This window comes from Oncorhynchus keta, chromosome 1 (assembly GCF_023373465.1).
Source record: "Oncorhynchus keta strain PuntledgeMale-10-30-2019 chromosome 1, Oket_V2, whole genome shotgun sequence".
NCBI classification, from domain to species: Eukaryota; Metazoa; Chordata; class Actinopteri; order Salmoniformes; family Salmonidae; genus Oncorhynchus; species Oncorhynchus keta.
In genome coordinates this window covers 69,803,346-70,061,964 of record NC_068421.1, presented here as the reverse complement: position 1 = coordinate 70,061,964, position 258,619 = coordinate 69,803,346, and the positions used below count along the sequence as shown (strand labels likewise).

The 258,619-nt window shown below is 44.1% G+C and overlaps 11 protein-coding genes, 3 long non-coding RNA genes and 2 pseudogenes across 73 annotated transcripts; 8 read left to right on the top strand and 8 right to left on the bottom strand.

Moving 5' to 3' along the window:
* Positions 1 to 15,065: 15,065 nt before the first annotated feature.
* LOC127931102 (chymotrypsin-like elastase family member 3B) lies at positions 15,066 to 20,077 on the top strand (annotated as a pseudogene).
* A 14,800-nt stretch (positions 20,078 to 34,877) lies between these two features.
* On the top strand, positions 34,878 to 46,041 carry LOC118392201 (sodium-dependent phosphate transport protein 2B-like). The gene is made up of 13 exons (XM_035783933.2): positions 34,878 to 34,972; positions 36,255 to 36,304; positions 36,414 to 36,548; positions 38,321 to 38,449; positions 38,978 to 39,121; positions 39,492 to 39,603; positions 39,766 to 39,961; positions 41,899 to 41,994; positions 42,803 to 42,923; positions 43,584 to 43,751; positions 44,386 to 44,502; positions 44,674 to 44,798; positions 44,917 to 46,041. Exons 2-13 carry the CDS (start codon positions 36,259 to 36,261, stop codon positions 45,466 to 45,468), a joined length of 1,941 nt encoding a protein of 646 aa, XP_035639826.1. The 5' UTR covers positions 34,878 to 34,972; positions 36,255 to 36,258; the 3' UTR covers positions 45,469 to 46,041.
* A 696-nt stretch (positions 46,042 to 46,737) lies between these two features.
* Positions 46,738 to 63,252, bottom strand: LOC118392184 (protein sel-1 homolog 3). Of its 3 annotated transcripts, none has more exons than XM_035783920.2 (24): positions 63,147 to 63,252; positions 61,135 to 61,705; positions 60,791 to 60,917; positions 60,019 to 60,140; positions 59,737 to 59,852; positions 58,691 to 58,755; positions 58,364 to 58,487; positions 58,078 to 58,210; positions 57,766 to 57,906; positions 57,407 to 57,630; positions 57,117 to 57,296; positions 56,907 to 57,029; positions 56,631 to 56,771; positions 56,459 to 56,521; positions 56,202 to 56,378; positions 55,964 to 56,091; positions 53,902 to 53,985; positions 53,620 to 53,701; positions 53,339 to 53,414; positions 53,014 to 53,117; positions 51,154 to 51,275; positions 50,929 to 51,043; positions 50,456 to 50,519; positions 46,738 to 49,932 (listed from the first exon to the last, which is right to left on the bottom strand). In XM_035783920.2, the coding sequence occupies exons 1-24, from the start codon at positions 63,153 to 63,155 to the stop codon at positions 49,616 to 49,618; spliced, it is 3,408 nt and encodes a 1,135-aa protein (XP_035639813.1). In that variant the 5' UTR covers positions 63,156 to 63,252; the 3' UTR covers positions 46,738 to 49,615. The 3 variants fall into 3 exon arrangements, with proteins under 3 accessions (XP_035639813.1, XP_035639797.1, XP_035639804.1); XM_035783904.2 differs by lacking the exon at positions 63,147 to 63,252 and adding an exon at positions 62,303 to 62,561; XM_035783911.2 differs by lacking the exon at positions 63,147 to 63,252 and adding an exon at positions 62,303 to 62,560 and having other exon boundaries at positions 46,738 to 49,917.
* A 1,608-nt stretch (positions 63,253 to 64,860) lies between these two features.
* LOC118395854 (uncharacterized) lies at positions 64,861 to 65,714 on the bottom strand. The gene is made up of 3 exons (XR_004828077.2): positions 65,587 to 65,714; positions 65,181 to 65,241; positions 64,861 to 65,074 (listed from the first exon to the last, which is right to left on the bottom strand). It is a non-coding gene; the product is annotated as an uncharacterized LOC118395854 (long non-coding RNA).
* A 1,720-nt stretch (positions 65,715 to 67,434) lies between these two features.
* Positions 67,435 to 68,532, top strand: LOC118395844 (proteasome subunit beta type-11-like). The gene is made up of 2 exons (XM_035789824.1): positions 67,435 to 67,765; positions 67,970 to 68,532. The coding sequence occupies exons 1-2, from the start codon at positions 67,435 to 67,437 to the stop codon at positions 68,338 to 68,340; spliced, it is 702 nt and encodes a 233-aa protein (XP_035645717.1). The 3' UTR covers positions 68,341 to 68,532.
* Positions 68,533 to 73,739: 5,207 nt separating this feature from the next.
* Positions 73,740 to 79,697, top strand: LOC118392178 (proteasome subunit beta type-5-like). Its single transcript, XM_035783892.2, has 3 exons — positions 73,740 to 74,073; positions 74,648 to 74,954; positions 79,046 to 79,697. The coding sequence occupies exons 1-3, from the start codon at positions 73,855 to 73,857 to the stop codon at positions 79,333 to 79,335; spliced, it is 816 nt and encodes a 271-aa protein (XP_035639785.1). The 5' UTR covers positions 73,740 to 73,854; the 3' UTR covers positions 79,336 to 79,697.
* Positions 79,698 to 81,206: 1,509 nt separating this feature from the next.
* On the top strand, positions 81,207 to 196,633 carry LOC118392150 (desmocollin-2-like). Of its 3 annotated transcripts, XR_008062631.1 has the most exons (15): positions 81,207 to 84,173; positions 96,127 to 96,903; positions 105,317 to 105,611; positions 105,734 to 105,853; positions 106,167 to 106,334; positions 107,275 to 107,456; positions 109,102 to 109,358; positions 109,484 to 109,620; positions 109,782 to 109,903; positions 113,404 to 113,521; positions 113,800 to 114,108; positions 114,292 to 114,478; positions 114,588 to 115,023; positions 115,176 to 117,860; positions 193,099 to 196,633. XR_008062631.1 is itself a non-coding variant. In XM_035783826.2 (14 exons), exons 2-14 carry the CDS (start codon positions 96,298 to 96,300, stop codon positions 116,046 to 116,048), a joined length of 3,810 nt encoding a protein of 1,269 aa, XP_035639719.1. In that variant the 5' UTR covers positions 81,207 to 84,173; positions 96,127 to 96,297; the 3' UTR covers positions 116,049 to 117,908. The 3 variants fall into 3 exon arrangements, 1 of the variants encoding a protein (XP_035639719.1); XM_035783826.2 differs by lacking the exon at positions 193,099 to 196,633 and having other exon boundaries at positions 115,176 to 117,908; XR_008062641.1 differs by lacking the exon at positions 81,207 to 84,173 and having other exon boundaries at positions 94,958 to 96,903.
* On the bottom strand, positions 85,424 to 89,141 carry LOC127906751 (uncharacterized). The gene is made up of 2 exons (XR_008062760.1): positions 88,202 to 89,141; positions 85,424 to 85,650 (listed from the first exon to the last, which is right to left on the bottom strand). It is a non-coding gene; the product is annotated as an uncharacterized LOC127906751 (long non-coding RNA).
* On the bottom strand, positions 118,053 to 125,441 carry LOC118392159 (magnesium-dependent phosphatase 1-like). Of its 50 annotated transcripts, none has more exons than XR_008062720.1 (13): positions 124,957 to 125,438; positions 124,680 to 124,743; positions 124,422 to 124,529; positions 124,137 to 124,244; positions 123,797 to 123,882; positions 122,168 to 122,255; positions 122,012 to 122,054; positions 121,720 to 121,850; positions 121,291 to 121,333; positions 120,719 to 120,762; positions 120,589 to 120,675; positions 120,415 to 120,501; positions 118,053 to 120,288 (listed from the first exon to the last, which is right to left on the bottom strand). XR_008062720.1 is itself a non-coding variant. In XM_052459437.1 (13 exons), the coding sequence occupies exons 1-13, from the start codon at positions 124,988 to 124,990 to the stop codon at positions 120,256 to 120,258; spliced, it is 999 nt and encodes a 332-aa protein (XP_052315397.1). In that variant the 5' UTR covers positions 124,991 to 125,441; the 3' UTR covers positions 118,053 to 120,255. The 50 variants fall into 50 exon arrangements, 46 of the variants coding, with proteins under 46 accessions (XP_052315397.1, XP_052315392.1, XP_052315393.1 ...); XM_052459437.1 differs by lacking the exon at positions 120,719 to 120,762 and adding an exon at positions 121,029 to 121,072 and having other exon boundaries at positions 120,415 to 120,588; positions 120,633 to 120,675; positions 124,957 to 125,441; XM_052459432.1 differs by lacking the exon at positions 120,719 to 120,762 and adding an exon at positions 121,029 to 121,072 and having other exon boundaries at positions 118,053 to 120,375; positions 120,458 to 120,588; positions 120,633 to 120,675; positions 124,957 to 125,441.
* Positions 134,021 to 138,352, bottom strand: LOC118392136 (collectrin-like). 3 transcript variants are annotated; one of them, XM_035783795.1, is made up of 7 exons: positions 138,290 to 138,352; positions 136,662 to 136,740; positions 135,972 to 136,030; positions 135,673 to 135,758; positions 135,126 to 135,242; positions 134,686 to 134,880; positions 134,021 to 134,595 (listed from the first exon to the last, which is right to left on the bottom strand). In XM_035783795.1, exons 1-7 carry the CDS (start codon positions 138,335 to 138,337, stop codon positions 134,463 to 134,465), a joined length of 717 nt encoding a protein of 238 aa, XP_035639688.1. In that variant the 5' UTR covers positions 138,338 to 138,352; the 3' UTR covers positions 134,021 to 134,462. The 3 variants fall into 3 exon arrangements, with proteins under 3 accessions (XP_035639688.1, XP_035639706.1, XP_035639697.1); XM_035783813.2 differs by lacking the exon at positions 138,290 to 138,352 and adding an exon at positions 136,929 to 137,072; XM_035783804.2 differs by lacking the exon at positions 138,290 to 138,352 and adding an exon at positions 136,852 to 137,015.
* LOC118392121 (lymphocyte expansion molecule-like) lies at positions 142,023 to 146,991 on the top strand. Its single transcript, XM_052459428.1, has 10 exons — positions 142,023 to 142,714; positions 142,843 to 142,930; positions 143,278 to 143,451; positions 143,636 to 143,755; positions 143,968 to 144,108; positions 145,756 to 145,899; positions 145,986 to 146,159; positions 146,317 to 146,448; positions 146,540 to 146,670; positions 146,791 to 146,991. Exons 1-10 carry the CDS (start codon positions 142,665 to 142,667, stop codon positions 146,876 to 146,878), a joined length of 1,242 nt encoding a protein of 413 aa, XP_052315388.1. The 5' UTR covers positions 142,023 to 142,664; the 3' UTR covers positions 146,879 to 146,991.
* LOC118373474 (delta(24)-sterol reductase-like) lies at positions 150,412 to 160,438 on the bottom strand (annotated as a pseudogene).
* LOC118392112 (uncharacterized) lies at positions 191,411 to 197,579 on the top strand. The gene is made up of 4 exons (XM_035783759.2): positions 191,411 to 191,805; positions 191,910 to 192,053; positions 192,205 to 192,413; positions 196,640 to 197,579. The coding sequence occupies exons 2-4, from the start codon at positions 191,928 to 191,930 to the stop codon at positions 196,794 to 196,796; spliced, it is 492 nt and encodes a 163-aa protein (XP_035639652.1). The 5' UTR covers positions 191,411 to 191,805; positions 191,910 to 191,927; the 3' UTR covers positions 196,797 to 197,579.
* A 1,292-nt stretch (positions 197,580 to 198,871) lies between these two features.
* LOC118392104 (ubiquitin carboxyl-terminal hydrolase 24-like) lies at positions 198,872 to 236,368 on the bottom strand. Of its 4 annotated transcripts, none has more exons than XM_052459388.1 (57): positions 235,726 to 236,368; positions 228,828 to 228,996; positions 228,620 to 228,687; positions 227,379 to 227,522; positions 227,142 to 227,264; positions 227,027 to 227,062; positions 226,857 to 226,922; positions 226,504 to 226,569; positions 226,338 to 226,412; positions 225,963 to 226,121; positions 225,725 to 225,839; positions 224,969 to 225,180; positions 224,615 to 224,872; positions 224,396 to 224,494; positions 221,864 to 221,971; positions 217,291 to 217,443; positions 216,999 to 217,130; positions 216,805 to 216,916; positions 215,933 to 216,009; positions 215,621 to 215,761; positions 215,418 to 215,471; positions 215,117 to 215,299; positions 214,741 to 214,950; positions 214,462 to 214,635; positions 214,285 to 214,370; positions 214,071 to 214,179; positions 213,793 to 213,948; positions 213,498 to 213,691; positions 212,982 to 213,204; positions 210,335 to 210,497; positions 210,044 to 210,205; positions 209,889 to 209,959; positions 209,665 to 209,825; positions 209,345 to 209,406; positions 209,052 to 209,243; positions 208,674 to 208,933; positions 207,488 to 207,733; positions 207,287 to 207,385; positions 206,495 to 206,577; positions 206,274 to 206,415; positions 205,861 to 206,189; positions 205,615 to 205,736; positions 204,957 to 205,098; positions 204,732 to 204,882; positions 204,445 to 204,540; positions 204,113 to 204,330; positions 203,776 to 203,983; positions 203,603 to 203,692; positions 203,352 to 203,454; positions 203,143 to 203,261; positions 202,944 to 203,057; positions 202,781 to 202,846; positions 202,615 to 202,681; positions 202,325 to 202,403; positions 202,054 to 202,129; positions 201,528 to 201,725; positions 198,872 to 201,308 (listed from the first exon to the last, which is right to left on the bottom strand). In XM_052459388.1, exons 1-57 carry the CDS (start codon positions 235,996 to 235,998, stop codon positions 201,246 to 201,248), a joined length of 7,857 nt encoding a protein of 2,618 aa, XP_052315348.1. In that variant the 5' UTR covers positions 235,999 to 236,368; the 3' UTR covers positions 198,872 to 201,245. The 4 variants fall into 4 exon arrangements, with proteins under 4 accessions (XP_052315348.1, XP_052315352.1, XP_052315358.1 ...); XM_052459392.1 differs by having other exon boundaries at positions 217,291 to 217,440; XM_052459398.1 differs by lacking the exon at positions 224,396 to 224,494.
* Positions 207,748 to 208,605, bottom strand: LOC127906728 (uncharacterized). 2 transcript variants are annotated; one of them, XR_008062626.1, is made up of 3 exons: positions 208,325 to 208,605; positions 208,046 to 208,270; positions 207,748 to 207,992 (listed from the first exon to the last, which is right to left on the bottom strand). It is a non-coding gene; the product is annotated as an uncharacterized LOC127906728 (long non-coding RNA). The 2 variants fall into 2 exon arrangements; XR_008062628.1 differs by having other exon boundaries at positions 208,073 to 208,270.
* A 131-nt stretch (positions 236,369 to 236,499) lies between the features above and the next one.
* Positions 236,500 to 240,961, top strand: LOC118392095 (biogenesis of lysosome-related organelles complex-1 subunit 2-like). Its single transcript, XM_035783735.2, has 5 exons — positions 236,500 to 236,703; positions 237,253 to 237,369; positions 237,524 to 237,643; positions 237,760 to 237,864; positions 238,301 to 240,961. The coding sequence occupies exons 1-5, from the start codon at positions 236,538 to 236,540 to the stop codon at positions 238,330 to 238,332; spliced, it is 540 nt and encodes a 179-aa protein (XP_035639628.1). The 5' UTR covers positions 236,500 to 236,537; the 3' UTR covers positions 238,333 to 240,961.
* Positions 240,962 to 258,619: the final 17,658 nt, after the last annotated feature.

Here is a 258,619-nt window from a genome sequence, read left to right as displayed (position 1 = left end):
CTCTCTCCCCACCCCTGTCTCTCTCTCTTCTCTCTCCCCACCCCTGTCTCTCTTCTCTCTCCCCACCCATGTCTCTCTTCTGTATGTCTCTCTCTTCTCTCTCCCCACACCTGTCTCTCTCTTCTGTATGTCGCTCTCTTCTCTCTCTCCCACCCATGTCTCTCTCTTCTGTATGTCTCTCTTCTCTCTCTCCCCATCCCTTTCTCTCTCTTTTCTCTCCCCACCCATGTCTCTCTCTTCTCTATCTCCCCACCCCTGTCTCTCTCTTCTCTCTCCAAACCCTGTCTCTCTCTTCTCTCTTTCCCCACCCCTGTTTCTCTCTTCTCTCTCTCCCCACCCATGTCTCTCTCTTCTCTATCTCCCCACCCCTGTCTCTCTCTTCTCTCCGAAACCCTGTCTCTCTCTTCTGTCTCTCCCCAGCCCTGTCTCTCTTCTCTCTCCAACCCTGTCTCTCTCTTCTCTCTCCCCACCCCTGTCTCTCTATTCTGTCTCTCTCTCCACACCCCTGTCTCTCTCTTCTGTCTCTCCCCACCCCTGTCTCTCTCCCCACCCCTTTCTCTCTCTTCTCTCTCCACCCCTGTCTCTCTCTTCACTCTCCACATCCCTGTCTCTCTTCTCTCTCTCCCCACCCCTGTCTCTCTATTCTGTCTCTCTCCACACCCCTGTCTCTCTCTTCTGTCTCTCCCACCCCTGTCTCTCCCACCCCTGTCTCTCTCTTCTCCCTCTCCCCACCCCTGTCTCTCTCTTCTCTCTCTCCACCCCTGTGTCTCTCTCTTCTCTCTCCCCACCCAGGTCTCTATCTTCTCTCTCTCCCCACCCGTGTCTCTCTATTCTGTCACTGTCCCCACCCATGTCTCTCTCTTTTCTGTCTCCCCACCCCTGTCTCTCTCTTCTCTCCCCACCCCTGTCTCTCTCTTCTCTCTCTCCACACCCCTGTCTCTCTCTTCTGTCTCTCCCCACCCCTGTCTCTCTTCTCTCTCTCTCCGACCCATGTCTCTCTTTTTCTGTCTCCCACCCCTGTCTCTCTCTTCGCTATCTCCCCACCCATCTCTCTCTCTCTCCACCTCTGTCTCTCTCTTCTCTCTCTCCCCACCCATGTCTCTCTCTTCGCTATCCCCACCCATCTCTCTCTCTCTCTCCACCTCTGTCTCTCTCTTCTCTCTCCCACCCCTGTCTCTCTCTCTCTCTCGCCCCACCCCTGTCTCTCTCTTCTCTCTCTCCACCCCTGTCTCTCTCTTCTCTCTCCCCACCCCTGTCTCTCTCTTCTCTCTCCCCACCCCTGTCTCTCTCTTCTCTCTCCCCACCCATGTCTCTCTCTTCTGTATGTCTCTCTCTCTCTCCCCACACCTGTCTCTCTCTTCTGTATGTCGCTCTTCTCTCTCCCCACCCATGTCTCTCTCTTCTGTATGTCTCTCTTTCTCTCTCCCCATCCCTTTCTCTCTCTTTTCTCTCCCCACCCATGTCTCTCTCTTCTCTATCTCCCCACCCCTGTCTCTCTCTTCTCTCTCCGAAACCCTGTCTCTCTCTTCTCTCTTTCCCCACCCCTGTTTCTCTCTTCTCTCTCTCCCCACCCATGTCTCTCTCTTCTCTATCTCCCCACCCCTGTCTCTCTCTTCTCTCTCCGAAACCCTGTCTCTCTCTTCTGTCTCTCCCCAGCCCTGTCTCTCTCTTCTCTCTCCACCCCTGTCTCTCTCTTCTCTCCCCACCCCTGTCTCTCTATTCTGTCTCTCTCCCACCCCTGTCTCTCTCTTCTGTCTCCCCACCCCTGTCTCTCTCCCCACCCCTTTCTCTCTCTTCTCTCTCCACCCCTGTCTCTCTCTTCACTCTCCACATCCCTGTCTCTCTCTTCTCTCTCCCCACCCCTGTCTCTCTATTCTGTCTCTCTCCACACCCCTGTCTCTCTCTTCTGTCTCTCCCCCCCCTGTCTCTCTCCACCCCTGTCTCTCTCTTCTCCTCTCCCCACCCCTGTCTCTCTCTTCTCTCTCTCTCCACCCCTGTATCTCTCTCTTCTCTCTCCCCACCCAGGTCTCTATCTTCTCTCTCTCCCCACCCGTGTCTCTCTATTCTGTCACTGTCCCCACCCATGTCTCTCTCTTTTCTGTCTCCCCACCCCTGTCTCTCTTCTCTCTCCCCACCCCTGTCTCTCTCTTCTCTATCTCCTCACCCATGTCTCTCTCTTCTCTCTCCCCCACCCCGGTCTCTTTCTCTCTCTCTCTCCACACCTGTCTCTCTCTTCTCTCTCCCCACCCCTGTCTCTCTCTTCTCTATCTTCCCACCCATCTCTCTCTCTCTCTCTCTCTCCACACCTGTCTCTCCCTTCTCTCTCTCCCCCACCCATGTCTCTCTCTTCTCTCTCTCTCCACCCATCTCTCTCTCTTCTCTCTCTCCCCACCCCTGTCTCTCTCTTCTCTCTCTCCCCACCCATGTCTCTCTCTTCTCTCTCTCCACCCCTGTCTCTCTTCTCTCTCTCCCCACCCCTGTCTCTCTATTCTGTCTCTGTCCACACCCCTGTCTCTCTCTTCTGTCTCTCCCCAGCCCTGTCTCTCCCTTCTCTCTCCACCCCTGTCTCTCTCTTCTCTCTCCACCCCTGTCTCTCTCTCTCTCTCTCCCCACCCCTGTCTTTCTCTTCTGTATGTCTCTCTTCTCTCTCTCCCCACCCATGTCTCTCTCTTCTGTATGTCTCTCTTCTCTCTCTCCCCACCCCGTCTCTCTCTCTCTCTCTCCCCACCCATGTCTCTCTCATCTCTATCTCCCCACCCCTGTCTCTCTCTTCTCTCTCCGAAACCCTGTTTCTCTCTTTCTCTCTCCCCACCCAGGTCTCTCTCTTCTGTATGTCTCTCTTCTCTCTCTCCCCACCCCTGTCTCTCTCTTCTCTCTCCCCACCCATGTCTCTCTCTTCTCTATCTCCCACCCCTGTCTCTCTCTTCTCTCTCCGAAACCCTGTCTCTCTCTTCTCTCTTTCCCCACCCCTGTCTCTCTCTTCTCTCTCTCCCCTCCCATGTCTCTCTCTTCTCTATCTCCCCACCCCTGTCTCTCTCTTCTCTCTCCGAAACCATGTCTCTCTCTTCTGTCTCTCCCCAGCCCTGTCTCTCTCTTCTCTCTCCACCCCTGTCTCTCTCTTCTCTCTCCCCACCCCTGTCTCTCTCTTCTCTCTCTCTCCACCCATGTCTCTCTATTCTGTCTCTCTCCACACCCCTGTCTCTCTCTTCTGTCTCTCCCCACCCCTGTCTCTCTCCCCACCCCTTTCTCTCTCTTCTCTCTCCACCCCTGTCTCTCTCTTCACTCTCCACACCCCTGTCTCTCTCTTCTCTATCTCCACACCCATCTCTCTCTCTTCTCTCTCTCTCGACCCATGTCTCTTTTCTGTCTCCCCACCCCTGTCTCTCTCTTCTCCCTCTCCCCACCCCTGTCTCTCTCTTCTCTCTCTCCACCCCTGTATCTCTCTTTTCTCTCTCCCCACCCAGGTCTCTATCTTCTCTCTCTCCCCACCCCTGTCTCTCTATTCTGTCACTGTCCCCACCCATGTCTCTCTCTTTTCTGTCTCCCCACCCCTGTCTCTCTTCTCTCTCCCCACCCCTGTCTCTCTCTTCTCTATCTCCTCACCCATGTCTCTCTCTTCTCTCTCCCCACCCCGGTCTCTCTCTTCTCTCTCTCTCTCCACACCTGTCTCTCTCTTCTCTATCTCCCCACCCATCTCTCTCTTCTCTCTCTCTCCACACCTGTCTCTCTTCTCTCTCCCCCACCCATGTCTCTCTCTTCTCTCTCTCTCCACCCATCTCTCTCTCTTCTCTCTCTCCCCACCCCTGTCTCTCTCTTCTCTCTCTCCCCACCCATGTCTCTCTCTTCTCTCTCTCTCCACCCCTGTCTCTCTCTTCTCTCTCTCCCCAACCCTGTCTCTCTATTCTGTCTCTGTCCACACCCCTGTCTCTCTCTTCTGTCTCTCCCCAGCCCTGTCTCTCTCTCTCTCTCTCCACCCCTGTCTCTCTCTTCTCTCTCCACCCCTGTCTCTCTCTTCTCTCTCTCCCCACCCCTGTCTCCCTCTTCTCTCTCTCTCTCTCCACCCCTGTCTCTCTTTTCTGTCTCTCCCCACCCCTGTCTCTCTTCCCCCCACCCCTGTCTCTCTCTTCTCTCCTCTCCACTCATGTCTCTATGCTGTCTCTCCCACCCCTGTCTCCCCCCTTTCTCTCTCTCTCTCTCCACCCCTGTCTCTCTCTTCTCTCTCCCCACCCCTGTCTCTCTCTCTTCTCTATCTCCCCACCCATCTCTCTCTCTTCTCTCTCTCTCCACCCCTGTCTCTCTCTTCTCTCTCTCCCTCCCCCTGCCTCTCTCTTCTCTCTCCACCCCTGTCTCTCTCTCTCCTCTCCCCACCCCTGTCTCTCTATTCTCTCTCTCCCCCACCCCTGTATGTCTCTTCTCTCTCTCTCGACCCATCTCTCTCTCTTCTCTCTCTCTCCACCCCTGTCTCTCTCTTCTCTCTCCACCCATGTCTCTCTTTTCTCTCTCTCCCCACCCCTGTCTCTCTTTTCTCTATCTCCCTACCCCTGTATGTCTCTTCTCTCTCTCTCGACCCATCTCTCTCTCTTCTCTCTCTCTCCACCCCTGTCTCTCTCTTCTCTCCCACCCCTGTCTCTCTCTTCTCTCTCTCCCCACCCCTGTCTCTCTCTTCTCTCTCCCCACCCCTGTCTCTCTCTTCTCTCTCCCCACCCCTGTCTCTCTCTTCTCTCTCCCCACCCCTGTCTCTCTCTTCTCTCTCCACCCCTGTCTCTCTTTTCTCTCTCTCTCCACCCATGTCTCTCTCTTCTCTATCTCCCCACCCATGTCTCTCTCTTCTCTCTCCCCACCCCTGTCTCTCTCTTCTCTCTCTCCCCACCCATGTCTCTCTCTTCTCTCTCCCCACCCCTGTCTCTCTCTTCTCTATCTCCCCACCCCTGTCTGTCTCTTCTCTCTCCCCCACCCCTGTCTCTCTCTTCTCTATCTCCCCAACCCTGTCTCTCTCTTCTCTCTCCCCACCCATGTCTCTCTCTTCTCTATCTCCCCACCCCTGTCTCTCTCTTCTCTCTCCGAAACCCTGTCTCTCTCTTCTCTCTCTCCCCACCCGTCTCTCTCTTCTCTATCTCCCCACCCAGGTCTCTCTCTTCTCTCTCTCTCCACCCCTGTCTCTCTCTTCTCTCTCCCCACCCCTGTCTCTCTTCTCTCTCCCCACCCCTGTCTCTCTCTTCTCTATCTCCCCACCCAGGTCTGTCTCTTCTCTCTCTCCCCACCCCGGTCTCTCTCTTCTCTCTCTCTCCACCCCTGTCTCTCTCTTCTCTCTCCCCACCCCTGTCTCTCTCTTCTCCCTCTCCCCATCTCTCTCTCTTCTCTCTCTCTCCACCCCTGTCTCTCTCTTCTCTCTCTCCCCACCCCTGTCTCTCTTTTCTCTATCTCCCCACCCCTGTCTGTCTCTTCTCTCTCTCTAGACCCATGTCTCTCTTTTCTGTCTCCCCACCCCTGTCTCTCTCTTCTCCCTCTCCCCACCCCTGTCTCTCTCTTCTCTCTCTCCACCCCTGTATCTCTCTCTTCTCTCTCCCCACCCAGGTCTCTATCTTCTCTCTCTCCCCACCCCTGTCTCTCTATTCTGTATGTCTCTCTTCTCTCTCTCCCCCCCACCCCTGTCTTTCTCTTCTATATGTCTCTCTTCTCTCTCTCCCCACCCATGTCTCTCTCTTATGTATGTCTCTCTTCTCTCTCTCCCCCTCCTGTCTCTCTCTTCTCTCCCTCTCCATACTTGTCTCTCTCTCTCTTCTCTCTCTCTCCACCCCTGTCTCTCTCTTTCTCTCTCCCCACCCATGTCTCTCTCTTCTCTCCCCACCCCTGTCTCTCTCTTCTCTCTCTCCCCACCCCTGTCTCTCTCTTCTCTATCTCCCCACCCCTGTCTCTCTCTTCTCTCTCCCCACCCCTGTCTCTCTCTTCTCTATCTCCCCACCCCTGTCTCTCTCTTCTCTCTCCCCACCCCTGTCTCTCTCTTCTCTCTCCCCACCCATGTCTCTCTCTTCTCTCTCCCCACCCCTGTCTCTCTCTTCTCTCTCCCCACCCCTGTCTCTCTCTTCTCTCTCTCCCCACCCCTGTCTCTCTCTTCTCTCTCCCCACCCCTGTCTCTCTCTTCTCTCTCTCCCCACCCCTGTCTCTCTCTTCTCTCTCTCCCCACCCCTGTCTCTCTCTTCTCTCTCCCCACCCCTGTCTCTCTCTTCTCTCTCCCCACCCCTGTCTCTCTTTTCTCTATCTCCCCACCCAGGTCTGTCTCTTCTCTCTCCCCACCCCTGTCTCTCTTTTCTCTATCTCCCCACCCCTGTCTCTCTCTTCTCTCTCCCCACCCCTGTCTCTCTCTTGTCTCTCCCCACCCATGTCTCTCTCTTCTCTCCCCACCCCTGTCTCTCTCTTCTCTCTCCCACCCCTGTCTCTCTCTTCTCTCTCCCCACCCCTGTCTCTCTCTTCTCTCTCCCCACCCCTGTCTGTCTCTTCTCTCCTCTAGACCCATGTCTCTCTTTTCTGTCTCCCCACCCTGTCTCTCTCTTCTCCTCTCCCCACCCCTGTCTCTATCTTCTCTCTCCCCGCCCCTGTCTCTCTCTTCTCTATCTCCCCACCCATCTCTCTCTCTTCTCTCTCTCTCCACCCCTGTCTCCTCTCTCTCTCTCCCCACCCATGTCTCTCTTCTCTCCCCACCCATTTCTCTCTTCTCTCTCTCTCCACCCCTGTCTCTCTCTTCTCTCTCTCCCCACCCCTGTCTCTCTATTCTGTCTCTGTCCACACCCCTGTCTCTCTCTTCTGTCTCTCCTCAGCCCTGTCTCTCTCTTCTCTCCACCCCTGTCTCTCTCTTCTCTCTCCCCACCCCTGTCTCTCTCTTCTCTCTCCCCACCCCTGTCTCCCTCTTCTCTCTCCCCACCCCTGTCTCTCTCTTCTCTCTCCACCCCTGTCTCTCTTTTCTCTCTCTCTCCACCCATGTCTCTCTCTTCTCTATCTCCCCACCCATGTCTCTCTCTTCTCTCTCCCCACCCCTGTCTCTCTCTTCTCTCTCTCCCCACCCCTGTCTCTCTCTTCTCTATCTCCCCACCCCTGTCTGTCTCTTCTCTCTCCCCCACCCCTGTCTCTCTCTTCTCTATCTCCCCAACCCTGTCTCTCTCTCTCTCTCCCCACCCATGTCTCTCTCTTCTCTCTCTCCCCACCCCTGTCTCTCTCTTCTCTCTCTCCACCCCTGTATCTCTCTCTTCTCTCTCCCCACCCAGGTCTCTATCTTCTCTCTCTCCCCACCCCTGTCTCTCTATTCTGTCTCTGTCCACACCCCTGTCTCTCTCTTCTGTCTCTCCCCAGCCCTGTCTCTCTCTTCTCTCTCCCCACCCCTGTCTCTCTCTTCTCTCTCTCCCCACCCCTGTCTCTCTCTTCTCTCTCCCCACCCATCTCTCTCTCTTCTCTCTCTCTCCACCCCTGTCTCTCTCTTCTCTCTCTCCCCACCCCTGTCTCTCTATTCTGTCTCTGTCCACACCCCTGTCTCTCTCTTCTGTCTCTCCTCAGCCCTGTCTCTCTCTTCTCTCCACCCCTGTCTCTCTCTTCTCTCTCCCCACCCCTGTCTCTCTCTATCCTCTCCCCACCCCTGTCTCCCTCTTCTCTATCTCCCCACCCCTGTCTCTCTTTCTCTCTCTCCCCACCCCTGTCTCTCTCTTCTCTCTCCCCACCCCTGTCTCTCTCTTCTCTCTCCACCCCTGTCTCTCTTTTCTCTCTCTCTCCACCCCTGTCTCTCTCTTCTGTCTCTCCCCACCCCTGTCTCTCTCCCCACCCCTGTCTCTCTCTTCTCTCTCCACCCCTGTCTCTCTCTTCTCTCTCCCCACCCCTGTCTCTCTCTTCTCTCTCTCCCCCCCCATGTCTCTCTCTTCTCTCTCCCCACCCCTGTCTCTCTCTTCTCTATCTCCCCACCCCTGTCTCTCTCTTCTCTCTCTCCCCACCCCTGTCTCTCTCTTCTCTATCTCCCCACCCCTGTCTCTCTCTCCTCACTCCCCCCACCCCTGTCTCTCTCTTCTATCTCTCTCTTCTCTCTCCCCCACCCCTGTCTCTCTCCTGTATCTTTCTCTCTCTCCCCACCCCTGTCTCTCTCTCCTGTCTCTTTCTCTCTCTCTCTTCACCCCTGTCTCTCTCTCCTGTCTCTGTCTCTCTCTCCTGTCTCTTTCTCTCTCTCTTCACCCCTGTCTCTCTCTCCTGTCTCTGTCTCTATCTCCCCACCCCTGTCTCTCTCTCCTGTCTCTTTCTCTCTCCCCACCCCTGTCTCTCTCTCCTGTCTCTTTCTCTTTCCCCCACCCCTGTCTCTCTCTCTCCTGTCTCTTTCTCTCTCTCTCCACCCGTCTCTCTCTCTCTCTCTCTCTCTCCACCCCTGTCTCTCTCTCCTGTCTCTTTCTCTCTCTCTTCACCCCTGTCTCTCTCTCCTGTCTCTTTCTCTTCACCCCTGTCTCTCTTTCCTGTCTCTTTCTCTCTCTCTTCACCCCGTCTCTCTCTCCTGTCTCTTTCTCTCTCCCCCACCCACGTCTCTCTCTCCTGTCTCTTTCTCTCTCCCCACCCCTGTCTCTCTCTCCTGTCTCTTTCTCTTTCCCCCCACCCTGTCTCTCTCTCCTGTCTCTTTCTCTCTCTCTTCACCCCGTCTCTCTCTCCTGTCTCTTTCTCTCTCCCCCACCCCTGTCTCTCTCTCCTGTCTCTTTCTCTCTCTCCCCCCACCCCTGTCTCTCTCTCTTCTGTCTCTCTCTCTTCTGTTCTTCTCTTTTCTGTCTGTATATTATAGTATTTCCTTCAAAGAAATCTCAGCAGCGTTTCCCTCTCCATTAATCTCAGCTAGGTCAGTCTTAGGCATTGAGCTCCTTAATGTGACCTGACAGTTGATTGGACGATCATTAGCCATCAGAAAGTTACTACCGTTTAGACCTCATTTCATTGATTTCCCTTTGAAGGCTGAGACCCTGAATCACAAATCTGCTAGGACCAATTTAATGTCACGATAACCAGGTGGCTGGGCGCTTGCAGAATAGGTTAATGACAAAAACATAGGGCATTTCATCATGACCATGTAAGGTTTTCTCCTATTGCTAATTCAAGTCATAATAAATCTCCATTTAAGTCAGTGCTGAGTTTTTATAGCTTCAACACAAAGTAATCTGTGATTAATAGGTTCATTCATACTGTCTAGTTGTAGCATACAGTCACATGTGTTTGTTACTGGGCATATATGTTATTAAATGTGGCAACACATTGAAAATAACCTACGGATTCAGTCTTGTATATTTAGATACAGATGTTGGATCTTAATTTGATCACCCTGTTGCAGGATAACTTTCCTGAAATGCAGGAAATGTAAAACGTATAGTGTATGTAATGTTTAAAAAGGCTTCTGAAATGTGTCATTTCCACTTTGAAATTTCAGACTTGATTTTCCCTGACGAAAAATGTATTAACCCCTACATTTCCTGTTGCTGTGGGATTATTTTCCTGCTGTATCAAACTGGCTCAGATTAAGATCCTACATCTGTATCACCTGCTGCATTAATGAAACATACAAACCCCGCTGTTAACTACACTTCTCACTCAACTGTTAGCAGAATCAAAAATCCCTTATTGTCAATATCCCCACTAAGCCAAGTTTGTCTCGAACTTACGCCTGCTTGTTTAGATTGTGTCTGATTGGTTTGTGTATGAGGGACATTACTCCTTCCCTCTCTCTTTCTCTCTCTCCTCCAGTAGGTAGAGCTGACATGTCAGGGCCCGGGGCTGAACCCGGGTTTGATTTGCGAGTTAAAAGAGCAGAGATAATCACAGGGCCTCTGTCTTAAATGACCAAAGCACTTTGTGTTTATGGGCTCATGATGCAAGCCAGAGACACAGACCAAACCGTTTTTAATTTGTCCAACAAGGTTTTAGTTAAGACTCCACAAAGCAGGGACCTGAGGAGCTGGGGACCTGGGGAGGGGAAGGAGAGAGAGGGGAACAAAGGGAAGTTGGGGAGAGAGAAGGGGAGAGAGGGAGAGGGAAAGAGGGGGGAAAGGGGAATAGCAATGAATCAAGCTGAAAAAGTGTCGCCACTGAGCCTCAAGGTGCCCAAATGGAGCCAATTATAAGTGAAAACACCCATTGCAGACCAGCCCATTGGGGGACATTAACGGGCAGGGTGGAGGGGTGATGTTTGCAGACACAGGGGGATGGGAGGGAGGGAGGTGGGGGGGAATTGCTATCTTATAACGCAATTATCCTGTGCTTGTTTTTGCTCTGCCGATAGCTCTACAGGCGTTTCTGAAATTATGCATCCTTGGTCTAGTGTTCTCAGCAGGATAAGAAAATATATCACATAATTTTACTCACTGTGACAAACTAAGCAGATTTCCAAACAGACAGTATAACATTTCACCCAAAGCAGTTCCAACACGTGACATTTCTTGATCATTCCTTCCTTAACACACTTTAAATGGCTCATTTGTAGGGTCAGTCGAGCACACTTTAGTTGGGATTTCCTGAAGTATTTCAGATCCATGCATTGATAAACTCAAGCCAACAACTGTGCTAGTAATTAGAAATAATATGTCTAATGTTTGGCAACTGTAGTGTAGTGGGCTTTAAGGAAAGAGAAGCAGGGACTGGGGTGGGCCCAGGTTGCACAGAACCCGACCTGAGGGATCAGACTTTAGCCAGGAATAAGAGAGGGGAGAGAGGGGGAGAGAAAGAGAGCAGGAATAGGGGGGATAACATGTAAAAAAAATAAAAAGGGATTCTAAACTGTTGGCAAACCTGAGGGGTGTGATTCATAGAGCCTCAACTAGACATAACATACTCTGACTGAAGCCGTCAAGACGGTTCTGCCTTACCCAGCTTTTCCATCCACACAGATCCTCAGCCTGGTGGTGCTCATCAGAGCTACTGTAGACATGCACACAGACAGACAGACAGACAGACACACAGACAGACAGACAGACAGACAGACAGACAGGACAGACAGACAGACAGACAGACAGACAGACAGACAGACAGACAGACAGACAGACAGACAGACAGACGGTGAACAAGCTACAAATTCATCTTTTTTTATATACAAAAGACAGGGTGGAAACTATGCATGGGAAATGGGGTTGATTATGTTTAAATCTGAAATATCTGCAGTAAGCTTGGGCATTCCTGAAGATGGGCTGTGATGTATGGATGTAAGATGTTTGTGGAAAAGTGTAATTCTACCACTTAATGACCTGATGGGGCAGCAGGTAGCCTAGCGGTTAGAAAGGCGAGTCAGTAGCCAGAGAGTTGCCAGTTCAAATCCAGGGTCTGACGGGAAAAATCTGGCATGAAGTGAGCTGGTAACAAATCCTAGATGCCATTGCCTGCTATTGTGCCCTTGAGCAAGGCACTTAACCCCCCACAACAACAGCTCCCTGGGCACCCAGTGTAGCACCTCCCTGCACCGCACCAAAACCTGTGTATGTGTGTCTTTCAGCAGGATTGGGTTAAAAGCGGAAGCCACATTTCGTCTGAACTTTGTGCAATTGACCAATAAAGTGATCTTAATCTTAATTGAGTCATCCATCATTTTGAAATCAATTCTATGTACATTAGCCTACATTATACCTAAAACAGGACATGCTAATATCAAGGATTCAGTCAAAAACATGAATTCATGCCTAATAAAGTCTATAATTCATGATAAGAAGATATGGGCCCAAATCCTGTAAAAACATGAATTCACCTTATACACATAACCATGGTAGTATTAGTGCTTATTGCCAAATATAATTCACAGTCCTTCTTAAATAAAAATTTCATGTATCACCCCTTTCCTCTCTGCGGCGAACATCTGTTATTTTACAAACTAATTCATGAGTAGCTGGTTTATTCCCTATACCATTTCCTAGCCTCACATGAATGACTGATATCCTTCATGTAAATGACAGGAAACAGGACAACTGATATCCTTCATGTAAATGACAGGAAACAGGACAACTGATATCCTTCATGTAAATGACAGGAAACAGGACAACTGATATCCTTCATGTAAATGACAGGAAACAGGACAACTGATATCCTTCATGTAAATGACAGGAAACAGGACAACTGATATCCTTCATGTAAATGACAGGAAACAGGACAACTGATATCCTTCATGTAAATAACAGGAAACAGGACAACTGATATCCTTCATTTAAATGACAGGAAACAGGACAACTGATATCCTTCATTTAAATGACAGGAAACAGGACAACTGATATCCTTCATGTAAATGACAGGAAACAGGACAACTGATATCCTTCATATAAATGACAGGAAACAGGACAACTGATATCCTTCATGTAAATAACAGGAAACAGGACAACTGATATCCTTCATTTAAATGACAGGAAACAGGACAACTGATATCCTTCATTTAAATGACAGGAAACAGGACAACTGATATCCTTCATGTAAATGACAGGAAACAGGACAACTGATATCCTTCATGTAAATGACAGGAAACAGGACAACTGATATCCTTCATGTAAATGACAGGAAACAGGACAACTGATATCCTTCATGTAAATGACAGGAAACAGGACAACTGATATCCTTCATGTAAATGACAGGAAACAGGACAACTGATATCCTTCATGTAAATAACAGGAAACAGGACAACTGATATCCTTCATTTAAATGACAGGAAACAGGACAACTGATATCCTTAATTTACATGACAGGAAACAGGACAACTGATATCCTTAATTTACATGACAGGAAACAGGACAACTGATATCCTTCATGTAAATGACAGGAAACAGGACAACTGATATCCTTCATGTAAATGAAGGGAATAGGACTTCTGATATTCATGTAAATGACAGGAAACAGGACAACTGATATCCTTCATGTAAATAACAGGAAACAGGACAACTGATATCCTTCATTTAAATGACAGGAAACAGGACAACTGATATCCTTAATTTACATGACAGGAAACAGGACAACTGATATCCTTAATTTACATGACAGGAAACAGGACAACTGATATCCTTCATGTAAATAACAGGAAACAGGACTACTGATATCCTTCATTTACATGACAGGAAACAGAACAACTGATATCCTTAATTTACATGGCAGGAAACAGAACAACTGATATCCTTCATTTAGATGACAGGAAACAGGACTGCTGATATCCTTCATTTACATGACAGGAAACAGAACAACTGATATCCTTCATTTAGATGACAGGAAACAGGACAACTGATATCCTTCATTTACATGACAGGAAACAGGACAACTGATATCCTTCATTTACATGACAGGAAACAGAACAACTGATATCCTTCATTTAGATGACAGGAAACAGGACTGCTGATATCCTTCATTTACATGACAGGAAACAGGACAACTGATATCCTTCATTTAAATGACAGGAAACAGAACTACTGATATCCTTAATTTACATGGCAGGAAACAGAACAACTGATATCCTTCATTTAGATGACAGGAAACAGGACTGCTGATATCCTTAATTTACATGGCAGGAAACAGAACAACTGATATCCTTCATTTAGATGACAGGAAACAGGACAACTGATATCCTTAATTTACATGGCAGGAAACAGAACAACTGATATCCTTCATTTAGATGGCAGGAAACAGAACAACTGATATCCTTCATTTAAATAACAGGAAACAGGTCAATTGATATCCTTCATTTAAATGACAGGAAACAGGAATTCAACACTTTATCTGACCAGTTAAATATGATTTATGGATCAAATCTGCCCATTTGAATCTATTTCCCCTGCAGTCCCTGGGGTCCTACTGCAGATTCCTGTCATATCTGAAAACCTTAGCAGATATACCTAGCCAGTTGGCCTTACACTGTGAAGGTTGAAGGCACATAATTTATCTTTGTCTCAAACTACGAGTAGACAGAGAGCAGACAAGCTACTGTGGCTGACTGTTTTTCTCCTTGGAAGTCTTGATTTACGAAGTATTTCTGAAGGTCGCCCTAATAGAAAATAAAAAATGATTACTGAAGTTTATGGATAGGCTCAAGTTGTTTCAGCACCCATATTTACTGGACAGGCAGGAATTGCTAGTTTTCTAATGAAAGTCAGATGGAACCCTTGAGCATATAAAGATGGGCAGGCATGTCACACACTCCCAGAGTACAGTCACACACACACACACACACACACACACACACACACACACACACACACACACACACACACACACACACACACACACACACACACACACACACACACACACACACACACACACACACACACACACACACAGAGAGAGAGAGAGAGAGAGAAGCAGAAGACCAACGACATAAATTATAAGTCTGTTACATTGTACCCATCTGCTATACCTGAAACATACATGTATATTATAAAATAAAAATGTCTTATATCATTGCCTTGCTATGCAAACATTTTGCACAAATGCTCCATAAATCAGTACACAAAATGTGCCGTGGAGAATTATAACACAGAGAGAAAACATACAGAGCCTTTTAGCTGTCCAGGCAAATATGGATTCGCTGTGCTTCTTTAAAGGGGAAATTTATGGATGTGTGCTGTTTCCTCTAGAGGACGCTGCTAATTCCCCTAAAGAGGAAAAGATACTGTCTCGGAGAGGCGTAAAGAATTGGCTCCAGATTCACTGGGAGCACAGCCCCGGCTTAGACGTACTCCACTTTATTTATTAAAGAAAGAAAAGTTGTTACAGGACTGTTTCTCTTGAACGCAGCCCAAGCGTATCCAGTTCTGTGGTCACAGGAAGAAAATGTATTTCTCAGTCCACTGCATACTAACACAGCTGACAACACTAAGTCCCCCTCTCAATCACTCCCCCTCTGTCTCTTCACGTCTCTCTCTCTACTTTTCTCTCCTGTTCTCTGTCCCTCACACACACTCTGTCTCTCTTTTACAAGGGCTTTCAACTGCTCCCTCTCTCTCTTTTTCCATCAATGTTGGGAACAGTTTGTACTGTTCAGGCTACTGGTATGGATACGGTTGAGTACTGTAGAATACTCAAAAGCTACAGTATATGCCGGTCACAGTATGCAGGTTACCAACGTCTTTGGTAAATGATGGAAACTTCTTTATACGAGTTTGTCCCCCCACCCCCGTCCCACACACACACATCCCTTTTCCTTGTCAACATTTCCAGAGGGACATAATACCTCCAGTAAAGTACAGTACAGGTTAGTGCAAGGTGAGCATTAAGGGAACGGGAGGTCATTCCCAGCTAATATTGGACAGACAGGCAGGCAGGCAGGCAGGCAGGCAGGCAGGCAGGCAGGCAGGCAGGCAGGCAGGCAGGCAGGCAGGCAGGCAGGCAGGCAGGCAGGCAGGCAGACAGACAGGCAGACAGACAGACAGACAGACAGACAGACAGACAGACAGACAGACAGACAGACAGGCAGGCAGGCAGGCAGGCAGGCAGGCAGGCAGGCAGGACTATTAGAGCTGCCTCAGAGCACTACCGACAGCACAATGCTAATACAAACGTATCATCATGACTTCTGGCATGGCAATTTAAGACTGTTTGTGTCACCGGAGGACAAAAGAGCTCACACAATCACAAAAATACTTGTGTGCAAATGTATCATGATACTAAGTGTGCCCAGTATGTTTTCCAGCATATGGGTGTGGTACTCCCACCTTCGAACCCAACACCAACAGGATTGTGAATGGAGAGGATGCCCGCGCCAGATACTGGCCATGGCAGGTGATTACTTCCCTATATATGTCCATTGAACCATAAATTGATCATGTTGGTCATGAACTGTTTTTATTGTCTGTGCATCTGTATCCTCAGATTTCGATACAGATGAAGCATGGCAGCCGTTGGCATCACACCTGTGGGGGCACTGTGATTGGCTCTTACTGGGTCCTGACTTCTGGACACTGCATATGGTGAGAACCACTGCCAGGATGGAGTCCAGAGTGTGAGGTATTACTAGAGAATGTGAGTAGGAAGAGGTCATTGAGGTCATGAATGTGAAGCAGAATATTGGGAAAGTATAGTGTACTGTAAGTCTGAGTATGCAGATACAGCATCATTCAAGGTAACTTGATGTTTCCCTGTGATGTTTGATATATCCTCCCCATGCATGCCTGGAGATGTGTACCATGTGGTGATGGGAGAACATGACCAGAGTGTACAGGAGGGAACTGAACAGATCAGAGACACATCCTGGTTCACGCTGACTGGGACATTCACATGATCGCCGCTGGTGAGTATCCATCTGATAGACCTAAAAAATGACAAAGACAAACCGTGTATAAAATATGTTGAATTTGTACCTGTGAAACAACGTCAGATCTTCAACATTACATATCCACTATCAGAAAAAAAACAAGGCTGGGCAGCACTTCCTTCTGGAGAGTTGATTTATCTACAGCTATTCATTTGGTCTCCCATCCAGGGTTTTAACCCAGCCCAGCTTTAATATGTCACTGACTACTACCAATGTGCTATCTTGAGAATGATTATTAAGAGATCTCTTAAAGGGAAAGTTCACACAATTTTTCTACTTCATAATCATCATTTCCATCACCACTCGAACATGTGTGAAAATGGCACGTTTCTATGATTAATAGTAAAAACTATAGAGAAAGATAAGTGTTTCCACTGATATCATCAACCAATTAGTAGACAATTAGTAGGCGATGCCAACTCACAATTTGTCAAAATCACACGATGCACACCGATGATGTCATTGGAAACACTTACCTTCCTCTATCTTTTTTTCTACAAAACATGGAAACACACCATTTTCACATAAGTTGATGTTGGGGTGTTGCTGGAGATGATGAATATGAAGTTCAAAAATGTGGAAGTTTCCCCTTTAATAACTAAATCCATGCACTGTTGCTATTGAAGTCATTGCATTTTTGTTTGAGATGTGAATTTAACATATAAATGATTAATATGTAGAAACTGAATATTGAACAAACAAACCAAATATCAACGTTTGTATCTTCTGCTTGGATAGTTCCATCTATACCACTGACTTAGTGTTTGTCTACAAAGCTCTCTCAAACAAAAAGTTAAAGAATAGGACTAAATGAAATCAAACTTAAAATGCACTTTAAATAAAGATTTAGTTATATTCTTTAACTTTGATTCTTGATTGAGATGGACACATGAATCCAACATATCAATTATTCATTTGTAGAAAAACTGAAATTAAAGCCAGACTAAGTCAGTGGCACAAAATCTCCTTAAATTGTTGATATTTGGTTGCGTTGAAAACCAAATACAATTCAATATCACTTGAATAGCCTATTAACTTGTTGACAAGCTAACAAATGATATGTCGTATTCACATCTCCAACTAAACCATAAAAGTTCAAGGATAGGATTAAGCCAGTGACTCAGATTAAACCATACAAGCATTAGATATCCTTTCAATGTTGATATTCAGTTGCGTTGTCAACCAAACACAATTCAATAATATTTTTGTAATAAAGTAAATATCCTAAACTAATGTAACAGTATTTATTCAATCCTAAAATGAGTAACACATCCATGGCAACATTTTGAGGTCAGCCTACGGTAACTATAAATATCTTCTTATGTAATCATAGAAAGCTTGCCTGTTCTAGATAGCATGCAAAGGTCGCAGGTCTGTGTAGATCTTCATAATTGCTATAATGATTAGTGCAGAATCTTGAACAGCAATCATTACACTATGTATTTTAAATGTAATATCAACTGCAATCCAGGTCATTTGGTTGTGTTATTAGATAAAGCACAGTGATGACACATTAAGTTGTTGTAGAAATACAACATATCTGACATTGTATTCCTATTTTAACTTTGATGTGCTTTTAAATGGTTGAAAGTGATAACACATTTAGATGACAACTAAACCAAAAATCTGACATTGTTTTTCCATTGGAATTTGGCTGTGCTTTTTGAAGGCATAATGATACCACATTGGGAAATCAACAAACTTCTGGCTGTCTTTTTGAGTGGGTGAATAAACTTTGAAATATCATTGATCAAAGTCTCAACCAAATATTACCTAGTGTGACAACGCTTGCAATGCAAGGATTGTGGGTTAGATTCCCGCTGGGGCCATCCATATGAAAAATATGTATGTACTACTGTAATGAACAGATGAACCCGTCTGCTCAATGGCATATATTATATGTGTGGCTATGAGAAGACTGTGGGCTTGTGGCATTTGAAGTTTCATTTCAGGCTCACTATTTGCCCCTGTTGATGTTTAGCCACGCAACAGTTTTAAAGGGACAGTGCGAGATTTTAGCAATAAAGCCCTTTTTTTCTCTCTACCCAGAGTCATATTCATTAAGGATTGTATATCTCTGCTTGCAGTTTGAAGCATGCTAGCTGTACCTGCAGACTTCCAGTCATTGCGCTGACGCTGGCTGGCAATGGCTCATAAAACTACCTTCAACTTCCTTCAAACTGTACGCAGAGACATACAAATTGTATCCATTAATTAATTTGACTCTGGTTCAGGGCTTGATTGCCGAAATCTCACACTATCCCTTTTAAACTGTAATCCTTATTTGCTACATTTATTTGACTTATAAATGAATGATATATAGCCATTTATTCTTGAAGAATATAACTAATAAATGCCGCATGAGTTTAGTTTAACTGTCTTACCCCATGAGAACCCAAAATGTTGTTCTCCAATGTTTGTAGACAATATAAATGTAAACTAACACAGTATATCCTCAAAACATGGTTAAAACTACATAGATCTGTCTATGAATTTGAAAATGGTTACATTTCTCCAGGCCCATCCCTCAGCTTTATACCAAATGTGGAAAACAGAGGCGTGGTGTCCACTTTGTTGTTCTTCAACTAAGGATTCTAGCTTTAAGATGTATGGAATGTAGACATATACAATATAAACCTGTTATGTAGAATATGATATGTAGACATACTGTATAGTATCTAATCATGTTACGTAGTGTTTATGTCCTAGTGTATAGTGTGTAACTGTACCCTCCGTGTTCTGCTCCAACCCAAGCTCCCATGCCTGATCAGCTGCAGCAGGCCCTGCTGCTCTTAGTGGGGAATAATGTGTGTAGCCAGAGTGACTGGCGGGACATGGTGGTGAAGGACACCATGATCTGTGCTAGAGGGGGTGAATTGTCAGGATGAGTGAGTGAGACAACAAAATATCTTGAGATCATATTCTTAAGATAATACAGTATCACATTCACCATAACCTGTGTCATAACTAATGTTTGTAAAACAAGTTCTCTCTCTCTCCTTCTGTCTGTCTCTCTCTCTCCCCCCTCCCTCATTTTCTCCCTGTCTTTCAGGGGGACTCTGGAGGTCCTCTGAACTGTAAGCGTACTCATGGTAAGTGGTATGTCCAGGGTGTGACCAGCTTCGTGTCCTCTTCTATCTGTAACGAGGTGAAGATATCAACTGTCTTCACCCTCATCTCAGGAGAAATAGCAAACTTTAGTGTCTACATCTGTGGTGAGGAGCATTGTGGAAGGGGAAACGGTCATGTGAACCTGGTGGTCACATGATGGGGATATTGTTGCATTAGGCTATCAAATGCCAATTAGACCTAGTATAAATTGTTTAGTGTAGCGTATCAGGAAACCTTATGATATAAATCATTCATCAGTAGGTTTATTGGAGATCAGCACATATTCACATTCCATGAACATTTACAGTCACACACTTTTAATGTGAATGTATAAAGAAACCATACCTGTCAGCATTACCTTTGTCTGGGTGAGTTCTGTCCGCATTACCTTTGTCTGGGTGTGTTCTGTCAGCATTACCTTTGTCTGGGTGTGTTCTGTCAGCATTACCTTTGTCTGAGTGAGTTCTGTCCGCATTACCTTTGTCTGGGTGAGTTCTGTCAGCATTTTTCTGGAGAAAAAGAGCTCCGGGGTCACGGTTTCATTCCTCATCTCCTGTGTGATTTAAGATGAATGAGCAGCCGTCCATACGGAGCACCTTGGAGGGAGCGTTGCTGATCAATCACCGCCGAGGCCTGAGAAGTGTCAGCGTTGGCGAGCCTGCCTTGGAACGGGCGGGAAGAGAGCAGAGTCAGGAGTAGGGGAGGGGGGCAGTGGATAAATTGGTGGTGATGGCTAACCTTGACATTAAATTGCTACCACTTTCCACTGGTTGGATCAAACAAGGTAAGATATGGAAAATATAGACCCCCCCCAGGCCCCTCCCCTCCTGTTCATTTTTTTTCTCTGCCATTATATTAGATGTTTCTAAAGCGTTGCTGTGCAGGCCTATATTAAAAGTGTGAAACGATTACCGTCAAAATACCTTCTGTTTTCCAGTCAGCAGTTTTCTACTCAGGCAGAACTCTGTGATCAGGACTGTGCGTTCACCGCAGTGTGGTGATGTCACTTTAAATAAACCTTTTTCCCCTGTGTAAGCTGCAGTGCTCCCAGCACTATTATGCTACATAGCCTGATCCTATAGCGCCATGCAGGATTATATTTGGGATGACAATGGCCCTATTAAAGTAAGCTATAGGCCTAGTACCTATTCTTTTTTCTGTGGTAACCTGATTACCCTCTAGTTTTCCTTCCCTGAAGATACACATTATAAGTATCAGTACAGTACGCACTAAAGTAGGCTATGCCCACATCCACTTGGAAAACATTGTAAAATTTAATAGAACATTGAGACATACCCTGAGGTATCATGTGACAGCTGGTTGGGATAAAGTTCTACACACAACGAGACTGATCTGATCTGCTGGAGTTTCTCATGGCCCTCGCCTCGGCCATGCTTACGTAATGTGTGTGTATGCAGATGTCTGGATGAGTTAGGTCTCCAGGGGGCCACATACTGTACCTTGTGGGGATGCAGCCTGCTGCTGCTGGGACAGAAGAAGCTAGGCTACACAATGCAGTGGCTGTGGGGGTGTGGAGGGTGTTCCATATGTGTTCCCCAGTTAACACTCAACACAGCTGAAACTTCTGTTCTCAGAACACTATGAATTAACTGGAAAAACAAGCAGAAATGTTATTCCTCACATAAGGCTCTTGTTTTGGTAGAAAGTCAGGGCTTATCTATCAGATCTACCACAGCTAGGTGACATGAGTATACAGTATGTTCAAGTGTTTCAGTATAATTTGTGTTATTACCAGTCATTCATTACCCTCTGCTGGTGATCAGGGGAATCTCAGGAGCTGGGCCACCTTGAGGAGAGACTCCTTAAAGGAGAGGCTACAGGGTCATGAGGGTGGCAGAGTAACACCACTCAGTGGAGAGCAAATGAGCTCCCTAAATCAAGTCTACTGTCTAAGACTATTTTGATAGAAAAGTCCAAAGGACTGTCATCTATAGGAGACCGGCAGGCACAGGGATAGATAGGGGTGTTAATAGTTAACCTAGTAAAGTGGAGTGGCAGGTAGCCTAGTGGTTAGAGCATTGGGTCAGTAACTGAAAGGTCGCTAGATCAAATTCCTAAGCTGACAAGGTAAACATCTGTCATTCTGCCACTGAACAAGGCACTGTTCCTAGGCCATCATTGTAAGTAATATTTTTTTCTTAACTGACTTAGTTTAATAAAATAAAGGACACACCTCGTGGAGAGTTCCAACTCTTTATATTTTTTATTTATTTAACCTTTATTTAACTAGGCAAGCCAGTTAAGAACAAATTCTTATTTTACAATGACGGCCTACCCCGGCCATTATAGACCGCTCTGCCAGTCCACAGTTTGAGATGGTCACAGCACATCTGATTTAGAACATACCAGAACATGAAAGCTCAACTTGACATTCAGTATCTGAATAAGGTTTTATATTACAGTACTCAGGGCTTTCAGAAAACCTAATCCCGAACCTGAAAAGGTAAATGAGAAGCAAGGAACTCAAGTCCATAGTGACTGTGTGTGCTGATGCTGCTGAGTAGTTTTCCATCATCACAATACAGTGTGGTAGGCCCATGTGGTGACCTTGACTGCAGATACAGCCTCTCTCTCTAAAGCCTCCCAGGATTAACTAGATGAGACGAGTTCAAGCAGTTGAGAGTGTTTATGGCTTTATAGACTCCTTACAGAGTACTATAGTGCTGGGTGGACCCAAGCAGTAAGGAGACAAGAGAATAAACTCTGACCCTGCGTGGACTACAGAGCCAGCGCGGCAGATAGCTACGCAGCATCAACTCAAAGGCGCTCTGGGCAATCATTAACCACTATGCTATAATTGTGCATCACGGAATAAATCAAATAAGACGATATCAGATGCAATGCAATTTGAATATATAATTCGATAAGACCTCTTAAAAAATAGTTCATTCCATGCCAAAGATTTCGACCATGGTCATGTTTCAGCATGTTACATTGTATATGATCGTGCTGTAAACTCAGTTTTAATCCATCCAAATATATATTTGATTAGAGTGTGGGTGGAGGACCAATCCAAGCAGGGTAAAGGTTGTGCCACAGAATGTGGGATTCCTTAAGTCATATGGAAAAAACGAATTGTATCAGTATCCATGGTTAATAAATGACTGGATGAATTGTGAAACAAAGTCACATATAAAATGTTCTGTAGTACTTGAGGTTATTTTAATCATGAACCCTGTGTAAAGTAACGTGTATTATAGGGTAGCAGACACTCAACCTTCCCTCCCTTCACCTTTCACACACTTATCGCCATTGTGGGTGTATTTGAAATGTAAAATCATGTGTGCACTCGGGTCAAGAACATCTATCCTGGGACAGTATACAGACATTTGTATACATTGTCTGGAGGAATGAAAATGAAAGGGGACAGAAATATTCCAGACATTTGCATACATTAGAGTTTAAACACTAGCTTAAGCCAGGAGAGGCGTGGCTCTATGAAATGTAATTGCACAAAGCTTATTATTTGGCAGGGAATACTATTTGTAGATCAATGTTTCTACACCTCACTTTGCTCAAGGTGATCCTCTCCAACAGACACAATCCCTGATCATCGGAGGTTATAAAAATAGGCTCATAGGACAGTTAAAGGGGAGAAACTATGAATCCAGCCAGAATCAGATATCACTTGAAAAAAGAGTGTGTCAATACCCCGCTGGGACGTTATTTGCAGATGACAACAATATATTCTGTAAAATATATAATTTAGCATTAGATTATACATGGAAAAACAGACTACACAGCAAATGAGGCTGGTGAAGAGAGCTATAGGAGGATGGGCTCATTGAAATGGCTGGAATGGAATCAATGGAACGGTATCAAACATATGGTATCAATTACAATTAGAATTAGATTGTCCTCCTACAGCTCGTCCCACCAGCCTCCTCTGATAGAGAGGACACATTATGCTGTCTAGGAAGAATGCTTCTACCCAAGACAGTTTAGATAGCTGACAGGTCATGCCATGGAGGATATAGCGAAATAGTCTCATCTTTACATAACAAGACAACAATAATAAACAAAATATTTCACAACATATTCTTTGTCTGTTCTTAAAATATAGGTATGATTGGCAGAAAATGTAGAGGGGGAAATGTAGACTATTTTCAGACAGTGGTGATTTTAGCATGTAAATCTTGGTGGGGCAAACAAAAAAAATGTAGGATGCCTGCAAAGCAACAACACAACACTAAACAATACATTCATTGCACCATAACGGTGACAAACGGTGCCCACAAACTGTTTGGGCCTACATAAAGCTGTCCCAACAGCAGGGTGCCAACAGCAGTCCCAACACCTTACCACTGCTACAGTTTATTCAGCCTCATTTACTGCCTTAAAAAAACACTGCTGATATGGCTGACTTGCTTAAACAAATGTGGTTTCTACTGGTACAAACTATGGTATAAGGGGACGACAAGCGGATAAGAGGCAATCCGTAATTTAGATTAGGACATTAATGAGCGAGAGACGACGGACGTAGTCAATATAACTATTTGTTCAGCACTTTTGAAATGTATAGCGACGTAACTCAGAAAATTGGCCGTTCTTACATATAAGCAGACAATGAAAGTTCTTACAATATTCGATGATTATATTTCTCTAAAACAGATTCTAGGCAAACAAGCCTACACCGGCCACGAACGATGTGATTACAATACAACAGCTAATGAATAAGTTCAATATTTAGTTTGATAATGGCCTTAAGTTAGGCTGCTGATGAGAATAATTGTCGACAAACATTTAATTTGAAATCAATCCACATTGTTGCCAATTTATTTTGGACTAAATGGATAATTATATTAGATGATGATGGTATGCACACGTGACAATTAATTCACACTTGCTGTGAGGAGGTGCTATATAGGGCTCTTGAGGTCGGATGACCGAAATGCTCTGTTGGAAAAAATGACCAAAACACCCAGCCCTACCCATTGTTACATCTGCAACTGCCACACCCTCTACTGCTCATCCTGTGTCTCCCTAACCTGCCACCCCTCCCCCAGTGCTCTCTCCCTGTGTGTGTGTGTGTGTGTGTGTGTGTGTGTGTGTGTGTGTGTGTGTGTGTGTGTGTGTGTGTGTGTGTGTGTGTGTGTGTGTGTGTGTGTGTGTGTGTGTGTGTGTGTGTGTGTGTGTGTGTGTGTGTGTGTGTGTGTGTGTGTGTGTGTGTGTGTGTGTGTGTGTGTGTGTGTGTGTGAGTGCGTGCGTGCGTGCGTGCGTGCGTGCGTGCGTGTGTGTGTGTGTTGGGGCAGAGACAGGTGTGCTGGAGGCAGAGCAGATCCCCACCAGCTGCAACCTGTTCCATAATCAAGACCTCTACAAATACTTAGCCCTGCCACTTCCATACTGCCAGATCGTAAAATCTGCTAATTCTGCGTTTTTAGCTGTTTGTTCTTGCATAGATCCTATGTTCGTGTTGTGCCTGTTGTCCCTTGCCTGATGTTGTTTTCCTCTCAGCTACAGTTCTGTCCGCTCTAACTTTGGTCCCTGTCTCCAGTCCCACGTCTTGTCAGTCCTGCTATCCTGTCGCGGACCCCCCACTTTACTGCTTCCTTGGATTCCTCTCCGGACCTGCTTACCTAGCCCCAACTCCCCTCACTCCGGCCTTAGCTTCAGCATCTGGCTCCCTGCAACCCGCCCAAGCTTTTCCTGGCCTGCACACCATCTCCCCACTGTTTTTCAATAAATACCTTGGTTACCTTATCCCAGTCTCCTCGTCTGAGTCCTCTTGGGTTCAGCTGCTCTGCTCCGCGTAACACTCATGACACTAATCACCTTTAATAGAAGATGAACTATATAGCCTACCAGGGGCAATATTAGATCACACCCGTATCTGTTTTTATTATTGTATTGCAGTAGTAATAGTAATCTGTGAGTCAGTGATTACGCTCATGTGATAAGCTGATTAATGCCGTTCTCATCAGTGGGCAATGGGCATCTCTCTATGCCATCATGATGTGAACTTTAGTTATTGTCACAGCCACTGTATGATGTCATGGCACTGCAGAAGAGACAAATTTGATGCAATGTTTGTTGTACATGATCCCCGTCAAAAAATGTAAAGATTTTGAGGTAAATATTGCAATTGATATGGCCAAGCATTAAATATTGTATTAATTTTGAAGCCAGGGCACACATGGAGGCCTACATCAAATCAAAGTGAATTGTTCATGTACACAGATTGCAGATGTGATTGCAGGTGCAGCGAAATGCTTGTGTTTCTAGCTCCAACAGTCCCGTAATAATACCCCGCAATACAAAACAATAAGCACAATATTCAAAAAGAAAAAATTAAGAAATTAAGAAATATCAGAACGAGCAATGTCAGAGTCCGGATTACCTAGGATTGCTCGTTCTGATATTTCTTAATTTCTTATTTTTTTCTTTTTTTTCTTTTTGAATGCTTTATATATATATATATATAAAGTATTTATTCAGTATTTAGTAAGTTCTCCCACTTAAAAAGATGAGAGAGGCCTGTAATTTTCATCATAGGTACACTTCAACTATGACAGACGAAATTAGGGGGAAAAGTCCAGAAAATCACATTGTATGATTTTTTATGAATACATTTGCAAATTATGGTGGAAAATAAGTATTTGGTCACCTACAAACAAGCAAGATTTCTGGCTCTCACAGACCTGTAACTTCTTCTTTAAGAGGCTCCTCTGTCCTCCACTCGCTACCTGTATTAATGGCACCTGTTTGAAGTTGTTATCAGTATAAAAGACACCTGTTCACAACCTCAAACAGGCACACTCCAAACTCCACTATGGCCAAGACCAAAGAGCTGTCAAAGGACACCAGAAACAAAATAGACCTGCACCAGGCTGGGAAGACTGAATCTGCAATAGGTAAGCAGCTTGGTTTGAAGAAATCAACTTTGGGAGCAATTATTAGGAAATGGAAGACATACAAGACCACTGATAATCTCCCTCGATCTAGGGCTCCATGCAAGATCTTACCCCGGGGGGTCAAAATGATCACAAGAACGGTGAGCAAAATCCCAGAACCACACGGGGGGACCGAGTGAATGACCTGTAGAGAGCTGGGACCAAAGTAACAAAGCCTACCATCAGTAACACACTACGCCGCCAGGGACTCAAATCCTGCAGTGCCAGACGTGTCCCCCTGCTTAAGCCAGTACATGTCCAGGCCCATCTGAAGTTTGCTGGAGAGCATGTGGATGATCCAGAAGAAGATTGGGAGAATGTCATATGGTCAGATGAAACCAAAATATAACTTTTTGTTAAAACTCAACTGGTCGTGTTTGGAGGACAAAGAATGCTGAGTTGCATCCGAAGAACACCATACCTACTGTAAAGCATGGGGGTGGAAACATCATGCTTTGGGGCTGTCTTTCTGCAAAGGGACCAGGACGACTGATCCGTGTAAAGGAAAGAATGAATGGGGCCATGTATCGGGAGATTTTGAGTGAAAACCTCCTTCCATCAGCAAGGGCATTGAAGATGAAACGTGGCTGGGTCTTTCAGCATGACAATGATCCCAAAAACACTGCCCGGGCAATGAAGGAGTGGCTTCCTAAGAAGCATTTCAAGGTCCTGGAGTGGCCTAGCCAGTCACCAGATCTCAACCCCATAGAAAATCTTTGGAGGGAGTTGAAAGTCCCTGTTGTCCAGCAACAGCCCCAAAACATCACTGCTCTAGAGAAGATCTGCATGGAGGAGTGGGCCAAAATACCAGCAACAGTGTGTGAAAACCTTGTGAAGACTTACAGAAAAGTTTGATCTCTGTCATTGCCAACAAAGGGTATATAACAAAGTATTGAGATAAACTTTTGTTATTGACCAAATACTTATTTTCCACCATAATTTGCAAATAAATTCATTAAAAATCCTACAATGTTATTTCCTGGATTTCTTTCTTCTAATTTTGTCTGCCGTAGTTGAAGTGTACCTATGTTGAAAATTACAGGCCTCTCTCATCTTTTTAAGTGGGAGAACTTGCACAATTGGTGGCTGACTAAATACTTTTTTGCCCCACTGTATATACATATACAGTGTATACTGTAGTTAAACACAATACCCCATAATGACAAAGCGAAAACAGGTTTTTGGAATTGTTTGCAAATGTATAAAAAATGAAAAACAGAAATACCTTATTTACATAAGTATTCAGACCCTTTTCTATGAGAATCGAAATTGAGCTCCGATGCATCCTGTTTCCATTGATCATCCTTGAGATGTTTCTACAACTTGATAAGAGTCCACCTGTGGTAAATTCAATTGATTGGACATGATTTGGAAAGGCACACACCTGTCTATATAAGGTCCCACAGTTGACAGTGCATGTCAGAGCAAAAACCAAGCCCTGAGGTCGAAGGAATTGTCCGTAGAGCTCCAAGACAGGATTGTGTCGAGGCACAGATCTGGGGAAGGGTACCAAAACATTTCTGCAGCATTGAAGGTCCCCAAGAACACAGTAGCCTCCGTCATTCTTAAATGGAAGAAGTTTGGAACCACCAAGACTCTTTCTAGAGCTGGCCGCCTGGCCAAACTGAGCAATCGGGGGAGAAGGGCCTTGGTCAGGAGGTGACCAAGAACCCGATGGTCACTCTGACAGAGCTACAGAGTTCCTCTGTGGAGATGGGAGAAACTTCCAGAAGGACAACCATCTCTGCAGTACTCCACCAATCAGGCCTTTATGGTAGAGTGGCCAGACGGAAGCCACTCCTCCGTAAAAGGCACATGACAGACTGCTTGGAGTTTTCCAAAAGGCACATAAACTACTCTCAGACCATGAGAAGCAAGATTCTCTGGTCTGATGAAACCAATATTGAACTCTTTGGCCTGAATGCCATGCGTCAAGTCTGGAGGAAACCTGGCACCATCCTTACGGTGAAGCATAGTGGTGGCAGCATTATATAGTGGGGATGTTTTTAAGTGGCATGGACTGTGAGACTAGTCAGGATCCAGGGAAAAATGAAAGGAGCAAAGTACAGAGAGATCCTTGATGAAAACCTGCTCCAGAGCGCTCAGGACCCCAGACTGGGGTGAAGGTTCACCTTCCAACAGGACAATGACCCTAAGCACACAGCCAAGACAACAAAGGAGTCTCTGAATGCTCTTGAGTGGCCCAGCCAGAGCCCAGACTTGAACCCGATCGAACATCTCTGGAAAGACCTGAAAAAAGCTTGCGATGCTCCGCATCCAACCTGGCAGTTTGAGAGGTTCTGAGAAGAATGGGAGAAATTGCTCAAATTCAGGTGTTCCAGGCTTGTAGCGTCATACCCAAGAAGACTTAAGGCTTTAATCGCTGTTAAAGGTGTTTCAACAAAGTACTGAGTAAAGGGTCTGAATACTTATGTAAATGTGATATTTTGTATAAATTTGCTAACATTTCTAAAAATCTGTTTTTGCTTTGTAGTTATGTGGTTTTGTGTGTAGACTGATGAGGGAATAAGGCTATAAAGTGACTAAATGTGGGAAAAGTCTGAATGCTTTCCGAATGCGCTGTATATAATGGTGTGTATAGACTGTATGGGCAGTATATGAATATAAAAGGTGTTTACAGCAGCATTTATTTAGGATGAGCCTTGACTAGAATATGGTATATAGATATAAAACAGTATGTAAAGTAAACATGATTAAAGTGACCACTGTTCAATGACTTTATGTGCATAGGGGCTAAGCAGTCTCTAAGGTGCAGGGTAGCGTACAGGGTGGTAGCTGGCTAGTAACAGTGGCTAAGGTTCAGGGCAGGGTACTGGGCGGAGGCCGGCTAGTGGTTACTGTTTAACAGTCTGATGGGCTGGAGATAGGAGCTGTTCGTCAGTCTCTCGGTCCCAGCTTTGATGCACGTGTACTGTCTCCTCCTTAGATGGTAGTGGGGTGAACAGGCCGTGGCTCGGGTGGCTGAGGTCCTTGATGATCTTCTTGGCCTTCCTGTGACACCAGATGCTGTAGGTCCTGGAGGGCAGGCAGTGTGCCCCCGGTGATGTGTTGGGCTGAACGCACCACCCTCTGGAGAGCACTGCGGTTGCAAATGGTGGAATTGCCGTACTAGGCGGAGATACAGTCCGACAGGAAGAAGTTTAGAAGTTTGTGAAGGTCTTTAGGGGCCAAGCTGAATTTCTTCAGCCTCCTGAGGTTGATGAGGCGCTGTTGCGCCTTCTTCACCACACTGTCTGTGTAAAGGGACAATTTCAGGTTTTGACCCTCTCCGCTGCTCAGCTCCTTAATTTTGTTGAGGGAGAGGTCATTTTCCTCAGCAAGAGCCTCAGCAGATGAGTTGTGTTTTGCATATAACATTTTGTCTTTACTATTTATCACTATATCTTGAAAAATATATCATTAGTAGACAAACATGTAAGCACAAAACAGTGGGGGAATATCTTTGATCAAGCATTTTCCATTGATTTGAAGTTGGTTGGTTGCATGGTTATGAACTTCAAATGTCATTCATCACAAATCAGTCACCAATTATGTGTGTGGCATATAGGCTTGAACTGAAGTACACTTGGATTTATGATGGCACAAACAAGGTCCTAAACCTGATTTTAAATAAATGATACCTCTCTGCGACATACTGTAATACTCAACATTTATTTTATTTAAAGGTAGATTTCAAGCAAAAATCAGCTACTGAAAGTGACCATGTCACCCAATGGGTTCAGGGGTTGATTTATATGAATTCAACCAAAACTGAATGTTCTGATATACACTGAGGGTACATAACATTAGGAACACCTGGTCTTTCCATGACATACTGACCAGGTGAATCCAGGTGAAAGCTATGATCCTTTATTGATGTCACAAGTTAAATCCACTTCAATCCGTTTAGATGAAGGGGAGGAGAAATGTTAAAGAAGGATTTTCAAGCCTTGACACAATTAAGACATTTTTTATTTTATTTCACCTTTATTTAACCAGGTAGGCAAGTTGAGAACAAGTTCTCATTTACAATTGCGACCTGGCCAAGATAAAGCAAAGCAGTTCGACAAATACAACGACACAGAGTTACACATGGAGTAAAACAAACATACAGTCAATAATACAGTATAAACAAGTCTATATACAATGTGAGCAAATTAGGTGAGAAGGGAGGTAAAGGCAAAAAAGGCCATGGTGGCAAAGTAAATACAATATAGCAAGTAAAACACTGGAATGGTAGTTTTGCAATGGAAGAATGTGCAAAGTAGAAATAAAAATAATGGGGTTCAAAGGAGCAAAATAAATTAATTAATTAAATACAGTTGGGAAAGAGGTAGTTGTTTGGGCTAAATTATAGGTGGGCTATGTACAGGTGCAGTAATCTGTAAGATGCTCTGACAGTTGGTGCTTAAAGCTAGTGAGGGAGATAAGTGTTTCCAGTTTCAGAGATTTTTGTAGTTCGTTCCAGTCATTGGCAGCAGAGAACTGGAAGGAGAGGCGGCCAAAGAAAGAATTGGTTTTGGGGGTGACGAGAGATATATACCTGCTGGAGCGTGTGCTACAGGTGGGAGATGCTATGGTGACCAGCGAGCTGAGATAAGGGGGGACTTTACCTAGCAGGGTCTTGTAGATGACATGGAGCCAGTGGGTTTGGCGACGAGTATGAAGCGAGGGCCAGCCAACGAGAGCGTCCAGGTCGCAATGGTGGGTAGTATATGGGGCTTTGGTGGCAAAACGGATTGCACTGTGATAGACTGCATCCAATTTGTTAACATGGATTGTGTGTGTGCCATTCAGAGGGTGAATGGCCAAGACAAAAGTTTTAACTGCCAGGGTGGCGCTGCAGTCTAAAGCATCGCAGTGCTTGAGGCGTCACTACTGCCCGGGTTCAATCCCAGGCTGTCTCACAGCCGGCGGTGCCTGGGAGACCCATGAGGTAGCGCACAATTGGCACAGCATTGTCCGGGGGGTTTGGCTGGCCGGGATTTCCTTGTGTGTGTGTGTGTGTGTGTGTGTGTGTGTGTGTGTGTGTGTGTGTGTGTGTGTGTGTGTGTGTGTGTGTGTGTGTGTGTGTGTGTGTGTGTGTGTGTGTGTGTGTGTGTGTGTGTGTGTGTGTGTGTGTGTGTGTGTGTGCATAAGAGAGAGGGAGAGGGAGAGAGGTACTAAATGTAATTACATTTGCCAACTTGGATTCATAGTCATTCTTTGCCATACTGTATTACATTTTAACTTGAAGTTACTTACTGAAGGGCTATCATGTTTTAGACTTTTCTTTCCTCACAGTTGCTTAGACTGTTATAATAATGTGATAATCACAGTTGAGCTCTTCAACCCTGTATGATTCAGTATGAAACTGTTATTTTAAATTCCCACATACTGCCAGAGTCATAATAAGAGTGTCAACATGATAATATTGTCTATCTTATAGTCCTGATCAAGCCAAGCTATATCAAACATTAATCAGATAATAGTCTTATCTCTGATATACTGAAGTGTATTGCCTATGGACCTTTGGTTGTTTACATAATAAAGTAGGCCTATATACAGTGGGGCAAAAAAGTATTTAGTCAGCCACCAATTGTGCAAGTTCTCCCACTTAAAAAGATGAGAGAGGCCTGTAATTTTCATCATAATGAGAAAAAAAATCCAGAAAATCACATTATATGATTTTTAATTAATTTATTAGCATATTATGGGTGGAAAATAAGTATTTGGTCAATAACAAAAGTTTATCTCAATACTTTGTTATATACCCTTTGTTGGCAATGACAGAGGTCAAACATTTTCTGTAAGTCTTCACAAGGTTTTCACACACTGTTGCTGGTATTTTGGCTCATTCCTCCATGCAGATCTCCTCTAGAGCAGTGATGTTTTGGGGCTGTTGCTGGGCAACACGGACTTTCAACTCCCTCCAAAGATTTTCTATGGGGTTGAGATCTGGAGACTGGCTAGGCCACTCCAGGACCTTGAAATGCTTCTTACTTCCGGCGCCGACAGGGATGGCCGCCTCGCTTCGCGTGTTATTTCTTACATTGGTACCCCAGGTCATCTTAGGTTTCATTACATACAGTCGAGAAGAACTATATAAGAGCAGCGTCAACTCACCATCAGTACGACCAAGAATATGACTTTCGCGAAGCGGATCCTGCGTTCTGCCTTTCACCCAGGACAACGGAATGGATCCCAGCCGGCGACCCAAAACAACGACTTCGTAAAATAGGGAAACGAAGCGGTCTTCTGGTCAGACTCCGGAGACGGGCACATCGCGCACCACTCCCTAGCATACTTCTCGCCAATGTCCAGTCTCTTGACAACAAGGTTGATGAAATCCGAGCAAGGGTAGCATTCCAGAGAGACATCAGAGACTGTAACGTTCTTTGCTTCACGGAAACATGGCTCACTCGAGAGACGCTATCGGAATCGGTGCAGCCAGCTGGTTTCTCCACGCATCGCGCCGACAGAAACAAACATCTTTCTGGTAAGAAGAGGGGTGGGGGCGTATGCTTTATGGTTAATGAGACGTGGTGTGGTCACAACAATATACAGGAACTCAAGTCCTTCTGTTCACCTGATTTAGAATTCCTCACAATCAAATGTCAACGGCATTATCTACCAAGGGAATTCTCTTCGATTATAATCACAGCCGTATATATTCCCCCCCAAGCAGACACATCGATGACTCTGAACGAACTTTATTTGACTCTTTGCAAACTGGAATCCATATATCCTGAGGCTGCATTCATTGTAGCTGGGGATTTTAACAAGGCTAATCTGAAAACAAGACTCCCTAAATTGTATCAGCATATCGATTGCGCAACCAGGGCTGGTAAAACCTTGGATCATTGCTATTCTAACTTCCGCGACGCATATAAGGCCCTCCCTCGCCCTCCTTTCGGAAAAGCTGACCACGACTCCATTTTGTTGCTCCCTGCCTACAGACAGAAGCTAAAACAAGAAGCTCCCGCGCTGAGGTCTGTTCAACGCTGGTCCGACCAATCTGATTCCACACTCCAAGACTGCTTCCATCACGTGGACTGGGATATGTTTCGTATTGCGTCAAACAACAACATTGACGAATACGCTGATTCGGTGAGCGAGTTCATTAGAACATGCGTTGAAGATGACGTTTCCATAGCAACGAATAAAACATTCCCAAACCAGAAACCGTGGATTGATGGCAGCATTCACATGAAACTGAAAGCGCAAACCACTGCTTTTAATCAGGGCATGGTGACCGGAAACATGACCGAATACAAACAGTGTAGCTATTCTCTCCGCAAGGCAATCAAACAAGCTAAGCGTCAGTATAGAGACAAAGTAGAATCACAATTCAACGGCTCAGACACAAGAGATATGTGGCAGGGTCTACAGTCAATCACGGATTACAAAAAGAAAACCAGCCCAGTCACGGACCAGGATGTCTTGCTCCCAGGCAGACTAAATAACTTTTTTGCCCGCTTTGAGGACAATACAGTGCCACTGACACGGCTCGCAACCAAAACATGCGAACTCTCCTTCACTGCAGCCGAGGTGAGTAAAACATTTAAACGTGTTAACCCTCGCAAGGCTGCAGATCCAGACGGCATCCCCAGCTGCGCCCTCAGAGCATGCGCAGACCAGCTGGCTGGTGTGTTTACGGACATATTCAATCAATCCTTATCCCAGTCTGCTGTTCCCACATGCTTCAAGAGGGCCACCATTGTTCCTGTTCCCAAGAAAGCTAAGGTAACTGAGCAAAAAAAGAAAAAAAAGGGCACTGCGTTCATCCACCTCTGGCCTGCTCGCCTCCCTACCACTGAGGAAGTACAGTTCCCGCTCAGCCCAGTGAAAACTGTTCGCTGCTCTGGCCCCCCAATGGTGGAACAAACTCCCCCACGACGCCAGGACAGCGGAGTCAATCACCACCTTCCGGAGACACCTGAAACCCCACCTCTTTAAGGAATACCTAGGATAGGATAAAGTAATCCTTCTCACCCCCCCCCCCCCCTTAAAAGATTTAGATGCACTATTGTAAAGTGGCTGTTCCACTGGATGTCATAAGGTGAATGCACCAATTTGTAAGTCGCTCTGGATAAGAGCGTCTGCTAAATGACTTAAATGTAAATGTAAATGCAAAACGACTACCATCCCATAGCACTCACTTCCGTCATCATGAAGTGCTTTGAGAGACTAGTCAAGGACCATATCACCTCCACCCTACCTGACACCCTAGACCCACTCCAATTTGCCCTATTCTCAATCAAAGTGTGATAAATATTCACAGGACTGGCCTTCTAGATATTTGAAAAAGTGGCAATACAGTACATCCATGTTGAGATTATCAAGGTTATTTGGTTACGCCTAGTTCATTTGCTACTTTTCTTTTCGCCATAATCTGAGATTGACTGCTGCTATCATCCCACAAAAAAGTTTATGACAGGCATTAGCCTACTTTCTACCTAGTGCCAACAAAGTTGTAAAAACCCATGCCAGAGTAGTAATATTCCATCATACACTAATCATTTGATGTTGCCTGGTCTACATTCACTGCAGATGCTCTGGTAAGATCACTCACTGTCAAGAGCGCCCCTTTTGCCACGGACTTTGAACAGTCAGGGTCCAGCGTGTTTTGTGCTTTATAAGCAGCTTGCGGTATCCAGGTAGCTCAGGTGAAGGACTCCTGAAAAAGCCTCCACTGCAGGTGTGTATTACCACTCTTCATACTGCAATACACCATACATTACAAACAAGACTCATTCAGGTAATATCACTCCACTGCAGGTGTGTATTACCACTCTTCATACTGCAATACACCATACATTACAAACAAGACTCATTCAGGTAATATCACAACAAAATAAACTACAACAAACAAACAAGGATATGTTAGGAATTGTTACCTATAGCTGTATTTGCTTATAACCTCTAAATGATTATTATTATTATTATTGTTGTTGGCATGCAGCTACACACAATATGGAGCCAATGACTGGTCGAGCTTGTTTTCAGGAGTGCTACCTTCTGCTGTTTAACCTCGCTTTATTTTTTTGTCAAATGTTGCAAAGATAACGATGATATAACTATTATTGTTATTATAGGAATAATAGGTATTCATTGTATTAGTTATAGCCTAGTAATAGGCATAGTATGCCTCTGTTGTACACAATTTGAGTTTGAGATAACTCATTTTGAACCTTGGAAAATCTGAGCTTAGAGAGCTTTTCTGATTCAACTTTTTGTATGGTTTCTTGAGGATTGTAGGCCCCTAGCATACAGTCATATTTGTATTTCTCTGTGGACTTTATCAATGTGGATGTGAAAAAGCAACATCACCATGAGTTATTCCCATGGAATAAGTTTCCATCATTTAAAGGAGAAATTCTCATATTTGGTAACATCTTGTGACAGGCACAAGATTGCTTGGCTATGCGTTGGAGGATACAAAAATATAAAATATTTAGGAACTATCAAATAGAGGTGTCTCAATATAAAATATATAGGAACTATCAAATAGAGGTGTCTCAATATAAAATATTTAGGAACTATCAAATAGAGGTGTCTCAATATAAAATATTTAGGAACTATCAAATAGAGGTGTCTCAATATAAAATATTTAGGAACTATCAAATAGAGGTGTCTCAATATAAAATATTTAGGAACTATCAAATAGAGGTGTCTCAATATAAAATATTTAGGAACTATCAAATAGAGGTGTCTCAATATAAAATATTTAGGAACTATCAAATAGAGGTGTCTCAATATAAAATATTTAGGAACTATCAAATAGAGGTGTCTCAATATAAAAGGACTGTGTATTTGTTTCCTCTGAGAGAGAAAAATATTTAAAAAGTGAACTGTTACTGGCTTTTCACATTTAAATGTTTTTCTTTCCAAGTTGATTTATTCAAGTCAAAACTGTATACCTTGAGGTTTGCTACATGATCTTCATGGTTTACCGCAAATTAAGTTATTTTTTCCTATAGGGCAATGCCTCTTCAACCAGAATTTAGAGATACTCCGTCTCCAACTCTTGGTATGTACAGTAGGCTACGCTTTACTATCTATGAAGTCCATACCTCACCACCAGGCAGCATCACCACACACAGAGGCAACCTCCACTCACAATTATCCTAATCTCACAGATGGTGCTGGTAAGGCACCTAAAGACTCAGTCGTCCCATCGGCATATTCTACTATGGACCTGGTGGACAAGGACCCGAATGAGGATGACCCCTGGAACCTCCCTGAACTGCAGAACACTGGACTCAAGTGGTCAGGTGAGATAGAGTGTGGTTGCATCTGAAATTGAGTCGGAAATTGTACCTCATTCCCAACAAAGTGCACAGCTGGGCGCTCAATACAGTGTGCAATACAGTGCCTTGCAAAAGTATTCATCCCCCTTGGCATTTTTCCTATTTTGTTTCATTACAACCTGTAATTTACATAGATTTTTATTTGGATTTCATGTAATGAACATACACAAAATAGTCCAAATTGGTGAAGAGAAATGAAAAGAAAATACTTTTTTTTTTTAAATCTAAAAAATACAAAACGGAAAAGTGGTATATGCATATGTATTCACCCCCTTTGTCATGAATCCCCTAAATACGATCTAAATAAGATCTAATACCTTCAGAAGTCACATAATTAGTTAAAGTCCACCTGTGTGCAATCTAAGTGTCACATGATCTCAGTATATATACACCTGTTCTGAAAGGCCCCAGAGTCTGCAACATCACTAATCAAGCGGCACCACCAAGCAAGTGACACCATGAAGCCCAAGGAGCTCTCCAAACAGATCAGCTTGTGGAGAAGTACAGATCAGGGTTGGGTTATAAAAAAATATCAGAAACTTTGAACTTCCCAAGGAGCACCATTAAATCCATTATAAAAAAATGAAAGAATATGGTACCACAACAAACCTGCCAAGAGAGGATCGCCCACCAAATCTCCTGGAACAGGCAAGGAGGGCATTAATCAGAGGCAACAAAGAGACCAAAGATAACCCTGAAGGAACTGCAAAGTTCCACAGCTGAGATTGGAGTATCTGTCCATAGGGCCACTTTAAGCTCTACACTCCACAGAGCTGGGCTTTACCGAAGAGTAGCCAGAAAAAAGCCATTGCTTAAAGAAAAAAATAAGCGAACACGTTTGGTGTTCGCCAAAAGGCATGGGGGAGACTCCCCAAACATATGGTAGGAGGTACCCTCGTCAGATGTCCATCATGGAAAACGCTATGTCTGGCACAAACCCAACACCTCTCATCACCCCGAGAACAACATCCCCACAGTGAAGCATGGTGGTGGCAGCATCATGCTGCGGGGATGTTTTTCATCGGCAGGAACTGGGAAACTGGTCAGAATTGAAAGAATGATGGATGGCGCTAAATACAGGGAAATTCTTGAGGGGAACCTGTTTCAGTCTTCTAGAGATGTGAGACTGGGACGGAGGTTCACCTTCCAGCAGGAGGGTGAACCACCATCCCAATAACACTAAGCATACTGCTAAAGCAACACTTGAGTGGCTTAAGGGGAAACATTCAAGTGTCTTAGAATGGCCTAGTCAAAGCCCAGACCTCCATCCAATTGAGAATCTGTGGCATGACCTAAAGATTTCTGTACACCAGCGGAACCCATCCAACCTGAAGGAGCTGGAGCAGTTATGCCTTGAAGAATGAGCAAAATTCCCAGTGGCTATATGTGCCAAGCCTAGAGAGACATACCCCAAGAAACCTACAGCTACAATTGCTGCAAAAGGTGGCCCTACAAAGTATTGACTTTTTTTTTGGGGGGGTAGTTATGCATGCTCTAGTTTTCTATTTTTTTGTCTTATTTCTTGTTTGTTTCACAATAAAACATACTTTGCATCTTCAAAGTGGTAGCCATGCTGTGTATATCAAATCATACAACCCCCCCCAAAAAATGAATTTTAATTCCAGGTTGTAAGGCAACAAAATAGGAAAAATGCCAATCACTGGGATGAAAATCAATGTTGAAGTGTTAACCTGTGTGACTACACCAACAAAAATGCAGCCTCTTTTTGGAAACAGAGTTGGATGCCAAAGGGAAGGTTATGTGGGTTCTGACTTCCATCGTCAGGTTTATTCTGCTGGTTGGATTTCTCTACATGTTCGTCTGCTCTCTGGACGTCCTGAGCTCTGCTTTCCAGCTAGTTGGAGGTAACATTAAACCTGCTCTCTCTCTCTGTCAGTGTAGACAAAATGAATTCAACGCAACCCAATCATATAATATACAGTCATAATCAAATTAAAGTAATTAAAAGTGAATCTTTGTTGTCAACCAGGTCCTGTTGTTCATACTTATGTTTTAGCTCTGCTCATTTAATGATACTCTCATACTTTCATGTTGATGACATTACACAATATTATTCACAATTACAACTGTCCTCGTATTCTGTTTCTAAATATCATAAAATTGGCTGTTTATGGATATTTTTTATTTATTTATTTATTTATTTATTTTTTAACCTTTATTTAACCAGGCAAGTCAGTTAAGAACATATTCTTATTTTCAATGACGGAGAATAGTGGGTTAACTGCCTGTTCAGGGGCAGAACGACAGATTTGTACCTTGTCAGCTCGGGGTTACTAGTCCAACGCTCTAACCACTAGCCTACGCTGCCGCCCCAAAGCATTTATGGGATGTTTTCATGATGAATTTGGTTGTGTGTCACTGTGTATCCATAGGTAAGGCAGCCGGGGACATTTTCCAGGACAATGCGGTGCTGTCCAACCCTGTGGCTGGCCTGGTGATTGGAGTGCTGGTCACAGTGTTAGTCCAGAGTTCTAGCACGTCCTCCTCTATTGTGGTCAGCATGGTGTCTTCTGGATGTGAGTATACACACACATACAAGTACACATGGGACACATACACACATGCACACATGGACATTCACGCATGTACAGGATGCACATACACACACAAACAGATAGCCTAGCGGTTAAGAGTGTTAGGCCAGTAACCCAAAGGTTGCTAGTTTGAATCCCCAAGCCAACTAGGTGAAAAATCTGTATGTGTCCTTGTGCAAGGCACTAAATACAAATTGCTCCTATAAGTTGCTCTGGATAAAAGCGTCTGCTAAAATGTAAACAAACACATTTGCACTCACTCATACATACACATCTGTATACATAACTACATGAGCAAAGCCAAGTGATTATTGTCTTATATAAACCTAAAGTGATTGTATCGTCATTGAAGTGCTGGAGGTCCAGTCTGCCGTGCCTGTCATTATGGGAGCCAACATTGGAACCTCAGTCACCAACACTATCGTGGCGATGATGCAGGCTGGAGACAGAAATGAGTTCCGCAGGTACATCTGACTGGATCACTTTCTAAGCAGCCTAAATTGATAGAAGTTTACTTCACCATTTTGGACTATAAAAAATCATTCTAATTTGTTGCTTGGTAACAAGCAGAATTGTATCATGCTGGATAAATAGTGAGATGTCGATCCTGGTGTTATTTCTTCCAGGGCGTTTGCTGGTGCCACGGTGCATGATTTCTTTAACTGGCTGTCTGTGCTGATCCTGCTGCCGCTGGAGGCAGCCACTGGTGTCCTGTATAAACTCACCAAGATTGTCATCGACTCCTTTAACATTCAGGGGGGTGACAATGCCCCTGACCTGCTAAACGTCATCACTGACCCCCTCACCAGTGCCATCATAGAGGTAGGAGCAGCATTTCACCATCATGAAGCATCTTGTTAATCACAATATAAAATGCTATTCTGGATGATGTCATCTGGTGTACATCATGGGATTTTAACTAACGATGAGCAAGCAAAGCCCAGACATTGCAGACATCAACCAATGGTTGCGTGCTATGTCATCGACTGTGTCATCGACTGACAGATTGCTACAACATAGGTGGTCCTGTGTGGCTCATTCGGTAGAGCATGGCGCTTACAACAGCAAATATTGTCGGTTTGATTCCCGCTGGGGCCACTCATATCTAAAATGTATGCATGCATCCTATGGATAAAAGTGTCTGCTAAATGGCATTTATTATTATCACATGAGTGTCCCTAATGCACCTGACAAAATGAAAACAGGTTTTTAGAAGTTTTCGCAAATGTATAAACAATTTAAAACAGAAATCTATTTTTTTTTATTTACATAAGTATTCAGACCCTTTGCTATGAGACTCGAAATTGAGCTCAGGTGCATCCTGTTTCCATTGATCATCCTTGAGATGTTTCTACAACTTCATTGGAGTCCACCTGTGGTAAATTCAATTGATTGTACATGATTTGGAAAGGTACACCTGTCTATATAAGGTCTCATAGTTGACAGTGCATGTCAGAGCATGTCCAAGCAATGAGGTCGAAGGAATTGTCCGTAAAGCTCCGAGACAGGAAAGTGTTGAGGCACAGATCTAGGATACCAAAACATTTCTGCAGTATTGAAGGTCCCCAAGAACACAGTGGCCTCCATCATTCTTAAATGGAAGAAGTTTGGAACCACCAGGACTCTTCCTAGAGCTGGCCGCCTGGCCAAACTTAGAAATCGGGGGAGAAGGGCCTTGGTCAGGGAGTTGACTATGAACCCGATGGTCACTCTGTTCCTCTGTGGAGATGGGAGAAACTTCCAGAAGGACAACCATCTCTGCAGCACTCCACCAATCAGGCCTTTATAGTAGAGTGGCCAGGCAGAAGCCACTCCTCAGTAAAAGGCACATGACAGTCCACTTGGAGTTTGCCAAAAGGCACCTAAAGACTGTCAGACCATGAGAATCAAAATTTTCTGGTCTGATGAAACCAATATTGAACTCTTTGGCCTGAATGCCAACCGTCACTTCTATAGGAAACCTGGCACCATCCCTACGGTGAGGCATGGTGGTGGCAGCATAATACTGTGGGGATGTTTTTCAGCGGCAGGTACTGGGAGACTAGTCAGGATTGAGGGAAATTTGACCGGAGCAAAGTACAGAGAGATCCTTGATGAAAACCTGCTCCAAAGCGCTGAGGACGTCAGACTGGGGTGAAGGTTCACCATCCAACAGGACAACGAGCACACAGCCAAGACATCGCAGGAGTGGCTTCGGGACAAGTCTCTGAATATCCTTGAGTGGCCCAGTCAGAGCCAGGACTTGAACCCAATCGAACATCTCTGGAGAGACCTGAAAATAGCTGTGCAGTAACGCTCCCCACCCAACCTGACAGAGCTTGAGAGGATCTGCAGAGACTAATGGGAGAAACTCCCCAAATATAGTTGTGCCAAGCTTGTAGCGTCATACCCAAGAAGACTCAAGGCTGTAATCTCTACCAAAGGTGCTTCAATAAAGTACTGAGTAAAGGGTCTGAATACTGTAGGTAGATTTAAAAAAAATAAAAATCCTGTTTTTGCTTCATTATTAGGGGGTATTGTGTGTGGATTGATGAGGAAATATATATTTTTAAACATTTTAGAATAAGACTGTAACGTAACAAAATGTGTAAAAAGTCAAGGGGTCTGAATACTTTCCAAAGGCTAGCAAGACACCTACCTATACAACCCTGAAACATATTTGAAACATCAGCTTAATGTTACATTTGAGTTGATAGAGAACTTTAGTAGACCATAATAAAATGATATACAACTGAACAGAAGCCTTTATTTTCCTCTAGCTGGATAAAACGGTCATCAGTGACATTGCCACGGGTGACCCAGCGGCCAGAAACAAGAGTCTGGTCAAAATCTGGTGCAAAACAGAGAAAATCACGGTAAATCACGGAATTATTAATCAGATAGTCAAACAATGGGTTATTATTGACCAAGTTTGTGATGATTGATGATGAAGACTTTTCCAACAGTAAGAAAACAAGATACATCTGTAGTATAGCTGAGAGTGTTATCTCTTAAGCACTCTGTCGCAGGGTTAATGTTTGACAGCTTTTAGCTTAGCCAGAGTGATTCTACTTATAAGGACCAGTGCTTTATTGCCACTATATCATGATGAAGGTGGAATTTTCTTAAAGGCCCAGTGCAGTCAAAAACGTGATTTCCTGTGTTTTTATACATATTTTCCACTATGAGTTTGGAATAATACTGTGAAATTGTGAAAATTATTATAATGCCCTTTTAGTGTGTGCGCTGTTAGAAAAGACCGCCTGAAATATCAGCCTATTTTGGTGTGCCTTGTGACATCACCAGGTGGTAAATCAGTTAATAGACCAATAAGAGAGTTCCAAACCTCTCTGCGAAAAACAGTACATTTTCAGTTTTCCCCTCCCAACTCAGACCACTCCCAGACAGTCCTATCAAAATTCCAGCTTGAATTAGCTCTTTGCTAAGAATCTATTTTTGTTTCTTTTTGACCATTTGATTGGTAAACAATTACAGTAAAGTACTTAACTGTTACCCAGAAAGATTTGATATTGAGGTAAAAACGGCTGTGTTGGACCTTTAATAAAATGCCCTTTCTTTACTAGTCAATGTGGATGTTATTGTTTCCATAGGTTTTGATCACAATGATTATGCACTGTGCATTTTATCTGTATTGGCGAAAAAACTTGTATTATTATTTTTTAGACTCTTTTAAATATAACAGTTCCCTCAGCTGCCAACTGCACGATCGCCGTCCCCTGTTGGGTGGAAGGCAACAAGACATGGACGCAGATAAATGTTACTGAGACGATCAATCTAGAGAGATGTAAGTACAGTACAATCACTGTGCCATGATCCCATAAAAGGCCTATACAGAGCAATTTGGATTACCTGATACGCTCAGCCAAACATCTGTGAAACCAGAGAACAACCCCCCCCCCCCACCACCACCTGTCACAAGGACAATGACTTCCATTCAGTCCATTTAGTGACTCATCACATACCCTCCCCTCACCTCTTCTACCTGCTCAAATACCCTCCCCTCACCCCCTCTACCCACTTAAAAGTCCCATTCATTCTGGACAGCTGAAGCACCGGAGTGGCCCAAGGCCGATCGACGGGCCAGCACTCCACACAGCCAAACAAAATGAATACCTGTATGCTTGGAAAATCAGCCAATCAAAATAAGGGAAAGGGTCATCACTCATTTTGGCTTGGATCAGATCCAGTTGTAAAGTAACCCATTATTTTGGGTCACCAGACATGTCAGGGCTAAGTGTAGAAGCTATGGGGAAAAAAACATGTTGACTGTTGAAGTAACATTCTTCCTTCCTATCCTTTCCATCAAATCGGTGGAAGTCCTGCCAGGACAGAAAAATGACCTTATCACTAATCTCAACAAACTTACCTTCTCTCTAATCTTTCAGTTTTATCCCACCCTTGTCTCAGGTATATATTTAATAACATTTGGCATCTTCCCATGCAGGTAACCATATCTTTGCCTATGCTAACCTGCCTGACCTGGCTGTGGGCCTCATCCTGCTGGCCCTGTCCCTGCTCATCCTCTGTACCTGCCTCATCCTCATCGTCAAGCTGCTCAACTCCATGCTCAAGGGACAGGTGGCCGTGGTCATCAAAAAGGTGCTCAACACAGGTGAGAAGACATTGGCTGTCTTCCCAATCTACTCAGAACGCTGGTAGAACATACACCCTGTTTGATAACACAGGATTAGCCACTCTGCAGATTGAAGGTCACATCAGGTGCTCTGGTCCTGTTACATGACTCATGTGATTCTTATGGTCACTTAGATGTTCATGTTGAAAGTTATCCTAAAATTCACTTTGATGTTTATGTTATCCTAAAATTCACTTTGATGTTTATGTTGAAAGTTATCCTAAAATTCACTTTGATGTTCATGTTGAAAGTTATCCTAAAATTCACTTTGATGTTCATGTTGAAAGTTATCCTAAAATTCACTTTGATGTTTATGTTGAAAGTTATCCTAAAATTCACTTAGATGTTGAAGGGGTCATAATACAGTCAACGTGATCTTTAGGTTATGGTCTCCAAGCTGTTTAACTTTTATTTAACTAGGCAAGTCAGTTAAGAACAAATTCTTATTTACAAGGACGGCCTACCCCGGCAAAACTCTAACCCGGATGACGCTGTGCCAATTGTGCGCCGCCCTATGTGACACCCAATCACGGCCGGTTGTGATGATGCAGTGCCTTAGACCGCTGCGCCACTCGGGAGCCCATGCCTAACCTGCTCTGTCTTGTCTGTTCAGACTTCCCCTTCCCCTTCGGCTGGGTCACTGGTTACATTGCCATCCTGGTCGGAGCAGGAATGACCTTCATCGTTCAGAGCAGCTCTGTCTTCACCTCTGCAATCACGCCCCTTGTCGGTGAGTAGTTAGGCATATTTGTTTAGCGTCTATCTATCCATTTACCTTTAGCTGGCTCCTATGGCATCCAAACCTACTGGTACACTCAAGTATTCTTTCAGTATCATGTAACCCTGCTTGTATTATTTTTCTCTGGCCCATGTCTTATTCCTTCTCTCTATCGTCCAACAGGTATTGGTGTTATTAGCCTTGAGAGAGCCTATCCCCTGACATTGGGCTCTAATATCGGCACAACTACCACTGCTATTCTTGCTGCTATGGCTGCTCCCGGGGAAACCCTGGCCAACTCACTGCAGGTTTGTTGTGGTAATCATTTATTTTTATGGCGGTGTCATATTGCTCTCTGTCCACTCTGTCTCTCCATGCATCAGTGTTATTGAAGTCTCACTCACCCTGTTTGCATCTCCTCTGCAGATTGCACTGTGCCATTTCTTCTTCAACATAGCGGGGATCCTGCTGTGGTATCCTATCCCTTTCACTCGGATCCCCATCCGCTTGGCCAGGGCCCTGGGGAACCGCACAGCCAACTACCGCTGGTTCGCAGCGATCTACCTCCTGCTCTGTTTCTTCCTCATGCCCCTAACCATCCTGGGGCTCTCCCTGGCCGGCTGGCAGGCCCTGGTGGGGGTGGCCGTGCCCATCGTTGTCCTGGCCATCTTCATCATCATCGTCAACCTGATGCAGACGCGTTGTCCTCGGTACCTGCCCAGCATGCTCCGGAACTGGGACTTCTTGCCCCGCCCCCTGCACTCCATGGCCCCCTGGGATGGAGTGGTTATGTCTGGCATGGCCTTCTGCGGAACCCGCTGCTGCTGCTGCTGTAAGTGCTGCCAGAAGACTGAGGATGAAGAGAAGGGTGGTAAGGAGAGGAAGAAGAGTCAAGAGATGTATGATAACCCAGCCCTAACCAGAGACGATGAGCCACTAGAAGCTCCCAAGGAAACTTTGAAAGCTACACAGCTCTGACACAGTTATGAATTCACTGTAACATATCTGTAAGACATATATAACATATATGTAATCCTCCACATTTGCTCAGGCTTTATGGAGTTAACCGCTCTCTGTTTAGGTGATACTGTATCATGAAGTGGTGAAAGCCTGAACACAGCAACTGTACTTCTTGTAGGAGAGCATCAGCATATATTGCTAAAACCCCTCCATGGAATCATACAGACTCATTCTGAACATCCGTCATATTATTTTGATCATGTTTATTGAATGTATCATTTCAACTTTCATGATAAAATAGAATGGGATAAACATGCACTTTAAACATGTTTTTTATTAATGCATCACTGACTATTTAAAAATGTTTTACCTTTTGATATTTGTAAATAATACAAATTGTTAGTTGTAAACAGAATGTTGTGATATATTTCCAAATAGTGTAATGTTCCTATTTGATAATTTACTGTATTGCATTGTGTATTGTATCATGACTGACTGTAATTTTACATTCTGTCAGACTGAATACATGTTGGTATTTGTTTTATATGGGTTTTACAGTATTGTCTCTCATCAATAAATATTAGAAACCAATGCATCAGTTTGTGTCATGCTTATAGGTAAACAACTGAAAGGTTATTTGCATGGCTGAGCTGGTATTATGATATATTTTTTATGTTGTAGATTTCAAAATGCCTGGTCATGTGGTTGATAATGCATAACTGTAAGCTAATGGGTACAGTAGACTGGTTACCCCGGGTGAGTTGTGCTCCAATGCTGTAGCTGGTTTTGGGGAGGTTGAATCAGTGTGTACTACTGATAGTAGTAAGTGAAATGTATCAGATGTGCCTTTGGACAGTAGCTATCTGGGCAGAACCTTTCCCTGGTCAGGAGTGAAGGCCAACATCCTGCTGGCCCATAGAGACCAGCAGGTACACTGTGCGCACGCTGCATCACCTCCTGCCACGCATTTGCCTGTCCTGCCCTATAGTTCACCTGGGAGACCACCCCTGCTCAAGCCAAGGTGCACTTCATGAGTAGAACTCTGAATACGGTGATAGTACTTTATACTTAACTACAGTGTCTAAATCAATTGGCACAAATGGCAGCAAATCAGAAAACCAAATACAAGGTTATTATTGCTATGATTTCTCAAATATTGATTCATACATTACCAATTCAACCTATTCTTTCAGACTGAGTAATGTTATAGTAATTAAAGAAAATATGCAGGTAAAGAAAGTTCTGGAACTGGTGATAACCTTGGATAGATAGTTGAATACTCAGCTGTTCAAATAATGTTGGTCTTTATTTTCTGAAAGGACAGTTTATAGACTATGGTATAATGCATGGCTGAGACCACGCATCAACTCAATCTCTGTATGTCCTGGATGTTGACAAAGTCAAAAAGTCTCCATGAAAAAAAAACCCATAAATGATTATAAAGGTTGCCCTTGGGAAACATTTCTATTAAATGAGTTTGACTAAACAGAACAGTATTACAAAGTACAACGTGACAGCAGTTAAACTGTCACATTTATTACATTTGGCCACAGTGTTTGTTGTTGCCAAGATTCAAGGTAATATCAATCGTCATATAATGATTACATAACTGCATATTAATGAGAGAGAAAGAGAGAGCCCTCCAACAGTTGCAGTTTATGCTGTAAATAACAGCTGATCAAGCAAATACTAGAAAGGATGCTGCAGTTTAGCTCCTCGAAGTTCCCCAACCTATTATGAAATCCATAACTCAGACACAGAGTAACAGTTCTACCATCCCCATAACACGAAATCCTTATCTGAAGTACTGTATCTACATGAAGACGAGGCTTAGTGTGTTTCACAGAATACAATCATATCTCACTCATTGACCCACATACTGAGAACAGACAGTTCATTGCATGAATAAAATTCAGACTTAAACCCTGGGCAAGGGTCTAGGAATGCTGCACACACTGCACATACTCTTGCAGGCCCACCATATTTACTCTGGGTAACCCATCATAGTTACAGTTGAAGCCGGAAGATTACATACACTTAGGTTGGAGTCATTAAAACTCGTTTTTCAACCACTCCACACATTTCTTGTTAACAAACTATAGTTTTGACAAGTAATTTTTCCAATAATTGTTTACAGACAGATTATTTAACTTATAGTTCACTGTATCACAATTCCAGTGGGTCAGAAGTTACATATACTAAGTTGACTGTGCCTTTAAACAGCTTGGAAAATTCCAGAAAATTATGTCATGGCTTTCTGGAAGGCTAATAATAATTTGAGTCAATTGGAGATGTACCTGTGGATGTATTTCAAGGCCTACCTTCAAACTCAGTGCCTCTTTGACATCATGGGAAAATCAAAAGAAATCAGCAAAGACCTCAGAAAAAAAAATTGTAGACCTCCACAAGTCTGGTTCATCCTTGGGAGCAAGGAAGGAGACGTGTTCGGTCTCCTAAAGATGAACATACTTTGGTGAGAAAAGTGCAAATCAATCCCAGAACAACAGAAAATGACCTTGTGAAGTTGCTGGAGGGAACAGGTACAAAAGTATCTATATCCACACTAAAACAAGTCCTATATCGACATAACCTGAAAGGCCACTCAGCAAGGAAGATGCCACCGTTCCAAAACCACCATAAAAAAGACAAGACTACGCTTTGCAACTGCACATGGGGACAAAGATGGTACTTTTTGGAGAAATGTCCTCTGGTCTGATGAAACAAAAATAGAACTGTTTGGCCATAATGACCACCGTTATGTTTGGAGGAAAAAGGTGGACGCTTGCAAGCCGAAGAACACCCTCCCAACTGTGAAGCCCGAGGGTGGCAGCATCATGTTGTGGGGGTGCTTTGCTGCAGGAGGGACTGGTGCACTTCACAAAATAGATAGCATCATGAGATAGGAAAATTATGTGGATATATTGAAGCAACATCTCAAGACATCAGTCAGGAAGTTAGAGCCTGGTCGCAAATGGGTCTTCTAAATGGACAATGACCCCAAGCATACTTGCAAAGTTGTGGCAAAATGGATTAAGGACGACAAAGTCAAGATATTGGAGTGGCCATCACAAAGCCCTGACCTCAATCCCATAAAAACAATTGTGGGCAGAACTGAAAAAGCGTGTGCGAGTAAGGAGTCCTACAAACCTGACACAGTTAAACCAGCTCTGTCAAGAGGAATGGGCCAAAATTATTGTGGAAGTTTGCCCGAAATATCTACCCGAAATGTTTCACCCAAGTTAAACAATTTAAAGGTAATGCTACCAAATACTAATTGAGTGTATGTAAACATCTGACCCACTGGGAATGTGATGAAAGTAATAAAAGCTGAAATAAATTATTATCTCTACTATTATTCTGACATTTCACATTCTTAAAATAAAGTGGTGATCCTAACTGACCTAAGACAGGACATTTTTACTAGGATTAAATGTCAGGAATTGTGAAAAACTGAGTTTAAATGTAGTTGGCTAAGGTGTATGTAAACTTCAGGCTTTAACTGTACGTATGATTCATAAACCTTACCAATAAATCAAGCAGATTCTGGACAACTGTTCAGACAAAAACTGTAATAAGTTAACCAGCAGAAACTAGTCCTTCTGATCGGCCTTGGACTAACCTAATGTACCGGCCCCAAACAGACAGACGTTTAGGAGCCCCAGAAAAAAACATGTGATTCAGCACCATGTGGCTGAAACAAAACAACCAGATAGCAGACTCATACACCTACAGATGTAAGATCTTAATTTGCCCTATATTGTCAGAGAAAAATAATCCTGCAGCAACAGGTTTTGAACATTTAGTCCTCAATGTTGCTCAACGGTTAGGCTATTAGCTGGCCAAAAGTAGACTACATGAAAAGTGCAATACTGTTAATGTAAATGTTTGTAAATGTGAGTTTTCAGTGAATTTATGCAAATCACAAAGTTCATCTGCATTTACTGCTGTACAGAAAACTTCTCAGCAACAAAAGAGTGATCAAATTAAGATCCTACATCTGTATCAGTCATATGAGTCTGTTCACTCCCACTTGTCAGTTAAAATTAGTCAGATATCTCAGAAAATGCAGTTTTATAATATTTACAGGCTTGCTTCCCAACATAAAGCATATACATTCCTTTATATATTATCTTCTGTCTCAGGCATTTCCTGTGCAAGACAACTATCAGAGCAGATGATGGAGGATCAATGTGCAGAGGACACAGAGACACACCCCAGACACAGTAACAGCCAGGTCAACGGTCTGCTGCACTCTCTGTCCATCCCTCAGTAGAATGGACCATAGACCCTGGGCCATTCTAACAGTTCTGGACATTCTGTCTTCTCTTCTGATGGGGTCATTCTGATCCTGCTGTCCATTCCCATTGACTTCTGCTTGATTGACAGGGGATGTCCCTGTCCTGTCATCTACTGCACGGTCAGTGGTATGCCTACGTTGTCTAGCTGGGATGTGCACTTGGAGACACTCTGGAGGCAAAGAAACTGTTTACCAGTCAAGCATTGATGTAATAAATCACAAGAGTTTGTCATGAAAAAACAATGGGTCGGTTTTACAATTTAACATGGTCTTTCTATATTTACAATGGAGGGGACAAAAATAAATGTGACACGTGCAGAACGGCACAGTATTCCAATGGTGGCTAAATCGGAGGACGTGCTCATTGTAATGGCTGGAATGGAATAAATAGGACAGTATCAAACACATGGTTTCCAAGTTTTTGATACCATTCCATTGATTCCAATCCAGCCATTATTATAAGCGGTCCTCCCTTCACCAACCTCCTCTGATGTATTTAACATTAGGCTGTAGCTGTAACACAACAAGTTTGTGACAGAACCAACTGAGGCAACAGTACCACCGTGTGGCATACATATGTAGATGCCTATACAGAGGTGGTGATAAGATATGGAAATGTGATCATGATAGGTGGACATTAAGACTATTCACTATTACACTGAAATGTAACAGTATTTTAGCAAGGAGGTATTCAGGAAACTGACTTACCCAGAGCACTTTGGATTAGCACAGTAATGAGAGCAATGATGAGAGTAACGACAGATATATAAACCTGGAAGACAGGATTTACAGGATCACATTTGCATTTGCATTAGACAACTTTGAAATGGTCTTGCATTTTATTTTGTTAAAAACCATGAGCTATCCCACTTGGCAAAAAACAGGTTGAATCAACATTGTTCCCATGTCATTTCAACCAAAATAATCGATGTGAAGAGGCTGACTCAATATGGAAAGTCTGATTGGATTTGCAAAAAGTCATCAACGTAAGGCCATTTAATCTTTTTTTCACCCAAATCTTAACCTAAATCCAATGACATGACGAAATATGAGCTGATGTCAGTGGCCAGTGGGATGTGATTAATAAAGACATTGTCATATGGGTCTGACTAGTCATGGTCAGATCACATGATGAGCAGGAGAAACCCTGGTCCTTGTCATACTTAAAGATAAAGGCCTACCAGTGACAGCTGTATAGGGTCTTGAGTCATTTTTCTCCAGGATTTTCCCATGCGGACTCTGAGTAGAGCTAAAGTACATGGTGTCAGATCCTCATCTTCATCCAACTCTACACATCTATGGGGGAAAAACAGAACAAAACAAAGCATTGGCATTGGCATACACAGTCTATTATTCATTAGTCATGATGAGTCTGATATGATTCTGCTATGTAGAAGGGGAAGTACCTTTGTAAGAGTCTCTCCACCACAATGTCTAGCCCATCATGAATTGATATGTTTAATCTGTCTCTGATGATCAATGGGACATCATGTCCCTCTTCTGCCAAAACCATCAACTTATATATTCCCTGAGGGTACATAAGGAAAAAAAACATTATAAGAACAGTAATCAAACTGAAATGTATGAACGCATTACAATTCTGATAACTGTTACTTTTACAGAAGGCTCAAAGATTCTGGAGGCTTAATTGTAGCATGTACAGTGCCTTGCGAAAGTATTCGGCCCCCTTGAACTTTGCGACCTTTTGCCACATTTCAGGCTTCAAACAAAGATATAAAAGCATATTTTTTTGTGAAGAATCAACAACAAGTGGGACACAATAATGAAGTGGAACGACATTTATTGGATATTTCAAACTTTTTTAACAAATCTACAACTGAAAAATTGGGCGTGCAAAATTATTCAGCCCCTTTACTTTCAGTGCAGCAAACTCTCTCCAGAAGTTCAGTGAGGATCTCTGAATGATCCAATGTTGACCTAAATGACTAATGATGATAAATACAATCCACCTGTGTGTAATCAAGTCTCCGTGTAAATGCACCTGCACTGTGATAGTCTCAGAGGTCCGTTAAAAGCGCAGAGAGCATCATGAAGAACAAGGAACACACCAGGCAGGTCCGAGATACTGTTGTGAAGAAGTTTAAAGCCGGATTTGGATACAAAAAGATTTCCCAAGCTTTAAACATCCCAAGGAGCACTGTGCAAGCGATAATATTGAAATGGAAGGAGTATCAGACCACTGCAAATCTACCAAGACCTGGCCGTCCCTCTAAACTTTCAGCTCATACAAGGAGAAGACTGATCAGAGATGCAGCCAAGAGGCCCATGATCACTCTGGATGAACTGCAGAGATCTACAGCTGAGGTGGGAGACTCTGTCCATAGGACAACAATCAGTCGTATATTGCACAAATCGGGCCTTTATGGAAGAGTGGCAAGAAGAAAGCCATTTCTTAAAGATATCCATAAAAAGTGTTGTTTAAAGTTTGCCACAAGCCACCTGGGAGACACACCAAACATGTGGAAGAAGGTGCTCTGGTCAGATGAAACCAAAATTGAACTTTTTGGCAACAATGCAAAACGTTGTTTGGCGTAAAAGCAACACAGCTCATCACCCTGAACACACCATCCCCACTGTCAAACATGGTGGTGGCAGCATCATGGTTTGGGCCTGCTTTTCTTCAGCAGGGACAGGGAAGATGGTTAAAATTGATGGGAAGATGTATGGAGCCAAATACAGGACCATTCTGGAAGAAAACCTGATGGAGTCTGCAAAAGACCTGAGACTGGGACGGAGATTTGTCTTCCAACAAGACAATGATTCAAAACATAAAGCAAAATCTACAATGGAATGGTTCAAAAATAGAGAATCTGTGGAAAGAACTGAAAACTGCTGTTCACAAATGCTCTCCATCTAACCTCACTGAGCTCGAGCTGTTTTGCAAGGAGGAATGGGAAAAAAATTCAGTCTCTCGATGTGCAAAACTGATAGAGACATACCCCAAGCGACTTAAAGCTGTAATCGCAGCAAAAGGTGGCGCTACAAAGTATTAACTTAAGGGGGCCGAATAATTTTGCACACCCAATTTTTCAGTTTTTGATTTGTTAAAAAAGTTTGAAATATCCAATAAATGTCGTTCCACTTCATGATTGTGTCCCACTTGTTGTTGATTCTTCACAAAAAAATAAAGTTTTATATCTTTATGTTTGAAGCCTGAAATGTGGCAAAAGGTTGCAAAGTTCAAGGCGGCCGAATACTTTCGCAAGGCACTGTAAATGACAGTTATATAATACATGGTAAGACACCTGAGAACTGCCTGCAAGGGCTGCTCTGCTGTACAGTGATATAGCTTGATCAACAGCTCCTAGCCTGCTGCTTGAGTAGTAGTAGTCGCCCATCTTCAGCAAACCTGGAACCAAAGCGATAGCCTGAGTGTCAGTCTGTGACATCATGCCTACTCATTGTCACTCTTTGTAATGCCAAATGTTTGGCTTGACAATGAAAGCAATGGAGTTGGCAAGAGCACAAACAGATCTGGGACCAGGCTAACAGAGAAACAGGTGCTTTATGTAAACTAGCTTTTCCATTACTGACTATAGTCTGTGAGGACACTGTAGGACAGGAACTCACCAGAATCATGTGGGGCATAGTTCATTGTGGAATGGTTATAATACCTCCATTGACAATCATAGCTCTGCTTCAACTCCTGCAATCAGAAAAGAGTGGTAACTCAAGTGTATGATATGGCTTATGGTAATGAATGTCTCTCTGTCAACGCCCTGGAATGTCTTTGTGTGTCTCTCAAATGAATGTGTCACTAAATCTGAACTAATTGGCTTATATGAATATGAATATGAGAGATACAGTATCTTTCTATGAGAAAATAAGAATTCAAATGCCAGACTCCTTACCTCACATAGGTAGGCAACATTATTCTGGGCCACTCCCAAACCTGTTTCAGCGGCAAGGGCATACCTGACCAGAGCCTCGCCCCTTTAGGAACAATACAATACATCAACCCATACCCATGTACACACACATGCACACATACACACACACGCACGCACACACACACACACACACACACACGCACGCACACACACACACACTGTAACATCAGTAACTTGATTTGACAAATCAAATGAATGAGGGAAATTGGATTGATGAACTAGAGTCTATTTTGCTTCTCTCACCAGAAGCCCTGGAGATAGGATTGGAGAGCCTCTCTTACGATGTATCCCAGGTAACCATTCTGCTCACAGATCTGTTTCAGCATGCTAGAGGGCAGGACAACATAATACATAAAACATGTACTGAATCAGAGAGGTTCATCACATAACGACATCAACAAAGTATTGTTATTACCATGACATCATTATTACCGTAAAACAACAGAAAGTACAGTCGTGGCCAAATGTTTTGAGAATGACACAAATATTAATTTCCACAAAGTTTGCTGCTTCAGTGTCTTTAGATATTTTGTCAGATGTTACTATGGAATACTGAAGTATAATTACAAGCATTTCATAAGTGTCAATGACAATTACATGAAGTTGATGAAAAGAGTCAATATTTGCAGTGTTGACTCTTCTTTTTCAAGACCTCTGCAATCTGCCCTGACATGCTGTCAATTAACTTCTGGGCCACATCCTGACTGATGGCAGCCCACTCTTGCATAATCAATGCTTGGAGTTTGTCAGAATTTGTGGGGTTTTGTTTGTCCACCCGCCTCTTGAGGATTGACCACAAGTTCTCAACGGGATTAAGGTCTGGGGAGTTTCCTGGCCATGGACCAAAATATCAATGTTTTGTCCCCCGAGCCACTTAGTTATCACTTTTGCCGTATGGCAAGGTGCTCCATCATGCTGGAAAAGGCATTGTTCGTCACCAAACTGTTCCTGGATGGTTGGGAGAAGTTGCTCTCGGAGGATGTGTTGGTACCATTCTTTATTCATGGCTGTGTTCTTAGGCAAAATTGTGAGTGAACCCACTCCCTTGGCTGAGAAGCAACAGCACACATGAATGGTCTCAGGATTCTTTACTGTTAGCATGACACAGGACTGATGGTAGCGCTCACCTTGTCTTCTCCGGACAAGCTTTTTTCCGGATGCCCCAAACAATCGGAAAGGGGATTCATCAGTGAAAATGACTTTACCCCAGTCCTCAGCAGTCCAATCCCTGTACCTTTTGCGGAAAATCAGTCTGTCCCTGATGTTATTCCTGGAGAGAAGTGGCTTCTTTGCGGCCCTTCTTCACACCAGGCCATCCTCCAAAAGTCTTTGACTCACTGTGCGTGCAGATGTACTCACACCTACCTGCTGCCATTGCTGAGCAAGCTCTGTAGTGGTGATGCCCCGATCCCGTAGCTGAATCAACTTTAGGAGATGGTCCTGGCGCTTGATGGACTTTCTTGGGCGCCCTGAAGCCTTCTTCACAACAATTGAACCGCTCTCCTTGAAGTTCTTGATGATCCGATAAATGGTTGATTTAGGTGCAATCTTACTGGCAGCAATATCCTTGCCTGTGAAGCCCTTTTTGTGAAAAGCAATGATGATGGCACGTGTTTCCTTGCAGGTAACCATGGCTGACAGAGGAAAAACAATGATTCCAAGCACCACCCTCCTTTTGAAGCTTCCAATCTGTTATTTGAAGCCTTGTCCTCTTCAATACTAACACCTGTGTTAACGAGAGAATCACTGAGATGATGTCAGCTGGTCTTTTTGTGGCAGGGCTGAAATGCAGTGGAAATGTTTTTGGGGGATTCAGTTCATTTGCATGGCAAAGAGGGACTTTGCAATTAATTTAAATTCATCTGATCACTCTTCATAACATTCTGGAGTATATGCAAATTGCCATCATACAAACTGAGGCAGCAGACTTTGTGAAAATTAATATGTGTCATTCTCAAAACTTTTGACCACGACTGTACACATTTGGTACAGAACACCAAGGACTACAATAAGTTCAGTGACTAAAGGTTTACTCTTACTCTGACGCGTCAGCCCTGATCTAAGATATTTTTGTGACACTAACAGCTTCATCTGGGGATTCATAAGACGAGTAACTGCACTACGCAGGGTCTCTCGCTCTAAGCCACGCTGTGACAGTGGCACTTATTTTTATATATGCAAATACACAGGTCCTTAAATTAGTCCAGCATTTAGTCAGATTACACTTTTCTGCAGCTACCCTCTGGTGCAGTGGACCATACAGGGGTTTTCTTCACTCCCTGAGCTGTGCGGAATAGAGACTTACATCACAGCCCTCTCTGTGTCCCGGGAGACCCCCTCCAGGTTTCCTGTGGACAGGTACCAGGCCGCCTCCACCGCCCCGTCCACATGACCATAGAGGGAGGAGTTTAGGAAGAGATGAAACGCAGCAGTCTGGGGAGTACAGAAAACACAATGAGTATTAGACCCTTCATAAACCTGAAAAAGGCTTCCAACTTAAAACTCAAGTTGATTTGAAAAAGGATGGGTGAAGTTGTTCCTACCTCATTCTTTTCTGGGTTGTGTGGGTTCTTCCCATTTAAGTGATACACACCCAGGTTAAACATGCCGTCATGACTGCCATTGTGGGCAGCCTGTTCAAAGTACTTGTAGGCAGTCTTGTAGTCTCTCAGTATGGTGCTGTAATACCATCCCAGCCCATTCAAGGCTTGGACTGAACCCTGGGGGTCAGAGATGCACATTAAAGGCAAGCACACATAGACACACATAAACACAAGGTAGAGTATTACAGCACACATACCTTGGCTGCAGCTTTCTCCAATATCTGGAGACCCAGAGTCATGTTCCTCTTCACCCCCTGTCCCTGGAGAGACCATTATCAATCAGTCCTCTAATCAGTCTACACATACACAACACATATCTGCCAATATTGAAGTCCTATATCCCCTACTTACACAAGACATGATGCTTACCTTAAATAATAAGATAGAGTACTCATACATAGCTGCAGGATCCTCCAGCTCCATGGCACTCTTAGCATACCACTTAACTGCACTCCCAACGTCCTTAGAGACACCATTTTGACCCCAGAATAGAAGCTTTGCTAGAAGTTTCTGCATAAATGAAGTTGTGTCATCTTCAGATTTATTCCCTAGAATCATTTCTAACTTGACGTAGAAGACACTTCTAAGTACTTTAGTCTAGACTAAAAGCGCAATGATTTCTAAGTATTTTGATATATACTGTACCTGTGATTCAACGTCTCCTCTGTCAGCTTGAAGTTTGATATACTGAAAGGTGTCACCTGTCTCATGAGTTAGGCTGTTCAGGTGGTCCTCGTTGCTTATAAGAATGTGCTCTGTGATATATTGCTTGGGGTGAGAGGAAATGTATGGTTAACAGTTATACTAACGTAACAGTACAACTAAAGTTCCTCAAGTCCTTTTTTATAAATTCACCTGATTCCCCAGTACCCGGCCTTGGTCAATACTGGTCTGTGCCCCAACATTGGAGTAGTAACTGTACGCCATGTCAAAGTCTTTGGGGAACCCGTCAATTCCTTGTGTGTGTTTGTAGCCCAAATGCATGAGGGCTAAACGGTTATCTCCCAGTGCACCAATCAGACTGTAGACATGACCCTGGAATACACAGAGGTCATAACAAGGTCACTCATCATGGGTCCGGGGTCACATACAGCTCATGACAAAGGTGGTATTACCCGTGACGAGGTCAGGTGACTGGTCGTTACCTGCTGTTGGTCCACAGGGGCCCCCAGGCCAGCCAGGTGTATGGTGGAGAGCAGCAAGGAGGAGTGGTGGTAGCCATAGCAGGAGGACATCTGCAGCAGGGCTATCAGGGAGGAGGTGGTGGTGGTGGAGTCCATCTGGTTGCTTCCTCTATTGGACAGTCTATTCACTACATGCTCAAACAATCTGCTTCCAAGGTAAAGGGGTGTTCTCCTGTTCTTAGTTCCTACAGGTATCAATGGAGTAGATACAGTAAATGTAACCAAGAATATGTGAGGTGCAGTCAAACACTACCTGCAGGTGATGTAGGTTTAAGTACATAAGGCACCTGTATGAGATGGGTAGCCTATAGGTAATATACCTGTGGTGAAGTCCTTTAGCTGGGTCTCTAAGAAGGTGAAAAGTACACGGTGCTTCTTCTGAGCTTCCCAGGTCCATGTCTGCCTACATGTATTCTGTCCAAACCTTCTCCATAAACTGATGTAGTGAGAGTGACACAAACCTGAAAAATCTAACTCAGTCAGATCTGGTTTCTCCAAAATAATGTGGCATAAAACTACCCCATCTCCATATTCACAGTGCTAGAGTTTTCCTTCAAGACACAGATCCATTTGGTGTTGGCACACCACTCACACAGATGACTAAACATGAATCTACACAGTATAGAACTCACCTGTCATAAAGACTTCCTGGTTGTGTGTCACAGCCTGAAGAAGGGCTGCAGTGACTTCTCTGATAACATCACACTCTCTGTGAGTCTTTTCCAGGCCCTCTAATGTCTTGGCAGGGGAAAGGAAGTTGATCACCTGTAATATATTTAACTGTCATAATACTGTAACAACATGAACATATACCTCTTAATACAGTAGTACAGTAAGGCCTATATAGTACATTTCTGTACATTTTCATTTCTCATAATGAACAATTGTTTTTTAAAAAGTTAAGGCATTTGGACACACCTTTTCTGTGCCCAAACGATAGTATTTGATTGGTCCAAAATAGCCATGGAAACCTGGCATGAACCTGCCCCCTCCAATCACAAAGTATCCACCAGTGTCATTGTAATGGATGTCACTCTGAAAGCTGCAAAATATTCAACACTCAACATTCGAAATAAATATTGACACTAAGTTATGCAAAGCCCTCCTCAAGGCTTTTGGTGCAGTTTGAAGTGTGCAAGTCTTAAAAACACCAAAGTTCACTCCAATCCCTTTTCTGTGTTTACATATCAAAATATTTATGTCTGAAAAAAGTTTGTAATTATCCAAAAAGTTTTGATGCCTTACTCAAATATGTGTGTGTTCCCCACCATTCCTCCCGATGTCATTTCAGGTTTAACTTGCAGTGTCACCTGAAAGACACACAAGACATCAATTCATAATCATAGCGCCAAAACTCCAATATATAAAGTATATATAAATACCATGATGTGAAAAGATGGGATGTAGATTCTGACATGGGACTTTAATGATATACCCCATTCCTAACTGTAGCACCCTAAGCTACCAATTGTGTCTCTGATGCATATGTTGTTGCTGTATGTACACTGAACAAAAATATAAACAAAACATGTAAAGTTTTGGTCCCATGTTTCATGATCTGAAATAAAAAAATCACAGACATGTTCTATACACACAAAAAGCTTATTTATCTCAAAGGTTGTGTACAAATGTACAAGTGTATCCATCCACCTGACAAGTGTGGCATATCAAGAAGCTGGTTAAACAGCATGACAATTACACAGGTGCACCTTGTGCTGGGGACAATAACAGGCCACTTTAAAATGTGTAGTTTTGTCACACAACACAATGCCACAGATGCCACAGGTTTTGAGGAAGCATGCAATTGGCATGCTGTCTGCAGGAATGTCCACCAGAGCTGTTGCCAGATAATTTAATGTTCATTTCTCTACTATAAGCTGCCTCCAATGTTGTTTTAGAGAATTTGACAGTACATCCAACTGGCCGCAGACCACATGTAAACACGCCAGCCAAGGACCTCCACTACCAGCTTCTTCACCTGTGGGAACGTCTGAGGGGTGGTGGGTGATGAGGATTATTTATGTCTGTAATAAAGGCCGTTTGTGGGGAAAAACTAACTCTGAATGGGCCTGGCTCCCCAGTACCACTGGCCAGTCATGTGAAATCCATAGATTAAGGCCTAATGAATTCATTTAAATTGCCTGATTTCATATGAATATGAAATGCAACTTAGTAAAATATTTTTAATTAATACATGTTTAATTTAGATTTCTGTTCAGTATATCTTGCTGGTGATAAATCCAATTTCCAATCATTGGAATAATAGTTTATTAAATTCAATTGTATGGTACCTTAGAGCCTTGTATGAAGCAGTCTAGTCTGATCCAGGTCCAGAGAGGCAGAGCTGTGTGGGCTCTGAATGCCTTATCTCCCCCAGACACCACACGAACCTGAATTATGATATCTCCTAAACAGTAGACAGTACTTTATTAAATCCTAAGACAGACATCTACCATAATGCATGCTGATATCCAATCATAACACTACCTACCGCTCAAAGACACAGCAGCTTGATCACATTCACAGCCCAACATTAAATCATAAGTATCAAGTGAAACCATGCTATGCCTCACCTGTGTTAGTGAGCTGCATCAGAGGAGTGTCATATTTGCTGTTCTGATCAACATGATGGATGATTCCACACAGTTTCTTGTCACACCACTGCACCAGAAAGACCCATATAGACACTGTGATACTGGGGAAAGGGAGATTAATGAGATCTTTCACATTACATTTTCTGTGTCACTGTTCCATAGCTGCCGCAGGGAGATTTAATGAATTTGTGTAGTTGTAATCTGTGATTATATCTTGATTAGATTTTAGATTATGCATCCATCCTTAAGCATCCATAAAGCATGCCCACTGGTATCATCTTCTACATAGGTTAGTTCGCTGATCTTTCAATGCATTGTTTAAAGCATGTAAACAATAAAGAACTGTAGCATATGGAAATGTATATGCTAAGTGAATTAAAAATGGAAGTGAAATGAGCTGTCAGCATTGAACAGACAGAGATCTTTCTGTAACTGACCTAAGGAGGTGCATGGAGTCAGAAATATCAGATGACTGAAACTATCATTTTCAAAATGCTAAATCATGGACCCTTTTAGTTGAACTTTAAAATAACGCACTTTGTAAGAGAGGTCATAATATATATTATATCATTAATTTGGCATTATACTGGTTATACTTATTCATGTTTATGTGAGTCATTCCAGGTGACATTGTCAGTGCACTTGCAGTTGTTGTCCACAAGACTACCCAAAGGATCAGCTCTCATGACAACGTAGAGAAATGTGTCATGAATGCAAATAAATACTATTTAGAGGGAAGTTAAATCCAAACCTGGGCTGCTCCACAGTGAGGACACGATCTCTCTCAAGATCTCTGTTGATGAAAGGGTGGATCTTGCGAATCACTCCAAAACTCTTTCCGGTGCTAACCATTGGAAATGTCAATATATCCACAGTGTCTACAAATCAATTCAAGAAAATATTAGTATACACTAAAACTATAACAAGGACTGAGAATACCTTCTTTAACAAAATAAATAATGTCAGTATTTTTCTTTCTATGTCTCAATTCACTGGCACCAAACGGTTTATCATAAAGTGTACTTGACAGCAATGTGAGTCTAATTGTAACACACACATATAGTACAAAACCTAATTGGTTGATTGAGACCAGACCTGACTCATGTGGGCACTGGCGGATTCTGTCTCTGGTCAGCTGCCACATAAGATCAGCCATCCAGGAGGGACACCCAGGATAAAGTCTAGCTGGACGCTCAGAGGGAAGTACTGCCTGAAGCACTTTGAACGTCCTCACCAGGGACCCATTGTATGTGCTGGTCCTATTCACATGGCCTGTGTCTCCTTTGCCTTGCTCAAGGTGGTCCAACCAGGCTCGAACCATCACATTATGGACGTCCAATGTGCGCCTTATGGAGAGGTCCTTTCTGTAGGCCATGCCTGGAGGGAACCAAAGCTTCACTGGATGAGTCCTGGGGACACGGAGGCGTCTGTGGTTGGTCCATCTCCTCCTGAAGACAGCCACTCCTGTCTTGGTCTGTGTGGAGACCACCACCTCCACTCCCACCTCACAGGCCCTGGAGCACTGGTAACTAACTTGGACCACTGAGCCATGCATCACTATGTCTGGGACCAAGCCAAACTGTATGGAATCACCATGCAGCACTGAGCTCTCTCCAGCTGGGGATGAGGAGGTAGGCATGATGTGGGATGAAGACTCACATGGTGCCTGGTCGAGATGAATTAAATATAGGTGGAAATTAGCTGGATTCAACAGTAACGTTAAGTCCATTGCATAGCATGCTTGCTTGGTGTTCAGAAGACCTCTCCTTGAATGGTTTACTGTAATAAATGGGTAATGTCTCTAGTGTATTATCCCTTTATAAAACCAAGAAAACTGAAATAATGAGTAAAGCCTGGGGGAATTTTCCTCACTCTAACTTGTTAGTAAGATTCATTCGGAGATGCCTCCAGGCAGCACTGGTGACTATCAGTGTGTTATGGCTGGAATATAATCACTTTGTTGAAATTTAAGACTGGTAAAATGCATATTCATACAGATTTAAATAGCTGAAAATGGCCAAAAGCATCGTGGGCCTAGTCTGGTATGTACATATTAAACATCACATTTGAAACGAGGTCAGCTAATGACCAGGCACTAAATGTGACATTTGTGGATATTAGTTGTGAGTTGTGATGTGTGGTGGTAGTCTGTAAACTACACACAAATATTTACACAAGTTTGCAATTTATTCAAATAGATTACCGTTTACATAGCCATATTCATTATCCTTGTATTAGATACTCAATTGTGTATATTTCTTACCAGCGACAAAACAATTACAACGGTGACAGCATGTCCACAAAGGTTAAAACTTTCAAAAACTTTCATTTTCAAGTGTGTATTTCATACAATCCTTCAATTCTGTCTTCCCGATTTTTTTTAGGACTATATCGAATGTTATTTAATGTTCAAATCGTGGTTATAGTTGTATTCATATGATAAATTCAATGTTATTAATCCAAATACGGCTTTCTGTTGCGTTGCCTCGTTATTCCTCACTTCCGTGATATAGGTGGAGCTATGTGGTAGCACCTGTTCTGCAGGTGGAGCCTATTACGCCGTGCAAAATTAGCCTGACGATACACTAAATCTTTCTGCTACTCTTGTCGTTCGACCCCGACAGAGCCAGTGATCCTTTGGCGAGGTTGTGCAGAGTGGCAAAAAAAATATGATTTATTAAACATCATCATTGGATACATTCCTAGGCATTATTTCAGAAGCACGTTTCTCCTCATACATCATAATCTCACAGCACCAATGTTCTATAAACACCAGGAAATCAGTTTATCGCACGATAAAGCCAAAGACAGTACAGTGTGAAGATAACCATAAATAAAGTGCTTCTCCAACAGAACCCCCCCCCCCATCACACTTGTAGGCGATGTCTTGGCTGTGCAGAATCACATCAACTGCGCATTGTGCAAATCTTACAATCCTAGGCACTCGTTCGATATAAAGTTTGTTTTTGACGCAAATTAAAATGTGTCAGTTTGTCACTTTCACGAGGTTGGAGTAATAACAGGTTCAACTATGTAAAACATTTGCTGGAATCTAGGTTGTGCCTTTAGATTTTGAAAACATTTACAACTAAGGAAGAATTGTTCACCTTTCTCATTGACTTCTCAAACCGCTGCCTGGTCTGTTTCGCAATCGTTCCCGGAAGTCTCGCGATGTTGCGCCTCTGGGTTTAGAAACGGTCTTTACCTTCAGCAGCCTGGCGTCAAAATTATCAACAGATATGAACTATGAGTCTACCATTCGAATTTAAGACCCAATTTAGCACAAAACAGACACTGGCAGAACATACACTTACAGAAAGGGAGAAATACAGTCCCTAGTGAAAGTCTACACACCCCTTGCATAGTCTAAATATTTTGCTTAAATCTCAAAGAGAATAAATTCGATTATTTTTTTACTGAACTACACAATTTACTCCACATTTTCTAAGTCAAAGAACAAATATAGAACACTTTCCAAGGTCACACATTGTTTTCCAGTATATGTTTCATCAGGAGAACTTGCATGTGTGAAACCAAAATTCAGACAATCGATACTTCAGAAAATGTAGGGGCAAAAACAAACAAATGGCCAGGCCTTAATTAATAGACCGTTTTGGGTACCTTTATAGAGCTGCAGAATTTCACTTACTGCTCTCTCAAGGCAGCAGGCATCAGGAAGCATTTCAAAGGGAGTGACACAGAATAATTGTTAAACTCATCAGAATACTGGGTAGGGGAACCCACATCCTCTCCTGGAATAATTTGTTTTCAGTATGCTAGATCTTAAATCAGTCCAAAAAGGTCAATATTCGCTATTACTAGGCCCATGTACCTCCCTCTCTTTTCTAATCAATCTTACTGCATTTTGTCACGAAGCCTAGATAAAACCATACATATACTCATACTGGAGACACATCAGACAACACATCAAATAAAATAAAATGTATTTATATAGCCCTTCTTACATCATCTGATATCTCAAAGTGCTGTACAGCCTAAAACCCCAAACAGAAAACAATGCAGGTGTAGAAGCACGGTGGCCAGGAAAAACTCCCTAGAAAGGCCCAAACCTAGGAAGAAACCTTATAGAACCAGGCTATGAGGGGTGGCCAGTCCTCTTCTGGCTGTGCCTGGTGGAGATTATAACCGAACATGGCCAAGATGTACAAATGTTCATAAATGACCAGCATGATCAAATAATAATAATCACATGGTCCCATTAAGCAAATAGGAACCTACTTAAGTAAAACAATCCCAGACATCCTTCCATTTGTAATCTTATCGTCTAGACCTGTTGCATTGACGTATGGCCTGAGTTCTGTACTTTCTGTCCCTGGGAGATCAAATAGTCAAAACATGAAACCTGTTGTTTAACAATTCTGTCCTGAAAAAGTTGGTGCCAGCTTATCAGCTCTTTTTGTTTTACAACACCTTGTACTAAAAACATTTCTTTGGATCTATTTAATTACATGTTCAAATAAAATATTATTGGTCATGTACACGTATTTTGCAGATGTTATCGCAAGTGGGTCGAAATGCTTATGTTTCTAGCTCCAAAGGTGCAGTAATACATCATTCAGAGCAATACATACAAAACCAAAAAAGAAAAGCATTAATACATTTTGGATAGTGTTCCACGCAATGGAAACATTTTTTATATGAAATTACCGTCTTACTTAAATCACTGAAGTTATTCAAACTCTATCGAATTGAGAAATAATCATTTGAAATCGTGTCTGATTGACAAAAACTGTTACAGTGATGTTTGTACAAACTCAATCCCAGTAGCAGAGAAACACAGCAAGCAGAGGTAAGAGTAAATCCAGATCTTTACTTAAAGTATTGACAGAAACAAGGCAATAGCACAAGAGTGCACTAAACAAAACATAAGACATAAGCAAGGATCCAGGCCAACAGAGGAACCTAAATAGCCAGGCAATCAGGTGAACAGAGAGGGCAATCAAACACAGGTGAAACCAATAAGAAACAATTAGGGTAAACTGGAAACCAGGTAAGGCTGCCATCCAGCAGTAACCTAAGGAAACACACTCAAAATAAAACAGAAACTGTGACAAAAACGCATCCTATTCAATTATTTATATATCCTACGTATGTTAAACATTTTTCACTATGTCTCTTACAGTCTGTTTGAGTTCACAACACCAGGGGCACATCTTATCTTTCACCCAAACACCAGATGTACTGAGGAGAGAGAGGAATGGCAACCAATCTGTTAGATTAGGAGCGTAATAAAATCAAACAATGGAATGCTGTTAACGCTTGATCTTACTAAGATATTGCATTATTAAAGTGTTTGCTGAAAGCTACTAATAACATATTCCTATGAACCATACAGTCAACACTCATTTCACTTGACTTCAACTGATAGACCATGAGTAAAATGATGCATGAGATGTTTAATAAAGTATAATTGATGTGATGTTGATTTTTGCCCCTCTGCAGAACATTGCTTCAGGGTCAATGGCTTTTCTTTCTATCCAGTACAATTATTCAATAGAGTAGGTTAGTTCCATGAAGTCTATTTACCTTCCTTATATCATTCTTCATTTTCTGGAAGGATTTTTGGGTTCGTGGAAGCTGCTTTCATTCTCCCACTGTTTGAAATGTCCTGATAGAAAGGAGGAAAATAGAGTCACTTTCCTCCAAAGAAAAAGTGTGTAACGTTAAGATTTTTTAAACGTATGCTTATTCCCAATTGGAATTTAGCCTCTGTGTAACCTCTCTAGGGTCAGAGGTCACCATAAAGCAGAACCTGCTTGGTATTCGGGCCCTTAGCTGTAATCCAGTCAGGGTTACTCTCAAGCAATTAAGATGTTCAAATGTATAGTGTAACGGATTTGAAACGGCTAGCTTAGTTAGCGGTGCGCGCTAAATAGCGTTTCAATCGGTTACGTCACTTGCTCTGAGACCTTGAAGTAGTAGTTCCCCTTGCTCTGCAAAGGCCGCGGCTTTTGTGGAACGATGGGTAACGATGCTTCTTGGGTGACTGTTGTTGATGTGTGCAGAAGGTCCCTGGTTCGCGCCCGGGTATGGGCGAGGGGACGGTTTAAAATTATACTGTTACATTGATGCTGTTGACCCGGATTACTGGTTGCTGCGGAAAAAGGAGGAAGGTCAAAAGGGGGGTGAGTGTAACGGATGTGAAACGGCTAGCTTAGTTAGCGGTGCGCGCTAAATAGCGTTTCAATCGGTTACGTCACTTGCTCTGAGACATTGAAGTAGTAGTTCCCCTTGCTCTGCAAGGGCCGCGGCTTTTATGGAGCGATGGGTAACGATGCTTCGAGGGTGACTGTTGTCGATGTGTGCAGAGGGTCCCTGGTTTGCGCCCGGGTATGGGCGAGGGGACGGTTTAAAATTATACTGTTACAATAGCCTACTTTGACCAGAGTGGTCTCAGCTCTGATTTAATGTTTTGACCAGGGGCCTGGAACACTTGGAGGACGAAAGTGCTTGTCTCCCCATACGGATATGTCTGTCTATTGTTTGTCTAATAAACCTTTATAGAATTTGTTCGCCTTAACCTTGTATACAGAATTTCCACACCTTGGGCAAATTCATGATTCCTGACCAGTGTAGCCTACTTTTTTTTTAACACAGGTGTGCAAGTTTTTGGCTCACCAATAGGGGGATAGACTGAACTACAGACACATAATCTAATTTCATCAATCTAAATCAACGCCAGTACAATCAGCATATCAATATGATTTATGAGACAGGTATCGTGTTCAAAAGCACAGTTTTTGATGACTGGCGTGGCTTACTCCACACTTTTTCTGCGTCCCAGTAATGAGGTAATGTAATGCTATTGATGTCAAGCTACTTGTTTGGACAATACAACTGAGGGATCATTTACTATATAAAAGGATGTGATTTACTACATTTAGGTCAGTGCATCCCCAATCACAGAGACAAACAGACCCCGACCTGGACTCTCAAAGAAAAAACAGAAGAATCAATGATTAACGGTGGAGGGGAATTAAATATGGATAAATAGGTTACGTTGTATATTGAGGGACACATTTTTCAATGGCATTACAAGATCTGTGCGGTTTCAAGGACTCTTTTCTCAACTCTAGATGGAATTTTCCAGCTTCACATCGCATGGCCCAGGAAGACACCTCCATGCTTTTTGGGAAGAGAACCAGAGATATATCAAGCAGGGGATTGTCGTGGAGTAACAGTGAGAGCCCACTGCATCTTTATATACCAGCTGCGGAATACCTCAGTGAAAGCCCGATACAGTTTGGCCAAATCAACCCCAACACTGCACCATACCATATCACCCCCCTTCACCAGGATTCAACCCTACCTTTCCTCTCTTTTCCTCCTGGCTTTCCTCCCTCCTCCTCTCCCTCTGTCCCTCTGCCTTTCCCCATGTCTCATGGCACCACCACCCTGGCCTTCATGTTCCAGGGGGGAGTGATAGCTGCAGCAGACACACGGTCCAGCTGCAATGGGCTGGTTGCCTGCCCAGCCTCGCAGAAGATCCTGCCTGTCCACTCCCACTTGGTGGGCACCACCTCGGGCACATCTGCCGACTGTGCCCTATGGAAGAGGATACTGGCTCGGGAGCTCCGGCTTTACCAGCTCCGCCATGGCAGAAGGCTGTCCACAGCTGGCGCTGCCAAGCTACTAGCCCACATGCTGCACCCGTTTAAGGGCACTGAACTGTGTGTGGCAGCCACTCTGTGTGGTTGGGACGGAGGTGAGGTGGAGACATGTCCTCTTGAGCATGGCAGCAAAGGGGCGTATCAGCAAGAGAACAGATCAAAGATGGGGAATGAAACAGATGATCTGGCAAATACATCAGAAAGTGACTCAATCTCTCAAGCAGAGGCACGGGGAAGGAATCCGTGCCTCTCACCAGCCATGAGTCGGCAGCACTGTTCTGCTGGAGGTAAACAGCTAGTGCTCTCTGGCCCCAGCTTGTACTACGTCTGCAGTGACGGGACTCGCCTGCAGGGAGCGCTGTTCTCTGTGGGCTCTGGCTCGCCCTATGCCTACTCTGTGCTGGATGGAGGGGTACGGTGGGGGCTGACGGTGGAGGAGGCCATCTCACTGGCCAGAGAGGCTGTGTACAGGGCCACACACAGGGATGCATACTCTGGGAACTGTGTGGATGTGTACCATATCACCTCACATGGGTGGACTCGCAGGGACAGAGAGGAATTGAGAGAGGAGTATTACAGAGAGAAGGAGAGAGAAAGAGTGAAGGTGAAGGAAAGGAGGGAGAAACAGGAAGGAGTGGAAGATGGGCAGAGCAGTGGTAGAAAGAAGTGAAACTAAAGAAGGCAAAAGAGAGTTGGAAATAAAGGCTTAGAAGAAGAAAGAAAACAAGAAACCTAAGTGACCAATAATTGTACCCTACAGTGTTTTACTGAGATTGTTTGTAGACTGATGAATATTGATCCTTTTTATGACATTGGAGGTCATGTGTTAATTTATGTTCAAAATCAGATTGTGGACAAGATTATTCACTTTTATTCTTGATAGAAATGTAGTGCTTGATTTAGAATTTAGTCTTAAACCACAATGACGTTGAATTAAAAACATATTTATTTAGGAGAATTGCCAAGACGTCTCTGGAGGCATTAATGCAAGATGTCTCTGGACTGCAGAAGGAAGGTGGGCCACAACCTGGTCCTCAACCTGCATCTACCTTGTTTCCTGTGAATGGGACCCTGTCCACATGCTGGAGGCTTTGTGCCCCTCGGGAGATAAAAGGGGCACGATCTGACAGTAGAAAGAAGTACTGTCACTGTTGGGTGCGCCTGCATCTTATCAAAGGATATGTATGCATGGTTCCTTGGGGTAGTATGGTTGAGACGTCCAAGACTTAACAGTCAGCAGCAGACAGGTCATCTCTGAAACTATCCATAAAAAGGACAAGGAGGACATTGACACCCTCAAATTCGCCAGTCCAAGAAGGTTGCGTGTCGATCCATAACCAGCAGATCTCTTGTCCATAGCTGGTATTGTCCTTATATTTGTCTTTGACAAAGTCTGGGTTTGCTTTGGTAGTTCTCTGTATTTTACTGTAGCTGTGGGTGGACTCCACCTTGTCTGTATAGCCATAAGAAACATGTACTCACACCTTTCCTCTTAATTTTACATTTTCAAAATTAAGCTCTTGGAAAGTTTCTTGTCTTTATAAAATAAAATAAAAATGCAGAAGCATAATTCAAATCTAAATCAAAATCAAATCAAATTGTTTTTGTCACATGTGCCGAATACAACAGGTTCAGTGAAATACTTACTTACAAGACCTTAACCAACAATGCAGTTTTAAGAAAAATGCCTAAAAAATTGCCATGGAAACAGAACACAATATAGCTTTTATGACATTATAAGAACTGTGATGTCATTCATTGTTTAGGTATGTTGAATGGGAGAATGGGGAGGTGGGATAGGTTAATAATAATAATAATAATGATCTTTTTTAAGGTAAATCAATCATACTGTGTGTTCAGAGATCTTCAGTACAGTAAAAACACATGTAATTTCTCTCAACAAATAAGAAATATGTATCATGAAGCCTAATACTGCATTTTCATTATTGTGAACCATCATATTTTCATAAATATTTTTCTTTATTATGTGTAAACAAACTTCTACCAAATAATAACCCATAATGAACGTCTATAATATCGAAATACCCTTTTCCTCTCTGCCTATAGACGGGTTGGTTGTTTAGCAACAAAACCAGCTTTTGCGCAACTATGGGGCAAAACAGAGGGGGTTGGCTTAGATTGTTGACAACATATAAACTATATTTTGTCTCCAATGTTTATTGAACATTTTTAAATAAATGTGCACGATGAGCACTTGTCTCTCAAAAACTTTGTTACAGTTATTGGTTAGCTAGCGAGCACATTTTTTGCCATATTAGCATAGACTTGACATCAGTCAAAGCTTCTCAAAACAAGACATGGTATCAAGAACGAGCCACCTCCGATTACACACATGGCAGCTTCTTGACATTGTTGATAGCTATCTGGCCATCCAGAATCACAACAACACAGAGACTTCTGCCCCATTTAAGCATGTGCATCGTTTTCGTAACCCATCTATAGCTGACAATGACCTATAGGGAATCATCCAAATATCTTAGTGGGGCCAACTACAGTTACTAGGTCATCTCTTAGAGATGAAAGACTCTAATGTCCAAAATCCCATTTTAGCATGGGAAGCCCATTGAGGACTTTCACCATTTTGAAGTAGTCAGCTGGGTGCGATTTCCTATGCGTTAAGGAAGGGTCACATAATTCCACGCAGGTCATCAGGAGGGATCGGCCAATGCATTATACTCGTGAGCAAACATTCCATAACTGCAGGTGGCAGTAAATCGCCAACCTTAGCTTTATACCGGTTCAAACAACACACCCCAAGTGCCAGTACGTATCATTTTAGTTTGTTTACCAACCTATAGAAGTAGATGGCCTCAATGGCGGTGCCCATGCTTTCACAGACGCCATAATGGGACAGATACAACACAGATAGGATCATGCCAAGCCATACAGAGGGTACTCTAGCAAACAAACAACACCTGAGGACATCATCCAACCCGGAACTGAGTGAGTAGTGTTTGGTCTGATGCTATTTTGAAAGCCAAGAAGAAAAATAAACAATTTAAATAATGTACATTACAATGATATATTTTATTTTATGGGGACTGAATGCTGAGTTAAGGCTCCCAGGCTTGCAAGGACTTTGGCCCCAACAAGTGTCAGGAGTCTTTGAAGCATCCTCTGAAGCCCCCTCCTGCTGTTCAAAGACCATTCATTCATTTTCTACAAGAAATCTGCCTCCAGAAATAAAAGCTTCTCCCAAGTAGGTGGGACACCTACCCCTGTTGTCTACTGCACTGCTGCTTGGATTTCACCTGGCGATCTGTTCACCGTCTGCCCTGGCCTGTCTCCCCCTGTCTGGTACAGGTACCTCCACCACACTCACCACTCTCTCCTGAGCTTTCGCTCGCCTCCAGCACACACACACTGTTGGGGTGAGTGACTCTGAATTTACAATGGCTAGCCCCAACTCGTTATATATTTAATTTTTTTCCTATGCATTTGGCTATTTTGCTATTTGCCTCATGATTCCTGCATACTTTGTTGACTACAAACTTTCTTTACCTAACCATGGGACAGATTATGTATGTTCCCACACTCGGGACTCTGACTCTCTATTGGTTACTCAGACTTTTGGCCTCCCATCCTATTCTAACCACCTCTCGCTTTGTAATCATGTTACCTGATGAAATTGCTGTACAATATGATCTTGTTGAAATCTGATGCACATTCAGATGTCATACATCAGCACTGCAGAGCTCTCCCTGTCCTATGCCGTGCCTTGACTGTATTACTGTTGATGATATCTGGAAATGTGCATGTACACCCTGGCCCATGTACTGTTGATAGCCCCAATTCTGACTTGTGCTCTGATATCTGCTTCACTGATTTCTGCTCTCATAAAAGCCTGGGTTTTCTGCACGTTAACACTAGAAGCATATTACCTAAAATGGATAATTTGAAAGTGTGGGTTCACTGCTCCAATCCAGATGTGTTGGTCATTACTGAGACGTGGTTAAGGAAGAGTGTTTTGAATACTGATGTTAACCTTTCTGGTTATAACCTTTTTTGGTAAGACAGTGGCAATCTTTACCAAGGATCAACTTCAGTGCTCAGTTGTCTCCACCAAGTCTCTCCCCAAACAATTTGATTTGTTGTTTTTAAGCATTAAACTTTCAAATAGCTCTTTGTTGACTGTTGCTGGATGCTATCGTCCTCCATCAGCACCGGCCTGTACCCTACCTGCCCCAAGCTCTCTCCTGGCCCCTTACACTAAATCCAAATGTATCCTGCTAGGTGACCTAACCATGGGGCATGCTTAAACCACCTGACCAAGTCCTAAAGCAATGGGACTCCCTAAAACTTTCTCAGATTATTAACAATCCCACAAGGTATGACTCCAAACACCCAGAAAAGGCTACTCTCCTTGATGTTATCCTCACAAATAATCCTGATAGGTATCAGTCTGGTGTTTTCTGTAATGACCTTAGTGATCACTGTTTTATAGCCTGTGTTCATAACGGCTGCTCAGTGAAACAACCTGTCCTGATTTGTCATAGAAGCTTGCTAAAAAACTTTAATAATGAGCAAGCCTTCCTTCATGAACTGGCCTCTGTAAAATGGTATAGAATCAGCTTGATCGCCTCTTTCGAAGACACTTGGACCTTCTTTTTTAATATTTCAGTGGTATTGTTAAAAAACACGCCCCCATAAAGAAAATTAGAAAAAAAAAACAGGTTCAGCCCCTGGTTCAACCGTGATCTTGCAGAGTTACTCCACGTCAAGAATTGCATTTGGTGAAAGACTCAGCACACACATACTCAGGCTGACTGGCTATTGTTCAGGCAAATGCGAAATAAGTGCACTCAGGCTATCCAGAAGGCCAAAGTTAGTTACTTTAAGAAGCAGTTCTCTCTCTGTGTGTCTAACCCCAAGAAGTTCTGGAAAACAGCTAAAGACCTGGAGAATAAACCCTCCTCCTCACAGCTGCCCATGTCCCTTAATGTTGATGATGTGGTTGTTACTGACAAGAAGCACAAGGCTGAGCGCTTTAATCACCACTTCATTAAGTCAGGATTCCTATTTGACTCAGCCATGCCTCCTTGCCCGTACAACATTTCCTCATCTCCCACCCTTTCCAGTGCGACTATCCCTGATGCTTCTCACTCTTTTCCCCCTGCCCACCTACAAAGCTTCTCCCTGCTGGCAGGCACTGAGTCCGAGGTGCTAAAGGAGCTCCTTAAACTTGACCCCAAAAAACATCTGGGTCAGATGGTTTAGACCCTTTCTTCTATAAGGTTGCTGCCCCTATCATCACCAAGCCTATCTACAAACGTGTTAACTTGTCTCTCCTTTCTGGGGAGGTTCCCATTGCTTGGAAGGCAGCCACAGTTAAGCTGATCCTAACTGTTATAGGCCTATTTCTATGTTGTCCTGTTTATCAAAAGTGTTGGAAAAACTTGTCACTAATCAACTGACTGAATTTCTTGATGTCTATAGTATTCTCTCTGGTATGCAATCTGCTTTCAGCTCAGGTTATGGATGTGTCACTGCAGCCTTAAAGGTCCTCAATGATCACCATTGCCCTTGATTCTAAGCAATATTGTCCTGCTATTTTTATTGACTTGGCCAAAGCCTTTGATTGCTATGTTGTTATCTTAGGCATCTATCTATATGGTGTTGTGATGTTTCTCTTGTTGTGATGTGTGCTTTGTCCTATATTTATATTGTATTTATTTTTTTATTTTGTGTCCCGCAGGAGGAATTTTGGTAGGCCGTCATTGTAAATAAGACTTTGTTCTTAACAGATTGCCTAGTTAAATACAGGTTAAATAAAGTGTCGCATTTAAAACAACTTGGAACTCGGAAAAATACGAAGTCAAATCATGACATCGGTGATCCGTTCCGGTCGAAAAGTGGAGCTCCAGAAAGAGGTCTAAGTTCCCGAGTTGAAATTCAGAGTTGGTTGACCGTTCAAATCGGAGCTCGATTTTTCCGAATTACCAGTTGTTTTGAACGCACGGAATTCGGAGATTTCCGAGTTCCCAGTGATTTTGAACGAGGCATTATTTATAAATAATCATTGGATACAATGCTGAGTCATTTGGCCATCTTGAGAAAACCCCGAACGATGTTCAAAACAGTGACGTATTTCCTTTTACCGGCAAAATTGCTTCGATAACAACAGAATCCCTACCCTATCGTCATCATCATCCATAGTTCAAAGATGGCGCTTGCTAGTGTGTTGCAGAGTGAGTCAGTAGATTTTTCCAACTATGGTCGCCAGCGTCATGGCTTCGCCAGTGGTTTGTATGAAGCAGAGTTGGGTTTGGAGTCTGTTGGAGAAGATCGACTCTCTTTTGCTCTGAGCACCTCGTGCTCTAACGGAGATGGACCAGATAGAAAGATTGAATTCCTTCATGGCACAACCACATTAGCCTTCAAAGTAAGTATGCTAAGCTAATTTTATTGGTAGCTAGCTAATATGTTTGCGAACGGTGGCTAACTACATAGCCAACTTTAGTTAGTTAAAGAATAGTTTGCACTATAGCTAGCTAGTTAGCTAGCTTGTATCATCAATTAATTAACTGTAACGCTAACGCTATGAAACGCCATTGTCGCATTGTCACGCGTCCACGTACATTTTGTTTTCTAGACCTAGCTAACCTTAGTATGAAATAGCTAACTGAATATGAAATAGCTAACTACTGCGTTCCAATGCAAAAACATTAACTTACTGAACCAACGTGAGGTGTATCCCATAAGCAATTCTCACCTGTGACAGCTAACACTTCCAGGTCACCTGTGTACCTACATCAAGTGACCTATAACCCCATGTGAAAGGGCCCCCAGTAACATCCTTAGACAGACAACACAAACAACATATTGAATGAGAACATAATCAGACTAAAATGGCTCCTCCATGGCCATTTTAGTTCTCGATAGGCTACTTGTTTAAACAATTACATCTGAAATAATCAAGGCTAACCATTGTCTTCTGCCTCATCCATTCTCCCTAGTTCCAGCATGGTGTCATTGTGGCTGTGGACTCCAGAGCCACAGCTGGCTCCTACATCGCCTCCCAGACAGTGAAGAAGGTAATAGAGATCAACCCCTACCTGCTGGGCACCATGGCTGGAGGTGCAGCTGACTGCAGTTTCTGGGAGCGCTTGCTGGCCCGCCAGTGCCGCGTCTACGAGCTCCGCAACAAGGAACGCATCTCAGTGGCAGCCGCCTCAAAACTGCTGGCCAACATGGTGTACCAGTACAAAGGCATGGGCCTTAGCATGGGAACCATGGTGTGTGGCTGGGACAAGACTGGACCAGGTATGGATATGATATGAACTGTGTGTGTGTGTCAGGCTTCACTGTTCTAGCTTAATAGCAGTATAGCCTCCTTCACTGTCCTCTTACTGGGCTCAAACAAGTGATCCTCTGCTTCGCAAACATGCTAGCCAGTTGCACCACCAAAAAGTAAGCCATTCGGCAACATGAGTGGAGACATTTGAAGCTGTGGAGTGACATTACAGTACAATCTTATCTCTGTTACACGTGCACCAACTGACATCATAGTCTAAGCTGGATAGGGATAATATATAGGCTAACCCATTCTATCACACAAGATCAGCCCTGATAAATCTAGGGCTAGGTTCATCATGATGGAAGATCCATTTTATACCGAGATTGAAATGTAAAGGGATTTTCTGATTGAGCCGACGCGCAATTTTTGTCAAACATCTTTAAATTTCAATCACAATATAATGCGGATATTCCATGGTCTGGATGGAATCTAGACCCTAACCTCTATCAGATCTTGCAGTCTTAGACTAGATTGGACAACTAGGGATCTGAATTTGAATTACACACGTGGGCCACAAACTCAGCAAAAAAAAGAAACGTCCTCACTGTCAACTGTTTATTTTCAGCAAACTTAACATATTTGTATGGATGTAAGATTCAACAACTGAGACACAAACTGAACAAGTTCCACAGACATGTGACTAACAGAAATTGAATAATGTGTCCCTGAACAAAGGCCGGTCAAAATAAAAAAATAACAGTCAGTATCTGGTGTGGCCACCAGCTGCATTAAGCACTGCAATGCATCTCATGGACTGCACCAGATTTGCCAGTTCTTGCTGTGAGATGTTACCCCACTCGTCCACCAAGGCACCTGAAAGTTCCCAGACATTTCTGGTGGGAATGGCCCTAGCCCTCACCCTCCGATCCAACAAGTCCCAGATGTCCTCAATGGGATTAAGATCCGGGCTCTTCGCTGGCCATGGCAGATCACTGACATTCCTGTTTTGCAGGAAATAACGCACAGAACGAGCAGTGTGGCTGGTGGCATTGTCATGCTGGAGGTTCATGTCAGGATGAGCCTGCAGGAAGGGTACCACATGAGGGAGGAGGATGTCTTCCCTGTAACTCGCAGTGTTGAGATTGCCTGCAATGACAACAAGCTCCGTCCGATGACGCCGTGACACACCACCCCAGACCATGATGGACCCTACACCTCCAAATCAATCCTGCTCCAGAGTACAGGCCTCGGTGTAACGCTCCTTCCTTCGACGATAAATGCGAATCCAACCATCACCCCTGGTGAGACGAAACCGCGACTCGTCAGTGAAGAGCACTTTTTGCCAGTCCTGTCTGGTCCAGCGATGGTGGTTTTGTGCCAATAGGCGACGTTGTTGCCGGTGATGTCTGGTGAGGACCTGCCTTACAACAGGCCTGTCTTGTTTTGCACGCTTTGTACAAAATAATAAAATGCAGTACTACAGGATATTTCTTAACGCAGCTCTTTATTAGCTAGTTATAACTTGCATGTCTACGTATCTCCACCCATGATCAACTGCCCATGACCTAACCATCTGGGTGGGGTTAACATACTGTTACTTTTCAAACAAGCGACTCTCAGCAACTCGGCTTTCGCAGTAGAAATTACATCTTAACATTTCAAACAAATACAATAACAAAGCATTAAGTGAACTTTCAATAACAAGTTTACAGTCAAACTCTTTTAGGGCAGCGATCCGCCTACACCCTTTGACATTTCACAGGTCTAGGACAGCTCTGGGCTTGACCTCTCTTCCTGACCTTGTGCGATATGATACTGAGCATGCTTCTGTGTCAGTCAACAGCTCTTGTGGTGTTGCAGGTAAGTATGGTCTATGTTGTGCTGTGTGTGTGTTTAGTCCATCACGTTCTCTTTCAGGGGAACAGTTCATCTCCTCAGTGTGTTGTTCTTTTGTGTTCAGTAGGTGACGACGATTGCGGCGGTACACCGCTCCTTCTGCGGTGCGGACGTGATATGAACGTTCAGTGTCAGCTGGCTGGATGACGACTGCTGTCTCCCAGCCACGCTTCTGGATTCTAACTGACTCTCCGTCGATCAGTGGTGGCAGTGGTCTAGCTGACCTGTCGTAGTATCGCTTTTGTTGTCTGTGCACGTTTTTCATGCATTTCCTTGTAGCTGACAACCTCAGGTTGCAGTTGGTGCTGGGAAGGATTGAGCGAAGTCTATGGCTCATCAACAGCTGGGCCGGTGATTTGAAGTTGTCAACTGGAGTGTTGTGGGATTCAAGGAGACTGATGTAGGGGGTCTCGTCCATGAGTGATTTAGCAATCTGCACAGATTTGTCAGCAAGGCCATTACTTTGAGGGTAATGTGGGCTTCTGGTGACATGTGTAAACTTCCATGCTTTTGTGAAGGATTCAAACTAATTTGATTTGTAACAGGGCCCATTGTCAGATATTAAAGTCTCTATAATACCATGCCTGGCAAAGGCTGCTTTCAGCTTGTGTATCACAGCTGCATATGTGGTGCTGTGAAGCTTGTCGAGTTCGAAGTATCTGCTGTAGTAGTCCACTGTTACAATGCAGTCCTCGTTGTTCCAGGTGAACAGATCGGTTGCCACGAGCTGCCAGGGTCGGTCTGGGATACAGTGAGGTAACATTGGCTCTTTGGTGTTTGTATAATAATGATTTTTCTCCTTTGAAAATTATTCTGTTGATCTGTGATAGTTCATCATGATGGTTCCAGAATCCTGAGACGCTCTGAGGGCATTTTCTCCTCTCCTCAGGCAGATGCAGCTCAGTCACAAACTGTTCAAAAGACTCGCTAGCTCCCTGTACTTTCTCATGGAATTTGTACCTAGCGAAAATCGTATTGGTCTTCGGCACAACATATGCTTCAAATCGATCGTAGTATGTTTTCAGTACCTTTTGATTCAGCCACGGTAAGTGTCCATGTGTTGTAAATATCTCTCCCCTTTTCACCGATCCAGAGGAGCAAGTAGCTGCACTTTTCCTCTTCTCCTCTGTCCTTCAGAGGACCCGTGAACATTAGCTCCACATGCTGTTTGTACTTACGTGATGCATCGGGTAAGTTTGTAGACTCCCAGTCCATTCGAGGTGAAGGAACTCAATCTTTTAAGACCTTTTACTCTGACACCATGTCTTGTTTTGCACACATGTGTAAACATACTGAATTATAATTGGATGCATTTTACCGCCGTATCATAATGTGCTATGATTGGTTAAGACCACCCAGATGGTTAGGTCATGGGCAGTTGATCATGGTTGGAGACACATGGACATGCAAGTTATAGCTAGATAATAAAGAGCTACTTTAGGAAATATCCTGTAGTACTGCATTTTATTATAATTCAGTATGTTTACACCTATGAATATTACAAGGCCTACAAGCCCTCCGTCCAGCCTCAGCCTATTGAGGACAGTCTGAGCACTTATGGTGGGATTGTGCGTTCCTGGTGTAACTCGGGCAGTTGTTGTTGCCATCCTGTACCTGTCCCGCAGATGTGATGTTCGGATGTACCAATCCCGTGCAGGTGTTACACGTGGTCTGTCAGTCGGTAGAAAGGCTTCTTTAGTGTCCTAAGTTTTCATAACTGTGACCTTAATTGCCTACAGTCTGTAAACTGTTAGTGTCTTAAGGACCGTTCCACAGGTGCATGTTCATTAATTGTTTATGGTTTATTGAACAAGCCTGGGAAATAGTGTTTAGACCCTTTACAATGAAGATCTGTGAAGCTATTTAAAAAATTTTTTTTTTACATAATCTTTGAAAGACAGGGTCCTGAAAAGGGGACATTTCTTTTTTCTGAGTTTACATATTGCAGTAGCGTAAATGTCATATCTCCCATGATTTTATAAATGTATGGCACATCCTTCCCCTTAGGGAGGGAAAGCTCCTATTAAAGTGCACTAAAGACAAATCCAAAAAGGGAAACACACCGTCCTAATCACCTCAGACCACAGTACAGCAGCCGTCATTTATTTGTTCCCAGCGATTCTACATGTTCAATCTCTTCCATTCAGCGACACCAACAGGTGATTTACTGTACATGGCTAATGTTCGCAAATATTAACATTTCACTTTCTCCCCCTTCCAGGTCTCTACTACGTGGACTCTGAGGGGAACCGTGTGTGTGGGGACCTGTTTGCAGTGGGCTCTGGCTCCATGTATGCGTATGGCATCGTGGACAGCGGTCTGAAGCAGAAGGACCTGACAGTGGAGGAGGCCTGTGATCTGGGTCGCAGGGCCATCTATCAGGCCACATACCGTGATGCCTACAGTGGAGGACAGGTCAACCTCTACCATGTCCACAGTGAGGGCTGGACCAGAGTGTCCCAGTCAGATGTCCTAATGCTGCACCAACAGTACCAGGCAGAGAAGGCATAGAGGAGTTGGTTCATGGATGGTGAGAGAAGGGCAGGGGTTAATAGTATGTATGGGAGGGTAGATGTTATGTGACAGACAGCCTTGGGGACCATTCAATCAAAACATAATGGTGTTTACACACATCCAAACTTGGCACAGGATCTGGATGTCTGAAAATGACCTTTAAAGATATTTGTAACCTGGTTGTCACTACATTTTCCATGCTCTGCCAGGGATAAAGGGGTGTTGCTACGTAGTGGCATTGCTGACTTTCATATATTTTTTTTTGACTGCTCTGTAACATTTTTTGTAAATGTTCTCATCCATTCTCATGTAACGTGTGCTTTTGAAATTAAAATAAAAATGTTATTGGTAACAGTGAATTGAACAGACCAGTAATTTACGATTCTATTATTGTCATGAAGAATTAGGGCAAAGGAAATATGAGCGGTTTTCAGTGAAAACGGCAATAGCGCTACTCTCACTTTCAAGCCTTAAGGAATTAACCAGGTTCAATATGCAGCCCAGACATTAACATTTTATTTTTCACGTGCGCAGACCTTACAGTGAAATGCTTACTTACAAGCCCTTAACCAACAATGCAGTTAAGAAAATACCTAAAGGGGAAAAAAACCTAACATTAAAGAGCAGCAGTAAATAGCTATATACAGGTGGTATAGAAGTAATATGTAGAGTTAAAGTAACTATGCATACATAAGAGTAGCAGTAGTGAGGGTGGGGTGGGCAATGCAAATAGTCTCGTTAGTCATTTGATTAGATGTTCAGGAGTCTTATGGCTTGCGGGTAAAAGCTGTTTAGAAGCCTCTTGGACCTAGACTTGGCGCTCCGGTGCCGCTTGCTGTGCGATAGCAGAGAGAACAGTCTATGACTAGGATGGCTGGAGTCTTTGACAATTTGTAGGGCCTTCCTCTGGCACCGGCTGGTATAGAGGTCCTGGATGGCAGGAAGCTTGGCCCCAGTGATGTACTGGGCCGTAAGCACTACCCTCTGTAGTGCCTTGCAGTCGGAGGCCGAGCAGTTGCTGTACCATATAACAATAGCATCCACCGGGGCTTCCATGCACTTGAAGTTGTGCAAACTTGGTAAAACATTTTATTTCCTGTGTCTTGTTTCCACATGTAAAAATTGAAATGATTAATGTTCTTATCACACTAGTATTGGCATACTATATGTATTCACCACAGGAGGTTGCTGAGGGGAGGATGGCTCAATAATGGAAAACACAGAAACCTGAGCTGTTTGAATACCCATACTTTTATTAGTTTTTTTTTTTGTTCACCTTTATTTAACCATGTAGGCTAGTTGAACAAGTTCTCATTTGCAACTGCGACCTGGCCAAGATAAAGCATAGCAATTCGTCACACAACAACAGTTACACATGGAATAAACAAAACACAGTCAATAATACAGTAGAACAAAAGAAAACAAAGTCTATATACAGTGAGTGCAAATGAGGTAAGTTAAGGCAATAAATAGGCCAGGGTGGCGAAGTAATTACAATATAGCAATTAAACACTGGAATTGTAGTTGTGCAGAAGATGACTGTGCAAGTAGAGATGATGGGGTGCAAAGGAGCAAGTTAAATAAATACAGTATGGGGATGAGGTAGGTAGATGGGCTATGTACAGGTGCAGTGATCAGCTTCAGAGATTTTTGTAGTTCATTCCGGTCATTGGCAGCAGAGAACTGGAAGGAAAGACGACCAAAGGAGGAATTGGCTTTGGGGGTGACCAGTGAGATATACCTGCTGGAGCGTGTGCTACGAGTGGGTGCTGCTATGGTGACCAGTGAGCTGAGATAAGGCGGGGCTTTACCTAGCAGAGACTTGTAGATAACCTGTAGCCAGTGGGTTTGGCGACGAGTATGAAGTGAGGGCCAACCAACGAGCGCTTACAGGTCGCAATGGTGGGTAGTGTATGGGGCTTTGGTGACAAGACTGATGGCACTGTGATAGACTGCATCCAGTTTGTTGAGTAGAGTGTTGGAGGCTATTTTATAGATGACATCACCGAAGTCGAGGATCGGTAGGATGGTCAGTTTTGAGGGTATGTTTGGCAGCATGAGTGAAGGATGCTTTGTTGCGATATAGGAAGCCGATTCTAGATTTAATTTTGGATACTAACATACAACATACTTAATGCGTATATATGATGTAGTTGAGGACTTGGTGGACTGTATATTCTTAAGGGTTAGGTTATACTTAGCACTATGTGTTCTCTCCTAGGTGCTTGTAAGGGCACAGGTGACAGACCGGTAGGATTCCAGTTGTTGTTTAATGACGCTGATTCACATAGAGCAGTAATGGCACAGTGTTATGGCCTGACGATTGTGTTAACCAAGAGTTTGTGGTTCTGAAAAGGGGGAAATTAAATACAATAGTAAATGCCTACTTTTGTAATGCAACTTTAGGTATTAGTACACGTTAATAAGCGATAAAATTCATCAGGAGGCAATGTCAATTCTATAGGTGTCTGTCTCGAAAAAATGTCTGGAGAGAGCTCGACCAAAACATCCGGTCGGAGACCGGAGGGAATCGGTTCCCTTGATTCGGTTAGACCAAGAATCAAAGCTGAATCAAATGACAAGACTCTAGACAACTTGTGGAAGCTGTAGACACTGCAACCTCGGCCTCATTTAATTCGGTTCACTTTGAACAATTCCTTGAAGTCGCGCATGGATATTTATTTCCATTTTCAGTGATCAGATTTTCCTGCACTTTTCGATGAAACGCACGTTCTGTTATATATATATATGCCATTTAGCAGACGCTTTTATCCAAAGCGACTTACAGTCATGTGTGCATACATTCTAGTATGGGTGGTCCCGGGAATCGAACCCACTACCCTGGCGTTACAAGCGCCATGCTCTACCAACTGAGCTACAGAAGGACCACAGCCGTGATAGTCACAGCCGTGATTTAACCAGTTTTATAAACGTCTGAGTGTTTTCTATCCACACATACTAATCATATGCATATACTATATTCCTGGCCTGAGTAGCAGGGCGCTGAAATGTTGCGCGATTTTTAACAGAATGTTCGAAAAAGTAGAGAGTCGACTTAACAGGTTAATCAGGCTGTTGATTGTGGCCAGTGGAATGTTGTCCCACTCCTCTTCAATGGCTGTGTGATGTTGCTGGATATTGGCAGGAACTGGATCATGCTGTCGTACTTGTCAATCCAGAGCATCCCAAACATGCTCAATGGATGACATGTCTGGTGAGTATGCAGGGCATGGAAGAACTGGGACATTTTCAGCTTCCAGGAATTGTGTACAGATTATGGCAATATGGGGCAGTGCATTGTCATGCTGAAACATGAGGGGATGGCGGCGGATGAATGGCACGACAATGGGCCTCAGGATCTCATCACGGTATCTCTGTGCATTCAAATTGTCATCGATTAAATGCAATTGTGTTTGTTGTCCATAGTTTATGCCTGTCCATACCATAATCCCACCGCCATCATGGGGCACTCTGGTCACAACGTTGACATCAGCAAACTGCTCGCCCACACGACGCCACACGACTTCTGCCATCTGCCCGGTACACTTGAAACCGGGATTAATCCGTTGAAGACCACACTTTTCCTCCAGTGTGCCAGTGGCCTTTGAAGAGGAACATTTTCCCACTGAAGTTGGTTACGACGCTGAAATGCAGTCAAGTCAAGACCCTTGTGAGGATGACAAGCACGTAGATGAGCTTCTCTGAGACGGTTTCTGACAGAAATTCTTTGGTTGTGCAAACCCACAGTTTCATCAGCTGTCTGAGTGGCTGGTCTCAGACGATCCCTCAAGTGAAGAAGCCGGATGTGAAGGTCCTGGGCTGGCGTGGTTACACGTGGTCTGTGGTTGTGAGGTCAGTTGGACTTGCTGCCAATTTATCTAAAACGATGGCTTAATTTAGCATTAAATCATCCTGCAACAGCTTTGGTGGGCAATCCTGCAGTCAGCATGCCAATTGCACGCTCCCTCAAAACTTGAGACATCTATGGCATTGTATTGAGCGGCATTGTATTGGGGCGGCAGCGTAGCCTAGTGGTTAGAGCGTTGGACTAGTAACCGGAAGGTTGTGAGTTCAAACCCCTGAGCTGACAAGGTACAAATCTGTCATTCTGCCCCTGAACAGGCAGTTAACCCACTGTCATTGAAAATAAGAATATGTTCTTAACTGACTTGCCTGGTTAAATAAAGGTAAAATAAAAAATTGAGGTGTGCACTGTCATCCACGCCCCCGGACTTTGAGATGCTCCGACATGACATGCATCAAGCACACCCATCTTATTAGTGGTGGTGAGATAACATACATTTGTCAGACTAATTTGTAATTGACTGTCATAGCCAAACATTAAAAGTATGTGATTGTTTAGTTGAGAAGACTGTTAAAATGTTTTTCAATTGATTGCCATAGCCCCAAATAAAAAAGTCTACATCATTTGTTTCACATGGTTGGGGTCCCAAACATTTTCAGATATAAAAATGGGGTTGTGAGGAAAACAGTTTGGGAACCCCTAGGCTAAATATTAATTCACATGATGCAAAGCAAACATGCCCACAATTACATTATGGCATGAAGGCTGGCAAAATAGTAGCCTAGTCTACAATATCCCCAAAAATATGACAAACAAACTGTCAGCCCCGCAAGGAGGAGGAAGGGGTCTGTGAGGACAGAGGGGGAGTGATATGTAATTTTCAGGGACAGTGAGAGTAGAGAGAGCGAGAGCGGGCACACAAGGAACACAGGCTTCTCTCCAACGTTGGATTCTAGTTGTATTTCATTCAGCGCGTTCACTTAAATCACAGGCAGTTGAAAGAGCTATGAGATGATATCTTTATTGAAAGGTAAGATTGAAATTGGTGTGAGAAATGCATCAGGACAAAATGTTTTGTTCTTAATATGGTTCAGTTTATTTGTAGCCTACTTTCACTTTAGCCCATTTATCTTGCAGAATGAATGGTTTATCATGGCTGTTGACTGTTGACAGGGTTATGCATGCCCAAATGTTTTTTAATGTCAATACAGAAAGCCTATCCATTTGAATAATAATATAATAATAATATATGCCATTTAGCTGACGCTTTTATCCAAAGCGACTTACAGTCATGTGTGCATACATTCTACGTATGGGTGGTCCCGGGAATCGAACCCACTACCCTGGCGTTACAAGCGCCATGCTCTACCAACTGAGCCACAGAAGGACCAATCTGAATTATATATCATCTGAAATACAGCCTAAATTGTGTGGTGCACGTGCTTATACCAAAATAAAATGTGCAAAATAAAGATGTTCGCCTTCAAATGTCAGGAACAGATGTCAGCTGTTTTAGTGGCAGTCTAAAGCAGACAAATACAGAGTTATCCAAGAGATCTGTTGGAATTATGGGACCAAACTGTGGCTCTTCTGGTTGACTGAACTAAACGCAGAGATTTGACAGATGGTACCAATGTGATTGTCATCTTCCCTCCTTTCCTGGACTAGGCTGCATGTGTGTGTGTGTGTGTGTGTGCGCGTGCGCGTGCGTGTGTGCGTGCTCAGAAACGCTCACCTGCAGCCTGCACTGGTTCCACAGTCCACACGGATTTACTCATGCTTAAAGGGTTAGTTCATCAAATTACACATTGGTTACCTTACCCTGTAAACAGTCTATGGAGAAGCTATGACAGCAATCCATCCCTTGGATAAGTTTCCCTGGCACTGTTCCCACAGTGTTAACATTTTAGCGTTTGTGTGCAGATCACAATAACATGCGTCAGAGGGGTCACAGCTCCAACGTTCTCTAACAAGACAAGGTCATGCTCCAGGCTGTTCAGTTTATCTAAAGTATGCTAATGCCCAGCTTTGAAGTGTGTGTGTTTGTATGTGTGTGACACAAGAGGAGAGAAAGTAGGGAGATAAATAACAAACTCTTGGAATGAGAATGAGAGAGACCATGTACCACATTCACACACCAACAACACTTTGACTTTAGACATCAAAGAGAAAATCATTATCAGCCAATTTCACTCAGCATATAGGCTAGGCTTTACACACACACACACACACACAGTATCTAGCCAGCCAGTATAGATATTCCCTCGTCCCCGCTCACCGTAGTCTTTGTTGAACACATTTATTTGTCAAGTGAATGTACAGCTGAGTCATAAGCACTAGCACATTGTTAGAGCATACGTCTGCCACAACACAGAGCTTTGATTGGGTAATGAATTACTACTTACTGACTGTCTGAATGTAAGATGGTGACAATAGCAAGATGGGGGATGTGCCGAGTATAGTCACAATGAGGCCTCTCATCAGTTTGATTTGGACAGGCGTGAAGACTGAGAGGGAAAGAGAGGAGGGAGAGAGAGGGTGAGCAGTCATAAAATGTTAAATTGAATGGAAGGAAGAAGAGAATGCCAGGTAGATGCATGGGTGGAGTAAAATCTCTGCCTGTCTTTGTTACTTAAAGGGGCAATAAACAGTTGCTACATCCATTTTTGGACTTTTCAATTAATTAAATGTACCCATTGATTCTCAACTTATTAATACCTCATTAGCTTTATTTACCTGTCGTACCCCATCAGAACCCAAAATATAGGGCTCTATTCAATCTGTATCGCTGAAGCGTTGAGATATAAATTTAAACTCCGACATATGCAGCATTTACCATGAATGCAGTCTCCGCTAACGTGGGAACTTTGCCTTAAAATTCTCATCAGACTGTAACACTTAACTTTCACAATATGGATTGAGTAGCTTGAGCCCATAAGCTTGTTTTACTCCAATGTTTGTAAACAAAGTAAACAGGCTCAAATGTTTGAAGAGGTAGGGTTTCAAATGTTTTTGGAAGATGGGCAGGGACTCCGCTCTCCTAGCTTCAGGGGGAAGCAGGTTCCACCATCGGGGTGCCAGGACAGAGAAGAGCTTGGACTGGGCTGAGCGGGAACTACCCTCCCGTAGTGGGTGGGAGGGTTAGAGCATAGCCTGAAGGTAGGGAGGGGCAGTTCCTCTTGCAGTTCTGTAGATAAGCACCATGGTATTGTAGTGGATGTGAGCTTCAACTGGAAGCCAGTGGAGTGTGCGGATCAGCGGGGTGACATGAGAGAACTCGGGAAGGTTGAAAACCAGGCTGGCTGCTGTGTTCTGAATAAGTTGATGGCACAAGCGGGGAGCCCAGCCAACAGCGAGTTGCAGTAGTCCAGACAGAAGAGGACAAGTGCCTGGATTAGGACCTGCACCGCTCCCTGTATGAGGAAGGGTTGTACTCTACGGATGTTGTAGAGCATGAACCTGCAGGAGCGGGTCACTGCTTTGATGTTTGCTGAGAACGACAGGGTGTTGTTCATGGTCACGCCAAGGTTATTTGCACTCTGGGAGGGTGACACTTTGGAATTGTCAACCATGATGGAGAGGTCTTTGAGTGGGCAAGCCTTCCCGGGAGAAAGAGCAGTTACACCTTGTCGAGGTTGAGCTTGTGGTGGGCCGACATCCAAGTTGGCTTGCAGAGATGCATGTCGCCACCTGGGTGTCAGAAGGGGGAAGGAGAAAAGTAGTTGAGTGCCATCCGCATAGAAATGATAGGAGAGACCATGTGAAGATTTGACGGAGCCTAGTGACTTGGTGTGCAGAGAGAAGAGGAGAGGGCCTTGAACTGATCCCTGGGGGACACCTGTAGTGAAAGTATGTGGTGCAGACACAGATCCTCTCCAATTCACCTGGTAGGAGCGGCTCTGCCAGGTAGGATGCAATCCAATAGTGTGCACAGCCTGAGACACCCAGCCCTGAGAGGGTGAAGAGGAGGATCATATGGTTCACTGTGTCAAAGGCAGCAGATAGATCTAGGAGGATGAGAACAGAGGAGAGAGTCAGCTTTGGCAGTGCGGAGAGCCCCCGTGCCACAGAGAAGAGCAGTCTAGATTGAGTGACTCGTCTTGAAGCCTGACTGGTTAGGGTCAAGAAGATGGCTCTGAGAGAGATAACGAGAAAGTTGATCAAAGACAACACGCTCAAGTGTTTTGGAAAGAAAAGTTTTTTGGAAAGAAAAGAAAGAAGGGATACAGGGCCCAGATTCACAAAACACTTCTTACGCAAAAACATAAGAAGCTTCTTAAGGGCCTCCCGGGTGGCGCAGTGGTTAAGGGCGCTGTACTGCAGCGCCAGCTGTGCCATCAGAGATTCTGGGTTCACGCCCAGGCTCTGTTGTAACCGGCCGCAACCGGGAGGTCCGTGGGGCGACGCACAATTGGCCTAGCGTCGTCCGGGTTAGGGAGGGCTTGGCCGGTAGGGATATCCTTGTCTCATCGAGCACCAGCAACTCCTGTGGCTGGCTGGGCGCATTGCGCGCTAACCAAGATTGCCAATTGCACGGTGCTGACACATTGGTGCGGCTGGCTTCCGGGTTGGATGCGCGCTGTGTTAAGAAGCAGTGCGGCTTGGTTGGGTTGTGTATCGGAGGACGCATGACTTTCAACCTTCGTCTCTCCCGAGCCCGTAGCGATGAGAGAAGATAGTAGCTACTAAAACAATTGGATACCACGAAATTGGGCAGAAAAAGGGGTAAAAACATTTTTTTTTTTAAATATACATATATATACATTCCTCAACAATGTCTTAAGATTGAATGATTTCTTACGAACTTACAAATCTTCTTAAGATGTTTGTTGCTAGGCAATCATGGCAATCATTTTAGCATATTTATTACTGAGGTTGCTGATCTAAAACATGTTCTTGGGTTTAAAATAATCAATACTGAAACTTTCAGATGAAGTGTGTGAGTGAATGAAATATGTTCAATTGCTTTTTTCTCACTGCCCTGAGTTTAAGACAAGGGTTTAGCTATCTTGGAATTAAGAACGTGTACAAAAACTTTATTTTCAAGAATCTACTTACCGCAAGAACATTTCCAATAACCATTTTCAGGAATAGCAACTTTCCTTAACTTTCTTCTTAAGTCTATAGTTAACAAAAAAATGGCAGTTAAGAAGACATTTCTTCTTAAGAAGGTTTTGTGAATCTTGGTCCATAGTTTTTGACATCAGATGAATCGAGTGTTGGTTTCTTGAGGAGGGTGAAACTCGAGCCATTTTGAAGTCAGAGGGGACGCATCCAGTGGTCAGGGATGAGTTGATGAGGCAAGTGAGGAATGGACTGGAGAAAAGAGGAGGGGATGGGGTCGAGCGGGCATGTTGTAGGGCGGCCAGACCTCACTAGTCACAGGATTTTATCTGGAGAAAGAGGGGAGAAAGAGGACAAGGCATATGGTAATTATGTGTGTGTGGGACCAGTGAACTCAATAGGCTGAGTGACTGAGGAGCGGATGTTGTCAACCTTCTTTTCAAAGTGGTTGACAAAGTTGTTTGCAGGGAGGGGTGGAGGATAAAGGAGGGAGGAGAGGGTGGAAAAGAGTTTCCTAGCATTAGAGGCAGAAGCTTTGGAGTGATAGAAAGTGGCTTTGCAGTGGATGCAGAGGAAGAGAAGGTAGAGATGAGGGAGTGAATGAATAATAGGTCCTTTGGAAGTTTAGTTTTCCTCCATTTTCACTCAGCTGCCCGCGTTGGAGGAAAGGGAGACAGACAAGGAAACAAAGTAGAGACCTGGAGGGGGTTGCAGTGAGTTTAGTAGGCAAACAGCCTCTAGTGAGGTCAAACATATTGCTTTGCTTGTGAGTTGGAGGGGATTGGGAAAGGGTGCAACCAAAAGAGGCAAGGAGGGGAAAGAGAGAGTTAGAAAGAAATGAATCCAAGGCAGAAGTCCTGGGATTGAAGTCGCCAAGTACGAAGAGCGGTGAGCCATCGTCAGGAAATGAGCTTATCAAGGTGTCAAGCTCATTGAGGAACTCTCCAAGGGCACAGGGGGGCGATAGATGACAACAATGTTAAGGTTGAGCGAAAAAGTTACAGTGACAGCATGGAATTGAAATGAGGAGATGGTCAGTTAAGAGAGCGAGAAAAGACAAAATCTCCATTTGGGAGAAATGAGTAGGCCTGTGCCACTACCGCAGATGCTCTCGGACTATGAGAGAAGATATGAAGAAAGAGCAGCTGGAGTGGCAGTGATTTATCCAATTTTGATAACATGGATGGTCAGTCTATGCATCCATAACTCTGTCTATGAATTTGAGAGTGACATTCTCCAGTCCCATCCCTTAGCTGTTTACCGAGATTCTTTAGTAATTTTGTATACTTTTTAGCCAGTAGTTCTCAAATTAGCGCTCACGAGCCGAAAGTATTCCCCGAAAATTGAGTACTAAGTCACATATGTGCAGATATGTGCATTACGTCATTGCTCTCTCGCTCTGCTGTGTGTGCATCTTGCTAGCGGTCACTCAAATGTCTAGGGGCTGAAGCTCATTGGTTATAACTTGATTTGCTAGGGGGGTGGCCATGTGGGGAACAATAATTGGAAAATGGTGCAGCATAGTTTCCAGAAAAACAGTCGCTTTCAAACTAGGGATTTTGTGGCTAATTGAGGTAAAACAGTAATTCTGCCCATAGATTATGCATGTATGAACTATACGTTGACACATCCAGCCCAAAGCGGGAGGTTTAACAAATACTTAGTAGTCGCCAAAGTTCCAGAGCATGTCTTTAAGCCAGCTAAGCTTTCCCTTCATCACATATTCCCCTCTCTCTTTCCCTCTTCCTCTATCTCTCCCCCCACCCACCCACCTCAATCTCTCTTTCTGTCTCTCTCCTCCCTCTCTTTGTCTCCCTTTCTACCTCTCTTCTCTCTATATATCTATGTAAAGGCCTGACATGCACAGGCTACTTTTAATAAAAATGAAAGTGAAGCTGCACACAGAGTGAAGGGAGACTGAAACAACGATTTGCAATTTAGACCTGTGTCACCACTCATCAGCCAGCAACAGTAAATCGCCCTGACTCTTTCATTCCCTATCTTTATCATTCTACCTCTTTCTAGCCCTCACGAACAATTACATCTCACATACTGAAAAATAATATTAAATGGCATGTTTTTCTTTAATTGTGGAGCGGTAGACATGAAAAACAACATGAAAAACACTCAAACTAATTGTTTTAAAATGGGCCAAGAAATGGATTTAAAGATGCAACATTATACAGAAGAAAGAGAATAGCTCTAAAAGCGCCAGAGCGGAGATATAGGGGATGGTTTAAAGATGAGGGAACAGACACATTGGCTCAGAGAGACTGAGTGCACATCTGGCATTCATATTGATGAGGTGGCTTTAATATGTGCAAAAAAATAGCCTTATTCCTTTTCAACAGTCATTTTTTTCTTCTGCGAAAGAATTGATGTGAAGAGGGGAGAAGGGTAGAACAAAGCAACAATTTTTCTTATGATCAAAAGCTCAAATTAGTACTTTGTTCTCAAGTATTAAGAAACTAGGGCAATTGCTGAATTGGAATGAATAAGTATTGTGTCCCTGTTCGTAAACATTGTAAAATTGGATAAATTAAACATTCTGATAAATATTACACAGTCATTTTGGGTTAATAATATTTTAACTTAGGCCCTCATTTGCATCTAAATGAATGGGTGTTGTAATACAATTGCAGATATTTTAATTGCACTGTATAGTACCGATAAGGCTATTCAATGTAAAAAAGAGGATTACTAAATCAGGGATTGTAGGGATGAGGCCATTATATCATTTCTTATCGATAGAAATAAATTGACCTTTGAATATGAGTGTGTGTTTGTGATTGTGTGTTAAATGTGAGAGAGGAAAAAGGTAAAGAGTGACATTGACAAATTCACAGGAAGATTCACAAGATAGAGCGGCGATTGCAGAAAATAGAGGGAGATAGATAGAGAAATTGGGATTACACATTTTCAGTATTGTTAAATTGGTGACGAGCCTTCATTGTACAAAGCCTGGAAGATCGATAGCCGGGGTCTGACTCTAATACCAACGAAACTCAGATCGTTAAACTTTTGGGAAATGAGGACAGAAATGTATTAAAATATTTATGAGTCCAATTAATCTCTTAAGGGTAACTTCTACTAATGGGCATTGAGGTATGAGGAGGCCATCTTTAGGATGAAATCAATCATCGGATGGACTGACAATTGTGTCTGACACAGTAAAGTAGTGGGCTGCGACACACACTCTGCCCTTCAGGTCCAAACTCAGCCTCCAGAGACAAAGCTCCCTCAACACAATAGTCTCATTATACTATGCCCCATTCTATCATTAAGTATTAAGTGACATTCTTTAACTAACCGGTGTTATGCTTTTTCACTGGTTATGAGCATGTCTGAGCCCTTGAAATGTTTTATTATGTTACAAATAGACAATAGATATTTATATGCTGCAATTTTACAACAGACTGACAATAGCCTCTGGTTTTCTATTAGCTATGACTATGGTGTCTAATCCTTCAATTCACCAAACACTAAACAATGGACAAATCTGAACATAGACAGTAGGCAAAAAAACTGTGCAGACAGAACAGTGCTATTACAATATTTTACCTGCTGTTGTTGTGCTAGCTGATTAGCTGTTGTTGTCTCACCTACTGTTTTAGCTACTGTTTTAGCTCTCCCAATTCAACACCTGTGATTACTGTATGCCTCGCTGTATGTCTCTCTCAAATGTCAATATGCCTTGTATACTGTTGTTCAGGTTAGTTATCATTGTTTTAGTTTACAATGGAGCCCCTAGTTCCACTCTTCATACCCCTGATACCTCCTTTGTCCCACCTCCCACACATGCGGTGACCTCACCCATTACAACCAGCATGTCCAGTGATACAACCTCTCTCATCATCACCCAGTGCCTGGGCTTACCTCCGCTGTACCCGCACCCCACCATACCCCTGTCGGCACATTATGCCCTGAATATATTCTACCATGCCCAGAAATCTGCTCCTTTTATTCTCTGTCCCAAACGCTCTAGGCGACCAGTTTTGATAGCCTTTAGCCGCACCCTCATTCTACTCCTCCTCTGTTCCGTGGGTGATGTGGAGGTAAACCCAGGCCCTGCATGTCCCCAAGCACCCTCATATGTTGACTTCTGTGATCGAAAAAGCCTTGGTTTCATGCATGTCAACATCAGAAGCATCCTCCCTAAGTTTGTTTTACTCACTGCTTTAGCACACTCTGCTAACCCTGATGTCCTTGCCGTGTCTGAATCCTGGCTCAGGAAGGCCACCAAAAATTCTGAGATTTCCATACCCAACTATAACATTTTCCGTCAAGATAGAACTGCCAAAGGGGAGGAGTTGCAGTCTACTGCAGAGATAGCCTGCAAAGTAATGTCATACTTTCCAGGTCCATACCCAAAAATTTCGAACTACTAATTTTGAAAATTACTCTCTCCAGAAATAAGTCTCTCACTGTTGCCGCCTGCTACCGACCCCCCTCAGCTCCCAGCTGTGCCCTGGACACCATTTGTGAATTGATCGCCCCCCATCTAGCTTCAGAGTTTGTTCTGTTAGGTGACCTAAACTGGGATATGCTTAACACCCCGGCAGTCCTACAATCTAAGCTAGATGCCCTCAATCTCACACAAATCATCAATGCACCCTCATAGACGTCATCCTGACCAACTGGCCCTCCAAATACACCTCTGCTGTCTTCAACCAGGATCTCAGCGATCACTGCCTCATTGCCTGTATCCGCTACGGAGCCGCAGTCAAACGACCACCACTCATCACTGTCAAACGCTCCCTAAAACACTTCTGTGAGCAGGCCTTTCTAATCGACCTGGCCCGGGTATCCCAGAAGGACATTGACCTCATCCCGTCAGTTGAGGATGCCTGGTCATTCTTTAAAAGTAACTTCCTCACCATTTTAGATAAGCATGCTCCGTTCAAAAAATGCAGAACTAAGAACAGATATAGCCCTTGGTTCACTCCAGACCTGACTGCCCTCGACCAGCACAAAAACATCCTGTGGCGGACTGCAATAGCATTGAAAAGTCCCCGCAATATGCAACTGTTCAGGGAAGTCAGGAACCAATACACGCAGTCAGTCAGGAAAGCTAAGGCCAGCTTCTTCAGGCAGAAGTTTGCATCCTGTAGCTCCAACTCCAAAAAGTTCTGGGACACTGTAAAGGCCACGGAGAACAAGAGCACCTCCTCCCAGCTGCCCACTGCACTGAGGCTAGGTAACACGGCCACCACCGATAAACCCATGATTATCGAAAACTTCAACAAGCATTTCTCAACGGCTGGCCATGCCTTCCGCCTGGCTACTCCAACCTCGGCCAACAGCTCCGCCCCCCCCGCAGCTACTCGCCCAAGCCTCTCCAGGTTCTCCTTTACCCAAATCCAGATAGCAGATGTTCTGAAAGAGCTGCAAAACCTGGACCCGTACAAATCAGCTGGGCTTGACAATCTGGACCCTCTATTTCTGAAACTATCCGCCGCCATTGTCGCAACCCCTATTACCAGCCTGTTCAACCTCTCTTTCATATCGTCTGAGATCCTCAAGGATTGAAAGCTGCCGCAGTCATCCCCCTCTTCAAAGGGGAGACACCCTGGACCCAAACTGTTACAGACCTATATCCATCCTGCCCTGCCTATCTAAGGTCTTCGAAAGCCAAGTTAACAAACAGGTCACTGACCATCTCGAATCCCACCGTACCTTCTCCGCTGTGCAATCTGGTTTCCGAGCCGGTCACGGGTGCACCTCAGCCACGCTCAAGGTACTAAACGATATCATAACTGCCATCGATAAAAGACAGTACTGTGCAGCCGTCTTCATCGACCTTGCCAAGGCTTTCGACTCTGTCAATCACCATATTCTTATCGGCAGACTCAGTAGCCTCGGTTTTTCGGATGGCTGCCTTGCCTGGTTCACCAATTACTTTGCAGACAGAGTTCAGTGTGTCAAATCGGAGGGCATGCTGTCCGGTCATCTGGCAGTCTCTATGGTGGTGCCACAGGGTTCAATTCTCGGGCCAACTCTTTTCTCTGTATATATCAATGATGTTGCTCTTGCTGCGGGCGATTCCCTGATCCACCTCTACGCAGACGACACTATTCTATATACTTCCGGCCCGTCCTTGGACACTGTCCTATCTAACCTCCAAACGAGCTTCAATGCCATACAACACTCCTTCCGTGGCCTCCAACTGCTCTTAAACGCTAGTAAAACCAAATGCATGCTTTTCAACCGTTCGCTGCCTGCACCCGCACGCCTGACCAGCATCACCACCCTGGATGGTTCCGACCTTGAATATGTGGACATCTATAAGTACCTAGGTGTCGGGCTAGACTGTAAACTCTCCTTCCAGACTCATATCAAACATCTCCAATCGAAAATCAAATCAAGAGTCGGCTTTCTATTCCGCAACAAAGCCTCCTTCACTCACGCCGCCAAACTTACCCTAGAAAAACTGACTATCCTTACCGATCCTCGACTTCGGCGATGTCATCTACAAAATTGCTTCCAACACTCTACTCAGCAAACTGGATGCAGTTTATCACAGTGCCATCCGTTTTGTCACTAAAGCACCTTATACCACCCACCACTGCGACTTGTATGCTCTAGTCGGCTGGCCCTCGCTACATATTCATTTACATTACATTTAAGTCATTTAGCAGACGCTCTTATCCAGAGCGACTTACAAATTGGTGCATTCACCTTATGACATCCAGTGGAACAGTCACTTTACAATAGTGCATCAAATCTTAAAAGGGGGGTGAGAAGGATTACTTATCCTATCCTAGGTATTCCTTAAAGAGGTGGGGTTTCAGGTGTCTCCGGAAGGTGGTGATTGACTCCGCTGTCCTGGCGTCGTGAGGGAGTTTGTTCCACCATTGAGCGGGAACTGTACTTCCTCAGTGGTAGGGAGGCGAGCAGGCCAGAGGTGGATGAACGCAGTGCCCTTGTTTGGGTGTAGGGCCTGATCAGAGCCTGGAGGTACTGAGGTGCCGTTCCCCTCACAGCTCCGTAGGCAAGCACCATGGTCTTGTAGCGGATGCGAGCTTCAACTGGAAGCCAGTGGAGAGAGCGGAGGAGCGGGGTGACGTGAGAGAACTTGGGAAGGTTGACCTGGACCCACCGGCTCCAGGTCATCTACAAGTCCATGCTAGGTAAAGTTCTGCCTTATCTCAGTTCACTGGTCACGATGGCAACACCCATCCGTAGCACGCGCTCCAGCAGGTGTATCTCACTGATCATCCCTAAAGCCAACACCTCATTTGGCCGCCTTTCGTTCCAGTTCTCTGCTGCCTGTGACTGGAACGAATTGCAAAAGTCGCTGAAGTTGGAGACTTTTATCTCCCTCACCAACTTCAAAAATCTGCTATCTGACCAGCTAACCGATCGCTGCAACTGTACATAGTCTATCGGTAAATAGCCCACCCATTTTTACCTACCTCATCCCCATACTGTTTTTATTTATTTACTTTTCTGCTCTTTTGCACACCAATATCTCTACCTGTACATGACCATCTGATCATTTATCACTCCAGTGTTAATCTGCAAAATTGTAATTATTCGCCTACCTCCTCATGCCTTTTGCACACAATGTATATAGACTCCCCTTTTTTTCTACTGTGTTATTGACTTGTTAATTGATTACTCCATGTGTAACTCTGTGTTGTCTGTTCACACTGCTATGCTTTATCTTGGCCAGGTCGCAGTTGCAAATGAGAACTTGTTCTCAACTAGCCTACCTGGTTAAATAAAGGTGAAATAAAAAATATATATATTCCCCACAATGTGGAGTTGTAAAATGGCAGCCAGCTTTCCTAAGGTCTTGAGGAGTTAATGAGAATACTGTCAACAGCTCTGCATGTCTTCATGCCTCCTGCACCTCAGAGCTGTTTGCTCTCCTTTTAATTAAAACAGCTGAGATTACTCTAATTATCTCTCCTCAGGTAATCCAGCTCTGAATGAAAACCAAACAGAATGAAGACTGACCCTGGACATAGCAAAGGAAAGCACAATGTGGCGAGAAGACATAGCAGAATCCAAGTAGAGGAACAAAAATCTCTAGAGAATTCTTTGTTGAAATTAGTTGACTAACATACCAACATACCAACTCCACTATGACCACCCCAACGGTGCTTCTTCTAGTTTTGGTTTGTATGTGGGAGGAGCACAGAGGTGAGAGCTCACTAATTGTTAGTTTACTAATTCCAGTTGAGAACAGTGAGGAAGCCCTAACAGATGTCAGGGCTGGAGAAAACACTGTCTCTCTCACTGTGAATCATGGTGAGAATGCTGAGGTTCTTATGACTACCCACATCCCACTGGCTCCTGGATTAACAGAAAAGGGAAAGAATGGCCCGGATGAACTGGTACAGATATCAACCCAAACTGCCTTTACCATTCACACCACTTGGAATGTAATTATATCCAAGAGTGAAGCTGTGGATAATGTTCACACTCAGTCACTGGAGACACAAGAGTCCATGGAGGCAGATCCCAGTGGAGACCCCAGCCATCATTTGAAACTCCAGACTGACTTCCATCCAGAGTCCAGAGTTCTTCCAAACAGCATCTCGAGCCGGGGCTTGGTGTCTCAGGCGGGGGTGGTGGGGCTAACTCTAACTTGGGAGCTGCCTCGCTCTCGTCATAGGCGGAGTTGGCAGTGGAACCAGTTCTTTGTGATTGAGGAGTACAGAGGACCAGAACCAGTGCTCATCGGACGGGTAAGGCCTCATCAAAACAAATGCTCATATACTGTATGTCATTAAAAGTACAGTGTGAATTCAAGTGTTATAAAAGTGTTCATACTTGTAGCTTTGGTTCATACAAATGTCATACTTGTAGCTTTGGTTAAGTTATTCCTAGAACAATAGCTTGATGATACAGTACTCTACTAGTCAGACATACTGTAGTTCACTAAGGTTAGTCAATAAATATGGTTGGTCGCACCACACCAAGAACACCATAGAGCTGACAGGAAGTCAGTGTTCAACCAGTCTGATGATGAGATGATGAATACGTTTTAAGCCAGTTCGCACCTGATCCATCTAGAGCCCTGGAGGTTACTTGTAGCACATCACAGGCTAAGCGGTGGACTGTTAATGCAGCTGCTGGCAGCTTTAGTGTGTATGTGAATTCTATTAGCTGTAACGCTAACACGGAACTGTGCCAGCCACAGTAGAAGCAGCCATGTAAATGTTCCATCTTCCTCTCTGGCTTTTATTGATACAGTCAGGAAGGGATGGCAGTTCAGCGGTGGAGGCCAGTGTTGCAGTTAGTGCACTAGTCTGATTCTGGGCTTGAGATAGCTATGATGTCATAAGGGATCTCACATATGGAGGAGTTGTTTTTTTGTGCAGCTTTTTAGGGCTTTAAGAGAGTTTTTATGATCAAATCCAATCAAATCAAATTGTATTAGTCACATGCGCCGAATACAACAGCTGTAGACCTTACAGTGAAATGCTCACTTACTAACTCTTAACCAACAATGCAGTTGAAAAAAATATGAGTAAGAATAAGAAATAAAAGTAACATGTAATTAAAGAGCAGCAGTAAAATAAAAATAGCGAGACTATCCACAGGGGGGTACCAGTACAGAGTCAATGTGTGGGGGCACCGGTTAGTTGAGGTAATATGTACATGTAGGTAGAGTTATTAAAGTGACTATGCATAGATGATAACAATAGAGAGTAGCAGTGGTGTAAAAGAGAGGGGGCAATGCAAATAGTCTGGGTAGACATTTGATTAGATGTTCAGGAGTCTTATGGCTTGGGGGTAGAGGCTGTTTAGAAACATCTTGGACCTAGACTTGGAGCTCCGGTACCGCTTGCTGTGCGGTAGCACGGAGAACAGTCTATGACTAGGGTGGCTGGAGTCTTTGACAATTTTTAGGAACTTCCTCTTGGCCCCAGTGATGTACTGGGCCGTACGCACTACCCTCTGTTGTGCCTTGTGGTCAGAGTCCGAGCAGTTGCCATACCAGACAGTGATGCAACCAGTGATGCTCTCGATGGTGTTGCTGTAGAACCTTTTGAGGATCTGAGGACCCATGCCAAATCTTTTCAGTCTCCTGTGGGGGAATAGGTTTTGTCGTGCTCTCTTCATGACTGTCTTGGTGTGCTTGGACCATGATAGTTTGTTGGTGATGTGGACACCAAGGAACTTGAAGGTCTCAACCTGCTCTACTACAGCCCTGTCAATGAGAATGGGGGAGTGCTTGTTGTCCTGGCACCACATGGCCAGGTCTCTGACGACCTCCCTATAGGCTGTCTCCTTGTTGTCGGTGATCAGGCCTACCACTGTTGTGTCATCGGCAAACTTAATGATGGTGTTGGAGTCGTGCCTGGCCGTACAGTCATGAGTGAACAGGGAGTACAGGAGGGGACTGAGCACGCACCCCTGAGGGGCCCCTAGTGTTGAGGATCAGCGTGGCGGATGTGTTGTTACCTACCCTTACCCTTAATATATGCCATTTAGCAGACGCTTTTATCCAAAGCGACTTACAGTCATGTGTGCATACATTCTACGTATGGGTGGTCCCGGGAATCGAACCCACTACCCTGGCGTTACAAGCGCCATGCTCTACCAACTGAGCTACAGAAGGACCCTTACCACCTGGGGGCAGCCCGTCAGGAAGTCCAGGATCCAGTTGCAGAGGGAGGTGTTTAGTTCCAGGGTCCATAGCTTATTGATGAGCTTTGAGGGCACTATGGTGTTGAACGCTGAGCTGTAGTCAATGAACAGCATTCTCACATATATGTTCCTTTTGTCCAGGGGGGAAAGGGCTGTGTGGAGTGCAATAGAGATTGCATCATCTGTGGATCTGTTAGGGCGGTATGCAAATTGGAGTAGGTCTAGGATTTCTGGGATAATGGTGTTGATGTGAGCCATGACCAGCCTTTCAAAGCACTTCATGGCTACAGGTGTGAGTGCTACAGGTCGATAGTTATTTAGGCAGGTTATCTTAGTGTTCTTGGGCAAAAGGGACTATGGTGGTCTGCTTAAAACATCTTGGTAATACAGACTTGGACAGGGAGAGGTTGAAAATGTAAGTGAAGACACCTGCCAGTTGGTCAGCACATGCCCGGAGCACACGTCCTGGTAATCCGTCTGGCCCTGCAGCCAATGTTGGCCTGTTTAAATGTCTTACTCACATCTGCTGCGGAGAGCGGGATCACACAGACTTTCGGGAACAGCTGGTGCTCTCATGCATGTGTCAGTGTTATTTGCCTCGAAGCGAGCATAGAAGTAGTTCAGCTTGTCTGGTAGGCTCGTGTCACTGGGCAGCTCTCGGCTGTGCTTCCCTTTGTGGTCTGTAATGGTTTGCAAGCCCTACCACATCCGACTAGCGTCAGAGCCGGTGTAGTACGATTCGATCTTTGTCCTGTATTGACGCTTTGCCTGTTTGATGGTTTGTCGGAGGGCATAGTGGGATTTCTTATACGCTTCCGGGTTAGAGTCCCACTCCTTGAAAGCGGCAGCTCTAGCCTTTAGCTCAGTGCGGATGTTGCCTGTAATCCATGGCTTCTGGTTGGGGTATGTACGTACTGTCACTGTGGGGACGACGTCATCAATGCACTTGTTGATGAAGCCAATGACTGATGTGGTGTACTCCTCAATGCCATCGGAGGAATCCCGGAACATATTCCAGTCTGTGCTAGCAAAACAGTCCTGTAGCTTAGCATCTGCTTCATCTGACCACTTTTTTATTTATCGAGTCACTGGTGCTTCCTGCTTTAATTTTAGCTTGTAAGCAGGAATCAGGAGGATAGAATTATGGTCAGATTTGCCAAATGGAGGGCGAGGGAGAGCTTTGTATGCGTTTCTGTGTGTGGAGTAAATGTGGTCCAGAGTTGTTTTTCCCTCTGAAAAATACAGACGAAAACTCTCTAGGTAGATAGTGTATGAGATACTCTACCTCAGGTGAGCATAACCTCGAGACATCCTTAGATATCATGCACCAGCTGTTATTTACAAAAATTAATTGTCTGCCGCCCCCTGTCTTACCAGATGCCCCTGTTCTACCCTGCCGAAACAGCAAATAACCAGCCAGCTGTATGTTGATAATGTCGTCGTTCAGCTACGTCTCCGTGGATATTACAGTTTTGAATGTCCCGTTGGTAGTTTAATCTTCATCGTAGGTCATCGATTTAATTTCCCAAAGATTGCAAGTTTGCTAGCAGAATGGAAGGAAGTGGAGGTTCGATCTCCTACGAATTCTCAGAAGGCAGCCCACCCTCTGGCCCCTTTCTCTCCAACTCCTCTTCACACAAATAATGGGGATCTAGGCCTGTCCCTGGGAAAGCAGTATGTCATTCATGTCGGGCTCATCAGGCTCTTTAAAGGGAAAAAAAGGATTCTGCCAGTCCGTGGTGAGTAATCGCAGTTCTGATGCCCAGTTATTTTCGGTCATAAGAGATGGTAACAGCAACATTATGTGCAAAATAAGTAAAAAAATAAGTTACAAACAACGCAAAGAAACAAACATACATCAACGCCCAGACTTACATACATGATTAGAGTGTATGTTCTACGCTGTTTGAACGACATAGATAGTAAGCATTGAGTGGGGTAAGATAGTCCATCATGGCAATGAATGAGACATTTTCAGGAAGAGAAAATCAACAAGCAGAATACAGAACATTTAAATGAAAGAGAGTGGGGAGAGTGACAACAGGATAGAGAAAAACAAGTAGACCTCTGGGAATTCCATCAGAGATCATTTCAAAAAAGAATTCCCCTCTACTCTTTTGTTTTTATGGATTGGATAAGTTTCAACCCCACAGAGAAATATTTTGCCATGGCGACTGATGCACAGCAGGACTGAGCTAGCAATTGGATTGAGAGTAGGGGGGTATGGGTTGGTGAGAGAGAGGGTGGGGGGATGTTTTTTAGGAGAGTGAGATGGAAGAATGACAAAGATGTGTCTCGTGGTGATGCGTGGGATACAAATAAAAGCAGATTCAAGGAGGAAGAAGAGGAGGGGGGTGTTGGAGAGAATAAACCCCCTACTCCCTCATCTAGCATTTCTTACTGTGTGTTATCATGTGTTTCTTTAATCCCTAACTACACGCTCAACTACACACATATACACACACTGTTTCTCTCTTTTTCTTGCTCTTTCTTTAACACACACATCACACACACACACACACTCACACCCAGAGACACGTGTGTACTACGACTGTATACACCTGTGGTTTATGAATTACAGTTGACATGTTTACCAATGTATTTATGCATCCCTTTGGTGTTTTTGTGTAGAAGAAATGCACATCTATGTGATTTAAGTCCTATGGGGCCATAATACTCTTTTGCTCTTGCTCTCTCCAGGCTTATGTGACATAATAACATGAACAATGTTCCTTGCCTGTGGCTTGTGATAAATATAACAACCACAGTTTGACCACAAAGCTGTGTCCATATTAATGTAAAAACCTGCAGTATACTGCACAGTAAATATCAAACAACCCATTCTGTTTATTATAAACTCAGCAAAAAAAGAATGGTCCCTTTTTCAGGACCCTGTCTTTTAAAGATAATTTGTTAAATATCCAAATAACTTCACAGATCTTCATTGTAGAGGGTTTAAACTCTGTTTCCCATGCTTGTTCAATGAACCGTAAACAATTAATGAACATGCATGTACAGGATGGCAACAACAACTGCCTGAGTTACACCAGCAAAGCACAATCTCTCCATCAGTGCTCAGACTGTCCGCAATAGGCTGAGAGAGAATGGACTGAGGGCTTGTAGGCCTGTTGTAAGGCAGGTCCTCACCAGACATCACCGGCAACAACATCGCCTATGGGCACAAACCCACCTTCACTGGACCAGACAGGACTAGCAAAAAGTGCTCTTCACTGACGAGTTGTGGTTTTGTCTCAACTAGGGTGATGGTCAGATTCGTGTTTATTGTCAAAGGAATGGGGCGGTGTGTCACATCATCATCGGACTAAACTTGCAATCTCAACGGTGTGCGTTACAGGGAAAACATCCTCCTCCCTCATGTTGTACCCTTCCTGCGGTCTCATCCTGACATGACCTTCCTACATGACAATGCCACCAGCCATACTGCTCGCTCTGTGCGTGATTTCCTGCAAGACAGGAATGTTAGTGTTCTGCCATGGCCAGCGAAGAGCCCGGATCTCAATCCCATTGAGCACGTCTGGAACCTGTTGGATCGGAGGGTGAGGGTTAGGACCATTCCCCCCAGAAATGTCTGTGAACTTGTAGGTGCCTTGGTGGAAGAGTGGGGTAACATCTCACAGCAAGAACTGGCAAATCTGGTGCAGTCCATGAGGAGGAGATGCACTGCAGTACTTAATGCATCTGGTGACCTCATCAGATACTGACTGTTACTGTTGATTTTGACCCCCCCTTTGTTCAGGGACACATTATTCCATTTCTGTTAGTCACATGTCTGTGAAACTTGTTCAGTTTATGTCTCAGTTGTTGAATCTTGTTATGTTCATACAAATATTTACACATGTTAAGTTTGCTGAAAATAAACGCAGTTGACAGTGAGAGGACATTTCTTTTTTTTGCTGAGTTTAGTTAAAATAAAGGGTTGTGGTTTAAGATAGAGGTTGTTTTGGTCTTTTACAGAGGGTCCGCAGCAGAGCGGAGGAAATGATGTGATATGAATAAACCTAGTAGATTATGAACATGTGCAGATGTGCCTTAAGGGGAGTGAGATGTTGAGGTTCCTATTCAGAAAGCCCTGTGTGGTGAAGGCTTGAGTAATCCTTGTAGCTTTCTATTTCTGTGTGTCTGACCTTTTACCCAACCAGCTCCCTGTAAATGTCCCCCTACTGCCATTAAATACTGAACAAGCAAGCACTGTTTACTGCAAAGTAAACAGAGACATATAGAGATACAGATGAAGAAAGAGAGAGAGAGAAACAGATGGGCAGATGGGCTGTCATAGAGAGAGGCACGTTCCCAGAGAGAGAGAGAGAGAAACAGATGGGCAGATGGACTGTCAGAGAGAGAGGCACGTTCCCAGAGAGAGCGAGAGAAACAAATGGGCAGATGAACTGTCAGAGAGAGAGGCACGTTCCCAGAGAGAGCGAGAGAAACAGATGGGCAGATGGACTATCAGAGAGAGAGGCACGTTCCCAGAGAGAGAGAGAGAAACAGATGGGCAGATGGACTATCAGAGAGAGAGGCACGTTCCCAGAGAGAGCGAGAGAAACAGATGGGCAGATGGACTATCAGAGAGAGAGGCACGTTCCCAGAGAGAGCGAGAGAAACAGATGGGCAGATGGACTATCAGAGAGAGAGGCACGTTCCCAGAGAGAGAGAGAGAAACAGATGGGCAGATGGACTGTCAGAGAGAGAGGCACGTTCCCAGAGAGGGAGAGAGAGAGAAACAGATGGGCAGATGGACTATCAGAGAGAGAGGCACGTTCCCAGAGAGAGAGAGAGAGAGAGAAACAGATGGGCTGTCATAGAGAGAGGCACGTTCCCAGAGAGAGAGAGAGAGAAACAGATGGGCAGATGGACTGTCAGAGAGAGAGGCACGTTCCCAGAGAGAGCGAGAGAAACAGATGGGCAGATGGACTATCAGAGAGAGAGGCACGTTCCCAGAGAGAGAGAGAGAAACAGATGGGCAGATGGACTGTCAGAGAGAGAGGCACGTTCCCAGAGAGAGAGAGAGAGAGAAACAGATGGGCAGATGGACTATCAGAGAGAGAGGCACGTTCCCAGAGAGAGAGAGAGAGAAACATATGGGCAGATGGACTGTCATAGAGAGAGGCACGTTCCCAGAGAGAGAGAGAGAGAAACAGATGGGCAGATGGACTGTCATAGAGAGAGGCACGTTCCCAGAGAGAGAGCAAGAGAAACAGATGGGCAGATGGACTGTCATAGAGAGAGGCACGTTCCCAGAGAGAGAGAGAGAAACAGATGGGCAGATGGACTGTCATAGAGAGAGGCACGTTCCCAGAGAGAGAGAGAGAAACAGATGGGCAGATGGACTGTCATAGAGAGAGGCACGTTCCCAGAGAGAGAGCAAGAGAAACAGATGGGCAGATGGACTGTCATAGAGAGAGGCACGTTCCCAGAGAGAGAGCAAGAGAAACAGATGGGCAGATGGACTGTCATAGAGAGAGGCACGTTCCCAGAGAGAGAGCAAGAGAAACAGATGGGCAGATGGACTGTCATAGAGAGAGGCACGTTCCCAGAGAGAGAGCAAGAGAAACAGATGGGCAGATGGACTGTCAGAGGGGCACGTTCCCAGAGAGAGAGAGAGAGAAACAGATGGGCAGATGGACTGTCAGAGAGAGGCACGTTCCCAGAGAGAGAGAGAGAGAAACAGATGGGCAGATGGACTGTCATAGAGAGAGGCACGTTCCCAGAGAGAGAGAGAAACAGATGGGCAGATGGACTGTCATAGAGAGAGGCACGTTCCCAGAGAGAGAGAGAAACAGATGGGCAGATGGACTGTCAGAGAGAGAGAGGCACGTTCCCAGAGAGAGAGAGAGAAACACATGGGCAGAAGGACTGTCAGAGAGAGAGGCATGTTCCCAGAGAGAGAGAGAGGGTGACAGAAAAACAAAGTTAAGGGGAGATACAGAGATAAGCAAACAGATGGATTCAGAGAGGGAAAGGAAACAGACAGATGGACAGAACCTAACAGAACAGAAGACAGAAAGAGCGACACATGCAGATGGACACACTGGGCTGTCAGTGTTCTGTGTGAGCAGGACATTTGGGGCCACTGTCCACAGTCATGTACTTTCACCCCCTAACAATCCCACAGTGGCCTGCTTGGTCCAATGAGTTCATTTGCGGTACGCATCAGTACTCATTCAGCTCCCCACTGTCCCTTTCACACCTGGTGCCATTCAATTCACACTCACTGAATACCACATCTTGAGCTTGATTCAATCGCTCATTTCACAATCACATGTTTTTGTTTAGGTTGATGATAAATGGCGCTGATGAGGGATGCATTGTCTGTGTCAGTGGTGGCTCGGACACAATATATCAAAAGCATCAGTTAAACTATAAACTCTGGCGTTTTAGAGAATAGAGCAGAGAGAACAAAATTCGCTCATTAAGCAAGGCTCAAAGCAGAATGCATAGATTACTGTTATGACTTTATTTTCTGTCCATACCCATCTCCTCCAGCTGCACACAGACATGGACAGGGGCGATGGGCGTACTAAGTACATATTAGAAGGAGAGGGGGTGGGGTCTGTGTTTGTCATCGACGGGAACACAGGAAACATCCACGTCACCAAGGCCCTGGACCGAGAGGACAAGGACCAGTACCGCCTGATTGCTACAGCAACCAACCGCCAGACAGGCCGCGCCCTCGAACCCTCGTCCACGTTCATCATCAGAGTTCAGGATATCAACGACAACCCACCGGTCTTCCAGAATGAGCCCTACACCGCCACTGTGCCCGAGATGGCCAATATAGGTACTACATGTGACTGACAGGTCTCCGGTCCTGATCTGTGGTTTACATTACAGTCTGGTCAGGCTATCTCAAGGGCTTATTTCTCATTCCTGTAGTCTCACCACTCCATCTCTCACTAACAGGTACATCCATAATCCAAGTGACAGCCACGGATGCAGACGACCCTACGTATGGTAACAGTGCCAGGCTGGTGTATGCTGTGACCCAGGGCCAGCAGTATTTCTCTGTGGATCCTCAGACAGGTCTGATAGGCCTATAATACACACTCCTATCAAGCTACGTGTTATATGCCATTTGATAGCCATGATGATGAACAGACTACAGTATGCCCATGTGATCTGTAAAGATACAACATTGTGCACTTCTGTTTGTCTGTATGTACAGCCATAGACAGTCTACAGGTATTCTATGTACATAAAAGCTTGTGGGCATAGCGATATGTGATATTAAAGCAGATAACTCATCCTGGTACAGTCTGCTTGTCCCTTTAGCTGTCCTTGTCATTGTAATGGGGTAATTTACTGTCCTATGTCCTCTCCTTTTCCTCTCTGCCAGGTGTCCTACGTACTGCTGTAACTGACATGGACAGGGAGAGTCAGGACACCTATCTGGTAGTACTTGAGGCCAAAGACATGGGGGGGCACCTGGGGGGGATGTCAGGGACGACCACAGTCACTGTGAGGCTGAGTGATGTCAACGACAACCCCCCTCACTTCAGAAAGAGTGAGCAACATTACTGTTACTGTTTTGTTATTGGCATATGTCATGTATTACCGCCTAGTAATGCTCCATTTGTGTGTGTATGTGTGTGTGATTAGAGTGATGAAATGCCTTGTACTGTGGCACTTGTGATGGTGCACTGATCTCTCTGCTGCTAAGTGCACCTTTAGGGTGTCCTCTGCCAGGGTTGTCACACAGCAGCTGTGAGAAGAGACTATTGTGCGTTACAGGGAAAACATCCTCCTCCCTCATGTTGTACCCTTCCTGCGGTCTCATCCTGACATGACCCTCCTACATGACAATGCCACCAGCCATACTGGTTGATTTTGATTTCATTTTAGGCAGTGTTGCTTGATATGTACATGTAGCTCTTCCTTCATCATTGAATACATTCCATGAATGAGCTGCTTACCTCTTCATCATCATCATCACCATCGTATTCATCATCCTTATTATTATCATTGTCATCAATCTGAATGAATAACATCTTGAGATTGCTCTATTAGGGTCCTCAACAGCACTAAGCTAGCTCTTCATGAACAACAGTGAAAGATAATGTCAGTCTTTTCTTATCCAAGCGCTTCTACATTCTATTCTATTAATATTTCATCTAAAGTTCAGTCGTTTCTGCTCCAATAGACAATAAAATCACTGCCAAATATAATGCTCTGAGACACAATACATTCCTCTATACTGTGTCCCTATTTTTCTGACTTTCCCTCTACTCTCCTGCTGTCCATCTACTCTCCCTCCACTTATCATTACTGTAAACATTTTCCCTGAGGACTACTGGATGACTACTCTATCATTTTGTGGTCTAAACGGTATGTTTAGTTAGTCCATGCCTGTCACTCATCTGTGTGGTCTCGCTCTCTCTCTCTCTTTCTCTCTCTTTCTCTCTCGCTCTTTCTTTCTTTCTCTCTCTCTGTCTGTTTGTCTGTAGGTGCCTGGTCGTTCTCTATCTCTGAGCTGGCAGCACCAGGTGTGGAGGTGGGTCGCCTCTCAGCAACAGATGCTGATCTGGGGGATAATGCCATGCTGGAATATACCATCCTAGACGGAGAGGAGGGAGACACATTTAACATCACCGGAAGAGACCAAGAAGCTGTCATTGTACTAAACAAGGTGAGAAATAAATCATGGAGACCAGATTTATACTGCATTTAGCTCTTAATCAGACTCAAGTCAAAAACATCCACAATGGTGTAAAATGAGGGGCTAAACTAAGCATAGCTCCTCCATGGCACTCTTACCAGGAAGTTCATTCATTGAAAAACATTTAAAACAGCAGGACAGTGTTGCCTGCAGAGACTTCAGTCAGTCATAATCAGGCCTGGTAATAGGATGCTTTGAATAAATATTTGGTCTGGAAACAGTAAAAAAAAAAAAAAAAATGGTGGATCCTCAGACAGGTCTGAAAGGCCTATAATACACAAGCTACGTGTTATATTCCATTTGATAGCCATGATGATGAACAGACAGTATGCCCATGTGATCTGTAAATATATATATATTTTTTTACCCCAATTTCGTGGTATCCAATTGTTTAGTAGCTGCTATCTTGTCTCATCGCTACATCTCTCGTGTTAAGAAGCCACACTGCTTCTTAACACAGCACGCATCCAACCCGGAAGCCAGCCGCACCAATGTGTCGGAGGAAACACCGTGCACCTGGCAACCTTGGTTAGCGCGCACTGCGCCCGGCCCGCCACAGGAGTCGCTGGTGCGCGATGAGTCAAGGATATCCCTACCGGCCAAGCCCTCCCTAACCCGGATGACGCTGGGCCAATTGTGCGTCGCCCTCGGACCTCCCGGTCGCGGCCGGTTGCGACAGAGCCTGGGTGCGAACCCAGAGTCTGTGGTGGCACAGCTGGCGCTGCAGTACAGCGCCCTTAACCACTGCGCCACCCGGGAGGCCCTGGAAACAGTCATTTAACAGTTTTCCCTTGCAATCCTGTTGTGTGGAGTCCTGCAAATTTAAAGACATCCTCCGGAACATTGTTGACTACTAAGTATTTTTTAAACCTCCTGCTTTTGACCACGAAAATCCCTAATTTGAAGGCAACTGTTTTTCTGGACGCTGCTCCATTTTCCCCCGCATGGGCCAGACCCCAAGCAATTCGAGTTCAACCAATGAGCTTCAGCCCCTAGCCATATGAGTGACAGCTAGCAAGATGCACATGATGCACACAGAGCAGAGCGCGAGAGAAAATATGTGATGTACTACGCAATTTTTGGGGGACATATTTTGTCTCGAGTGCTCCTTTCTAACCTACTGGCTAAAAAGTATACAAGAGTTCCAGAGAATCCCTTTAATTATCTCAAACAAAACATTGTCTCACTGTGGATAACTTGAAAATAAGTAATAGACAAAAAGGGGATTCAAATACAATGGAATTTATGCACAACTAATTCATAAATTAAAGATTCCGACTAGCAGTTGAATTTAAATCACCAACTGGAAAATAGACTGTGAGCCTGTGTATTTTTCAGTGTGGTGTTGAGTACATGGGGCATCGCAAGCTCCATTTAACAAAGTTTGTGTGACAAGCGTGAGAGTATGAGATAGGATGAGGTGATGATGAGTGAATGTGGGAGCGAAATAATTATGGAACAAGGGTAGGAAAAGGGCATGATGAAAAGAGGGAAAGAAAGAGTGTTCGAGTTAGGGAGGGTGATAGAGAGGAAGCAAAGGAGAGAGAGAAATAATAGACAAAAATTGTAATAGAAAAGTATAGTAAAACATAATTGGCTGTATTTCTCTCCTCAGTTGCTGGACTATGAGAGTCGCAGTTCATTCTCATTCTCAGTGGAAGTTGTGAACCCCATGGTGGATGCACGGTTCCTACGGAAGGGTCCCTTTAAGGACTGTGCGACCGTATGGGTCATGGTCCTCAACGCAGACGAGCCCCCCCGCTTCTCCCGATCCCGTTACCGTCTGGACGTGTCTGAGAACTGTCCTCCTGTCTGCAGCGTGGGCCGAGTATCTGCTGTTGACCCAGACACAGGACAAAGCACAAACATCAGGTAGGCTACACTCACTTAGTCAGCCCGTCAGTCTGTCCGTCCATCTGTCTGTGTGTCTGTCACTCACACACATTTTCTTTACTCAAACTATTCTCTCTCCCCCTCCCCTCCCGTCTCTCTCTCAGGTACTCCATTGATCCCCAGTCTGACCTGGAGGCTCTGTTCCGTATTACTACTGACAGCGGCCTCATCACCACGGTGATGGAGTTGGACCGGGAGCGTAAGCAATGGCATAATATCACTGTCATCGCCACACAGAGAGGTATGAGGTTCAAGTCCTTTCAGACCCAGCTGCCCACAGACCATACCTTCACTCTGGCTTAGTACAGAGTCATGTTTTCCCTCACATCACTCATTGTAGCCCTGGTGATGGCTGTGATGAACTTGAAGTTAAACTCACTCGGCACTCCTTTCCTTTTCTAGACAATCCAAACCTTGTGACCAGGGTTGTGGTTGCCATAGAGACACTGGACCAGAATGATAATGCACCAGAGTTGGACAGACAGTACACAACATCTGTGTGTGACTCCAGTACCCCTGGACAGGTCAGTGCTGCTAACACTTACCCATGGAACTTTGACACTCCACTTTATCAGTCTGTCTTTCTATAGCCCTGCATGCTGAAAACCTTAATGCTAATTTCTGATTACAACCTTCAGTACAATTATTTGTAGAAGTCTTTGAAGATTTCCTATTCCTTTTATTGTGTCTCCTTTTGACTCAAGAGAAAATTGATGTCAGATCACTGTTTCTGTTTTTCTTCTTCACCTTATTGGTGTCGTGTTTCTCCAGAGTTCTTTTTCTCCATTGCCCTTGGCTGAGTTATTATTATCACATTTTTATCCAATGCCATTGGACACCAGCTGGCTGGTGTGTTTACGGACATATTCAATCAATCCTTATCCCAGTCTGCTGTTCCCACATGCTTCAAGAGGGCCACCATTGTTCCTGTTCACAAGAAAGCTAAGGTAACCGAGCTCAATGACTACCGCCCCGTAGCACTCACTTCTGTCATCATGAAGTGCTTTGAGACGGCAACTGCTCCACCTATAACCGTAAGGCTCTCCAGAGGGTAGTGAGGTCTGCACAACGCATCACCGGGGACAAAATACCTGCCCTCCAGGACACATACACCAACCGACTAGTCAAGGACCATATCACCTCCACCCAACCTGACACCCTAGACCCACTCCAATTTGCTTACTGCCCCAATAGGTCCACAAATGACACAATCACTCTGCACACTGCCCTAACCAATCTGGACAAGAGGAATACCTATGTAAGAATGCTGTTCATCGACTACAGCTCAGCATTTAACACAATAGTACCCTCCAAACTCGTCATCAATCTCGAGACCCTGGGTTTCGACCCCGCTCTGTGCAACTGGGTCCTGGACTTCCTGTCAGGCCGCCCCCAGGTGGTGAGGGTAGGTAACAACATCTCCACCCCGCTGATCCTCAACACTCTGGCCCCACAAGGGTGCGTCCTCAGCCCTCTCCTGTACTCCCTGTTCACCCACGACTGTGTGCCCATGCACATCAAGTTTGCAGACGACACTACAGTGGTAGGCTTGATTACCAACAACGACGTGACAGCCTACAGGGAGGAGGTGAGGGCCCTCGGAGTGTGGTGTCAGGAAAATAACCTCACGCTCAATGTCAACAATACAACGGAGATGATCGTGGACTTCAGGAAACAGCAGAGGGAACACCCCCCTATCCACATTGACGGTACAGTAGTGGAGAGTGTGGAAAGTTTTAAGTTCCTTGGCGTACACATCACGGACAAACTGAATTGGACCACCCACACAGACAGCGTGGTGAAGAAGGTGCAGCAGTGCCTCTTCAACCTCAGGAGGCTGAAGACATTTGGAGAGCTTCCTGTCGGGCTGTATCATCGCCTGGTACAGCAACTGCTCCGCCCATAACCGTAAGGCTCTCCAGAGGGTAGTGAGGTCTGCACAACGCATCACCGGGGGCAAACTACCTGCCCTCCAGGACACCTACACCACCCGATGTCACAGGAAGGCCAAAAAGATAATTACGGACAACAACCACCCGAGCCACTGCCTGTTCACCCCACTATCATCCAGAAGGTGAGGTCAGTACAGGTGCATCAAAGCGGGGACCGAGAGACTGAAAAATAGCTTCCATCTCAAGGCCATCAGACTGTTAAACAGCCATCACTAACATTGAGTGGCTGCTGCCAACATACTGACTCAACTCTAGCCACTTTAATAATGGAAATATTTATGTAATAAATGTATCACTAGCCACTTTAAACAATGCCACTAATGTTTACATACCCTACATTACTCATCTAATATGTATATACTGTACTCTATACCATCTACTGCATCTTGATGTAATAAATATATCACTAGCCACACTAGCCAACAATAGCACTTTATATAATGTTTTCATACCCTACATTACTCATCTCATATGTATATATTGTACTCTGTACCATCTACTGCATCTTGCCTGTGCCGTTCGGCCATCACTCATTCATATATTTTTATGTACATATTCTTATTCATTCTTTTACACTTGTGTGTATGAGGTGGTTGTTGTGAAATTGTTAGGTTAGATTACTTGTTAGATATTACTGCATGTTCGGAACTAGAAGCACAAGCATTTCGCTACACTTGCATTAACATCTGCTAACCATGTGTATGTGACAAATAACATTTGATTTGGAGTTGTGTGGCTGTAACCAGGTTTCCATCCAACCTTTTATGCCATTAAAGTACATCAGATAAAAAATGTAATGATGGAAATTTGTAAGTAAAATGTCCAGTCTGGAGCGTGAAGTCACGAGCTCTTTTGGACGGCTACTGCGTAGCAACTGTTCTTATTATACCTCAGTAGTAGCAACCTAGCGGTGCCAAAAGCCCTGGTCTGACCTAGAAAGCCTATGTAAATTACGATCATCAGAATGGCCAAACACCCCCAAAAATTGACCCCCATTTTGGGATTCAAAATGGGCTTATTATGATCAAATTCGATCCCCACGGTGAATTATTTTCAAGTTCGCTACAAATCGAGATTAAATAGAGATCCATTCTGACTACTACATTTGTTGTCACGCAGGACTACATGCTGACCCAGACCAATCATGGGCTGGTAGGCTACAATGAGGTTCCCAGTAAACTCTCTCAGGCAGGATGAAAAGAATTACATCAACCTTGATCCTGTGCTAGTTACTGTGACTTTCACCATGATTTTATGGTGCCATTCAAACCCATTCAGCAATATCAAAGATTTTTTATAAATAACCCAAGATAGACCACAGCCTGTTGTTTCCAATGGGAGCAAATTAATCATAGTGGGCAAAACAAGCAAGGAGGTGGGCCAAGCCAAGCACGAGCTCACGAGATCCTTTTGGAATGTTCTAGCATGTATTTGAATATTTACGTTAGGAAACGCCTACTCTATGAAGTGAGCGTGTGCAATAACTAAATTCGCCCTTGCACTCCTACTAAACAATAAAACTTATTGAAACTTTAGCAAAGGGTAAAGTTTACCAAACTTAGTCCACTACAGATTATAGTTTTCAGGAAAAGAAAACTGTATTGAGATCAAATGTTTCATTGATGAGAGAATTAGCAGAATGACAGCCAAAATCCATCTCTCTCCATCTTCTCCCACTTCTGGCCACTGGGCCATTTGTTGGTGAGGGAAAAAGTCAACCGGAGGCTTCAGATTTATACATCTGTTGAAATATCTAGCTCATTGTTCTATCTGTGGCAATATGGCGTTCTTCAAATTCAAATACTTCCGTCTTCATACGCCATCGAGAGTTTTCCAAAGGAATAGGATGACGCCAGCGCTATCACCATCTACTGGCTTTAATGTCAATGCTTCATGCACAGAATTTTATCCGCAACAAGTCAATTTGATGGAATCACATCTCTGGTGGGAAAATGTACATATATTATTTATGCAGATTTTTGAATATTCGTATGAAAATCTGTCGCCAATTGGATGGAAACCTAGCTTGTGAGGTCCAATAGAAGTTCTCCTCTCTCTGCTCTGTCTCGCAGGTTGTTCAGGTGGTGAGGGCAGTGGATAGGGACCAGGGAGGACAGGGCGTCACCATCCACTTCAGCATCCCTCCAGAGTTCAACACTGCTCTAAACCTCACCATCAGGGAGAGTGGAGGTGAATTCTAGCTATGTTCAACCTCTATGTCAAGCTGTCACCCTCCTCAAACCCCTTATGTCAAATCAGAAATTTTGCAACTGGATTATCATTGACAATATGCTTATTTTTATTTTACATGCTTGATGACAGTGCGCCTGCATCTTATAGTAACGATATAGGCCTGTTGAAATTAACTGAAATTCATATTATGACGTATAACTGGAGAATGGAATTCATGTACAAGTGACCTGATGACTGACTTGAGTTTCTGGTGTTATTGTCTTATTCAATCCCAGGTGCAACAGCCAGCCTTGTTCTCCAGTCGGCATTGCAGCCCCTCCCTGACTTCTCCTTCTCCCTCCTCACCCTGTACGTGCCCATTGTGCTGCGGGATGGGGCGTCTGGCCTCACCAACACCGGGACGGTCACCGTGAACGTATGTCCCTGTCTGAGAGGGGGCATGCGGGCCGAGGAGCAGGGGAGACAGAGGGACAGGGGCTGGGAGAGACAGACGGTATGTCTGCCACGGCCCTCAACCTCACCATCACTGATCTTCAGTATGGTCACCCTGCTGGCCCTGCTGGCCTGTGTCACTACACTGCTAGGTAAGACTTGAGGTCTACTGTCTGATGTATAGTACACATGCCTGTTTCTACTGTTCTCAGTATACTGCCTGTGTCTGTCTGTCTGAAGATCAGTATCCCGTGAAATGGACTGCAGTGTCAGTTACGATAATATATAATATTTACGATAATATTTACGATAATGTGCCTCTCTCTCTCCCCCAGTGGTGTGTGCTCTGTCTCTGCGGCATCAGAAGCAAGACTCCCACTCCCCATTTGAGGAGGAGGATGTGAGGGAGAACATCATTACCTACGATGACGAAGGGGGAGGGGAGGCAGACACTGCTGCCTTTGACATCACCGCGCTCCAGAGCATGCACAGAGTAGAGAGCATGCAGGACAGCAGGAACATGTGAGCTGTGACGTCTGTTTGTGGCCGTGTGTGTGTGAGCATGCGTGAGGGAATGTGGGCGTGCACATGTCTCTGTGTTGCTCTGCCTTATGCTCTTGTCTTCCCCCAGATGGTATACCCAGCAGAATCAAGCCAGGGACATGACGTACAGCTGGAGCCGGACCCCACACTCTACTGCGGACCCACAGCGTCCAGGCTCAGCCCCTGTATACGGACGCCTCTGCTACAGCATTCACACCCTGCCTGTCCTCAGAGACAAGGGGAAAACACCGTTCCAGTCAGGTCTGCAGCTGGCCAAACCGATGGGAACCTATGGGCTTCCTGGCAATCACATGGATAATAACTCCCTAGTCATCCAGAACCAGGGCACCTTTGATCTACTGGAGCCTGAGGCGATTCATCTCAACTCTGCTGAGCCATGGTTCCCCAGCAGAGATGGACCAGAGATCTGGGTGGCTAACAGTAGACCCACAGAAAAAGAGGGAGGCAGGGAGACCAACACTGACACCCAGCAGCAGCTGCATCCAGAGCAGGGCCCAATCAGAGTCAGATATTAGCTTTCATATATAATGGATGTAACAATGTTGTTATTATCAACCTCAGCTGTCTCAATATTATTTTTGTAAATTTCTCAGGCTATTTTTCATTTTAAAGTATTTGATAATCGTTATAAAAGTATTGTGTATTTCCTCCCCAGACACAGCCTGAGTCTGTACTGACAGATGAAGCACTGGTTCTGACCTATTCTGTCCCAAATGGCTCATCCTCTCAGAGTCACAGCAGCAGCATCTCTTCATCAGAGCAGCAGGAGAACAATCCAGACCTCATTCCCTCCCACACTACCACCACCACCACCACCGGAGCTTCTAGCTCTGCAGTAGAAAACACAGACACAGATTCCTCTTCTCTCCCCAGCTCAGAGAAGAATGAAGACGCCGTTGGTGTTAGCCAGATAAATACTAATCACATCCACACTAATCTACTGGGGGACTCAACATACAGCATTGTGGGTTCACTAAACCAGGGCAGTGGAGGGATACCTGTGACCGGGACTACTTTGTATCCAGGCAGTGCAGAATTCCTGAACATGTATGCGCTGAGTAGGAGGGACCTGACCCCACAGCTACTACCCCTCTCTGGAGGCATGCTGGGATACGGCAGGGGGTGGGGTTGTGAGCGGGGACTGGTGGCTGACATGGCAGGGGGTGGGGCTAACTGTAACTCCTCCCTGCCTGTGAGGATGGAGGATTTCCTGAAGCACCGTCTGGACCAGGTGACCTTAGACCTATCCCAGCCACCCTACGACTCACTGCAGACCTACGAGTTTGAGGGGGGGGACTCCCGAGCGGGGTCGCTGAGCTCACTGGAGAGCGAGGGAGAGAGAGAGGAGGAGAGGGTGAGGGAAACAGTAGACAAGTTGGACCAGAAGTTCCAAAGGCTGGTGAAGATAATCAAAGAGAGAGAACAAGAAAAGGAGTGTGACAGAAGGTCAGTGGAGGAGGAGACACTGGTAGGAGATAGAAGCCAAGGTTTGGTTGTCAATGACACAAGCAAAACAGAGTGTGGGTGAAGAAAAAGAGGTCTCAAGGTGTGATTTTTAGAGAACCTGCGAATCAAAGACACTGAGTAGCAGTTTGGAAAGGAGAGAGAAATTTAAAAGCAATACGAGGGTGTTATGCACAACTTCAGAGAGAAAGTTCTGTTCAATGACTAAACTTCCTGCTCATTGGCAATGCAGCACAGCAGAGACATGCCAGAGGATCCATTCAGCACACCTCATGAACTCACCCTTCTGTGTTTATTAAAGAGCATATAAAATCCATCACTTTTAGACTTCTCTTGTAAATGATATGAATAATTCACTTAGCTAAAGTTATGAAAAATTAACTTTCTGAAATATTGATTCCCAGCCCTGAAAGCCACATTGTTGGAAAATAGGCCTCATGAAAAATGTAATGGAATTGTGATATTTAATATTGATAGTTTAATAGGGGCACTCTCACTCAGAATACTGTGTTCCCAAATGCATCATTTAAACTGAATTGAACCAATTTAAAAAGCACACTTTACATGGAGTTAATATAAATATATAGGCATGACTGAAGAATCTGTCCACATGACATCCAGTCAAATGGATACTGTTCTGATGATAACATCTTAGTAGACACACTGTTGCATACAGGTGCTATGTTGCTTCACAATCAGGAGGGAGCTCCTCTGAATTGAATTGTGTAGCCAACAAGCTATGTATTGAGTAACTCCCAGTAATTATAATCACAGTAGTAAATTCTATGAAACACTATGCAATTTGCACACATACCTGAGATAATATGTCCTTGAAGGAGCCTTGTAAAAAGTGTAATGTTTCCTACTATAGCGACATGATTATGTGCATTTTGTAAATATCAACCTCTGCAAATGTGGTGATTATTCAGTGGAGGATTTCACACAAACCAAGAAAGCGTCCCTTTATGAGTAACACTGTCATTATTTCATTCACTGAATACAAAAAATGACACCCATAATTTGAAGTGATTAAATGGTTGGTGTTGAATATGTCTTGTGACATGTTATTTCCCCCAGATAGTTCAGATATAACATTTTGGGCAATATAAACCTGTTCATTGATTTTAGGGCTGTAGTGATATTCTGGTCTGCTTTCATATTTGCAACCCCTCCTACTACACAAGCTGGCTCTTTCTTTAAACCTGAGATGGAACTGGGAAAACATACACACGCAATCTTACTGTTGACTATACTATGAATAATTTAACTGAAGAATGATTCATATGACCACCAATCAATATTTCCCACCAAAAGATCAAGATGATCTGATTTGCAAACAATATGGCTCATTTCTACTACTACTGCAAAAAACTCATCGCTTTTAGAATGAGCTATTAAAATGATAACAATGTTACTTTCGATTACTATGTGACGACTACATTTAGCATAGACCAGGAGCCTTGGTCAAACTGACATTTGTTTGTTCCACCAGGCCTCTATGTGATCACCAAGGGGAATTAAATCTCAATCAACCAACCATCTTAATGAGAATTAGATTTGTACTTGATACATTTGACAAAAAAATCCTTAGTTCTTTGGGTAGAAAAATTAGATGTGGAGATTGTCCTGGGGCTTCTAGGAAGAATAGGCAATGTGAAAGAGGAGTAAATTAAAACTATGAATGAATATTCTAAGGCTAAATTAGAGAAAATAACAGTGCATAAATTATAGAACATGCGAGTTGAGTATTGAACATTAATATCAAAACTAATGACAAATTGAATACATAATGATGATGGGGCGGCAGGGTAGCCTAGTGTTAGAGCGTTGTACTAGTAACCGGAAGGTTGCAAGTTCAAACCCCCGAGCTGACAAGGTACAAATCTGTCGTTCTGCCCCTGAACAGGCAGTTAACCCACTGTTCCTAGGCAGTCATTGAAAATAAGAATTTGTTGCCTAGTTAAATAAAGGTTAAAAAAAATTGTTTTTAAATACCACAACTATGTACAGTTAATATGGAATAGAGAATAAATTCATATGGCAATAAGACAAAATGAAGCCAGCTATATTCATTTTTTTTTAAAGTATATATATTTTTTTAAATATTTTCTCTGCAACAGTAATAATAAGCATAATATAATTGGTCAAATTAAAAAACAAGACAGAGAACATTATTTCATGTACCTTGAATTCCAATTCAATACATTTATAACATATTGATTGCTCTGGCCCTGGCCACCCTTGAAGTATCGTTGATTATACACATAAAAAGCCATGAAGAAAACATTCGTCCATCTTCTCAAACATTGAATGAAGTGAAGTAATGAGGTTTGAGATCACAGCCTGGAGTTAAAAAAAAATGCTATATGAATCAGGTTTGTGGCAGTACAACAATGTCCCAAGAGGTAAAGTATACAGTGGCTTGCAAAAGTATTCACACCCTGTAGCATTTTTTCCTATTTTGTTGCTTTACAATCTGGAATTAAAATCGATTTTTGGGGGGTTTGAATCATTTGATTTATACAACATGCCTACCACTTTGAAGATGCTAAATATTTTTTATTGTGAAACAAAAAAGAAATAAGACAAAACATTTTTTGCCTTGAGCGTGCATACCAATTCACCCCCGCAAACTCAATACTTTCTAGAGACACCTTTTACAGCAATCATAGCTGCAAGTCTCTTGGGGTATGTCTCTATAAGCTTGGCACATCTAGCCACTGGGATTTTTGTCCATTCTTCAAGGCAAAACTGCTCCAGCTCCATCAAGTTGGATGGGTTCCGCTGGTGTAGAGCAATCTTCAAATCAAAATCAAATCAAATGTATTTGTCACATACACATGGTTAGCAGATGTTAATGTGAGTGTAGTGAAATGCTTGTGCTTCTAGTTCCGACAATGCAGTAATAACCAACGAGTAATCAAACCTAACAATTCCAAAACTACTACCTTATACACACAAGTGTAAAGGGATAAAGAATCTTTAAGTCAGAACCACAGATTCTCAATTGGATTGACGTCTGGGCTTTTACTAGTCCATTCCAAGACATTTAAATGTTTCCCCTTAAACCACTTGAGTGTTGCTTTAGCAGTATGCTTAGGGTATTGCCCTGCTGAAAGGTGAACCTCCATCCCAGTCACAAATCTTTGCAAGACTGAAACAGGTTTCCCTCAAGAATTTCCCTGTATTTAGTGCCCTCCATCATTCCTTCAATTCTGACCAATTTCCCAGTCCCTGCCGATGAAAAACATCCCCACAGCCTAATGCTGCCACCACGCTTCACTGTGGGGATGCTGGGGTCGGGGTGATGAGAGGTGTTGGGTTTGCGCCACACATTGTGTTTTCCTTGCTGTCCAAAAAGCTCAATTTTAGCCTCATCTGACCAGAAAATCTTCTTCTATATGTTTGGGGAGTCTCCCACATGCCTTTTTGGTGAACACCAAACGTGTTTGCTTATTTCTTTCTTTAAGCAATGGCTTTTTTCTGGTCACACTTCCATAAAGCCCAGCACTGTGGAATGTACGGCTTAAAGTGGTCCTATAGACAGATACTCCAATCTCTGCTGTGGAGCTTTGCAGCTCCTTCAGGGTTATCTATGGTCTCTTTGTTGCCTTGGTCCGTGAGTTTTGGTGGGCGGCCCTCTCTTGGCAGGTTTGTTGTGGTACCATATTCTTTCCATATTTTAATAATGGATTTAATGGTGCTCCGTGGGATGTTCAAAGTTTCAGATATTTTTTTTATAACCCAACCCTGATCTGCACTTCTTCACAACTTTATCCCTGACCTGTTTGGAGAGCTCCTTGGTCTTCATGGTGCCGCTTTCTTGGTGGTGCCCCTTGCTTAGTGGTGTTGCAGACTCTGGGGCCTTTCAGAACAGGTGTATATATATATACTGAGATCATTTGACAGATTATGTGACACTTAGCTTGGACTTTATTTAAGTAATTATGTGACTTCTGAAGGTAATTGGTTGAACCAGATCTTATTTAGGGGCTTCATAGCAAAGGGGGTGAATACATATGCAAGCACCACTTTTCTGTCATTTTTTCCATTTCACTTTAGCAATTTGGGCTATTTTGTGTATGTCCATTACATGAAATCCAAATAAAAATCCATTTAAATTACAGGTTGTTATGCAACAAAATAGGAAAAACACCAAGGGGGATGAATACTTTTGCAAGGCACTGTATGTATTGCATCAACTCTGTCCTCAAGTCCTCATTTTGCACCCTGGGAGAACTGCAGAAGCGCTTCATTGACTAATTTCATAGTCACTCCTTCAGGGACCAGAACACAGTGCACACCTGAGAGAGAAACCAGAGTTCAGGGACCAGAACACAGTGCACACCTGAGAGAGAAACCAGAGTTCAGGGACCGAACACAGTGCACACCTGAGAGAGAAACCAGAGTTCAGGGACCAGAACACACACCTGAGAGAGAAACCAGAGTTCAGGGACCGAACACAGTGCACACCTGAGAGAGAAACCAGAGTTCAGGGACCAGAACACAGTGCACAACTGAGAGAGAAACCAGAGTTCAGGGACCGAACACAGTGCACAACTGAGAGAGAAACCAGAGTTCAGGGACCAGAACACAGTGCACACCTGAGAGAGAAACCAGAGTTCAGGGACCAGAACACAGTGCACACCTGAGAGAGAAACCAGAGTTCAGGGACCGAACACAGTACACACCTGAGAGAGAAACCAGAGTTCAGGGACCGAACACAGTGCACACCTGAGAGAGAAACCAGAGTTCAGGGACCAGAACACAGTGCACAACTGAGAGAGAAACCAGAGTTCAGGGACCAGAACACAGTGCACACCTGAGAGAGAAACCAGAGTTCACACACTGAGAGAGAAACCAGAGTTCAGGGACCAGAACACAGTGCACAACTGAGAGAGAAACCAGAGTTCAGGGACCAGAACACAGTCAGGGCACAACTGAGAGAGAAACCAGAGTTCAGGGACCAGAACACAGTGCACAACTGAGAGAGAAACCAGAGTTCAGGGGACTCAGGGACCAGAACACAGAACACAGTGCACACCTGAGAGAGAAACCAGAGTTCAGGGACCAGAACACAGTGCACAACTGAGAGAGAAACCAGAGTTCAGGGACCAGTGAACACAGTGACCAACACAGTGCACACAGAAACCTGGGAGAAAACACACCTGAGAGAGAAACCAGAGTTCAGGGACCAGAACACAGTGCACACCTGAGAGAGAAACCAGAGTTCAGGGACCAGAACACAGTGCACACCTGAGAGAGAAACCAGAGTTCAGGGACCAGAACACAGTGAACACACACACCTGAGAGAGAAACCAGAGTTCAGGGACCGAACACAGTGCACACCTGAGAGAGAAACCAGAGTTCAGGGACCAGAACACAGTGCACATCTGAGAGAGAAACCAGAGTTCAGGGACCAGAACACAGTGCACAACTGAGAGAGAAACCAGAGTTCAGGGACCAGAACACACACACCCAGAGTTCAGGGAGAAACCAGAAACCAGTTCAGGGGAACACAGACACTGAGAGAGAAACAGTTGCACAACTGAGAGAGAAAAGAGTTCAGGGACCAGAGTTCAGGGACCAGAACACAGTGCACAACTGAGAGAGAAACCAGAGTTCAGGGACCGAACACAGTGCACACCTGAGAGAGAAACCAGAGTTCAGGGACCAGAACACAGTGCACACCTGAGAGAGAAACCAGAGTTCAGGGACCAGAACACAGTGCACACCTGAGAGAGAAACCAGAGTTCAGGGACCAGAACACAGTGCACAACTGAGAGAGAAACCAGAGTTCAGGGACCGAACACAGTGCACACCTGAGAGAGAAACCAGAGTTCAGGGACCAGAACACAGTGCACAACTGAGAGAGAAACCAGAGTTCAGGGACCAGAACACAGTGCACAACTGAGAGAGAAATCAGAGTTCAGGGACCAGAACACACCCGAGAGAGAAATCAGAGTTCAGGGACCGAACACAGTGCACAACTGAGAGAGAAAGCAGAGTTCAGGGACCAGAACACACCTGAGAGAGAAACCAGAGTTCAGGGACCGAACACAGTGCACACCTGAGAGAGAAACCAGAGTTCAGGGACACAGAACACAGTGCACAACTGAGAGAGAAACCAGAGTTCAGGGACCAGTGCACAACTGAGAGAGAACAGAGTTCAGGGACCAGAACCTGAGAGAGAAACCAGAGTTCAGGGACCAGAACACAGTGCACACCTGAGAGAGAAACCAGAGTTCAGGGACCAGAACACAGTGCACACCTGAGAGAGAAACCAGAGTTCAGGGAGTTCAGGGAACACAGTGCACAACTGAGAGAGAGAAACCAGAGTTCAGGGACCAGAACACAGTGCACACACTGAGAGAGAAACCTGAGCACAGAGAGGAAACCAGAGTTCAGGGACCGAACACAGTGCACACTGAGAGAGAAACCTCAGGGACAGAACACAGTGAGAGAAACCAGAGTTCAGGGACCAGAACACAGTGCACAACTGAGAGAGAAACCAGAGTTCAGGGACCAGAACACAGTGCACACAACTGAGAGAGAAACCAGAGTTCAGGGACCAGAACACAGTGTTCAGGGACACCTGCACAACTGAGAGAAACCAGAGTTCAGGGACCAGAACACAGTGCACACCTGAGAGAGAAACCAGAGTTCAGGGACCAGAACACAGTGCACACCTGAGAGAGAAACCAGAGTTCAGGGGACACAGCAACAGAGAAACCAGAGTTGCACAACTGAGAGAGAAACCAGAGTTCAGGGACCAGAACACAGTGCAGAAACCAGAGTTCAGGGACCAGAGAGAGAAACCAGAGTTCAGGGACCAGAACACAGTGCACAACTGAGAGAGAAACCAGAGTTCAGGGACCGAAACCAGAGTTCAGGGACCAGAACACAGTGCACAACTGAGAGAAACCAGAGTTCAGGGACCAGAACACACCTGAGAGAGAAACCAGAGTTCAGGGACTGAACACAGTGCACACCTGAGAGAGAAACCAGAGTTCAGGGAGAACACAGTGCATCAGAAACCAGAGTTCAGGGACCAGAACACACCTGAGAGAGAAACCAGAGTTCAGGGACCGAACACAGTGCACAACTGAGAGAGAAACCAGAGTTCAGGGACCAGAACACACCTGAGAGAGAAACCAGAGTTCAGGGACCGAACACAGTGCACACCTGAGAGAGAAACCAGAGTTCAGGGACCGAACACAGTGCACAACTGAGAGAGAAACCAGAGTTCAGGGACCAGAACACAGTGCACAACTGAGAGAGAAACCAGAGTTCAGGGACCAGAACACACCTGAGAGAGAAAGCAGAGTTCAGGGACCAGAACACAGTACACAACTGAGAGAGAAATCAGAGTTCAGGGACCAGAACACAGTGCACACCTGAGAGAGAAACCAGAGTTCAGGGACCAGAACACAGTGCACACCTGAGAGAGAAACCAGAGTTCAGGGACCAGAACACAGTACACACCTGAGAGAGAAATCAGAGTTCAGGGACCAGAACACAGTGCACACCTGAGAGAGAAACCAGAGTTCAGGGTAAGTTAAAGTACTTGTGTTGTTATCTCCTTTTGGTGCGAATGGTTTATGCAATATACAGTACTTGCTAATTTGCTATACTTCAAAACAGATGTCATGTCAATGTCCATGGTCAACTCATGATATGGAATCATTTTAAATCATCTATATTTTGACCTTCCCTGTTGTGCATGCATTTTAATGACTTTACGAAGTTAAAGTGGACTTTATGAAATTATAAATTGGTTTGAGTTGAGGTGGAAAGTTATGAAAGTTGTACCTAGTCGGCTGACTGCTGTGATGTTCCTGTGTTCGTCATCAAAGAACATCATCTCACTGAATTTGAATCCACTGTCTGCCTGGAGCCTGAACAAAGACACAATGAGAGTGAGTTCTACTATAAACACTCTTTCACGGCCAGACATGAACACAAACTTCCATCCTCACAGAAGAATCGTCCAGTGGTCGTGGTCGTTAACGCTGCATTCACATGCTAGAAATTTCACATTTGCTAATTTGTTTAAACGTGGCACGTGATTAACTACAACCAGTCAGAAATGTCAGAGTTTCCTAGTTCCAACTAGCACGTGAACACGACAATCTCAAATTCAGACACTTACTTTTTGAAGTGAGGGACCTTTGACCCCGGGTATATTTCCTTGAAGGATATGTATTGGTTGAGATTGAAGAGGGACAACAGCTGATTGGCTCCATCTACCTCATCTGTGCTGAGAAATATAAATAAAATGTTGATTTATAATGGCATGTTATTTCAAACAATCATCAAGAGGCTAAAAACAGAAATGCCCGTTGTCTAAACACATTTTACATTAAAAACATTTTTAATCAGATTATAATATAGCATGATTTTGTTTTACAATTCGTTGATCACTGTATGAACTGACCGTGATGCCACTCCAATCTGGATCCCTTGGTCATGTAGAGAAGTCAATATGTCCACTGTTTCGGGGAACAGTTGGATTTTCTCCCTCCTTGCATTCAACACCACTCCCCTGTCGGGAAAGGCAGATGAGATATTATTTGAAATTTGAAAAGACATGGCTGATGTGTGTAAGAGTTGGAAGGGAGAGGATTTAGAGAAAGATATAGCCTAAAGCCATCATTAGCTTGATACTCAACAAGATTTTAACCAATAAACTCACTCTTTGTCTTTGTGAAATTGTGGGTCCACATAGCTATTCACCCAGAAGGGCCAAAGAGTATAATCTGAGATAAGGAAAAAACAAAACAGAGATGATGGAGGATGACAGAAACACATGACAGACAGCCAGACAAGCTACTTTAGCTGTAACAATATTCTTGTTCTGCTTTGCAAGGTATGCTATTTGTTGAGTCTTCATTCTCATAGCATTGCTAGCTAGCTACATAGCTAGATAAAGTTAGCTAGCTAACGTTACAGTAGTTATATTTTCAACTTACCCAGGTCAAACACAACAAACTTTGGTTTGGACATATTTCCTGAGTTAAGCAGTAACTGTTTCAATTCTCTAGTAGCTAACTGACCCTGATAATCGTAAAATATACGACAAGCTAGCTACATACAGTGTGGTAGTTGTGGTTATGTGCTCAGAAGATCTAGATGCGGAAGTAAAAGTACAAATAGATCACATTGGTAGCTATACCAGTGATACTTTGAGGAGATGGGGAAACTACATTGGAATCGTATCTGCCAGAGCACAGATTAACTGATGAATTTACGAACGCAAAACATCCTTTGAATATGACATGTGTCAGTAAAGGTTGACAAAAAACGGAATTAAATTGTTGCTTGCAACACAGTTACAGCCACTAACGCTCTAGATAACATGAACACAGCCTAACTAGTTATGCTATGGCGAGCAAAATTGTGAAGTGTTCTCAATGTCTGGAAGTAATTTACGTTCGCAAGCTATCAACCCCCCCCCCCCAAAAAAAAAAAAAAAAAAAAAAAAAAAACTAGTAGGCTATCCAACTTTAGTCAGTTACATTGGGCGCTTGACTGCCTTTGGTATGTTCGTAAATTCATCAGTTATTCTGCGCTCAGGCACACTCAGGCGAGAGTGCTCTGAAATCGGAGTAGATAGACAGAGCGAATTTACGAACGCACCCTTTTTGAGGTCAGAACGCTCGGATCAACACTGAGCGCTCGCTCAAAAACCCAACATTAGCATGAATTTCGTGAACAACAAGTACAACATTACAAATATTTTCCGATATGTAAGATATTTAACTTATCTGTAATGTCGTGTCGTTTTTGAATAGTGACATTGCGTACTTTCGATGAAAATAGTCAGGTTTATCTACTCATACCCTGACTTTGAGAAGGACTTGCGGGACGATTTGCTTAGCAACCGCGTGATGCAGAATGACAACGTGAACGCGATTGGACTACGGCCAGTTTGGTGGGGCGTGACCTCGCCAGTTTGGAGTCCTGAAACCCGAAAAATAGTTACCTCTGGTTCGTTCCGCCATCCCTATGGGAAAAAAATGAATGGGGATTTGAAATAAACGCAGAAAATAAGGTACGAGGTTAACACATGCTTAGGAGATATTATACGGTTTCTATGAGATAATAGCAGTCAGTTTACATTACCATTATTAATTATGAAGCCTTAATTCACAAAAAGTGACGTTAACTGATGAAGATAATCTCATAGAGCAAAATGTATAAAATATCCGATGCCTGTGTTTACCACATACCTTATTTTCAGCGTTTATCCAAAAACCCTATAAAACGCATATCAGTTTCATCATAGGCTTTGTCCAATGAACCATGGTAGAGTTAGTGCCTACAAAAATACGCAATTACTATTTATCTGTCTATACGGTCCTCCATTCAAAGTCCAATGGGGTGTCCTTTTTTACATGTTTTATTTATTTCACCTTTATTTAACCAGGTAGGCTAGTTGAGAACAAGTTCTCATTTACAACTGCGACCTGGTCAAGATAAAGCAAAGCAGTTCGACACATATAGCACAGAGTTACACATGAAATAAACAAACATACAGTCAATAAATACAATAGAGAAAGTCTATATATACAGTGTGTGCAAATGAGGTAGGATTAGAGGGGTGAGGCAATACATAGGTCATAGTGGCGAAATTATTACAGTATGGCAAATTAAACACTGGGATGATAGATGTGCAGAAGATGAGTGTGCAAGTAGTGGTACTGGGGTGCAAAGGAGCAAAATAAATACAATAATACAATAAATGGTGCAAAGGGGAAGAAAAAAAATATATAAATCAAATAAATAACCATATGGTGATGAGGTAGTTGGATGGGCTATTTACAGATAGGCTACGTACAGGTGCAGTGATCTGTGAGCTGGTGCTTAAAGCTAGTGAGGGAGATATGAGTCTCCAGCTTCAGTGATTTTTGTTAGTTAGTTCCAGTCATTGGCAGCAGAGAACTGGAAGGAAAGGCAGCCGAAGGAGAAATTGGCTTTGGGGGTGACTAGTGAAATATACCTGCTGGAGCGCGTGCTGCGGGTGGGTGCTGCTATGGTGACCAGTGAGCTGAGATATGGAGGGGCTTTACCTAGCAACGATTTATAGATGACCTGGAGCCAGTGGGTTTGGCAACAGATATGAAGCTTCCTCTCTTCTTTTCAGAACCCATTGGAGGAGAAGGTCAGAGGGAAGGGACCTTTGTCTTTCAATTAAATTCAAATGGTTTTATTGGCATGGGAAAAATGTTTACATTGCCAAAGCAAGTGAAATAGAAAATAGACAAAAATAAATTTAACAAGGGAAATAAACTATCAGAAATTAACAGTAAACATTACACTCACAAACGTTTTAAAAGAATAGACATGTCAAATGTTATATTATTGGTTGTAAAAATGAGCAAATAATTGAAGTACAAAAGGGGAAAATATATAAACAGATAAATATAGGTTGTATTTACATTGGTGTTTGTGCTTCACTGGTTGCCCTTTTTTGTGATTACACACTGTGGTATTTCATGTAATAGATGTGGGAGTTTATCAAGATTGGATTTGTTTTCAAATTATTTTTGGGTCTGTGTAATCTGAGGGAATCTAATTGGTTTTGAGAAGGAGACAAGGAGAGAGGAGTATTCAATTGAGATCTTTCCACACTTTAGCTAAACCATCTTCGGTATACACTTATCGACCAGCAGAGGTCATACTTCAGTCTGTCGATGGTCTCCGTAGGCCTACAATACATGCTTTGGAGGTGGAAGTTATCCCCTTATCTATCAAATGAATAGCCATAATAAGACTGCAAACGTGATAATATAAGCACTATACACACACATACACATGGATTGTGTGTTGTAGAGTAGTGGCACACACTTAATGTGTTGTGAAATGTATTGTAATTTTTTATACAATTGTAACAGCCTTAATTTGGCTGGACCCAAGGAAGAGTAGCTGCTGCCTTGGCAAAGGACCATCTAATCGACCTTGGCTCATATTACACATATATAGCTAAAACAACTGTATGTCCTAAACAACTGTATGTTCTGACCGCATGGCTAAAACCTCCCCCTTGTGTCTAGAATAAGAAGTGGCTATGATGTGGGAAGAAAACAATTCAGCCAGTGAACAGAATGTTCTCAAACAAATGACTCACAGAAGCTTTCCCTTTGTAACATGTCCTTTCTGGAGAAGGATCAAAGGCACTTGAGCGCCACACTTGAGGTTGTTGCAAGCTGCTTTAGTTGCTGATGCTACATTTGATTCAACAAATCTAAGGCCCTTGTGTGTTCCATTACCAGAGCTGAAACTGGTAGAATACCTAACCATTAGAGGTTGTAGGAAGTTAATTGCCACCCATTTTTTCACACCCTGATCTGTTTCACCTGTCTTTGTGATTGTTTCCACCCCCCTCCAGGTGTTGCCCATCTTCCCCATTATCCCCTGTGTATTTATACCCGTGTTCTCTGTTTGTCTGTTGCCAGTTCGTCTTGTTTGTTCAAGTCAACCAGCAGTTTGTGTCACAGCGCCTGCTTTTTCCAGTCTCTCTTTTCTCGTCCTCCTGGTTTTGACCCTTGCCTGTCCTGACTCCGAGGCCACCTGCCTGCCCCTGAGTATGCCTGCCGACCTGTACCTTTGCCCCCCTCTGGATTATCGACCTCTGCCTTACCCTGAGCCCGCCTGCTGCCTGGTACCATTGCCCCACCTCTAGTTTACTGACATCTGCCTGCCTTGACCTGTCTATTGGCTGCCCCTGTTGGAATATTAAACTATTGTTTATTTGATGTGGTCTGCATTTGGGTCTTAACCTTCATACCTGATTTTACTTTCTTATTTAACCAGGTAGGCCAGTTTACAGCTGCGACCTGGCCAAGATAAAGCAAAGCAGTGCGACAAAAACAACAACAGAGTTACACATGGGATAAACAAACATGCAGTCAAAAACACGATAGAAAAATATATGTACAGTGTGTGCAAATGTAGTAAGGTTAGAGAGGTAAGGCAAAAAGTATGGTGATAGATGGAGAGCCAATCACCTGTTGGGCGTTTTTAGCTCAGTGTGCCCCCATTTTCGAGCTTCAGCCCTCCTCCTTCCCATTGGATCTGCTCCAAAATAGCCTACCTCATCACGCTGATGTCTGAAAGGGCTCTCACCTGGGCTACTACCATATGGGAACAGCAGCCGGCCGTATGTGCGAGCCTGGAGGGGTTTGTGAGAGAGGTGAGGAAGGTCTTTGATGCCCCGTTCTCCAGGAGAGAAGCTGCCCGGAAGCTAATCTTGCTCCGGCAGGACGCCCACACTGTGGCCGACTATGCGGTGGATTTCTGTACTTTGGCAGCGGAGAGTGTGTGGAACCCGGAAGCACTGTTCGACATGTTCCTGCACTGCGTCTCGGAGGAGGTTAAGGACGAGCTTGCGGCTCGGGAGTTACCCACAGATTTTGACTCCCTCATCGCTTTGACCATCTGCATCGATGGGCGACTGCGGGAATGACGAATGGAGAGGAAATTCGATTTCACTCCTACGTCCAGGGATTCCACCTTGCCTCCAAGTCATCCCGGAAGTCACCGGCGGTCCCGTGGCCGAGAGCACCTGAGATATCCTGACCTTCCTCGAGAATTACAGTGGAGGGCTGAGGCACTGTTTCCCAAGCCCATGCAACTAGGCAGGGCTGGGCTGTCGCCAGCGGAACGGCAACACCGGATCAGCACAAGGAACTGTCTGTATTGCGGGACTTTTGGTCATTTTGTGTCCTCGTGCTCAGTAAAAGACCAGGCTTACCGGTAGGAGCGAGTACTCTTGTGGGCCATATGAGGAACTTTTCTGCTTCCCTTACTCGCACCCCTTTTCATGTCATTCTGCTGTGGGGAAAACAGTCCAAATCTCTTCGGGTCTTCATTGACTCTGGGGCCGATGAGAGCTTTTTGGACGCGACACTGGCTTCCGAGCTGAACAGCCCCTCTCCATTCCCATGGATGTTGGAGCATTGGATGGGCCCTCTATGGGCCAGGTCACCCATAACACCAATCCCATCAACCTACGGGTGTCAGGGAATCACAGCAAGATCATTCAGTTCCTGCTCAACAATTCCCCCCAGATCCCCATGGTTTTGGAATTCTCCTGGCTCCAGCGACACAGCTCACTCATCAACTGGTCTACGGGTGTCATCATGGGCTGGAGTCGGTTCTGCCACGCCCACCTTCTCCCTAGCACCACACTGCCCAGAGGGCGTCTGTACTCACTGTCGGGACCTGACAACTCCGAAGGGGCCACTGTGTTCTCCAAGTTGGATCTACATAATGCCTACCACCTGGTGCAGATACGAGAGGGGGACGAGTGGAAGACCGCCTTCAACACGGCCAGCGGCCACTACGAATATCTGGTCATGCCCTTTGGTCTCACCAACGCCCCTGCTGTGTTCCAGGGTCTGGTGAATGACGTTCTCCGCAACATGCTGAACCGGTTCGTCTTCGTCTACATTGATGACATCCTCGTCTTCTCTCACTCTCCCCAAGAACACTAGCTCCATGTCCGGCAGGATCTCCAGCGCATTCTGGAGAACCAATTGTTTGTTAAGGCGGAAAAATGTTCCAACGCTCCACCATTCCCTTTCTGGGCTACAACATCTCTGCTGGGAGCGTCAAGATGGATCCCGAGAAGGTGAAAGTGGTGGTGGATTTGCCTCAGCCTTCGTCCAGGGTACAGCTGTGATGCTTCCTGGGGTTCGCCAATTTTTTCGCCACTTAATCCAGGGTTACAGCACCTTAGCCTCCCCCTGTTTGCCCTTACCTCTACCAAGGTTCCGTTCACGTGGTCTATGGCCACAGACAGGGCGTTCAGGGACCTTAAACACCGCTTCACTATGATCCTGGTTCATCTGGACCCTTCCCGTCAGTTCGTGGTGGAGGTCGATGCTTCGGAGTGTGGTCTGTTCTGTCCCAACATTCTGCACTGGACCTTAAACTGCAACCCGTGCCGCCTTCTTCCACCACAGTGAGGAATTACGATATGGGGAATCAGGAGCTTCTCGCAATGAAGATGGAGGAATGGAGGCACTGGCGCGACGGGGCGGAACATTCATTCATTGTGTGGACCAACCACAAAAACCTGGGGTATCTCCGCACCGCCAAGTGCCTCAACTCCAGGCAATTGAGATGGGCCCTGTTGTTTATCCGGTTCAACTCTTCCCTCTCCTTCAAGCCAGATATTCTGTCTCGCCGCTATAACCCCACAGCTACCACCCCGGAGCCCAAGACCATCCTTCCCAGCTCGAGCCTGGTGACGAGATTCAGCTGGGAAACAGGTCCCAGCCGTACCCTGGGGGAGTCCCAGATAACCGGATGTTCGTGCCTGATGCTGTCCGCTCCGCTGTCCTGGAGTGGGCCCATTCCTGCCACCCAGGCTCCCGGCGGACCCTGGCCTTTCTGCGACAATGCTTTTGGTGGCCTACCACGTTTCAGGGCGTTGTCGCATTTGTCGCCGCCTGTACAGCTGACCCCACATCTACCCCTTATGCATGTGTAATTGCAGGCATTGACTGAATGTGTGTTGCATCATGTGCCCATAATCTTTCGTCGTATGCTGTAGCTGAATAGAGGTAACATTTTTTTTTTTAAATTTCCAGGTAAATTGACTGAACACATTCTCATTTACAGCAGCGACCTGGGGAATAGTAACAGAGGGGGATATATGAGCCAATTGGAAGCTCAAGTCCTTAATGAAGTTTAATTTGCTTTAATCTCAACAAACTAGAGAGGTTCCATCTAAATCCATAATTTAGCAATCTACAGTAATATCAAAATGGCCATTATGTCAAACTACTAGAACATCCACTATAAAACCTATTTAAAGTTTAAACCAATCTGTTCACGTGTTCTTCTCCAGTGGTTCACATTGTGCAAAACAAGCAGTAAAAAACATTAATAGGCGTTTAACACTTAACTACATGCATTTCTTAGTTAAATCAATTATCGTGGGGTTTTCCTCCCTCTCAAATACATTTATTGAACTGTTGCTCCCTTTGGATTATTTTCAGATCTGCGATCACTGAGAAGAAGCATTCATGATCTCTAAATGAACATGCTTATGGATTCTTTCTATAATTTCACAGTTTTGACAATATTAAAATGGTAGACCATTGTCACCTCCTTGGTTTGCAGAAATGCTTAACTAAAGCCATGGATAACCCATACTGTACAGTTGAAGTTGGAAGTTTACATACACTTAGGTTGGAGTCATTAACTTGTTTTTCAACCTCTCCACTTATTTCTTGTCAACAAACTATAGTCTTGGCAAGTTGGTTAGGACATCTACTTTGTGCATGACACAAGTAATTTTTACAACAATTGTTTACAGATTATTTCACTGTATCACAATTCCAGTGGGTCAGAAGTTTACATACTCCAAGTTGACTGTGCCTTTAAACAGCTTGAAAAATTCCAGAAAATGATGTCATGGCTTTAGAAGCTTCTGATAGGCTAATTGACACCATTTAAGTCACAGGTGTACCTGTGGCTGTATTTCAAGACCTGCCTTCAAACTTGACATTATTGGAAAATAACAAGAAATCAGCCAAGACCCCAGAAAAAGTTTTGTAGACCTCCACAAGTCTGGTTCATCCTTGGGAGCAATTTTCAATTAATTGCCTGAAGGTACTACGTTCACCTGTACAAACAATAGTACGCAAGTATTTATTTTATTTTAACTAGGCAAGCCAGTTAAGAACAAATTCTTATTTCAATGACAGCCTAGGAACAGTGGGTTAACTACCTTGTTAAGGGGCAGAACAACATATTTTTACCTTGTCAGTTCGGGGATTCAATCTCGCAACCATTTCGGTGTACTAGTCCAACGCACTAACCACTAGGCTACCTGCCGCCTAGTATAAACACCATGGGATCACGCAGCCATCATACTGCTCAGGAAGGAGACGCGTTCTGTCCCCTAGAGATGAATGTACTTTTGTGCGAAAAGTGCAAATCAATCCCAGAACAACATCAAGGGACCCCGTGAAGATGCTGGAGGAAACCGGTACAAAGTATCTATATATCCACAGTAAAAACGAGTCCTTTATCGACATAACCTGAAAGGCCGCTCAGCAAGGAAGAAGCCACTGCTCCAAAACCACCATAAAAAGCCAGACTACGGTTTGCAAATGCACATGGGGACAAAGACCATACTTTTTGGAGAAATGTCCTCTGGTCTGATGAAACAACAATATAACTGTTTGGCCATAATGACCATCGTTATGTTTGGAGGAAAAAGGGGGAGGCTTGCAAGCCGAAGAACACCATCACAACTGTGAAGCACGGGGATGGCAGCATCATGTTGTGGGGGTGCTTTGCTGCAGGAGGGACTAGTGCACTTCACAAAATAGATGGCATCATGAGGTAGGAAAATTATGTGGATATATTGAAGCAACATCTCAAGACATCAGTCAGGAAGTTAAAGCTTGGTCGCAAATGGGTCTTCCAAGTGGACAATGACCCCAAGCATACTTCCAAAGTTGTGGGAAAATGGCTTCAGGACAACACAGTCAAGGAGTGTCCATCACAAAGCCCTGACCTCAATCCTATAGAAAATTGGTGGGCAGAACTGAAAGAGCGTGTGCGAGGAAGGAGGCCTACAAACCTGACTCAGTTACACCAGCTCTGTCGGGAGGAATGGGCCAAAATTCACCCAACTTATTGTGGGAAGCTTGTGGAAGGCTACCCGAAATGTTTGACCCAAGTTAAACTATTTAAAGGCAATGCTACCAAATACTAATTGAGTGTATGTAAACTTCTGACCCACTGGGAATGTGATAGAATAAATAAAAGCTGAAAGAACTCATTCTCTCTACTATAATTCTGACATTTCACATTCTTAAAATAAAGTGGTGATCCTAACTGACCTAAGACAGGGAATTTTTTACTAGGATTAAATGTCTGAGTTTAAAAACTGAGTTTAAATGTATTTGGCTGAGGTGTATGTAAACTTCCGACTTCAACTGTAACTGAATTGTGATATTCGCCATATAGCCTACCACAAAAATAAAGGAAAAAGGAAACCCAACCATATAATCTTGTGCTTGATTTATAAACTACCACTGAGATAATGTTTATTCATTCATTGAGTATAAACAAATATGCAATACACCTTTTCATACATTTACAATTGGATTGAACCCACTGGGCAAAAACTGCTTGAATCAACGTTGTTGATTCCACAAACATTCAATGTGATGAAGTTAAATCAATGTGGAAAACTGATTGGATTTTTAAAAAGTCATCAACATAAGGGAATTTTGTATTTTTTTTCCCACAAAACTTTTAACCTAAATCCAATGTCATGGTGACATGTTTTGTTGATTTCACATTGAATTCACATTGGTTGAAGGCTACACGTCTTACTGTTCTTTTCACTTATTTATTTACCTCGCGGCTAGAGTCTGTTTTACTGTAGACACAGTGCATAAAAGGGTCTTTGGAGTGCTTAGTTGGCAGCATTGTACCGGAAAAGCCTTTACAGCTTTGTAAAGCGATCATCATCTGTGAATCCTCTATTGTAAGTGCCATCCAGGTTGATGCCATTCTCCACTCCTTTCACCTGCATGTCCTCTTCATCCTGCCCATCCTCTGTCATCCCTTTCTCTTTCCTAGATCAAGATGAACCATCAACACCAGTTAAATAACCAACATATCATTATGAACAGAAAGACTGAAGTATTGTCAAAGGGTGGACTCACCGTCTCTTTTGAAGCAGAGAGGATACGAGCAGGGCAATGATTCCAGCACACACAGCACCTATGACCACTCCAAACACGATGAGCCAAGGAGGGGTGTCAGGGTTGACTGGCGCTGCTAGTGTAGGGTAGATGCCTAGAAACTCCAGGGTCCTATCTGACAGGAGGAAGGCATTGTTGATGCGATGCCTTGACATCCTGTTGGTTATAGAAGGGGTTAATTTAGGTCCAGATAGTACATCTCTTCTTTTATAGGTCTGTTATCTCAAACTGTACTTGAATCTGTCTAAATACCGCTTGCCTTGTGTTTCACATTGTAAGCATAATATCTATTTTCTGTTTTATAAGGTATTCAGGTGGATGCTTATGTTCATTTTCTTACTTTAGTTTTATCTACAGGTGTAGACCAGAACATTTTATTTTAAAGTATACCAGAGCATTACCTCACAGCTTTCTCCACATCTGCCTTAGGAATAAGCATGGTGGTGTTGTCTGGTGATGTCACCACAAACCAGAAGGACACCCTCGAAGTCTGAACACACAGGATAATGTTGTCGACACTGGAAAAGTCCCACAAACATCATAATGCCAGAAATGCCATGATGACAGCATTACACAACACACCAGGAAGACAATTTTATTGACTTAAACAGAAGTCATAAAACATGCTCACAGGAAGGCTGGAAATAAACCTTTTTTTTAAGAAGTGAAAAAACATATTTGGCCATATACAACAAACCCCCGAGGTGCCTTATTACTATTATAAACTGCCTACCAACTTAATTAGAGCAGTAAAAATAAACATTTTGTCATACCTGTGGTATACAGTGATATACCACGGCTGTCAGCCAATCAGCATTCAGGGCTCAAACAACCCAATGTATAATGTACTACATGCTGATGTACTGTAGCATGTGCTTTGTATTGAGTTCAAACAGCGACTGATTAAATAATGTGTCAGACATTATTCGGCACTGTAGATATTCTTACTTGTATGTTTCCATTTGGAAGTGCCTCCTCAAGGCAAAGGCCATAGTAGCTTGGAAAAAGAACATTTCACTCTGATTCCATTCATACTGCAGACAAAAAAAGTATAATCTCATCACCAATCACAATATTCAAACACATTTTTCTGTGTTGATAATGTTGAAAATAATAAATGAATAGTATTTCAAAGCTCTTGATCGATAGGACCCCTTCTGTATTTTAGAGCATATCACTGATTTCAGAGAACATTTCTGAAAATAATTGAATAATCTGCTGTATCTTTTGGTAAGCATAGTACTCACAGCATCCTCTCCCAAAGCAGTTTTGAGGCTGATGCGCACTTTGTAGCCGTTTGGAGCATCTACAGAGAGAATAACAGTTTTTTTTATCTCTCTCCCCTACCTCAAATATTGTATGCTCAATGTTTTAGACACCATGAAACAGCATACAATAGTCTAGTCTAATAAGTCACGAAGATGTTGACTTGAGTCACATCGGTTTATATAAACTGTATAATAACTAAAAAACATGACACCAACTAAACAAACAGTGAATAGGACACCCTGCTCACCTAGTCTCACAGTTCTTTATCAGGACAGTATGAAGGACACTATCTGTACCACAAACCATAAAGTATTTTCATATTTACTGCGTGTTCGCCCTCTGCCCACTCAGGCACTCGCTGCTGTTAAACTAGCCACATTTAATGCAAAGACAAGATAACAACATCCTGTGTAGACCATTTGAAGTCATGAAAACACTCACAACCAGTACCTTCTTCCTCAAGACTCTGATCAGCTGACATATTAATCTGTCTTTCTCCCTACATTAAACTATTGGAATATTAGCTGAAACAAACATTCAGGGAAGCAATACACTGGTATTGTACAAATTGTAATACTTACAAACTAAATAATAAAAACCAAACACCAAGTAATTCCAGCTATGAGGATGTGAGCGTCTTATAAACCTAGCTACTCTGAGTCACTCACCGCGCTGGCAGAGGTCTTGTGCCAGAGCAGGTGCGCCCACCTGGCAGAGCAGAAACAGGATCCACACCAACATCCCCTCCTGAGGATAAGAACAGAACTAAGAGTGAAAGCTGTGCTGCTGGCTCAGTCAAAGTCCCAGTGGTCAGACATTAAAGTTGAAGGAGCAGTCCAACAATGGAATCAAACAGACCTTGGGGTGGCCACTACCAGGTTTTATTGGTTAAACTATGACACACACAGCTGCTAGCTAAAACTCTCCCTGCCCACCTTTAAAAATGTAACAGCCCTATAACAGTTGTCACCAACAGTACAGATAGCCTGCCCAAAGAGCAGAATGATGTGAGAACAGCAGTGCGTGCGCAGCAGTGTCAGCACTATTTGTCCAAGCCTCAGAGAATTGGAAGAGGTTTGATAATGTGAGAGGGAGGCAGACCTCGGGAAGATAAACACACAGACCCAGTCTTGTTTTGTTTACCCAGTGGGCCTGCTTTACTGCACAGATGGGATCTTAAAATGACCAGTATTGTTGCAGCACAATAATCATGCAGCAACAGGATCTTAACGTTTAGTCCAGTCACACTTTTCCTCTGATGTAATGTTGCTTGATCAGTGGTTAGGCTATTAGCTGGCCAAAATCAGGCTACTTGAAAAGTGCAATACTGTTAATATAACCGTGTGTTATTGCAGGGTTTCAGTGAATTTATGTCAATCATGCGGCACAGGAAAATTCTCAGCGACAACCGAGTGATCAAATTCAGATCCCTCAACAAGGGTAGAGCCTAAGGGGAATTTGGCCAGACAAAATAATATAATTGCTGGCTATTAACATCAAATTAGCTGATTGCAAATCTATTTAGGAAGAACATTCAGAAGCATATTAAATGTAATACAGACTCCGGGTGAAGCTTCCTTGTTAGCTCATGAATACAAGACATACAATAATGCATTATCAGTAAATGAGCTTTGCTCTCATAAAATGCTAGGGTATTTCACCATACAGGAAACACCCATCAGAAATTATACTGAAATCATTTTATTGAAAGATATATTGCTGGTTGAACTCGTCTCTTGAACATAAAACTGGGGTTGGTGTGCATTTTGCAGTTTGAAGTTGAGGAGTCCCTGCAGGACAATTGTAGAATAGACTTCATGCTCTGTAGCCACTGAGGTATATTAAGTCTGTAGCCTATGCATGCTCAACTAACCAGTGACATGTATTCGTGGATGCCAGGGGAAGCCTGTCACGCTCTAATCTGTTTCACCTGTCCTTGTGCTTGCTTCCACACTCATCCAGGTGTCGCCCATCTTCCCCATTATCCCTTGTGTATATCTACCTGTGTTTTCTGTCTGTCTGTTGCCAGTTCGTCTCATTTGTTCAAGCCTACCATCATTTTGGGTCTCAGCTCCTGCTTGTTCCAGTTTCTCTTTTCTCGTCCTCCTGGTTTTTGACCCTTGCCTGCCCTGACCCTGTACCCGCCCGCCTGACCACTGCCTGCGCCTGACCCTGACTGCCGTCCTGTACCTTGGCCTCTACTCTGGATTCTCCTCCCTACCTTGACCTCTTGTTTGCCTGCCCCTGCTGTTACAATAATCATTGTTACGTCACACAGTCTACACTTGGGTCTTACCTTGATTCCTGATAAAGCCAGACTTCCCCAAAAAACATATGAAATCATTTATCTTTCATCTCTCTGTGTTTCATAATTTTCATTCAGCGCCCCTCTGTCTCTGCATGTGTAGGCCATCTATCTGATGCTGTCTTGTCCAAAAGAGAATGAGATTGTTGCCACCAGTAGCATTGCATGCAAGGGAAACCAGCAAGCATTTGGCCTCCCTTGATAAAAATAAATAATAAAAGCCAATCAGCATTCAGCTAAACTGAGTAAACTCAACTATGAATGGTCTTCTTTTTTGGCGCGCCAAAAAAAAAGTGTTAAGGGAAGCCAGTTTGGATTTGGCTTCTCTCCAATCACATTGCATTGAGAGCTTATTTCATTGACAGAAACAACTTGAATTGTTGCATCTCATGGTGTTGTTGTCCTCCAGTTGCTAGCTTGCTAAAATGGTACCTTTTCTAAATTAGCAATGGAGATAAGGATTTGCACTTGTGGTTTTAGTTAATTCTCCGTACTGGCCGATGACTATTAAGGCGATTCTGATCAAACCATAAATTCATACATTGTGCCCCTAGTTGGACAGGATGAAAGTTCAATATGTAGCTAGATGTAGAAGGCTAATGTTAACTAGCTAACGATGAACATGAAATTAATTTAGGCTAGCGAACAAGCATTTTAGCCAGGTAGCGGGACAACATAAAATAAAAGCTTGAACTGTATGACAGAGACCATTTTTCAAAATGAAAGATAGGAGGATGGCATTGGCATTTCTCTACAAGTAGGGCAAGTCAACATGTTTTTCTACTTGCACAAACACACACACACACGCATGCACAAACACACAAATCAGAACCATGGACAGCCACATCATATTTAGCTTAAGTTGATTGGACTAAATTGTTTTTGCTATATTTTAGTTGTCATTGTATTAGACTATGCATAGATTATTTGATTATGTTGAAATGTTGAAGTTGAAATGGTGCTGGAATAGTGGAGGCAGCTCCTATTTTCTTTGAAACTTGTGGTACCTCTCCGTGGTTTTAAATCAATAGTTGTTTAGTGGTCTGAAAATGTTGGGAACATTAACTTACCTGACCATGCTGTAGGTCATGTAAATGTTTGTTACATGCAATAAGCTTTGTGCACTTCACCCAACAGTGGTTGCTCTCTGGTTTTGTGAAGAAACAAAGGTGTGAATTATTCTGCCAGCGTCTTCATATTGTATCGGCCTTAGGCCTATATAACAAGCCATATGAACTAACAGGTTTTAGAGCAAACAACACAATTATAACAACCCATTGGCTATAATATGTTTTTTTATTCTTGCTTGGCTTCCCCAGTGATTTTACTCACGCACTGCTACTGCAACTAACTAGGGATTTCCGTGAGTTTGATATATAATTTACTGGTATTCAACTTTGTATGACGAGAGTTCTTTGTAGGCTATTTTCCTGTTTATTGTCTCCAGCATCATGATGATGATGTCAAGAAGCCGATATCGCATGTCCGGAACAGCACATTCGAAGAATCGCACGTCCGGAACTGCCCTACCAGGGTTGCCAGGTATAGCTAAGACTTTACTCGCAATGACTACTCAAAACCTTGCCCACATTGTTTTTGCTGCAGCAAGACGAGTTGCCACATTTAGCCAATGAACCCTTTTTCCATTACGTTATCGAGCAAATTAATTCAGAAGGAATATCAAAGTCATTTGTAACGACATAAGAAGCTAAATTTGGTTTTCCATTAAAATAATTGGTCTAATTATTGCGAGCTAACCGTTACTAATAAAGGAATTTCAATATGTCGCCAGATAATGTTCCATCAATGGATGTTGATTTAACTAGTTTGACTGCTATGATTGTAAATTAATCCCGTATGTGTATGTGCATAACTATAGATAAATCCAATAGGAGAGTTTGATGGATGAAAATTGGACAGATCATCTCGAAATCTCTGTGCAAGAAGCACTTGGACGAACGTCAAAATAATGTTAAAACTATTTTCTGGTGATTGTGCCGTTGTTATACAAACTATTATATATGGCCTATTAACGATATTGACATGTCATTTCAATAGGCATAGGCTAGGCCTACTAAAATCAGAGTTTATGATTGTAATTCAATTTGGTTTAGTTATGTTAATCGCAGGTAGCCTATAGCCCCTGATAGCCTACAATAGCTTAGGCAAGCTTGCTTAGTTCATATTGACAGACTAATGTATATAATAACATGAATAGCGAGGCGAATTAGAGTTAAGAAGTGCTTCTGTTGCCCGATAGCCTGCTGGAAGAGGCTACCGAGGATGGGGTCTTAATTTCAATCACAAAATCGTATATTAATCATATGGATATTGTAGAGGACTGCTAATTCTTATGTAGGTGACATTACACTACTATAGCTGGGACAACGTATTTTCATAGTAAAACAGGTTGGGCCCCATACAGGATATCTCTCACACACACACTCACTTTGATCATCCAGAACACTGTCACAACAGGATACTCCTAGCCACAGGTGCTAGCCGGCAGTTCGGCCACAACTCCCCTGAAGATAGGGACGCACACACATTACACACGGACTCTTGAGGACAGGACAGGGACGCATACGCTCTTACACACTGACCCCAGAAGACAGGGACGACGCACATACAGTACACACATAGCTGCCGAGGACACCCAGATAAGACACCCACAGATTGGCAGAAAGCCTAGACTTAGAGACAAACTAGCACACACACACAATCTCCTTCCTAGCCGAACATTGTGTGACTGAGAACAGCCCGACGAGACCCGGAGGAACGACGGACGGCTCAACAGGACCAATCCAAGAAGACAACACCTCAACTGTGGCCAACCAAAAGACCGTGACTTCCAGACTCAACCTACTTTCTGTACTGTACATAACATGCTTGCAATCTGTTATCGGGGCTTCTTTCTGCTGGTTCCTTGTGAGCCAAATGAATGAGCCCGTATTTACGTGTACCAGATATTCTCACTCTGAATAAACTGTCGCTTGTCGTACAAATTTTACCACCTTGTCTGAATCGATCCTTAGCCGGCTCACCCTTCTACATATCCTTTTATCAACAATATGAACTGAATAGGCCTATGCTTGTCAACAGCCAGTGTTTGTTGTTGTTGTTTTAAACCTGTAGACTAATCTGATTGACTGTTACCTTCAATCGAATGTATTGTAATGACCCTGGGTATCCCACTTCTGACACCAATGTAATGAAACAGCAGGGAGCAGGTCTCGAACCCTCGACCTTCGGGGGAAAAAAGCATGCTCGTGCGGCATAGTCGATTTCCGCGGTTATAAACCCAGGGTCGTTACACTATTCTAACAGCTGATAGAGTTGTGATCATGATTGATAACTTCCAATTTCATTAACTAAACATGGCCATTAATAATTGCATAATAACACAAGGCTACAACAACAATGAACTGAAGTTATAGCCTATTTATTAAATCAATTTGCCAGCTCCAGTAGGCTACACAAGTGGCACAAATTGATTTGCAACGACTCCAATCAGTGATATCGCCAACAGATGTATTACTCTCCACATTCAATGTCAGTTTCATAGTGTACTTTTCCCCATGTCAGAAGCATGCAAATGAGTTCCAAATCTTCAATTTAAAATTCCCAATCGCGCAGCACTCGAGACCCAAGAACGGAGCATACGTAAAACCATTTTCTTGATGTGGTTTTCCAGAAGAAAAGTCGACAAATGAATCCAGTTTAAACCACCTCCGAACGACATTATCTAATGCGCTCTAGAGCGCCTAAAGTAGTTTGTGTCTGTGCACTGACGCCTTATTTCCTGATGCGCATCAGTTCATAGCGCGTTAATATGTTTTATGGAAAAAGGGTTGAGTGTCTCCATAATGACAATCTACCTACAACTGGTAAAAAGTTGCCATGACATGCGAGCGTGCTGCTCATGTGACTTCTGCCTGCTGCGGCGCTCAGTCTCAACATACGCACACCCCTCCGCCCCCTCCCCACCACTAACACACTCAGCAACTCCGCTGCCTTACTACCTGATAGTTAGCAGCAGCAGGTCACAGTGAAATATTTGAAAGAAAAATGACATGGTGGCCGCGGTGCAATTTAGAAGTAGCCCAAAAACCTGCAACCCGCGATCAATACAGTTTGACCGGCGACATCGTTTTGAAAGTAGCCAATCAGGCAGCAAACTGGAGATCGCAACCCTGCCTGCCAGAGTGCTGCTGTATAAAAAGAGAATAAAGATAGTATCTCCTAGCAACGCGAATTCTATCAACAATACGTTATGGGATATTCGTATACGTCACTGTTGCCATAGCTACGTCTCTGTCAAATACACAGGTTTAATTTCTTGTGTCAGGGGAGGCTAAAATAAACAATGGCTGAAAAAAAGTTCAAAGGAGCCCCGTTTGGAACACAGACATCGAGGTAAGACATTAGACAAGCGCCAAAAGGACATGCGGAATCATGAAGATTAAATAAGGAAAACAAACAATATGGATGTTGTTATCCGTAGCACTTCCGGCCTGATGTCTTACTGCAATGTGCGTTTGCAGGTTTGATGTGTCAGCGGTCCATCCAGCCAATAAGAGAGTAGGGACCTACACAGAGATCCCCTACTGCAAAAAGATGACCAATGACCTGGTATGACTTGTAACTCCCAACCTCTCTCTCCCCCTCAATTCAATGGGTTTTATTGGCATGGGAAACATATTGTAACGACCCTGGGTTTATAAGCGCGGAAATCGACCCTGTCGCACGAGCATGCTTTTGCGGCACATTCGATAGCGTGCCTGACCTCGGGCTAGAAGGTCGAGGGTTGGTGACCTGCTCCCTGCCTGTTTCATTACAATATGTTTACATTGCCAAAGCAAGTGAAATAAATAATAAACAAAAGTGAAATAACTCTTTCTCTCTCTCAAACTTCCTCTCTATGCTTCAAAATCATAACAAACATTTTCACTTATAAGGATATGTGTGTTGTTTGTCAGGAGAGGCGGCTGGGCCCGGGGTCCTATGATGCTGCAGGCCATGGGGACTTCAGTAAACGGTCGGTGGCAGAGCGGGCCAAAGGGCCGGGGTGGCAGAGGGCCCAGGAGACTGCCAGGTTGGCAGCCATACCTCACCTCCTCTACAGGGAGGCCTGGGAAAACAAACGCTTCCTGGTGGGTCACACACACACACACGCCTGTGTGCACACACACACACACACACACACACACACACACACACACACACACACACACACACACACACACACACACACACACACACACACACACACACACACACACACACACACACACACACACCTGACCCCTAACCTCTGTCTCTCTGTCTGTCCCATAGAAAACTAAAGTGGGTCCAGGAACCTACAGAGTAGCAGACTTTATAGAGGAGCTGCAGAAGAAACCAGGCAGTGTGAGAGGAGTGTGTGACAGCAGGGAAGAGCGGTTCAGAAATGCACAGGTACCACAACACACACACACAGAGGTACCACAGTGCAGCTCTCGAGGGCAGGAGGACACAATATGTTATACTCAGCATACTGTTGGTAGGTCACATGTTAACACCATGTTAATAGCAGGTGTAAACTGGCTACAAACTACTATGATAAATCTTTCTCCGTGATACTCAAAGTGCCTTACACCCCAACCCCTTCTCAAACTCTGTGTTTAAAGAGCTGGACGCCAGGCCCTGGTTGCTATGGTAATGGGGGTGTTCCATGGGCAGCGCTGGAGGAGAAGAGGTCGGGGTTAAATGGGGCTCCTAGCATGCACCTCGGCTCCTCACTGCAACGCTTCCCAGAAGGCAACAGTACAGTATGACAAACACAAACACAACACTATAACTGAAAACAACAAGGTATAGGTTACTTACGCAATAATGTACGAGGGGGTGTGGTATATGGCCAATATACCACGGCTAAGTGATGTTCTTAAGCGCGACACAACGCAGAGTGCCTGGATACAGCCCTTAGCCGTGGTATATTGGCCATATACCACAAACCCCAAGGTGCCTTATTGCTATTATAAACTGGTTACCAACATAATTAGAGCATTAAAAATAAATGTTTTGTTATGCCTGTGCTAAACGGTCTGATATACAGTGCCTTGCGAAAGTATTCGGCCGCCATGAACTTTGCGACCTTTTGCCACATTTCAGGCTTCAAACATAAAGATATAAAACTGTATTCTTTTGTGAAGAATCAACAACAAGTGGGACACAATCATGAAGTGGAACAACATTTATTGGATATTTCAAACTTTTTTAACAAATCAAAAACTGAAAAATTGGGCGTGCAAAATTATTCAGCCCCCTTAAGTTAATACTTTGTAGCGCCACCTTTTGCTGCGATTACAGCTGTAAGTCGCTTGGGGTATGTCTCTATCAGTTTTGCACATCGAGAGACTGAAATTTTTTCCCATTCCTCCTTGCAAAACAGCTCGAGCTCAGTGAGGTTGGATGGAGAGCATTTGTGAACAGCAGTTTTCAGTTCTTTCCACAGATTCTCGATTGGATTCAGGTCTGGACTTTGACTTGGCCATTCTAACACCTGGATATGTTTATTTTTGAACCATTCCATTGTAGATTTTGCTTTATGTTTTGGATCATTGTCTTGTTGGAAGACAAATCTCCGTCCCAGTCTCAGGTCTTTTGCAGACTCCATCAGGTTTTCTTCCAGAATGGTCCTGTATTTGGCTCCATCCATCTTCCCATCAATTTTAACCATCTTCCCTGTCCCTGCTGAAGAAAAGCAGGCCCAAACGATGATGCTGCCACCACCATGTTTGACAGTGGGGATAGGGTGTTCAGGGTGATGAGCTGTGTTGCTTTTACGCCAAACATAACGTTTTGCATTGTTGCCAAAAAGTTCAATTTTTTGCTTTAAACTTCTTCAAACTTTAAACTTCTTCAACTTCTTCAAAACTTCTTCAAAACATTATCTCGAACCTGCCTGGTGTGTTCCTTGTTCTTCGTGATGCTCTCTGCGCTTTTAACGGACCTCTGAGACTATCACAGTGCAGGTGCATTTATACGGAGACTTGATTACACACAGGTGGATTGTATTTATCATCAGTAGTCATTTAGGTCAACATTGCATCATTCAGAGATCCTCACTGAACTTCTGGAGAGAGTTTGCTGCACTGAAAGTAAAGGGGCTGAATCATTTTGCACGCCCAATTTTTCAGTTTTTGATTTGTTAAAAAAGTTTGAAATATCCAATAAATGTCGTTCCACTTCATGACTGTGTCCCACTTGTTGTTGATTCTTCACAAAAAAATACAGTTTTATATCTTTATGTTTGAAGCCTGAAATGTGGCAAAAGGTCGCAAAGTTCAAGGGGGCCGAATACTTTTGCAAGGCACTGTACCATCATGGCTGTCAACCAATCAACATTCAGGGCTCGAACCACACAGTTTATAAAACTCACTATACTACAACTAACTGTGTGTGCATCTGTGTAGGACTGTGGGCTGAGTCCCTGTACCTATACTCTAAAGAGCAGCACAGAGGCGTTGTTGGCCAGCGGCAGCAGCAGGAGAGGCGCATATGATCTCTTCACTGGACCACGAGACAAACCCATCATCGCTGGATACTTCGCTACCCCGGTAAAACACTCACATCACACACACCTCAGAACACATCAAATTGTGAGGGACCACCATCAACTTATTGTGTGTGTGTATATGTGTAGAAGTGTGTAAATCTAACTCCAGGGGAGTACCCCAGTGGGTGTGGGGGCTTTGGAGAGGAGTTGTGTCGTCGTGAAAAGCGGAACCACGGTGTGTTTGGAATGTTGGATCAGTACCCAGTTGTTCCAACAGAGAGAATCTACCACAGCACCCTGTCCCAATGCCCTCGACCTGCTGTGAGTACCCTAACCTTTGAACCCTAACCCTGCCCCAATGCTCTCCAACCGTTCTAGCTAACCTTTAACATCCAACCCCTGCCCCAAAAAGTGAAATAACAAATATAATATCTCTCTCTTCTCCCTCTATTCCTCCTTTCTATCCCTCTCCCCTCAGACGTTCCCAGGGCCAGGGTGGTATAAGGTCGTCTCTCCACAGTCCCGTCCAGAGAGTCACACCCATCCCCCCTTCCTCTCCTCTGCCCCCCGTGCCAGCCGTAGGACAGAAAGATTGCAGAACGGAAATTATGTGAGTTAAGTCTAACCTTCACCTCTAACTCTGACCTCTAACTCTGACCTAACCCTGTCCCCTAAACTCTAACATCCTTTCTTCCAATTAGAGCATGGTTGGTCCTGGTCGTTATGACATTGCAGAAAAGGGGTGTAGTAAGACTGACAATGGCTACACCTCCTCCTTCAGTTCCCGGACACAGAGATATCTTCACAAACCAGACAGAGACAAACACACACAGTAAGACACACACACATACACATACAGTGATACCTCACCTGAAATTAAAGAAATATCAAATTTTCTATCAGTATACAGTGATTGTTGTGTTGTGTGTGTGTATTGCTCTGTGTGTTTCAGGGAGAGGTTGCGTGCGATAAATGTTCCGGTGGACAGACTGAGTTTCCTGGTGCAGCCTGGAAGGAACACTTTGATGAAATCAGCTTAGACACACACACACACATCGAAGCAGCATGGAACAAAGACTCCGGATACATGTTTACAACCCATCAGATTTCAAGTTTAGTTTTTCAACTATATTAAAATCAATATTGATCAACATGAGATGTTTTTATGTTTGGTAGAAAGTAGTAGAGATTTGCTGTTGACAAAACAAACTTTATTATCATCATACACCAACAAAAACATTTGTGGACAATAGCAGTGATCTCCTCTCTGCCAGGCAGTAGAAATAACCAGGTTAGGGTTGGGGGTCAGAACATGTTAGGGGTTAGAGGTCAGAAGTTGTACACTACTGTTCAAAAGTTTGGGGTCAATTAGAAATGTCCTTGTTTTTTAAAGAAAAGAAAAACATTTTGTCCATTAAAATAACAAAAATACAGTGTAGACACTGTTAATGTTGTAAATGACTATTGCAGCTGGAAATGGCTAATTTTTTAATGGAATATCTACATGGGCGTACAGAGTAGAGGTCGACCGATTAATCAGAATAGTTGATTAATTAGGGCCGATTTCAAGTTCATAACAATCGGAAATCGGTATTTTTAGAACGACAAGACTTTTACCTCGTCAGCTCAGGGATTCAATCTTGCAACCTTACGGTTAACTAGTCCAACGCTCTAACCACCTGCCTCACGAGGAGCCTGCCTGTTACGCAAATACAGTAAGAAGCCAAGGTAAATTGCTAGCTAGCATTAAACTTATCTTATAAAAACAATGAATCATAATCACTAGTTATAACTACACATGGTTGATGATATTACTAGTTTATCTAGCGTGTCTGGCGTTGCATATAATCGATGCGGTGCGCATTTGTGAAAAAGGACTGTCGTTGCTCCAACGTGTACCTAACCATAAACATCAATGCCTTTCTTAAAATAAATACACAGAAGTATATATTTTTAAACCTGCATATTTAGCTAAAAGAAAGGTTAGCAGGCAATATTAACCAGGTGCAATTGTGTTACTTCTCTTGTGTTCATTGCACGCAGAGTCAGGCTATATGCAACCGTTTGGGCCGCCTGGCTCATTGCAAACTAATTTGCCAGAATTGTACGTAATTATGACATAACATTGAAGGTTGTACAATGTAACAGCAATATTTAGACTTAGGGATGCCATCCGTTAGATAAAATACAGAACAGTTTGTTTTGTTTTCTAAATTATAGTTTCCGGATTTGGTCATATTCATTTACATTAATGACCTAGGGCTCGTATTTCTGTGTGTTATTATGTTATAATTAAGTCTATGATTTGATAGAGCAGTCTGACTGAGCGATGGTAGGCACCAGCAGGCTCGTAAGCATTCATTCAAACAGCACTTTCATGCGTTTTGCCAGCAGCTCTTCGCAATGCTTCAAGCATTGCACTGTTTATGACTTCAAGCCTATCAACTCCCGAGATTAGGCTGGTGTAACCGATGTGAAATGGCTAGCTAGTTAGCAGGGTGTGCGCTAATAGCATTTCAAACGTCACTCGCTCTGTCACTTGGGAGTGGTTGTTCCCATTGTTCTGCATGGGTTACGCTGCTTCGAGGGTGGCTGTTGTCGATGTGTTCCTGGTTCAAGCCCAGGTGGCGGCGAGGAGAGGGATGGAAGCTATACTGTTACACTGGCAATACTAAAGTGCCTATAAGAACATCCAATAGTCAAAGGCATATGAAATACAAATTGTATAGAGAGAAATAGTCCTATAATTTCTATAATAACTACAACCTAAAACTTCTTACCTGGGAATATTGAAGACTCATGTTAAAAGGAACCACCAGCATTCATATGTTCTCATGTTCTGAGCAAGGATCTTAAACGTTAGCTTTCTTACATGGCACATTTTGCACTTTTACTTTCTTCTCCAACACTTTGTTTTTGCATTATTTAAACCAAATTGAACATGTTTCATTATTTATTTGAGGCTAAATTGATTTGATTGATGTATCATATTAAGTTAAAATAAGTGTTCATTCAGTATTGTTGTAATTGTCATTATTACAAATAAATAAATACAAATCAGGCGATTGATCAGTATCGGTGTTTTTTGGTCCTCCAATAATCGGTATCGGCGATGAAAAATCATAATCGGTCGACCTCTAGTACAGAGGCCCATTATCAGCAACCATCACGCCTGTGTTCCAATGGCACGTTGTGTTAGCTAATCTAAGTTTATAATTTTAAAAGGCTAATTGATCATTAGAAAACCCTTTTGCAATTATGTTATGCACAGCTGAAAACTGTTTTGCTGATTTAATTAAAGAAGCAATAAAACTGGCCTTCTATAGACTAGTTGAGTATTTGTGGGTTTGATTACAGACTCAAAATGGCCAGAAACAAAGAACTTTCTTCTGAAACTCGTCGGTCTATTCTTGTTCTGAGAAATGAAGGCTATTCCATGTGAGAAATGACCAAGAAACTGAATATCTTGTACAACGCCAGGAGACGTGGAGGCGTCTCCAGACTATGTCACGTCTGTCACATGTGCTCAGTGTGAACTTGCTTTCATCTGTGAAGAGCACAGGGCACCAGTGGCGAATGTGCCAATCTTGGTGTTCTCTGGCAAATGCCAAACGTCCTGCATGGTGTTGGGCTGTAAGCACAACCTCCACCTGTGGACGTCAGGCCCTCATACCTCATGGAGTCTGTTTCTGACCGTTTGAGCAGACACATGCACATTTGTGGCCTGCTGGAGGTCATTTTGCAGGGCTCTGGCAGTGCTCCTCCTTGCACAAAGGCGGAGGTAGCGGTCCTGCTGCTGGGTTGTTGCCCTCCTACGGCCTCCTCCACGCCTCCTGATGTACTGGCCTGTCTCCTGGTAGCGCCTCCATGCTCTGGACACTACGCTGACAGACACAGCAAACCTTCTTGCCACAGCTCGCATTGATGTGCCATCCTGGATGAGCTGCACTACCTGAGCCACTTGTGTGGGTTGTAGACTCCGTCTCATGCTACCACTGGATTGAAAGCACCGCCAGCATTCAAAAGTGACCAAAACATCAGCCAGGAAGCATAGGAACTGAGAAGTGATCTGTGGTCACCACCTGCAGAACCACTCCTTTATTGGGGGTGTCTTTCTAATTGCCTATAATTTCCACCTGTTGTATATTCCATTTGCACAACAGCATGTGAAATTTATTGTCAATCAGTGTTGCTTCCTAAGTGGACAGTTTGATTTCACAGAAGTGTGATTGACTTGGAGTTACATTGTGTTGTTTAAGTGTTCCCTTTATTTTTTTGAGCAGTGTAGTTAACACAACAGTTTTCTAATGATCAATTAGCCTTTTAAAATGATAAACTTGGATTAGCTAACACAACCTGCCATTGGAACACAGGAGTGATGGTTGCTGAAATTTGGCCTCTGTACGCCTATGTAGAAATTCCATTTATTTTTTAATCGGCCGTTTCCAGCTACAATAGTCATTTACAACATTAACAATGTCTACACTGTATTTCTGATCAATTTGATGTTATTTTAATGGACAACATTTTTTGCTTTTCTTTCAAAAACAAGGAAATTTCGAAGTGACCCCAAACCTTTGAACGCTAATGTACATCTAAACAGGCTGGTGTTATGGCTGTATTTGTTTCATCAGCACATTCACTGGGCTTTACAATACAAACAGGCTGAGAACACTCCTTAAAGGCTCTAATCTTCATCATGTTACTAGTGGGATGGCAGATGTTAAAGGATCAGGGGTTAGTGGTCAGAGGTCAGTGTCGTGCAGCTATGCAGATCTTGTCGTATACCTCAGGGAAAGCATCCCGACAGCCCAGCTCCGGTGATTTTGACATCCCGACAAACATTACCCAGAACTCACTACGCTCCATGTACTCATCAGCATACAGCATCTGGAACACACACACACACACACACACACACACACACACACACACACACACACACACACACACACACACACACACACACACACACACACACACACACACACACACACACACACACACACACACACACACACACACACACACACCTCTCTGACAAACTGTTCCAGCTGTCTACATGAAGTGTTTAACCCTGGGTTCTCCGTACACTCCGATGTCCACGTACAGCTCTGCCTCCTCACCTTTAGGATGAACCATCCCCCGGGCCAGGGGGTGCACGAACGGACACAACCAAGAGGGTACACCTGCAAGGAGGGACATACCAACTTAGTTACACCCCTACAGTGAGAGAGTTACACCCTTAAACGAGATATACCAACTCAGTCATTCCCCTAAAATGAGATATACTGTTCCAACTCATTCACACCCCTAAATGAGATAAACCAACTCAGTCACACTTGTGTGTATAATGTATTAGGGTATGTTACGTTGAGGAAGCATGCTATGTGTCTTATGTGAAATGTACTAGTTTGTGTGAGTCTGTGTGTCTTACATGGATGTCTTGGTGAAAGCGTGCGATAGCGGTCTGGATGTGTTTCATGGGGACCAGCATGTCCTGCACAACATGGTGCTGCTCATACAGTTGTCAGATGGTCTCTCCCTGGGTCAGCTTCAACAGAGAGATCTTAGGAGGAACCATCCACCGGAACACTGGGTGGTTACTAAACGGGATGATGTCCTAGAGACAAAAACACACATTCATGTTTATAGCAATCAGCTTTCCAGCTCCACAGTTGTGTCCAGTAGGGAAAAACAGTTTTGAAATGGAGTGAAACACATTTTAGTTTTCTATTTCAGAAAGATTGTTTATTATATGTCCCACAGAACACGACCCTCGTCTATGTCTCATATAACTGTCAGAGAAAAACTTGGCATAATTTCGAACATAATTTAAGGTTAAGGAACAATTACCAGCAAACCACACGTGGCTTCCTAATGGCAGCGTGTGTGTCTGTGTACATTAGGGAGACTAATGCAGAGTTATGTGCTGGGGGAGGAGATGATGACATGCTGAAATCTGCAGGATAAAAGGGTCACTTTGTATCATCTGTCTAATGCACTGTGTGTGTGTGTGTATATTTATGTATGTGTATGTACAGTGGGGCAAAAAAGTATTTAGTCAGCCACCAATTGTGCAAGTTCTCCCACTTAAAAGAATGAGAGAGGCCTGTAATGTTCATCATAGGTACACTTCAACTATGACAGACAAAATGAGGGAAAAAATTCCAGAAAATCACATTGTAGGATTTTTAATGAATTTATTTGCAAATTATGGTGGAAAATAAGTATTTGGTCACCTACAAACAAGCAAGATTTCTGGCTCTCACAGACCTGTAACTTCTTCTTTAAGAGGCTCCTCTAACAAACACACTACGCCGCAAGGGACTCAAATCCTGCAGTGCCAGACGTGTCCCCCTGCTTAAGTCAGTACATGTCCAGGCCCGTCTGAAGTTTGCTAGAGAGCATTTGGATGATCCAGAAGAAGATTGGGAGAATGGCATATGGTCAGATGAAACCAAAATACAACTTTTTGGTAAAAACTCAACTCGTCGTGTTTGGAGGACAAAGAATGCTGAGTTGCATCCAAAGAACACCATACCTAATGTGAAGCATGGGGGTGGAAACATCATGCTTTGGGGCTGTTTTTCTGCAAAGGGACCAGGACGACTGATCCGTGTAAAGGAAAGAATGAATGGGGCCATGTATCGTGAGATTTTGAGTGAAAACCTCCTTCCATCAGCAAGGGCATTGAAGATGAAACGTATATTATTTGTAGCCGTCTATTTACCAACCACCACAGACCGATGCTGGAACTCAAACAACTGTATAAGGCCATCAGCAAACAAGAAAATGCTCACCCAGAAGTGACGCTCCTAGTGGCCAGGGACTTTAATGCAGTTTTACCCATTTTTACCAGCATGTCACATGTGCATCCAGAGGGGGAAAAAACTACAGACCACCTTTACTCCACACACAGAGATGCATACAAAGCTCTCCCCCGCCCTCCATTTGGCAAATCTGACCATAATTATATCCTCCTGATTCCTGCTTACATGCTAAAACTAAAGTACCAGTGAATCACTCAATACGGAAGTGGTCATCAGCCTCATCAATAAGTGCACTGACGACGTCATCCCCACAATGACCGTACGTACATGTCCCAACCAGAAGCCATGGATTACAGGCAACATCCGCATCGAGCTAAAGGCTAGAGCTGACACTTTCAAGGAGCGGGACATTAATCCGGACGCTTATAAGAAATCCTGCTATGCCCTCAGACGAACCATCAAACAAGTAAAGCGTCAATACAGGATGAAGATTGAATTCTACTACACCGGCTCTGATGCTCGTCGGATGTGGCAGGGCATGAAAACTATTACGGACTACAAAGGGAAACCCAGAAGTGAGCTGCCCAGTGACGCGAGCCTACCAAACGAGCTAAATGACTTTTATGCCCGCTTTGAGGCAAGCAACACTGAAGCATGCACAAGAGCACCAGCTGTTTTGGATGACTGTGTGACAACGTGATTGGTAGCCGATGTGAGCAAGACCTTTAAACAGGTCAACATTCACAAAGCCGCGGGTCCAGACAGTTTACCAGGACGTGTACTAAAATCATGCGCGGACCAACTGGCAAGTGTCTTCATTGACATTTTCAACCTCTCCCTGACCGAGTCTGTAATACCTACAGGTTTCAAGCAGACCACCATAGTCCCTGTGCCCAAGGAAGCGAAAGTAACCTGCCTAAATGATTACTGCCCGTAGCACTCCCGTCGGTAGCTATGAAATGCTTTGCAAGGCTGGTCATGGCTCACATCAACAGCATCCTCCCGGATACCCTAGACCCACTTGAGTTTGCATACCGCCCTAACAGATGACGCAATCTCAATCGCACTTCACACTGCCCTTTCCCACCTAGACAAAAGGAACACCTATGTGAAAATGCTGTTCATTGACTACAGCTCAGTGTTCAACACCATAGTGCCCATGAAGCTCATCACTAAGCTAAGGACCCTGGGACTAAACACCCCCCTGCAACTGGATCCTGGACTTCCTGACGGGGGGCTCCTTGGCAGCTTCTACCAAAAGTCATGGGACTGCTGAACAATTAATAAAATGGCCACCAGACTATTTACATTGACACCAACCCCCCTCCTCCATTTGTTTGGTACGCTGCTGCTACTCGCTGTTTGCTGTCTATGCATGGTCACTTCACCCCTACCTACATGTACATATTGCCTCAACTGGCCTGTACCCCCACGTACTGACTCGGTACCGGTATCAACCTGTATGTGGCCTCGTTATTGTTATTTTATTGTGTTACTTTATTATTATTTTTTACTTTAGTTTATTTGGTAATTATTTTAACTTATTGAACTGCACTGTTGGTTAAGGGCTTGTAAGTAAGCATTTCATGGTAAGGTCTACACTTGTTGTATTCGGCGCATGTGTGTGTATGTGTGTACCTGGAGCTCCCAGAAGATGGATTGTGTGTGTCTGTGGAAGTAGTGGCGTAGAGGGATGTACTCCACTGCTGTGTTGTTCTCTGTCAGGTATCTCTCAACGTGCTTGAAGAACCACGGCTTATAGTGCAGGCTGATCCTGTTGATCTGAAACACACACAGACACACACAGTGCAGGGATATGGTTAGATCTTGCAGACAACCAGCACTCTTCTCCTCCATTGTCCTTCTGAGAGTACCTTATCATTCTTCCTCTATTTCTCTCTCTCACCTTGTCGGGTTCAGCCATGTTAGTCATGATAACAACTTTGTCAAGTGAGTACTGCAGTCCTTCTACAAATGTGTTGGTCTTGTCCTCAGACGCCTCACTGAAACGACGGCAGATGTTCTCCAGCCCTCTGATTGGCTCATACTGCCGACGAACCCAATACCTTGCCGGGACGATCTTTATCTCTGCAGCAACCAGGAACCCCAGAGTTCCACAGGACCATGGAACTGCGTGGAACAGGTCAGACTTCTCTTCCTGTTAGAGAAGACACACACACACACACACACACACACACACACACACACACACACACACACACACACACACACACACACACACACACACACACACACACACACACACACACACACACAGAACATCAGTTCCCCTTCTGTAAGAGCCACATAGCAGATTGCAGAAGCAATCCTCCTTCTTTCTCCTTTCCTTCTCTCTCGCTCTCTCTGGTTGTACTGTGGAACCTTTGTTTCCAGATTAACTGCCATTTACAGTGGTGTTGGCTTTATGTTTTCTAAAGGACTATAGGTCTGTAGCTTTGCTCTGTTGGTTACAGAACTGGAGGCCTGTAGCATTGCTCTGTGAGCTAAGGACTGGAGGCCTGTAGCCTTGCACTGTGAGCTAAGGACTGGAGGCCTGTAGCATTGCTCTGTGAGCTCCAGAACTGGAAGCCTGTAGCATTGCTCTGTGGGCTACAGAACTGGAAGCCTGTAGCATTTCTCTGTGGGATACAGAACTGGAAGCCTGTAGCATTGCTCTGTGGGATACAGAACTGGAAGCCTGTAGCATTGCTCTGTGGGATACAGAACTGGAAGCCTGTAGCATTGCTCTGTGAGCTACAGACCTGGAAGCCTGTAGCATTGCTCTGTGGGATACAGAACTGGAAGCCTGTAGCATTGTTCTGTGGGCTACAGAACTGGAAGCCTGTAGCATTTCTCTGTGGGATACAGAACTGGAAGCCTGTAGCATTGCTCTGTGGGATACAGAACTGGAAGCCTGTAGCATTGCTCTGTGGGCTACAGAACTGGAAGCCTGTAGCATTGCTCTGTGGGCTACAGAACTGGAAGCCTGTAGCATTGCTCTGTGAGATACAGAACTGGAAGCCTGTAGCATTGCTCTGTGGGCTACAGAACTGGAAGCCTGTAGCATTGCTCTGTGGGATACAGAACTGGAAGCCTGTAGCATTGCTCTGTGGGATACAGAACTGGAAGCCTGTAGCATTGCTCTGTGAACTACAGACCTGGAAGCCTGTAGCATTGCTCTGTGGGATACAGAACTGGAAGCCTGTAGCATTGCTCTGTGGGATACAGAACTGGAAGCCTGTAGCATTGCTCTGTGGGATACAGAACTGGAAGCCTGTAGCATTGTTCTGTGGGCTACAGAACTGGAAGCCTGTAGCATTGCTCTGTGGGCTACAGAACTGGAAGCCTGTAGCATTGCTCTGTGAGATACAGAACTGGAAGCCTGTAGCATTGCTCTGTGGGCTACAGAACTGGAAGCCTGTAGCATTGCTCTGTGGGCTACAGAACTGGAAGCCTGTAGCATTGCTCTGTGGGATACAGAACTGGAAGCCTGTAGCATTGCTCTGTGGGATACAGAACTGGAAGCCTGTAGCATTGCTCTGTGGGATACAGAACTGGAAGCCTGTAGCATTGCTCTGTGAGCTACAGACCTGGAAGCCTGTAGCATTGCTCTGTGGGATACAGAACTGGAAGCCTGTAGCATTGCTCTGTGGGCTACAGAACTGGAAGCCTGTAGCATTGCTCTGTGAGCTTCAGAACTGGAGGTATTGCTCTGCTCCGACACCAAGGTTCTCTTAAAGATCTGAGCAGTAAAGAGAGCTCTGCCTCAGTGCAGCGGACCAGGCTGCCGTCAGCCAGCACCAGCTCAAAGGCAACACGATGTGCTGGAAGAGTCCGTAGATATGAGAGGATGACTCTATGCCTGTACCCATCACCAGACCTCCTGTAGATGGAGAGCGAGAGGGAGAAAGAGGGAGGGATGGGGTGGGGTAGACAGGTAGACTTGATTATTCAGTAAACAAAAGACAGTTGTGGCACACTAGTGCTCAGGGACACAGTCAATTTACAACACCAACAATACAGGATACATAGACAAACAAAACAACAACACTTTAGGGACTTGGGGAATTCAATCTCCTCACAGGTGAAGCAGAGAGCAGCGTAAACACTCAAAGAGTTTATTGAGTGTGTGTGTGTGTGTGTGTGTGTGTGTGTGTGTGTGTGTGTGTGTGTGTGTGTGTGTGTGTGTGTGTGTGTGTGTGTGTGTGTGTGTGTGTGTGTGTGTGTGTGTGTGTGTGTGTGTGTGTGTGTGTGTGTGTGTGTGTGATTCTCTGTGGTGCTCCAGATCAATCTACAGCATGCTGAAGAGAAAACATTAAGCTGTTGCTCTAACATTTATGGATCCGGAAAACCATTATGGAATCTGATCCAGGAGTGCTGTGCACTCTGAAGCCATTTCCTCTGAGTTTCACCCTCGGAACTCTACCATCTATAAACAATTGATCCTCTAATCCAATAAGAGAGGGTGATGATGCTCCCAACAGGAAATAAACAACCCTGATGGATAAGATGCCATGGAAACACTCAGCTACAGAGGGGTATACTACAAAGCAGAATAAATGAGTTAGCCAGCTAACTTTGATCAACAACCAGAAATAACTATTGATTTTCTGGTTCATTAAGAAAACTAAAAGTAGATATGTGTTTTTGGTTGTTGAGTCAATTAGTCCATGCCCATTTCAAGCTTATCTAAAATAAAAAAAAAAGGGTTATTTCAGAATAGAAAGGCAAGTCAGCTGACTAACTCATTGATCCTGCTAACTCATTGATCCTGCTTTGTAGTATACCCCTCTGGATGACAATCAGTCAGTTGTTCTATAGAACAACAACAATAACAACAACATATACCACCATGTATATATATATACACCATATAACACAGCCGAACAACAATTTATATACCCAATGATTCATATATACGCTAGATGACTGACATGGGGCGATGGGTTGAAGCCACCGCGCAACCAGAAATGTTCCATACACACAAAAGCTATTTTCTGTCAAATTTTGTGCACAAATTTGCTTACGTCCCCGTTAGTGAGCATTTCTCCTTTGCCAAGATAATCCATCCACCTGACATGTGTAGCTTATCAAGAAACTGATTAAGCAGCATGATCAGTATTTCTATCTGTAATAAAGCCCTTTTGTGGGGAAAAACTCATTCTGATTGGCTGGGCCTGGCTCCCCAGTGGGTGGCCCTGGCTGCCAAGTGGGCCTATGCCCTAGAATCGATAGATTAGGGCCTAATTTATTTATTTCAATTGACTGATTTCCTTATATGAACTATAACAAGGTAAAATCTTTGAAATTGTTACATGTTGCGTTTATATACAGTACCAGTTAAATGTTTGGACACAGCTACTCATTCAAGAGTTTTTCTTTATTTTTACAATTTTCTACATTGTAGAATAATAGTGAAGACATCAGAACTATGAAATAACACATATGGAATAATGTAGTAACCAAAAAGGTGTTAAACAAATCTAAATATATTTCATATTTGAGATTATTCAAAGTAGCCACCCTTTGCCTTAATGACAGCTTTGCACACTCTTGGCATTATCTGCCCCTAACTCGGACAACTCTGGACCAATTGTGTGCCGCCCTATGGGACTCCCTATGTGAACCCCAGGCTGTACTGACGCTGCAACACTGCGTGTTTTAGACCACTGCGCCACTCGGGAGGCCTGTGTTTATGTCACGACTTCTGCCGAAGTCGATGCCTCTCCTTGTTCAGGTGGTGCTCGGCGATCGACGTCACCGGTATTCTAGCCATCATTGATCTATGTTTCATTTTCCATTGGTTTTGTCTGGTCTTCTTACACACCTGGTTCCAATCCCATTCATTATATGTTGTATATTTAACCCTCTGTTTCCCCTCATGTCCTAGTCAGAGATTGTTTATTGTTATGTTCATGTTTTATGGATTGATGTGTGATGGGTTCTTGTACCCACATTTATTTTATTATGGACTTTGGTTTTGGAGTCTGTGTTTTAAGTTATTAAAATACTCCATTTATACCAAGTTTAATTATCCTGCGCTTGACTTCCCTGCTACCTACATACACAACGTGACAGTTTATATATTTTTGTTCAGTATACATTTTATTATGTGAACTAAACATTCAAATTAAAATAAATAGATTTAAAAACATTTTCCTTCAAGTAATAATTGTACTGTCCCCACTACAACAATAAAAATACTTAAATACATATAATTTTGCCCTTAATTGAAATAGTGTAGAATTCCATTCATTCCTATGGAGGACTGCTCCTACTGGGGAGTGCCAATATGGCTGACAGTTGGCCAGGTTAAAATGCAGGCTACAGACGAAGGTGCTCCCATGTGTAAAATAGTGACGTCAGGGCCCTCATCTCTTCTAATTGCTCTCACCCCGCTGTCACGTAAAGTTGCATCCTTGGGAAGTCGTGAAAGCTGAGATATGGTTTTTGTTTGTTGTTGGAACAAAAAGGGACACTACAACAGCATCGGTGAGAGGATTGTGCCGCCATTACGCAAGCTTGATAATTCTGCGCTGTTGCTAGCGACCAGAACATAAACAATACCACTTTGCTGAACTTCCGTTCTACAAACCTAGAAGCGTGAAAGAAGCAATCTGGGGTTTATATACATCATTGCATATACCACCATAAATACCATATAACAGCCATGCAACAATATATACATTATATACCATATACCAATAACTCAAAACCATACACAAAAACATATACCACCATACACCATAAAACATGAGCCAACAATATATACTGATGAAATGCAGATATAATGATAATGATATGCATAGCGTACCGACAGTGAGGTCGTCCAGTTCTGGCAGCACAGGCAGAGTCCAGCCCAGGGAGTTGAGGAGAGCAGTGATCTGACCCATGTTGACCAGGAGCTCCACACGAACCACCTGTTGTACATATACTTTCCCAGGTTTACACACACCTACATACATTTATATACAGAGCTACAGCGTGCGAGTGGGTTTCTCCTACCTGCCTCTGTGTGTCCACCTCCAGTATGTCCATCATGTTGATCATGATGTTCTTGTTAGTCTTCTTGTATTTCCCATCTCAGAGAGACAGTCAGCCAGCCAGGTCGACCTGTACACATGTGAGTCTTCCCCCCTCCTTCCTCCACACATGTACCTGCAACCACACACAGTATCATACTGTATGTATTATGGCCTCTGCCTAAAGGTCTGGACCTTTATGGCACAGAAGGCACTGCACTTTCTCTGGGGTCTCTGATTAAAGCCCTACTCCTGCTATTCCCTATAAATCACTACAGAGCATTCAATGGAAGAAAGAATTTAAACTTTGTAAATGACAGAAGGAAATACAGTATCTGATGCCATGCTCAAATACTGAGCTCCCGGAATGCACACACACACTGAACTCCAAGACCTATGCAGTGAATGCTGCAGTTTGTTATTCCTCTCCTTCATTCCCAAATCCCCCGTTCTTTCCAAAAATCTCTTTAGGAAGAGAGAGATTACAGTCTGTCCTCACCCCAGGAACCTCAGCACTCTCTCTCTCACGCACGCGCACACACGTTGTCGTTGTAATTTAGCCACGTGGATTTGCCTGTCTCTGGATGTCCCGCACGCGCTGGTCGTGCTGTTTTGGCGCAGAACACATTTTGAAGATGAGCCACGCGCGCATGTAATAATATACATAAAATATGACTGAGAGCGGCAGCAGAAATAGACAGACGAATATCCATCTCTGGTGAACGATCACGTAGTCTAAGCCTTTCACCTTGATCCACAACAGAAAGAGAACTACCAGTCCACCGAGATACAACAACGGATCCATCCTCCCTGCGCTGCTGGTCTATTGGCCTGATGATGGTCTAGTTAAGACTGTTCCAGAGAATGACTCCCTTCTAGGAACAATCGATTTTTTATTGCCTTTAGTTGGGATGCGATGCAAGATTTCTAAACTTCTGCTTTTTAAAATCCACATACATGATCTATGCAAACACATACACACACATGAATGCACACATCACTACATAGACAGACAGGTGGGTGAATATTGAAGTTAGAATCCTGCCACTCCTGTCGTTTTCTCTGATAGGCGAGTCCAGCTGTGTGGTCGGCTAGCCCCGCCTCTGGCCGGCGCTCATTTGCTAAAGACGCGTCAATCGGGATGACTCCATTTGCTACGTTGCGCGCTTCGTCCAATCAGAGAGCAGAAATTACGTCACATCAGAGATGCAGCCAAGAGGCCCATGATCACTCTGGATGAACTGCAGAGATCTACAGCTGAGGTGGGAGACTCTGTCCATAGGACAACAATCAGTCTTATATTGCACAAATCGGGCCTTTATGGAAGAGTGGCAAGAAGAAAGCCATTTCTTAAAGATATCCATAAAAAGTGTAGTTTAAAGTTTGCCACAAGCCACCTGGGAGACACACCAAACATGTGGAAGAAGGTGCTCTGGTCAGATGAAACCAAAATTGAACTTTTTGGCAACAATGCAAAACGTTATGTTTGGCGTAAAAGCAACACAGCTCATCACCCTGAACACACCATCCCCACTGTCAAACATGGTGGTGGCAGCATCATGGTTTGGGCCTGCTTTTCTTCAGCAGGGACAGGGAAGATGGTTAAAATTGATGGGAAGATGGATGGAGCCAAATACAGGACCATTCTGGAAGAAAACCTGATGGAGTCTGCAAAAGACCTGAGACTGGGACGGAGATTTGTCTTCCAACAAGACAATGATCCAAAACATAAAGCAAAATCTACAATGGAATGGTTCAAAAATAAACATATCCAGGTGTTAGAATGGCCAAGTCAAAGTCCAGACCTGAATCCAATCGAGAATCTGTGGAAAGAACTGAAAACTGCTGTTCACAAATGCTCTCCATCCAACCTCACTGAGCTCGAGCTGTTTTGCAAGGAGGAATGGGAAAAAATGTCAGTCTCTCGATGTGCAAAACTGATAGAGACATACCCCAAGCGACTTACAGCTGTAATCGCAGCAAAAGGTGGCACTACAAAGTATTAACTTAAGGGTGCTGAATAATTTTGCACGCCCAATTTTTCAGTTTTTGATTTGTTAAAAAAGTTTGAAATATCCAATAAATGTCGTTCCACTTCATGATTGTGTCCCACTTGTTGTTGATTCTTCACAAAAAAATACAGTTTTATATCTTTATGTTTGAAGCCTGAAATGTGGCAAAAGGTCGCAAAGTTCAAGGGGGCCGAATACTTTCGAAAGGCACTGTATATGTAGGGTCCCTCAGTGGAGCAGTGAATTTCAAACACAGATTCAACCACAAAGACCAGGGAGGTTTTCCAATGCCTCACAAAAAAAGGGCACCTATTGGTAGATGGGTAAAAAAAGAAAGAGGAAAAAAGCAGACATTTAATAGCCCTTTGAGCATGGTGAAGTTACTAATTACCCTTTGGATGGTGTATCAATAAACCCAGTCACCACAAATATACAGGCATCCTTCCTAACTCAGTTACCGGAGAGGAAGGAAACCACTCAGGGATTTCACAATGAGGTCAATGGTGACTTTAAGACCGTTACAGAGTTTAATGGCTATAATAGGAGAAAACTGAGGATGGGTCATCAACATTGTAGTTACTCCACGATAGTAACCTAATTTATTAAAAAGAAGGAAGCCTGTACAGAATAAAACATATTCCAAAACAGGCATCCTGTTTGCAACAAGGCACTAAAGTAATACTGCAAAACAAATTGGCAAAGCAAGTAATTTGATGTCTTGAATACAAATAGTTATGTTTGTGGCAAATCCCCAAATAACATTTATTTTCAAGCATTGTGGTGGCTGCATCATGTTATGGGTATGCTAGTAATCATTAAGGGTTGGTACATTTTTCAGAATAAAAAATAAATTGAATGGAGATAAGCACAGGCAAAATCCTAGAGGAAAACCTGGTTCAGTCTACTTTCCACAGACACTGGGAGATGAATTTACCTTTCAGCTGAACAATAACCTAAAACACAAGGCCAAAACTACACTGGAGTTGCTTACCAAGAAGACAGTGAATGTTCTTGAGTGGTCGAGTTACAGTTTTGACTTAAACCTACTTGAAAATCTATGACAAGATTTTAAAATGGTTGTCTAGTAATGATCTACAACAAATTTGACAGAGCTTGAAGAATCTTGAAAATAATAATGGGAAAATGTTGAACAGTCCAGGTGTGGAAAGCTCTTCTAGACTTACCCAGAAAGACTCACAGCTGTAATTGCTGCTAAAGGTGCTTCTACAAAGTATTGACTCAGGGGTGTGAATACTTACGTAAATTACATATCTGTATTTAATTTTCAATACATTTACAAACATTTTTAAAAACATGTTTTCACTTTGTCATTGTGGGATATTGTATGGGGGAAAAAATCCTGTAACACAACAAAATGTGGAATAAGTCAAGGGGTATGAATACTTTCTGAAGGCACTGTATTCTGAAATCAAACCAGAAAAACAATACCATATAGGTGTGTATACAGCCGTGGCCAAAACTTTTGAGAATGACACAAATATTAATTTCCACAAAGTTTGCTGCTTCAGTGTCTTTAGATATTTTTGCCAGATGTTACTATGGAATACTGAAGTATAATTACAAGCATTTCATAAGTGTCAAAGGCTTTTATTGACAATTACATGAAGTTGGTGCAAAGAGTCAATATTTGCAGTGTTGAACCTTCTTTTTCAAGACCTCTGCAATCTGCCCTGGCATGCTGTCAATTAACTACTGGGCCACACTGATGGCAGCCCATTCTTGCATAATCAATGCTTGGAGTTTGTCAGAATTTGTGGTTTTTGTTTGTCCACCCCCCTCTTGAGGATTGACCACAAGTTCTCAATGGGATTAAGGTCTGGGGAGTTTCCTGCACATGGACCCAAAATATCGATGTTTTGTTCCCCGAGCCACTTAGTTATTACTTTTTGCTTATGGCAAGGTGCTCCATCATGCTAGAAAAGGCATTGTTTGTCACCAAACTGGTCCTGGGTGGTTGGGAGAAGTTGCTCTCAGAGGATGTGTTGGTACCATTCTTTATTCATGGCTGTTTTCTTAGGCAAAATTGTGAGTGAGCCCACTCCCTTTGCTGAGAAGCAACCCCACACATGAATGGTCTCAGGATGCTTTACTGTTGGCATGACACAGGACTGATGGTAGCGCTCACCTTGTCTTCTCCGGACAAGCTTTTTTCCAGATGCCCCAAACAATCGGAAAGGGGGATTCATCAGAGAAAATGACTTTACCCCAGTCCTCAGCAGTCCAATCCCTGTACCTGTTGCAGAATATCAGTCTGTCCCTGATGTTTTTCCTGGAGAGAAATGGCTTCTTTGCTGCCCTTCTTGACACCAGGCCATCCTCCAAAAGTCTTCGCCTCACTGCACATGCCTGCTGCCATTCCTGAGCAAGCTCTGTACTGGTGGTGCCCCAAACCCGCATCTGAATCAACTTTAGGAGACGGTCCTGGCGCTTGCTGGACTTTCTTGGGTGCCCTGAAGGCTTCTTCACAACAATTGAACCGCTCTCCTTGAAGTTCTTGATGATCCGATAAATGGTTGATTTAGGTGCAATCTTACTGGCAGCAATATCCTTGCCTGTGAAGCCCTTTTTGTGAAAAGCAATGATGATGGCACGTGTTTCCTTGCAGGTAACCACGGTTGACAGAGAAAAAACAATGGTTCCAAGCACCACCCACTTTTGAAGCTTCCAGTCTGTTATTTGAATTCAATCAGCATGACAGAGTGATCTCCAGCCTTGTCCTCATCAACACTCACACCTGTGTTAACGAGAGAATCACTGACATGATGTCAGCTGGTCCTTTTGTGGCAGGGCTGAAATGCAGTGGAAATGTTTTTTGGGGATTCCGTTCATTTGCATGGCAAAGAGGGACTTTGCAATGAATTGCAATTAATCTGATCACTCTTCATAACATTCTGGAGTATATGCAAATTGCCATCATACAAACTGAGGCAGCAGACTTTGTGAAAATGTATATTTGTGTCATTCTCAAAACTTTTGGCCACAACTGTACATAGCTTTAGTGACATCTATGAACTGTCACAGTGATGGGAGGGAATTCTGACTGATTGGTTTCAATTAAGGTGTTTTCACATCTTCAATGAAAATCTGTTTAATTCACTTTCAATTGTTGGGTCAAATAAAAAGGAGTGAACATGAAAACACACATACACCCAGGCATGCGCGCACACACACACACACACACATGAATGGAGCGTTACTAGGCTGGTGAGTGGTACACACCCATTAGACAGAGGGTGGGGCGCCAGTAAGGATCCTTAATGGTTTCTGCTGTCAGCTTGTCTGTCTCTCCAGCCCGGAACACACACACACACACACACACACACACACACACACACACACACACACACACACACACACACACACACACACACACACACACACACGCACACACGCACACAAACACACACACACACACACACACACACACACACACACACACACACACACACACACACACACACACACACACACACACACACACGCACACACGCACACTCACATACACTCTCTCCCTCTCTTTCTCTCTCTCACTCACACACATGCTCAGCCCTCCCGGGCAATGCTCTCCCGCTTTCAGAGAAAATCTGCCTTTATCTAAGAAACTGTATTATATTGTCAGTTTTTCATGCGAGCCTCTGGATATCATCGGAAAATGTGTCTCTATTATTCTAAAAGAAATTGATGGAGATCATTTCATGTTTTGTCTTAATTTCGTTATCCAGCCTGGAAGGAATAAAATACCAACATTTCACCCATTTTATTTGTCTTAATACCTGGAGGTAACGGGACTCTGTGGGAATGTTTTTAAACTTGAACTCTCCCTTAACTTCAGCTCCATTCATCATATCATTGCTTCTTGAATCCCAAATAACCGACACGGAAGCACACTTAGAATTGGACCTGGTCCCATGGAACTGACCGGGACAGAGCATGCCTAACGGGGGTTAGGGTTATTTACCTGGGGATTACTCCACTGGGAAGACTAATATTTTCCATCCCTGGTGGTCACATGGAGAGGGAGATGCCTTCCCTACAGCACAGGGACTAACAAACACCATCCCCGGGGTCCCGGAGCGATGCCTTCCCTCCACCAAGCAGCCATCTTCCTCGGATTCTTCCTCATTGTGACAGGTGGCTCCACTGCCTTTCTCACCTCCCCTCAGGTGGGTACTATAAAGAAATACAATGCGAAATGTATTACTATTAAAATTAATGTTAATATAAATATGATGATGTTATGATTGTAGAGTCGCCTGCAGGCCTTCTCTCTGTGCTGTGTGGTTCTGGGAGCCATCATGCTGATTCTGGGGCTGTTCTGGGCCATGAACAACAAGAACCATGTAGAGTACAGCCAGGGAGAGTACCCAAACATCCCCCACTATCCTCACCAGGGACAACACCCCAACTACCCCTATCCACACCCAGACCTCAACTACCTTGGCCGGTACGCCCATCCTGATCTGGGCCACGTCCTCTTCAGCCACCCTGGTCCTGTTGGACACTTCCCAGAGTCACAATCAGCCCTGCTGCAGAGGTGTATATCATCCTTCTTGAATTGGTATTATTGAATTTAAAGGTCTAATGCAGCTGTTTTTATCTCAATATCAAATCATTTCTGGGTAACAATTAAGTACCTTACTGTGATTTATTAAAAATTAATATGGTAAAAATGAAACAAAAATAGCTTCTTACCAAACAGAAATCCCTCATGCAAGAATTTTGCAAGGACTGCAAGGACTGTCCCACCAAAACAGGCAGACATTTCAGGCGGTATTGTCAAACAGTTGTTACACTGAAGGGCATTATAATAATTTTTACAATTTCACAGTATTATTCTAGACTCATGGTGTGGAAATATACTCACCGGACAGTTTATTAGGTACAAAAATGGATCACTCCTACAGACAGTGAGTCACCTGGCCATGGCTTGCTATATTAAGCAGGCTGATAGGCATCAAGGCATTCAGTTACTGTTCGATTAAATGTTAGAATTGGCAAAGAAAAAGTGACCTAAGCAACTTTGAGTTTGGTATGATTGTCAGTGCCATCGCGCCGAATCCAGTATCTCAGAAATCCCCTCCTGGGATTTTACCGCACGACAGTGTCAAGGCGAGGGTTTACCGAAAATTGTGCGACAAGCATAAAAACATTCAGCCAGCGGCAGTCCTGTGGGCAAGAACAGCTTGTTGATGAGAGAGGTTGAAGGAGAATGGCAAGAATCGTGCAAGCTGACAGACAAACAGACAAATAATGGCGCCGTACAACAGTGATGTGCAGAACGACACAACTTGCCGATCTTTGTCACGGATGAGCCATTGATTTCCCACCTGGACAAAAAGGAACACCTATGTGAGAATGCTATTCATTGACTACAGCTCAACGTTCAACATCATAGTGCTCTCAAACCTCATCACTAAGCTAAGGACCCTGAGACTAAACACCTCCCTCTGAAACTGGATCCTGGACGCCCCCATGTGGTTAGAGTAGATAACAACCCTTACCACGCTGATCCTTAACACGGGGGCTCCTCAGGGGTGCGTGCTCAGCCCCCTCCTGTACTCCCTGTTCACTCATGACTGCATGGCCAGGCACGACTCCAACACCATCATTAAGTTTGCAGATGACACAACAGTGGTAGGCCTGATCACCGACAACAAGGAGACAGCCTATAGGGAGGAGGTCAGAGACCTGGCCATGTGGTGCCAGGACAACAACCTCTCCCTCAACGTGATCAAGACAAAGTAGAGGATTGTAGACTACAGGAAAGGGCATTCTCATCGACAGGTTGAGAGCTTCAAGTTTCTTGGTGTCCACATTACCAACAAACTATCATGGTCCAAACACACCAAGAAAGTTGTGAAGAGGGCACAACAAAGCTTATTCCCCCTCAGGAGACTGAAAAGATTTGGCATGTGTCCTCAGATCCTCAAAAAGTTCTACAGCGCACCATCAAGAGCATCCTGACTGGTTGCATCACTGCCTGGTATGGCAACTGCTCGGCCTCTGACCGCAAGGCACCACAGAGGGTAATGCGTACGGCCCCGTACATCACTGGGGCCAAGCTTCCTGCCATCCAGGACCTATACACCAGGCGGTGTCAGAGGAGGCCCTAAAAATGGTCAAATACTCCAGCCACCCTAGTCATAGACTGTTCTCTCTGCTACCACACAGCAAGCGGTACTGGAGTGCCAAGTCTAGGTCCAAGAGGCTTCTAAACAGCTTCTACCCCCAAGCCATAAGACTCCTGAACAGCTAATGAAATGGCTACCCAGACTATTTGCATTCCCCCCTCTTTTATGCTGCTACTCTCTGTTATTACCTATGCATAGTCACTTTAACTCTACCTACATGTACATATTACCTCAATTACCTCGACTAACCGGTGCCCCTGCACACTGACTCTGTACCGGTACCCTCATAATATAACCAACCTCGTTATGGTTATTACTGCTGCTCTTTCAATATTTATCACTGTTATTTTTTATATTTTACTTAAATCTTATTTTTTACTTAAAACTGCATTGTTGGTTAAGGGCTTGTAAGTAAGCATTACACTGTAAGATCTACACATGTTTTATTCTGAGCATGTGAGAAATAAAATGCGATTTGATTTGACCATTGCTTCAGCATGGACCAACATCCATGTAAACATTTCCCACACCTTGTAGAATCCCCCGAATAATTCATGCTGTTCTGTAGGCAAAGGGGGTCCAACCCAGTACTAGATGGGTGTACCTAATAAACTGTCTATTGCCTTCGGAAGGTATTCATACCCCTTGACTTTTTCCAATTTTTGTTATTTTACAGCCTTATTCTAATATGTATTGAATTGTTTCCCCCCCTCATCAATCTACACACAATACCTCACGTTTAAAAAAAAACATTTTTGCTTATTTATAAAAAATACAAATGGAAATATCACATTTACATAAGTATTCAGACCCTTTACTCAGTACTTTGTTGAAGCACCTTTGGCAGCGATTACAGCATTGCGTTTTCTTGGGTATGACGTTACAAGCTTGGCACATCTGTATTTGGAAAGTTTCTCCCATTCTTCTCTGCAGATCCTCTCCAGCTCTGTCATGTTGGATGAGGAGCATTGCTGCACAACTATTTTCAAGGCTCTCCAGAGTTGTTTGATCAGGTCTGGGCTCTGGCTGGGCCACTCAAGGATATTCAGAGACTTGTCCCGAAGCCACTCCTGCGTTGTCTTGTCTGTGTGCTGTTCATTTATCACGGTACTCCACTTTGTTTACCTTTGTTTATCTGTCGGCCCTAGCCCCAAACTCAGGCCCGGTGTGTTGTTAACTGACCCTCTCTGCCCATTCATCACCATTTTACCTGTTGTTGTTGTTTTAGTCAATTAGCTGTTGTTGTCTTACCCGTTGTTGTCTTAGCTAGCTCTCCCAATCAACACCTGTGGTTGCTTTATGCCTCGCTTTATGTCTCTCTTAAATGTCAATATGCCTTGTGTACTGTTGTTTAGGGTAATTATCATTGTTTCAGTTTACTGTGGAGCTCCTAGTCCCACTGTACATGCCTTAGATACCTCCCTTGTCCCACCTCCCACACATGAGGTGACCTCACCCAGTATAACCAGCATGTCCGGAGATGCAAGCTCTCTTATCATCACCCAGTGCCTGGGCTTACCTCCGCTGTACCCGCACCCCACCATACCCCTGTCTGCGCATTATGCCCTGAATATATTCTACCACGCTCAGGAATCTGCTCCTTTTATTCTCTGTCCCCAACAAACTAGATGACCAGTTTTGATAGCCTTTAGCCATACCCTTATCCTACTCCTCCTATGTACCTCGGGTGATGTGGAGATTAACCCAGGCCCTGAGTGTGCCCAGGCACCCTCATTCGTTGACTTCTGTGATCGAAAAAGCCTTGGTTTCATGCATGTTAACATCAGAAGCCTCATCCCTAAGTTTGTTTTACTCACTGCTTTAGCACACTCCGCCAAACCTGATGTCCTTGCCATGTCTGAATCCTGGCTTAGAAAGGCCACCAAAAATTCTGAGATTTCCATACCCAACTACACATTTTCCACCACAATAGAACTGCCAAAGGGGAAGGAGTTGCGATCTACTGCAGAGATAGCCTGCAAAGTTCTGTCATAGTTTCCAGGTCTATACCTAACAGTTTGAACTTCAACTTTAATTTTTTATTTTATTTTAAAAATGAATCTCTCCAGAAATAAGTCTCTCACTGTTACCGACCCTCCTCGCTCCCAGCTGTGCCCTGGACACCATGTCAATTGATCACTCCCCATCTAGCTTCAGAGTTCGTACTGTTAGGTGACCTAAACTGGGATATGCTTAACACCCCGGCAGTCCTACAATCTAAGCTAGATGCCCTCAATCTCACACAAATCATCAAGGAACCCACCAGGTACAACCCTAAATCCGTAAACATGGGCACCCTCATAGACATTATCCTGACCAAGTTGCCCTCCAACTTGACCTCTGCTGTTTTCAATCAGGATCTCAGCGATCACTGCCTCATTGCCTGTGTCCTCTATGGGTCAGCGGTCAAACGACCACCCCTCATCACTGTCAAGCGCTCCCTAAAACACTTCTGTGAGCAGGCCTTTCTAATCGACCTGGCCCGGGTATCCTGGAAAGATATTGACCTCATTTCGTCAGTCGAGGATGCTTGGTCGTTCTTTAAAGGTAACTTCCTCACCATCTTAGATAAGCATGCCCCTTTCAAAAAATTAAGAACTAAGAACTGTAAGGATCTGGGTGTAGCTGGTGCAGAGGAGTCAGGTGCAGCACAGCAGAGATGAGTAACACAAGGAACTTTACTAAAAATGTTCAAATACATTAAGTAATACCAAGCCTACGAACATCGGACCAAACTTACAATAAAACAATCACTCACAAAAACCATGGGGAAAACAGAGGATTAAATAATGAACATGTAATTGGGGAATTGAAACCAGGTGTGTAAAACAAAGTCCAAACAAAACGTCCTCCACCGGCACCCTGCATCTCTCCTCCGGACCGTACCCCTCCCACTCCACGAGGTACTGAAGGGCCTTCGCCCTGTGCCTCGAGTCCAGTATGCCTCTAACATATATCCAGATGTCCAGAGGGGCGGAGCAACCTCCGCACCTCAGACTCCTGGAGTGGACCAGCCACCACCGACCTGAGGAGAGACACATGGAACAAGGGGTTAATATGGTAATCTGGGGGAAGCTGCAACCTGTAGCAAAGGTCTCCTCCGAGTGCTTAAACCATTCGTCCCACCGCAGGAGCCTCGATCTGGCTCTGATGCCAAGGTGCCAGAAACGGCTGATACCCCAGTACTCACTGGAAGGGGGAGAGGTTAGTGGAGGAGTGGCGGAGCGAGTTTTGGGCCATCTCTGCCCAGGGGATGAACGCCGCCCACTCCCCCGGACGGTCCAGCCAATAAGACCGCAGAAACCTACCCACACCCTGGTTTACTCTCTCCACCTGCCCGTTACTCTCGGGGTGAAAACCCAAGGTAAGGCTGACCGAGACCCCCAGATGTTCCACGAACACCCTCCAGACCCTGAATGTGAACTGGGGACCTCGATCAGACACTATATCCTCAGGCACCCCGTAGTGCCGGAAGACGTGTAAACAGGGCCTCTGCAGTCTGTAGGGCTGTAGGGAGACATGGGCAAAGGAAGGAGACGGTAGGACTTAGAGAACCGATCCACAACGACTAAGATCGTGGTGTTACCCTGTGAGGGAGAAAGATCTGTGAGGAAATCTACCGATACGTGCGACCACGGCCTCTGTGGAACGGGTAAGGGCTGTAACTTCCCTCTGGGCAGGTGCCTAGGGGCCTTGCACTGGGCGCACACCGAGCAGGAGGAAACATAAACCCTCATGTCCTTGGCCAAGGTGGACCACCAGTACTTCCCACTAAGACAGCACACCGTCCGACCGATGCCAGGATGACCAGAGGAGGGTGACGTGTGGGCCCAATAGATCAAATGGTCGCGGACAGCAGACGGAACGTACAGACGTCCAGCTGGACACTGGGGGGAGGGAATGGGCTCTGCACGTAACACCCGCTCGATGTCCATGTCCAGCTTCCACACCACCGATGCCACCAGGCAAGATGCCGGAAGTATGGAAGTGTGATCTATGGACTGCTCCTCTGTGTCATACATCCGGGACAGTGCGTCTGTCTTAGCGTTCTGGGAACCTGGTCTGTAGGACAGGGTGAAAACAAAACGGGTAAAGAACATGGCCCACCTTCACTGGCGAGTGTTCAGTCTCCTTGCCACCCAGATTTACGGTGGTCAGTCCAGATGAGAAAAGGGTGTCTCGCCCCCTCAAGCCAATGTCTCCACGCCTTCAGAGCCTTGACAACAGCCAAGAGCTCCCGGTCCCCCACATCATAGTTTCGCTCCACCGGGCTGAGCTTCTTCGAAAAGATAGCACAGGGGCGGAGCTTCGGGGGGCGTACCCGAGCGCTGAGAGAGCACGGCTCCTATCCCAGCCTCGGATGCGTCCACCTCCACTATGAACGCCAAAGAGGGATCCGGATGAGCCAACACGGGAGCCGAGGTAAACAGAGCCTTCAGGTGACCAAAAGCCCTGTCCGCCTCAGCCGACTACTGCAGTTGCACCGGTCCCCCATTCAGCAGTGAGGTAATGGGAGCCACCACCTGACCAAAGCCCCGGATCAACCTCCGGTATTAGTTGGCAAACCGTAGAAACTGCTGCACTTCCTTTACCGTGGTGGGAATCGGTCACTCTCCATCTCCACCCCTGAAGTGGAAATGCGGTACCCTAGGAAGGAGACGGACTGTTGGAAGAACAGACACTTTTCAGCCTTGACGTACAGGTCATGCTCCAACAGTCGACCAAGCACCCTGCGCACCAGGGACACATGCTCGGTGAGTGTAGCGGAGTATATCAGAATGTTGTCGATATACACCACAACCGGCCTCACGGGTGGCACAGTGGTTAAGGGCGCTGTACTGCAGCGCCAGCTGTGCCACCAGAGACGCACAATTGGCCTAGCGTCGTCCGGGTTAGGAAGGGCTTGACCGGTAGGGGTATCCTTGTCTCATCGCGCACCAGCGACTCCCGTGGCGGGCCGGGCGCAGTGCGCGCTATCTAAGGTTGCCAGGTGCATGGTGTTTCCTTCGACACATTGGTGCGGCTGGCTTCCGGGTTGGATGCGCACTGTGTTAAGAAGCAGTTGGGTTGTGTATCGGAGGACGTATGACTTTCAACCTTCGTCTCTCCCGAGCCCATACGGGAGTTGTAACGATGAGACAAGATAGTAGCTACTAAACAATTGGATACCACAGAAAAAGGGGTAAAAATTCAACAACAAAAAAAGAAAAAAAAAAAAAAAAAAAAAGACCTCCATCCTTCTTCTTCACAAAATAAACTGGAGGAGGCAGGTGGAGTGGATGGCCAAATGTACACCTGCCCTAGGGATTCGGAGACATATGTTTCCATAGCCGCCATCGATAAAAAACAGTACTGTGGTGCTAAACGATATAATAACAGCCATCGATAAAAGACAGTACTGTGCAGCCGTCTTCATCGACCTGGCCAAGGCTTTCGACTCTGTCAATCACCGTATTCTTATCGGCAGACTCAATTGCCTTGGTTTCTCTAATGACTGCCTCGCCTGGTTCACCAACTTCTTTGCAGACAGAGTTCAGTGTGTCAAATCAGAGGGCACAGGGTTCAATTCTCGGGCAGACTCTTTTCTCTGTATATATCAATGATGTCGCTCTTGCTGCGGGCGATTCCCTTATCCACCTCTATGCAGACGACACCATTATGTATACTTCTGGTCCTTCCTTGGACACTGTGCTAACTAACCTCGAAACAAGCTTCAATGCCATACAACACTCCTCCCGTGGCCTCCAACTGCTCTTAAACGCTAGTAAAACCAAATGCATGCTTTTCAACCGTTCGCTGCCCGCACCTGTCCGACTAGCATCACCACCCTGGACGGTTCTGACCTAGAATATGTGGACAACTATAAATACCTAGGTGTCTGGCTAGACTGTAAACTCTCCTTCCAGACTCATATTAAACATCTCCAATCCAAAATTTACATTTACATTACATTTAAGTCATTTAGCAGACGCTCTTATCCAGAGCGACTTACAAATTGGTGCATTCACCTTATGACATCCAGTGGAACAGCCACTTTACAATAGTGCATCTAAATCTTTTAAAGGGGGGTGAGAAGGATTACTTTATCCTATCCTAGGTATTCCTTAAAGAGGTGGGGTTTCAGGTGTCTCCGGAAGGTGGTGATTGACTCCGCTGTCCTGGCGTCGTGAGGGAGTTTGTTCCACCATTGGGGGCCAGAGCAGCGAACAGTTTTGACTGGGCAGAGCGGGAACTGTACTTCCTCAGTGGTAGGGAGGCGAGCAGGCCAGAGTTGGATGAACGCAGTGCCCTTGTTTGGGTGTAGTGCCTGATCAGAGCCTGGAGGTACTGAGGTGCCGTTCCCCTCACAGCTCCGTAGGCAAGCACCATGGTCTTGTAGCGGATGCGAGCTTCAACTGGAAGCCAGTGGAGAGAGCGGAGGAGCGGGGTGACATGAGAGAACTTGGGAAGGTTGAACACCAGACGGGCTGCGGCGTTCTGGATGAGTTGTAGGGTTTAATGGCACAGGCAGGAGCCCAGCCAACAGCGAGTTGCAGTAATCCAGACGGGAGATGACAAGTGCCTGGATTAGGACCTGCGCCGCTTCCTGTGTGAGGCAGGGTCGTACTCTGCGGATGTTGTAGAGCATGAACCTACAGGAACGGGTCACCGCCTTGATGTTAGTTGAGAACGACAGGGTGTTGTCCAGGATCACGCCAAGGTTCTTAGCGCTCTGGGAGGAGGACACAATGGAGTTGTCAACCGTGATGGCGAGATCATGGAACGGGCAGTCCTTCCCCGGGAGGAAGAGCAGCTCCGTCTTGCCGAGGTTCAGCTTGAGGTGGTGATCCGTCATCCACACTGATATGTCTGCCAGACATGCAGAGATGCGATTCGCCACCTGGTCATCAGAAGGGGGAAAGGAGAAGATTAATTGTGTGTCGTCTGCATAGCAATGATAGGAGAGACCATGTGAGGTTATGACAGAGCCAAGTGACTTGGTGTATAGCGAGAATAGGAGAGGGCCTGGAACAGAGCCCTGGGGGACACCAGTGGTGAGAGCGCGTGGTGAGGAGACAGATTCTCGCCACGCCACCTGGTAGGAGCGACCTGTCAGGTAGGACGCAATCCAAGCGTGGGCCGCGCCGGAGATGCCCAACTCGGAGAGGATGGAGAGGAGGATCTGATGGTTCACAGTATCGAAGGCAGCCGATAGGTCTAGAAGGATGAGAGCAGAGGAGAGAGAGTTAGCTTTAGCAGTGCGGAGCGCCTCCGTGATACAGAGAAGAGCAGTCTCAGTTGAATGACTAGTCTTGAAACCTGACTGATTTGGATCAAGAAGGTCATTCTGAGAGAGATAGCGGGAGAGCTGGCCAAGGACGGCATGTTCAAGAGTTTTGGAGAGAAAAGAAAGAAGGGATACTGGTCTGTAGTTGTTGACATCGGAGGGATCGAGTGTAGGTTTTTTCAGAAGGGGTGCAACTCTCGCTCTCTTGAAGACGGAAGGGACGTAGCCAGCGGTCAGGGATGAGTTGATGAGCGAGGTGAGGTAAGGGAGAAGGTCTCCGGAAATGGTCTGGAGAAGAGAGGAGGGGATAGGGTCAAGCGGGCAGGTTGTTGGGCGGCCGGCCGTCACAAGACGCGAGATTTCATCTGGAGAGAGAGGGGAGAAAGAGGTCAGAGCACAGGGTAGGGCAGTGTGAGCAGAACCAGCGGTGTCGTTTGACTTATCAAACGAGGATCGGATGTCGTCGACCTTCTTTTCAAAATGGTTGACGAAGTCATCTGCAGAGAGGGAGGAGGGGGGAGGGGGAGGAGGATTCAGGAGGGAGGAGAAGGTGGCAAAGAGCTTCCTAGGGTTAGAGGCAGATGCTTGGAATTTAGAGTGGTAGAAAGTGGCTTTAGCAGCAGAGACAGAGGAGGAAAATGTAGAGAGGAGGGAGTGAAAGGATGCCAGGTCCGCAGGGAGGCGAGTTTTCCTCCATTTCCGCTCGGCTGCCCGGAGCCCTGTTCTGTGAGCTCGCAATGAGTCGTCGAGCCACGGAGCGGGAGGGGAGGACCGAGCCGGCCTGGAGGATAGGGGACATAGAGAGTCAAAGGATGCAGAAAGGGAGGAGAGGAGGGTTGAGGAGGCAGAATCAGGAGATAGGTTGGAGAAGGTTTGAGCAGAGGGAAGAGATGATAGGATGGAAGAGGAGAGAGTAGCGGGGGAGAGAGAGCGAAGGTTGGGACGGCGCGATACCATCTGAGTAGAGGCAGTGTGGGAAGTGTTGGATGAGAGCGAGAGGGAAAAGGATACAAGGTAGTGGTCGGAGACTTGGAGGGGAGTTGCAATGAGGTTAGTAGAAGAACAGCATCTAGTAAAGATGAGGTCGAGCGTATTGCCTGCCTTGTGAGTAGGGGGGAAGGTGAGAGGGTGAGGTCAAAAGAGGAGAGGAGTGGAAAGAAGGAGGCAGAGAGGAATGAGTCAAAGGTAGACGTGGGGAGGTTAAAGTCGCCCAGAACTGTGAGAGGTGAGCCGTCCTCAGGAAAGGAGCATTATCAAGGCATCAAGCTCATTGATGAACTCTCCGAGGGAACCTGGAGGGCGATAAATGATAAGGATGTTAAGCTTGAAAGGGCTGGTAACTGTGACAGCATGGAATTCAAAGGAGGCGATAGACAGATGGGTAAGGGGAGAAAGAGAGAATGACCACTTGGGAGAGATGAGGATCCCGGTGCCACCACCCCGCTGACCAGAAGCTCTCGGGGTGTGCGAGAACACGTGGGTGGACGAAGAGAGAGCAGTAGGAGTAGCAGTGTTATCTGTGGTGATCCATGTTTCTGTCAGTGCCAAGAAGTCGAGGGACTGGAGGGAGGCATAGGCTGAGATGAACTCTGCCTTGTTGGCCGCAGATCGGCAGTTCCAGAGGCTACCGGAGACCTGGAACTCCACGTGGGTCGTGCGCGCTGGGACCACCAGATTAGGGTGGTCCCAGTCACCTTCCTGACCAAGGCCCTTCTCCCCCGATTGCATGGTTTGGCCAGGCGGCCAGCTCTAGGAAGAGTCTTGGTGGTTTCAAAGTTCTTCCATTTAAGAATGATGGAGGCCACTGTGTTCTTGGGGACCTTCAATGCTGCAGACATTTTTTTGTACCCTTCCCCAGATCTGTGCTTCGAAACAATTTGGTCTCGGAGCTCTACGGACAATTCCTTCGACCTCATGGCTTGGTTTTTGCTCTGACATGCACTGTCAACTGTGGAACCTTGTATAGACAGGTGTGTGCCTTTCCAAATCATGTCCAATCAATTTAATTTATCAAAGGTGCACTCCAATCAAGTTGTAGAGACATCTCAAGGATGATCAATGGAAAGCTACATTTCGAGTCTCATAGCAAAGAGTCTGAATTGTGTCACGTTCGTGTGTAGAAACGGACCAAGGCGCAGCGAATGTTGAGTTCCACATCATTTATTAATACTGAACCTTAGCAAAAACAATAAATAATAACGAAACATGACGACAATGGAGTGCTGACATACAACTACCCATAAACAATATCCCACAAACACAGGAGGAGAATACAGCTACTTAAATATTGATTCCCAATTAGAGACAACGATTACCAGCTGCCTCTAATTGGGAATCATACAAATCATCAACATAGAAATAATAACCTAGAACCCCACTTAGAAATAATAAACTAGAATACCCCCCAGTCACGCCCTGACCTACTTTACCATAGAGAAACAATGGCTCTCTATGGTCAGGGCGTGACATTACGTAAATAAGGTATTTCTAAAAACCCTGTTTTTGCTTTGTCATTATGGGTTATTGTGTGTAGATTGCTGAGGATTTTTATTTAATTAATCAATTTTAGAATAAGGCTGTAACGTAACAAAATGTGGAAAAAGTCTGAATACTTTCCGAAGGCACTGTATAAAACAGGATTATCACATGTTTGGCTGCACTGGGCCTTTAAAGTGCATAAAAGGTCAATTCAAGTTCACAACGCACTGTGCATGTACTGCAACTGTTCTTTATGTGGGTGTGTGTTTGTGTTTCTAGTTCCGAGCACCAGCAGCGAGGTGTGAATGGGGGTGATGATGTGGACTACCCCCCACTCAGCCCCCTCCCACTATCCCCCCTGGCTGGGCCCCCCACCTCCCTACGAGGTCGCCATCAAGAACACCTGTAGCTCCACCCACTTGCGCCGTGCCTACTCAGACGGACACCTGGCCTCGGAACCCCTGTTTGGCCAATCACGGGAGATCAGCTTTGAAGTGTGACATCAGTTCAGACAGGCCCACACACTGCCTCAACCAAACACACCGCAAGAGGAACACTGTGGCCACACCCTTCACTTAGGCTCCTCTAATCAGCTGTCAACCCAGAGTTAGTGACAGGAATAGGAGATGGACCTGAATCAACACGTATAGCAGCATGTCTCTGTCTGTCTGTCTTCAACAACCTGTAGTTTAGCATGTTTTCACAAAATACCTTTCAAATGACATACATTTTCAAATTTTTCATATACTTTACTACACTCAGGGCCTCTCCCTGCCTCCACTAGCTCGGGAACAGTATATGCATGTGCAACAGAATATAAAACTGAAATAATGTTAAATTATGTAAAGTTCAACAAAATAGTTGTAATACTTGGATTGAATTAATATAATCTAATCCTATTGAAATCCAGATGAAAAATCCAGATGTGATACATACATGTGTGTACGAGGACATCTAGTGGTCAGTCACCTGATGATCTCCTTGTCCTGCCACCAGGGTATCCGTCCCAAGACACCTCCAGAAGCGATTCACCAGGAGGAGAATAGAATGGTGCTCAGGGACACCAACTTCCTACATTCTTAGATTTTTTTTCTCTCCAAAAGGGTTATTTGGCTGTCCCCATAGCATAACCCCTATTGGTTCCAGGTTGAACCCCTTTAGATGTGTTTCTCTCCAAAAGGGTTATTTGGCTGTCCCCATAGCATAACCCCTATTGGTTCCAGGTTGAACCCCTTTAGATGTGTTTCTCTCCAAAAGGGTTATTTGGCTGTCCCCATAGCATAACCCCTATTGGTTCCAGGTTGAACCCCTTTAGATGTGTTTCTCTCCAAAAGGGTTATTTGGCTGTCCCCATAGCATAACCCCTATTGGTTCCAGGTTGAACCCCTTTAGATTTGTTTCTCTCCAAAAGGGTTATTTGGCTGTCCCCATAGCATAACCCCTATTGGTTCCAGGTTGAACCCCTTTAGATGTGTTTCTCTCCAAAAGGGTTATTTGGCTGTCCCCATAGCATAACCCCTATTGGTTCCAGGTTGAACCCCTTTAGATTTGTTTCTCTCCAAAAGGGTTATTTGGCTGTCCCCATAGCATAACCCCTATTGGTTCCAGGTTGAACCCTTTTGGGTTCCATGTAGAACCCAGAGATTCTTCAAAGGATTCTTCAAAGGGTTTTCCTAAGGGGACAGTCGGCTTCACATAGACAAACAGCCCAGATGTATCTCCTTGGCTGGCAAGTACTTCATCACATTTTAATGATTACATGATGGTACTTTATAAATACACATACTGTTATTCTGTGCAATTTGGTTGCATAAGTTTTGGAATTAGAGGTTAGGTTATATTTCAATCACCATATGCTAGTTGTAGAGAAACCCGACTGGCCAGTCAATCATTACAGTATAATCACTGAAGATTATAATACCCAGATGAACAGAGGTTTGTATGTTGACTGGTTGTATGTTCGGCTTCAGAGATAATATCCTACATAGGCCAACACATTTGAACTAGTCTATTGATCATTAATTACACCACACAATAGGAATGGCATATCTCTCTCTCTGTCACGCCCTGACCTTAGATATCTCTGTTTTTTCTTTATATTTTGGTTAGGTCAGGGTGTGGCTAGAGTGGGTATTCTAGTTTTGTTCATCTAGGGTTAGTTTTGTTCATCTAGGGTTAGTTTTGTTCTTCTATGGTTTTTGTATTTCTATGTTGGCCTGATATGGTTCCCAATCAGAGACAGCTGTTTATCGTTGTCTCTGATTGGGGATTATATTTAGGCAGGCCTTTAGGCAGCATATGGTGATTGAAATATAACACTTTCTGGTGTGGGATCTTGACTATGTGTAGTTGCCTGTCATTATTGTATAGCTTCACATTTTGTTTGTTATTTTGTTAGTTTGTTCGGTGCGCCTTGGTCTCCTTCATACGGCGATTGTGACACTCTCCGTCCGACCGTCCGTCCGTCCGGCTGTCTGACTCTTAATTCGATTCAAAGGGCTTTATTGGGATGGGAAATATATATATGTTGTTTCTTTTACAAATGAATTAAAGATGAAAAGCTGAAATGTCTTGAGTCAATAAGTATTCAACCCCTTTGTTATGGTAAGAATAAATATGTTCAGGAGTAAATAGTTGCTTAATTAGTCGCAATAAGTTGCATGAACTCACTGTGTGAGTGTTTATTATGCTTTTTTAATGACTACCTCATCTTTGTACCTCATGCATACAATTATCTGTAAGGTCCCTCAGTCGAGCAATGAATTTCAAACACAGATTCTACCACAAAGAAGGGTAGATGGGTTTAAAAAATGCAGACATTTAATAGCCCTTTGAGCATGGTAAAGTTATTAATTACACTTTGGATGGTGTATCAATACACCCAGTCTCAACAACGATACAGGCATCCTTCCTAACTGAGAGGAAGGAAACCGCTCAGGGATTTCACCAAATGATGACATAAAAACTTGTCAGAGCTTGAATAATAAATCAATATATAATATGTGCAAATATTGTACAATCCAGGTGTGCAAAGCTCTTAGAGACTTACCCAGAAAGACTCACAGCTGTAATTACTGCCGTAGGTGATTCTAACATGTATTGACTATGGGGGTTGAATACTTATGTAAACAAGATATATCAGCGTTTTATTTCTCATAAATATTTGACAAATGTTAGAATTACACCGTATTTTGTGTAGATTGTTAACAAAAAATGACAATGGAATACATTTCCATCCCACCTTGTAACACAACAACATTTGGAAAAAGTCAAGGGGTGTGAATACTTTCTGAAGGTACTGTAGGCCTAAATAGCATCATTAACGATATATGAGTGATAAAGTATGGTCACATTTAATTTGCTCTGTTAAACTTACCCTTTGGAATGACTTTGGTAGCAACAGTGAATCTACTTTTTTAAGTGGAGATCTCTCAACAATCACTCTCACAATAGTAATAGCCAGTGACAAATATCAGGGCTGGTCTTGAATAAAACCCTGGATGGGAGACCAAAGGGTATCTCTCCAGTAGGAGGTGCTGCCCAGCCTTGAGTTTTCTTTCTGATAGTGGATATAACATTGAAGATCTGACATTATTTTAAAGGTTTGTCTATGTTGAAATTTGGTTACCAAAATGACAATCTTGTGGTTGAAATGTCACCTCAAAATAACTATGGTACTTGTCTACGGAGTTCCGGTCTACGGAACTGCCCTTCCCTACCTTCAGGCTATGCTCAGACCCTACAACCCAAATCGAGCCCAGCCCAAGCTCTTCTCTGTCCTGCACCCCAATGTTGGAACAAGCTTCAAAATGAAACTATGGCAGCAGAGTCCCTGCCCATCTTCTGAAAACACAAAGAATATTTTAAATAATCCCACAGCACCCCCAAAAAATTCCTTTCATACACTACAATTTTTCTTCCTTACTTGCTCTGACTTTGCTGATAGCTATTTTATTGAGGGAAAATGTATTTACTATGACTGTGATATGCGGTCGTCCCACATATTTTAAAATGAATGCACTAATTGTAAGTCGCTCTGGATAAGAGGCTAACAGCATCTGCTAAATGTCAAAAATTTAAAAAGCAAACACTCTTTTCACGACACTTGAGTAAGGTTAGGAGAATTAACATAGCAGGTTAGGAGACTGAGGTCAGGAAAATGGTTTGGGTTCGGGTTATCAAAAATGCTCTCCTAACATGCTACGAACACTTTGCATCGAAGTGGGGTGAAAAGACCGAGGTAAAGACAGTTTCAAGTTCGATATTCGACAGTTATTCGCGCTTCCAAACCTCAATAGCTTCCAAACCACTTGAGCAACAGACTCCAGTGTCAGGATGTTGGAAACATACATTAATTTGCTTTCCAAAGCTAATAAACATGTGGAAATGTGAGCAGCTTCTTGTATTCCTAATTGAATTAGTTAGGGAGCGTGAACAAAGTACAAACTTTTTTTACATTCAAATTTCAATAGCTCCTTGGTCATGTGACATACTTACTTCAAACAAGGTTCAGAATTTCCACTGACTACTCTTGCACACCCTGTAGTTTGTCAATTTTCATCTCACAAGATTTTACATTAATTTTTCCAAATGTAAAGTTTCAATAGCTCCTAGGTCATGTGACCTGGTGACTTCAAACAAGGTTCAGAATGTCCACTGAGTGGGCCTACATATTGCACACCCTTTAGTTTGTCCATTTTAATCTCACACGTTTTTACATGAATTTTTCAAAATGCAGAATTTCAATGGCTCTTTGGTCATGTGACCTAATGACTTAAAACAAAGTTCAGTATGTCCACTGACTACCCTTCTATATTGCACACCCTTTAGTTTGTCCATTTTCATCTCACATGGTTTTCCATTAATTATTCCAAATTTTAAATTTAAATAGCTCTTTGGTCATGTGACCTAGTGACTTCAAACAAGGTTCAGAATGTCCACTCAGTGGGCCTACAAATTGCACATTCTGATGTTTGTCTACTTTCATCTTATGCTATTAGACTTAAACCTGTAAGCTTTGCAGGCCGTCATTTCACATGGATGTTTAAAAAAAATTTTAAGTCAACAAATGCTCCATCCTCGCAATAACTATCTTTAACATGGACACTGAAAAGATCCGCAAATGGCTGTATGTGGAATGGATCAAGGACAGGAGAGGTGTTCGAACAGAGGTGCTTAAAGGAAGGCGCACAGGCAGGCCTAATGAAAAACAATGTTTCATATGCTCTTTTTAATCACAGTAATAGGCAGTGATGTTAGTCAGAGTGAGCTTGATAAGGTGAAATAATTATTCTCATAGCACCACTTTCATATACTGTACATTAAGACTAATCCTTCTACGTTGAGTATTAGAACGCAGTTTCCATAACCTGATAATGACTTGATATTTGAGTGCATTCACAACAAGCCACCTGCAGACAATTTACAAAATGCAATATTGCATTTGAGGGTTCGTTCTTTTGATGAAAATAGTTATTTGATGCATGGCCTACTATTTCTAACGGAAAATAAATTCCTACGTCTTTTATAAGTAAAATCCTTTTTCCAAAATTGATTTAGGTACATTTTTGTGAAGAGGTATGAGGGTTGGTGCCTCCCCTTGGGTTGTGCCGTGGCGGAGATCTTTGTGGGCTATACTCGGCCTTGTCTCAGGATGGTAAGTTGGTGGTTGAAGATATCCCTCTAGTGGTGTGGGGGCTGTGCTTTGGCAAAGTGGGTGGGGTTATATCCTTCCTGTTTGGCCCTGTCCGGGGGTGTCCTCGGATGGGGCCACAGTGTCTCCTGACCCCTCCTGTCTCAGCCTCCAGTATTTATGCTGCAGTAGTTTATGTGTCGGGGGTCTAGGGTCAGTTTGTTATATCTGGAGTACTTCTCCTGTCCTATTCGGTGTCCTGTGTGAATTTAAGTGTGCTCTCTCTAATTCTCTCTTTCTCTCTTTCTTTCTCTCTCTCGGAGGACCTGAGCCCTAGGACCATGCCTCAGGACTACCTGACATGATGACTCCTTGCTGTCCCCAGTCCACCTGGCCGTGCTGCTGCTCCAGTTTCAACTGTTCTGCCTTATTATTATTTGACCATGCTGGTCATTTATGAACATTTGATCATGTTCTGTTATAATCTCCACCCGGCACAGCCAGAAGAGGACTGGCCACCCCACATAGCCTGGTTCCTCTAGGTTTCTTCCTAGGTTTTGGCCTTTCTAGGGAGTTTTTCCTAGCCACCGTGCTTCTACACCTGCATTGCTTGCTGTTTGGGGTTTTAGTCTGGGTTTCTGTACAGCACTTTGAGATATCAGCTGATGTACGAAGGGCTATATAAATACATTTGATTTGATTGGATTTGGTTGTGATATGGGTCATTTAATAGTAAAATCTTTGAAGTGATCAATACATTTCTATATTGCTTCCCCAGTATCTGCATGAACCATCAGGCCAAGTGTTTTTGGTTGACCCTGCTGGACAGAAAGAGAAGGAGGAATTGGAAACACGCTGCATTCAAATTCAGGTCTTAGTTATTCCATTGTACTGGATCTAATACATATTAGCATTTTACATACATTCATAAGTGTAATACTTTTTTATGACATACTGTGAAAAACTCTCTTGGCTGCTGGCTCTGTCACTTTCAGCCATGCACAGAGCAGACAAGAACCACAGGGGTTCTCTAAAGAGAGAGTAATCCAAAAGGCACAGATGCACCCCCTGACTTTCAACTGGCACCGCAGACCTGTATGTATTCTCTCCTGATTGGCTCTGTGGTGCACAGTCTGGCAGTCTGACGAAAGTGTCAGAGGTATGAGGAGAGACATCCTCCTTTGTATTTATGGGAACAAATATTTCATAACACTTTGGATTCTATTCTTGGACAGTTAGAAGACAAAATGCATCAATGCAAAAAAAATGTATTACTAATTACTGTCCATGAGTAACCTCAACCTTGTGGGTCTATGGGTGTTTGGGCCAACAAAGTGCCAACTCAATTCTACCACTGACTAGTCTCTCATGCCCCTATGAACAGGGACACAGGGCAATAGTTTTTCATCTAAACCAGCCCTTTTTTACTAGAGTACACTAACCCCTAATTGGGGCTCTTTTCTTGACACATAGTAGCAGTTTACCAGATAACAAGTCAAGAAGAACAAAAAAGATTGTTGTAAGGGTGTATTACATCCTGTGCTGGCCCCATTGTCATATCCATTCTGGATTCTGAGAGGTAAAATCAGAGCTGAAAAATGCCTCTATGTATGTGAATACATTTTAGGCCAAGACAGAACTGCCAAAGGGGGTGGAGTTGCAATCTCCTGCAGAGACAGCCTGCAGAGTTCTGTCATACTATCCAGGTCTGAGCCCAAACAGTTCGAGCTTCTACTTTTAAAAATCCACCTTTCCAGAAACAAGTCTCTCACTGTTGCAGCTTGTTACAGACCCCCCTCAGCCCCCAGCTGCGCCCTGGACACCATTTGTGAAGTAATTGCCCCCTATTTATCTTCAGAGTTTGTAATGTTAGGTGACCTAAACTGGGACATGCTTAACACCTCGGCCGTCCTACAATCTAAGCTATATGCCCTCAATCTCACCCAAATTATCATGGAACCTACCAGGTACAACCCCAAATCCGTAAATTTGGGCACCCTCATAGATATCACCCTGACCAACCTGTCCTCTAAATACACCTCTGCTGTCTTCAACCAGGATCTCAGCGATCACTGCCTCATTGCCTGCGTCAGTAATGGGTCCGCGTTCAAACAACCACCCCTCATCACAGTCAAGCGCTCCCTAAAACACTTCAGCGAGCAGGCCTTTCTAAATGACCTGGCCCGGGTATCCTGGAAAGATATTGACCTCATTCAGTCAGTAGAGGATGCCTGGTTATTCTTTAAAAGTGCTTTCCTCACCATCTTAAATAGGAATGCCCCATTCAAAAAATTTAGAACCAGGAACAGATATAGCCCTTGGTTCACTCCAGACCTGACTGCCCTTGACCAGCACAAAAACATCCTGTGGCGTACTGAATTAGCATCAAATAGCCCCCGTGATAAGCAACTTTTCAGGGAAGTTAGGAACCAATATACACAGGCAGTTAGGAAAGCAAAGGCTAGCTTTTTCAAACAGAAATTTACATCCTGTAGCACAAACGCAAAAAAGTTCTGGGACACTGTAAAGTCCATGGAGAATAAGAGCACCTCCTCCCAGCTGCCCACTGCACTGAGGCTAGGAAACACTGTCACCATCGATAAATCTACAATTATCGAGAATTTCAATAAACATTTTTCTAAGGCTGGGCTTGGTTTCCACCTGGCTACCCCTACCCCGGTCAACAGCTCTGCACCCCCCACAGCAACTTTCCCAAACCTCCCCCATTTCTCCTTCACCCAAATCCAGATAGCTGATGTTCTGAAAGAGCTGCAAAATCTGGACCCCTACAAATCAGCTGGGCTAGACAATCTGGACCCTCTCTTTCTAAAATTATCTGTCGCAATTGTTGCAACCCCTATTACTAGCATGTTCAACATCTTTCGTATCGTGTGAGATCCCCAAAGATTGGAAAGCTGCCACGGTCATGAAGAGGGAGGCACTCTAGACCCAAACTGTTACAGACCTATATCTATCCTACCCTGCCTTTCTAAGGTCTTCGAACAAACATAACAAAAATAACAAAGAGAATGAATGAAAACCGAAACAGTTATGTCTGGTGCAGAAAGACACAAAACAGAAAACAACTACCTACAAAAACCCTGTGGGGAAAAGCAAATCACATCCTGACCAACCCAAAAATAGAGACATAAATAGCTCTCTACGGTCAGGGCGTGACAGCACCCCCCAAAGGTGCGGACTCCGGCCGCAAAAACCTGAACCTATAGGGGGAGGTCTGGGTGGGCATTACTCCGCGGCTCTGGCTCTGGCTCTGGCTCGGCCCACTTAGGTAACGCCTCTAGAGCGGGGACCCTCACCGCCGACCCCGGACTGAAGGCCCTCGTAGAGAGCCCCGGACTGGAGGGCGCCACTGGAACGAAGGGCGCCTCTGGAACGAAGGGCGCCTCTGGAACGAAGGGCGCCTCTGGAACGAAGGGCGCCTCTGGAACGAAGGGCGCCTCTGGGACGAAGGGCGCCACTGGAACGAAGGGCGCCTCTGGAACGAAGGGCGCCTCTGGAACGAAGGGCGCCTCTGGAACGAAGGGCGCCTCTGGGACGAAGGGCGCCACTGGAACAAAGGGCGCCACTGGAACAAAGGGCGCCTCTGGAACAAAGGGCGCCTCTGGAACAAAGGGCGCCTCTGGAACGAAGGATTGGAATGCAGGCTCCGGACAGGAGGGCGACTCTGGCAGCTCCGGACAGGAGATAGGCACAGGACTCACCAGGCTGGGGAGACACACAGGAGACCTGGTTCTGGGAACAGGCACAGGACTCACCAGGTTGGGGAGACATACAGGCAGCCTCCTCCTTGGCCGAGGCACCGGACACACTGGGCCGTGGAGGTGCATTGTCGGTCTCGAGCGCAGAGCTGGCCCCACCCGTTCTGGCTGGATGCCAGCTTCCACCCAGCAAATGTGGGATGCTAGCACCGAGCACACCGGCCTGTGAATACTCGGGTGAGACACAGTGCGCATCACCCCATAGCACGGGGCCTGACCAATCCCATGTTCGCCACGGTAAGTACAGGGAGTGAGCTCAGGTCTCCAACCTGACTCTGCCACACTCCCCGTGTGCCTCCCAAAAAATATTTTTGGGGGCTGCCTCTCGGTCTTCCATGCCAGCCGTGTTCGTGTTGCCAACTCCATTCTCCGTTATCCCTCCTCACACTGTTCCAGAGAATCCCAGGCGGGCTCCGGCACTCTCCCTGGGTTGACCGACCACCTTTCTACCTCCTCCCAGGTTGTCTCATAGTCCAGATAGCGCTGCTCACCTGTCCAGGAGTCCCTTTCACCACGCTGCTTGGTCCATTGGTGGTGGGTAGTTCTGTAATGGGTGTCGTCGGAAGGAGGATAAGACCAAGGCGCAGCATTCCTTGAGTTCCACATAATCTTTATTACTGAAGTGAAACTTTAGACAAAACAAAACAAGAAAGAAAGAAAACAACGACCAAACAGCTTCCTTGTGCAAACTATCTGCACACAAACGAAGAACAAGATCCCAAAGTATGGTTCTCAATCAGAGACAACGATCGACAGCTGTCCCTGATTGAGAATCATACCTTGCCAAAACAAAGAAATACAAACACATAGAATAAGAACATAGAATGCCCACCCAAATCACACCCTGACCAACCCTGACCAACCCAAAAATAGAGACATAAAAAGCTCTCTACGGTCAGGGCGTGACAGATATCATAATCGCCATCGACAAAAGACAATACTGTGCAGCCGTATCCATCGACCTGGCCAAGGCTTTCAATTCTGTCAATCACAGCATTCTTATCGGCAGACTCAACAGCCGTGGTTTCTCAAATGACTGTCTCACCTGGTTCATCAACTACTTCTGAGATATAGTTCAGTGTGTCAAATGGGAGGGCCTGTTGTCCGGACCTCTGGCAGTCTCTATGGGGGTGCCACAGGGTTCAATTCTCGAGCCGACTCTCTTCTCTGTATACATCAATGAAGTAGCTCTTGCGGCTGGTGATTCTCTGATCCACCTCTACGCAAACGACACCATTCTGTATACTTCTGGACCTTCTTTGGACACTGTGTTAACTAACCTCCAAACGAGCTTCAATGCCATACAACTCTCCTTCCGTGGCCTCCAACTGCTCTTCAATGCAAGTAAAACTAAATGCATGCTCTTCAACCGATCGCTGCCCGCATCTGCCCACCCGCATAGCATCACTACTCTGGACGGTTCTGACTTAGAATATGTGGACAACTACAAATACCTAGGTGTCTGATTAGACTGTAAACTCTCCTTTCAGACTCATATTAAGCATCTCCAATCCAAAATGAAATCTAGAATCAGATTCCTACTTCGCAACAAGGCATCCTTCACTCATGCTGCCAAACATACCCTCGCAAAACTGACGATCCTTGACTTTGGCGATGTCATTTACAAAATAGCCTCCAACACTCTACTCAGCAAATTGAATGCAGTCTATCACAGCGCCATCTGTTTCATCAACAAAGCCCCAATATACTACCCACAACCTGTATGCTCTTGTTGGCTGGCCTTCATTTCATATTCGTCGTCAAGCCCACTGGCTCCAGGTCATCTACGTATAAGTCCTTGCTAGGTAAAGCCCCACCTTATCTCAGCTCACTGGTCACCATAGCAGCACCCACCCATAGCAGCAGGGGTATATTTCACTGGTCACCCCCAAAGCCAATTCCTCCTTTTTCTGCCTTTCCTTCCAGTTCTCTGCTGCCAATGACTGGAACGAATTGCAAAAATCACTGAAGCTGGAGACTCATGTCTCCCTCACTCTCTTTAAGCATCAGCTGTCAGAGCAGCTTACAGATCATCATTGCACCTGTACGTAGCCCATCTGTAAATAGCACATCCAACTACCTCATCCAAAAAAGTTTGAAATATCCAATAAATGTCGTTCCACTTCATGATTGTGTCCCACTTGTTGTTGATTCTTCACAATAAAATACAGTTTTATATCTTTATGTTTGAAGCTTGAAATGTGGCAAAAGGTTTCAAAGTTCAAGGGGGCCGAATACTTTCGCAAGGCACTGTAACTCACCATGCAGCAGGACACCTTTAGCTGTGGGGTCTTTATAATGCAGGTTTGATAGTTATATTTTCAATAATGAATGGTTAGCCGTTATGTGACAATTAGCTAAAAAACTCTATTTTATTTTTTGGTGTAGATGGCCAAGAAAGTTGCACAGAACTTCCCCAACATTCCCAAATTGACATGGAACCTTCAAAAACACATGGAGCAACTGAGAAAAGAAATGGCTGAGGATATACTAAACATGTCTGGTAATGACATTTAATTCAAAGTTCATGTAAATTCTTTATTTTTATGTAGTTGTGTGGGACAGCCATATGTTCAGTTCATGCATATGATTTCAGAGTTCAACAAAGCCAACAACTGCTTCATGTGTGCAACTGATAAAGAACCTGGATGTGGCCCAAAGACTGACTGGGTTAGTAACTTTATTTAACATGTTTATAATCTTTTGACAGTGACGGCATGTAAGACAATTTATGATATAACACAATGGATGGCTAATTCGTCATACTACATTGATATTTGATATGATTTATAATGTGTTACACTTTGTTTTGTTTTGATTGAATGTTTTACATGCCAACTGAGGTTCCATGTGCTGTGCCTAGGAATGAAGACAAAAGAGCTCAACAGAGTAAAGAACACAAACTGGAAGTGCAGTCTGTTGTTGAAAATGTATGCTATACCCCATCCACACTGAAGAGGCTCTGACATGTACATCAACCAGGGATAAAGAGAAAGTTAACACTGAAATGTTTCATACTTAATTGAAGTTAAGTGTCTGTTGACATGTTGGAAAAGATTAAAGGTCTACAATTTGTTTAATTTGTCAATATTATATTTTTATTCATTGATTTACTGGCCACCATTACTGTGGTTACATGTTCAGTATATGTATTGACCAGCAAACACACTGCAGTCTACCTCACTAGCTCATTCTCCATCCCTGCTTTGGACAAGTAATAGCATGACTCTCGTACTTTGCCCTTTTCCTTTATGGTTGATATTAATGACGAAAGGACATATTATCTGTCTCTCTCCTATTGTGTACCGCTGTTAAAAATAAAAGAAACTGGGAAAATAAGTACTGAGAACTACCAATTATTATAGATAAATATTAAAGGGTAAACACAACTCTGGACTGAACCCCCTAATTGTCAAACTAATAATAATGTACAACAATATACAAGATACCTGACTCGAGGTTATGCAATATGGGTGTATATCCACTGTATGCTTCTTAGGTGTGTAATTGACATGACCAAGGGGCTATTGCAAATTTGTAACTATGGAAAATGTACATTACACCGTGTGATTTTACAGTACACAAACAAGAGTGTGCAATATAGAAGGGTAGTCAGCGGACATTAGGAGCTATTGAAATTCTACATTTTGAAAAATGATTTTAAAATCTTATGAGATGAAAATGGACAAACTAAAGGGTGTGCAATATAGAAGGGTAGTCAGTGGACATTCTGAACCTTGTTTGAAGTCACTAAGTAACATGACCAAGGAGCGATTGAAATTCAACATTTTGAAAAATTAATGGAAAACCATGAGATGAAAATGGACAAACTCAAGGGTGTGCAATATGTAGGCCCACTGTGTTGAACATTCTGAACCTTGTTTGAAGTCACCAGGTCACATGACCAAGGAGCTATTGAAATTCTACATTTTGAAAAATGTGTGTAAAACCATGTTATAAAAAAAAATGGACAAACTAAAGGGTGTGCAATGTGTGTCTATGTCATCGGGTTAGCAACAACCAGATTCGAAAGTGTTTGGAGTAATGTTTAAAGAGCTATTGAAATTTGAAAAATGTGATTTGTCACTATGTTGACGGTCCCTAACTGCTTTTGGTGGACGTAAGGAAAACTACAGGCGAATATTCGTCGAATATCCAACTTGAAACTGTCTTTACATCGGTGCTGAAAAGTGTCCCTAAAACAACAGTTTATGTTGATTATTTTTTTCAAATCCAATGTATTTTCCACGTGTATTCCACTACACAATAAACTGTAAATGATGTTGAAAAAACATTGATTTAATCCGTTTGTGCCTGTGGGATGACACAGCCAGCGTCATCTGGGTTCTTTGCAGCGTCCTCTAGTTCAGACAACATCCAAACATATTTCTGACAAACACTGACGACATTCAGATCCTTCTCTTCTCCGCCACTGCCCTGCCCTGCCCCCCCCCCCTTCCTCCCTCTGTTCCCTCCTTTCCTCCTCCTGAATAACTGTCAGAAACTGACTTCCTCTGACCACGCGCAGAACGGGGCTGTGTGACTACCCTGCCCACACAGCAAAACAAATTCAATATGTCGACCGCAATGTCCCGTTATAACGGATTTAACGGCTCTCTGGCAAAGCCAGCGGGATGAGTTTTAAGTTATAGCTTGCTCGGTTGTTTGGAACATTTTGATTCTTGAGATTCTTCATTTTTGTTTAGATAATCAGATCCCCGCACGCCACATGGAAAGCAAAAAGGAAGTGCAACAAGCTGAGGAAAAATGGAGTAAAAAGAACACGGAGAGGTTTAGAAACTAAATAATCACCTTTATCCCTGGCTCGGCACTGGAGAAGCCTCTTCAGAAGGTAAAGTAGTGAGATTGTATTTGCCCTCTGACAGTTCAATCAACACGTGATCATCTGATAACTCTCAACCCTTTGTCTTTGATCCCTCTCTCTCTTTCCTGCAGATTGTGAATAATGGTGTGATGGTGTTGGAGGAGGAGTGTGGAGGTGTGTGTGAGCCAAGCCAGGGGATAGCACCATGCAGGCAGGAGGAGAGAAAGCGGCCATCTCCCCAGGGTGTGCTGCTATCTCTAGGCCCGGTGATGATGGTAGGAGGGGGCCTCATTCTAGATGTGTGTGTGTGTGTGTGTGTTTACTACCAAAATAATATGTTAACTAAATTGTAGATTGTGTGTGTGTGTGTGTGTGTGTGTGTGTGTGTGTGTGTGTGTGTGTGTGTGTGTGTGTGTGTGTGTGTAGGTAGTAGGGGGTTTCCTGACTTTCCTGACCCTGCAAGGTCCAGGGCTCTGGATGGGGGTGCTGATGGCTGTTACCGGGGCAACACTGACCATCGCTGGGCTCTGTATTTTAATGACAACGCTACAGGTGTCGGATGTACCTGGACACTTCCTGTTACACCCCCGCACAGGAACGCGCTATAGTCCACACCAGGCCCTAGCCATCCAGAGGTACAAACACACCAGAGTTTCTGTTAGCCTGTAATAGCCGGCTTTTGGACGATAGAAAAATAGAAACACTGATTAATAAAATTTGCACCAGACAACTGTCTGGGAGAAGAAGAAAAATACCCCATTGCAAAATAATGCCTTTTAGCCTATTCATTTATGTAAATACCAGTCAATGTAAATACATTTGACTTATCAAGCTTATCGGTCAATAGGTTCATTTGCATTATAAATTGGGTGGTTTGAGCCCTGAATGCTGATTGGCTGATACCATGGGTATGACAAAAAATTACTTTTTACTGTTCTAATTAAGTTGGTAACCAGTTTATAATAGCAATAAGGCAGCTCGGAGTGTGGTAAATGGCAGATATACCACAGCTAAGGGCTGTATCCAGGCACTCTGTGTTGCATCCTGCATAAGAACAGCCCTTAGCCGTGGTATATTGGCCATATACTACACCCCTCTGGCCTTATTGCTTAATTATACCATGGCATTGTTGAATACTTGTTTTTGATTGGCTTGAAGGGCATTCTAGAGTGTATTATTTCCCTATAAGGCACAGTATAATTACACCTTACAGTTCATGTCATTCATACATGTTCTATGCATGGTCTACTAGGGTAGCCTAGGGTAGCCTAGTGGTTAGAGCTAGTAACCGGAAGGTTGCAAGTTCAAACCCCTGACAAGGTACAAATCTGTCATTCTGCCCCTGAACAGGCAGTTAACCCACTGTTCCTAGGCCTTCATTGAAAATAAGAATTTGTTCTTAACTGACTTGACTAGGTAAATAAAGGTAAAAAAATAATAATAATCATGTTTGAGCTGGACTGATGGTTTGGTTAGCTAAACTAACACGTCTGGTTGTTTAGTTACCACAGCAACTACTGTAGCTATCTAGTAAACTTGACAGCTACTTCAGTGGATGATGAACACATTTCTACCAGCAAATGAACATGTTTTTAGCGGCAAATGTGTTCATCTATAGCCAGGGATAATCAACTCGGGGCTTTATGCGCTCTCTGGAAAATAATGCAACTCCGTGAAAGGTTAGTTTCTATAGAACGCATAGACACTTCTTGATTATCTCGTACTAATTTAGTGGAATTAAATTAGCTCGTCTGTACAGTATATTTGTTCGGTATTTTACTTAAGCTAGAGGCAGTATGCATTATGAAAACATACTTAATTGTTTGAAACCTGAACATTTTACTACACATTATGAGGCAAAAATCTGACCATATCTGTGGAGGCAATTATTTAATCATTCTTTCATTGTCCAATAGCCAAAGGCAAAATCCTAGTAATATAGCCACCCATGCTAGTTGTTGCATATTAGATCTCCCCAATTTAAACATTTGAAACTGATATTTTAATCTGTCACATTAAACAGCTCGCATGTGCGGTGCGCTTTTGACAATGGTGTTGTTTCCGCTAATTGAATTATGGAACAAACATTCGCACATAGCCTACTGCCTTGTGCGCACTCCTGCGGTTTTAATGTGAATAAATAATAGTTTATCAACGTTTTAAGCTAAATGTTCTTATAGGTTGCATCGGACTCATTGGTCACTTATTCTAATATCTTCAAAGTGCGCATCAGAATTCGGTAAGAAGGACCACACACAATTGCATCCTGGAATTATGAATTAGCATAATATAGATGTTATTTTTGTCATTCTGAGCACCGTGGGTGGACACCCTAATCAGGTTACGTACACAATGCATATAGGTCTGGTAAATGTCTCAAATGTCTGGAAAAGTAAAATGCTGCCCGTCAAATGTCAGGCGCCACATTTTCAGGAAATCCTGACACACACTCCCCTAGCCTCGCCTGCTCTGCTCTGTTGTAACTGTCAGTAAGTTTAAACAAGGTTAGTTCTGCTCAGTGTCCAACCTTAGGGAAATCTTGACACACACACTCCCCTAGCCTCGCCTGCTCTGCTCTGTTGTAACTGTCAGTAAGTTTAAACAAGGTTAGTTCTGCTCAGTGTCCAACCTTAGGGAAATCCTGACACACACACTCCCCTAGCCTCGCCTGCTCTGCTCTGTTGTAACTGTCAGTAAGTTTAAACAAGGTTAGTTCCGCTCAGTGTCCAACCTTAGGGAAATCTTGACACACACACTCCCCTAGCCTCGCCTGCTCTGCTCTGTTGTAACTGTCAGTAAGTTTAAACAAGGTTAGTTCTGCTCAGTGTCCAACCTTAGGGAAATCCTGACACACACACTCCCCTAGCCTCGCCTGCTCTGCTCTGTTGTAACTGTCAGTAAGTTTAAACAAGGTTAGTTCTGCTCAGTGTCCAACTCAGGCACGAACACATACATGCATGACCACACACACACACACACACACACACACACACACACACACACACACACACACACACACACACAGAGATAAAGAGAGCAGAGTAGCAGCCAGGAACACTGAGCCATCAGGTTATTATTATTGAAGCAGATGTTGACCAGAGGAGCTCAACACTAATAAACTGTATCTTTCAAGCTATTCAGTGGGTACATAAGAGGGGTTAGCTGACAATTTCCCCAAAACAATGCGCATGCCTTAAAGGGGGAGAAGAGGTGTTGTGATTCTGGGTGGCCAGATGGCTAGCAACAATGACAATCTAATATGGCTAAAATTCGCTATCAAGCTAACCAACAACTGTAACGATGTATTTGAGAGACAACAAGTGGTCATTGTACACATTTATTGCAAAATCTAATTTCCAAAATATCGTTTACATGTTGTCAACATTCTAAGCCAACCCCTTCTGTTTTGCCCCATAGTTTTGCACACGTCATCCTTTTTGCTAAACAACCAACCTGTCTATATATACTATGTCTCAGTCACTCACATTGCTTTTTTCAGCCTGGTTAGTTCAGAGATAACATAAAAGCTTACTAGATAATCCCACTGTTTGGCTTCAGCCTCAAGCTTTATTACATCACTGAGCAGGATGGACAGGAGACAATAAAATTGTTCTGGGAGACAAGGAATGGTTGCTATTAAAGCGCAGTATGGATTTGGTTGACTCCCTGTACAGTAAATGGAGATCCACTATACAGTGCATTCGGGAAGTATTCAGACCCCTTGACTTTTTCCACATTTTGTTGTTACAGCCTTATTCTAAAATGGATTAAATATGTTTTTTCCTCATCAATCTACACACAATACGCCATAATGACAAAGTGAAAACAGGTTTTTAGACATTTTTGCAAATGTATTAAACATCAAAAACATAAATACCTTATTTACATAAGTATTCAGACCTTTTGCTCTGAGACTCAAAATTGAGCTCCGGTGCATCCAATCATGTTTCTACAACTTGATTGGAGTCCACCTGTGGTAAATTCAATTGATTGGACATGATTTGGAAAGGCACACACCTGTCTATATAAGGTCCCACAGTTGACAGTGCATGTCAGAGCAAAAACCAAGCCCTGAGGTCAAAGGAATTGTCCGTAGAGCTCCGAGACAGGATTGTGTCGAGGCACAGATCTGGGGAAGGGTACCAAAACATTTCTGCAGCATTGAAGGTCCCCAAGAACACAGTTGCTGCCATCATTCCTAAATGGAAGAGTGACTTTAGAGTGATGAATCTTGCGACGGACGAATCTGGGTTTGGCGGACGCCAGGAGAGTGTCACCTGCTCGAATGCATAGTGCCAACTGTAAAGTTTGGTGGAGGAGGAATAACGGTCTGGGGCTGTTTTTCATTGTTCGGGCTAGGCCTCTTAGTTCCAGCGAAGGGAAACCTTAACGCTACAGGATACAATGATATTCTAGACGATTCTGTGATTCCAACTTTGTGGAAACAGTTTTGGGAAGACCCTTTCCTGTTTCAGCATTACAATGCCCCCATGCACAAAGCGAGGTACTTACATAAATGGTTTGTCGAGATCGGTGTGGAAGAACTGCACAGAGCCCTGACATCAACCTCATCAAACACCTTTGGGATGAATTGGAATGCCAACATGCGAGCCAGGCCTAATCTCCCAACATTGGTGTCCGACCTCACTAATGCTCGTGCAAGCAAGTCCCCGCAGCAATGTTCCAACATCTAGTAGAAAGCCTTCCGAGAAGAGTGGAGGCTGTTATAGCAGCAAAGGGGGACCATCTCCATATTAATGGCCATGATTTTGGAATGAGATGTTCGTCGAGCATGTGTCTACATACTTTTGGTCATGTAGTGTACTTTCTCCAAATAATCCTTCCCTCTCTCTCACTCTAGGAGGTTGGACCGGATACGGAGAGAGATGTCTGAGGACTCTGTGCAAGTGCCCCCCTCTCCACCCCTCCCCCTGCCCCCCACCCCTCCTCCCTGGGACCTGGAGGCACCCCCCTCCTACGACTCTGTCATGAAGAGCCGGGGTCCCTCTGACCTCTGAGGGCTGAGGAGACTACTGTTCTGTAACTTTGGACAATTCCCTTTGTGCCATTACAGTGAACTAAATCAAGCACACCCGTGCTGGGAGAGACGTTGTTCTGGAATGGAGGGGCTGTAAGGGGTTGAGCGCCTCAGCGTTGTTTACATGTTAACATGACAGGTTTACATATTTGTTTGAAGAATGAGGAGTGTGTTTATAATGCTACTATTAAGACTACTATAGTGTGATACACCGCACTCCTATAAAGACATATATAACAAATATATATTTTTTTACTTTCCACCACCTGAAGTTGTTGATGCCACTTTTCAAGTCCGCTCGACGCCCATATATTTGTAGTGGAACACTGAGCTACACCAGGCAGCGAGGCCAGCATCTACCCAGCACTAAGCATTCACTATTCAGAAGCACTCAGCCTTTATTACCAGTCCAAATGGATAACCCAGCCTTTAAAACCACTGTCTGACTTTTTTGCTGCTTTGGACTCCATTAGCTGTTTGTGCTGTGACTGCTTGGGGAGGTTGTGTCATTCTCCAGTGTGTGAGTGCGGGTGGGTGTCTCTGTGCTCATGTATGCACCACGGATTCTTTCTATTCACACAGCTGACATCAGGATAGACAGATGATCTCAACCAGAAGTGCCTTGTTGTCACAGCACAGTTATCCACAGCATTATTCTCGCTCTCTCTGCCCCACTGCTGCAGGGTTCCATTCTATCCACTGTTGCACTTCCTGTTTGACTGGGATGTCATGATCAACTTTAGTAAATTAATAGCCAAAGATCTCTGAGTGGTTCTGAGTGTGTTATTACTCTGTTTCTTTGTTCTGTTCTAACCTCACTTACACTTGAAGTAAATGCTTTCTCAAGGAGAAAGAGATGAAGATATGCAGGAGAAGAGAGGAAAATAGGACAGAGAGTTGAGGAGCTGAGCTGTGGGCAAGGTGACACACTAGCCAACATACACACACACAACCCCTGCTCTACAGTCGTCTGCAGGCTGTGAGAACCAGCAGAGTGGAACTCAGTCTACCCTGTCTCCCCCTCTTCCTTTTCTCCTCTCCCTCACCTTCAGTGTTTGACCCAGAGACAACAGTCTAACTTAGAACTAACACATACATTAATATAGCTTAGCTAACTCTAATAGATCAAATCTTAGCTAATACAGCACCTGTGTTTAACCCTGGGTTAACTAAGCTGCATCTTAAGGCTGTCCCTGATAGTGGGTTACGGTTAGATGTCAGGGGTCAGGTTTAGGGTAGCAGTATGGCGGAAGGGAAGCCCTACCAGTATGGCGGGGCTGTGTGTCATTAGTTGGTCTGTTTGTTATGACTCAGGATTGAGCCTATTCCAGTGCTACCCTAAGGTAAGGACATACATACAGGTCTGCGTTTAGGCAAAGGTAAAACAAGAACTTAAGTTTTCAAGTCTCAGGTAAGGTTACACATCAAGCAAACACTGAACCACCTTGCATCTGTTTATAAAAGACAGAAAGTGTTGAACAGGATGGAGGTTTATTCAACTGTGATGTAGTAGCAGCGTGTGTGCTCTCTGTCTCCACTGGCTTTCCCAGAGACATAACAAACACAAAAGGAGTATGCACAGGGTAAACAAATCACATAATCAAATCTTAGCGTGTGATTCTGTGTCAGGTGGTGTTGATCTCTCAGAACCCTGAGGAGAGGAACTGAAGGCAGCATTGATACTGCTGCAGGGGAGAAGAACACCATGTACTGTATACACACTCGTAATATACTAATATGTAGTATTACTAGGGAGTAATGTGATCATGACTGTATATTGACGATGTGATGTAGCTTCAGGGAGAGATAATCTTCTAGACTGATTTTTCTCCCTTTTCTCAGCCTGTGTTCCGTTGACGACAAGGTCAGCATCCGTGGCCCTGCCCTCTCTGAGCGCCTGACCAACCAGATTACTGACTCTGGTTCTGTGCTTCTGGTCCTCCATTCCTCACACAACTATCCCATACTGCAACTAGCTGGACCTGAAATAAACAGTGATTTTATATTTTACTGTGATCACTCCTGCTACACACAAAGAACACAACGTGTACAAAAGGCTGTGCATTCCAGTTTATTTTATATCAAATTTCCCCATAATCAAACTGATGTACAAATGAAAACTGGGATTCAACATGCAGGGTTCTGCCTCAGCAGACTGGCCTTCAGCAGGAGTAATGCTCAAAGCAGACCAACTGACAGAATCAAATCCTGGATCCATGTCATTCCTTCCCTCCTTCCTCACCCCTCCCTTATCACGCAGATAAAAATACATTATTGATTAGTTGGTACTGTTGAGAAGGACTACAGGCGCTGCTGAGGGTCAAACAACATTCTGCACTGTGAGTGAGGAGTGCTGTGTCACTGGCACACCTGACCACTCTGACATCTGACACAGTCTTCTGAGACCAGGACAATACGCAGCATGGTCACACATTCACACACAGTTCATTATAGCAAGTCATCCGTGGACAGGTATGGGATTGGGGTGAGAGGAGGGACAAGGGCCCGAGGTGTGAGGAGGGATGAGAGAGGTGAGGGGAGTTGGGAGATGAAGGCACTTGAATTCTCCCAGGGGTTGGGTTAGGTCAAGAGGTTAGTGGTCAGAGTGGGGTTGTTTGATGTCAGAGCAATGACTATATATGTATATGAATGGACAAAGCAATCGATCACATGACACTATTCATTCCTATGTGAAGATTCAATAGTGCATTTGAAGCCAAGGAAGTCGTTAAGATGGTGTCTCAGTGCTGCCCCCTCTCATTGACTCAAGTTGAAGGCAGAACAGGGTATTGCAGGCTACTTTCCAATTTTAAAATAATCGGTTCAGGGACATACATCTAGTGTAATAGAAGCAATTATTGGTACCATGATTGTCTTCCATTTTTTATTACATGAAGATTGCCATATTCCCATTCACTGTAATGGGGATCCTGTTTTCTGCAAACAATGCCTGCAGTACCGTGGTCAGCCTTGAACTTTGGTGTCAATAAGAGGGATTTAGGTGTCAGAGGTCATGCAACCCAATGGCAAAGATAAACAAAGGCAAAGAGAAACCCAGTTTGCAAATAAGCTCCTGAATAATGATAATGTAATGATCAAGCACAGAGGGTACACTGTGTATGTGTATATAAGAGGGAGAGTGTATTTCATTGGCACCCAAAATTAAACTTGCTTCTGATCTCTCCTCTGGTTGGCACGTTGACCCTCTGTTGTCTTGTGTGTGTCCGTGTCAAAGGACAGCTGTGGTGGCAAAAGGCATGAGGACAGTGATGTCAACTGATAAACAAATGGGGAAAAAAATAAAAATAATCCAGCACTGTGAGTCACTGTTCATCAGCTGTACGGGGAGGAGATCGCAGATTGGTTCCTTGGCTTGGTTCCGTTTGTGTTCTAGAACCCTCCATAGACTGCATTACCATAAATATCACTGTGGTTAGTGGAGTAACAGACACAGCCATAGGAGCACGTGTTCTCTATGGAGGAGGTATCAGCTGTGTCTGTGTGTGTAAAACACTGACAACTCAGTTTAATGTGATAAGAAGAGGTGTGAGGAGGGTGGTTAAGCTGGTCTAGCAGACCTAATCACTGCTTCTCTACTTCACTAAAGACTGGGGTGGACTATAAAGTGCATACTTAAAAACCCCGGTTAGACGTGTGTGTCTGAGTTCCTCCAGAGCAGGTTATACCTTATACCACAGCCTCACACATACACACCTCTACAGAGTGGAGCACAGGACACTTTAAAATATCTTACATTTGAAATTACAGCTATGGAACAGCTCTTTACAATAATCAATGTCTATTTAGTTACGTAGGCAAATATGAGCAACAACTTAAAAAAAACAACAACCTCATCCCTTCCTTGTGAGACAATAATGGCTGCATCTGAAGACACCCTACTGCCTATATATAGTGCACTATATATGTCACTGAACCTTTGGTCAAAAGTAGTGGACTATAAGCAACAGGGTGACGTCAGTGGAGGCTGGTGGGAGGAGCTATAGGAGGACCGGCTCATTGTAATGGCTGGAAAGGAATCTATAGAACGGTATCAAACATATGGAAATCACGTTTGACTCCGTTCCATTCCAGCAATTACAATAAGCCTGTCCTCCTATAGCTCCTCCCACCAGTCTCCACTAGGTGATATTTCAGACTCCCAGTAAGAGAACAAACTGCTTTGTAATCCATTAGTCAGGTCTCTAAACTCTCCTCCAGCTCTGATTCCATTAGTCTGGTGTGGCAGAAAGACACATGATTATTCACGCATCCTTTGTTGCCCCAGCAACCAGGAGAATAAGTGTTCTGATTGGCTGTAGCGGGCCCCTCCCTCCATATTCTGACCAATCAGAGGTGAAAAGCAGTCTTTGATTGGCTGTATGGAGCCGTGCGGTCTTGCCATTATAGGAATTGTGTCTTATAGGAGGATCTAAGGGTCAACATCCTCCAGATCACTCTTTGAATCACCAAGCATCATGGGAGACTCAGAACCCTGAGATAAAGAGAGAGGATTTACATGAGACGTGGCATTTCAGAGTAAAGAGATATGTAGATATAGTTTTTATGAAATCGATTCAAACGAAACTCTTCAGCCTAGATTTAAAGCCCCGTTCTGAGAAGTGGCAATATCTCTATTCTTGGGCTGTTACTGTTCTCTTTATACATTCTACCTCTGGAGTTTTCCATAAACACACTGTCAGACTGTGTGTACCTGTCGGAGGCTGCGGTCGGCGTTCTCGTTGGCTGGACTACCGTCAGAGCCGTTGCTGCTGCCAGATGGCTCCTTCTCGTTGAGCAGTGCTGTGGCGTAGGCCAGCGTGTCCTGGGCTGAGATGGTGCGCTGGAATGTTTTGGCTGTTGACGTCTCATTGGACACGTTGCTCTGAGGAGTCCAGTAGTGTTCCGACATCTGACAGAGAAACACACTGTTACTCTAACGCATACTCTACTTTCCCCACACACACACACAAACATGCCTCACGCATGTACACTCACACCACAGGAGGTTTGTGGCACCTTAATTGGAGAGGACGAGCTCGTGGTAATGACTGAAGTAAGTGCAATGGTATCATATACGTCACTCATAGTTCAGGTGTTTGATGCCATTCCATTTGCTCTGTTCAAGGCATTATGATCTGTCCTCCCCTCAGCAGCCTCCTGTGACTCACACGTACATATGAGAGACAGGTCTGAAATAGTCTGCTGGATTGTGTGTGTTATTTGTGCTTGATGCTTGCCTTTTTCTGCAGCCATTGCACTGCCCAGCTCCAGTGACCAGACAGATCTTTAAAATAGTCCTTAGCAGGAACACACCTGGAGACACACACTTACACGTTATGTGAAACCAGGAAGTGTGAAATGAGAGGTTTTCACAGAACTGAAAAATGTGCAATACTTTGATGTATTTGCCGCAAAGGTCAAATCTACCCCCATTTCAATATTTTCAGCCTGAGACACAATTGTGGTGACATGAACATATTTCTCAAAACGGTCTCTAGAGAAACTCACTTCTGTGCCAGGGTAACCAGGAACTTGACACACTGATAGCAGCGGCTGCTGTCCACATTGTTACTCTGGTGCATCAATGCTGCAAACAAGAGAACAGTCACACATGTTAACTCGAAATGACAACGACAAGGTTCCAGTTTAACAAAGTTTACTATACTATAAGGTAGCCATTCCACTCAAGGCTAGGTCCATCAACAGCAAGACTCCCTGCGCAGGCACACTTTTGACTGAGTGATAGCCCCACACACACACACACACACAAGCCCAGTGAAGAGTGGAAGATAGCCTACCTAGCAGACCTTTCTCTGACTCGAAGGCGTACTTCAGTCTCTGAGTCTGAAGAGGATCCTCCACCACCTGAGAACACACACACATTACACATGCAGTCTGGAGCTGGCATTATTCACTGTGTTTCCAAGGATACGCAGAAAGGTTTGATTGCCAGCTGTCACTCACCAGCAGCTCCTGCAGTAGCTGGAACACGTTCTTCAGCTCATGGGGCGGAGCGGTCTCCAACTGAGTCTACACACACATGAATGGTATTGGATGCGTTTTGTGCTGGGATTTTTAGTTATCTGTGATAATGGATTTGTTTAGTGCTGGGAGTTGTAGTTCTTACCTTGAGCAGCTGTAGTACTCCCAGGGAGAAGGGTTCATTACAGAAGGAGCAGTATGTCACCATCTCTATCAGCACAGTCAGAGGGCCGGACAACTCCCGCACCGCAAACATCACCTACACACACGGAAAAAGTTACAAATACAACCTCTTCCATATAGATGTGTCAATGTGTGTGTGTGCATGAGACTGTGTATGTTACCTCCAGCAGGTAAGGCTGTCCCTCGTGGGTGAAGAGCGAGGCCATGATGTCAGCGTCGAGCTGGAGGAGGGTGGAGGAGGCAGGGACACTGCTCACATTCAGCTTACAGACACCTTGATCTGAGAAACACACACAATCACACCAGGTTACACACATCAGCGTATTATGGAAGCATCCTAACTGTAGTAATGTGTGTTTGTGTGTGTTACCATGTGTGTGCTGTGTGTTGAGGTCTGAGTGGAGAGTCATCAGGGCCAGAGTGGAGTGCAGGTGCAGGAACTCTCTGGCCTGGGCTGGACTCCACCTCCGATTCTAGAGCGAGAGAACGAAAGAGAGATAGAGGACGCAAGATAGAGGGAGTAAGAAAAAGGTGATGAGCTTCCAGAACCATCAACAACAACATCCTGTCATATTCATTTGTCTGCAGATGAGCAGGAATTGAGTGTGTGTGTGTGTGTACCTGGTTGTTCTGTCTGTTGGGTCCGAGGAGGAAGATGAGCATCCTGCGATACGCTGAGTGTTTCAACAACAACTGGCACGGACCAGAGCCCTGGGAGAAAGAGATACTGGATATCAGAGTGGATCTGTCTATGTGTGCATGTAATGTGTTCACATGGTGCTTGTGTGTGTTACCCTCTGAGCAAAGTTGCTGAAGAGGCTGAAGTATTGGTTGCAGTGTTTGACGTTCTCAGGAACGTCTTTGTCCAATAGGGAGAGGAGCGCATCGGTCAGGCTGTCCAATCCAGAGTCAGCGAAGTGGAGAGCACTCTCTAAGGTTTTCTCTAAGATGGCTGCCACTACGACCCTCACCTCCCTCACCCCACACTCCAACAGACACACCCTGGGGGGAGGAGAGAAAGAAAAGATCAGTTGGATTGATGAGTAGTAATGTAAGTACTATAAGCAGTAGTATTATGTTAGTACTGCAGTGGTTCCGTGTGGAGTGTAGTAGTATTATAGTTGTACTGACTTGGTGATCTCTCGTCCCTCAGGTCCCACCAGGTACTGAGCCATCCAGTGACAGGCTTCACTGCTTTTAGACAGCAGCACCTCCACCGTAGCCATCCATTCCTCTGTGTCCACCCGCAGCTTCTTCTTGGTGTGGAGGTAGGTGTGGAACAGGAAGTGGACCGCCAACTGGAGACTCTCCCTGGCCATGGCCTGGTAGGCTGGGTGCTTCAGCTTTGTCTGCAATCCAACACACATTGCTTATAAGAACAGTTTGGAGAGACAGGCACAACCTTGAATTATGCTGCCACGTCTCTGTTTATCCTACACACACAAACAGTCACAAACCCATACCGCGTTGACGGAGGCCAGTGACAGAGTGAAGTTGAAGTAGTCGCTGTTGTACACATCTCTGTTCTTCATAAACTTCAGGTTCTCATCTCTCACCATCTACACACACACACAAAGACAGAAAGACAGAGATAGATAGAGAGAGAAAGATGTTTGTCTGTGTACCACAAGAGTCTGTTAGCTTTCTTAGCCAAAGCCTAAGCATGAACACAGTGTGCTATTAAAGTCTTCTGGTCTCAAGTAAGGTTATTGATTTTAAAAAACGTGGTCTACAGAACCAGTGTATTTACCTGGTAGATCCTAGCAGGCATCTTCTCCACAAACAGTCCTTTCTTCTCTCCCTTCCGTACGAGGCGGGTCAGGACAGAGAGACGGTCATTGTTGGCCCTGGGGGGCCGAGGGGACGACTGGGGACTGACATCTGGGCTAGAGGGTGCCGAACTACATGGGAGAGAGAGGGTTAAAGTGCGAGTTGTGTGGGTGTATATTTTAGACTGTGTGTGTGTGAGACTCACAGTGTGAGGTCTTCTGCCTCTTGCCTCATGGCACTGACTCTGCTCTTCTTAGGGAGAACAGGAGAGTTCTGGTCACTGATCCTCTGGTAGAACAACATGTAGGCGTTCCAATACCGCCGCCGCACGTCAGGGTAGGGGTTAGCTACACACACACACAGATACAGACCAACACACACACCTAGAATGGGATGTTTGATCTTTCATGTCATTAAAGCACTACGCAGAAAGTGCTCCGCCATTTACTGGTTGCTAACACTAATAGTTTGCCAAATTTCAGTTTATGTTACAAAATAAGCTAGTATAGTGTAGAGAATCATTGTACCATCTAAACCCCTGTGAAAAATATTCTTGTTCCAGCTGGTGTACAAAACCGAAAGTAAAAGACACAAAAACAAAACTTAAGGGAAGCATAGGAATACTGCACATAGAACAGATACCACTTTTTAGACTTGCTTTCAAGTGGAATGATTTATCTATAACTCCCATTTCTATGTGAATTTGGTCAGGTAGCCAAAAAAGTTACATATTACCACTAATGTACAGAAGGACCTGGATGAGAGGGGGACCAAGGACACTACCCGAGGGACATCACAACTTTTGCTGCGGAGAATGTTTTGTTGACATCCACTACTTGGTCTACCTGTTAAATAGGACTTACACTGGTCGTAGACTTTAGGCCGGTACTCTCCTCCAAAGCACTCGTACTCCAGAGTCTCGTCATTCATATCAAACTCCTCGACCACGTTGTCATTAAACTTATACCACCTTCCCCTAGCACTGCTGAGGACAGTAGAGGGAGGGAGAGCAGAGAAGGAGAGGACAGGATGATAAGTTGATAATTTGTGTTAAAAGTACAAGTACTTGTCTTAAACGTGAGATATACATGTGTGTGTGTGTCTCTTACCGTCTGTCCTTGATGAAGGAGTAGTAGTGTCCAGCATGTGCCTGTCCACTGTGGACTACAACTCCCACCAGTTCGTAGTTCTCTGAGATGGTCACCTTCTTCCTGGGTGAGCCCCCTGCCTCGCCCCGGCAATCTCCCCCCTCCGCTCCCCCATCCTGACGAGCCATGCCAGACACTGTGTAGGGCTCCATGTTCAGCACCCAGGGAAACCTGATCTGCTCGTCGTATTTGATGGAGCGTCCGCTCTCCCAGTCGAAGCCGAAGCGCATCAGATGGATACAGAGAACACTGGGCAGGGACTTTATGCAGGTCCGCTTCACTGTGGTACGCTGGAGAGATGCGCACACCGCGTTAACAAATGTACACAAAAACACTGGACAGCGACTTAATAAACACCCTCTTTATACACACACCTTCTCCTTGCACTTTTCGCAGTAGTAGGCGTTGGTTCCTTCTAGCACCTCCCCCCTGACAAACTGGTCCAATGAGATCTCCAGACTCTGACAGGAGGTCACACCCAGGTTCAGCGCCATAAACGTCTCCTCTCGCTCATACCTATGATCAGAGATCACAGGTTATAGTTAGGAGTTTATACGTGATAGCTGCCTTTGTTTGAGTGTGTGTGTGTGCTCACCGGTGAGGGCAGTCTTTGCAGATCTTCTGATCAGAGAAGATTCCCTGGAAAGTATTCTTGAAGATCTGCTCACGGCCGATTTTCTGAAAACAAGACAGACCCAACATCTCTAGCATTATAAAGGTGTGTGTTGTGTTACATTGTAGTACACACGTGTTAAGTTGATGGAGAGTGTGTGTTACATTACATTTGACATTTTAGTCATAAACTGGCTAAGTGAGACAACACATCACAATCGTATCAAGTCCATTTTTCCCCCACAAAGTATTTATCAGCAAAGACAAGTGCCTTAGTGGGACAAGACAAGTGCCTTAGTGGGACAAGACAAGTGCCTTAGTGGGACAAGACAAGTGCCTTAGTGGGACAAGACAAGTGCCTTAGTGGGACAAGACAAGTGCCTTAGTGGGACAAGACAAGTGCCTTAGTGGGACAAGACAAGTGCCTTAGTGGGACAAGACAAGTGCCTTAGTGGGACAAGACAAGTGCCTTAGTGGGACAAGACAAGTGCCTTAGTGGGACAAGACAAGTGCCTTAGTGGGACAAGACAAGTGCCTTAGTGGGACAAGACAAGTGCCTTAGTGGGACAAGACAAGTGCCTTAGTGGGACAAGACAAGTGCCTTAGTGGGACAAGACAAGTGCCTTAGTGGGACAAGACAAGTGCCTTAGTGGGACAAGACAAGTGCCTTAGTGGGACAAGACAAGTGCCTTAGTGGGACAAGACAAGTGCCTTAGTGGGACAAGACAAGTGCCTTAGTGGGACAAGACAAGTGCCTTTTGTTATTGTGTGTTACCTTGAGGTGCTCGTCCAACTGGTCCACCAGTGAAGTGAAGAACTCATAGGCATCCTGCTGCTCTCGTACATACAGCTCCTTATTCCACATCTTAAAGATCTACAGAAACACATACACCTGTTATTTCTGACCGAAACGTGGGTAGTCAGTTGGGAATGTGCAGTGTATGTGTATGTGTAGTGTGTGTGCATGTTTAGATACCTTCCAGAAGTTCTCAGGGACGTAGTACTGCAGCTTGCTCTCCATCAGGTGTCCGAACAGAGACTGGACCTGACAGAAAACACTCTCGTCTGGCTGCTCCGTGTCGTCCTCTATAGACAGAAAGGCCTCAGCCAGGCCAGGCTGCATGTACAGCTGCTGGAACACAGCATTCATATAGCAGGTGGCTCCACCGTTCTTTAACCCTACGAACCCCGACACAGAGCGACTGTCCACCGGCGGGAGGAACTGGGGGAGGGGCACGGAGGGAACAGAAGAGAGAGACACGTTGAAGGTAGACTGTATATCAAGAAGACCTATTAGCCTTTCTTATATCGTCACGCACCTGTAACACCTCAGTTCTATCACGCACCTGTAACACCTCAGTTCTATCACGCACCTGTAACACCTCAGTTCTATCACGCACCTGTAACACCTCAGTTCTATCACGCACCTGTAACACCTCAGTTCTATCACGCACCTGTAACACCTCAGTTCTATCACGCACCTGAACACCTCAGTTCTATCACGCACCTGTAACACTTCAGTTCTATCACGCACCTGTAACACCTCAGTTCTATCACGCACCTGTAACACCTCAGTTCTATCACGCACCTGTAACACCTCAGTTCTATCACGCACCTGTAACACCTCAGTTCTATCACGCACCTGTAACACCTCAGTTCTATCACGCACCTGTAACACCTCAGTTCTATCACGCACCTGTAACACCTCAGTTCTATCACGCACCTGTAACACCTCAGTTCTATCACGCACCTGTAACACCTCAGTTCTATCACCCACCTGTAACACCTCAGTTCTATCACGCACCTGTAACACCTCAGTTCTATCACGCACCTGTAACACCTCAGTTCTATCACGCACCTGTAACACCTCAGTTCTATCACGCACCTGTAACACCTCAGTTCTATCACGCACCTGTAACACCTCAGTTCTATCACGCACCTGTAACACCTCAGTTCTATCACGCACCTGTAACACCTCAGTTCTATCACGCACCTGTAACACCTCAGTTCTATCACGCACCTGTAACACCTCAGTTCTATCACGCACCTGTAACACCTCAGTTCTATCACGCACCTGTAACACCTCAGTTCTATCACGCAATTCTCCATTCACCTCTGTTTCTTTGTTGTGTGTGTGTTTCAAGCATGTGTGGTAGACTCACGTCAAACTCCTTACTGAGCGAGGAGTCTGACTGGTGGTGCATGGACAGCAGTTCTCTGGTGATGAGCTGTAGGTTGGCCACAGAGCTGTCTGCTAGCATCACCAGCACCTCGTAGGCTGCCAATCTGCTGCTGGCCGTGCTGCACTTAGGGTGGAAGTCGTGGCTGGGGGGGGAGCTAGAGGCGGGGTCAGATGTGTTCAGGATGATGCGGGACGCTCGGAACAGGAAGTCATCCAACAGCTGCTGGATCAGAGAAGGACCTGCGGAGAGCGAACAAACACAGACAGACAGACATCAGAACACACACCGTCTACGAGCTCCAGATGGCCGTACGACCTCCCGATCAAAAGCTCAAAAAATGCTTATGTGTGTTCTCACCCAGGTGTTCCTTATCGGTGCCACAGAGTGACAGTAGTGTTTTGATGAGGCGGAGGTGTCCAGCCTGCAGGATGTTGTCAGCCTCGCTAGTCTCCATCTCAGAGCTCCAGCTGGGCTCAAAGTTATCCAACCAGCTGATCTCATCTTCCAACATGGCTGCCGCACTCACTGACAACACCTCCATCTCTGAACCTGCGGGAGGGGGACAGGAACATTCCTCATGGGTCAATGACAGTGTTGGAAAACTGTTGGTGCGTGTGTGTGTGTGTGCGTGCGCGTGTGTGTAAACTCACTGGTCAGGTCATCCAGTAGTTGACATCGCAGTTCAAAGTATTCAGTACACTGAGACAGCAACCTGGACAGATAGAACAATATTATACACTCAGATACACAGATAGACAGGCACACACTGAACAAAATGGGCCCTGGCGCTATACATCCAAATACATTTAGAACCAACTATAGCTGTATGACGCTACATATTAGCTTCCAATTATATTTTCAATTTAGTCAATCTATCATTCGTCACAGATATGTTTGACAGCAGATGGCGGCAAATTAACTTTCTACTGCCTCCCAGCAGCAACGACAACAACAACATGTGTGTGTGTACCTCTGGTTGACTCCCCTCATGACAGACGTGGGGCTCCAGAGGGGCAGCTGAGAGGTGAGGACGACTCGCAGCAGGAACACGTTGGGCTTGATGATCTCAGGGAACGCAGACGTGTCTGATTGGCTCAGAGTGTACAGCTGGTCACACGCCACGTGCCGGATCTGACATAGAGACACGGGTTATAAGACACACACTCACACCCCCCCCCCACACACCCTAGCTACCTCTCCACTGGCTGATCCCAGCAGGATGTCGATGATGAAGTCGCTGACACAGGGGAGGTTGTAGAATGACCCTGGATAGAGACAGACACTGTTAGCATTCGGTCTTCACAAGATAGTGTGTGTGTGTGTGTGTGTGTGTGTGTAACACGTGTTACCTAGCTGCTGTGTCCGTAGCTGTAGGCAGGTGACCAGTAGAGACAGGGCCTCTCTAGCAATGATGCAGTCTTTAATAGAAACACTCTGCTGCTTCACACATATCCCAGCATGCAACGCTGTGGGCGGCGCCTCGCCCTCACTGCTGGAGCTGCAGTTACTTCCTGTAGAAAGAGAGACAGACATCAGTAGAAGGCAAAACAATCAGAACACCAGAGAAACAGGCTGATAATTCAGGCTGTCGGTGCCATTATTATCCATCAGTTTCTTGTGTGTGTGTGCGTGTGTCTCACCAGTGCTGCTGACACGGCTGCGGACCACGAGGGGGAGGAGTGAGCTGTGTTCAGGTCTGATTGGCTGAGGACTGCCGACGAGATCCAATCGGCCGGCGGCTGCCGCCCAGGTTAGACGCATGAAACACGCCACCGTTGAGGTGAAGTCCCCCACCTCCATCGTCTACAGAGGAGAGACAGGGTTAGAGGTGTGCATGTGTGATTATTAGGTATGCATTAGAGGTAGGTGTGTGTGTGCGTGTAAGGTGGCATTGTAGGTGTGTGTATTAGGTGTGTATTAGGAATGCATTAGAGGTGTGTGTATTAGGGGTGTATTAGGAATGCATTAGAGGTGTGTGTGTGTATTAGGTATGCATTATAGGTGTATGCGTTGTGTTAGGTATGCATTAGAGGTGTGTGTTAGGTATGCATTAGAGGTGTGTGTGTGTATTAGGTATGCATTAGAGGTGTGTGTGTGTATTAGGTATGCATTAGAGGTGTATGCGTGTGTTAGGTATGCATTTGGTGTGTGTTAGGTATGCATTAGAGGAGTGTGTGTGTATTAGGAGTGTGCTAGGTATGCATTAGAGGTGTGTGTGTGTGTTAGGTATGCATTAGAGGTGTGTATTAGGTGTGTGTTAGGTATGCATTAGAGGTGTGTATTAGGTGTGTGTTAGGTATGCATTAGGTGTGTGTTAGGTATACATTAGAGGTGTGTGTGTGTAGGTATGTGTGTGTGTGTGTGTGTGTGTGTGTGTGTGTGTGTATGTATTAGGTATGCATTAGAGGTGTGTGTGTGTGTGTGTGTGTGTGTATGTATGTATGTATGTATTAGGTGTGTGTTAGGTATGCATTAGAAGTGTGTGTGTGTGTGTGTGTGTGTGTGTGTGTGTGTGTGTGTGAGGTATGCATTAGAGTGTGTGTGTGTTTTAGGTGTGTTAGGTATGCATTAGAGGTGTGTGCGTGTTTTAGGTGTGTTAGGTAAGCATTAGAGGTGTGTGTGTGTATTAGGTGTGTGTTAGGTATGCATTAGAGGTGTGTGTGTGTGTGTGTGTGTGTGTGTGTGTGTGTGTGTGTGTGTGTGTGTGTGTGTGTGTGTGTGTGTATTAGGTGTGTGTTAGGTATGCATTAGAGGTGTGTGTGTGTGTGTGTGTGTGTGTGTATGTATTAGGTGTGCATTAGTGTGTGTGTATGCATTGTGTGTTAGGTATGCATTAGGTGTGTGTGTATGCATTAGGTGTGTGTTAGGTATGCATTAGAGGTGTGTGTGTATGCATTAGGTGTGTGTTAGGTATGCATTAGAGGTGTGTGTGTGTGTGCATGTATTAGGTGTGTGTTAGGTATACATTAGAGGTGTGTGTGCATGTATTAGGTGTGTGTTAGGTATACATTAGAGGTGTGTGTGCATGTATTAGGTGTGTGTTAGGTATACATTAGAGGTGTGTGTTAGGTATGCATTAGAGGTGTGTGTTAGGTATGCATTAGAGGTGTGTGTGCATGTATTAGGTGTGTGTTAGGTATACATTAGAGGTGTGTGTTAGGTATGCATTAGAGGTGTGTGTGCATGTATTAGGTGTGTGTTAGGTATGCATTAGAGGTGTGTGTGCATGTATTAGGTGTGTGTTAGGTATGCATTAGAGGTGTGTGTGCATGTATTAGGTGTGTGTTAGGTATGCATTAGAGGTGTGTGTATTAGTTAGGTATGCATTAGTATTAGGTATGCATTAGTGTGTGTGTATGTATTAGGTGTGTGTTAGGTATGCATTAGAGGTGTGTGTGCATGTATTAGGTGTGTGTTAGGTATGCATTAGAGGTGTGTGTGCATGTATTAGGTGTGTGTTAGGTATGCATTAGAGGTGTGTATGTAGGTATGCATTAGAGGTGTGTGTGCATGTATTAGGTGTGTGTATACATTAGGTATGCATTAGAGGTGTGTGTGCATGTATTAGGTGTGTGTTAGGTATACATTAGAGGTGTGTGTGTGTATTAGGTATGCATTATTAGGTGTGTGTTAGGTATACATTATGAGGTGTGTGTTAGGTATACATTAGAGGTGTGTGTGCATGTATTAGGTGTGTGTTAGGTATGCATTAGAGGTGTGTGTGCATGTATTAGGTGTGTGTTAGGTATACATTAGAGGTGTGTATTAGGTATGCATTAGAGGTGTGTGTGCATGTATTAGGTGTGTGTTAGGTATGCATTAGAGGTGTGTGTGCATGTATTAGGTGTGTGTTAGGTATACATTAGAGGTGTGTATTAGGTATGCATTAGAGGTGTGTGTGCATGTATTAGGTGTGTGTTAGGTATGCATTAGAGGTGTGTGTGCATGTATTAGGTGTGTGTTAGGTATACATTAGAGGTGTGTGTGCATGTATTAGGTGTGTGTTAGGTATACATTAGAGGTGTGTGTGCATGTATTAGGTGTGTGTTAGGTATGCATTAGAGGTGTGTGTTAGGTATGCATTAGAGGTGTGTGTTAGGTATGCATGTATTAGGTGTGTGTTAGGTATGCATTAGAGGTGTGTATTAGGTGTGTGTTAGGTATGCATTAGAGGTGTGTATTAGGTGTGTGTTAGGTATGCATTAGAGGTGTGTGTTAGGTATGCATTAGAGGTGTGTGTGCATGTATTAGGTGTGTGTTAGGTATACATTAGAGGTGTGTGTGTACCTGTATAGCTACGCGTGCAGCAGGGATGATCTCCTCTACTCTGATGGAGGAGCGTTCAGACAGAGACATCTGTCTATAGGAGCTCTTCTCAGGCGTTCCACACAGCGATAGCTGTCTCCCTGGTCGCCCTGCGTTACGGAATGGCCGACTAGATAGAGTGTCACCCTCTCGGATGACATCATCATCCAGCAACGACGGCATACTTTGGCCAACCAATAAGAACCTGCAGGGAAAAGGAAGATCCAATCACATTCAACCTCTAACAAGGTGGATGTGTGGTCTTGTATTGCTGTCCTCGTGGATCACAGAAATCCCCAGAAGTCCCCACAAGGATAGCAAAACAAGGAAAACCTCTCCCTCATTTCCCATGTCCCCATGAGGGCAAAAGCTATTTTAGGCTTAGGGGTTAAGTTTAGGAGTTAGGGGTTAATGTTAGGGAAAATAGGATTTTGAATGGAAATAAATGTTAGCTCTAGCACAAGGCTAGAAAAACACATGTGCTGTGTGTGTGTGTACCTGGCCAGTTGTAGACAGATGGAGTAGACTCCCTGTCTGGTCTCATAGTCCACCTCGGAGGGAATAGAGTCCCGCTGCATCACGTTCACCACCAAACTGAGACCTCCAGCTTTCAGGAAGTTCTCACAGAAAGACTTGACACTGGTCTTAGCCATCTCATCATCTGAGGTCGGCATCAACTTAGAACTCAACACCTAATGAGAGAGAAAGAGAGATTTCAAAGGAAGAAATGTGTGAAGTGTGTCCATGCACAAATGTGAGTATTGTGTGTGTGTGTGTGTGTGTGTGTGTGCACCTCCAGGTTGTAGAGGACTCTGAAGGTGGACATCCCAGGAGCAGAGGATCTGAAGAGTGATTCCAAGATGGAGGCAGCACTGGGCTGGTGCTGTTGCTTCGAACCCAGAGACGGAGACCGAGAGCCTGACCCCTGACCCAAGGTGAACAATGTCTTCTACAGGAGACACACACACACGTTATCACACTGGCTCAGGTCAGAGCAGTTGAACTCTCCTCATCATAATTTCAACTTAAGCACAGCGCATATATATATATATATATATAAATAATATGTACCTGGTGACTCCAGACACTGGACTCTTTGGGAACAAAGTTATCTAGAGCGTCTTGAACCTCTGGGTCTGTTGGGATCAGCAGCAGCAGCTTACGTACACGCAGAGTTATCCTGGAATACACACACACAGAACGTTATACATTTTTGACCATTCGGGAGTCAGGTCCAGATCCTCAAATCAAATCGATCCTTGAAGTATCTGCGTGAGTAACTCACCGTGGTTCGTCCAGGTTAGCCAGCTGGTAGAGCATCTCAAACACATTACACACCAATGCCATGACAACACCTGGAAGGGACTTCTCCTACACAAACATATACCGTTAGCACATAATCCAACTCAAACATGAACTCAATGTGTTTGTATATACATGGGCGCGCATGTGTGTGGTGTACCTGTTCCATAGCATAAGCTGAGTTGAAGACAGCGGAGCTGGAGGAGGAAGCGGAGACAGAGGACTCTGAGCTGCCACCAGAGGGCGTCCCTGTGCCAGAGCTCTTCACTGTCAGAGACTGCTCATCACTGAAACCCAGCTGGGACAGCAGCTTCTGGTCCCGGTTCATAGTCAACTACAGACAGAGAGAGAGAGTTACACAAAACACACACATATGATACACAGTCACACACACACACACACATCTTTTGGCTTACAGAGACACAAATAATACACTCACCACGCTGTCGTTGGCAAAGATCTGAACGTTGTCGACTGGACAGTTGAGATGCTCAGCAATCTTCCAGCGGATGCTGCCTATAGTCTCGTTACTGTGGGCCTCCAGGGTGAAGGTGTCTTTGGTGGACTCATAGGTGACATGTAGAGAGACAGGGTGGCCGTTGAACGACGCTCCGTGAGGTAGAATGGTACGAGGCACAGAGTACAGGTCCTACACATAGAAACAGAGTCATCTTTTCATGTGTCCATCTCGTTCTTTCACCCCCCTTCTCATCAATCAAATGCAAATAGTTTGTAACTACAGGTGAATATGTTGAGGGTGAAAACCAGTTGAAATTGCTTGGTCAGTTTGATGTCAGAGCCAGAGAGGGGATTACCTCAATAGTGATGACATAACGCTCAGCCAATAGCAGCAGCCTCTCAATGATCACCAGCTTGGTGGACCTGGAAGGTGATTGGACAGACGTGGCTACAGTCGGCATGGTGGTGGCGGTCAGCATCTTGGTTGCCCTGGTAACAGCATGTGTCAACGTGGGCCCTCCTAGAGCTGAACTGGCTGCCTGAGATGCAAGGAGACTTCATTTCATCAAGTCAGTAAGCTTTATTAGCATAGTATGTAATTATCTTGTATAAGAAGTTGAACACATTCCATCTGATAGTGATGAATGAAGAACTCACCTCCAGTCGTTTGTAACAATCAGCAATGAACTTCTTGTGTAAAGACACAGAATCCTACACAGACACAAAGAGTGAATACCAGAGACTGTAGTCCTGCTACACATAAACCCCGACACACACACCCCACACACACACACACACACACACACACACACACACACACACACACACACACACACACGCACACACGCACACGCACACACCTTCTTCATTTTGGGGTTGAGGTTGGTGTAGCTGTATGTGATGATTAGCTGTATGGCCTCGTTAGCGATCTCCTCATCAGGCGTTTCCATGGCGATACGCCAGATAAAGTCCATCCCAGCCAGGTCTAGCCGCTCCACACACTACACACACACACAAACAGGGTTAGGGTTTTCAAGTCCCACACATGATGCCACTACATGTAGTCATGTGATAACATTTCATAAAATCCTTGAAAGTAACAAAAAATCTTATAGTTAACAGGTTACTAGTTATATCTTCTCCATTGGAAACCCTAGTGTGGAATGACTCACCAGTTGAGTCCCCTGGCGTTTCAAGCGATGGTCACACAAGTTGACATTCTCAAAGAAGGTCTTAAACAGATTAAAGCCTGAAATATCCCAAATCAAAAACACTGGTTAAAGCCACTATGTAAGCACTACAGTGCATTCGGAAAGTAATCAGACATTTTGTTACGTTAGCCTTATTCTAAAATTGATTAAATTATATATATTTTTCTCTTCAATCTACACACAATACCCGATATTTTAGAATAAGGCTGTAACATACCAAAATGTGGAAGAGGTCAAGGGGTCTCAATACTTTCCGAAGGCACTGTATATAATATTAAAAGAGTGGGCCATCAAAAATGCTAACAAAATAATATATCAAAAGTCAAATCAAATCAAATTTTATTTGTCACATACACATGGTTAGCAGATGTTAATGCGAGTGTAGCGAAATGCTTGTGCTTCTAGTTCCGACAATGCAGTAATAACCAACAAGTAATCTAACTAACAATTCTAAAACTACTGTCTTATACACAGTGTAAGGGGATAAAGAATATGTACATAAAGATATATGAATGAGTGATGGTACAGAGCAGCATAGGCAAGATACAGTAGATGGTATTGAGTGCAGTATATACATATGAGATGAGTATGTAAACAAAGTGGCATAGTTAAAGTGGCTAGTGATACATGTATTACATAAGGATGCAGTCGATGATATAGAGTACAGTATATACGTATGCATATGAGATGAATAATGTAGGGTAAGTAACATTATATAAGGTAGCATTGTTTAAAGTGGCTAGTGATATATTTACATCATTTCCCATAAATTCCCATTATTAAAGTGGCTGGAGTTGAGTCAGTGTCAGTGTGTGTGATTATGTGTGTTTCACCATTCATAGTAATCTCGTAGGGCTCCAGTTTGAGGATCTTCTCTTTGAAGAGCTGCTGCTGAACATCACTCTCCAGATCATGCTGGCCCTTAGTGAACCACTCAAAACACATCTACACACACACAGTTAAAGTTAGTGTATAAATATAGATGGAGTAGACTATGTAATATAGAGTATGTAACACGTGTGTGTACCTCTCTGTCCAGCTCGCAGACTTCGGGTCCAGAGACCAGGCAGTCCCATAGTTCTTTGGCTCTGTTCCAGACCAGGTAGAGGCTGGCCTCCTGGAGGAAGAAGGCCAGGAACCTCAGGTGGCCATCTAGATACTGGAGGGGGAGGGAGAGTGAGTCAGGAACCAGCAAGGACTTCATGTGTTTATCTCACAGACATCAAAATCCTCAATCCATCATCCAGCATCTCAACCACATAAACTTCTACCAAAGCAAATCAGACAGACAGACAGGAGAGAGACAGACAGAACTGTACCTCCTGGTAGGTGTATCGTCCGTCCACTAGTGTGTGTCCGGTGAGTCCGTTGTTCCCAGCTGCAGACACCGCTAGTCGATGGCAGACCACCAGAGATCCTGTAATCAGCTTGACGATCTCAAAGTTCTTCTTCAAGTCCTGGATGATGCTCTGCTGGGGGAGCACATGTGCTATGAAGATGTGTCTGTGGCTTTGGATGTCTGCAATAGAGCCCGACCGATTTATCAGTTGACCGATACTGTCGGCCGATATTAGCCTTTTACCGATGTATTTGCATCAGCGTTTAATCCATTGAAAAGGACCGATATAAGATGTGGAGAAAAAACTGTTCTTCATAGAAGTTGACATTTTGTGCATTTCATTATTTGTACTGAAGATGTCGCTCTTTAAATAGCCAAAAGCCTATATTGCCTTGGCACGCTACACTAAACGCCAATTTATGCTTGATCCTGAAATGTGGTCGGAGGCTTTGTATGGAGTGTGCGACACAACTACGGAGCTTCTGGAGACATACGGAGGCCAAATCCAGCTCCATACCCCTTTGCCATGTGCCTCAAGTTTTGTAACAATGTGGAGGGCTCCGTATGGCTCCGCATTGACATGATTGGTTGATGGTAGTTGAAGGTGGGAGGTCTTCAATAAACAGAAAATCACTTCCACTTCCTTAACAACTTCCTCCACAACAGCTCTGCACTGCTCCGTGAAGCGCAAGAAGTATGAATGCCCTGACTTCTGCAGGAGCCGTATCACTGTAAATGCTGCAGGGCCAATGCAGACGTCAGATTGACCATGGAGCACCTTTAAGACGGGACACTACCAATGGGCCAACTCAACTACACCAGTCAGAGGAGAGCAGGGTTGCCATGCCTGCGGTTTTACTACAAATTGGGTTACTTTCAAAACGATGTTGTGGGTGAAAATGGATGAAAATGCATTTTTCTTAAAAATAAATATTTCACTGTGACCTGCTGCTGCTCACTATCAGGTCGTAAGGCAGCCTGTTGCTGAGTGTGTTAGTGGTGGGGAGGGGGCGGAGGTGTGTGGGTATGTTGAGACTGAGCGCCGCAGCAGGCAGAAGTCACATGAGCAGCACGCTCGCATGTCATGGCAACTTTTTACCAGTTGTAGGTAGATTGTCATTATGGAGACACATATTCCCAACCCTTTTTATATAAAACATCTTAATGTGCTAGAACTGAAATAAGGCGACAACGCACAGGAAAACTACTTTAGTCACGTTAGCTGACAATTATTATTATTTTGATGGAAAACTGAATTTTGCTTCTTACGTCATTCTGTCAACCTTATGGAAACAGGGTTTATTGGCCAAATGTGGCAAACTCTTCTCTTGCTGCAGGAAAAAGCAGGGAAAAACATTTTGGGCTAGTTTTCAGGCTTTGTGGGCAGGTTTTGAATACCTGGCAACCCGGGAGGAGAGTGAACTATTGTGAACTAACTACTGTTTCTTAAAGGTGCTCCATGGTCAATCCGACGTCTGCATTGGCCCTGCAGCATCTACAGTGATACGGCCTCTGCAGAAGTCAGGGCATTCATACTTCTACAGCACATTAGATACATTTGATCGGAAGTGGTTTAAACTGCACTCTAATGTCGACTTTGCTTATGGAAAGCCATATCAAGTGAAGGGTTTTATGCATGCTCTGTTCTTGGGTCTCGAGTGCTACACAATGAAACTGACATTGAATGTGGAGAGTGATAAATCTGATACATTCATTTCTATGCCATGTTTTATTTTATTATTTTGACTTAACTAGGCAAGTCAGTTAAGAACAAATTCTTATTTACAATGACGGCTTACCCCTGCCAAACCGTAACCTGGACAACGCTGGGCCAATTGTGCGCCGCCCTATGGGACTCCCAATCACAGCCGGTTGTGATACAGCCTGGAATCGAACCAGGGTCTGTAGCGATGCCTCTAGCACTGAGATGCAGTGCCTTAGACCGCTGCACAACTCGGGAGGCTATGTTGAAATGACGACAGCACTGGAGTCGTTGCAAACCAATGTGCCACTTTGTGTAGCCCACCTGGAGCTGGCAAACTGACTCAATAAATAGCCTTTAACTTATTGTTGTTGTAGCCTTGTGTTATTATGCAATTATTAATTGCCATGTTTAGTTAATGAAATTGGAAGTTATCAATTGTGATCATGGGTCACAATTCTATCACAACTGCAGATCAGCTGTTGTTACAATGCATTAGATTGAAGGTAAATCAGATTAGGCTACAGGTAAACATTAAAAAATATATGTATATTTTTAAAAACAATGGCGGTTGACAAGTCTTTTCAGCTCATATTCATATTATTAATATACGATTCAGTGATTGAAGACCCCATCCTCAGTAGCCTCCTCCAGCAGGCTATTGGGCAACAGAAGCACTTCTTACCTCAAAATCACCTCACTATTCATGTTAAATACATTAGTCTGTCAATATGAACGAAGCAAGCTGCTAAATCGTTCATCTTACATCTTGCCTAAGCTAATGTAGGCTATCAGGGGCTATAGGCTACCTGCAATTAGCATAACTAAACCAATTTGAATTACAATCATGAACCCTGATTTTAGTAGGCCTATGCCTATTGAAATCACAAGTCAATCTTGCAAATAGGCCATTTATAACGGTTTGTAGTCTTAACATCTCGCCCATAATAACAGCACAATTGTCAGAAAATAGCCAAATATTATTTTGAAAAATGTTTTTTTGAACAGAGATTTTGAGATCCTCTGTCAAACGTTCATCCCTCAAACTCTCCGGTTGGATGTATCTATTGTTATGGACATGCACATAAGGGATTTTTTTACAAGTATAAACTGGGTGGTTCGAGCCCCGAATGCTGATTGGCTGAAAGCCATGGTATATCAGACCGTATACCATGGGTATGACAAAACGTTTATTTGTACCCCTCTAATTACATTGGTAACCAGTTTATAATAGCAATAAGGCACCTTGGGGGTTTGTGGTTATGGCCAATATACCACGGCTAAGGGCTGTGTACTAGCACTTTGTGGTGCGTCGTGCTTGAGAGCAGCCCTTAGCCGTGGTATATTGTTCATATACCACACCCCCTCGGGCCTTATTGCTTAATCATAGCAGTCAAACAAGTTAAATCAACATCCATTGATGGAAAACATCTGGCGAGTTTAATAAGGGCAAATTATCTTCTCTCTTGCGGCATATTCAAATTCCATTATTAGTCACGTTAGCTGACAATTATTATTTTGATGGAAAACTGAATTTTGCTTCTTACGTCATTACGTCAACCTTATGGAAACAGGGTTTATTGGCCAAATGTGGCAAACTCCTCTCTTGCTGCAGGAAAAAGCAGGATTTTTTTGGGTTCGTTTTCAGACTTTGTGGGCAGGTTTTGAGTAGTCATTGGGTTAGAAATTTTAACTATACCTGGCAACCCGGGAGGAGAGTGAACTAACTACTGTTTCTTTGGTGAGTGCGAAGTAAAGTGCCAAAAATGCACACGGCCATATACTGTAACGTATAGTGTCATGAAACAACAATTGATGCTTTGCCCAAATGTAAAGTAAATGCGGTTACAGCCCTTTAGTGAATCCAGTGAAATCTGGGGTGTTATATTTTCTCATTGCGAAGGTTATTCCTCAACCACTGTCATTCAAATGTTTTCAGAGGCACAGAAAAAAATACCTTTACAGGAAATAAAGTAGAACTTCGTAGCTACGTTTTGATGTATGGGTTCATTGCCACTTGATAGGGACTGGTCCAAATTCACGTTTCGCCAATCATCACCCCCATTTCCATGACGTGTGCTAGCTAGCTAACTAGCTGTGCGAGAGAGTAGTTGACGCCGTTCACGGAGGGTTAGTGCTATCCAGAATCCTTGGGACCCTAACCCAAACCTTAGCGTAACCCTTTGTAGGGAACGTCCCACAGATTCCAGATTGCACTAAGGCAACACCTGGTGCGAGAGGCAGCGCTGTGCCAGCGGGTCATTTTGTGATTGAGGTTTTTCCTTAAAGTGAAAACTACCAGAATTTAGTGGCTAAAGCCCTACAATCGAAGAAAACATAGCGAAGTACTAATACATTGAAAATGTGTCCCATGTTGTTGTTTTCCAGCTGGCTAGTATGAGGCAGCACATTCTTCAGAGCCAAATCAAATCTTTAGCTGGAATCCGTGCAGTTTATCCAATTTTTACTAGAGTAATACACAATTTGTCCATAAATAAACATCTCATCTTTCTCAGTGCTCCTAAATTCTGTGGGCCTTACATTTGAGGAAAGAAAATTAATGTAAGAAATCAACTTTGAGTATCTTTGTAGGGCTGCTTTAAGCACAATCCATATAGACTATTTTTTATTTCAGATATATATCAGTTATCTGTGAAAATTTCCATAAAAACAAAAAACAAATCGAAATACAAAAATCACATATCGGTCCGGCTCTTGTCTGTTAGTTTTAAATGCATTACGTTAATGTGCTGTATTCAGGTTTTTTTTAATGCCGTCGACTGCTGACATCTTGGACAAGTGCTCTCTTGCGAGACAGGGGGTGAGGGGTAATGTGTGTGTGAGTGTGTACCTTGTCCTGTTTCTGGTAAGTCTGTTTGATGAAGGAGCGTGTGATCTCATGGAGCTGCCGCAGAGCTGGAACCACCCAGACCGCCTGGGGACTGCCCTGTTGAGAAGACTACATGCACCCACACAGGTTAGACACTAGATGAGTAGCACCGTCAGCACCCCCCCCACTGTCAGCACCCCCCCCCCCGGGCATCTACTACCCCACTACTACATGGACACCCCTTTAAATTAGTGCATTCGGCTATTTCAGCCACACCCATTGCTGACAGGTGTATAAAATCGAGTACACAGCCATGCAATCTCCATAGACAAATATTGTAGAATGGCCCATACTGAAGTGCTCAGTGAATTTCAACGTGTCACGGTCATAGGATGCCACCTTCCCAACGAGTCAGTTCGTCAAATGTCTGCCTTGCGGCCCCAGTCAACTGTACATGCTGTTATTGTGAAGTAGAAATGTTTAGGAGCAACAACGGCTCAGCTACGAAGTGGTATGCCACATAAGCTCACAGAACGGGACCGCCGAATACTGAAGCGAGTAAAAATTGTCTGTCCTCGGTTGCAACACTCACCACCGAGTTCCAAACTACCTCTGGAAGCACTGTCAGTCAGGAGCTTCATGAAAATGGGTTTCCATGGTCAAGCAGCCACACACAAGCCTAAGATCACCATGTGCAATCCCAAGCGTCAGCTGGCGTGGTGTAATGCTCGCCACCATTGGACTGGAGCTGGAGAACACAACCTGCTCCAATGCATAGTCCCAATTGTAAAGTTGGGTGGAGGAGGAATAATGGTCTGGGGCTGTTTTTCATGGTTCAGGCCCCTTAGTTCCAGTGAAGGAAAATCTTAAAGCTAAAGCATACGATGACATTCTAGACAATTCTGTGTTTCCAACTTTGTGGCAACAGTTTGTGGAAGGCCATTTCCTGTTTCAGCATGACAATTCCCCCGTGCACAAAGCGAGGTCCATACAGAAATGGGTTGTCGAGATCGGTGTGGAAGAACTTGATGGGTTTGCACATAGCCCTGACCTCAACCCTATCGAACACCTTTGGGATTAATTGGACCGCCGACTGAGAGTCAGGCCTAATCGCACAACATCAGTGCCCGACCTCAGTAACGCTCGTGGCTGAATGGAAGTAAGTCCCCGCAACAATGTTCCAACATCTAGTGGAAAGTCTCCCAGAAGAGTGGAGGTTATTATAGCAGCAAAGGGGGGACCAACTCCATAGTAATGCCCATGATTTTGGAATGAGATGTTCGACGAGCATACTATTCGTCCACATACTATTGGTCATGTAGTATAGGAGTGTTCCAGCATGTCAGAATAGTTTTTCTGTGGGTGAGAATGAACTCAGAAGCTAGAGATGATTAACAGGGGAAATCAATGTCCTTAAAGCTGAGGAAGGACTGAGTCAGAGTTTACCAACACTTGACACACACAAAACAAATACAAGTCTCTGCACACTGAAAGACATGGAGACATGTCCACACGTGCACAAACATACTGCATCTTCACACAGCCAGGCACGTGCACACACATATAATACTATAACCCTTGAAACCATCACAATGGCAAACATTGAATAGCCTTTTTCTGATGCAAATGCTACCCCAAGGTGAAGACTGTCTGCTAGAACTCATGACGTATTGACTTTAGAATCAACTAGATGTGCTGTCGGGCCAGAACTTCTCTGCAGGCTTCACTAAACACATTCCAATATGAATAAAACAAAGGCATTCCTTCCTCCTCTCCTTTGTGACTGCTGTAATATAGAGCAGATGAAGGAAGGAGAGGAGGAGGATAAAGCAAGGTGTCTAATAGTACAGGGACATTGTCTTTCTCAGTCCTCCCCCCACAGGCTGCTGTTGTCCAGTTTGTTGTGTTCTGTGATGCTGCGTTCATGCACACCCTGCCTGGTAAGCATGATGTGACAGAGGAACTGACAAGCTTGAGAACAAGGGAATGAACTGTGTGTGTGTGACTAAGGGGTAAAGGAAAACAACGACTGGACAATGTGAAACAACATTAATGCCCATGATTTTGCAATGAGATGTTCAACGAGCAGGTGTCCACATATTTTCGGAAGGTAGAAAGAACGTTATTTGAGCAAAACATGGACCAGCTATTCATAATGTCTGAATGGATTTTCTGACTGATGCAAGGTACACTTGGATCGGTTTGAGGTTCTATGGACTGATGCACTCAGATCTTAAAACATTTGTGTTTCGGTGAGTCGTTACATTCCTACTATACATGCACATCACTTATCCAATAACTCACCCCTCACACCTTGACTCACACACATACCCCTTACAACCTCAATGAAGACTGGCCCAACCCATAGAGAATTAGACACCCACTGTAGTACTGGAACAGCTCTTTAAAAATCAACAATACAGCAATCATTCAGTTACAAATCAACCCACCCCCATCCAGCCCTCCTCCAGGATTGGTTGGTGTGAGCAGTGAGAAGATTGTAGGTGAATACTGATTGGTCATTAGAGTTTTAAGGAGAGGGGCTTCTCTTACTTTGGCCAATGAGTTTTCTTTGGCTTTCTTCTTGCCCCAGGAGCCAGTAAGAAATGAGGTCTGAATGTCGCTGGTTTTACCCTCCTCCTCAGTCTGAGTCTATAAACATAAACTGGCTTATTCAGGTTGTGTGTGTGTTCAATTGATATTAGACTTGAACTCGAAAGCTGTGAGTGACATAGCGCTTCAACCTTGAGAGAAACCGTGTGTGTTTCTCACCTTCTTGATGTCCTCTATACATTTGATGATGTAGCAGCGTTTGACAGTCTCCTTCACAGCGTACGCGTCAGTGAGGATGGCCAGGTGTTCCTCAGATGCCTGCTGTACCAGGGAGGTGGGCAGGGTTGGCAGGTGGGCTAACTCCCACAGCACCTCCAGCACCTTCCCTGTGGTGGCCTCAGAGCGGGCCTCTCTACCGATCCTCCCAATCAGACTGAGCAGCTTCTGCCTCACACGGTCACTCTCTACCTCCCAGCTCTGGAACACACACACGTTACACCCAATCATTACTAACACATACAAACACACACAATTTACTGTCCCACAGAAACGTTCCTAAGCACACATACAGACCTTCTGTATAAGGACAAACAGGTGGCTGAGCTGCTCGAAGTTAAACTTGACGGCAGCAGCAGCCATGATGGTGTGGATGTTCTCAATCACCGTGGACGACTGTCCTGCCTGTATCATCCAGATCTTGGAGAGCTCGTCCAGAGACAGTTTACTGCCCAGCAACTCAATGATGCCTTTTATTCGATCACAATACTGGGCCTGGTCTATGTTACCTGGAATACACACTCCACAGTTATATTACTGGTCTATGTTAACTGGAATACACACTCCACAGTTATATTACTGGTCTATGTTACCTGGAATACACACTCCACAGTTATATTACTGGTCTATGTTACCTGGAATACACACTCCACAGTTATATTACTGGTCTATGTTACCTGGAATACACACTCCACAGTTATATTACTGGTCTATGTTACCTGGAATACACACTCCACAGTTATATTACTGGTCTATGTTACCTGGAATACACACTCCACAGTTATATTACTGGTCTATGTTACCTGGAATACACACTCCACAGTTATATTACTGGTCTATGTTACCTGGAATACACACTCCACAGTTATATTACTGGTCTATGTTACCTGGAATACACACTCCACAGTTATATTACTGGTCTATGTTACCTGGAATACACACTCCACAGTTATATTACTGGTCTATGTTACCTGGAATCAATAGTCAAGATAATAGAATAACATAAATAGTAATAATATGTTGTTCCATTGTTAACATTAACATCGTCTTTACCCTCCAGTGCTATTGAGAGGACAGAGTTTTCCACCAGCCAGTCCAGCAGTCTGTCTGTGTCAATGGCATTCTTCACCGTCTTAGACACAGTACTCTCCTCGATCAGCTTAGTTACCTAGACACACAAACACATTTTATACAGTTTATATAACAAGAAACGTCCACATGCAGAGTAACATAATAATAAGGAGAGCGGTTTGACCTCTAACTCTTGACACTGTAACCCCTGACCTCTCACCTCTTTGAGGGAGTTCATTTTGGTGGAAAAGTGAGGAGTCTTCAACATGCGTAGCAGAGTGTCCAGGCGTAGGTCGTCCACAACAGTTACCAGGGCAGTCTGGAACCTCATACACAGCAGCTTGATGGCCGACAGCAGCTCTGGGATGCTCACCAGCCTCTACAGGAGGTGAGGGGAATATAAATGATGAGCCATCACCTTACACTGCGTTCATAGGAAACTCTGTCTTGGGAAACAAAGAGTTGCTTCAGACATGGAAGCGCATAATGAACGATTTTGGACGTTGGACACTTAAATGTCTAAAGTTTCCGGGAGCTTTCCAGGGTATGTAGAACAGGGCATTGTGGGTATATAGAGCAGGGGGTATTGTGCTACCTTGTCTTTGAGATCTTTCTCCTCCAGGTTCTGAACGTAGGTGATCATCTTATGGATAACAGGATCCAACATGGGCTACAAACACAAACGTCATTATTTGCCTCATTAACTAATCAACAATGCTGAGGATGTAACGTTTGACGCATGTTGGAGGAAAAGATGTTACCTGCACAAGGCTGGAGTTGAGGTATTCTGCACACACAGCTAGAGGCTGGACCAGAGCAGACACACACTGCAGAGACACACATAGTTACATACACACATACTTTCAAAAACCAGAGTGGTCGTCTCCCACGGGCGAGGGGGTGGGGGGCTTAGGCAGCTGCATTCTCCAGTGCCAGAGAGAGATTAACATGCTAATGGTGGAGATCATCTGGGCTGTGAGAAGGATCAAATGTGTGTGTGGTTCCGGTTAGGATCCTCAAAAGGAGCAATTCACACAAGGAGGCCTAAGAGTAGGCACACAACGGAGCATTTATCTGAGCGAGGCTTCAGGACTGTGTGTGTGTGTGTCCTCACCCCAATCTCTATCTCCTCTGTATTGAGTTTAGCCTGGATAGCAGTGAACCCTCCCATCTCTCCAAACTAGAGAGAGAAACACAGTCACATCACTAAATACAGCAACAACACTGAACTATCACCAATATGTGTGGTGTGTGTGTGTGTGTGTGTGTGTAGGTGGGGCTTACCAGATTGACCAAGTCTACCAGCCAGCCATGAGGCTCCTGTAGAAACAAAGGCATACATACATAGGTGATCAGTCAGTCATGTTTTTGTCCTAGAGCAACAACCATGTGACCTCACCTTCTGGTAGTTGTTGCTAGGCGAAACAGCGAACATGGCTTCCTCTCCAAACACCTCGCTCCAGTTCCTCTGACACGCCTTCATACGGTTCTTAAAGTGGTACTCATTGTCTGGGTTAAAGGCCTACACAAAAAGACAGAGAGAGAGGTTATCCTTTGTAAGGGTGGTGTGATGTGATGGAGTAGCATGTGTGTACTATATGTAACAGGTGTTAGTAACAGGTGTTTGTATACCCACCATAGCCAGTACTCCCATTAGCCCAACGGGTATGGGTTCCTGTTTGACCCTCTCAGCCACCAGTTCCACCAGTAACATCAACATGTTATAGATCCCCTCATGGATCTCTGTCCCCCACTTATGGACAGCACTACTGGTCAGGAGCTACAAGAAGGGAGAGAGCGAGGGCAGGAGGAAGTAGAGTTAGTGAAAGCGGCAAAATTACACTAAACAGTCCTGTAAAAAAAGTATTCCTTTCTTGAAACTGGTGTTATAAACAGGTTATACAGCGCTCACTCATAAGTGTTATGTTTATACACACACACACACCTCATCTTCTTAAAGGTTCATGCATGCACACACACGACTCACCTTCTTAAAGGCCTCGTGCATGCACACACACGACTCACCTTCTTAAAGGCTTCGTGCATGCACACACGACTCACCTTCTTAAAGGCCTCGTGCATGCACACACACGACTCACCTTCTTAAAGGCCTCGTGCATGCACACACACGACTCACCTTCTTAAAGGCCTCGTGCATGCACACACACGACTCACCTTCTTAAAGGCCTCGTGCATGCACACACACGACTCACCTTCTTAAAGGCCTCGTGCATGCACACACACAACTCACCTTCTTAAAGGCCTCGTGCATGCACACACACGACTCACCTTCTTAAAGGCCTCGTGCATGCACACACACGACTCACCTTAAAGGCCTCGTGCATACATACACACGACTCACCTTAAAGGCCTCGTGCATACATACACACGACTCACCTTCTTAAAGGCCTCGTGCATGCACACACACAACTCACTTTCTTAAAGGCCTCGTGCATGCACACACACGACTCACCTTCTTAAAGGCCTCGTGCATGCACACACACGACTCACTTTCTTAAAGGCCTCGTGCATGCACACACACGACTCACCTTCTTAAAGGCCTCGTGCATGCACACACACGACTCACCTTCTTAAAGGCCTCGTGCATGCACACACACGACTCACCTTCTTAAAGGCCTCGTGCATGCACACACACGACTCACCTTCTTAAAGGCCTTGTGCATGCACACACACGACTCACCTTCTTAAAGGCCTCGTGCATGCACACACACACACACACACACACACGACTCACCTTCTTAAAGGCCTCGTGCATACATACACACGACTCACCTTCTTAAAGGCCTTGTGCATGCACACACACACACACACGACTCACCTTCTTAAAGGCCTTGTGCATGCACACACACGACTCACCTTCTTAAAGGCCTCGTGCATACACCGGTCCATAAACCGCTTACAGTTCTCATCTGCATCTGCCAGACCTGAGAGACAGAAAGTGAGCGGAGGAGAAAACGAGAGAGACTGTAGTTATTGTTTGACAACTGGGTGCAAAATAATAAGGTGTGAAAAGCCTTCAACAGGGACAACATGACACAAAACCCACACAATCACTCTCTCTTACCGTGTTTGGCTAAGCAGGTGGCTGCGACCAGACATTTGCCCAGTGACTCCTCTCTCTTGTAGGGGATGGACCAGTGGTCAGTGAACACTCTGCTCTCCAGTTCATACAGGTTAGTGGTGGGGAACTCCATACTGCCCCCAGAACAGTTCCCATTCTCATCATTATTCCTCTGAAACACAAACACTTTTTAGTTCTACTGTACTTCTGATGCTTTATGACAGTGTCAACAGGATGATGGAGAGGAGGGTGTGTGTGTGTTCTGCCCATTCAGTAATGCATACCAATATATGATGGATGGAAGGAAAGAGAGAGAAGCGTCAGGTTTCAGCGCTCCTCCTTCATAGAAAGAAGTGGAGCGTTAAAGTCTGGATGGAGGGAGTCATGGAGATGAGCTTTTCTCTAAGACGCAAAGGTCAACAGGCAAACATTCCACGGTTGGGAAGCACCTACCAATCAGAAACCTCCGAACAGCACAGTCCAATCAGATACCTCTGAGGATAAGACAGTATGGACAACTGTTGACCTACCACTTACAGAATAACTGTGGCTTAAAAAGTGGCCAGTTTCCCAGACTGAGTCAACTCCAGGATCACTAAGCATGTTTATAGGAGAATCTCCATAGAATGATGTTTTAGTCTAGAAATAAACTAATCTGGGTTAATAGATAGAAAAACAGCTCCAGGTAGTAACTAGCTGCTGCTGATCCAATAGACAGTTAGCACTGTTTCCTGTCAGCATTAGGCATATTAACACAGTAATGATAACAGGACTAGTGTTGTTTTTCCTGCATGAGGAGAAGGGGAGGACTGGAGCTCTGGGCTTCTCTCAGGGGGACAGGGTGTGGTGTCTGTGTCTTTCCGGTGTGTGTGTCTTTCTGTGTGTGTGTGTTTTTATATATGTGTGTGTGTGTGTGTGTGTGTGTGTGTGTGTGTGTGTGTTGCACAGGACAGCTAAGTAACTGAGCCCCTAGTATGTCTGGCATATGAGACTGCAGGGCTGTGTGTGTGTGTGTAGAGCTATAATTAGGATGGGAGCGCAGGGCCACAGACCTGTGACATGCATCCTAAGGCACAAACAGCAGAGACACATAACAAGCTGGAGAGGATGGAGGAGAAATAATGGGATAGAGGGAGGGAGGGTGTCTGGTACAATGGTCTGAATGTGAAATATTATTTTAACCTGGATGGACACGTTTAATTTAAAAACAAAACAAGGCTGCTTTGATGTCACAGTGCACTGTTCCTGGAAAATGGGGTACATTTAAAAACATTTCGCAACACTGTGCCCTACTGAATGCAACCCCGGTGTCGTGTTTCTTAGGGACCGCTTGTCTTCAGCACCTCAACATCCCACTAAATCAACAACACCAGACACACCCTGGTGAGCTACGTCAACCTACACACCATTTCCCACAGCGATGAAGACATCTGACATGATCTACTGTGTGTAGCGAACAGAGACATACCCACCCGAACCCTAGAGACATACACACCTGGTGGCCGCTACACATTAGGCTTCCTCTCCACCTCGTCCTTCAACAATCCTCCCCTAGATTCATCTGTACTACAGTGGCTTCCTCTCCTCTCCTTCCTTTCAATAGTCTACTGAGCCATTAACTCCTTCATTAGCACTTATCTGAGCGAACTGGAATAGTGAGAGCCAATACCATTCACCTTCATCAGTCCAGTTTGAAAATAAAATTATTTGCAAAACTGCATCTCCAGGTGTGCATTCTCTATGCACGGCATTTACGGAGTGAAAACAGACAACTGTTGACTTGCTGTTGAAGCACCCCCCCATCTATTCTGTACATGATTGACAGCTGTCCTCCAGCTGAGTTCATCACACGACAAGTGTGTCAAACAACCAATCAAATGAAGTCATAATTGATGAAACAGTGATATTGTATATGATACTGAATCAATGCACTAGATGCAAAACTCTAGTGATCCATTGAGATTCATAAATGCATGGTGATGTGTCGAATCAGCATGTATTTTGACTAGATAGCTGCTTATTGAACAGCACTTACATAGATAGCTAGTTGTCTTTGCAGGCATTGTAATGTTAATGTTTAGAAAATAGCTAGCGGGAAACACTTGATGCTAGCTGGCTAAGACTGCAGCTAAGCTGGTGCTTTTCCAGAAGATACCGACCCTACGGTCTGAACATTGCCAAGCATCACTTGCGGTACGGTTTTGGAAGCATATGAACTTTACCTTTCATATCACGGAGAAATAATTTTCTAAAAACTAAAAAAGGTTCAATCGCTACACACTTTTATAGAGTTAGTATTTCCATGTTACAGACAGGAGACAGAGTGGACTACCTGCGCCAATTAGATACAGGGCCTTCAGAAAGTCTTTACACCCCCTGACTTTTTACACATTTTGTTGTGTTACAGCCTGAATTTAAAATGAATTAAATTGAGATATTTGGTCACTGGCCTACACCCAATAGCCCATAATATCAAAGTGGAGTTGTTTAAGAAATGTTTACAAAATAATAAAAGCTGAAAAGCTGAAATGTCTTGAGTCAACCCCTTTGTTATAACCCGCCTAAATAAGTTCAGATGAAAAACAATTGCTTAACATGTCACATAATAAGTTGTATGGACTCACTCTGTGTGCAATAATAGTGTTTAATAACATTATTTTTGAATGACTACCTCATCTCTGTACCCCACACAGTCTAGCAGTGAATTTCAAACAGATTCAACCACAAAGATCAGGGAGGTTTTCTAACGCTTCGCAAAAAATTGGTATATGGGTAAAAAAAAGCAGACATTGAATTGAGCATGGTGAAGTTACTAATTACACTTTGGATGATGTATCAATACACCCAATCACTACAAAGACGTCTTTCCTAGCTCAGTTGCCGGAGAGGAAAGAAACCGCTCAGGGATTACACAACAAGGCCAATGGTGACTTTAAAACAGTTACTTTAATGACTGTAATATGAGAAAACTGAGGATGGATCAACAACATTGTAGTTACTCCACAATGGTAACCTAATGACAGAGTAAAAAGAAGGAAGCCTGTACAGAATAAAAATATTTAATTTATTTAACCTTTATTTAACTAGGAAAGTCAGTTAAGAACTAGTTCTTATTTACATTGACGGCCTACGAATTCTGTTTGCAGTAAAGGCACTAAAGTAAAACTGTAGAAAATGTGGCAAAGAAATCGACTTTTTGTCCTGAATACAAAGTGCTATGTTTGGGGCAAATCCAACAGAACACGTCACTGAGTACCACTCTTGGGTATGCTTTTCATCGGCAAGGACGAGGGAGTATATTTTAAGAATAAATGGAAACGGGCTAGGTCTAAGCACAGGCAAATTCCTAGAGGAAAACCTGGTTCACTCTGCTTTCCAACAGACACTAAAATTCCCCTTTCAGCAGGACGATAACCAAAAACACAAAGCCAAATATACACTGGAGTTGTTTACCAAGATGACATTGAATGTTCCTAAGTCGCCTAGTTACAGTTTTGACTTAAATAAAATTGAAAATCTACGGCAAGATTTTAAAATAGCTGTCTAGCAATGATCAACAACCAACTTGACAGACCTTGAAAAATGTTGTACAATCCAGGTGTGCAAAGCTCTTAAAGACTTACCCAGAAATACTGATATCTGTAGTCGCTGCCAAAGGTGATTCTAACATGTATTGACTCAGGGTTGTGAATACTTATGTAAATTAGATATTTCTGTATTTCATTTTCAATAAATTAGCAAACATTTCTAAAAACGTGTCGGAAAAAAAAATATGAATACATTTGGAATTCAGGCTGTAACACAAGAAAATGTGGAATAAGTCAAGAGTATGAATACTTTCTGAAGGCCCTGTATCTGCATCTCTGAAACAAAAAGGAAGCCTGTTGTCACTGAAATATACTGTTGGCTGCAACCGTGTTAAAACGGGATAAAACAGTGCACAGTAAGTGTGTATTTTCAAATAATTTTGATGTGATATGGAAGTAGAGGGATTTATGTCTCTAGAACCATAATAGAGAATCTATTCACGTTTAGATGGAGTATTTGTCTGTTTTGGCTTCCAGAGAAATGTCCCCTTTAAACAGAACATGGTCTAAGGAGTAACACTAGGCTCCTTTAATCCAATATTGGGTTAATCCCATTCCTGCATTGAGGTAAGTTTCCAACCCATATCTTGCGCCAGCTCCACCGTGTCTAAAGGCCAATTTATGTTTTATCCTGCAATGCAGTCCGGTGACTCAATTGCGGAGCATCTAGAGGCTTGCGAAGGCCAAAATGAGCTCAAAATGATGCCGTGCGCCTCCCAAATTTTGTAACAATGGGGGGGGTTCTGTATAGCTCCGCATTGACATGATTGGTAGACGGTAGGTGGGGGCGGTATATCCTATATAACACAAACTCACTTCCTTGACAGCAAACATGGAGAACTTTGACAACAGGATATCATAACAAGTTCACAAATAACAAGAGCTCTTTATGATACCTCATGTAGGGATTTTAAAGACATGAAAACGAGTGAACTCCTGGAAAGAGATCGGGAGGTAATGGGAATAGTTGCGGTAAAGAGGTCAATGGAATGTAGACCGTGGGGGTAGAACATTTACCCAATCTGATCTAACAAAGTGGATATTTGTCAAATTCGTCATGATTGATGCATTGTAACAGGCCCACAATATGATCACTAAATTCTGATTTGGATATATTTGGCTGTTATCACTGCATAACATTTAGAAGTTGCCTCTTTTCAGGTTTATAAAAAGTGACTGCTAAATGCTGACTCCCATTTGTATAAGCTGGTAGCATAGCTAGCATACATTAAATCGGTCAAAGTAGTTTTTATCTGTAATGCAGTTGATTGCTGACATGAACATGTATTGAGGTTGACATCCATACAAGCATTATATTCTGATGTTTACCTCGACAGTATGAAATACACATAAATAATAGCCTAAATGTAGGCTAATTTTGCTGGGGGGGGGGGGCAATGGGGAGACTTGGGATGGAGAGGCAGGTGGGAAAACAGTGCTATCTTGGCTGAGCTCCTATTTTAACCACCGGGAAAGGGACTCCAACATCTCAGAAAGGGGAGGGTCTTGTCTTTTCATCTAGCCAGTTGCTTGTAATTAGCTGGATGGTTGTAGAGATTAGCCCTGAATCACTACGAGTGGTGCGGTGCAGACCAATTTATTGGATGTGTATGACAGCTCCCCGTAGCGCAAGAAGTATGACTGCTCTGACTTCTGTGGAGGACCCATCACAGTAAATGCTGTACCAATAAAATGTATTTCTAAAGCATTTTTTACATTAGCAGATGTCATAAAATGCTGTACAGAAATACAGCCTAAAACCCTAAACACCAAGCAATGCAGATGTAGAAGCACGGTGGCTAGGAAAACTCCCTAGAAAGGCAGGACCCTAGGAAGAAACCTAGAGGAATCAGGCTCTGAGGGGTGGCCAGTCCTCTTCTGGCTGTGCCGGGTGGAGATGGTACATGGCCATTGTATGGCCACTGCAGACATGGGATAAACCACGCATTTAAAGCGGAAAATACAACGTTTTAAATACTTTGCAGATATGAATCAGTCAATCATAACATCAGTCAAAAATATTTATTTTATGCTTTAAAACAAACTTTATAAGAGGTTTAAAAAATAGGTTTGATTTTACTCAAACTTCCATGATGTACAGTAAGGCATTGTTGTTAATATAATTGTGTGTGGCAAATGGTTTATTTGCATATGGGCCTACTTGTAGCTCTGATTGGCTATGATGCACCGGTCTGCGTAAACTCTGGTCCTGGACAAGACAGATGTTTTTATTAGGTTTTATTTATTTATTAATTCATTGTACAAATGCACAGCCGCATTCCCATTCTATATTGCTATATAATTTTCACAAACGTCTTACTATATTTGATTCCCAAACATTCTATGAATTTATGAACACTTAGATATGGTCATTTTCAAGTTCTCACATATCAGATTTAAATTATTTTTTTTAATGTAAAAAAAGGAGGTCATATTCTTCCTGGGGGGTTATATTAACATATGGTATGAGATTTAATGTTGCTAAAACGCTGTCAGTTCCACTTTAATGTAACCATGACTGTGTTCCAACACCAGTGCAACTCATTGTAAACTAGCGTAAAGGTAGGGTCGGTATCTTCTGGCAAGCTGATGTTCAGACATTTAAACGTGTGGTTCTGACGGGTGTGTGAGACATCAAGTTGTCAGTTAACTACAAACCATTTAAAGAGCTTTGATTATAAAATGTTTAGCACAAAATGGCCATATCAGGTTAGCCACAGGCGGTTGCGAAATCGCACCGTCTCACTCCACTAGTACAGCTATATATCCAGCTAGCGTAGCTCCATTACAATCTGCTCAGCTGTATGCAGACGTGCATTTTCCCAAGAGTGCGGAGATCACCACATTCACTCTCTGCAGACCTTTATCGGCAACTATTGCAAAACACGAACTAGTTGTTTAAAGTAAACTAACCCGCTGGTTTGCCCAATGTAGATTCGCGCAACGACCATATCCCCTCCCCCAAGCGTTGGACAAGCTAGCTACATACAGTAACCAACAAGCTAGGCAAATCTACGTTCCTGATGTTGGCTAGTGCACCCATTTTCAATATTGATCATCAAAGTACTGAATTTGCAACTCAGCTAGCCGAGGTCTGTCGAATTTTGTAGCCCGAGATTGAGAAATTAAAACCCGCATGCCGCGGGTTTTCCCTCCCTATTTTGACAGCAAGGCATGAGTATAGCGCGCTATGGAATGCTATGAGCGAGCCCTTTCTCCCCATTTAGCCGGCATCGCTAGCTAGTAGCTTTGATGCTAACTAGCTTGGTGTTCTCGCTAACTAACGTAGCCAGCGAGCTACCATCCTGCCTTACCTCGCTCTCCACCACATCGTGGTAAGCGGGGGGTGGGTCGAACCCTCCAGTCCCAGTCCGCCCGGTGGTCTCCCCGTCTCCGCATGGGCCCGGGGCAGGGCCACTCTCCATCGGCTCATATCCATACCCAAGCCCGGGGCTTTCGTTGGTCAGGAGCGCCACAGCCTCGTTGATGTCGTTTTTCGCCAGGCGTAGCGCCTTGCGTATGGCCACAGGATCTGGGAAACCCATGCAGAGGAGGGTCGTCATGTGTTGCTCCTCTTCTGTCTCCATAGTTAGGTTGTGTGCGTCTCAGGCTAGCTAGAAACGGGGTGTAAAACAGCACAGCCCTGTAACCGTGCACGGCGCCATGTTTACAGTCACACACAGGCTGTCACGATGGTTCACTGGACGCTTCCTGTGTAGAGCGTCACCACCCTGACCCACCCATTACAAGACCAGAGGAGCCCTCTTTCCCCCTTTTTAGCCCAAAACATATAACGTAAGGTTGACTAACTCTGCAAACACTTGTCAAACTAACATGATTCACACCGATTCGAAGTGTTACTAATGCAAAATGATTACAGGCAAAACAGCATGGAAAGCTCGAGCTCACTAACGTTACACTCGAACAATCTGAAAACAATATAATATAAAACTATCAATCAATATGAATAGGAACACTATAACTACATTCATCATGGTATTATTGTTTGTGTGGTGGTAAAGCACCTGTCAAGGAAAAGGGTGTGGCTCGAATTTGGAATTGTAGGGGGAGGAAAAGAATCAATGTCACGTGAAGCTCTGTATCATGTGACTGTAGTAGATGCAAAATGGCGGCCACGGGAGAGGAGGCTGCTGAGATGGACTGCATCTCAAGAGTTTCCTTGGCCCATCCCACCGTCCTCAGCCTGGGAGGGAGCTCAGACCCCCGGGGAGAGCCTGCCTCTGAGGGCCAGGAGGTTGTGACTGCGGCGCCCAAGAAGCCCATCAACAGCAGTGAGTGGTGCTTGCTAGCTAGCCCTTGTTCATGACTCTCAGTTCCATTACACATACGTAATTGGATTTAGGGGTCTTCGCTCAGAGCACATACGCTCGGTCTGAATTGTGTTTTTGCATTTACTTTTTGATGTGATATGAAAGAGGGATTTATGTTTCGAGAAGCGTACTACAATTTAATTGATTCACGTTTAAAGATTGCGTTGGCTGTTTTGGCTTCAAGAGCAAATTTGGCCTCAAATGGACGAAAAGACCAGTCCTAACTGCAAGTTGATGCGCTGTTTTAGTTATTGAAATGAAGCTAAGTTGCTAATCTTCTAACTATTTTATAGCTCTGTTACCATTTATCTCTCTGCTGAGATACATTTGGTGTTAGTATCAACACATTATAATGCAGTAGCCCTACTAAGGGAGTGGCAAATTCATCCTTCCTCCTTGGAGAACTTAAGAGACCTGTTAGTTCAAATCTGAGGGAGTGGCCAGCAACATCAGGAGGTGGGATGTTTCTCAGAAATTAAAATGGTGTAACTACTATACGTCTGTGTGTAGGTGATGGTGGGGTGGAGACTGCAGAGGAGGCCGTAGAGCCAGCAGAGCCAGACATCAATGAACTCTGTACAGACATGTTCGATAAGATGGCTGTCTTCCTACAAGGAGAACTCACTGGTCTGAATATGTCTGTCTCCATTTGTTGTCTATACAGGCCTATATAGTCACATACTATATACTGTCTTGTCTTCAGGATAACAACAACTGTCATAAGAATCTCCTGTCGTGGAGAAAATGTCATTCTCATGCTCCTCTGTTTTCCTATTCCTAGGCACCTGTGAGGACTACCATCTACTGGAGAACATGAACAAGCTGACAAGTCTGAAGTACATGGAGATGAAAGACATCAGCATCAACATCAGCAGGAACCTGCAGGACCTCAACCATAAGTGTATGTTTATTAGTCCTTCAGATGTGACAGGGACAAAATTCTCGTAGGTCTTTACGAAAAAAAAGTATAACCTTAATTTAGCTGACTTTTTAAAAATGGTATTGTGTGTGTTGCAGATGCCAGCCTGCAGCCCTACTTAGACCAGATAAATCAAATAGAGGAACAAGTGTCTTCTCTGGAGCAGGCTGCTTACAAACTGGACACCTACTCAAAGAAGCTGGGTAACACACACACACATGGCTGTGGAGAGACAGGCCATATCGTCATATTGCAGGTCTATATTTATACCAGGGCTGTAAGGGGAGAAGAGACTACTGAGTTCCAGTGTGTAACCTTCACCAGACTGACTGAAGTGGTCGATAGAAATAAATATCTGTATTTTCATTCTGAGTTTCTAGGACATCTTTATTAGTCTCTATTGCAGATGTACTAATAATAGCCATGATCCAGTGTTCAGCTCAACATTAATGTTAGGGATTTGATTTAGGACAGCCTGAGAGCGCCCTCTGCTATTTGAGTTTACCTCTCCACCCTGAGCTCCAACAGCAGAGAGCGCTAGCACACTGTCCCAAATGAACAGCTAAAAATACATTTCTCCTGTGTGTGACTAACTGCAGGAAGGTGAGTGAGTTCATCTCTTTTTCTGTCTCTCTGCAGAGGCCAAGTTCAAAAAACTGGAGAAGCGATGAGGATTATGGAAGGAGGAAGAGGGGTTACTGGTCCTCCTTCACCCAAGCTGTATACCAAACCTAACATATACGATCTGAGGAAGCAGACCCACACCTCTACATCAGCCTGATATAGAGGAATGGGGCAGCCTGGGGATGGTCAAAGGAATATCCCAGATGTTACACCTAGCATTATCATTTTGGTTGGATCATTTAAGTTGCATCTTAATACCAGGTGTAGATGGCGCTTTGGGTAGTTTGTGTCCATATTCCTGTTAACATTCCAGGTCACTCTGTCAGTCCTGTCAAAATTGCTATTCACTTCTTGGATTTACTGAGTTTATCCTGAATTGTCCCCTGCTGGGTGCACACTACTGTAGAATCACCACCCTCCTAACCTAGAAGTTAGTTACACAGATGACAACCAAATTCACTTTGACTGAAGGACATTAGCTTCTTTAAATGTTTTCCTGTGCTGCTGGCATCACCGAATTACTGAATTAACATGACAAAATTACCTTTATGCTTTGTGTGAATACTACTGTCTCTTAAGATCGTCATACATGTGATTGTAGCTTGTGTAAAATGTATCATTTAAAAACATTAACTTTGAACTGAAAATACATTTATCAAAGAAACTGATGTCATTTCACCAGCAGATGGCAGCGGAACTCCATGTTCATACTGCAATCCTGTTTGTAAGATTCGGGGTACATTTGATTAGTCAGAGACAGTGTGATCTCCCAGAGAACATTATTGATTCACATGACATTTACAGAAACATGCCCCAGAACCTAATCAACACACAGATAACCCCCCTATTTGTATTTATTTTATTTAACGAGGCAAGTCAGTTGAGAACAAATTCTTATTTACAATGACGGCCTATGGGTACTGGGATTAAAAATATAGGACGAGACAACACTACATAAAGACCTAAGGTGACATAGCATAGCAGTAACACATGACAACATGGTTGCTACATAAAACATGGTTCAAACATTATTGGGCAAGAAGGTAGAGACAATACATCACTAGAAGCAGCCACAACTGTCAGTAAGTGTCCATGATTGAGTGAAGAGGTGGAGATATAATTGTCCAATTTGAGTGATTTTTGCAGCTTGTTCCAGTCGCTAGCTGCAGATTACTGAAAAGAGGAGCCCAGGGATGTGTGTGTGTGCTTTGGGGACCTTTAACAGCATGTGACTGGCAGGGCAGGACAGGTTGTATGTGGAGGATGAGAGCTGCAGTAGGTATCTCACATAGGAAGGGGGGGGTAGTAGTCCTAACCATACAGACTACCACTGTAACCTAACCAACCAAACCCACTCAGAACCCATCTAGAGCCCTAAACAACTGCAGAAATAAAAAATATATTTGTCACATGCTTTGTAAAAGTGTACACTAACAGTGAAACCCTTACTTTCAGGTTCTTGTCAACAATGCAGAGAAAGATAAAAGTAATAATAAATACACAATAAGTAATGATAACTTGGCTACATACACTGGGTACCAGTAGTGAGTCGATGTGCCGGGGTACAAGGTAGATATGTACATACAGTGCCTTCAGAAAGTATTCCTATCCCTTGACATATTCCACATTTTGTTGTGTTACAGCCAGAATTCAAAATGGATTTAAATCAAAACAATTATGGTCAGACAGCCTTAGACTGACATCACCATTTTAAAGGTCTTCAGTTGATATTATCTAAAATGCTTAAAGTGGGGTTTATGTACCGTGCACTAGTCCATTGCCATGCATAGCTACCTACCATACCAGTGTAGCTGCTCCTACCCTTAATTGTTTACTACTGAGTTGGTTGTTCAGGTTTAAGCCAGGTGTGCTGCGTTAGATATAGATGCTTTGTCTCCCTGGAGTAGTTCTAATCACGTTCTGTTAGATCACAGGTGTCAAACTCATGCCATGGAGGGCCGGCCAGGTGGCAGCTGGTTTTCGCTCCTCCCTTGTACTTCATTGATGAATTAAGGTCACTAATTAGTAAGGAACTCCCCTCACCTGGTTGTCTAGGGCTTAATTGAATGGAAAAACCCAAAACCTGCAGACACTAGGCCCTCCATGGAATGAGTTTTACACCCCTGTATTAGATGTGGCACTGTCTTGTAAACGACAAAATGTGGTCATTTAAACTAATGAATGCAAATCACTTCAATCATAGTTTCTATCGTCTTACCTGGTCTAATTAACAAAGTAAAGTCGTTGTCATTAAATGCTCATTCTCATCGGTTAGTACGTGTGGGCGGAGTTGAGGTGTATCGCGATAAATGCTTTCCTTTTCTCTCCGCTTGAACATCAATTTACCTTGTGCGCCATAGCAGTTTGTTGCATCATGTACGTATAGGCAGTTGATTTAGGATGTTGTAGACTCTTTCCTTCCACTAAGGGGACAGTTGGACTCTGTTTAAAACAGGAAAAACGGTTCATCCCAATATATGTTTTAGTATTTAGGCCTAGTATTAGCTGCAGTAGTAACCCTATTGAGGGGCTGAGCTTTAGACTTGCCGTCTTCTGTCATTTGTGTGAGTTTTCATATTCTTAATGTTGCTGTTATTGACAACTGTTTGAGACAAGCCATGTATCCTGAAATCCTGCATCTGTAATATATTAAAGTATTACTTTGTATCCTCCCCATTTCCACCTATCACCTCCCTTGGCTACTCTGGGTCTACTATTCTACACAATACCCTATAATGACAAACTGGACACGTTTTTATAACATTTTATTGAAAATGACATTTACAAAAGTATTTACTGAGCCAATACTTTGTAGAAGCACTTCTGGCAGCTTCTATGTGCATTTTTATTTATTTAACTAGGTAAGTCAGTAAAGAACAAATTCTTATTAACAATGACGGCCTACTCCGGCCAAACCCTAACCACGCTGGGCCAATTGTACACCGCCCTATGGGAATCACAGCCACTTGTGATACAGCCTGGAATCAAACCAGAGTCTGTAGTAACAACTGTAGCACTGAGATGCAGTGCCTTAGACTGCTGCGCCACTCGAGCTTTGCTAATCTGGATTTCCTTGTAGATTTTCTCAGGTTCTGTTACGTTTGATTGGGGAGCGGTGGTGAAAAGCAATCTACAAGTCTTTCCACAGATTTTCACTGAAGTATGTTCTTGTTCTGAAGACATTCCAGCATTGCTTTGGCTGTATGCTTGGGGTCATTGTCCTGTTGGAATCTAAATCTTCGCCAAAGTCGTATCCACTCTGAAGCAGGTTTTCATGAAGGATTTGCTTGTGTTTGGCTCCATTCATCCTTCCCAGTTTCCCAGTCCCTGCCGCTGAAAAGCATACCCACAGCATGATGCTCCCACCACCATGCTTCACGGTAGGGATGGTGTAAAACAGGTGATGAGCTGTGCCTGGTTTACTCCAGACATAGCAATTTGCATTAAGGCCAAGAGTGAATCTTTTGCTTTATGATCTGTCTTTCAAATGCCTTTTTGCAAACTTCAGGCGTGTCGTCGTCCCTTTTTCTCAGGAGTAGCTTCCGTCTGGCCACTCTCCCATAAAGCCCAGATTGGTGAAGTGCTGTAGAGACTGTTGTCCTTCCGGCAGGTTCCATCTCAGCCAAGGAACTGCAGTTCTGTCAGAGTGGTCATTGGGTTCTTGGTGACCTCTCTGACCAAGGTCCTTCTTGCCCGGTTTCTCAGTTTGGTCAGATGGTCAGCTCTAGCCAGAGTCTGGGTAGTTCTGTATTTTGTAAACCAATTTCCCAATGATGGAGACCACTGTGCCCTTGAAAATTAGTTTTATCCCCTTCCTCAGATATACAGTACCAGTCAAAAGTTTGACACCTACTCATTCAAGGGTTTTCCTTTATTTTTTACTATATCTACATCGTAGAATAATAGTGAAGAAATCAAACTATGAAATAACACATGGAATAATGTAGTAACCAAAAAAGTGTTAACCAAATCCAAATATATTTTATATTTTTCTAAGTAGCCACCCTTTGCACACTCTTGGAATTCTCTTGGAATGCTTTTCAACAGTCTTGAAGGAGTTCCCACATATGCTGAGCACTTGTTGGCTGCTTTTCCTTCACTCTCATCCCAAACCATAACAATTGGGTTGAGGTTGGGTGATTGTGAGGCCAGGTCATCTGATGCAGCACTCCATCACTCTCCTTAGTCAAATAGCCCTTACACATTGTCCTGTTGAAAAACAAATGATAGTCCCACTAAGTGCAAACCAGATGGGATGGCGTATCACTGCAGAATGCTGTGGTAGCCATGCTGGTTAAGTGTGCCTTGAATTCTATAAAAAATCACTGACAGTGTCAGCAGCAAAGCACCATCTCACCTCCTCCTCCATGCTTCATGGTGGGAATCACACATGCAGAGAGATCATCTGTTCACCTACTCTGCATCTCACAAAGACACGTCGGTTGGAACCAAAATTCTCAAATTTGGACTCATCAGACCAAAGGACAGATTTCCACCAGTCTAGTGTCCATTGCTCATGTTTCTTGGCCCAAGCAAGTCTCTTCTTATTGGTGTCCTTTAGTAATGTTTTTTTCAAGCAATTCAACCATAAAAGCCTGATTCACGCAGTCTCCTCTGAAAAGTTGATGTTGATATGTGTCTGTTACTTGAACTCTGTGAAGGATTTATTTCAGGTGCAGTTAACTAATGAACATATCCTCTGCAGCAGAGGTAACTCTGGGTCTTCATTTCCTGTGGCTGTCCTCATGAGAGCCAGTTTCATCATAGCGCTTGATGTTTTTTGCGACTGCACTTGAAGAAGCTTTCAGTTCTTGAAATTTTCCGGATTGACTGACCTTCATGTCTTAAAGTAATGATGGACTGTCATTTCTCTTTGCTTATTTGATCTGTTCTTGCCATAATATGGACTAATATTTTGCCAAATAGGACTTGCTTCTGTATACCACCCCTACCATGTCACATCACAACTGATTAGCTCGAACACATTAAGAAGGAAAGAAATTCCACAAATTAACTTTTAACAAGGCACACCTACTTAGAAGAATGGCAAATGTCAAATATATTTTGATTTGTTGAACACTGGTTACTACATGATTCCATGTGTTATTTCATAGATTTGGTGTCTTCACTATTCTACAATGTAGAAAATAGTCCAAATAAAGAAAAAACGTTGAATGAGTAGTCGTGTCCAAATGTTTTGACTGGGACTGTGTGCCTCATCACGGTTCTATAGTGACGTATCAAGGATGATCAAAGGAAAATGTTTTGACTGGGACTGTGTGCCTCATCACGGTTCTATAGTGACGTATCAAGGATGATCAAAGGAAAATGTTTTGACTGGGACTGTGTGCCTCATCACGGTTCTATAGTGACGTATCAAGGATGATCAAAGGAAAATGTTTTGACTGGGACTGTGTGCCTCATCACGGTTCTATAGTGACGTATCAAGGATGATCAAAGGAAAATGTTTTGACTGGGACTGTGTGCCTCATCAAACGAAATGTTTTGACTGGGACTGTGTGCCTCATCACGGTTCTATAGTCAAGGATGATCAAAGGAAAATGTTTTGACTGGGACTGTGTGCCTCATCACGGTTCTATAGTGACGTATCAAGGATGATCAAAGGAAAATGTTTTGACTGGGACTGTGTGCCTCATCACGGTTCTATAGTGACGTATCAAGGATGATCAAAGGAAAATGTTTTGACTGGGACTGTGTGCCTCATCACGGTTCTATAGTGACGTATCAAGGATGATCAAAGGAAAATGTTTTGACTGGGACTGTGTGCCTCATCATCACGGTTCTATAGTGCCTCATCACGTATCAAGGATGATATCAAGGATGATCAAAGGAAAATGTTTTGACTGGGACTGTGTGCCTCATCACGGTTCTATAGTGACGTATCAAGGATGATCAAAGGAAAATGTTTTGACTGGGACTGTGTGCCTCATCACGGTTCTATAGTGACGTATCAAGGATGATCAAAGGAAAATGTTTTGACTGGGACTGTGTGCCTCATCACGGTTCTATAGTGACGTATCAAGGATGATCAAAGGAAAATGTTTTGACTGTGTGCCTCATCACGGTTCTATAGTGACGTATCAAGGATGATCAAAGGAAAATGTTTTGACTGTGTGCCTCATCACGGTTCTATAGTGACGTATCAAGGATGATCAAAGGAAAATGTTTTGACTGGGACTGTGTGCCTCATCACGGTTCTATAGTGACGTATCAAGGATGATCAAAGGAAAATGGATGCACCTGAGCTCAGCTTGGAGTGTCATAGCAGGTGTGAATATATATGTAAATGAGATATTTCTGTATTTCAAAAAATTCTCAACATGTTCCCACTTTGTCCTTATGGGGTATTGTGGGTAGATGGGTGAGGAAAAAATACATGTAATCCATTTAGAATTTAAGTGGTAATGAATAGGAATTAGGAATAAAGTGACTAGGCAACAGAATAAATCATAAACAGTAGCAGCAGCATATGTGATGAGTCAAAGTTAGTGCAAAAAGGGTCAGTGCAGGTAGTCTGGGTAGTTGTTTGGTTAACTATTTAACTAACTATTTAACAGTCCTATGGCTTAGAAACTGGGGTAGAAACTGTTTAGGGTCCTGTTGGTTCCAGACTTGGTGCCTCTGTACCGCTTTCCGTGCGGTAGCAGAGAGAACAGGGACACACCTCTGCACCTTTACCACAGCTGCTCGCTGAACTTAAATATCGGACAAGCTTTCTATAGACTATACATGTTCCACTCTTTCTATGTTGCTTTCTCTCTCTCTCTGTCTGTCTCGCTCGCTCTCTGTCTGTCTGTCTCTCTCTCTCTCTCTCTCTCTCTCTCTCTCTCTCTCTCTCTCTCTCTCTCTCTCTCTCTCTCTCTCTCTCTCTCTCTCTCTGTTGTTGATTAGCTGTCCTGGAGCAAAGCACATCTGATCCCATTGCCAGGGGCAACAGATTATCAGAGCAGATATGGCCTCCTGCACTGCTATCCTGTGTGTGTTTGCTATATTGAGTGTGTTTTTTGAATGGGTTAATTTAACGTAAAGCAGGTCTCTGTCATTAGGCAGTGGAGGCCAAGCTCATTATTCATACTGTAACTCTCTCTCTCTCTCTCTCTTTCTCCTAGTAGATAAACGCCTCAACATGGTATTCTCTCTTTTTGCTACAACTTACTTTCTTCAGGGGGTAGAATATATGACCAACTGGGTTTCAACTGGGTTGTCTGCGCGCCACGGGGCTTTCCCTTTAAGTACCCATACACTTTACACTTTTATATGAATCTGTGTACCCATCGACAGACGAACACAGCCTGACAATCACACACTCTAGGACAGTGGTTTTCAGACCTACACCACCCTGTTGGGTAAGTGAGGAATGCTTAGAAAGCTCAGTTGTTCTTTGTGTTTGTGTTTGTGGGTGTGTTTTCTGCTTTGATATATGGTTTGATCTCTGGTCCGAGCACCATGTCTAACTGGGAAAGGATCTCACCCACAGCAGGTCTTTCAGACCTACAGGCACCTGAGTCTCTCTGTGTGAGACTGGGGAGGGGTCAGATGGACTTTTGCATAGTGCATGTTTGTGTGAAATTAAATGCTCCAAAATGTCTCACACCAAGACACCAACCAATGGTGACAAATACTGAACACCACTAACCCCAGAGTGAACAGCACGGTGCCTTGCTTGGCCTGCAGAACTTTCTAGAGTTTCTAGCAGCCATCTTCTGTCCAGATAATTAGTGCTGGTCAGTCAGTGGTCACGTCATTGTTGTGGTTGACACGAAATATGGCTGACGGAGAAACACAGAACTCTTCTTTGTCTTTGTTGGTTGTTTTCTGTTTTCTGTTTTCAGACCTCAAACCAACATGTGATAAATGATTTAGAGCTATATTTACCAATACCCCCCACACTCCCCTCCATTCTCTCTGTCCTGAGTTAGAGCTATATTTACCAATACCCCCCCCACACTCCCCTCCATTCTCTCTGTCCTGAGTTAGAGCTATATTTACCAATACCCCCCACACTCCCCTCCATTCTCTCTGTCCTGAGTTAGAGCTATATTTACCAATACCCCCCCCCCCCACACTCCCCTCCATTCTCTCTCTCCTGAGTTAGAGCTATATTTACCAATACCCCCCACACGCCCTCCCCCCCACACTCCCCTCCATTCTCTCTGTCCTGAGTTAGAGCTATATTTACCAATACCCCCCCCACACTCCCCTCCATTCTCTCTGTCCTGAGTTAGAGCTATATTTACCAATACCCCCCACACTCCCTCCATTCTCTCTGTCCTGAGTTAGAGCTATATTTACCAATACCCCCCACACTCCCCTCCATTCTCTCTGTCCTGAGTTAGAGCTATATTTACCAATACCCCCCCACACTCCCCTCCATTCTCTCTGTCCTGAGTTAGAGCTATATTTACCAATACCCCCCACACTCCCCTCCATTCTCTCTGTCCTGAGTTAGAGCTATATTTACCAATACCCCCCACACTCCCCTCCATTCTCTCTGTCCTGAGTTAGAGCTATATTTACCAATACCCCCCCACACTCCCCTCCATTCTCTCTGTCCTGAGTTAGAGCTATATTTACCAATACCCCCCACACTCCCCTCCATTCTCTCTGTCCTGAGTTAGAGCTATATTTACCAATACCCCCCCACACTCCCCTCCATTCTCTCTGTCCTGAGTTAGAGCTATATTTACCAATAACCCCCCCACATTCCCCTCCATTCTCTCTGTCCTGAGTTAGAGCTATATTTACCAATACCCCCCCCACACTCCCCTCCATTCTCTCTGTCTGAGTTAGAGCTATATTTACCAATACCCCCCACACTCCCCTCCATTCTCTCTGTCCTGAGTTAGAGCTATATTTACCAATACCCCCCACACTCCCCTCCATTCTCTGTCCTGAGTTAGAGCTATATTTACCAATACCCCCCACACTCCCCTCCATTCTCTCTGTCCTGAGTTAGAGCTATATTTACCAATACCCCCCACACTCCCCTCCATTCTCTCTGTCCTGAGTTAGAGCTATATTTACCAATACCCCCCACACTCCCCTCCATTCTTCTGTCCTGAGTTAGAGCTATATTTACCAATACCCCCCACACTCCCCTCCATTCTCTCTGTCCTGAGTTAGAGCTATATTTACCAATACCCCCCACACTCCCCTCCATTCTCTCTGTCCTGAGTTAGAGCTATATTTACCAATAACCCCCACATTCCCTCCATTCTCTCTGTCCTGAGTTAGAGCTATATTTACCAATACCCCCCACACTCCCTCCATTCTCTCTGTCCTGAGTTAGAGCTATATTTACCAATACCCCCCACACTCCCCTCCATTCTCTCTGTCCTGAGTTAGAGCTATATTTACCAATACCCCCCCACACTCCCCTCCATTCTCTCTGTCCTGAGTTAGAGCTATATTTACCAATAACCCCCCCACACTCCCCTCCATTCTCTCTGTCCTGAGTTAGAGCTATATTTACCAATAACCCCCCACACTCCCCTCCATTCTCTCTGTCCTGAGTTAGAGCTATATTTACCAATACCCCCCCACACTCCCCTCCATTCTCTCTGTCCTGAGTTAGAGTTGGAAGCTACTCTGTCAGAAGTAGGCAAAAACCTCCCCCTACCTGCAGGCCACAGCAGGGAGTGTGTGTGTGTGTGTGTGTGTGTGTGTGTGTGTGTGCGTGCGTGCGTGCGTGCGTGCGTGCGTGCGTGCGTGCGCTCAACACAATCACCAAAATGTGTGCACCACTCTGCTACTCCGGTTCAGAGATATTTACACACAATAAATACAGAAGTTCTAGCCTGGTCCAGATGCCTGGAGCTCTGCTAATATCACAGTCCTCCAGGATGGATGGCAAAACCCAACGTGGCCTCAATGCATTACCCAGTTGACCCCAACGCAACTCGATCACGCAACCTTTGACTTTGTACACAGTCTCGGTATATGCCCAATCCATCCTCCCCATCTTCCAGACTTTCACTGCTGCCTTTAAAGGCCAATCTGCAGTTGCTACGTCCGTTTTTGGACTTATAAATCAATTAGATGTACCCATTGATTATTGAAGAATATAACTCATGAACTTAGTTCAACTGTTGTTTGCCATCAGAACCCAAAAGAAAAAAAAATTCTCCAATGTTTGTAAACAAAGACAATATAAAGAAACACTGTATAGTCTCAAAACCTGTTTCAAACTGTAATTTCGATATAATTGATGGTCAATCCTTGCATCTATAGCTTTGTCTATGAATTTGAGTGGTTGCATTTCCCCAGCCCCATCCCTCTTTGTTATTCAACTGCAAATTGTCCCGTTTAAGTAACCAGATCCTTATTCCATTCGTAACGTAACATATCATACTAAATGGGTGTATACAAATGTATGTTCCAAATCCTAGGTGTGTTTGATAAAGTCAGGCTGCTTTACCAGCATCTACGTCATGTGGTTCACATTGTGGCTGTGATAGATAAGTGATGTGTGTGTGTGTGTGTGCCACAAAACAACCACCTCCATGGGGTGACTCCTCACTTCATAAAGATGTTTTGGAACCGAAGCAGAGTTTGTGTGTGTGTGCACATCTTGCAGGCGGGCATGTGTGTGTGTGTGCGTCGTGCAGGTGGGCATGTGTGTGTGTGGTTCTGGACATTCTTGTGCACTCTGACAACAGGGTTAGACTGGACAGCTATACTGTAATGTTGCTGTTGCTGGTCCAGCCATAAACGAGAGAAAGAGATGATATCTGTGTAAAAGATAAAGAGAGAGACAGAGACCAACTGTATTCACCTCCATGCTTCCTCTCTGTGTCTCTGATCCCCACAGCATGGTGGCTTCATACAGGAACAAATAGGTTGAGATTTTGGTCTGTGGCGGTCATTACATTTTGTCAGCTGGTAGAGTAAAAGGTAGAGTAAAACACACATGACAGCCTGCTTGGAGTTTGCCAAAAGGCACCTAAAGGACTCTCAGACCATGAGAAACAAGTTTATCTGGTTTGATGAAAAGGAAGATTGAACTCTTTGGCCTGAATGCCAAGCGTCACGTTTGGAGGAAACCTGGCACCATCCCTACGGTGAAGCATGGTGGTGGCAGCATCATGCTTTGTGGATGTTTTTCAGTGGCATGGACTGGGAGACTAGTCAGGATCGAGGGAAAGATGAACAGAGCAAAGTACAGAGAGATCCTTGATGAAAACCTGCTCCAGGGTGCTCAGGACCTCAGACTGGGGCGAAGGTTCACCTTCCAACAGAACAATGACCCTAAGCATACAGCCAAGACAAAGCAGGAGGGGCTTCGGGACAAGTCTCTGAATGTCCTTGAGTGGCCACAGTCAGACTTGAACCTGATTGAACATCTTTGGAGAGGCCTAAAAATAGCTGTGCAGCAAAGCTCACCATCCAACATGACAGATCTTGAGAGGATCTGCAGAGAAGAATAGGAGAAACTCCCCAAATTCAGGTGTGCCAAGCTTGTAGGGTCATTCCCAAGAAGACTCGGGCCTGTAATCGCTGCCAAAGGTGTTTCAACAAAGTACTGAGTAAAGGGTCTGAATACTTATGTAAATGTAATATTTAAGTTTTAGATTTTTAATACATTTGCAAAAATGTTTAAACCTGTTCTTGCTTTGTCATTATTTTACATTTACATTTAAGTCATTTAGCAGACGTTATGGGGTATTGTGTAAAGATTTATGAGGGGAAAAAACAATTGAATCAATTTTAGAATAATGCTGCAATGTAACAAAATGTGGAAAAAGTCAAGTGGTCTGAATACTTTCCCGAATACACTGTATTAGGCTATTTAATCTCATTATAAATGCAGCAATGCATTAGGCTATAAATACAAATGTTCCAATAGCAGGAAAACACCATTCTCAAAAGTGACCACTAATGTGATTATGCATGTAATGCTTTTATTATAAAGGTGCGTTTTTATGGTGAAATTATCTTCCCCAACTTGAAACTCACTCACTGTGTATTTATACCAGTTAGTCTCTACACCCGTTGCAAAGTGGATTAATGTGCTTAATTTTAAGAAGCTATTTGGCCACTTTAGTTGTGATACAAACCTTATCAAAACATATAGACCTATGGGCGAGGCTACATGAGGTGTGTGACTATGATTTGAAAAATGCATGCGCAATTTCTTGCCTTAAGCTGGGCATCAGTCTCAACTGATAATAATTCATTCACAAGTGATAATATATAATTCACAATATAATATTGTCACCCATCACACTATTCTTGATTTAGTCTTGCCTTTACATATACTAAATAGTATATGTGTGAAATTAGTATTGATTTAGAATGGACCATTATCATGTAAGTTTCTTGAAACAGGGCATCGATGCACTTAAATAGTGAATGGAGGACGCTTTTCCCTTGGTTCATTTTCATGCCAGCCAGGTAGGCTATACTCCTGTTGTAAATATAAGTAATGTGCTTAATATTAGGAAAGTTGAGAAATAAATATAGTAGGTAAGCCTATAGAACGCTGATGGCATCCTCAAATAGAGACCATCAAAACTCTGTTTTCTCTCACAATTGCATTGCCTATAGAAATGTTGCGCAACTTGAGCTCATGGGCTCTCATGAAGTGTTTGATTAGATTTTCAATTACATTTGCATTGATGTTAAAGTGATTAGAGGGACAATAGAGTGCTGAGGACCAGGTAGTTATCAAGTTTGGTAGGCTCCTAATGACCATCAGCAGCATCAGAGCTTGGAGAAGCCTAATTACCGTGACTAAACGGTCACGTGGAATTTGACTGCCCTCATGACTTGGTAGGTTATACAGTCATCTTAATAGTAAGTTGCAAAAGGGTTAGGTAAGACCACTTCTCAGCAGCTATAAATAAACACACATACACTGTATATATATATATATATATATATTATGCATGTAATGCTTTTATTATAAAGGTGCATTTTTATGGTGAAATTATCTTCCCCAACTTGAAACTCACTCACTGTGTATTTATACCAGTTAGTCTCTACACCCGTTGCAAAGTGGATTGATGTGCTTATATCTATGCACATACAGTTGAAGTCGGAAGTTTACATACACTTAGGTTGGGGCCAATAAAACTTGTTTTCAACCACTCCACAAATTTCTTGTTAACAAACTTTTGGAGAAATGTCCTCTGGTCTGATGAAACAAAAATAGAACTGTTTGGCCATAATGACCATCGTTATGTTTGGAGGAAAAAGGGGGATGCTTGCAAGCCGAAGATCACCATCCCAACCGTGAAGCACGGGGGTGGCAGCAACATGTTGTGGGGGTGCTTCGCTGCAGGAGAGTCTAGTGCACTTCACAAAATAGATGGCATCATGAGGGAGGAGAATTATGAGGATATATTGAAGCAACATCTCAAGACATCAGTCAGGAAGTTAAAGCTTGGTTGCAAATGGGTCTTCGAAATGGACAATGACCCCAAGCATACTTCCAAAGTTGTGGCAAAATGGCTTAAGGACAACAAAGTCAAGGTATTGGAGTGGCCTTCACAAAGCCCTGACCTCAATCCTATAGAAAATTTGTGGGCAGAATTGAAAAAGCGTGTGAGAGGAAGGAGGCCTGACTCAGTTACTCCAGCTCTGTCAGGAGGAATGGGCCAAAATTCACCCAACTTGTTGTGGGAAGCTTGTGGAAGGCTACCTGAAACATTTGACCCAAGTTAACAATTTAAAGGCAATGCTACCAAATACTAATTGAGTGTATGTAAACTTCTGACCCACTGGGAATGTGATAAAAAAAAATAAAGCTGAAATAAATCATTCTCTCTACTATCATTCCGACATTTCACATTCTTAAAATAAAGTGGTGATCCTAACTGACCTAAGACAAGGAATTTTTACGAGGATTAAATGTCAGGAATTGTGAAAATCTGAGTTTAAATGTATTTGGCTAAGGTGTATGTAAACTTCCGACTTCAACTGTAAATGCATCCCAATATAGCTATAAAAACACAGTATACACACAGATACAACATCCTCATGATCCCTACAGTAAATATCCTTCCCACTGAAGCATAGAGGAAAAGGAAAAGGAAGAAGACCGGCACAGAAGACCTTGGGTGTGTGTGTTTATTAATGTGTGTCTATTTCGTGTGTGAAAGGTTACATTAAGTGTGTGTGTGTAAACTTTGTACTGTGAAGTCCCTGGGTGTGTCGTCCGTGCCACAAGTTGACCCTCTAGTTCCCGCTGTGCGACGTCATCTCTCTTCCCTCCTTTGTTTCCCTGCTCAGGAGGAACTTTCTAAAATGGTCTTTTTGTTTAAACGTTCACAACAGCCCTGTTTCCTCTGGAGTAGGGCTGTGGAGTGTGTGTGTGTGTGTGTGTGCATTATTGATACTCTATAAACTACTTCCTGAAAACAGGAACCATAAGGAAATAGGCGAGGATGAGGAAGGGTGTGAGTCTTCCTCTCTGATATTATTTATACTTTATTTATATGGTATTTATACATGTTTCATAACTTTGTGTCCCTGTGGAGGTCTGTCCAGCTTGTATTGACACACACCCATTAACAATACTATATTTAGACCCGCAGTCAGGCATTACAGGTGCAAAGCACCCAAATATTTCTGAGGTCTTAGATGCATGGTCTTACCTCTGTAAAGAGTAAACTCTGACCCAGACAACCACAAGCATTATGGGATTTATTTTCCCTGGGCGGTCGTTAGCAACCGTGAAGTTATGTTCTCACTGCGTTTCAGCAAACACAATGTATCTGTCGTTTAGAAACTATTATGGAATGGTTGCATTGACATTGTGAAAGCGATGTAGTTACCCCTATGATGTGATAGTTGTGGTTATATTGTTAAAGCGTTGTAGTTACGTTGTGAAAGAATTGTGTATGTGGAACCCAAAAGGGTTTTATCTGCAACCAAAAAGGGTTCTTCAAAGGGTTCTCCTATAGGGGCAACTGAACAACCCTTTTAGGTTCTAGATAGGACTTTTTTTTTCTAAGATTGTAGTGTGAAAGAGTTGTGTTGATCACAGTTCTGTGAGGTTGATTGCCTTTTATGAATAACTGCTCACCAGTCTCACATGCACACACACACACAACGTACACAGAGCTGTCCAACAACGGAAACACACGTGTTTCTCCTCAGTGCTCAGCCAGGTAAATTGGAGTGTTCCAGTAAACACTGAGCCAGTAGCACAGGCCTGGGCAATTATTTTCCATAGAGGGACACATTAGAATATATTTTTGTCCTCTTGGGCCAGAATCAGATTAGAGGATTATACATCATGTGTATGACTGTGTTGACAGATATATCTACTGTAAATCACATCCAGATATGCTACTTATTTTACTTTTAAAACATGCACAGAAATAAACCACATCCATGTTCTCCTTTTGGTAGGTATTTTCCTTATTAAACATGCAATGAACTACAATGAGGGAAAAGTACACTGTGCATTCAGCACCACGGACAGAACTCTTGTTAATAGGTTTGCACAAAAACACAACAAAGAGAGAGAGCTCAACATTACAGTTGAACTACTCAATCAGTGTGAGGAGTGAAGTCTCTAACGGGCATTGACTAGAGCAGTGAAGTCAGGTATAGTTTCTGACGTCGATATGCGCAGGATTACTGAGGTGAGGGTCAGTAAGAGATGATATGTACTTTGACTTGTTATATTTCATCACTGAAAGTATCAGTTCACATACATACGTTGACTCAACAGTACAAACATCTTCTGAGCATGACTCCTAATCTATGGAAAGTTATGGTCATCGAGAGATGCGTAGAACCTCGTCAGTGACATTGTTTTGAATAGCTTTCCTATCACTGCATCAGACTGAAGATCGATAAGCTCAAGTTCAAATCAAACTTTATTTGTCACATGCGCCGAATACAACAACTGTAGACCTTACCGTGAAATGCTTACTTACAAGCCCTTAAAACCAACAGTGCAGTTCAAGAAGAGTTAAGAAAATATTTATGAAATAAACTAAGGTAAAAAATAATAAAAGTAACACAATAAAATAACAATAACGAGGCTATATACAGGGGGTACCGGTACAGAGTCAGTGTGCGGGTTACAGGTTAATTGAGATCATTTGTACATGTAGGTAGGGGTAAAGTGACAATAACGAGGCTATATACAGGGGGTACCGGTACAGAGTCAGTGTGCGGGTTACAGGTTAGTTGAGGTCATTTGTACATGTAGGTAGGGGTAAAGTGACAATAACGAGGCTATATACAGGGGGTACCGGTACAGAGTCAGTGTGCGGGTTACAGGTTAATTGAGATCATTTGTACATGTAGGTAGGGGTAAAGTGACAATAACGAGGCTATATACAGGGGTACCGGTACAGAGTCAGTGTGCGGGTTACAGGTTAGTTGAGGTCATTTGTACATGTAGGTAGGGGTAAAGTGACAATACTTGAGGCTATATACAGGGGTACCGGTACAGAGTCAGTGTGCGGGTTACAGGTTAGTTGAGGTCATTTGTACATGTAGGTAGGGGTAAAGTGACAATAACGAGGCTATATACAGGGGTACCGGTACAGAGTCAGTGTGCGGGTTACAGGTTAGTTGAGGTCATTTGTACATGTAGGTAGGGGTAAAGTGACAATAACGAGGCTATTACAGGGGGTACCGGTACAGAGTCAGTGTGCGGGTTACAGGTTAGTTGAGGTCATTTGTACATGTAGGTAGGGGTAAAGTGACAATAACGAGGCTATATACAGGGGTACCGGTACAGAGTCAGTATGCGGGTTACAGGTTAGTTGAGGTCATTTGTACATGTAGGTAGGGGTAAAGTGACAATAACGAGGCTATATACAGGGGGTACCGGTACAGAGTCAGTGTGCGGGTTACAGGTTAGTTGAGGTCATTTGTACATGTAGGTAGGGGTAAAGTGACAATAACGAGGCTATATACAGGGGGTACCGGTACAGAGTCAGTGTGCGGGTTACAGGTTAGTTGAGGTCATTTGTACATGTAGGTAGGGGTAAAGTGACAATAACGAGGCTATATACAGGGGGTACCGGTACAGAGTCAGTGTGCGGGTTACAGGTTAGTTGAGGTCATTTGTACATGTAGGTAGGGGTAAAGTGACAATAACGAGGCTATATACAGGGGGTACCGGTACAGAGTCAGTGTGCGGGTTACAGGTTAGTTGAGGTCATTTGTACATGTAGGTAGGGGTAAAGTGACAATAACGAGGCTATATTGTACAGAGTCATGCGGGTTACAGGTTAATTGAGATCATTTGTACATGTAGGTAGGGGTAAAGTGACAATAACGAGGCTAAATACAGGGGTACCGGTACAGAGTCAGTGTGCGGGTTACAGGTTAATTGAGATCATTTGTACATGGAGGTAGGGGTAAAGTGACAATAACGAGGCTATATACAGGGGGTACCGGTACAGAGTCAGTGTGCGGGTTACAGGTTAGTTGAGGTCATTTGTACATGTAGGTAGGGGTAAAGTGACAATAACGAGGCTATATACAGGGGGTACCGGTACAGAGTCAGTGTGCGGGTTACAGGTTAGTTGAGGTCATTTGTACATGTAGGTAGGGGTAAAGTGACAATGAGGCTATATACAGGGGGTATACAGAGTCAGTGTGCGGGTTACAGGTTAGTTGAGGTCATTTGTACATGTAGGTAGGGGTAAAGTGACAATAACGAGGCTATATACAGAGGGGTACCGGTACAGAGTCAGTGTGCGGGTTACAGGTTAGTTGAGGTCATTTGTACATGTAGGTAGGGGTAAAGTGACAATAACGAGGCTATATACAGGGGTACCGGTACAGAGTCAGTGTGCGGGTTACAGGTTAGTTGAGGTCATTTGTACATGTAGGTTACAGTACCGGTACAGTTAGTTGAGATCATTTGTACATATAGGTAGGGGTAAAGGACAATAACGGTACAGAGTCAGTATGCGGGTTACAGGTTAGTTGAGGTCATTTGTACATGTAGGTAGGGGTAAAGTGACAATAACGAGGCTATATACAGTACAGAGTCAGTGTGCGGGTTACAGGTTAATTGAGATCATTTGTACATGTAGGTAGGGGTAAAGTGACAATAACGAGGCTATATACAGGGGGTACCGGTACAGAGTCAGTGTGCGGGTTACAGGTTAATTGAGATCATTTGTACATGTAGGTAGGGGTAAAGTGACAATAACGAGGCTATATACAGGGGGTACCGGTACAGAGTCAGTGTGCGGGTTACAGGTTAATTGAGATCATTTGTACATGTAGGTAGGGGTAAAGTGACAATAACGAGGCTATATACAGGGGGTACCGGTACAGAGTCAGTGTGCGGGTTACAGGTTCATTGAGATCATTTGTACATGTAGGTAGGGGTAAAGTGACAATAACGAGGCTATACAGGGGTACAGAGTCAGTGTGCGGGTTACAGGTTAATTGAGATCCATGTAGGTACAGAGTCAGTGTGCGGGTTACAGGTTAGTTGAGGTCATTTGTACATGTAGGTAGGGGTAAAGTGACAATAACGAGGCTATATACAGGGGGTACCGGTACAGAGTCAGTGTGGGGGTTACAGGTTAATTGAGATCATTTGTACATGTAGGTGGGGGTGAATGTGAATGTGAATAGTCCAGTGGCCATTTGATTCATTGTTCAGCAGTCTTATGACTTGGGGGTAGAAGCTGTTAAGGAGCCTTTTGGTCCTAGACTTGGCACTCTGGTATCGCTTGCCGTGCGGTAGCAGAGAAAACAGTCTATGACTTGGGTGACTGGGGTCTCTGACAATATTATGGGCTTTCCTCTGACACCGCCTAGTATATAGGCCCTGGATGGCAGGAAGCTTTGCCACAGTGATGTACTGGGCCGTATGCACTACCGTCTGTAGCGCCTTACGATCGGATGCCAAGCAGTTGCCATACCAGGCCAGGATGCTCTCGATGGTGCAGCTGTAGAACTTTTTGAGGATCTGGGGACCTGTGACAAATCTTTTCCTGTAGTCCACGATCAACTCCTTTGTCTTGCTCACATTGAGGGAGAGGTTTTTAAAAAATAATTATAATATGTTTATTATTTTACAATAAAAAATCAAATAAAAAAGACAGCAATACTAAACAATGACATTCATTGTACTGTTGAATGGGATGGTCAATTTAGAGGACAAAACAAAACTTAACTCACATATACACAAAATAAAACTAAATCCTATTAGGTGGTACATGTATATGAAGACAGCATATAGTCATTACAAGCAGTGTAGTTAAGCCAAAAATAAATATTGAGTGGAGTACAGCACAGAGTAGCAGCAGATCGTCAACCAGTTATGAAGCGGGACTAGACCATTTATCCAGTATCGGCTGCCATACTTTGTAAAACATTGGACTTCTATTGGAGGTATTGTATCGAATCTTTTCCATATGTATTACATTCCCTAAATCCCGTAACCACATTTCAAAGGTGGGTACAGTCTCCAGTTTCCAAAATTGCAATGCAATATGAGCCTTTTGGCTAATAGAGTACAAAGAGAGACAGCTTTCCCTTTGTGGTTATTCCCATCAACTGTACCAAACAGAGCGATCAATGGGTCTGGGGCTAGAACTCTATCAAAGGCTCTAGATAAGTAATCAAAAATGAGAGCCCAGTAAACATGTAACTTAGGACATGTCCAGAATAAGTGGGTCAACGTCCCCTCATCCTGCTTGCACCTCTCACACAGTGGTGAGGTGTCCGGGAATATTTTATGCAGTTTTACTTTTGAGTAATGTAACCTGTGTATCACCTTAAACGGTACAAGGTTGTGTCTGGCATTCACTGAACTGTGGTTTATATTCCTGAGAGCTTCTACCCAGTCCTCATCTGAGATTTCTGACCCAAGTTCTTGTTCCCAAGCCCTTTTAATGGTGTCTGTGGATACCTCTATGTGGGCCTGTAGCACATCATACAGTCTAGAGACCGACCCTTTTGAATGGGGTTTAACAAGGATCAAGCTATCTAATGTAGGACTATTTGGCTTCATGCCATACTGTGGGATATGTGTCCTTACGAAATTCCTGATTTGGAGGTATCTGAAAAAATGTGTTGTTGCTTATGTTAAACTTACCCTGTAATTGTTGAAATGAAGCTAACTGACCATCTATGTATAAGTTACCGATCGTTGTGAGCCCCTTCTCCCTCCACTGTGAAAACACCATATCATCCAATACAGGGTGGAAAGCATGATTCAGGCAAATTGGGTTGTCAGTGTATACAGTGGGTATGTTAAGAAAATAACTAATCTGTTTCCAGATCCTAAGATTATGACAAATGACTGGGTTAGAGTCATAAGTGGCTTTCTTTCACATATGCTGGACTATTAACAAGTGCAGCTAGTGAGTAACG

Excerpts from the sequence above, each read along its gene's own strand:
- LOC118395844 (XM_035789824.1), top strand. The coding sequence starts at position 67,435 with ATGTCTCATGGCACCACCACCCTGGCCTTCATGTTCCAGGGGGGAGTG. Across the intron at positions 67,766-67,969 it reads TCTGTGTGGTTGGGACGGAG|TGCTCTCTGGCCCCAGCTTG; the intron begins GTGAGGTGGAGA and ends GTAAACAGCTAG.
- LOC118392159 (XM_052459432.1), bottom strand. The coding sequence starts at position 124,990 with ATGTCCAAACCAAAGTTTGTTGTGTTTGACCTGG. Across the intron at positions 121,073-121,290 it reads AACTCTGGTTTCTCTCTCAG|TTGTGCACTGTGTTCTGGTC; the intron begins GTGTGTGTGTTC and ends TTTCTCTCTCAG. Across the intron at positions 120,676-121,028 it reads AACTCTGGTTTCTCTCTCAG|GTGTGTACTGTGTTCGGTCC; the intron begins GTGTGCACTGTG and ends TTTCTCTCTCAG.
- LOC118392136 (XM_035783795.1), bottom strand. The coding sequence starts at position 138,337 with ATGATTTCATATGTTTTTTGGGGAAGTCTGGCTTTATCAGGAATCAAG. Across the intron at positions 134,881-135,125 it reads GATGTGGAGAAAGCTGTGAG|GATGTCAAGGCATCGCATCA; the intron begins GTAATGCTCTGG and ends TATAACCAACAG. Across the intron at positions 134,596-134,685 it reads TCTCTGCTTCAAAAGAGACG|GAAAGAGAAAGGGATGACAG; the intron begins GTGAGTCCACCC and ends ATCTTGATCTAG.
- LOC118392184 (XM_035783904.2), bottom strand. The coding sequence starts at position 62,368 with ATGAAAGTTTTTGAAAGTTTTAACCTTTGTGGACATGCTGTCACCGTT. Across the intron at positions 53,415-53,619 it reads ATGTTGCCTACCTATGTGAG|GAGTTGAAGCAGAGCTATGA; the intron begins GTAAGGAGTCTG and ends TTCTGATTGCAG. Across the intron at positions 51,044-51,153 it reads GTGGAGAGACTCTTACAAAG|ATGTGTAGAGTTGGATGAAG; the intron begins GTACTTCCCCTT and ends TTTCCCCCATAG.
- LOC118392112 (XM_035783759.2), top strand. The coding sequence starts at position 191,928 with ATGGTGTTGGAGGAGGAGTGTGGAGGTGTGTGTGAGCCAAGCCAGGGG. Across the intron at positions 192,054-192,204 it reads CTCTAGGCCCGGTGATGATG|GTAGTAGGGGGTTTCCTGAC; the intron begins GTAGGAGGGGGC and ends GTGTGTGTGTAG. Across the intron at positions 192,414-196,639 it reads CAGGCCCTAGCCATCCAGAG|GAGGTTGGACCGGATACGGA; the intron begins GTACAAACACAC and ends CTCTCACTCTAG.
- LOC118392201 (XM_035783933.2), top strand. The coding sequence starts at position 36,259 with ATGCCTCTTCAACCAGAATTTAGAGATACTCCGTCTCCAACTCTTG. Across the intron at positions 36,549-38,320 it reads CACTGGACTCAAGTGGTCAG|AGTTGGATGCCAAAGGGAAG; the intron begins GTGAGATAGAGT and ends TTTTGGAAACAG. Across the intron at positions 38,450-38,977 it reads TGCTTTCCAGCTAGTTGGAG|GTAAGGCAGCCGGGGACATT; the intron begins GTAACATTAAAC and ends GTGTATCCATAG.
- LOC118392104 (XM_052459388.1), bottom strand. The coding sequence starts at position 235,998 with ATGGAGACAGAAGAGGAGCAACACATGACGACCCTCCTCTGCATGGGT. Across the intron at positions 227,063-227,141 it reads CTAGCAACAACTACCAGAAG|GAGCCTCATGGCTGGCTGGT; the intron begins GTGAGGTCACAT and ends TTGTTTCTACAG. Across the intron at positions 207,386-207,487 it reads TCCCTGAGAACTTCTGGAAG|ATCTTTAAGATGTGGAATAA; the intron begins GTATCTAAACAT and ends GTGTTTCTGTAG.
- LOC118392095 (XM_035783735.2), top strand. The coding sequence starts at position 236,538 with ATGGCGGCCACGGGAGAGGAGGCTGCTGAGATGGACTGCATCTCAAGA. Across the intron at positions 236,704-237,252 it reads CAAGAAGCCCATCAACAGCA|GTGATGGTGGGGTGGAGACT; the intron begins GTGAGTGGTGCT and ends GTCTGTGTGTAG. Across the intron at positions 237,644-237,759 it reads GCAGGACCTCAACCATAAGT|ATGCCAGCCTGCAGCCCTAC; the intron begins GTATGTTTATTA and ends TGTGTGTTGCAG.
- LOC118392178 (XM_035783892.2), top strand. The coding sequence starts at position 73,855 with ATGGCGCTTGCTAGTGTGTTGCAGAGTGAGTCAGTAGATTTTTCCAAC. Across the intron at positions 74,074-74,647 it reads CAACCACATTAGCCTTCAAA|TTCCAGCATGGTGTCATTGT; the intron begins GTAAGTATGCTA and ends CATTCTCCCTAG. Across the intron at positions 74,955-79,045 it reads CTGGGACAAGACTGGACCAG|GTCTCTACTACGTGGACTCT; the intron begins GTATGGATATGA and ends TCCCCCTTCCAG.
- LOC118392150 (XM_035783826.2), top strand. The coding sequence starts at position 96,298 with ATGACCACCCCAACGGTGCTTCTTCTAGTTTTGGTTTGTATGTGGGAG. Across the intron at positions 109,621-109,781 it reads TGTCATCGCCACACAGAGAG|ACAATCCAAACCTTGTGACC; the intron begins GTATGAGGTTCA and ends TTCCTTTTCTAG. Across the intron at positions 114,109-114,291 it reads CTGTGTCACTACACTGCTAG|TGGTGTGTGCTCTGTCTCTG; the intron begins GTAAGACTTGAG and ends TCTCTCCCCCAG.
- LOC118392121 (XM_052459428.1), top strand. The coding sequence starts at position 142,665 with ATGGCTGAAAAAAAGTTCAAAGGAGCCCCGTTTGGAACACAGACATCG. Across the intron at positions 143,452-143,635 it reads GGGAAAACAAACGCTTCCTG|AAAACTAAAGTGGGTCCAGG; the intron begins GTGGGTCACACA and ends TCTGTCCCATAG. Across the intron at positions 146,160-146,316 it reads CCCAATGCCCTCGACCTGCT|ACGTTCCCAGGGCCAGGGTG; the intron begins GTGAGTACCCTA and ends CTCTCCCCTCAG.